Source organism: Mirounga leonina, unplaced genomic scaffold, assembly GCF_011800145.1.
Source record: "Mirounga leonina isolate KUSES-001 unplaced genomic scaffold, KU_Mleo_1.0 Mir_115, whole genome shotgun sequence".
NCBI classification, from domain to species: domain Eukaryota; kingdom Metazoa; phylum Chordata; class Mammalia; order Carnivora; family Phocidae; genus Mirounga; species Mirounga leonina.
In genome coordinates this window covers 14,548,768-14,781,783 of record NW_023270268.1, presented here as the reverse complement: position 1 = coordinate 14,781,783, position 233,016 = coordinate 14,548,768, and the positions used below count along the sequence as shown (strand labels likewise).

General features: G+C 38.1%; 3 protein-coding genes and 1 pseudogene across 3 annotated transcripts in view; 3 read left to right on the top strand and 1 right to left on the bottom strand.

The window, feature by feature from the left end:
- AZI2 (5-azacytidine induced 2) overlaps positions 1–7,620 on the bottom strand; it is a 21,101-nt gene extending 13,481 nt beyond the window's left edge. Inside the window, exon 1 of the mRNA XM_034988197.1 lies at positions 7,250–7,620. Within this exon, the coding sequence (XP_034844088.1) occupies positions 7,250–7,620 (371 nt within the window). The remainder of the gene's footprint in view (positions 1–7,249) is intronic.
- A 6,549-nt stretch (positions 7,621–14,169) lies between these two features.
- On the top strand, positions 14,170–149,821 carry ZCWPW2 (zinc finger CW-type and PWWP domain containing 2). The gene is made up of 9 exons (XM_034993411.1): positions 14,170–15,401; positions 54,114–54,467; positions 66,943–67,102; positions 101,650–101,764; positions 113,980–114,026; positions 135,105–135,163; positions 136,264–136,331; positions 142,736–142,860; positions 146,078–149,821. The coding sequence occupies exons 2-9, from the start codon at positions 54,127–54,129 to the stop codon at positions 146,237–146,239; spliced, it is 1,077 nt and encodes a 358-aa protein (XP_034849302.1). The 5' UTR covers positions 14,170–15,401; positions 54,114–54,126; the 3' UTR covers positions 146,240–149,821.
- Positions 61,172–62,448, top strand: LOC118002817 (annotated as a pseudogene).
- Positions 149,822–188,691: 38,870 nt separating the features above from the next.
- LOC118002762 (circumsporozoite protein-like) overlaps positions 188,692–233,016 on the top strand; it is a 583,926-nt gene continuing 539,601 nt past the window's right edge. The window contains exons 1-2 of the mRNA XM_034993410.1: positions 188,692–189,015; positions 189,926–190,173. Coding sequence (XP_034849301.1) covers positions 188,853–189,015; positions 189,926–190,173 — 411 coding nt within the window. The 5' untranslated portion in view covers positions 188,692–188,852. The remainder of the gene's footprint in view (positions 189,016–189,925; positions 190,174–233,016) is intronic.

Genomic DNA, 233,016 nt, shown 5'->3' with positions numbered 1-233,016 from the left:
TTACAGATTTAATGCAATCCCTATCAAAATACCAAGAGTACTTTTCACAGAACTAGACACATTATACTAAAATTTGTATGGAACCACAAAAGACCCTGAATACCCAAAGCAATCTTGAGAAAGAACAACAAAGCTGGAGATAGCACAATCCCAGATTTCAAGATATACTACAAAGCTGTAGTGATCAAAACAGTACGGTACTGCCACAAAAACAGACAGAATAGAGAACTGAGAAATAAACCCATGCCTATACGGTCAATTAATCTATGAAAAAAGAGGCAAGAATATGCAATGGGGAAAAGACAATCTCTTCAACAAATGGTTTTGGGAAAATTGGACAGCTATATGCAAAAGAATGAAACTGCACCACTTTCTTACACCATACACAAAAATAAACTCAAAATGGATTAAAGGCCTAAATGTGAGACCTGAAACCATAAAACTAGAAGACAACATAGGCAGTAATCTCTTTGTCACTGGCCTTAGCAACATTGTTTTAGATATGTCTCCTTGGGAAAGGGAAACAAAAGCAAAAATAAACTTCTCGGGCTACACCAAAATAAAAAGCTTGCATGGTGAAGAAAGCCATCAACAAGATAGAAGGAAGGCAATCTACTGAATGGGAGTAGAGATCTGCAAATGACATATCCGATAAGGCATTAATATTGAAAATACATAAAAAATTTATATAATTCAACACCAACAAAATCCAAATAATATGATTAAAAAATGCGCAGAGGACCTGAATAGACATCTGTCCAAAGAAGACATACAGACGACATTAAAAGATGCTCAACACATCACTAATCATCAGGGAAACGCAAATCAAAACCACAATGATGTATCACCTACAACTGTCACAAGAGCTACTATCAAGAAAACAAAAAATAACAAATGCTGGCGAGGAAGTAGAGAAAAAGAGACCCTAGTGCACTGCTGGTGGGAATGCAAACTGGTGTAGCCACTTTGAAAACAGTAAGGAGGTTCCTCAAAAAATTAAAACCAGAAAAACCATATGATTCAGTAATTCCAAAAAAAAAAAAAAAAAAAAAAGGAAACACTTATTTGAAAAGATAGATGCACCTCTGTGTTTACTGCAGGATTATATACAACAGCCAAGATATGGAAGCAACCTAAGAGTCTGCTGAAAGATAAATGGATAATGAAGATATGGTACACACACAATGGAATATCACTTAGTATAGAAAAGAACAAGATCTTGCCATTTGCAACAACACAGACAGACCTAAAGGGCATCATGCTAAGTGAAGTAAGTCAGACAAATTCTGTATGATTTCACTTAAATGTAGAACCTAAAAAACAAAAAACAAACGAAAGCAGAAACAGACTAATACCGAGAATGGATAGCTGCCATAGGGGAAGGGATGACAGATGGGCAAAACGAAGGGGAGTAGGAGGTACAGGCTTCCAGTTACAGAATGAGTTAAGTCACAGGATGAAAGGTACAGCATAGGGAATATAGTCAATGATACTACGATAGCATTGTATGGCAACAGATGGTAGCTACATGTGTAGTAAGCATAACACAATGTATGTAGTTATTAAATCCCCATGTTGTACACCTGAAATTAATGTAACATTGTGTGTTAACTACATTTCTATAATAAATAAAATGATAATGGAAAACAAAAAATACTGATTGCTAGATGGCACTGCAGAACACACAAGTCAATATATCTGGGGTGAAAATATCAAACTGAACTTTCAATAATCATTGCACATGATTTTAAGTCCCTATCCAATTTGAGAGCCACTACTCTAGAGTTAAGTGGCTACTATGTGATTTACAGAATTCCAATTATAACTAGTATTCTTAAACATTTATGGTCCTGGTTAGTTCTGTATTATCAATTTGTAAACATCACCTAACTTGTACATGGAAATTTTATTTTTAATAGTATAGAAAACAAATTCATATTCATTATCTCTCTCATCACAATAATATAGGAGAATCAGATATATTTACCTACAGGAATCAAAACTGTAGGTAATATATCTATATAATCATGCAAATATTTTATATATTTGGAATTGTTTCTTCTTAGAGGTTTACATAAGAGAAGTATAAGTTAAAAGAATTAAAAAGGGTTAAGGTGAGGGGCACTGGGTGGTTCAGTCAGTTGAGCATCCTACTCTTGATTTTGGCTCAGGTAATGATCTCAGGGTTGAGATCAAGCCCCGTGTGGGCCTCCATGCTGGGTGTGGAGCCTGCTCAAGATTCTCTCCCTCCCTCTGCCCCTCCCCAAAACCACCCCTCCCACACTTGCGTGTACACTCTCCCTCTTAAAAAAACAAAACAAAACAAACAAACAAACAAAAACAAAGAGGGGGAGTTAAGGTGAAAGATGTTGACATTTATTGCTGAGAACAATGAAATTCCCAAGAATGATTAAATGGTGCTCTGGTCAGCCAATTCCAATGTGAGGAGATGTTTCTACACTATCAACAAGCAATGTTCTGGACAGCAGCTGGGTAACCTATAATTCAACTCCATTCTGATATCTACCAAGAGACAGCAACATATTCCACTGGTAAAGGGCTTGCTCCCACAAGACTACCCTCTACTTTGGATGCTAACTGTAAGCCTAGGTTGTTACCTGTGCTTCTGACCATACAGATACGTAGGGTGAGGTCCTAAACAAAGCAGCTTCTGTCCTTCTGGAATTTGGGGCCAGCATAATGGCATGTGAAAATATTCTGGAAGCTCTCTGAACCCTCTCCTCTTTGGGTTTTTACAGAGGCTTCCTTACACAGAAATGATTAAATCATTGGCAACTGATTAAAATTTCGCCCCCTCACCCCCCCACCATTGGTGGGACTGAAAGCTTCAACCCTCTAATTATAGGATTGGTTTCCTTGGCAATCAGCTCCCATCCTTAGTTGCTGTCCAAAAGTCACCCCATTAACATAAACCCAGTCCTGGTAGAAAGGAGCTTGTTAGAAATAAACAAGACATGCATTTCACCTTCATGGCTCCACAAAAGATGTTAAGAGACCAAATATTATGACGAAAGATGATCCTATAACTCTTACTGAACTACCCAGTGCCCCTCACCTTAACCCTTTTTAATTCTTTTAACTTATACTTCTCTTATGTAAACCTCTAAGAAGAAACAATTCCAAATATATAAAATATTTGCATGATTATATAGATATATTACCTACAGTTTTGATTCCTGTAGATAAATATATCTGATTCTCCTACATTATTGTGATGAGAGAGATAATGAATATGAATTTGTTTTCTATACTATTAAAAATAAAATTTCCATGTACAAGTTAGGTGATGTTTACAAATTGATAATACAGAACTAACCAGGACCATAAATGTTTAAGAATACTAGTTATAATTGGAATTCTGTAAATCACATAGTAGCCACTTAACTCTGTAGAGTAGTGGCTCAGGAAATTCCAAGAGTTTGGGAGCTGAGGGCCAAGAACTGTGGACTAAAGCCAAATATATATGAGAAATACATTCTGGTCATCTAAATGATCAAATACACATTTCTCATAAATCACAATATTGAAATGATAATGGAGAAAGAAGGGCACAGTTTGCCAAATAAGGTGGGTAGAAAGGAGCAAGAGCAGTTTGTGAGGCTAAGGAAGAGACAAAGAAAAAAAAAGATTCAAACACTGTAAGAATTATTTTAGAAAATCTTAAATTTCAGTCTTTACTACAAACAACATTAAGAGGACCCCGAGTTGAGACATGCTATATGTACTGGCTTGTGAGATACTAGAAAACACAGAAGTATCTTCTTTTCTAGGAAAAAAATATGATTCTCCTGTCATATTTCATCATCATAATATTTACCATATTCATCACTTACCATATGCCAGGCACTAGTGCTTCCAAATGTATTTTCCAACTTCTTAGGTAGGTACTATTATCCTAATTTATAAACAAAGTCTTAGAAAAAAATTAAACATCTTACCTACAGCTATATAAGTTATCAGCGGCAAAGCTGGGATGTAAACCCAGATAAGTTATCTTCCAAATTTGTGCTCCTAATACAACATTCTGAGAGGCAACACAACATGGATTCAGATTTTTTCCATTAAGAATCCGGAAAAGGCAAAACTCAGTGGTAGAAAGAACCCTGACCAGAGATTGAAAAACCCAGATTCTAGTCTACGATCTGCCACCTTGATTACTGATGGGTTTACCTCTCTGGATCTAAATTTTCCCATCAATAAAATGACAAGGTTGAACTACATTACTAAGATACTACCCTCCTAAATTGTGAAGGGAAAATTTAATGCAAATATAGAATGGCAGCCTAAACAGAAGGAATTGACATTTTTGCCAGAAACTAAATAAACGGTATAGTACAAACCTTACCTCAAATCCATACCAAACTTGGCTAAAAAGTTATTATCACCACCATAGATGAAGAAACTTAACTTCAAAGAGGTGAAGGTTAATTTGCCTATAATCACCTGACAGTATGTGACAGAGCTAGGGTTGGAATTAAGGACTATTTAGTAGGCTCTTTCCTCTATTCTACATTGCCTCCTGAACTGAATCTCCTATTTCCATCATCTTTCTACCTCTGAAAAGCTAGAGTATCCCTAACCCACTTCATAGGATCAGTCACCATACAGTGGAGCAAGGATTAAATCCTATGGAGGCAAACAGACCAACGCTTACTCCTCATTCTCTCTTTTTTTTCTTTTCTTTTTTTTAAGATTTTATTTATTCTAGAGGGAGGGGCAGAGGGAGAAAATCCCAAGCAGACTCCCCGCTGAGCACGGAGCCCAACTCTGGGCTTGATCTCATGACCCTGAGATCATGACCTGAGTGGACCCGAAGAGTCAGACGATCAACTGACTGAGCCACCCAGGCACCCCCCTATATTTTTTAAAGATTTATTTCTTTTTAGAGAGAGAAAGCGCACCGGAGCACATACACGAGCAGGGAAGGGGCAGAGAGAAACGGAGAGACAGAGAATCTCAAGCAGACTCCCACTGAGTATGGAGCCCTACCCCAGGGTCAATGTCACAGCCCTGAGATCATGACCTGAGCCTAAATTAAGAGTTCAAGACTTAACCAACTTAGCCACCTAGGTGCCCCTTCACTCCCTATTTTTAATTAAATACTTAGGGGCAGGAACGACCTAACTAGTTTATAAAGAAGGGATAATCAAGTGCCTTTTTTCATGATACTGTCACTCCATCTATATACCTCAGAACTCAAATGCCCTATAATTCAGTGAATGCCCAAAATGTACTCAGCATCAGATATACAGTATGAGAAACTCCACTCTCTTTTCTATAAGTCACTAAACTGCATTAGTCCAAAAATAAGTGTTATGGCTAGGGAATCAAGATTTTTTTCAGGGTTAGTGTAGGTTTGAAGAGCAGTCTACTTCTTTTCAATCTTTTCATAAAGTAATATATCTCAAGAGAATTGAGCACTTATATACACTGTTACTAGTATTAGCAGTAATTACCCTCTAATAGCCATAAGACAACTATACCTTAATCCAGAATATAAGTACAAGGAAGAAAAAAATAAATCACATTGGTTCTATTCATGGATTATGAAAAACTTCATCACATTTCATTCAATAAACATAAAAATGCTCAGTGTTGGTAATTAATATTTACAGAGTGTTTATGGTATGTCAGGCAGTTTTTAGGAGAACCACCTCATTTGTTCTTCATAACAATTCATTAAATCTAAGAGCTCTGATGTGGGCAAAAATTTCCTGTTATCACAGGTGGACTGAAAGAAAGGCAAAGGGTGAAAGTGAGGAAGCCAGGAATGTAAACCAGCCAGCTTACTCTAGAGCAAGGGAAACTCTTAGAAACTAAGCACCGGTGCCTTGGACAGTTAGGCATTACTCTCATTTCAGAGATTGGGAAAATGAAGAGATTTAGTCTCCTACCCAGTGTCAAGTGAGCAAGTGGAAAATTCAGCACTCAGATCTTGAGTTAATGTTCTGACTTAATCCAGTGCATTTCCCATTACACTATACTCTCTAACACTAAAACCTGACATTTGTATACATCTTCCTATTTTATAAACAATATTGCATTAAAATTTTCTAACGACCCTGTGAGTGATGTATCATTCCTAATTTACAGATGAAGTAGGGAGTGATCCCAAAAGGTTGGGAAATTAGATATGGCATGTTTAGAGAACCAGAATTTAAATTACGCGTTGAGATCTTGAGCAATCCAATTCAAAATTCCAAAGCAGGAAAAAAAAAACTGTCTCCTATATTTAAGAGGCACGGGTCAGTTTCAGTCCTAGTACGTCACTGTCTTCGAGCATCTTAGCATATCTCCAACAACACATGCTGGAGCAGTTTATATTTCAACTTGTATTACTGTTCTAGCGAATATTTTACCTCACTTTCGAGTGAGTTCCTTGTACGGACACGAGTCAACCTACCATGCATGTATGTAGTAGTCACTCAACAAATGATCAAGAATCATACCAAACATACAGAAACGACGAACATCTACGGTTAGCCTCGATAACGGACGGGGGTGGGGGCGAGTTCATGTCCACTGCCCCAGGCAGTACCGTCCTAGCCACACGTCCCTCTTTCGTTTTCGATATAAATGCCATCTCAATGAATGAAATAAAACTAATGGCGCCCTAGGAATTCAGAGTACGGAAAGAAAATAAGCAAAAGAGACAAAGAGAGTGAAAGACCAAGTAGGGCCTGGAATCACTAGCATGAAAAGATGACATGAGTAAGGGAAGCCCAGGGGCGGGCTGCTCCCTAGCCAAAGGAGAGCGCACGGACTTGTGAAGAAAATGACGTGTCTCTTCGAAGCAGCAACGGCAGCGGAGGTTGGTCCTGGCACCGCCCGCACCCCTAGCCCGGCTGAAGCGAGTCACTCACCCCGAAGACAGGCTACGTAGGGCCGCCCCCAGGGCCGCCGAGTTTCGATTCCCCAGTGTTTGGAAACGGACGGAAAACAAACCGGGTCGCCAGAGGTCACCACGGGCTTCCGGTTTCCTCGAAGACACCGCCGCTTCCCCAGAGAAGGCAGCCGCTCCGGGAACGCCGCGGAGGAATTCCCATTTCTTTAGCCTCCACTACGCCGCCAGCGGCGCAGCCCGGCCCGTCGACTGGAGCTCCGGAGGTTGTGGAAGGAGGCACAAGCCGAGGAGGAGAAGCCGAGCGGCTGCCGAAGAAGGCCCGTTACCCAGCAACACGCGCGCGAGACCCAGGCCCACCGGCGCCCGCCTCGTCAGCGTCCGCACCGGCTGATGGCCATGTCGCGTTCCGCGGAAGGGAAGCGCTGTCGAGGGGGACTGGAAGGGAAGACGAGCAGTGAACGGCCGGAAGTGGAACTCCTGCGGTCCTCAGGCTGGGCTCCGAGGCCGCGCGAGCAAACCGGAAGTCCGTCCGCAGGGAGCTGAGGGGGCGTTCTCGAAGCCGGGGCGGTGAGGGGTGCGGGAAGGAGAAAGTGGGCGCGGCGTACTACGTGTCCCGTGAGTCTCCGCGGCGGGGCGGGGCCGCGGCGACGCGAGGAGCGGAGGCGGAGCTGGAGATGGGTAAGCGTGTTACCGGCCGCTGTGGCGGTTGGGTCGCTGGGGTGTTTTTCCGCCTTCTTCCAGCGCGTTCTTTTCATTCGGCGTCCGCTTGGGGGTCCCCGAGCGTCTGTGGTGCGTTTTGGGTCCGCTCAGTAGCGCTCTTCCATGTTTATAGCGCTGTCGCCTCGCTGTGGCCGGGAGCTGGGAAACTAACGCCGCTTTCGGGGCGGGCGGAAGGAGCTGTTCAAGCCCCCACCTGCGTTTCCTGGGCGCTACTGCGAAACTTCAGGCCATCAGTTGAAACACAAGCTCGGCGAATTACTCAAGGTCCCATAGTTATTCGGCACAGTGCTCTTTAAAAAAAAATCAACTTTATTGAGTTTTGGGCAAAGCTTTGGGATTTGGGGATGGTAACCGGCTGCCCTGGAGTTGCTTCCGCCTTCCAGTATTTCTCGATGATAGCCCTGATCTGTGGAGTCACGAGTAGTTGAACTCTACTGTCTTTGGAGGTCGCAGCCACATGGAACCCCTCAAGCTGTAGGGCTACTTCTGATTTTAAAAAATAAGCGAGAAAACGGTAATTGTAGGCAGTTTATCCTCATTAACCGCCAATTAGCAACAATGACACCCTTCGCCACCCTCTTACTTAGTACTTTGTCAACTGAAGGCTTATTGTTTAAATAGGTGTTTTGTGGGAAGGTGTTTTTACATCGCGTTTTAATTCATCAGCCCACCTGTCAGCTCTGATCAAAGAATGGATTCGACTCAAGGGTTAACTTTAAAATACGTTTTTGTTGTTGTTAAGCTTCTCTTTTTGGTTTGAGTGAAAGTTCACGGCTATTACGAACAAAGACCACACGCAACTTAAAGTTACATCATATTTTTAAAAATCTAAATAATAAAATCATTTGCTTCAATTTGTCCGGCTGCGGCATGGAAGAGAGCAGTGTTTTTAGTATTTTAGACATGAATCATTTATTTTTTGATGGCCTTGGTAAAGCGCTTTGCAAATTTAAAAGACCACTAAATAGGATGTTTTCGCTAGTAGAGTTTTCAGGAATAGTCACAAAATTGGCTGAGGCACCCAAATCATCATAAATAAGATGATAATCTGGTTTCTAATTTGTAGATATGAAAATATTTTCTATTTTTCAACTTTCATTCACAATTTAGAATAATTTGAGACTTGTCGAAAACGAAGGGAAATTCATTTTTATCTTTTCTCTCTGAGTAAGGAGAAAATGACTTAGCCCGTTATTTTAAAGTTTTTCTGATGAGAGTCTATTTTTATTTTAAAATACACACCTCTTTACTATAATTATGAAAAAGGTGGGTCTTTATTAACAAAATTATTTTATATTAAAATTATTTTCTCCCACCTCATCACACCCACACACCCCCAAGAAAAAAAGCACATACACATGGACAAAAGGATGTAAACTACTTAAGTCATGACTTGATAAACTCTGTATATCCACATCTGTGTGTATCCTGAAACAACAGTCTTCAAACAGGGCAACGCATATCCCTAACCCTTAACCTTTTAGAAGGTACATGGAGGATTTCCATACATAATCCTTTACATAAAGGATAATTTGAAGGTACTAATTCTCAGGTTGTCCACTTGCATGTTTTCTTCCCTAAAATTGATCTACCTCAGAGTGTGCCTGAATCAGACACCTTTCTCCCTTCCTCTTTGGTAATTGTCCTCCTACTCTACATATAAAGCAATACCTTTAATCTGACTAAATCTGTTTAGAAAGTGAGTGATTCTAATGACTGGGTAGTTAATTCCTTTGCAAGAATGGCAGTTTCCAAAGGCCTTCAAAAATATTGCAGGACCTGGGGTGTCTGGGTGGCTCAGTTGTTGAGCTTCTGCCTCTCACTCAGGTCATGATCCCAGGGTCCTGGGATCGAGCCCCGCATCGGGCTCCCTGCTCGGCGGGAAGCCTGCTTCTCCCTCTCCCACTCTGCCTGCTTGTGTTCCCTCTCTCACTGTCTCTCTCTGTCAAATAAAGAAATAAAATCTTTAAAAAAAAAAAATATTGCAGGACCTAATTGAATTGTCATCTGACCATTAAAAATAATTTTTATGTCATACCTCTATGTGATTTTTGGTACATGGCTTAGTAGTTCAAAAGAATGATTGTTGTTATAACCAGAAATCCTTCTACTCCCATATACTTGGAATGGAAGACTACAAAATAGAAGAACAACCTAACCTGTTTCTTTCTAGCAATGAGTAGTAGTCATTCTGGATACATGATCTAAATGGGTGTTGGGGGAGAAGGCCCTATCTATTTCTTTATGAGATGCATTTCCAATAAAAGCTGACCTGATATTTTCAAATGATCATAATTTGTAGTATTTTTGTTATTTGATCAGTAGTAGTCTAGTAATTTAATGATATCACAATATAATACTGAGGAAAATTTTTAGAACTTATGTTCTCAGGAATTTTAAAATACTTTTTTGTTGTTGAGGGAAATGTGATAGGATGGTCAATTTAAAATATTTTCAAACACTAAAATGTTAGGATAAATTTATGTGGGAGAAGTGAGATAAAAATATGAATTCAAGAAGAAAAGGAAAGATAATCAAGTTCCCAACTGTGAAAAGAGAGCTTGCTCATGTGCTTTTCAACAGGATGAATAATAATGGATACTAAATTAGTATGGCATTTACATTTGATTTATAAAAGAAAGAGATGCTACTGTCTCTAGCAGCTAGTCTTGTTGTGCTAGAACTCTCTGTTGTATGTTCACAGACATACAATCTGTGCTTCATAATAACTTTTTGATTTGAAATGCTTTGTATTCAGTCAGAATTAGCTTCTAACAGAGCTTTCATTTTTTAAAAAATAAAACGTGAGTGTCATAATTGTATGCACAGTAACTAAGTGCAATAATTTTCTTTCGGAAATGTGTAGGTGAAGAAAAATTTGATAGCCCTGGAAAGCCCTAAAGTAGGGAGAAGTATGAGAACAGCTAAAAGAACAGCAGCAGAGAACTGAGTGGGGTTGGTATGTTGTACAGGGAAAGAAAAAAGATCCAGTAGAGGGAATCCTACATTCTTTTTAAATGAATTAAGAACAACCCTCCTCTGAGGCTTGACAGTTAATACTCTTGTTATTTGGGATATGAATTCATTGATTTATTCAGTAATTAACATATTTATTTAGCACTTACCATGTGCCAGACATTGTTTTAGGCACTGAGATGAAACAGGCAAATGACTTTTTAATGTATAAGGAAATAAAATCTATCACAGGGAGATCAGTCACATAGACAAAGACCTATGTGAAATTTAACAACATGACAAGCAATTTTCTCCCATTAATTTTTTATGACAGTTACTATATGTGCCTCTGAAAACTTGTTTTCCTATTTAAAATGGGAAGAGAAGAAATAATTTGGAGACTTCTACATGTTCACTGTAAAAACCAAGAAGACAAAAGTTTGTTAGAGGAAAGATACCTTATAAAGTTACCAAATAATGAAAGGATGACATTAAGCTTCTATAAGATCTATAGAAAGAAATTAAGCTAGATTTTTAAAAATAGATTATGTAGCAAAGGAGAGGGAAAATTTCCAAGCCCATTGCACAACTCACATTATATAAAAGTGAAATTGTTAAATTTATAATAGTTGCAAAATTAAAGACATAAGTTCCTAGTGTAGATTTTTAAATTGTGTATGTATGAATAGTCAGTTGGTTCTCTAAAAGTACAAAAAAAGATGGGTTTTTAATCACTGATATTAATCATTTACTCTACATTTTATATTGGTTCCTTTTGGCTTTAAAAAGCTCCTCCCTCTTATCCCATAGCCAATCTGTTCACGTGGATTTATGGATTCCACTCCTTATTTGTCTTTCCAATCCTGTTTCATCATCCCTACTATGCTACAGTTTCCTATTTGTATATTATAATAGTTTCTTCTAATTAGTTATTTCTTTTTTTTTTTTTGCTTCTAACTCATTCTTTATATGGATATCTAAATGATCTTTTCAAAATGTATATCTTACCATTACATTTCTCTCTTACACTTCTGAAATGACTCCTTAGCATGTTTTAAAAAGCCATTCTTAAACTAGCCCAGCCTGTTTTTCCACCAGCTCCTAGAAACATTGCCAGCCCCAGTGTTGAAATTGGGTATCTTTGCTCATTTATAAAGTTTTCATTTAGCTGATTCTGATTCTGATCTTGTATATATACTTTTTTTATCCTTGATATTACTTAAAAATTCTCAGTTAATTGGGGAACCCTGGAAAGATTCTCCAACATCAGTTTGAGAATTATGGCTCTACTTACATATTTGTCTTAAAATGAAATTACATTCTGGGGCACCTGGGTGGCTCAGTTAAGTATCTGACTCTTGATTTCAGCTTAGGTCATGAAAATCTCAGGGTCCTGAGATGGAGCCCTGCTTTGGGTTTCATGCTGGGCATGGAGCCTGCTTAAGATTCTCGCTTTCCCTCTCCCTCTGCCCCTCCCCTTCTGCATGCTTGTGCACATGTGTGTTTTCTCTCTCTCTCTCTCTCTTTCTCTCTCTTTTTAAAGATTTATTTATTTGAGGGCACATGTGTGAACAAGTAGGGAGAGGGAGAGAATCCTCAAGCAGACTCGCCATAGAGCATGGAGCTGATAGCTCAATCTTATCACCCATGATATCAAGGCCTGAGCCGAAACCAATAGTTGGACACCTAGCTGACTGAGCCACCCAGGCGCCCGTCTTTCTCTCTCTCTCTCTCTCTCTCAAAAAAAAAAAAAGAAAAGAAAACACATTTAGAAGAAGATCCTGTATCTCCAGATAATGGATATCATCAGAATATATTGAGTCACAATTTTTTAATATTATTGTGTCATAATATTTTTTAGAGTATGTGGCAGAAGGATATCATTATTTTGACACTAAGTGTTCCCTAGTAGAAATCAAAACAGTTTTCTTCCCTTTGTGCCCAAAATAAAATTTTTCTCCAAAGATCATCCTAAACTAATCAAAATTCTTAATCTTCTAAATCTTCATAATGAATTGCATTGCTACTTGTATGTTATTGGTAAGAGTGTTAAAAAAAAGTTCTTTATCCCATCCTACCAGTACTTCTTCTTAAATAATTCAAATTTTCAATTTGAAGAAGTGTTTCTTTTGTTTTTGTGACAAGGCAGTTATATTTATTATCTCAAATGAACTAATAGGTTTGAAATACCTGTGTTGGATAATACAGAAGTTTAAAGATCAGAGATAAAGCAGAACTAGAACTACCTGGAAATACTTAACTATACATTGAGAAAATCATTGATATGTTGAGCTTAGTAACTGAAGTGATTGCTCAAAACTAAGAGTTTTAGAAGCCAGATTATCCTTTTATTATTTTTCAGTTTTGATTTTTAGTTCTGTTTAGATGAAAAGGGAAATGAGATAATGACATCTACACCAAATCTTGTGTTTTAACTTGGGAATCTATTAGCAACAGAAATACAGTTTAGTACCAATAACATTTATATTCATGAAAAATGTAATTATTTTTTGACATTGAGTATATCGTTCACTAAGAGTATATCATTCACTAACTGGAACTATTTAATGTTTTGGTCAATATTTGTTATAAAAGTTATGAAACATAGGCCAAAGAGTCTCAAGAGAATGAAAAAAAAATGCTTTTGTCTGTGCAGCTAGGCAGAGGACAGTTATAGTTTTCCAGGTAGAGCAAACTCACTTAAAAAAATATGCATGTGGAGATCTTTGGGGAGAAAATAATGGCTTGGGTTGAGGAAAAGAGGAAGAGACCTGGGGAAAAATTTTATTCATCTTGATATTAAAGGAATCAGCAGAATATTCCATAATCCTTGTTCTCTAAAAATAAAAGCAACAACAAAAATCTTTAAAAGATTATAAATATCTTTCATCTTTACAAAAACTGTGAGACAGGTTTATTCACTTTTTTCAGAAAAGAAATACAGAACAATAAGGAAATTGTTAACTATAAAATGTAGCATTAGACATATTTATATGACATGTCTATGAAATGTTCCTTTAGTTAAGAGTTAAAGTGTGCTTTTACCCTACATGATCTAGATTATGTCAGTCTCACATCTCATTTTTGCTGAAAAAATAATAGAAATTTTAAATATTGATAATATATAATAATAATTTTGGTCACTTCTAATGATATCTTAATAAAAAATTTAGGAAAAATAGACTTACATGACATTCATTTTATTGCTTTGAATACTGAAGGATGATATATTTAAAACCAAATATATCAGTATTATGTTAAATATACACAGACTATTCAAAGACTGTCATACTGGATTAAAGAATGTGCTGATAATAAAAGATCTGTGGAAAATAGCAAAGGATGAAAAAATATCGATCATGAGTAAGCTAAAGTGGAAAGTAGCTTGATATAAAATATTACCATGAGACATAGCAGACTTTCAGAAAAAAAAAGTATTACTTCCACCAGAAGATAAAAAAACTCTGTGTGCATCTAATAAAACAGCTTCATATTATATGAACTAAGAGATAAACACACAATACTAGAAAATTTGAACTTACCTCCTCACTGATAGAATGAAAAAAAGAAAAAATACATTAAGGAAATAGATGATTGGAATTAAAATTATTAACATCACACCCACTAGGATGGCTATTATCAGAAACAAAAAACAAATGGAAAATATTTATCTTAAAATTAATATGGAATTTCAAGGGACTCAAGGGAATCCCTGAATCCAAAACAATCTTGAGAGTGGAACCAACTGGAGGTTTCACATTTGCTGACTTCAAAATATGTTACAGAACTACAGAATCAAAACAGTATGTCACTGACGTAAAGACATACATATAAATCAATGGAATAGGATAGGGAGCCCCCCAAAACCCTCATATAAGTGGTCAAATGATTTTCAGCAAAGATGCTAAGACCACTCGCTGGGAAAAGGGCAGTTTTTTCAACCAGTGGTGTTGGTTTGGGGAAAACTGAATATCCACATGCAAAATAATGAAGTTGGACCCTTACCTACTATATACAAAAACCAAGTAAATATTGATCAAAGCCTTAGATTGTAAGAGCTAACACTATAACAGTCTTAGAAGAAAGATAGGGGAAAGCTGCATGGCATTGGATTTGACCATGAGTTTTTGGACATGGCAACAAAAGAAAAAAAATAAGTGAAGGTCTCTAAATCAATCACTAATAAAATACAAAGAATCATCTAGTGACTCCAATCTTGGAAAAATACTGTGATCTTTACTTTGAATTTCACTAGAACTATCTAAATACATAACTGATGAGTAAAGAATATAACTTCAGCTTCAAAACTAAATCATACCTATGCTTAAATAGTATAGACAGTAAATGATATGGGAAAATGTTCACAATGTATTGGTAAGAAAGCAAATTGTTAGGGTTACAGCCCGATTTATTTATGTCTTTTTCTTCCATTAAAATTACAATTAAAAAGTAAAAAAATATACACAGAAAAGGAAAGAGGGAGTCATCAGTGGATAAAAGATTTCAACAAATATTCTGAAAGAAACTAGGTATGAATATATTGTCAAAAGAAATAGAGCCCAGGAAGCTTCAGCACAGAATTATATTAGGAGTCCACAGTGGAGATGGAAATCAGTTTTCCCAGAAAGACGATGGCAAGGAAGCCCTATGAAAGCCCTAAATGTAAGATGGAAGATGGATATGAGATTTTTGGAAGTCTTTTATGAAACTAATGTGCTTCTTTGTCTTCTCCATTTCATCATGCAGAAAGACAGGCAATCCAGGGTTCCTTCTAAAGCCAGAAGAAGAAAGGACCCACCCACTCTAAAGAAATAGAAAATTGGACAAACTGGGAAAAAGCTTTAGCTTATTTCTTTCCAGGGTAAGAATTCCAACTTACTCCTATTCTCAGCATGTCATGTTTACTTTGCAAATTTAGATGTGATATGTTGAAGAAGCATGGTCTCAGTTTTACATTATGCAATTTAAAATTACTTCTATTTTCACATTCTCATTTTAAAACTCTTTAGTGATTCATTTTCTCAATATTTGTGTAGTGATTCTTGAAACAATAATTATATAGTTATTCACTAGCACCCAGAGTAAGAAAGTCATCACTCTTTATTAGAATTATGACACTTATTTCTAAAATGAGGAACATAAATGATAATGTGTAAATCATTTCAAATGACAAGTTGAAATTCTCTAATTAGACTAGCTTCAGATTCTATTCTTGTGTCTTGTGATTTAAGGGAAGTGGTGAATTTAATTGAAGATTGTTCTTTCACGTTAGTGGAACAAAATTTTACCTTTAAGCAAATCAACTATATGACTTCTATGGCAAATAGCTTAAATAAAAGTCAGTTGAGAATGGGCACGTGTAGGGAGGAATAACCAAGCACATCTGAAATCAATGCTCTCTTTGCTCAACCTACAGATATAATTCTAATCCATTTATAGCACTATTGTGTTTGGTAGACTATCTGAAAAACTTAATTATGATGATCCTTGTTAGATCTGTTGTTTTATTCTGACAAGTCTCACTATACTGAATAAACTGGGATACTTGTAACCAATATAGACTTAAAGCATATAGATCAATTACTAAGATTTGAAGTTAGCATTTAGCACTATTAGATTTCTAATTATTTGTTAACTATTCCTTAAAAAAATTTAAAGCTGAAGAATATAGTTACTGCAAAAGATACCAGTTTTTAATTCTACTGAAAGCTTTCTTTCCACTCAACTTTGATTTCTGATTTTGGATGAAATTCATTAGTTATCTTCATTATTAAAACAAAAGAAAAAGGAAAGAGAATATCTATTAAGCATCTTGGAGCATTTATTCAGCCAGAATCTATCCAGAAGTATCTGCATAGACTAGTCCATGAATGATAAAGCTAAATTACAATTTTGCACAGATAATAGGCTCTTAATAAATTTTTGTTGAATCATTAAGTTTAATCTAAGGTTGACATATAGGCAAAAATTTATAAATTAGGTAAATGAATGAATAGCGAATGTTAAACTTATATCACAGAGAAGATTAGGGATAAATGCATTTTAAAGTTTAGAAGCAGGGACACCTGGTGGCTTAGTCAGTTAAGTGTCTGACTCTTGGTTTAGGCTCAGGGTCCTGCATGGGGCTCTGTGCTGGGGGGTGGAGCCTGCTTAAGAGTCTCTCCCTCTGCCCCCCCACCCCCCGCCCACCATTGTGTGCTTTTGCGCATTCTCTCTCTCAAAAATAATAAATAAATAAACTGCTTTAAAGTTTAGAAGTAAACTAAATTATTTAAGTTGAGCACTTGAGAAAAATCATTAAGGAAAGATGAAATAATTAGAGCACACTCATTCTGCTTTGGTTTCTGCATATTTTAATTTTCTATCCAACTACAAATAGAACTCACTTAAAGCAGTGTAGAAAGGAAATCAAACATTTATTATATGTCTTTAGTGTATCAGGTACTGAAATGGGTTATTTTATACGCTGTTTCATTTTATCACTAAAACCATACTATGAATTAAGTATTATTATGATCAACATGTTCAGATGATAAAATGATATTCAGACCATTTAACTGACTTGCCTTAATTTAAAAATCTCAGGAAATGGAGCCAGAATTTAAATCCAGAATTACAGAAGAAGATATTCAGTTGATACATATAGCCATCCTGGTTGTTAAATATCAACACTGCCTGGGCCAGTCTTAATTCTGAAGTTCATATTATTTCCATTATTTTATAATACTCTAAATATTCAGTGCTTTTCTTTGACTGGAACTTTTTTAGATGTTGGGATACAGTGGTTAACAAGATAGATATGAACTTTTCCCTAAGTGGATTTTCATTATCTTGTAGAGGACTTCATCAAATAAATTATAATATGATGTGTTAAGTGGTATGTAAAGTAATTGAGAGGCCTGGGGGCACATCATAGGAACTTTGACCCCTACTTACCATTTGTTGGGTTGGTTTAGACATCACCTAAACCTAGCCTAACACCCTGTACCTAAAGCCTTAGTGTACCACATCTGCTTGCATAACATTCTGTATTTGTCTTCTAATACTTAATACTTAACATTACTTGAGGAGAGGGATTTTGTCTTTGCCTAAGCATTATGTCTGGCTCATAGCAAACCTTCAATAACTATTTCAGAACCAAAAACAAAAAAACAACAAAAAAATAGAATCAGGGTCTAAAATTGCAGCAAAATGTGAGAGAGCAGTTTTAGGTAAGATTTTAGGTATTATGATGAGAAGTGATGGAGATTTCCTTGTAAAGTAGGAGGCAAGTTTATCTTTTAAGAATGAGGAAGATGGTGTAGGATTTATTTATAAAGGTTTAGAATGATCACTGTGCAGATGCAAGAGGAAAGAGAAAGAATACATAAAAAGGATAGCCTTGAAGATGTGCTAACAGTTCCTCTGAGGTTGGAATCTTGGAACATGTAGTGGTACCAATAGGCATTGTATACATAATTTCCTTTAAGAATCAGCAGCTCAAATGCAAGAAATCAGGGATCAAGCCTAATTTGTTAGGAATGCTCTTGGCCTCAAGTAATTGGAAAGATAAAAAGTAGTTTGAACTTGTAAGGGTTAATTTTGTCACGTATCCGGAAACAGATATATAGAATAATGATGATTCCCAAAGTTAAGAACAAAAAACTTCACTCCTCAAAATGTTACTCTGAGTTCTTCCCTGCATATCAATTGGAAATGGTTTTTCTTCTGTTTTTTTCTAAAATCTTGTTTTGTACAATACTTTTTAAATTAAAATTGATCATTAAAATAAAAGTTTAGAAGGAAAATATCTCTCTGTGTTGTTTCCAAAACATTTTTTGGTTCATGCTGAATGTTATTTAGTACCAGACAACATTTGAACATCATTAAGGAACCCAAGACATAAAAAGAACTGATTGTACACTTTAAATGGATGAATTTTATGGTATGCGAATTATATCTCAATAAAGCTGTCAAAGCAAAAGAAATGAACAGAAAAATGGGAACTTCCTCCCCTACACATCGCAAAACTTAAAGAATAGGAAAAAAATGACTATTCATTGTACAAGTAATATATCAAGAGGTTTCTTAAAAAGTGGTTTCTGGTTCTGGGGTGGCAGGGAAAGGTGGTAGATGAGGCCTAATCTTCTACCAAGACTATTAAGTGAGTAAAGCTTATGTTTTTATACCAGACTCTTCTTCAACCATTTGTATAATATATGTAATAACTTGCTCTGATCTCACAACACTTTCCACCTTGCTCTTTTCTTTCTTTGCATTTCTGTCCTTCTAATTCACAAAAGGGGGAAAAAGAAAAAACCAAGCAGAAACCTACTCAGAGTTGGCTAAAATTGTTTTCTCCACTTGCTTCATAATTTCAGTTTAGCATGCTCCAATAAGGATTTCATCTCTTCCACTACCCTAATGTTGTTCATAGATCACCGATGACTTCCATGTTAAAATCCAGTGTCAATTTCTCTGTTCTCCTTACTCAAATACTAAGCAATATCTAATACAATCAACTGTTCTGTTTTTCTGGAAACATAAAAGTCACCAACTTTGATCCAGTTGCTTGGTCAGTCTTGATCACTACCACTTGATCACTACCTTTCTCTTATTCCCTATATCAGTGAGTTCTACCTATTTCACCTCTAAAACATGTGGAATCAGTCCACTTTTCTTAGAGCCCTACTTCAAAACCGAAACATTCTCTTTTCTCAAATCTATTCTTTTTACTGTAATATAATGTGTTTTTAAAATATATACTTTGGGGCGCCTTGGTGACTCAGTCGTTGGGCGTCTGCCTTCGGCTCAGGTCGTGATCCCAGGGTCCTGGGATTGAGCCCCGCATCGGGCTCCTTCCTCGGTGGGAAGCCTGCTTCTCCCTCTCCTACTCCCCCTGCTTGTGTTCTCTCTCTCGCTATGTCTCTCTCTGTCAAATAAATAAATAAAATCTTTAAAAAAAAATAAAATAAAATATATACTTTGTTGGGGCGCCTGGGTGGCTCAGTCGTTAAGCGTCTGCCTTCGGCTCAGGTCATGATCCCAGGGTCCTGGGATCGAGCCCCGCATCGGGCTCCCTGCTCGGCGGGAAGCCTGCTTCTCCCTCTCCCACTCCCCCTGCTTGTGTTCCCTCTCTCGCTGTATCTCTCTCTGTCAAATAAATAAATAAAATCTTTAAAAATAAATAAATAAATAAATAAAATAAAATATATACTTTGTTGAATTATACCATTCATACAAAAAAAGTGTGAAAATTGTAGATAAACAGCTCACAAATTATCCCAAAGTAAGTGTACTTGTATAACTACATTCAGGGTAAAGATGAATCTCTTCTTCTCACTCATTATCTGTCACAGTTATTAGGACCCTTGAAGAACATTGCCTGCCCCAGAGAAGCTTCCTCATGGCCACTCTCAATCTAGATCCCTTTGATCCACAGCTAACTGCTATCTTAACTTTTAACACTGCAAATTAGTTCCACCTGTTTTAAAACTTCATTTAAATGGAATCATATAATATGTATTTTTTAATTCAAGCTTTTTTGGTATGTTTCTGAGATTGAAGTTTGTGTAGCAGGAGGAGTTTGTTCATTTTTATTGCTATATAGTATTTTATACTGAGAGTACACCATATTTCACTTTTCTGTTCTACAGTTTATAGATACTTGAATTTATAGTTTTTGTCTACAAATCTTGAGCATATCTTGAACTTATCTATTGAGATAGGTAGATATTAGATATAGATATTTGTGTCATATATATACCTAGAAGTACATATGTTCAAATTTAGTAGATAGTGAAAAGCAAATTGCCAGTGGACATACCAGTTGGCAACCCAACCAGCTGTGTATGAGAGTTCAGGTTGGTTTATATTCTTGCTAACACTTGGCATGTTAGTCCTTTTAACATTGACTTTGCTGATAAGTTTAAAGTGGTATCTCATTGTACTTTTAATTTGCATTTCCTTTATGACTCTTAAGTTTCAGGACCTTTTCATATTTATGGGTCATTTGGATTAACTCTTGTGAAATACCTGTTTAAGTCTCTTGGCTGTTTTTCTATTAGGTTCTCTGACTTTTTTCTAATTAATAGTAGATCTGTACCAGAAATCCTCCCTACACTTAGAACCTGTCACACTGGTCTCATTTTTGCTTTCACAAAGGCCCAAATTTTCTTCTTTTCAAGGCTCTTTATAGGCTGTGTCTTCAATTTTCAACTTTCAGCTCAAATGTCATCTTTCATGTAAACCTCTCTCAACCATCTCCTCATCTCCCCCAATGTGCACATCATTCTATTATATCATCCTGTTTTTTTTTCCTTAAGCATCTATCAACATCTGAAATTTTATCTTGTTTACTTACTGGTTTGCTTATATATACTGTCCACTTCCCTTCTTACTGGAGTGTTAACTCATGCTTAAGTCTGTTTTTTTTTCCCAGTTTTTTTTATTATGTTATGTTAATCACCATACATTACATCATTAGTTTTTGATGTAGTGTTTCATGATTCATTGTGTATAACACCCAGTGCTCCATTCAGTACGTGCCCTCTTTAATACCCATCACCAGGCTAACCAATCCCCCCACCCCCCCCCAGAACCCGCAGTTTGTTTCTCAGAGTCCATAGTCTCTCATGGTTCGTCTCCCCCTGCAATTTCTCCCCCTTCATTCTTCCCTTCCTGCTATCTTCTTCTTCTTTTATTTTTTTTTTACATATAATATATTATTTGTTTCAGCGGTACAGGTCTGTGATTCAACAGTCTCACACAATTCACAGCGCTCACCATAGCACATACCCTCCCCATTGTCCATCACACAGCCACCCCATCCCTCCCACCCCCCACCACTCCAGCAACCTTGTTTGTTTCCTGAGATTAAGAATTCCTCATATCAGTGAGGTCATATGATACATGTCTTTCTCTGATTGACTTACTTCCTCTGATTGACTTACTTCGCTCAGCATAATATTCTCCAGTTCCATCCACATTATTGCAAATGGCAAGATTTCATTCCTTTTGATGGCTGCATAATATTCCATTGTATATATATATACCACATCTTCTTTATACATTCATCTGTTGGTGGACATCTTGGCTCTTTCCACAGTTTGGCTATTGTGGACATTGCTGCTATAAACATTGGGGTGCACGTACCCCTTTGGATCCCTACATTTGTATCTTTGGGGTAAATACCCAGTAGCGCAATTGCTGGATCGTATGGTAGCTCTATTTTCAACTTTTTGAGGAACCTCCATACTGTTTTCCAGAGTGGCTGCACCAGCTTGCATTCCCACCAGCAGTGTAGGAGGGTTCCCCTTTCTCTGCATCCATGCCAATATCTGTCCTTTTCTGACTTGTTAATTTTAGCCATTCTGACTGGTGTGAGGTGGTATCTCATTGAGGTTTTGATTTGGATTTCCCTGATGCCAAGCAATATTGAGCACTTTTTCATGTGTCTGTTGGCCATTTGGATGTCTTCTTTGGAAAAATGTTCATGTCTTCTGCCCATTTCTTGATTGGATTATTTGTTCTTTGGGTGTTGAGTTTAAGAAGTTCTTTCTAGATTTTGGATACTAGCCTTTTATCTGATATGTCATTTGCAAATATCTTCTCCCATTCTGTTGACTGTTTCTTTTGCTGTGCAAAAGCTTTTTATCTTGATGAAGTCCCAAGAGTTCATTTTTGCCCTTGCTTCCCTTGCCTTTGGCGATGTTTCTAGGAAGAAGTTGCTGCGGCTGAGGTCGAAGAGGTTTCTGCCTGTGTTCTCCTTTAGGATTTTGATGGACTCCTGTTTCACATTTAGGTCTTTCAACCATTTTGAGTCTATTTTTGTGTGTGGCGTAAGGAAATGGTCCAGCTTCATTATTCTGCATGTGGCTGTCCAATTTTCCCAACACCATTTGTTGAAGAGACTGTCTTTTTTCCATTGGACATTCTTTCCTGCTTTGTCGAAGATTAGTTGACCATAGAGTTGAGGGTCCATTTCTGGGCTCTCTATTCTGTTCCACTGATCTGTGTGTCTGTTTTTGTGCCAGTACCATACTGTCTTGATGATGACAGCTTTGTAATAGAGCTCGAAGTCCGGAATTGTGATGCCACCAGCTTTGCTTTTCTTTTTCAACATTCCTCTGGCTATTCGGGGTCTTTTCTGCTTCCATACAGATTTTAGGATTATTTGTTCCATTTCTTTGAAAAAAGTGGATGGTATTTTGATAGGGATTGCATTGAATATGTAGATTGCTCTAGGTAGCATTGACATCTTCACAATATTTGTTCTTCCAATCCATGATCATGGAACGTTTTTCCATTTCTTTGTGTCTTCCTCAGTTTCTTTCATGAGTATTTTATAGTTTTCTGAGTACAGATCTTTTGCCTCTTTGGTTAGATTTATTCCTAGGTATCTTATGGTTTTGGGTGCAATTGTAAATGGGATCGACTCCTTAATTTCTCTTCCTTCTATCTTATTGTTGGTGTATAGGAATGCCACTGATTTCTGTGCATTGATTTTATATCCTGCCACTTTACTGAATTCCTGTAAGAACATATTATGAGCAACTATATGCCAGCAAATTAGATAATCTGGAAGAAATGAATGCATTCCTAGAGATGTATAAACTACCAAAACTGAACCAGGAAGAAATAGAAAACCTGAACAGACCTATAACCACTAAGGAAATTGAAGCAGTCATCAAAAATCTCCCAACAGACAAAAACCCAGGGCCGGATGCTTCCCAGGGGAATTCCACCAATCATTTAAAGAAGAATTAATACCTATTCTTCTGAAACTGTTCCAAAAAATAGAAATGGAAAGAAAACTTCCAAACTCGTTTTATGAGGCCACCATTACCTGGATCCCAAAACCAGACAAAGACCCATCAAAAAGGAGAATTACAGACCAATATCCTTGATGAACATGGATGCAAAAATTCTCACCAAAATACCAGCCAATAGGATCCAACAGTACATTAAAAGGATTATTCACCACGACCAAGTGGGATTTATCCCTGGGCTGCAAGGTTGGTTCAATATCCACAAATCAATCAAGGTGATACAATACATTAATAAAAGAAAGAACAAGAACCATATGATCCTCTGAATAGATGCAGAAAAAGCATTTGACAAAGTACAGCATCCTTTCTTGATTAAAACTCTTCAGAGTATAGGGATAGAAGGTACATACCTCAATATCATAAAAGCCATCTATGAAAAACCCACAGCGAATATCATTCTCAATGGGGAAAAACTGAGAGCTTTCCCCCTAAGGTCAGGAACATGGCAGGGGGAATGTCCACTACCACCACTGCTATTCAACATAGTATTAGAAGTCCTAGCCACAGCAATCAGACAACAAAAAGAAATAAAAGGCATCCGAATTGGCAAAGAAGTCAAACTTTCCCTCTTTGCAGATGATATGATACTTTATGTGGAAAACCCAAAAGACTCCACCCCAAAATTGCTAGAACCCGAAGAGTATATGTGTTTATAGATGAAGGGAATTTTCTTGAACTTGGAGCATTGCCTGATATTTCTTATGTGCATTATAATTATATTCCTAGTAAAATTATTTAATCCCTAATGATCTTCATTTTCCAAGGTAACTCTAAACCATTATTGCTATATTGCCTGGAACACCTTTTCCAGTCCAAAATTTACAAGTCCATAAAACATTTTTACAATTTAACTTTTGCAACAAGAAGTTACAGTTTGGCAAAATAAATCAAGTACTTTGGGTACACAAGTATTTAAGGCTATTTAATTAGCAGAGACACTGCAGGTTGAAATTTATTGAAAATCTGTAGTTTGATGGTTTATTTGGAAACTTGTTTTCATATTAAAATATTTCTTTTTTTTAAAGATTTTTTATTTATTTATTCATGAGAGACAGAGAGAGAGAGAAGCAGAGGGAGAAGCAGTCTCCCAAGGAGCAGGGAGCCCGATGCGGGACTTGATCCCAGGACGCTGGGATCATGACCTGAGCCGAAGGCAGACGCTTAACCGTCTGAGCCACCCAGGTGCCCCATATTAAAATATTTCTTCAGAATTTTCAATAATTGATTTTAATTGAAGATCTGATATATGAGCTATAATTATGAACAACATGCATAGAAAAATATTAAATCTGATAAACTATTCAAAATTTTCTGCAGCTAGTAACCACTTTGATGTATGTAGATCAATATCATATGTTTTCTTTAGAATGTTTATTTCAAGGATAGATTATGTTGCTAAAATATCTTTGAGACATTACTTTTTTATATTGTTAATTTTGTCCTTTTACATTTATATTAGCCTTTTGTATTTATTTCCTGCATTCATTTATAAAATTCATGATATTGATGATGTAATTTTATTATATTTATTTAAAACACATATATACTTGCATTCTGCTCTCATTATTCATGGTCATTATGTTCTCTTACATCATTATGAACACTGAATTAGCAATTCTGAATCCTTACTCCTAGAAGAAATGCAGAATTAGATTCCTGCATAATCTCTGGTCACAACATTTTCATTAATCAATACAGAAACTTATTTTTTTATATATATAAAGTGTTTAAAGACATTTTATTTAATCTGTACTGTTGATTCATTAACATTGAGCTCATGGCCAACAGCACTATAACTCTTGCCTGAATAAAGCTTATCTAACAGATTTTCTCCTTTTAAGGCACATCTCTGCCTTCTTGAACTTAAGAATTAAGAATGCTAGCCCTATTGGAGGAGGGACGGGGCTGGTGGACACATCATTTTAAATAATAAAATCACCAACAAAAGCAGTTACTGTAAAACTGTGGCACTAAATAGATCACAAAATGGATACCTCTTTACAGTATGAGAGCTGAAACAAGGCAGAACATTGCCTTGTGAAGGTGCAGCAAATATTGATACTGGAGATAACAAATAATTGAGAGTAGGCAAAATTGGAAATACAGAATCTGCAAATAATGAGGATTGATGTATAGCTATATAATAAAATATAATTTTAAATTATCCAACATAAAACTTTGAAAAATAGAGCAGAAGACAATTTATAATCTTACCACCATAAGATTTTTTTAATGTTTTCCAATTTTTGTCTCTGGTATATATATTTTCAAATATTGCATGGACAGGTACTCTTTTTGTCTTCCACCCAGTTTGCCACTGGAAAGCCCTCCTCCTCCATTGATGGATTTTAGATGGAGCTGTCTTTACCCAATGCTTCAAGGATGGTTATGTGACCTATGCCTAAAAAGTATGATATTCACCAGCTATAGTCACTGATACTGGGATAGAGCCAGAGTGGTGCTATAAGATTTTTGCTAGATTCCTGGAGAAGAGACACTTGCTCTTTTATACTGGACTTGAATTTGCTGCTACCGTCTTTTCCGTAGAATCAAGACTGACCCTAATGCAGAAGGAGGCAGAGTAGAGAGACTAAGAAAAACCAAATCCTAATGAAATAATTTAATTGGTCTTGAATTAACTTATTTTTATAAAATTGTATATATTTAAGATGTATATTTAAGATGTATTAAGATGAAAATATTAAAAAGATCTATTTTGATATATATATGTATATATATGTAGTGAAATTACTGCAGTCAAGCTAATTAACATATCTATCATCTCACATAGTTAACTTTTGTGCTTGTGTGGTAAGAACGCTTAAGATTTACTCTTTTAGCAAATTTCAAATATACAAATTATTAACCATAGTCAACATGCTATAAATTAGGTCTCTAGAACTTAAACTCATCCCATATAACAGAAACCTTGTACCTTTCACAAACATCCCCATCTCCTCCCCCACCCCTGGTAATCACCATTTTCTCTGCTTCTGTGATTTTGACTTTTTTTCAAATTCAGCGATAGTCCTACAATATTTTTTTTTTCTGGGCCTGAATTATTTTATTGAGCATGATACCCTCTGGGTTCATCCAAGTTCATCCATGTTGTCACAAATGACAAGATTTCCTTCTTCTTTAAGGCTGAATGATACTCCAGTGTATGAGGTATGAATAATGTGAACAGTGCCCCAGTGAGCATGGGAGTGCAGATATTTCTTTGAGGTAATTTTATTTCCTTTGGATATATACCTGAAAGTGAGATTATTAGATCATGGAACAAGCAATAGGTTTTGTGTATGCCTGCATGCACATGTGTGTGTGTGTGCATGCACACTTATGATTGATCCTAGATGAAAATAACAACTGAATTAATTCCATATAACATTTAAGATCATATTACATTATATGTTAAAAAAAAAGATAGGAGGGGAAGAATGAAGGGGGGGAAATTGGAGGGGGAGACAAACCATGAGAGACTATGGACTCTGAGAAACAAACTGAGGGTTCCAGAGGGGAGGGGGGTGGGGGGGATGGGTTAGCCTGGTGATGGGTATTAAAGAGGGCACGTTCTGCATGGAGTACTGGGTGTTATACGCAAACAATGAATCATGGAACACTACATCAAAAACTAATGATGTAATGTATGGTGAGTAACATAACATAATAAAAATACATATATATATATAGTTAAAAGCCAGTCAACCTAGAAAATTATGCATCCAGATTCCAGACTCTTAACTATTATCCTAAACATCTTTAAATATATATTTTTTGCTTTATTCTAGTATGTTGTATAGTTTCATATGATTTTGATAGTACATGTTCAAACTGAAATAATACAATGGTGAGAAATTGAAAGAACAAAATGTAAAAAAAAAAAAATCATATGACAACATTCAGTTGCTCAGGTATGGGGGGTGCATATCACTGAGTTCACCAAAAGAAGATCAAAAACAAAGGTTTCTAGAGGTTGTTTTTTTTTTTTTTAAAGATTTTATTTATTTATTTGAGAGAGAATGAGAGACAGAGAGCATGAGAGGGAAGAGGGCAGAGGGAGAAGCAGACCCCCCGCTGAGCAGGGAGCCCGATGCGGGACTCGATCCCGGGACTCCAGGATCATGACCTGAGCCGAAGGCAGTCACTCAACCAACTGAGCCACCCAGGTGCCCGGTTTCTAGAGGTTTTTTAAGGGAATAATTTTTAATGATGGGCCATACAATCCAAGCTGGAGAAGGATATAAATGAAGACAGGACGGGAGTAATGTATTATATTACTTGAAAAATGATTGGTTTTACTGGATTTGTTGGGAGAACAAGAGGATCAGAGAAGCTTGCAATTGATATTTTTGGGGGGTGATATTACTAGGAGAAATTACCTATGGAAGAGAATGGTTAAAGTGAAGTGAGTAGAAATAGAGAAACAGAGTTGAGTATCAGAAGATGACAGAGCTATGGACTGGATGTTAGATGAGAACAAGGTGTTTACATTTCCATCATACGAGTAATTCCATATATAAACTAAATACAGGTAAGTAATTTATAGGTACTTTGTTTAATTTTAGTGTTCAATTTTGCTTTGGTAAAGTAAAAAGAGCTTCAGAGTCAAGATCTCTGTCTAAACCTGCGTCTGCTATAAACATGTATCTTAGGCCAAAGGAGAAATATTTTGAAGATGTTTATCAGATGTTTATAGCTCCTGCCCCCATCCTACACATATACAACCAAGTCTGTTTCTTCTGCTAGCAAAGAAAATGGAATGTTCAGCCATTCCTTTCCCTTTTGGGGATAGTTTCAAATAGATGCCCCACCTCTCCGTAGTCAAAGCAAAAGTGAAGACCTATCTGTGTTTCAAGGTCTTGACCAATCCTGGGATTACAACTATGGCCATCCCTCCCACACTTGAGATTTGTGAGCTGCTGGAGGAATATGTGTGTATGGTCACAGCAATTACATTTCTGGGCCACCTTGTCAGACTGAAAGGTAATTCTGCTGGAAGTTATGACTTGAGCGTTGAGCTTCTTCTTAGAGTCCATTGATTGTGAGTGAAGGACCTGGCCCAAGCTCAGGGATTTGGCTAGTTAAGGATCATGTTTTAGGAGACTGAATCATCTCTGTGCCCCAAGTTCTTCCTGACACTCATCACTGCCTTCTTTTAAGATTTGTTCCTTATTGGGGCGCCTGGATGGCTCAGTCGTTAAGCATCTGCCTTCGGCTCAGGTCATGATCCCAGGGTCCTGGGATCAAGTCCCGCATCGGGCTCCCTGCTGCTCCACAGGAAGCCTGCTTCTCCCGCTCCCACTCCCCCTGCTTGTGTTCCCTCTCTCGCCATGTCTCTCTCTGTCAAATAAATAAATAAAATCTTTAAAAAAAAAAAAAAGATTTGTTCCTTATTAGTAGTAAAGTATAAATCTGTTTAATTCTTCTCTATATAAATATCTCCTAAACTAATTTGATCTTGTCATTTCTAATTCTTTATTCTTTTACACCTTGCTGGAATAAGAATCTCAGTCTGGGGGTGCCTGGCTGGCTCAGTAGGTTAAGCGTCCAACTCTTGATTCCAGCTCAGGTCATGATCTCAGGATTGTGAGATGGAGCTCTGCATCAGGCTCTGCACTCAGCAGGGAGGCTTCTTGAGATTCTCTCTCACCCTCTGCTCCTCCCCCCACCCCCACCCTCTCTAAAATAAATAAATACATCTAAAAAAAAAAATTCTCTCCCTCTATCCCTCTCTCCCCCAATCCCTCTCTTAAAGGAAAAAAAAAAAAAAAGAATCTCAAAGTCTGAATATATAGGTAGATTATTTTCCCTTTGCTTTGCTATGTGGATGTTAACTTGACCTAAGAATCCCAGGAAATCTTCACTCTGAAGTGTACAGTTGCTTTTTTGGTGGATGGAGGGAAGAGAGAGAGAGTGAGTACTGCCAAAGAAGTAGTTCTTTATGGCTTTGAATTCACTACCAACTCCAAATTCAAGATTTTATAGATCCTCACTTAATCTCTAGTATTTTCAACCTCCAGAGCCTACATTATTAGAGCATTTGGTTTGCTCCACCCATAATTCAAACACCTTTTCCCCCATTCATGGCAGTGTCCCTTCTTAATGTTTCCAGTTTATAGTAGTAAACACCCCCTACTAGTGTTTCCAAAGTCTGTTGGATGACAATAGCATAGTATGCCAATCTCCAGTGGTTTCTGTCATAGCCAGTAAAAAGAGAGATGAACCCTGAACCAGTCTATTTCCACCACAGACCTCTTCTTTTGGACCAGGAAAGACACCATCTGTAACAATTAGATATCTCTGAAGGCTGGATTAGAATGAATGTTTAGCCTGTTACTCTCTGAGAGTGCCTCTATTTAGTGAATCATGAAATGCTGCCTAAATCTGGTTTCTATCTATCAATATCTAATCTTGAGCCCTGAATTCCCAACTAGAATTCACTTTCTTTATGCCTTAAAGTAATTCCTAACTTGTGAAAGGTTGGTACTCAACCCCCTGAGTGGTTATGATATAACCTTATGGTAAGTAAAGATTTGTGGCTTTGTTTTAGGGTAATGATTTAATACAGGTAGAAATGAATATTTTACCATTGGCCCAAAATCCCACCTGGTAGTCCTTCAAATATATCTCAAATCTAAGACTTTCTTGTTCCTATCCTAATAAGGCCAGCTTAGTGTCACATTAAAAAAATATAAATTCTATTTTAAAAGCATTGAACGGGAGCCTGGGTGGAATCAGTCAGTTAAGTGTCTTGACTCTTGATCTCAGCTCAGGGTCCTGAGTTCAAACTCTGTGTTGGCATGGAGCCTACTTAAAAATAAATAAATAAGTAAACAAGCATTGAAAATTAAGTCTTTATGAAGTTTCTTAAGGCAGTGGCAGAGGAGGAAGTCCTTCATTTAATATTATGTAAACTAAAATTTTTCTTTACCCACCATCCCAATCTTTCTCCAACTCAATCTCCCTGTTGCACTTATCAGTCAGATGATGGCTTTGATACAGAGATGGCTTCTGGTTCTAACAACACACCTCTATCTTTTCTTTTGTAATCTCATGTGTTAGAAAAGGCAGAAACTATTTTGTGGGTTTAACTATAAAAGGCACTTTGGGGAAGTCCTTGACACCCATCTATGGAAGCCTTGCTGCAGCAGTAAGAAAGCAGTTTCTGAGAAGCTGGAGAAGCAGGGTGCCAAAGCCTCTACCCATTTCCACTGAGGAGTGGTAACTAAGGTTTATGTAGACAGGGAACAAAAATCCTAATTTTTAGAAAGGCTATATTAGTTTTCTAAGGCTGCCATTATAAAGTGCTACAGACTGAATGGCTTAAACAACAGAAATTTATTTTCTCATAGTTCTAGAGGCTAGAAGTTTGAAATCAAGGTGTCAGGAAGGTTGATTCCTTTGGAGATCCTTGAGGTAAGGACCTGTTCCCAGCCTTTCTTCTTGGCTTGTAGATGGTCACCTTCTCCCTGTATCTTCACATTGTCTTCCCTCTGTAGGTGTCTGTCCAAATTCCCTCTTTTCATAAGGACACGAGTCATACTGGATTAAGACCCACCCTAATGACTTCATTTTAACTTAAGGACCTCTTTAAAGACCCTATCTCCAAGTACAGTTACATTCTGAGGCACTATGATTTAGGACTTCAGCATATAAATTTGGAGGGGGGGGATATAGTTCAGCCCTTAACAGTGGCTTTCCAGCTTTTGACTTGGATACTTATGCTTAAAGACAATTTCTAGAATGGGTTTGAATTGGTTTTTCTTTTCTCCATTTTCACAAACTCTGAAGCCAGTACTAGCTTACTAAAAGAGAAAAACATGCATAATGTTTGAGATACCGAGTGTTTCATCGGAAAGCTGAATGCCACCATAAAGTCTTTGTATCCCCTTCTAATGAATGAAATTAAGGGAATTTCAGGGAACAGAGGTAGGATTAATTGTATGATAGCCCATATGTAATTTTATCCTTTTATATTAAGAAGCAGTGGTTGAGACATTTTTCAAATACGACTGGCCATACTTATTTTCCCTCATAACGATAAATTTGTAGTAATTCATCACATAGTTGAAGTATTTGTTAACAATTTTGAATTAAGGTTTTGGCAAGGTTCTGGGATCACTCAAATATTTACTACTGAAATATTAATCAGGACGCACTACGCTTCCTAGTGTAAATACCTTGAAGGAGAAAGTAATTCCTAAACATACAAAGAGGTAACTTGACTGTCTATGTTTTTATCTTGTGTCTCTTCCCTCTGTGTTAATATTTGATAAGGTGTTTCATTTATCTGAGACTTCTAAAGCCATAACCAAAGCTCTCTTTGAGAAAACTGGCATCTTCTAGTTTAGAGATCCTCTATGTAGTACCACAACATTACTATATAGTAGCTAATATACTCTATTAATATGTTTCTCTGTCTGAAAAATAAAATAAAATGTGCAAGTGTTCAAGATGGCAAAAAAACAAAGGCTAATGCTACTTGGGTTTCATTTTTTAGAATGCTCACCATGTTGACTTTTGTTTATATTATGTGACTAGTGATTTCACTGAAAACGTGCATGATTCATTTTAGTTGTAGAGTCAGTTGACCTTTGTAAAGTATATACCTATGGAGAGTAGGCATTTGACTTGTTTCAACCTATTAGGATTTTTTGTTTTATTTTGTATTAAAGAAAAATTCTGGAAGAAAATAGGTGTGTATTAATGCTGAGTAGGTTGGTTTTTTGGGTGGCTTCTTTTAGTCAGGCTTTCTGTACATTGAGATGTTACGTGATTCATGAATCCTGAATCTGAAGCTCTTCAATTCTAAAATCGCCATTAGAAGCCTTTCTTATTTGAGCCCAAGCCAAAGTGCTCTCATTGTTGCTTTTCTAAAAGTTCGCCGGGGGTGGGGGGGGGAGGACAGGTTCATACTTTTTATAATGAGAGAAGAACATTTTGCCTACCTTATAAAAATGTGATTCAGTATCTATCTTTAAAACTGGGTTTTAAAAATTGGATAATACACATAATAGCAGCAGTGAGCCACTTTTATGGGTATCCTATAATTTTATAATTATTACTCTAAAATTAAAATTCTGTACTTCTTTCTTTCAGAAAACCTACATAGTACATGCCACCCTATACACAAACTACATAGTGAATTGAATGGGCTCTCCCATAGCCTTTGAGATATATTATAAGGTCTGAGCCATTATTGTGTCTCTCCTGAGTCATATTTGAATTTTATTTTGTGCATTTTGGCTGGTTGGTATTGGTGGTATAGGACCATATAGATATAGATTATCTCCACTTCTGTATTTGTTACTAGATCAAACCAGTCTTCTTTTTCCCCTTCTAACTCTCTTTGTTAATGGAATGTACTGTATGTAGTCATACACTTTGTATTAATATATTCAAAATCATCAATCTGTTTTGTACTTTTTATGTTGTTGAGTAGTAATAATCAGGCTTGTATTAGCATATTAAATTTAGCCTTTTACAAAATTTAAAAAACAGCATGAACAGAAGCTTCCCTGCTTTTCTAAAGCTCCTCTACTGAGTATGTTCACTCCATACAATATACATTCTAAATATTAGTCCATATGTCTATGTACTGAAAATATTTCATCTCTGTCTCTTTCTTGCCTTTCAACTTATTTTATGGTTTTAAATTTTTTTTTAAATTTTAGTTCCACAGAAGATTTAATCTCAGTGTTTTCAAGTTTATCAATCTTTTAATGACTCCTGTGTCATACATACAAATACATTTATACTTCAACATTACACATATTATTTTGTAATTTGATAATTTTTTACATTAGTGTTTAGTTAGTCTGGAATTTACTTTTATAAATGGTGCTAGATTGAGATGGAACTTCATTTTTTTGTTGTAAAAAATATGAATGAATGTTGAATTTCTCACATGTTTTGGGCCAGCAAATATGATGATGATTATATAGTTTGCCTTGTGTAATCTGTAATGTGACATGTCTTTGGAAGCAGTGCTGGTGGCCAAGCAGCACACATATCAGACCTGCTGGAGCAGTATTTGCTAGAAAAAGCATAGAAGAATAGGGGTCAGTACCTCAGTGGTGAGTCACCATTGCCTCATTCCACTCTAAAGCAGAGCATAGCAATCCATTTGGGCCATGTGACAGATTCCATTAGAGGGACCTTGACCATTGAACTATGGACTTTTAATCAGTAATTAGAGAAACACCAGCTCCTCCCCTGGCATGATCAGGAACCAGAACCAGTAGTAATATGATGTGGCAGAACTTTGATTTCAGCACTGTCCTGACAGCATGGCATTCAAGATTGATGAGAAGTCCCAGCCCAGCTGAAATCTAAGACTTCTTGTTATAAATATAAGATGCTGCAAGTTAGGGTAACCTGGATGGCTCAGTTGGTTGAGCATCCAACTCTTGATTTCAGTTCAGGTCACGATCTCAGGGTGGTGAGATTGAGCCCTGCGTTGGGCTCTGTGCTTGGCCAGGAGTCTGCTTGAGATTCTCTCTCTCCCTCTCCCTTTGCCCCTCCTCCTGTGTGTACTCTCTCCCCCTCTCTAATATAAATAAATCTTTAAAAAAAAAAAAAAAAGATGCTGAAAGTTAGCAGGATTGCCATGCCAGTAGGCCACACCAGTTGGCCACATCAGTATACATGGTGGATTGTGTTAACCCTAGCCCCTTCCCTGACATGAGTACCATTGGAAGTGGCAATGGGGTCCAAACATTATGGCTGACCAATATCAACTGCTTTATGCTCTGAGCTATAGCAAGTTCCTGTGGAGCTTTGTAAGATGCCACATTTTTGGTAGGCCATGTTGCAGGGGACCATTCTTGCAACTAATTAATTTTTACTTCTCATTGCCTATTTGGCCACGATCAGTTTTTTTCTTAATATTCTAATGGATGTGATTTACTTTACAGATCTGATCTGCTTTAGCTAGGATTTTTAAAACTACTTTCCTAAATGCATAGTTTTTCCTTTTCTTATACTCTCCTTATCTGGCTTTTTAAATTTCCTTTTGAGTTAAAAATATTCAAGATATGCTCTAGGAGCTTTGTACATTTTTTTAAGTTTCTTTAGTTATGTTTCTAATATAATTTATTCCTGAATTTTCTCTTGTTCAGGAACTAGCTTTTGTTTTATTGATTGTTATTGACTTAGGTTTTGTGTACACTTCCCAAATTCCTATGTTGGAGCCCTAAGCCCCAATGTGGCTGTATTTGAAGATGGGGCCTCTAAGGAAGTAATAAAGATTAGGTGAGGTCCTAAAAGTGGGAGCCTGATCTGATAGGACTAGTATCCATATAAGAAGAGACATCAAAAAACTCATTCTCCTTCTCTTTGTGCATGCACTGAGGAAAGGCTGCAGGAGAAAGAGAACATAGTGAGAAGATAGCTGTCTACAAGACAGAGACTTCCAGCCTGCAAAACTATGAGAAATAAATGTGCTTTCTGTTAAGACTGTTATATAAAAGGTACCTGGGTGGCTCAGTCGGTTAAACATCTGACTCTTGATTTCGGCTCAGGTCATGATCTCAGGGTCTTGAGGTCGAGCCCTGTCTCAGGCTCCATGCCTAGATTCTCTCTCTCCCTCTCCCTCTACCCTTCCCCACTGCTCTCTCACAAAAAAAAAAAAAAAAGACTTATTTAAGCCACCTAGTCTATGGTGATTTTTTTTAATGGACGTCTGTATTGATCAACTTTATTAGTTCTTTGTTTTTTCTTTATTATTTGGGTTTTTTTCCTTGTTTCCTAGTTTATAAATTTCTCTTATACATCATTTTTTAAGTTTGGCTTGCATTCTGTGAAAAACCCTTAGTTCAATCTTGCAGCTCACTGATTTTTTTTTAACCATCTTGACAGCGTATTGATTTTTTAAATTTCAGTGGTCAGATTTTAAATTTCCATGATATTCTGTTGGTTCTTTCTAAAAAATGAATATTCTTCCATATCTTTTTGAAGTTATTAAATATTTGAAAATGCTGTCCTTTTCACTTTATTAAGCTTATGTTTTATAGGTACTGAGTTCTTCCTTTTGTTGGACTTGTTTCCTCTCTTTCATATTGGCTTTTCTCTTTGATTATTGTGATTGAGTCCTCAACTGTGTATTTGAGGTTGTTTATGAATTTGTTTACATAAGCTTTTCTCCCTATATGGAAGGAGGAGTGGTGGGATAAAACTTCTGGATGGAGTGAGCCAGTAGCTGCTTTTGGCTTTTGGGTAGTAACAACTCTCCATTCTTACTGAGTGTTGTTAGCCCCCTAAAGTTTCTGTTGTACCTACCCCCCCACCCCCAGCATTGGCTATCTCTGCTCTGCGTGACAATAGACATCTCCATTGCTTACTGCCTGGCCCAAAGAGCAATGACCCTGTAATGCTCTACTTTAGTACTCCAGCCAATCATTCTCTCGGCTGTCCAAGATCCCTTCTGTATTCTTTATCTGACATTTGTAGGCTTAGCACACCCTTGGACCAACTTTCATCTTTGTAGGAGGTTTCTTCTGTGCATGTTTTGGGCTGTGGCTTCCTTCTCTACTTTCCCATCTATTTTCTTTCATGGAAGGATTCCTCATAGTATCTGAAGATTTGAGGATATTGCCTTTTCTTTATTATTATATTTTAGGAGATATGACAATACCCTCTTCTGTACTTTTCAGGCTCCTAGGGTCAGATGAAAAGGCTTGGCATATAATCAGTCTTCCTTCTTGAACCAATGTCCAAGAGAGCTACTACATTTTAAAAATTCCTTTATTTTGATATAATTTCAGACTTCAAGAAATGTTTCATGAAGAAGAAAGAATTTCCAGTTACTTTATACTCAGCTTTCCCAAATATTTCCAAATCTTAACAATTGGAAATAATAATTTGGGAATATATACCAAATATATGGTTGAGAATACATATTGAATCATTTAAGAGTAAGTTATAGTGATATCACTGAAAATGGCAGAAGAGGAACTCTAAAAAATATGTCCCTCCACTAAAGCAATGTTCAAACTGGCAAAAGCTGTTAGAATTAACATTTTTGGAAATCCAGAATCTAATTTTAAAATCTAATAAAAACTCGACAGTACCTAGAAGAGTGCTTAATAAAGAATGAAGCTGCTAATTTCAGTAAGTGAGCCATGGGACATTTTGAATTATCCACTGTATTTAGTCAGGGTTCTCCAGAACAAACAGAATGTATATATAGAGAGAGAAACATTTATTTTAAGGAAATAGCTCATGTGATTGTGGAGAATTGGTGAGTCTAAAATCTGAGGGGATAGGCCAGTGGGCTGAAGACTTAGAAGAGAATTGCATTTCAAGTCCAAAGTCTGCTGGAAAAATTCCTTCTTGCTTGGGTGAGGTCAGTTTGTTCTTTAAATCCTTCAACTGATTAGATGAGGCCCACCCACATTATGGAGAGTGATCTGCTTTACCTGACCATCAATTTAAATGTTAATTTCATCCAAAAACATCTTCACAGAAACATCCAGAAAATATTTGACCAAACACCTGGGTTCGCAGGCCCAGCCAAGTCGACACATAAAACTAACTATCACACCCACCTACCCTCACCCATTTCCCAGCTCACAGGTAGAGGTGGGGATGGCAGCTGGCATTCCTGATTAAGCTGGCTGGTGCCAGAGGGGTTGACCACACACAACAAAGAATACAGTCTTTCAAAGAGTAAGTTACAGACATGAGCCCTCTCTATCACTTGATACATCAGTGTGCATTTCCAAACACAAGGAATTGTTTTTATTATTACATGACCATAATGTAGTTATCAAAATCAACAACTTAAATACCATTAGTATATGGGTCTATTTTAAAGGCTCTTGTTACATATTACAATATTTCACTCTCAAAAGTTTCTATCAATTTACATTTTCATCAGTAGAGTATGGCAATTTCCAATAACTCTTTACCATTTTAAAATTGTAGATTTATATTATTTTTTAAAGATTTTATTTATTTATTTGACAGAGAGACACAGCAAGAGAGGGAACACAAGCAGGGGGAGTGGGAAAGGGAGAAGCAGGCCTCCCATGGAGCAGGGAGGGAGCCTGATGCCGGGCTTGATCCCAGGACCCTGGGATCATGACCTGAGCTGAAGGAAGATGCTTAACAACTGAGCCACCCAGGCACCCTGATTTATATGGTTTTAAACTTTGCTGAATTGATATGCGCTTCTTCAGATTCATTCCAGGGATCCCCTATTTCTTTTTTTTTTTCTTTTTTTTTTTAATATAGATCTCATCTCCCTCCTCTGTATTTTGGTTTTTCTTTTTCTTCATGGAATCTTCCTAAGAATAAAAAATAAAAATTCCAACTCTGGGAGTATTCTAAACTTGACTGTTCCTTGTACAAAAGCATTTTTATCTATTACTGTTCTCTCTTACATACACTTTTTTTTAAAAAAAAATATCTTTACAACCTCTCTATGACATAATAATTTTGGAGATAAAATTATGAGAGGTTAAATGACTTTCCCAAAGTTATACAACCAGTAATTGGTAGACTCTGGACTCCTCTTAGACTTTCTGACTTCAGAGCTGATACCATTATTGAGCTGGTTAGGTGGGAAGGACAGTGACAAACTCAATCAACATTTGCCAAAGGGGAATTTATATCTGCTACATTTAATTGTCTTGAAGATAGTGATAAAAGCATCTTTCATGGGAGATGATACAAGGTATCAGACTGAAGCCTCTGGATGGGGATCAAAGGTAATGAAGAGTGCTAGATGTTAATGATGGGCAATAAATGTACCTTTTAGTCTAATATGATTGCCAGGTTAAGGGAAATTATGTATGAACTGAAAACAGAATAAACAGTGAAATCCAGCACCTACAAAGCAAGTAAGGCTTAGCAAGTCTTTAGAGCTGATGAGACTTAAGAACACAGATGTGATGAAAGGGTGGCTACTGAAATTTGGACTCTGATACATGGTTAAAAAGAACAAAGCACAGGAGCTGATAATCCAGCAGGGGGAGTAGAGGATTTTTGAGGAAGAACAGCCAGAATGGATAAATCAAGACACACTAAAGCAGGACAACCTTTAGAGATCATCTGGCCTTATTCTTCTTACATTACAGATAACACGGAGGCCCTCTTGAGATTACAGAGCTACAAGTTGCATAACCAAGATTAGAAACTACATTTTTGATGCCAAGCCCTGATCTTTTTCTACTGCCTCTTAAATATTATGAAATTATAATCCGTAACATTAAAATTATCTTATTACTTCAGATTCTCTTCGGAAGTTTGAAAATTGAAATTATGATCCTAAAATGATTGAAGTCTAAAGACCTTGCTACTGATACTATTACTTTTCTCCAACCCAAAAAAGTGGCATCATCTGGGGTAGCCTGCGTTAAAAATGGAACACTTCCTATAACAGCAGTTTTGGAGAACAAAAGAATAATGACAACTTTTTTCATTTGGAAGAACAATCATTATTTTTCTCATTCACATACAAACAATAAAAACAGTTTCTGTTACAAGCAGTCATTTATCTTCATCCCCATTCTGTACGTATTTTTTCACACTGTCTCATTAAATTCTCATATTGTTCAGAACTCCTTGGATATGTTGTAATTTTACCATCTGGGATTCATCAGTCACAAAATACATATACATTGTAATAAAAATGGATGCTTCACAAGGATTCATATTGGCTGTAGTCCATCTTAAAGGCCTTTGTTCTGTTAAACAATGGAACTGTGGACAGTTGATCTTATTAATTTTTTCAGACTCTACTACAACATTCTAAAATAACATTCATGGAATACATAAATCTTTGGAGAATTTATGTCAAATCCACGTAGATTTTTCTCATTTTCTTTAGCTTATAAATTTTACTTTAATGTTACAAATATACCTATAATAGTAATTATACTGCATAAAGTTGTTTAGAAGTGTTTAGTGGGGTTCTACAGACCTTGGTGGTCTCTTTTATAAATTTAACTAGTAGTGCATTGTAATATATTGTTATAAATAAAAAATTGCTCACTAATCTCTTTCCCATCTGTTGGGTAGTTCTAGATGCTCCACAGAAATAAGACATTGAGCAAAACTAGGGAAATGATAGGAGAAATTCCTACATGTTAATTAGTTAGCCATTTGGGGATCAGAAAACAATGTTTCCATCATCAACTCCTTCACTGCTGGAGAGACAAAAATAATGTGTCTGCCCTCAAAGAGCTCACAATTTAATGATGGGAAGTATGCAGTAACACTATAATATGAACCAGAATGCTGTAACTACCAGAAGTTAAGGAAAGCCAAGCAGGGAGAAATTGCAGCTGGTTGGGGATATCCAGAAAGACTTCTTGAAAGAGATGGTATTTGAAGTGGATTTTGAAAGTCCACAACTTACAGGTTAAGGTAGAGTAAGAAAGATAGCATGCACAAAGGTATAGAGACACATTGGGTTTGTTTGGAAAATATCAAATAATGTAAGTTAGATGCAGTTTGAAAGATTAGTAGAAGGAAGTAATATTAGCAATCATTTAATGAGCACCTACTGTGTGCTCTGCTTCTTGCTACATACCCTACATTATTTTATTGAACTTTAAGAACATGCTGTGAGGCAGGTGCTAGTATTATTATTACCATCTTTTAAATGAAAAGATATTAAATGATTTTCCCAAGTTATACAGCTATTAAGTTGATGTTCTCAGATCTTAATCTAGGTCTGACTGGTACTAAAACCCATACCCTAACCACTACAATACAAAGTTATATTGTGGAGATTTCAGATATAAAGTGGGGGCCTTATTTCCAATGATGTTATCAGTGGAAAACAATATATATATTTTTTAGCAAGAGGGCCAATTATTAAGAGTTTCTAAGATTAACCTATTATCAGTGAGTTGAAAGAATAAATGTGGGGAGAGAGAGAAAGTAGACCACCTGGTTTAAGTAGGCTTCTTACAGCAGTCTGAGTGAGCTAATGAACTGAGCTGGGTTTATAGGTCAGTAAGATTGAAAAGGTAGGAACATACACAGAGACGCTTTAAAAAAAATTTTTTTTCCAGAATTCTCTTTTTTTATTTTATTTTTTTATTATGTTAAGTTAGCCACCATACAGTACATCATTAGTTTTTGATGTAGTGTTCAATGATTCACTAGTTGCATATAACTAACAAAATGACAAGTATTTAAATGGAGGGGATGAGGAAGTAGGCAGTTTTAAAGTTGACCTTGGGTGAAATTCAAGCCTAAGTAGCAATAATGGGGAAGAGAAACTTCTGAGGGAAAAGAAAACTCAATTTGGCCCAGGTTCAGGGTGCCTGAGGAGCACCCAGGTGACACTGTCAAAATTACTTGGAATGTAGGTGTGAAGGTGAGACTTGAGATGGAGATTTGGCAGCTATTTGCATAGGAGAGAGTGTCAAAGCTATTTTAGTGAACTCCCCAAGGAAGAGAATAGAAAGAGAAGTTTGAAGGCAAACTTTGAGAAAGGCCTACATTTAGGGACTAGGGGGAGAAAGAAGAACTAGTAAAAAAAAATCAAAGTTGAAGAACAATCCTTTCGAGTAGGTGATTGGAAAATCTCTGGTCTCCTTTAAAAGAAACATTTGGTAAAAGCCAGATGGTCAGGCATTTAAAAATAAGTAGATGCCTAGGATTTCTGGCAAGTAGTTGATACTCTGACTTCCTGTTGTGTGACTCTAGAACTTTTCTCTAGAGAAACAGACCCATACTTCAAATTACCTATCTAGTAAATTCATAGGCATCTTAAACTCAAGACCAAAAAGAATGTATTAGTCCTAGTCCCCAAAACTCAAACTTGTATTTATGTCCTCTATTTGATTAGTAAACTATTTGATTATTAAGCCTATTCAATTATTAACTCCACTGTTCATTTGCCCCAAACAGAAATCTTAAATTCATCTGCCACTATTGTCCCTTCCTTATCTCTAGGAACCTTCCACTTCCAAAACCAACATATAGTTGATAATTGCTATAGACTGAATGTGTCTCCCTAAAATGTGATGGTGTTAGGAGGTGGAGCCTTTGGGAGGTGAATAAGTCATGAGGACAGAATTCTCATGAATGGAATTAATGTCCTTCTAAAAAAAACCCTGAGAGATGCCTTGCCCCTTCTACCATATGAAGTTACTGCAAAAAAAAAAAAAAAAAAAAAGACATCTATGACAAAAGGAAAGGGACTTTGACCAGACAATGAATTTGCCAATGCCTTGATCTTGGACTTTCCAACCCTCAGAAATGTGAGAAATAAATTTTTGTTACCTCTAAGTCACCTAGTCTATGGTACCTTTGTTATAGCAGCTCAGATACCTACTGCTTAGCCTTACTTCAAGGACTTCTACTCCCTGCATTTGTACCAAGCTCCTCGATTGCCACAGATTCAGTTCCAGTGAGTTCCTGTGGTGCAGGCCGCAGTAGTCACCCCACCAGAGGGTACAGGCAGCAGATTATGCTGCATCCATGTGGTGCTGTCCATGTGTCATCGCTGCCAGGACACAGGGTGCACAAGCCATGAGATCATAGCTACTTCCACCTAGATTTCCTGGTGCATGACCCAGGTGGAAAATCCCTGCAGAGTCAGAGTCACCCCAGAGAGAGAGCTACCACTATAGCACTGCTCAGTGGAGCTGTGGGCTGGGACTGCCCTCATGATCAGGAGCCACCTGTGGGCAATTCCAGTCTAGGAGAACCACAGGCATGTGACTTTAACGTTTGAGAGCTATGGTGTGGGCTGCTCCAAGCAAACTCATAGGGTTGGGGGCTGTCCAAAACCATGGGCAAGGCCATCTATAGCCTTTGGGACCCAACCCCCATCTGTATCACCCTTTGTTACATTTGTCCAGTATTTTATGGAACTTAGTTTTATCTGTTTCTCTGTCTGAACGCAATAGGAGAGATTGTTTCTTGTTCATCTTTTGTTCACAATCCTGAAATCCATGCCTGGCATTTAGTAGAAACTCACTATATGTTTGAATTAATGTTCAAAGTCAATCATTTATTCAACAAATATTTATTGACTATCAAGTGTGTAATACACTGAACCAGGAGTTCAATATAGGGTAATAGTACTCTCACTATCCCCAGATAAGGGACCAAAGGTTTTAGAGTGGTTAACTCATTTGTCTAGTAAAAAGTGGTAGAGCTATCTGACTGAAAATTGAGTGTCTGTGACCATTTATAACTATTACCTTGAATGAAGGAATAAATAATATACAGCCTGAACTTAAGGCTGTATAATTCTGGATAGCTGTTTTATGTTTTTTATTTTCAAATTTAATTTTTAAATTTTCTTCTGATTTCTGTAGTTCAATGTTAGCTAAGTCATGAAATCAAAAATTAAAAAGAAGTTATGTAAAACAAGTGTTTAGCATAGCTTCACATTTGTCAATATCTTTATAGTGTGAACTACTTAGGCATAATTTTATAGGGACCCCCTTTAAAGACTCTAGAAGTTTCCGGGGGTGCCTGGGTAGCTCAGTTAGTTAAGCATCTGCCCCCGGCTTGGGTCATGATCCTAGCACCCATGATCCTAAGGCCTTGCTCAGTGGGGAGCCTGCTTCTCCCTCTCCCTTTGCCCCACCCCACAATTCATGTGGGGGGGCGCATGTGCATGTGTGTGTGGGCACACTCTCCCCCAAATAAATAAATAAAATCTTTTTTTTTTTAAAAGACTCTAGAAGTTTCCAGACCACATTGTCTTTTCCCCCTTCATTTGCATCTTCTGTATGTGGTAGTAATTTTGAAAACCGCAAAGTGTTGGAGAAGAGGTAATAGAGATAATGAGAATCTGGTTTAAAAAGAGTGTTTTGTAATCTGTATTATAAATTCTATTAGCCTGAATAAACTGTGTCAAATCTAAAATACCAAGAGGTTTAAGTTAGATGCCATTGAAAATGAGTATCACTATCATTTAAGTAATAATGACATTTCCTTAATGTTAATTTATCTTCTCAGTATTATCCACTGTGAGACCCAACTTCCTAAGAAAATCTGAAAACTTTATCTACCATTTAAAAGTAATCTTTTAATCCCCTTAACATTTTATAATAGGCTATCAGAATGAATTTTCCTAAGCTTTCCATTGAAATGGTACCATAAACTTGGAGTACTTTCTCCATTATAGCAGTCCAATAGTTGCAAGATGGACAAAATCCTAGGCAGTTGAGTAATAGCAATCATTTTTCACTTTCCTTTCTATCTCTTATACAATAATTATTTGCATTATTAGTGTTCTCTTGAATATGCTGTTTGTAGAAATATTTTAAAGTTTTCTGAGGAATAATTTAATCTAGATAACATAATCTATAAACCTGTTCAACTAGTTAATTATAACTCGAATACATTGCAGTATGGTAAAGCTAAATAGATAGCTGAAGAGCACCTCTGTCAAACACTCTCAGTTGTGGTGCTTCTCACCTTTCCAGCAGGAGGCTTCACATCACTATTAGGACATATGACCTGCTTATATATGATCTGAGCGGGGATTCTAATATCAATTTGATATTAAATATTATTAAGTCCTATTTTTCTTATTTATTAAATAAAAATAAATAGAAGTTCCTTGAATGAACTTGTAATGGATAATCTCATTATTTCTAGAACTGTACCCAACTCCTTACCCTCAGCTTATTTGTTACACAATCTGCCAGTACCTGCCTTAGACTTAGAATCTTCCACATCTGTTTTTATATTTGATTTGGGAGTTGGTAGTTTTTCACCCAGTAGGTAACATCATGTCCTCCTCCTACTATTTTCTTTGCAGCTCACTGGGGGGGCTTGTGGATGGATGATTGTGTCCTGAAACATAACTAGAGGACAGCCTTGACAGAAATAACCTTAATTTCTTCTGTTTTTGATGACTAGATTTATGCTTCAATATTGTCAAAGTCACAAGATAAAGATATCTGCTATTTCTACTACTGTTTAATATTTTCTTAGAACTAATATAAAAGTAAAGAAAACAAAATACAAAGGATATCAGCAAGATGGCAGAATAGTAGACTCTTGACTTTCCTTCCTCCTGTAGATGCACTGAACAAACAGCTACACACAAATCAATTTCCTTGGAGAGAAATACGGAAACTAGTTGACTGACTCCTACACATCAGGTGACTGAGAAAATATACACATTGAAAAGAGTAGGAAAAGTTGAGACACACTCATCCCATAAACTCCTGGCATAGCAATTTGTAATCAGGAGGGAATCCCCAACTGCCAGCTTTTCCCTGAGGAGCAAAGGGTTTGGACCACATATCTAGCTCCCCAACTTTTGTTGTTGCTACATAAGGACTGGCCCCCAAGTCACCTAGCTCTGAAAGTCAATGTAGCTCAACATTCATGAGTCCCTCAGGACCATATTAAACAAAGAGGAGATTTTAAACAGAAGTGTGAGTACTTACCATGACTATACCAGTGGGCTCAGCACAGAGAGAACAGGCAAAAACACAAGGCTACCAATTTCCCCTTTGAAAAGATATGATTGGACATTTATAGCTGCTGCCTAAGGGTCAAGTGTCATTTTCTTTTCTTTTTCTGAGCGTAGAGCTTCTAATCAACCTTCATCCAGAAGTTGACTGTGCTCCTCTAGGGGCCTGAAAAGGATTGTGGGCACTTCAATAATTTGCTTTCCCCTCACTCACTCCAGTGATAAAAACAGGTATCCACTTTCTCCCTGGAAAGAGCTTGTCCATACATCTAGCATCCCAACTTTTATTACTGCCACCTAACGGACTGGTTTCCAAATTACCTAGCTCAGAGTGCCAAAAGGGCTTGGCATTCACAAGTCCTCCTTTACCACCAAAAACAAAGAGGCAGTTTTTAACAGATGCATAAGTACTTCCTGCTGCTATTCCCCCACCCTTAGTACAGAGGGAACAGACAAAAACAAAAGACTCAGAATTTCTCCCTAGAAGGGATTTGACTACGTAATTTCCCAGCTGCTACCCAAGGGTCAGGCTTCTAATTATCCTGCATCTGGGAGCTGATGGGGCACATGATTAATAGTCTTATGGAAGCCTGAGCAGACATGTCAGAACTTTGTGACTTTTCCCTCCAGCTCACCCCATTGATAAAACCAGTGGAGATAAATGATTTACCTGTCAGATAACTCAAAATAATAGCCATAAAGATGCTCACTGAAGTCATGAGAACAATATATGAGCAAAGTGAGAGTTTCAACAAAGAGAAAATATAAATATTAAAAAGTTTGAAAAAGATGGGGCACCTGGGTGGCTCAGTCGGTTAAGCATCCAATTCTTGATTTTGGTTCAGGTCATGATCTCAGGGTTGTGAGATCGAGCCCTGCATTGGGCTCTGTGCTGGCATGGAGCCTGCTTAGGATTCTTTCTCTCTCTCTCTTCCTCTCTAAAATAAAATAAAATAAAATATAAAAAAAAATAAAGTACTAAAAAGAAATAGAACTAAAGAATACAAGTGAACTGAAAAATTCAATAGGGGAGTTCAACAGCGGACTAGATCAAGCAAAAGAAAGGATCAGTAAAGATAGGTCAGTGGAAATCATCCAATCAGAGGAGGAAAAATAATGAAGATAGCTTAAAGAACGTATAGGATGCCAGCAAGTGGATGAATAAACACATTATGAGAGTCCCAAAAGGAGAAGAGAGAAAGACACAGAGAGAGTATTATATGAAATAATGGCTGAAAACTTTCAAAACCTGAGGAAATAGGCATCCAGATCAAGAAAATTTAAAAAGCACAAAACAAGAGAATTTAAAGAGACCTGCACTGAGACATAATAAAATTTTCAAAAGTTAAAAAATTTTGAAAGCTGTAATAAAAAAGCAACTTGTTATATATAAGGTAACCCCTGCCCCAAGACCATCTGCAGATTTTTCAGCGTAAACCTTGTAGGCCAGACAGAGTAGGATGAAACAGTCAAAGTTCAGAAAGAAAAAGAAAGAAAAGAACTGCCAGCCAAGAATACTTTGCCAGGCAAAATTGTCCTTCAGAATTGAAGGGGAGATAAAGATATTCCCGGACAAACAAAAGTTGGAGTTCATCACCACTAGACTTGCCTTACAAGAAATGCTAAAAGAAGTTCTTCAAGCTGAAATGAAAGGGTGAACATGTAACATGAAAACATGAAAGGATGAAATTCACTGGGATAGGTAAATAGTCAAATTCAGAATGCTCTAATATATAATGGTGGTGTATAAATCACATATAACTCTAGTATAAAGGTTAAGAGACAAAAGTATTAAAAATGACTACAGCTACAATAATTTTTTAATGGGTACACTAAAAAGATGTAAATTGTGACATCAAAAACATAACATATTGGGGCCAGGAGTAAACATATAGAGCTTTTGTATGCTGTCCAAGTTAAGTTATAAGCTTAAAATGGACTGTTATGTTTATGTAAGCCTCATGGTAACCACACAGCAAAAACCTGTAGTAGATACATGAAAGATCAAGAAAGGAGTCAAAGCATACTACTACAGAAAATTATCAATCATAAAAGATGAGAGCAAGAGAGGAAGAAAAGAACAAAGGATCTACAAAACACCCCAAAAAGAATTAACAAAAGGCTTTACCTATCAAAAATTACCTTAAATGTAAATGAACTATTTCTCCAATCATAGACTGAAAGTGAAGGGATGGAAAAAGATATTCCATGTAAATGGAAACTGGAAGAGAACAGAGGCAGCTATAATTATGTCAGACAAAATAAACTTTAAGTAAAAACTATAAAAAGAGACCAAAAAGGCCATTATATGATGATAAACTGATCAATTCATCAAGAGGATATAACAATTAAAAATATTTATGCACCCAAGGGGTGCCTGGGTGGCTCAGTTGATTAAGTGTCCCAACTCTTGATTTCGGCTCAGTCATGATCTCAGGGTCATGATATCCATCTGTACATCAGGCTCTTAGCTGGGCGTGAAGCCTGCTTATGATTCTCTCTCTCTCCCTCTCCCTCTACCCCCTCCCCCCAACACACGTGCTCTCTCTCTCAAAAAAAAAAAATACGCACCCAATATTGGAGCATTTAAATATATAGAGTAAACATTAGCAAATCTGAAGGAAGAGATAGCTAATAATACAATAATAATAGGGAACTTTAGTATCCCACTTTCAACAGTGGATAGTTCAGATAGAGTATCAAGGAAACACTGGACTTAAACTACACTTCAGACCAAAAAGATCTAACATATATACAGAGCATTCCATCCAACAGTGGCAGATACACATAGAATGCTCTCTAGGATAAATAATAGGCCACAAAACCAGTTTTAACAAATATAAAAAGATTAAAATCATATCAGGCATCTTTGCTGACCACAATTATATGAAACTAGAAATCAGTAACAAGAAAAACTGGAAAATTCACAAATATGTGGAGATTAAACAACATCCTTCTGAACAACTAATGTGTCAAAGAAGACATTAAAGGAGAAATATAAAAGGATCTGAGGCAGGTGCCTGCGTGGCTCAGTCGTTAAGTGTCTGCCTTCGGCTCGGGTCATGATCCCAGGGTCCTGGGATCGAGTCCCACATCGGGCTCCCTGCTCAGCGGGAAGCCTGCTTCTCCCTCTCCCACTCCCCCTGCTTGTGTTCCTGCTCTTGCTGTCTGTCTCTGACAAATAAATAAAGAAAATCTTAAAAAAAAAAAAAAAAGGATCTGAGGCAAATGAAATGGAAACAATACTAAAATTATGGAATGAAGTAAAAGCAGCTTTAAGAGGGAAGTATATAGTGATAAATGTCTACAACAAAAAACCAAAGATCTCAAACAACCTAACTTTACACCACATGGAACTAGGAAAGGAAGAACAACTAAGCCTGAATTTAGTAGAAGGAGGAGATAACAAAGATCAGAGCAGAAATAAATGAAATAGTGACTAGAGAGATAATAGAAAAGATCAATGAAACTATGAGTTGGTTTTTTTAAAAGATAAAATTGACAAAACTTTAGCTAGCCTAACAGAGAAAAAGAGAGAAGATTCAAAATCAGAAATGAAAGAGATGTTACAAATAATGCCACAAAAATACAAATGACCATAAGAGACAAGATGGACAATTATATGCCAACAAATTGGACAACCTAGAATGGATAAATTCCTAGAAACATGCCATCTAAAAAGAACAAACTATGGAGAAATAGAATATTTGAACAGACCAGTAACATGCAAGGCAATTGAATCACCAATCAAAACTCTTTCAACAAAGATAAGGCCAATAACAGATGACTTCACTGGTGAATTCTACCAAACATTTAAAGAATTAGTGGCAATCCTCAAACTCATCCAAAACAATCAAAGAGTAAGGAACACTTCCAAACTCATTTTACAAGGCCAGCTTTACCCTGATACCAAAGCCAGGTAAGGACATTATAAGAAAAAATTATAGGGCACCTGGGAGGCTCAGTACATTAAGCATCTGCCTTTGGCTCAGGTCGTGATCCCAGGGTCCTGGGATTGAGTCCCACATTAGGCTCCCTGCTCAGTGGGGAGCCTGCTTCTCCTTCTCCCTCTGCCTGCTGCTCCCCCTGTTTGTGCTCTTGCTCTCCCTCTTTATCGCTCTGTCAAATAAATAAATAAATAAAATCTTTTTAAAAAAAGAAAAGAAAATTATAGGCCAATATCCCTAATGGACATATATGCAAAAGTTCTCAACAAAATACTACTAAACAGAATTCAGCAGTATATTAAAAGGATTATACACCATGATCAAATTGGACTTATCTCTGGGGTCCATAGGTAGTTCATCATATTCAAATCAATAAACATGCCATAATGAGGAGAAAATAATCATATCATTTCAGTAGATGCAGTGAAAGGATTTGACAACATTTAACAACCTTTGATATAACTCTCAACAGATTAGGTATAGAAGGAATGTACCTCAAAAAAATAAAGGTCTTACATAACAAGTTTACAACTAACATACTCACTGATGAAAAGCTTTCATCAGGATCAAGATCAGGAACAAGACAAAGGCATCCACTCTCATCACACTTCTTTCTATTCAACTTAGTACTGGAAATCCTAGCCAGCACAATTAGGCAAGGAAAAGAAATAAAAGGCATCCATATCAGAAAGGAAAAAGTAAAATTGTCTTTGTTTGCAAAATACATTATCTTACATATAGAAAATCCTAAAGACTTCACCCAAAAACTGTTAAAACTAATGAATGAATTTAGTAAAGTTGCAGGATACAAAATCAAACAAAAACTGGTTGCATTTCTATACACTAACAACGAACTATCTTGAAAAAGAAATTAAGAAAACAATCCCATTTCTAATTGCATCAAAAAGAATAAAATACTTAAAAATAAACTTAACAAAGGAGGTAAGAGATCTGTACAATGAAAATTAGAAGACATTTCTGAAAGAAATTGAAGACAAATAAATGGCACGATATCTCATGTTCATGGATTGAAAGAATTAATATTGTTAAAATGTCCCTGGTACACAAAGTGATCCACACATTCAGCTCAATCCCTATAAAAAATCAAATGGCGTTTTTTACAGAAATAGAAAAAAGCAGGCATAAAATTCACATGGAATCGTAAAAGACCCCAAATAACTAAAACAATTTTGAGCAAGAAGTGCAAATTTGGAGGCATTTTACCTCCTCATTTCAAACTATATTATAAAACTATAGTAATCAAAATAGTATGGTATTGGCATAAAAACACACAGATCAGTGGAACAGAATAGAGAACCCAGAAATAAACCCACATATATATATAGTCAACTCATTTTTTGACAAAGGCACCAAGAATACACAATAGGAAAATAATAGCATCTTCAATAAATGGTATTAGAAAATTGGATAATCACATGCAAAAGAATAAAATTGGATCCTTATCTCATACCATACACAAAAATCAACTCAAAAAGGACTAAAGATTCAAATTAAAGACCTGAAACTGTAAAACTCTTATAAAAAAAACATAGGGGAGGGGCACCTGGGTGGCTCAGTCGTTAAGCGTCTGCCTTCGGCTCAGGTCCTGATCTCAGGGTCCTGCGATTGAGCCCCCGCATTGGGCTCCCTGCTCAGCGGGAAGCCTGCTTCTCCCTCTTCCATTCCCCCTGTTTGTGTTCCTGCTCTCGCTCTCTCTCTCTCTCTCTGTCAAATAAATAAATAAAATGTTTAAAAACAAACAAACAAAAAAAACTTAGGGGAGAAGATCATTGAGATTAGTCTTGTCAGTGATTTTTTGGATCTTACACCAAAACCAAATATGTAAGACTGTATAAAACTAAAATGTTTCTGCACAACAAAGGAAACCATCAACAAACTTAAAAGGCAACTTATAGACTAGAATGAAACATTTGCAAAATATATACTCAATAAGGAGTTAATATCCAAGATATGTAAGGAACTCTTACAACTAATAGAAATAATAGTAATAATCAAGATTTAAAATGGGCAAAGGACCTGAATAGACATTTTTCCAAAGAAGACATAAATATGGCCATCAGATGTATGAAAAGATCCTCAACATCAGTAATCATCACAGAAATGCAAATCAAAACCACAGTTACATATCATCTCAAACCTGTTTAAGGTGGCTATTATCAAAAAATTAAAAGATAAATGTTGACGAGAATGTGGAGAAATTGGAACCTTGTACACAGTTGGTAGGAATGCAAAATGATGCAGCTGCTATGGAAAACAATATGGGGGGGTTCCTCAAAAAGTTAAAAAATAGAACTACCATAGGATCCAGCAATCCCACTTCTGGGTACTGATCTAAGAGAATTGAAATCAGGATCTCAAAGACAAATTAGCACTCCCATGTTCATAGAAGCATTATTCACAATAGCCAAGATACGGAAACAACCTAAGTTTCTATTGATGGATGGATGAAGAAAGCCTACAAGGGAATATATTATTCAGCCTTGCAAAATCTGCAAAATATTGGATATGGATCAATTTGGGGCCATTATGCTAAGTGAAATGAGCAGTTACAGAAAGACAAATACTGCATGAATCCGTTTATATGTGGTATCTAAAATAGTCAAATTCATAGAATTGAAGGGTGGGGTTAAAGGGGAGATGGGAAGTTATGAATCAGCAGGCATAAAATTTTAATTAAGCAAGATGAGTAAGTTACAGAGATCTGCTATACAATGTTGTACCTATGGTCAACGATACTGTATGATACACTTAAAAACTTGTTAAGAGGGTAGACCTCATGTTAAGTGTTTTTACCATAATTAAATAAAATTAATTTTAAAAAGACTGAAAATAATTTAATCAAGCACCAACTCGAGAAAGGGAAGATCAACAAAGAATGCCCAAGAAAGTAGAGGAAGGAAAGAATAGAGTGCAGCTATTAATTTAATAGGATTCTAAAAAAGTAAATGGGAAGACTGAAATTCTGTTTGTGTTTAAAAAGTACTGACAAGATAAATGAAGAAAAAGAAGATATAAATAAATTTCAGGGTGAAGGAGAGAAACATAATGAGAGACATAGTAGATACACCAGAATTCTTTTTCAAAGATTTTATTTATTTATTTGAGAGAGCAAGAATGAGAGAGAGTACATGAGAGGGGGGAGGGTCAGAGGGAGAAGCAGGCTCCTTGCTGAGCAGGGAGCCCAATGCGGGACTCGATCCCGGGACTCCAGGATCATGACCTGAGCCGAAGGCAGTCACTTAACCAACTGAGCCACCCAGGCGCCCGATACACCAGAACTCTTAAAAGTAAGACAGAATTGGGAACTCCCCCCTTAGGCAAACTTTACATAAAAAGAGAGACATTCTGTACTTCATTTTGAGGTTATTTTAATCTTGATATCAAAACCAGACAAAGGCAAAAAGAAGAGAATTGCAATTATTAGACCAATCTCATCTATAAACATATATATAATCTTAAATAACTGTTAATAAGCTAAATACAGCAATATATGTTAAAAAAATCTCATAACATTTGATCATGTAGGGTTTACCTAGAATGAAAGTATGATTTATCATTAATAAATTCATTATTACAACATACCCAATTAATAGACTTAAAAAATCTTTATGTTTACCTCAATACCTACAGAAAAGCAATAAATAAAATTCAACAGTGCTTCATTATTAACAAAAAATCCTCATAGTAAACTGGTAATTGAAGGGAAAAATTTTCTGGCAACTTTTTAATGGTCTCTATAAAAAAATATACATATTTGACTCTATAGTCCAATAGTAGAAGCATTCTCTTTGAAATTAGGAAAAGATGTCTACTATCATGACTTCTATTCAATATTATGCCTGTCTTAGGCAGCACAGTAAAAGAAGATACAAGGATGGAAAATAAAACTGCTACACACACACACACACACACACACACACACAGACTTACACCTAATGTGAAGTGAAATGCAAAATAATGTCTTGCCCAGGGACAGCTGGTGAATAACAGAGCCAAGAGTTCACACATAATTTGGCTCCAATGTCTGAACTCAACAACTTCTGTACTGTCCAGTGGCACAGAGAATTGAGGAAAAAACTGTTCACTTCAAATGCAATCTAAAGTGCAGGCATGCTTCTCATAAATTTCCTCACCAGTTAAATAATTAACCAGAAATTTACATGAATATTATTAGCAAATTTTTTATCCCTCTTCCAATAGATTTAGTTCTTCGTGTTTTTAGATTTGTCCACTCTTTCGGTATGATAAATAGTGCCACAGTGAATATTGTTGGATCTCTGTATATGTAGAATAGTTTCTTTGAGGTTTATTTTCTGTGGATACAGTCATACGAGCAGCATTAACAGGTAAAAAATTGTGAACTATGACTATTGGCATAAATTGGCAAATTTCTAAAGCAATTTGTGGTGACCCTGAAATATGATAAGTGAGTTTCTAAATATATGATTAACTCATGAATTAAGAGCTTCTTTAAATGGTGTTTATACTTGGATAGTAGTGTTTTGCTAACTTGTGAATATGGTATATTGAAGTCATTCTTTGAAACAGGTTTCTATTGCAAAATAAGTTGTTAATTAATTTTACTTTATTTTAGTTGTATTATTTTTTAGTATACACACAGTTATTATTGAAGCTAGAAGTTGGGAACTTAATCATACAATTCTAATGTTTTATATGTTTAAAATTTTCATAATAAAAAACAGAAATGCTTTTTTCAAATTACTTGAATTAATGTATAAAAAGCAAAACTATATAAGCAGAAGATTAGTTTTTCAAACATTCATATGGTGAAATATTTTGTTACATTTGATTTTTCTCAGAATTAGAAAATGAAAGGGGTCAAGTCATTTCATATGAGTATATATATTCATTTCATATATATATATGAAATATATATGTATGTATGAGGCAGTAAAGCTTAGTGGGTAAGATCACAGAATTTGGAACCATCCCCAAGAGGCAGTAAAGCTTAGTGGGTAAGATCATAGAATTTGGAACCAAACTTCCTGCATTTAATCTTGACTCTACCGGGGTGCCTGGGTGGCTCAGTTGGTTAAATCTTGACTCTACCATATACTAGCTCTGGGACTGCAAACAAATTACTTTTCTTAGATTCAGTTTTCTCTGTAAAAATGGTCATACTTATTTTTATTTTTATTTGTGATTACAAATTTATTTTTAATTTTGGAGCATTTTATGCCCAGAGTGATTGATGCTTTTATTTTGTTCCTTTGTTTCTGGGTAGGTGGAAACAAATTGTTCAAAATGTATAGTCTTTATGGGATAGAGAAGATATGGGCAAAGAAGGTACAGGGCTGTTTCTCTGATTTTGGTTTGAACTTTCCTTATATTCTTGAATCTTTCTTCTTTTTTTCTTATTTGTTTTCCAGATTAAATGCATTTATGGAAAAAGAACAACTGGATGGTAAGATAATAGTAGAATATTGTAACACTGCAATGGATTCCTCAGCAGAAAACAATATGTATGTAAACAAAGTGTGGGTTCAATGTGAGAATGAAAGCTGTTTGAAATGGAGATCATTGTCAAGTGAGGACGCAGCCAAAGTTGATCACAATAAACCATGGTACTGCTTCATGAACACTGATTCAAGATACAATAAGTGCTCTATTTCTGAAGAAGACTTCCCTGAAGAGGCTCAGCTTCATGAAAGTGGATTTAAGATCATCTATTCACAGCTCCCTCTTGGAAGCCTGGTTTTGGTAAAATTACAGAATTGGCCAAGGTAAAGTTGTTGTTATTTCATAATAAACTGTTGAGTTACAGTCTTGCTAAGTTGATGAATTTTTAAAACTTTTCAAAGAATCAACTTTTTTTCTACTGTTTGTCTAATTTATTTATTGTTTCCTGATCTCATCATTATTATCTTCCTGACATTTTGGGGTCTAATACTTTTTTTTTTCCTAGTTTCTTAAATTGGACACTTTAGGTAACTGATTTAAATCTTTTTTTTTCCCCTTGATATAGGCAACCACAGCTAAAAATTTCTTTAAGCATAGTGTTAGCTATATCCCACAAATTTGGTATATTGTGTTTTATTACCATTCAGTTTCAAATATTTACTAATTTGCTGTGTGATGTCTTCTTTCAAATGATCTGTTAAAAGTGTATTTTTACCTGATATTTGGGGATTTCTAAATATCTTATTGTTACTGAGCTCTAATTCAAGTCTATTGTCCAGTGAGGATATTTATGATCATTACTTTGAATTCTTTATCATGCATATTACTTATCTCTGTTTCATTTAGCTGTTTTGCTGTGGTTTTGTTCTGTTCTTTCATTTGTGACATATTCCTCTTCCTCCTCATTTTATCTAACTCTCTTTGTTTCTGTGTATTAAAAAAGTCAGCTATGTCTCCTGATCTTGAGAGTAGTGGCCTTATGAAGAAGAGGTCCTGTGGTGGCCCATAGTGCAATGCCCCATGTTCACCAGAACCAGGGGTGTGTCCTATATGGGTTGCTTGCACCCTACTATTGTGGCTGAGCTGTGTTTGCCTCTAGTCCAGTTGGCTGCAATGGCCCACTTTGCTTGTTGTGGGTACACTGAGCAGAGTTTGGCCCTTGTGCCATTGAGGGATCAGTCTGGGGCTGCTGTGGGCTTGTGGTTGGGTGGCGTCAACAATCAGACCAGAGGCCTGTCCCCAGTCCGCCCTGCTGGGGCTGTAGTTGGCCTGATCAACAGGGCATTCTCTCTGTGCTGCCAGCTATAAGTTTTGGCTCCTGGATCTGTGGATGCACTTGTGTGTGTGGTTATCTTCCCCTCTCCCAGGGAAGAAGTCATTTTGGAGTGGCACCAGTCCCTGCTGGGATTGCTTGCAGAGTGTATCAGGGCAGAAGCTGCTTTGGAGGGACACCTGCTGAATCTCTTTTGTACTTTTATATGAAATGAATTCTATTCTTTAAGAAGAGGTTTTTTTCAGTCAGTTTTCTCTCTGTTGTTCAGATTGGATCATTTCAGTTTTAAGTTCACTGATTCTTGCCTCTTTCATATTCATTCTGCTATTGTGACTATCCATTGAGCTTTTTGTTTTAGTTATTGTATTTTCAGGTGTAACATTTCCATTTGGTTCTCTCTATATCTTCTATTTATTTGTTAGATTTTCCTTTTTTTTTTTTTTTTTTCATTTTGGATCTTATTTAAGTCTGTTTTAGCAGGCTGGCCCTACTACTGCACTGGAGAGATATGAGAGAACCTCTTGTTCCTTCTTTTTTTTTTTTAAAGATTTTATTTATTTATTTGACAGAGAGTGACACAGCGAGAGAGGGAACACAAGCAGGGGCAGAGGGAGAGGGAGAAGCAGGCTTCCCGCAGAGCGAGGAGCCCGATGCGGGGCTTGATCCCAGGACCCTGGGATCATGACCTGAGCCGAAGGCAGACGCTTAACGACTGCGCCACCCAGGCACCCCCCTCTTGTTCCTTCTTGCCAGATGGGAGTGGAAGTCTAGGTTTTCTACTCAGTCTCCACTTACTCTCTGGAAAGGGAGGGGTGCCTCATTATTGCTGGGCAGGGATGAGAGTTCAGGCTCCTCACTCACCAACTTGGCTGGGAGAGGTACTGGTACCTTGTTACTCACCTCCACTGATACCATGGGGGGAGAATCATGTTAATTCTGGAAGGTGATAAAAATTCCAACTTCCCAGTAGTCCTCCTCCACCACTATCTGAGTGGGGAGGAAGTGGGGGCTTTACTACTGCTGGGTGGGTTGAAGTCCAGGCTCACCACTTGGCCTTTGTTGATAAGGATAGAGATGGGAATCTGTAGATTTTTCCATGGTATTTGGCTGGGAAAAAAGCAGCTATTGCTTTAAAGTTTTCTGTCTTGCTAGGTTGCCCCTATCCTGGTCCTATGACTAGAAAGAGCAGGCTTCATATGGACTTTTTGTTCCTTTGCATCCATTGGTACCTCTGGGTTGCTGGCTTCTTTAGCACCCAGTCTAGGATATATGAGGCAAAAAGAGCACTGAGGGAACTCACTGCCATGTCATTCTTCAGGTCTTGAGGCCCTTCTCTGGTTTATCTTCTCTTCATCTTTTAGAATCTTCTTATGTTTATTTGATGTATAATACTGAGGAATTTTTGGTGTTCTTAGTGGGAGGAATATAGAGAATTGAGTCTACCTCAACTTGTCCAGAACTGGAATCTGCAGAATAGATTTGCTTTAGCCTTTTTGTCTACATCACATAACCAAAGCCCCTTATTCTATTATTTTCTCAGAGTATCAAAAATATGAACTTGTTGTCTGAGATTTCCTAGCTTTTTTCCTTCTCTAATTTTATTTTTTAAATTTTAAAATTGAATTATTTCCATATTTTAACTAATAAACTTTATTTTCTAGAGCAGTTTTAAGTTTGCAGCAAAATTGAATGGAAAGTGCAGGGTCTTCACATATCTCCCCTCTAGCCCCACACAACCTCATATACCATCAAAATCCCAAATCAGTGTGGCACATTTGTTACAATCTATGAACCAGCATTTACCCATCATTGTTGACCGAAATCCATAGTGAATCATTAGGATTCACTCTTTGTGCTGTACATTCTATAGGTTTTGACAAATGTATAATGACATGTATTCGCCTTTATAATATCATACAGAATAGTTTCACTGGCTTAAAAATCTCCTCTGTTTCACCTATTCATCCCTCCCACCACCCCCTGGCAACTGGGGATCTTTATACTATGTCCATAGTTTTGCCTTTTCCAGAATGCTGCATTGTAATCACAATATGTAGCCTTTCAGATTGGCTTCTTTCACTTGGTAATAGGCATTTAAGTTTCCTCTATGTATTTTCATGGACATACATGGTTTAATGGTTTAATTTGCATTTCCGGATGACATATGATGTGGAACATCTTTTAATATTCTGATTTGTCATCTGTATATCTTCTTTGGTGAGATGTCTGCTCAGATCTTTTGCCTATCTTTTAATTGAGTGGTTCACTTTCTTATTGTAGAGCTTAAGAGTTCTTTGTATATTTTGGATACCAGTCCTTTATCAGATATGTGTTTTGCAGATATTTTCTCCCAGTCTGTGGCTTATCTTCTCATTCTTACTAGTATCTTTCACAGAGCAGACATTTTTAATTTTAATGAAATCCCACTTACCAATCTTTTTTTCATGGATGGTGCTTTTGGCGTTGTATCCCCACTTTTATTTGTACGTTCTCTTTCCTTTATTCATATTGATCCTTTCTTCTTCGATTTGGTTTATACTCCCAGCAGTTTCTCATCAGTGTAAGCTTTTGTCCTGGAAAGGAGTTTTGTTGGTTAGTTTTAAGTGTTCACAGAGCCCAGACAGCTCCAATAACTTCAGGTTTTGTTGCTATCCACCTCACAGTTTTGGCTGCTGTGCTCATGTTGACCTGCTGCACTTTTCAGTAAGTACTCCTTACAGTTTTGAGGCTCTTATTTCCCAAACCCATCAGACCACTGGTTGCCTGCCCCTCCCCCACCCGCTTTCCCTCATACAGATGCTAGTAATATGTGGGTCTTGTACCTGTCAATAGCTTGTACTTGCCTGCTTCTATTTTGGTAGTTTCCGTGGATAGCTTATCACTTAGTTTTTATAGATGTGTGTCATGTTTTGACTGTGCTATTATAGTTGTTCTACCTGTACTTACGGGAAAATTTCAGGAGATTCTAAAACCCTAACACCATTGCTGCTATCTTCCTAGAATCCCTTGCTATTTTACATTATATTCTCCTACTTAACATTCTCAAAGCTGGCATACTCTGGCTCATATTACCTCATTTTCATTCACATTCAGCTGTTCTCCATGAAGAATATAAAATGTTTGCTTTCATAGAGAGACTGTGATGGACTTACTGTAACACACCACACATACACAGGCGCGCACACACACAGACAAGAGGCCTTCAAATCAAACCTATAGTTGTGTTATTGTTCTGTCACTTACTATTGTGGGCTGAATTGTGTTCCCCAAAAGAGATACTTTAAAGCTGAAACCTCAGAAGTGACTGTATTTGGAATCAGGACCTTTAAAAAAGTGATTAAATGAAAATAGGCCATTAGGGTGGGCCCTACACCAATCTGACTGGTATTCTTATAAGAAGAGGAAATTTGGATACACAAAGAGGCACCAGGGATGCACATGCACAGAGGAAAAACTATGTGACTGCATAGCAGGAAGGTAGCCAAGGAGAGGCTTCAAGAGAAACCACCCCTGCTGACCTATTGATCTTAGACTCAAAGCCTCCAAAACTATGAGAAAATAAGTTTCTGTTGTTCAAGCCACTCACTCTGTGGTATTTTTCTATGGCAGCCTTAGCAAACTAATACATTTAATATCTTTGCAAATGTGGAAGTCTCTCTGAGATATATACCTTTTGCTACTGAGGACGTTTCTAGAGATCAAATGTGAAATGTTGTAAATATATACATATTATTTATTTAAATATTAAAAATATTATTTTCTTTTGTAAAATAATTAGGATGGGCATGAAGAGGAACTAGATAGCTATGTAAAAACAAATATCTTAAAAGACATGAATATGAATGCTTATTTTATGAGGTTACTTATGAAGGTATTTGTAGTCCATGTCATTTTTCAGATCTAAAATTAATATTTTGAAAGCAGAGAATTTGTATTTTCTAATGGAAATTCTGAAGTCTCAATAACTAATTCAAGAAATGTATTTGCTTCTTATCACTATATCTGAAATATTATGTTAGAAATCTGATTAGGAATTTCTTTTGCAGTTTTGTGCTTGTAACTGAGGATTAAGACTTGAAGTACAAATGAAACATGTTTTACTCCAGGCCCTAAACTATCTCTAATCTATGATTAGGACCATCAAAATACCTGCAAAATGCAGCTGTATCTACTTCTTGCTATTTGGAAAGAATAGAATGCTTTGGCTAAGTAGTAATATGTATTTTTCTTTATGAACTAAGTATAGTTGAGCACAGGCTTAAAATATAGCCTTAAAATATTTAAAAACTCAAATCTAGTTATATTTCATATTCAATGCTACAGATACATAGAAAGATGATAACAGGATAAATTGCAATAGCAGAATGTAAAGCTAGAATTAACCCACTAAACACAGTCAAACATCAGTTCTTAATTAAACAATATTAAAGATGTTGAAGTTTCAAGTGGAAAGACCAGCTAGCTGGCTGTAGAGACACTTAGCAGGTGGCATTATCTGGGTCAGTTCTCATTAGCCTATGGCCTTACACCCAACCTTGAAGGCTCAGAAACTCAATCTTATCAACATCCCAAGTTATTCTTTCCCAGAACAGTTGACCTTCTCTAATAAAGTTTTTAAAGGCTAGAGACTGATAGAGAATCTAGAAATGCCTATTTAACCTTTATATAATAAAAATAAAGAATTGTCAAGAGAAGGCACTTTGTCTATGGGCAAGGTCCGTGGAAAATCAAATTACAATAGTTACATTTACCTCCACACTGTGAGATAGCACAGACTTATATACTTATAAAAGTACATATGCAGCCTCTTGCCTTTGGGTTATGCTATGTCTGTTTGTGCTGATGGTGGGGAGAAGAGAGAAGAGAAAAGCTATCTTCATATTAAGCAGCCTTAATTTTTAAAAAATGATCAGATAGCATTGTATTCAGCTGGAAAGCATAGAAGTTAAACGTAAAAAATAATGGTGCATATCTCCCCTAGTAGGGGCAGATACATTGTCAAGCAGAAACTAGGCTTCTGTTGAAAGTAACTACCTTGGGCATATTTACACATTTTACAAAGGTTTTTTGCAAATATGAAACTTAATTTATAGAAAATATATTTGCATTCTAAGGTACTATAGTATAAACAATTTAGTAGTAAAATATGCCTTTAAATTAACAAACCAATGCAGTGATACATTTTAGATATAATATTAAAATTTATAAATTGAGATTTCTATAGATCCTTTCAGTCTTATAAAATATTATTTGATTACTCCTTATGTGCATTCTTTTATCTATGGATTAATATACTTACAATGTGTGTGGGGGGAGGGTGGGGATAGGGAATTGCCTCTTCCTATAAGCCCCCTGTAGTTAGGTACAGCTTAGAGATTTTGTGGCAAATACAGCATTCAGTTAGTGATGATTCCAACTCATCCATTTTGTTTCCCACAGATTAAGAATGAGGCCCAAGTAAAATTAGCTCTCCTCTTAAACATCCAAACCATACTTTGAAAATAACAGTCATGTACTTCTCATTGAGTATAAATACACGACAACTAAAATCATGCTTAAGCTTCAACTTCTACTGAAGGCAATAGCTCTTATTAAAGATCATTTCCACTGGATGAGAAATGTGATCAGTTTCTTCATGATATATTTGCACTCCTCTTGAAGCTACTTGTTGTGCCCAAATTTCCGCTTTCCCCCAAGTGGATTCCAACACCTGGTGCCTATTTGTCTTTGTTGTATGTGTACATTTTACCTCCCACCACCCACAGATTCTAAAATTAATCACACAACTTTCCTTGTAATTCTAATACCTTCCCATTGGTTTGCCAACTCTTACTCTCCCTCTCCATTTTTAAGCCCACAAGACAACATTTCAGAATTTCTCATCAATATGAACGTGAAAAATCAGGAAGTAGAAGTGCACAATGCACTATCATCATTGACAGTTTTGGAACACAAAAAGAGGTCAGAGTGAAAGCAAAAAATGGACATCAGCATTCTTCAATCACACTGAGTCAAAGAAAATGATGGATATAGCACGTGGAGAGAAGTAATCATGTTTTCTGCGTCTGTTGCCTCTCCTCAGCTTCTCCCGCAGTTTGGTACATTCTGTTTTAGCTGAAACACACAAACTAGAAGTCAGACAATTCCTTTGCACCGCCTGAAGAAATACTAACATGCCCCAATTATCTGAACATTTGACAATACTTTTCATAATTCATCTGTAAATCAGCATGCAATATTTTGTCTAATATGACATGTTTTAAATAATGAACAGAAGCTTTTTTCTTTTATTGGCATCTCATTCTTTTTAGGAGTCATCTCTATTTTCACTTACATTTTATTTATTTTTTAAATTTTTATTGTATTTTATATAGTAATAATTTAAATTGAATACTCTCGGGGTCTTCTCTGCATTGGGAGCAGCTCTCCTGCCACAGCCCCCTCATCCCCTGAAAATGTACACCTGTGCAAAGTTCGTCTCCACCCCCTTCTAGGTCAGGAGCACCTCTCAGCTGTTGAACCGATCACTGTCTGCACTGGTGTTAAACCACCGGAGACACTGACAGATGAGGTACCTTACAAGACCCTCAGCAGCTTGGCAGCCCCACGTCCCCTGACCTCACTTATTCCTAGCTGCAGCTTCCAAACCAGCGTCTCATTTCAAGGGACATCGACACAGCAGCCAAGTTCATTGCAGCTGGGGCTGCCATGGTAGGGGTGGCTGGCTCTGGGGCTGGAATTGGGACTGTGTTTGGGAGCCTCATCATTGGTTATGCCAGGAATCCCTCTCTGAAGCAGCAGCTCTTCTCCTATGCCATTTTGGGCTTTGCCCTCTTGGAAGAAATAGGGCTCTTTTGCCTGATGGTGGCCTTTCTCATCCTCTTCGCCATGGGAAGGAGCCGTCTCCACCTCCCATAGGTCTTTCTCCCGTGTCTTGTCCACCCTGTATGTTCCTTTTCCTATACCTCCCCAGGCAGCCTGGGGAAAGTCGTTGGCTCAGGGTTTGACAGGGGGAAGACAAATAAATACTGTATTATTAAGAAAAAATAAAAATAAAAAATAAAAAATAAATTGAATACTCTCGGGCCCAGTAGGTTTTGTGTAAAAGAAGTTGTATCAGAATTTGTGTCAGAAAAGCTTATCTTAAACATAATAACTGCAAGATATTTTTCTTTCATATCTCAAGTGTTAGAAATCCTGTGATTGTTTTACACTGAATGAAATTGGTGCTACTTATAATTTGGTATAAAAATTTTTGTGAGGTGCAAATCACCTAGTATTAAACATGAGCCCCTTGTGTTTTACAAAGGATAGTCAACAAATGTAATGTAACAATCACAGTTTGATTTCTTTTTAAATAGTTCCTAATCCATTGGAGGACCCACTGTTTCTTAATTTCTGATAAATTACGAGTCTCCAATACAGTTACCATTCATTTTTAGTCATTTATTTGCCTATTGAAATCTTCTTCTTTTGAGTGAGTTCCTTCAGAAATGTAGATTTCCAATGTAGGTTTAAAAGATAAACTCCACTCAAGTTTTCTCTTAAGCACTCTTAAGCCCAATAAGGGTTGCCAAATAGCAACGATACTGTGATGTGAACCTGACAGTAACAAGATAGTCATCTTCATTTAGGTCCTGAACCTCTACTTGACTTTCCATTATCATTTCCAATTTTCCAAAGTATTAGGCTGCTTTGGGTTCCACATAGTCTGACTCAATTTGTAATCCTCTAGCCCTTCCTCTTCCATGATCTAAGGCTGCTAGGCAGACCTTCCACCTACCCTTTTCCTAACTCAGAGAGTCCAAGAGCCAAAGAACTCTGCTCAGCATCTAGGAAGCAGCTAGACGTCTGCTCCATTCTCACACTCCACCTTCCCTGGTGACTGGTGCACCCAACTCACCACCTCCTGGCAACTACACTTGGGATTTGTCAATTTCCTGGAATCAAACTTTTTGCATTAATAATACTAAGCATTAATAATAATGAAATATTTTTGTTAGTTTACATTGTGTTATTTATAATCTGTAAAAACTTTTTTACAATGGTATGGTAGATGTATTTCTATATTTATGACTTTGTAACTTTCATATCAATTGATAATTTAATAGTTCAACCATCTATAGTCCTCGAGCCCAAGTAATTTATGGATTTTGCATTTTTGTAATTTCAGATTCTTATAGCATGATCTGTATGCCTCCTTTAGGTTTTAAAATTATCTAAATATCTAATTTATCTAGTTTCTAAATAATTAAATGAGGCAAAAAATGTTTTTGTATCATTCTTTCTACCTCTCAATTATACCAATTATTGTATCTATATATAATTGTATACCTTTATATGATTAGTTTGCTAGGGCTGCCATAACAAAGTGTCACAGACTGGGTAGCTTAAAAATAACAGAAATTTAATTTCTTACAATTCTGAGGCTAGAAGTCTCAGGTTAGATTGTCAGCAGGTTGATTTCTTCTGAGGCTTTCTCCTTGACCTGTAGATGCATCTCTCTCCTTGTGTCTTCACATGGTCTTCCTTCTGTGCATGTCTGTGTCCTAATCTTCTCTTTTTATTTATTTTTTATTTAATTTAAATTCAGTTAATTTACATATAATGTCTTATTGTTTCAGAAGTAGAGGTAAGTGATTCATCAGTCTTATATAATACCCAGTGTTTATTACATCACATACCCTCCGTAATGTCCATCACCCAGTTACTCCATTGCCCCACCCTCGTCCCCTCCAGCAACCCTCAGTTTGTTTCCTATGATTAAGAGTCTCTTATGGTTTGTCTCCCTCTCTGATTTCATCTTGTTTTATTTTTTCCTCTCTTCCCCTATGATCCTCTCTTTTGTTCCTTACATTCCACATATGAGTGAGATCATATGATAATTGTCTTTCTCTGATTGACTTATTTCGCTTAACATGATACCTTCTAGTTCCATCCACATCATTGCAAATGGCAAGATTTCATTTTTTTGGATGGCTGAGTAGCATTCCATTGTATATATATACATCACATCTTCTTTATCCATTCATCTTTCAGTGGACATCTGGACTCTTTCCATGGTTTGGCTATTGTGGACATTGCTGCTATAAACATTGGGGTGTTGTGCCCCTTCGGATCACTACATTTGTATCTTTAAGGTAAATACCCAGTAGTGCAATTGCTGGGTCATAGGGTAGCTCTACTTTCAACTTTTTCGAGGAATATCCATACTGTTTTCCAGAGTGACTACACCAGCTTGCCTTCCCACCAACAGTGTAGGAGGGTTCCCCTTTCTCTGCATCCCCGCCAACATCTATCGTTTCCTGACTTGTTAATTTTAGCCATTCTGACTGGTGTGAGGTGGTATCTCATTGTGGTTTTGATTTGGATTTCCCTGATGCCGAGTGATGTTGAGCACTTTTTCATGTGTCTGCTGGCCATTTGGATGTCTTTTCAGAAATGTCTGTTCATGTCTTCTGCCCATTTCTTGATTGGATTGTTTGTTTTGGGGGGTGTTGAGTTTGATAAGTTTTTATAGATTTTGGATACTAGCCCTTTATCTGATATGACATTTGCAAATATCTTCTCCCATTCTTGGTTTGTCTTGGTTTTGTTGACTGTTTCCTTTGCTGTGCAAAAGCTTTTTATCTTGATGAAGTCCCAATAGTTCATTTTTGCCTTTGTTTCCCTTGCCTCTGGAGATGTGTCTAGCAAGAAGTTGCTATGGTCGAAGTCACAGAGGTTGCTGCCTGTGTTCCCCTCTAGGATTTTGATGGATTCCTGTCTCACATTTAGGCCTTTCATCCATTTTGAGTCTATTTTTGTGTAGGGTGTAGGAAATGGTCCAGTTTCATTCTTTTGCATGTGGCTGTCCAATTTTCACAACACCATTTGTTAAAGAGACTGTCCTTTTTCCATTGGATATTCTTTCTTTCTTTGTTGAAGATTAGTTGCCCATAGAGTTGAGGGTCCATTTCTGGGTTGTCTCTTCTGTTCCATTGATATTTGTGTCTATTTTTTGCCAGTACCTTACTGTCTTGATGATTACAGCTTTGTAATGGAGCTTAAAGACTGGAATTGTGATGCCACCAGCTTTGGTTTTCTTTTCAACATTCCTTTGGCAATTAGGGGTTGTTTCTGGTTCCATAGAAATTTTAGGGTTAGTTGTTCCAGCTCTGTGAAAAAAAGTTGATGGTATTTTGATAGGGTACTCAGAAAATTCATGAAAGAAATTGAAGAAGATGCAAAGAAATGGAAAAACATTCCATGCTCATGGGTTGGAAGAACAAATATTGTTAAAATGTCTATGCTATCTAGAGCAATCTATGCATTCAATGCAATCCCTAATCTTCTCTTTTTAAAAGGAAACCAGTCATGCTAGATTAGGACCCACCTTTTAACTTCCATAAAGACACTGTCTCCAAATACAGTCACATTCTGAGGTACTGGAGTTATAAGAACTTTAACATATGAATTTGGTGAGGGGAACACAATTTGGTTCATAATGATGGCACTTTATAATATTTTAATTTGCCAAAAACCAAAAATGTATAAAGCACATGTTTGTGTGAATTTTGTAACAGCATATTGAGGAACTGGAGTCACAGCAAGGTCTCATTATCTGCTTGAGGCCTCTTGTCTGGTAGAAGGCAGAGTCGGAGCCTGGATCTCCTGATTTGAACCTCACTATCTTTTTTCACGAGGGAACTGAGGTAGAACTTGGCATCCCTTAGTCACAGCTTCCTGACTTTATTTGCTGCCTTCCTTTCCTGCTTTAGGCTCCAAACAGTAGGTCAGAGTCTAGAAAGTAAAATAGTTAAAACTTAGTTGATGTATATATATTTTGTTTTTGTCAAAAAGAAAAATGAAACATATTTCTATAATTTCTAGAGGTTTGTGGCACAAAAGGACATACTCCTAAAGATTTATTTTTAGTAAAGGATAAATTTTATTTCCCATACTAAAAATTTTTAGAAATTTGGTCTCCTTCCAGTGGAGCAGATGGGGGGGAGGGGCAATATAGAACTGTCGAGCTCTATTTTGGCTTGTTCCTCAGTAGTTAGACTCTCCAGTGTTATCACAGCATGTGCTACCAAACTACCCCTTTGGCAGCCCTAGCTCAGGAAATGCCAGCTCTCTCGTACCCCATCAGAAGCTCAGTGGATTAACATTTTAGTAACAAGCATTCTTATTGGTTAGGGTTGATTCAAACCTGCCATGAATCTTATCTTTCCTATTAGCAGTGTCTAAATACCTCTTGCAGATCCTAGAGATCATTCTTTTGTCTTATAATTCTTTCTCCTCATATTTTATGTTTATCTTAAATATGTGACTTTTCCAAAGCTTTCTGTATTTACAAAGATACAAATGATTACTTGTATCAAATGAATATCCTACTTTTAAAGGATACAAGTATGAATATGTTTAAGTTTTTTGAGTTATTAAAATTCAAAGGAGAAAGTTTGGTATATGATTATGACAGATGTATTGATTTCTGCCTTTTTTAAAGCATCAAAATAATTAAAAATACTTTCTTTTGAAAGTTGGCCAGGGATACTTTGCCCAGATCCTTTTAAAGGGAAATACGTGATCTATGACCTGGATGGAAATGTTGAACAATATCACATAGAATTCCTGGGTGATCCCCATTCAAGATCATGGATAAATGCAACATTTGTTGGACATTATAGTATCACATTAAAGGTAGGTACAGTAACATCAAACCTTTATTCTTCTTGCACTTGTTTTTAGTTATGGCCATTTTTGTTTCAGAATCTAAAAGATATATAATTATTTACTTTTATATTTATATAAATGAAACAGTATGTACTATTTGTTTAAAATTGAATATTTGTATTTTTAAACAAGTTTTTTCAAAGGAAGTGTAGAAAGTAGGGTAGTTTTAAATTTTATTTTCCTAATGGTGATATAGTATAAATCAACTGAGGACTTTATATAATTGCCTTTTGAAACAATTTTAAGATTATCATTTGGTAGTTTTTAAAAACTCCCTTGAGAAGACTTTAAGTTGTAGGCCTAGCTCACAGGGAAAATTAATTATGGAATGCAACCAGATTTTCAAATTTCAAAGAGAATATTTCATTATACTAACTCCTTCAGTATCTTTTTTACTCTTTTTAAACTTTAAATCACACATTACAACTAATAAATAGACTGGACTCTCAGGTTAATGAGAATAGGTGAACTGGACTTATTTCCATGGTTTGGTTTAGTCATTATAAATCAATTCAATTATCTGTGTCTGTATTCTAATATTGAAACTTTTCATCAGCAAACCATGCTTTCATTAGAAATCTGATTTAAAAATAGGTATCAAATGTGGATTCCTTTGACTGGATGGTTTCTATTTTATAGTGGAAAGTAGATATGTTCAAATACACATGTAAGTGTATGTACATTTAAGGCACACTGTTTAATCCACAGTATAAGTAAATCTGTGTAAATTTGAGGTACTTTAAAATGGGCTTTTGCTATATCTTTGGCATAAGCAGTATGTTTTTCTATTCAACTTGAAAGCAACTGAAGGGAAAGCCATTTTAATAAAAATATTTAAGTATAGAATAAAATATATACATTCATTTCATGGTAGTTGTGAGCCAGTCTTCTTAATGTGAGGCACCTTCTCTGCTCTGATATTTTGGATGTGTTCCTAGGCACTTCTGCTGGCAACCACAGAAAACAGGAAGAATTGTTCTCCTTTCTGTGGCCCTTCTCCTCTTTCCTAAAGGACAGGGAAACCTGTTAGCTTCTCATGAAGCAGACCTTAGAATCTTAGAGATCTGACAATAGGATAAAGAGCAAGGCATTCTTAAGAAATTATATTTAAATATAAGTAAAAACTAGAAGTGACTTTTTAAAATGTCTCAACTATATTTCTCTCAGGATTTGAATTTTCTCAGGATTAATTTAAGTAGTGTGATTCCAGTGAGCATACCGTTAGTCCCAAGGACACAGACCAAATCTGATGCAAAACAAAGCCAAACTCAAGCATCTGAAGCCATAGTTTTTAACCTTCTGAAAGCATTAAAGTAAACTTAGAAAATCTTGCAAAGATCATCAATTCAGGGCTGTTTAAAATAAGCAGTTCCCTAATGGGAGGATGAGGACAGAAAAAAATACTTGTTTCCCCTCTCTCTTCCCCTACTCTCCCAGCTAACCAGGTGCTCTAGATGGATAACCCTCTGGGTGCTCACAAGCTCTGGGGCAGGATCTCTCCTCTGTTGTCATTCAGGGTACCTTTCCTACAGGCACTTTCTTTGTCCCTTACTCTTTTTATCTGTCTTTTTTCTTTACTTGCTACCTTGGAGGTGATCTAATATGGGTGCCTTTTTCTGTGGGTCTCTTCATTCAAGGATGAACTGTTAATACCCTTCTACCTCAAATTCAGCTGGCACATGCCAGATTGTCCCTCTGTGCTCTGATTCCCTACTTCTGCCTATCTAAGGATCTGCACTTATAGGGAAGGGGAGATTCATTTTGACACCTCATTGCCCCAATCTACTCAAGAAACAGAAAGGAAGAAGGTTGACTCAGCAATACTGCCAGCCAAGATAGAAAAATGGTCAAAAATTTTACATATGAGAAATTGATTAAAAAAGAATAATTTCAAAATATGTATTATCCAGGAATAGCTGAGATTTTCCTGTCCCTGAGAGATGGAGATAGTAGCAACCCAACCTACAGTTCTTTTGCCTAGACTTCCCCAAAATTTAATCTTTTAATGCCCCTCTCTACGCCGGAACTCCCATATCCTCAAATGCTGTCTCTACCCTGTAGTACATTGATTTGGTTATTAAGTTCACATCCCCTTCCCCCATGAAAAAAGATCACTCACACAAAAATTAATGTATGGTAGACAATGTGGACTTTCTTAAAGGTTTTTCTAGAAGTGGAGGAGAGATGTACATTGCACAGGTTGTCTGATCTCTTTTTCTAAAACTAGCAAAGAATGATAGGCATTTAAACTTTCACTGCTTTAATCAACTAAATCTTACTTCATACATTATTTCAATATCATTTTATCCTAATTTGTGTAAGCTTAGTTTAACAAGTGACTAAATATTTTAGAGTTTTCACTGCATATGGACTATGTATATTTTACAGTGTATATGTTAAGGTGGGAGAAAAATATGTTATCCTAGAAAGATATTATATGCATTTATGAGAAAATGAAATATATTTTTAGTGTTAGATTATGAAAATTTTAACTTTTACTTCATGTTTGCCAAGCTTTTATTTTGAATAGTCACTTTCCCCTGGTTGATATATTTATAGGACCACTGACTTACTAATTTTATTGTTGAAAGCATGACAGAGCTGTCACTGTCTATTGATTGGTACAGATGGTAAGGTTTTCCACAATAAATAAAACTTCTCATAGATACACTGGGATATAGTTTAGAAAAAAAGTTGAAGGTGATATTTAGTTGTGTATTTGTAATTTGTATTAGTTTATTCATACATTTTATTTTTTCACTTACTAAAAAATCAGTCGCTATAAAGACAGCTGAAATCTCCCCCTTCCTTAAAGAAAATAGATGTGAACATGTGCCGAATGGCTATTTTTTTAATATTATTTTATTTTACTATGTTATGTAAGTCACCATACAATATATCATTAGTTTTTGATGTAGTGTTCCATGATTCATTGTTTGTGTATAACACCCAGTGCTCCATGCAGTACGTGCCCTCCGTAATACCCATCATCAGGCTAACCCATCCCCCCACCCCTCTCCCCTCTTAAACCCTCAGTTTGTTTCTCGGAGTCCATAGTCTCTCATGGTTCATGTCCCCCCCCAATTTCTCTCCTTTCATTTTTCCCTTCCTTCTCCTAATGTCCTCCATGCTATTCTTTATGTTCCACAAATAAGTGAAACCATATGATAATTGACTTTCTCTGCTTGACTTCTTTCACTTAGCATAATCTCCTCCAGTCCCATCCATGTTGATGTAAAAGTTGGGTATTCATCCTTCCTGATGGCTGAGTAATATTCCATTGTATATATGGACCACATCTTCTTTATCCATTCGTCTGTTGAAGGGCATCTCGGCTCTTTCCACAGTTTGGCTATTGCAGACATTGCTGCTAATGAACATTGGGTGCATATGGCTCTTCTTTTCACTACATCTGTGTCTTTGGGGTAAATACCCAGTAGTGCAATTGCTGGGTCATAGGGTAGCTCTATTTTTAATTTTTTGAGGCACCTCCACACTGTTTTCCAAAGTGGCTATACCAACTTGCATTCCCACCAACAGTGTTCCCCTTTCTCCACAACCTCTCCAACATTTGTTGTTTCTTGTCTTATCAATTTTTGCCATTCTAACTGTGTAAGGTGGTATCTCAATGTGGTTTTGATTTGAATTTCCCTGATGGCTACTGATGATGAACATTTTTTCATGTGTCTGTTAGCCATTTGTATGTCTTTGGAGACGTGTCTGTTCATGTCTTCTGCCCATTTTTTGACTTGATTATTTGTTTTTTGGGTGTTGAGTTTGAGAAGTTCTTTATAGATCTTGGATACCAGCCCTTTATCTGTAGTGTCATTTGCAAATATTTTCTCCCATTCTGTGGGTTGCCTCTCTGTTTTGTTAACTGTTTCCTTTGCTGTGCAGAAGCTTTTTATCTTGATGAAATCCCAAAAGTTCATTTTTCTTTTCTTTCACTAGCCTTTGGAGATGTATCTTGAAAGAAGTTGCTGTGGCCGATGTCAAAGAGGTTACTGCCTATGTTCTCCTCTAGGATTTTGATGGATTCCTGTCTCACCTTGAGGTCTTTCATCCATTTTGAATTTATCTTTGTGTATGGTGTTAGAGAATGGTCAAGTTTCATTCTTCTGAATATAGCTGTCCAATTTTCCCAACACCATTTATTGAAGAGACTGTCTTTTTTCCATTGGGCATTCTTTCCTGCTTTGTCAAAGATTATTTGACCATAGAGTTGAGGGTCCATATCTGGGCTCTGTTCTGTTCCATTGGTCTATATGTCTGTTTTTGTGCCAGTACCATGCTGTCTTGGTGATCACTGCTTTGTAATATAGCTTGAAATCAGGCAACGTGATGCCCCCGGCTTTGTTTTTCTTTTTTAACGTTTCCTTGGCAATTCAGGGTCTTTTCTGATTCCATACAAATTTTAGGATTGTTTGTTCCAGCACTTTGAAAATGTCATTGGAACTTTGATTGGGATGGCATTTAAAGTATAGATTGCTCTGGGTAGCATAGACATTTTAACAATGTTTATTCTTCCAATCCATGAGCTTGGAATGTTTTTCCATCTTCTTGTGTCTTCTTCAATTTCTTTCATGAGTGTTTTGTAGTTCCTAGAGTATAGATCCTTTACCTCTTTGGTTAGGTTTATTCTGAGGTATCTTATCGTTTTTGGTGCTATTGTAAATGGAATCATTTCTCTAATTTCTCTTTACAGCTGCGTTGTTAGTGTATAAGAAAGCAGTTGATTTCTGTGCATTGATTTTGTATCCTGCCACATTACTGAATTTCTATATTAGTTCTAGTATTTTGAGGGTGGAGTCTTTTGGGTTTCCCACATAAAGTATCATGTCATCTGCGAAGTTTGATTTCTTCTTTGCCAATTTGAATACCTTTTATTTCTTTTTGTTGTCTGATTGCTCTTGCTAGGACTTCTAGTACTATGTTGAACAATAGTGGCAAGAGTGGGCATCCTTGTCATGTTCCTGATCTGAAGGGAAATGCTCTCAGCTTTTCCCCATTGAGGATGATATTCACTGTGAATTTTTCATAGATGGATTTTATGAACTTGAGGAATATTCCCTCTATCCCTATACTCTGAAGAGTTTTAATCAGGAAAGGATGTTGTATTTTGTCAAATGCTTTTTCTGCATCAATTGAGAGGACCATATGGTTCTTCTCCCTCCTCTTATTAATATGTTCTATCACATTGATTGATTTGCGAATGTTGAACCACCCTTGCATCCCGGGGATAAATCCCACTTGGTCGTGGTGGATGATCCTTTTAATGTATTATTGGATCCTATTAGCTAGGATTTTGTTGAGGATTTTGGAATCCATATTCATCAGGGATATCACTCTGAAATTCTCCTTTTTGATGGGGTATTTGCCTGGTTTGGCGATTAAGGTAATGCTGGCCTCATAGAATGAGTGGCTTTCCTTCTGTTTCTATTTTGTTAAACAGCTTCAGGAGGACAGGTATTATTTCTTCTTTGAATGTTTGGTAGAATTTCCCAGGGAATCCATCAGGCCCTGGTCTTGTTTTTTGGGAGGTTTTTATCACTGCTTCAATCTCGTTACTGGTTATTGGCCTTTTCAGGTTGTTAGTTTCTTCCTGTTTCTTTCTTGGGAGTATATAGGTTTCCAGGAAGGCATCCATTTCTTCCAGGTTGCTGAATTTATTGGCATATAGTTGTTGATAATAATTTCTAATAATTATTTCTATTTCCTTGGTGTTGTGATCTCTCCCCTTTCATTCATAATTTTATTAATTTGGGTCCTTTCTCTTTTCTTTTGGATAATTCTGGCCAGTGGCTTATCGATCTTATTAATTCTTTCAAAGAACCAGCTTCTAGTTTCGTTGATCTGATCTACTGTGTTTCTGGTTTCTAATTCACTGATCTCTGCTGTAATCTTAATTATTTCTCTTCTAATGCGTGGTTTAGGAATCGTTTGTTGCTTTTTCTCTAGTTCTTTAAGGTGTGGAATTAGTTGGTGAACTCAGAATTTTTCTGTTTTCTTGAGTGAGGCTTGGATGGCTATATATTTCCCCCTTAGGACCGCCTTTGCAGTATCTCATAGGTTTTGGACTGATGTGTTTTCATTCTCATGGGTTTCCATGAATTGTTTAAGTTCTTTGATTTCCTGATTGACCCAAACATTCTTGAGCAGAGTGGTCTTTAGCTTCCAAGTGTTGGAATTTCTGCCAAATTTTTTCTCATGATTCAGTTCGTTTTAAAGCATTATGGTCTGAGAATATGCAGGGAATAATCTCAATCTTTTGGTATCAGTTGAGACCTGATTTATGACCCAGTATGTGGTCTATTCTGGAGAAAGTTCCATGTGCGCTTGAGAAGAATGAGTATTCTGTTGTTTTAGGGTGGAATTTTATGTATATATCTATGATGTCCATCTGATCTCGTGTGTCATTCAAAGCTCTCGTTTCTTTGTTGATTTTCTGCTTAGATGATCTGTCCATTGCTGAGAGTGGAGTATTGAGGTCTCCTACAATTAACATATTGTTATCAATATGACTCTTTATTTTGGTTAACAGTTGGCTTATGTAGATGGCTGCTCCCATGTTGGGGGCATAGATATTTACAATTGTTAGATCTTCTTGTTGGATAGACCCTTTAAGAATGATATAGTGTCCTTCTGTGTCTCTAACTACAGTGTTTAGCTTAAAATCTAATTTGTCTGATATAAGAATTGCTACCCCAGCTTTCTTTTGAGGTCCGTTGGCATGGAAGATGGAACTTCATCCCTTCACTTTCAGTCTGGATGTATCTTTAGGTTCAAAATGAGTCTCTTGTAGACAGCATATAGATGGGTCCTGTCTTTTTATCCAATCTGCAACCCTGTGCCATTTTATGGGAGCATTTAGGCCATTCATGTTGAGAGTGATTATTGAAATATATAAATTTATTGTCATCATGTTGCCTGTGAAGACCTTGTTTTTATAGATTGTCTCTGTAAATTTCTGTTCTGTGTCACTCTTGGGGACTTTCTCCTTTTATAGAACCCCCACTTAATATTTCTTGCAGGGCTGGCTTAGTGGTCACATATTCTTTCAGTATCTGCTGGTCATGGAAGCTCTGCATCTCTCCATCCATTCTAAATGAAAGCCTTGCTGGATAAAGTATTCTTGGCTGCATGTTTTTCTCATTTAGTACCCTGAGTATGTCTTGCCAGGCCTTTCTGGCTTGCCAGGTCTCTGTGGATAGGTCTGATGTTATTCTGATGTTCCTCCCTCTGTACGTAAGGAATCTCTTCCCCCTAACTGCCCTTAAGATGGTTTCCTTGGTTCTAAGATTTGCAAGTTTTACTATTACATGCCGGGGCGTTGGCCTGTTTTCCTTGATCTTGGGAGGGGTCCTCTCTGCCTCTAGGACACTAATGTTTGTTTCATTCCCCAGATTAGGGAAGTTCTCATCTACAATTTGCTCAAATACATCTTTTAGTCCTCTCTCTCTCTCCACTCCCTCCGGGATTCCAGATATTCTGACGTTGGAACGCTTCATGGTGTCACTTACTTCTCTGATTCTATTTTCATGGATTTTGAGTTGTTTTTCCCTGGCCTCCTCTTTTTCCTTCTTGTCTATTAATTGATCTTCTAGATCACTAATTCGTTCTTCTGCCTCACTTACCCTACCTGTTAGATTATCTAGATTAGATTGGATCTCATTGATAGCATTTTTAAGTTCTGCCAATTCAGCTTTCATTTCTGCCCTTAGAGACTCTATGTTGCCATTAATCAATTTCTCTATTCTAGCTATTGTCTTCACAATTGCTAGCCTGAATTCCATCTCCGACGTCTTGGTTAGATCTGTATCCAATCCATTTGTAAATCCATGGCAGAGGTAGTCACAGTCTCTGAATCTTTCCTATTTGGGGGGTTCCTCCTCCTAGTCATTCTGTTCAGGGGTGGTTGAGGGAGTGTACAGAGTCCAAATATTTGACCACAACCCAAGCAAGATGCACCTGTTTTATAGGGACCTTCAGGTTGTCAGCCTCTTGTTCTCCCAGCCTGTCTTCTGGGGGAGGGGCCTGCTGCGCTGTTACTCAGGCAACCCTGTTTGGGCAGAGTTGCCCTGCTCCCTGTGACGGGGGATGGGTTCAGTGAAAACCGGTTTTTTGGGGATTTTGTTCTCTGGCAGCTTTCCACGTCTCTTCATAGAGTCAGAGCAGAAGAGACTATTTCCAACCCTCTGCCTCAGAGCAGAGAGATCATAGTCTGTTCTTCAGTGATCTCTCCAGGCCACACTATCTCCGTTTCTCTCTGTGCTGCTATAAACTGCAGTATCTTGGGTTGTGCACCCTTTGCAGTGCTCCCAGTCCTTGCCTCCAGGTTGGGCTCATCTCTGCCCTTTGTGCTTCTAAAACCACCAGCCACCCCCAATTCATAGGTGCAGCCCCACCACTCAGGGTTTCTGTCCAGGGGGCTGCCCTAAAGTCCTTTTCCCGTCGCTACTGGTCTGCGAGTCTGTGCCAGGTCCCCAGCATGGGAGGCTATCAGTCACCGGTGGTGTAGGATCCCCACAGTTCAGCTCCCTCCCCCTTCCGTTTATCCTCTGATATCTGCCCACGGAATCATGGCTGCCCACTTCATACCTAAAACCAGCTGCCTGCGATATTCTGTTTGTAGAGATCCAGATCTATCTTCTTATATCTCAGGCTGATTTCATGGATGTTCAGAGTGGTCTCATAGATATTCAGCTCAATTCCAGGGACCGGTTGGAATAGGGTCCCCTACTCCTCCACCATCTTTTCCCCTCCCCCTGGATGGCTATTTTTTTAAGTGTTGTTGCATGGAAAATAATTCTTTCCCCACTAGCACAAATGCTCTTCTTTTATATTTAGCAGATACCTGTCTGCAGAACCCATTATATATGAGTTTATTTTTTAGCTTGTTAAATTACATGACTTAGCTTAACATTTCTTAAGTCTGGCTATGCATTAGAAAGCTTTACAAAATAACAACAAAAAGACAACAGCAACAAGAACATGGTAATGCCTGGGCTCCAGTCTAGTGAATCAGTTAGATCAGAATCTCTTGGAGTAGGGCCAGGCCTCAATAATTTTGTCAAATGAATCTAATGTGCAGGCCAGAGAATAAGAACCACTGACTAAATTTTCTCAACTTGAGGCATCAGAGTTTTGTCAGCTTTGTCTCTACTAGAGTAGTAATATAACTGTAGTTATGGCTTACTGTTTTCTGTTGCCTTCTTCTTTGCTTAGTCTTTCACTTTGCCTGGAAATTATGCTTACTGCCATATATTCACATGTCAAACCCAATAATGATCTGTTTCATTGAACACAGCTTTAAGGTCATTCCTGTCATTAAACATTATGCATAATTTATAATATTGCTGATAAAGCTGATATATAATTTGAACTTAATATTTTTAGTATGTTGAAGTTGATCATCTGTCTTATTGGTTGTATAGAGTCATTATAATTTTTCTTGGACATAAGTAATGTACTCCAACCAATGACCTTGGTTGGAGGTCCAACCTTGGCCTACACTTTTCTAAAAGTTTTTCAGGTTGCCAAGAAAAGTAGATAGTTCACCCCGATGCTGTGATGCTCTTGTGGTAAAATTTAGGGGTTTATTTTGTCGATGATGTGAATGGATTTTTTTGGCTGTATATTTTAGTGGTCTGCTTACTACTGTATGTAGGATATAACTGTAGGTATGCAATCATCTCTTTGGGTTCCAGATATCATTTGAGTATTTACCCGTTGTGTTATGGAGTTGCCTGTATTTTCTGGGGCAATAAACAGGAAACAATGCCATGTTGCTAAAGTTGAGCTTCTGCAGCTCCTTCCATTCTGCTTCCTAATTGGAGGAGTCATTGAAAGTGTTCACCAGAATTTTTCAGGTCCCTTCCTTCCTGTTACAAAGTAGAATTGCACATTCGATACTTGTGGTGGGGTGGGGCCAGTGAGTTGTGTGGAATTGATGAATGTCACCTCTTTGAGCACGTAAATGTGTGCAGTGCAACATCCTCCAGAGTTAATTCTTTCCCTGTGGCACTGTGACTGATAATGTTTGAAATGTTGATTTGCTCCTCTCTCAGCCTGGATCCCTCAGTGACTACTCTCAGCAAACCACCTCCCCCTCCCCACCAGATAACAGATAAGCAGTGTGAGGAAGATATAGACCTTGTGTTAAACCCCTGGGATTATTCCAAAAGATACACTAATGATGGCACTGAAGATGTCACAGTTCTTTGTAACTTGAATCTTTAGAAGAACCATTCTGAAATTTTAGTACCCTTAAGAATTTGGCCAAATGACTGAAATCACATTACTCTAACTCTTCCAGTCTGTAAATAGAAGTGATAACACAACTTGTTATCCTATAGTAACTTACTAAATAAGTTTGTTTATTTGCTGTATAATGATAAACATATGAGTAGAAATTACCAACTGTTGATCAATTTATTGAGTATAAATTTGGTCTAGTAAATATCCTCCAACAAAGGGCTCTGATGTCAGCATGCAGTATGATGACTCCAACAGCTAAAAGAGCCTACAAGCAGCAATGATATAGTGAGTCTCTGCCGTAGGCCATGAGTTGGGTAGATCCTTTTCATATAATTTTTAAAGTTTTACAGCAACCCCATGAAGATAGGCATTGTCACTATTTTTACATATATAGAAGAAACTGAGATTCAGGCTACTTATCTAGCCCAAGGTCAATCAGCCACCAAATGATGAAATAATGATTAGAGTTATTATGTCTAACTCCAAAGTCCAAGTTATTTCTTTTTCTATACCATGCCAAATTTACTTATTCATACTTAGTGGTCTAATTTATTGTTGAATGTTTTCCCAGACTTGCACCTACAAAATGAGGAAAATTCTCACCTTTAATTCTAATATATGTGTTGAATCATGGCAGTCTCTGGCAGACTTCCTCTTTATTTGTCCCTTGATCTACCCCTTTGGAGGACTAGTGACAAGCAGAACTCTTGATATTTTCAAATTACATTTGCAATAGTCATAACAAGTGCATCTGGATTAACATCTATTTGAGCAAGTGTTTTGCTCTTTATGATCCAAATTCTAAGACTGTAACTTGTAATAAGGATTAGCAAATTAGTTTATAACTAGATCATCAGGCAGTGTTTCCCTCTTAGAGTAATGGAGTGAAACTGGATACAAATCTGTTGAGCCAACTCAGTGGAAAAATACATTTGCAAGATATTTATCTTCCTCATCTTACAATGTGGTTACATTCTGATAAATTCACAATAAGTTGAAAATATCATGACTCAAAAATGCATTTAATACACCTAACCTACTAAACTTCATAGTTTAGCGTAGCCTACCTTAAATATTCTTAGAACACTTATATTAGCCTATGGTTGGGCGAAGTCATCTGATACAAAGTTGATAATAAAGTGTTGAATATTGCATTTAATCGAATACTGTAAAGAAAGTGAAAAAAGCTTAGTTATATGGGTACAAAAGGTTGTCAGTGTACGGGTTGTTTACCCTCATGATTGTGGGCTGACTGGGAGCTATGGCTTGCTACCACTGCCCAGCAGCATGAGAGAGTATCAACTACATATTGCTAGCCCAGGAAAAGATTCCAATTCCAAATCTGAAGTATGGTTTCTACTGAATGTGTATCACTTTTGCACCATTGTAAAGTCGAACAATTGTAAGTTGGACCATCATAAGTTAGGAACTATCTGTATATATATGCTTTTGTACCACGTTCCTGCTGGCAAATAATCTGTGTAGCTATCAAACTCTCAGTCAGTTTTTATTGTACAAGTGCCATATTTGATATAAAATTTGCTGTAAATTTGGTATTATTGGATTAAGATTTTTTATTTGTTTGCTTGTTTTCTACACATTCTTTAGTTTTTGGCCTGGAGAAAGGTTAAGGGAATTAGAACATGTTTCTGCAACTGTGACCTTCCTTGTGACAAATATGCCAAGAAAACTTCTATAGTAATGTATATTAGGAAAAAAAAATTAAGTTGTCATAGTAGTTAATAAGACAGGCTCTAGAGCCATTCTCTTTGGGTTTGAAGGTTGGCTCTGCTACTTACCAGATGATTAACCTCAGGCAAGTCACTTAGTCTTTACAAATCCCACATGCCTCACTTTAAAATGGGGGTTATAATAGTATCTGCCTCATAAAGATGTTGTAAGGGTTAACTGAGATAATACTGCAAAGCATTTGGCATACTGCTTGTCATATAATAGGCTCCTTTAAAATTATTATTATTTGCTGTATAGTTGACATATGTTATATTAGTTTCAGGTGGACAGCATAGTGATTTGACAATTTTATACAGTACTTAATGCTCACCATGATAAGTGTAGTCACTATAGTAGGCTCTTAATAGACATTAGTTGATGTTATTCATTGAAACTACAGGTGAGGGCGCCTGGGTGGCTCAGTTGGTTAAGCGACTGCCTTCAGCTCAGGTCATGATCCTGGAGTCCTGGGATCGAGTCCCACATCGGGCTCCCTGCTCAGCAGGGAGTCAGCTTCTCCCCATGACCCTCTTCCCTCTCGTGCTCTCTGTCTCTCATTCTCTTTTTCTCAAATAAATAAATAAAATCTTTAAAAAAAAAAAAAAAGAAAGAAACTACAGGTGAAGAATACATTTAAATTATTTATTTCCTTTCCCTAGAAACCCACATCTAAAAAAAGATACCAAGAACAATAAGATGGAGAATAATATCTTATCTTTTGATTAAGATCATATGTGAAAAATGATATAATTTTAGTGTTTTCTATCAACCAACATGATGCTCCTGGCAATGGGAGGAAATAAAGCTAATTGATCATTGTATCCTTTGATTCTTTAGTACATGACTGAAAGAGACCATTGGTGCAGTGCTTTTCTAGGTTAGTGTAAACAGTTCTCTGAACTATTGAAAGCAGGAGATAAGTTAGAGCCTTCTTAATCTGACTCCTTGGTGAGTGAATAGTCCCCCATATCAGCAATGCCTTGAGAGTGCTTTGGATTTGTTTGATGGAATTTGGAAGGAGAATAGGAAATATTATCTTTCATGTTCTTTGCAACTGAATGAAACCAGTTTCTTTCCCTATCTCTATTCCGCTTTTTGGTTCGCTCACATTTATGTATGCTGACTTGGCTGCTCCAAATAAATTCTTGAATTCACCTCTGTCATCTCCCGACTTCATCTCTTATGAATTTAGATAGCTATGAACTTCTACTGAAGTTAAAAAGTCCAAATCCAAATAATATGGCCAACTTTATGCTCAGCTTATAAAGGACAGAACAGGTGGCTACCTTTTCCATCATCAAATGCATGAAAAATGTATTAAGTATCACCTAGGTTTCTCATATTGACTCTTCACTGGAACAGCAATAATCTTTTCTAAGGGGGCGCCTGGGTGGCTCAGTCGTTAAGCGTCTGCCTTCGGCTCAGGTCATGATCCCAAGGTCCTGGGATCGAGCCCTGCATCGGGCTCCCTGCTCAGCGGGAGGCCTGCTTCTCCTTCTCCCACTCCCTCTGCTTGTGTTCCCTCTCTTGCTGTGTCTCTCTGTCAAATAAATAAAATCTTAAAAAAAAAAAAATAAATAAATAAATAATAATAATCTTTTCTAAGAAATTCCAATATACAGCTTTCTCAATTTTCTAGAAATGTTTAGTTTCTGTTAAAGGAACCAGAGTCAGATCATTGTTTTTAGAAATGTTTAGTTTCTGTTAAAGGAACCAGAGTCAGATCATTGTTTTTAAGTCAAAATACAGGCTCACTAAATTGCCTTCAGAGTCATACCCCTTATGAGTAAGTCTATCTTAAAATGAATCTTTTATGTTAGGGATCTCAAATTAGTAAATAGTTGTGGAGTAACTTTTTGGTACATTGTTCCATAGTGAATAGTGAAATCCAAAACTCATAATCACATAGCTGAAAGTCTACAATTAATCTATTAACTTTCTTTTTGATTTCTTTCTAATTCCCCCACATACTGATTGATTATATCATATCTTCTAGCCAAAGGCTAAGACCAATCCATGACTCAGTCAAAACCCATTCTCCCTAAACCCTAAACAATACCGACTAAACTAACTTTGAAAATAAATTTCAGAATTACCACTTCCTTACCATTTTGTTTAGCTCCCAAAATGTGTACTGATTCTACATCACATATTTAACCATCCTCTTCTCCTAGAATTCCCACTTGCTTTTACAATTCTGTTGTGAAACAGAATCTGAGCATCTGTCTATAGTAAATACAACAATTGTTTCCCCATAAACACATATTCCATAAAAAATAAGCAAATGTGGAGTAGAAAATAGCAGCCAAGTAAATTTTCTTTAGGTCCAGGTCTTGATAACCATATGTACTATTGCTTAAAATCCATTAGGCCAATCCTGACATTTTTAAGGCTCAGGACAAATAAGTACATGCTTATTTTCCTGGCTGATTTAAACCCATCCTCCCAGTCCTGTTGAATGTCCCCAGCTGTAACAGTCAGCCTGGCCAGAGCAATGGGAGATAGCCACACTTTAGATAAGCACAGGCCTTAAAAATTATCCATTGACTCAGTGTTCACTTTGCTTCATGTGCTCTGTTTCATCAATGTATTAGTAATACTTTATTACTAATAATTCATTACTAATACTGTCATTTTATGTAGCAGTGTTTACAACAGCTCTCTTGCTATAGACTTAACAATATACTTAGTTTTGCAAAATAAAAAGTATAGCTTGAGGAGCACCTGGGTGGCTCAGTTGGTTGAGTGTCCAACTCTTGATTTCGGCTCAGGTCATGATCTCAGGGTCCTGGGATTGAGCCCCACATTGGACTCCACACAGAGTGGGGAGTCTGCTTGGGGTTCTCTCTCTCCCCTGCTCTCTGCTCCTTCTTCCTGCTCTCTCTCTCAAATAAATAAATAAATCTTTTTAAAAAGTCTTCAACTTGAAAGCAGAATATATAAAATTCTTTAAGCTGTTGCAATAAATGAATTTAAGTTTTTGATTATTTTTAAAAATTATGATAAAATATATGTAACATAAAATTGAATATTTAACTACATGTTCAATGGTGATTAAGTTTTCAACTACTGATTAATAATCCTAGAAAAAATTTTCCTAAGAAATATAAATATGACCTGATACAGAAAGTACCAGATGACAGGTCTCTGTTATTTTCAACACCCTCTATTTCTTAGGATATGGGCTACAAGCCTCTTCATAACCCCATCTCTGAGACTTGTGCAACAGAATTGCCTTTTTTTTTTAAAGATTTTATTTATCTGAGCGAGAGAGAGCACGAGCAGGAGGGAGGGGCAGAGAGAGAGGGAGAAGTAGATTCCCCACTGAGTGGGGGGCCTGACACAGGGCTTGATCCCAGGACCCTGAGATCATGAGGTGAGCCAAAGGCAGACCCTTAACTGACTGAGCCACCTAGGCGCCCCAATAGAATTGCCTTTTAGTGAAATAAAATTTTATAGTGGTTGAGCCCACAAATTCTGGAGCTTGATGGCCTGTGTATGAACCCCAACTCTGTCACTTACTAACTACATGAGCTTGGTCAAGTTCTAAACTCAGTACCTCTGTTTCCTTATTTGTAAAATGAAGATAGCAATAGTACCTACCTCATGAGCTTGTTAGGAAGTTAAAATGATTTGTTTGTAAAGTGCTTAAAACTGTACTTGACGCCTAGTGCTACACAAGCATTGGGTAAATTAGTAAATTAAAAAATTAATAATAGACTCTTTCACAGAACTCCTATGGAAATAAAATGTGTACTCAGTCAACTCCTCCCTGCTGTGAATAGAGTTCCTCTCTCATTGTCTTGGATTGCATAGACCAAATGATAAATATTTATGTCCTGATCAGTTATGACATTAATAATGAATATTTGAAAAATGCTTTACATTTTACAAAGTACTTTTTACAAAAAAAAAAAAAAAAGTACTTTTTACATACACTATCTCATGTGATCTTCATTCATTGTTAAGAAAGTTGAAGCTTAGGTTAAGTGACTTGCCTAAGGCCACACAGTAGCAGAACTGAGACTCAAGCCTAGGTCTTCTGATTACAAACTCCAGGTTTTTACATTATGTGTCAACCTGCTTGAAATTTATGTTGGGCCATCTGCTTCTAATCTTCATAAGCATACCAAATTCATAATAAGCTATCATCTATAAACTGGAAGATCACAATATCCTTCTTACTGATCTCCTGCTGTTAATTCAGCCAACTTGGTTAATTAACTTAGCCATAAACCAGAACTTTTCAAAGTTGGACAAAGATGTGAAAGCTTTCTTCTTCATGTTTAATGTATTGATTCTTAGACAGAGATTTAAGACTCCTTCATGAGTATCATTAAAACCTAGTATCTATTTTATTCTCTTGTAACTTTAGCAGTAATTGGTTATTATTAGTACAAACGTTGGTATCTCGATGCCAGGATTTGTTTTGGTTTTTTGTTTTGTTTTACTATACTGCTGGTTCCCAAAATTGCTCATTGTCAGAGAGCTCTTTAAAATATTACTATTCCTTATTATTCAGCCATAAAAAAAGATAAGTAAATTCTACCATTTGTGATGACATGGATAAACTTTGAAAAGCATTATACTAAGTGAAATAAGTCAGACAGAGAAAGACAAATACCATATGGCCTCACTTATATGCAGAATCTAAACAACAACAACAAACTCATAGAAAAAAAGATCAGATTTGTGGTTATCAGAGGTGGAGGGTGGAGGAAGGGAATTGGAGGAAGGTGGTCAAAAGGTACACATTTCCAGCGATAAAGTAAATTAAGTACTGGGGTATAAGTTACAACATGATGACTATAGCTAACACTGCTGTGTGATATATAGGAAAGTTGTTAAGAGAGTAAATCCTAAGAGTTCTCATCATAAGGAAAACATTTTTTGTTTGTTTTTTCTTCTTTCTTTTTATTTTATCTATATGAGAAGATGGATGTTAGCCAAAGCTATTGTGGTAATCATTTCACAATATATGCAAAACAAACCATCATGCTGTATGCCTTAAACTTACACAGTGCTGTGTGGTTAATTATTTCTCAATAAAACTTGGAATAGGGGGGAAAGGGAAAAGATGGCAGAGGAGTAGGGGACCCTATTTCAACTGGTCCCTGGAATTGAGCTGGATATCTACCAGACCACTCTGAGCACCCACGAAATCAGCCAGAGATGTAAGAAGATCTGGATCTCTACAAACAGAATAGTCACAGGTGGTTGGTTTTGAGGTATGAAGCGGGGAGCCGTGATTCCACGGGCAGCTGTGATTCCGCGGGCAGATATCGGAGGATAAACGGCAGCAGAAGGGTGCCTGGCTGTGGGGATCCTACACCACCGGTGAGCAACAGCCTCGCGCGCTGCGGACGGGCACAGACTCGCACCGGTAGCAGCAGGGAAAGGACTTTAGGGCAGCCCCCGGGGCAGAAACCCAGAGCAGCGGGGTCGTGTGCGCATGAATTGGGAGCGGTTGGTGGTTTTAGAAGCACAAAGGGCAGAGACACGCCCCAACCTGGAGGCAGGACTGGGGGCAGTGCGGAGGGGCGCACAACCCAGGACACTGCAGTTTATAGCAGCTCGGACAGAAACGGAGACAGTGTGGCCTGGAGGGCTCACTGAAGAACAGACTGAGGTCTCTCTGCTCTAAGGCAGAGGGTTGGAAACAGTCTCTTCTGCTCTGACTCGCAGAAGAGATGCGGAAAGCCACCAGGGAAAGCCGCCAGAGAACAAAAGCCCCAAAGACTGATTCCCGGTGAGCCCATCCCCCATGACAGGGGGGGCAGGGCAACTCCGCCCAAACAGGGTTGGCTGAGTAACAGCGCGGCAGGCCCCTCCCACAGAAGACAGGCTGGGAAAACAAGAGGCCAACAACCCTAAGGTCCCAAGAAAACAGGTGCATCTTGCTTGGGTTCTGGTCAATAATTTGGACTCTATACATTCCCTCAAACACCCATCAACAGAATGATTAGGAGGAGGAGCCCCCAAAACAGAAAAGACTCAGAGATTATGACTTATGCTGCAGATTTACAAATGGATGCAGATATAACCAAGATGTGGGAGATGGAATTCAGGCTAGCAATTGTGAAGACAATGGCTAGAATGGAGAAATCAATTAATGGCAACATAGTGTCTCTAAGGGCAGAAATAAAAGGTGAATTGGCAGAACTTAAAAATGCTATCAATGAGATCCAATCCAATCTAGATAATCTAACAGCTAGGGTAATTGAGGCAGAAGAGCAAATAAGCGACCTGGAAGATAATATAATAGATAAAAAGGGAAAAGAGGAGACCAGGGAAAAACAACTCAGAATCCATGAAAATAGAATCAGAGAAATAAGTGACACAATGGAGCATTCCAATGTCAGAATAATTGGAATCCCGGAGGGAGTGGAGAGAGAGAGAGGACTAGAAGATGTATTTGAGCAAATTGTAGATGAGAACTTCCCTAATCTGGGGAATGAAACAAACATTCGAGTCCTAGAGGCAGAGAGGACCCCTCCCAAGATCAAGGAAAACAGGCCAACACCCCGACATGTAACAGTAAAACTTGCAAATCTTAGAACCAAGGAAACCATCTTAAGGGCAGTTAGGGGGAAGAGATTCCTTACATACAGAGGGAGGAACATCAGAATAATGTCAGACCTATCCACAGAGACCTGGCAAGCCAGAAAGGCCTGGCAAGACATACTCAGGGTACTAAATGAGAAGAACATGCAGCCAAAAATACTTTATCCAGCAAGGCTTTCATTTAGAATGGATGGAGAGATGCAGAGCTTCCATGACCAGCAGAAACTGAAAGAATATGTGACCACTAAGCTGGCCCTGCAAGAAATATTAAGGGGGGTTCTATAAAAGGAGAAAGACCCCAAGAGTGATCTACAACAGAAATTTACAGGGGCAATCTATAAAAACAACATCTTCACAGGCAACATGATGACAATTAATTCATATCTTTCAATAATCACTCTCAACATGAATGGCCTAAATGCTCCCATAAAATGGCACAGGGTTGCAGATTGGATAAAAAGACAGGACCCATCTATATGCTGTCTACAAGAGACTCATTTTGAACCTAAAGATACATCCAGACTGAAAGTGAAGGGATGGAGATCCATCTTCCATGCCAGCGGACCTCAAAAGAAAGCTGGGGTAGCAATTCTTATATCAGACAAATTAGATTTTGAACTGAAGTCTGTAATAAGAGACACAGAAGGACACTATATCATTCTTCAAGGGTCTATCCAACAAGAAGATCTAACAATTGTAAATATCTATGCCCCCAACATGGGAGCAGCCATCTACATAAGCCAACTGTTAACCAAAATAAAGAGTCACGTTGATAACAACGTTAATTGTAGGAGACCTCAATACTCCACTCTCAGCCATGGACAGATCATGTAAGCAGAAAATCAACAAGGAAACAAGAGCTTTGAATGATACATTGGACCAGATGGACTTCATAGATACTTACAGAACATTCCACCCTAAAACAACAGAATACTCATTCTTCTCGAGCGCACATGGAACTTTCTCCAGAATAGACCATATACTGGGTCATAAATCAGGTCTCAACTGATACCAAAAGATTGAGATTATTCCCTGCATATTCTCAGACCATAATGCTTTAAAACTGGAACTCAATCACAAGAAAAAATTTGGCAGAAATTCCAACACTTGGAAGCTAAAGACCACTCTGCTCAAGAATGTTTGGGTCAACCAGGAAATCAAAGAAGAACTTAAACAATTCATGGAAATCAACGAGAATGAAAACACATCAGTCCAAAACCTATGAGATACTGCAAAGGCGGTCCTAAGGGGGAAATACATAGCCATCCAAGCCTCACTCAAAAAAATAGAAAAATCCCGAATTCACCAACTAACTCTACACCTTAAAGAACTAGAGAAAAAGCACCAAACGATGCCTAAGCCACACATTAGAAGAGAAATAATTAAGATTACAGCAGAAATCAATGAATTAGAAACAAGAAACACAGTAGATCAGATCAACGAAACTAGAAGCTGGTTCTTTGAAAGAATTAATAAGATCGATAAACCACTGGCCAGTCTTATCCAAAAGAAAAGAGAAAGGACCCAAATTAATAAAATTATGAATGAAAGGGGAGAGATCACGACTAACACCAAGGAAATAGAAACAATTATTAGAAATTATTATCAACAACTATATGCCAATAAACTGAGCAATCTGGATGAAATGGAGGCCTTCCTGGAAACCTATAAGCTGCCAAGACTGAAACAGGAAGAAATTGACAACCTGAATAGGCCAATAACCAGTAATGAGATTGAAGCAGTGATCCAAAACCTCCCGAAAAACAAGAGTCCAGGGCCTGATGGATTCCCTGGGGAATTCCACCAAACATTCAAAGAAGAAATAATACCTATTCTACTGAAGCTGTTTCAAAAAATAGAAACAGAAGGAAAACTTCCAAACTCATTCTATGAGGCCAGCATTACCTTAATCCCCAAACCAGGCAAATACCCCATCAAAAAGGAGAATTTCAGAGTGATATCCCTGATGAATATAGATTCCAAAATCCTCAACAAAATCCCAGCTAATAGGATCCAATAATACATTAAAAGGATCATCCACCATGACCAAGTGGGATTTACCCCCAGGATGCAAGGGTGGTTCAACATTCGCAAATCAATCAATGTGATAGAACATATTAATAAGAGGAGGGAGAAGAACCATATGGTCCTCCCAATTGATGCAGAAAAAGCATTTGACAAAATACAACATCCTTTCCTGATTAAAACTCTTCAGAGTATAGGGATAGAGGGAACATTCCTCAAGCTCATAAAATCCATCTATGAAAAACCCACAGCGAATATCATCCTCAATGGGGAAAAGCTGAGAGCTTTTCCCTTAAGATCAGGAACACGTCAAGGATGCCCACTCTCGCCACTATTGTTCAACATAGTACTAGAAGTCCTAGCAAGAGCAATCAGACAACAAAAAGAAATAAAAGGTATTCAAATTGGCAAAGAAGAAGTCAAACTCTCTCTTTTCGCAGACGACATGATACTTTATGTGGACAACCCAAAAGACTCCACCCCCAAATTACTAGAAATCATCCAGCAATTCAGTAATGTGGCAGGATACAAAATCAATGCACAGAAATCAGTTGCTTTCTTATACACTAACAATGCAACTGTAGAAAGAGAAATTAGAGAAACGATTCCATTTACAATAGCACCAAAAACCGTAAGATACCTTGGAATAAACCTAACCAAAGAGGTAAAGGATCTATACTCTAGGAACTACAAAACACTCATGAAAGAAATTGAAGACACAAAAAGATGGAAAAATATTCCATGCTCATAGATCGGAAGAATAAACATTGTTAAAATGTCTATGCTACCCAGAGCCATCTATACCTTAAATGCCATCCCGATCAAAATTCCAATGACATTTTTCAAAGTGCTGGAACAAACAATCCTAAAATTTGTATGGAATCAGAAAAGACCCCGAATCGCCAAGGAAATGTTGAAAAAGAAAAACAAAGCCGGGGGCATCACGTTGCCTGATTTCAAGCTATATTACAAAGCTGTGATCACCAAGACAGCATGGTACTGTCACAAAAACAGACATACAGACCAATGGAGCAGAATAGAGAACCCAGATATGGACCCTCAACTCTTTGGTCAAATAATCTTTGACAAAGCAGGAAAAAACATGCAATGGAAAAAAGACAGTCTCTTCAATAAGTGGTGCTGGGAAAACTGGACAGCCACATGCAGAAGAATGACACTCGACCATTCTCTAACACCATACACAAAGATAAACTCAAAATGGATGAAAGACCTCAATGTGAGACAGGAATCCATCAAAATTCTAGAGGAGAACATAGGCAGTAACCTCTTTGACATCGCCCACAGCAACTTCTTTCAAGATACATCTCCAAAACCTAGTGAAACAAAAGCAAAAATGAACTTTTGGGACTTCGTCAGGATAAAAATCTTCTACACAGCAAAGGAAGCAGTCAACAAAACAAAGAGGCAACCCACAGAATGGGAAAAGATATTTGCAAATGACACTACAGATAAAGGGCTGGTATCCAAGATCTATAAAGAACTTCTCAAACTCAACACCCAAAAAACAAATAATCAATTCAAAAAGTAGGTAGAAGACATGAACAGACACTTCTCCAAAGAAGACATACAAATGGCTAACAGACACATGAAAAAATGTTCATCATCATTAGCCATCAGGGAAATCCAAATCAAAACCACATTGAGATACCACCTTACACCAGTTAGAATGGCCAAAATGGACAGGGAAAGAAACAACAAATGTTGGAGAGGTTGTGGAGAAAGGGGAACCCTCTTACACTGTTGGTGGGAATGCAAGTTGGTATAGCCACTTTGGAAAACAGTGTGGAGGTGCCTCAAAAATTTAAAAATAGAGCTACCCTATGACCCAGCAATTGCACTACTGGGTATTTACCCCAAAGACACAGATGTAGTGAAAAGAAGGGCCATATACACCCCAATGTTCATAGCAGCAATGTCCGCAATAGCCAAACTGTGGAAAGAGCCGAGATGCCCTTCAACAGACGAATGGATAAAGAAGATGTGGTCCATATATACAATGGAATATTACTCAGCCATTAGGAAGGATGAATACCCAACTTTTACATCAACATGGATGGGACTGGAGGAGATTATGCTAAGTGAAATAAGTCAAGCAGAGAAAGTCAATTATCATATGGTTTCACTTATTTGTGGAACATAAGGAATAGCATGGAGGACATTAGGAGAAGGAAGGGAAAAATGGGCTGGGGGAATTGGAGGGAGAGATGAACCATGAGAGACTATGGACCTGAGAAACAAACAGGGTTTTAGAGGGGAGGGGGGAGGGAGGATTGGTTAGCCAGGTGATGGGTATTAAAGAGGGCACGTACTGCATGGAGCACTGGGTGTTATACGAAAACAATGGATCGTGGATCACCACATCAAAAACCAATGATGTATTGTATAGTGACTAACATAACATAATAAAATTTAAAAAAAATAAAAAATAAGACTAGGAAAAGAATACATATGTCTGTATGCATATATACATATATATATGTATGTATTTCTGGTATATATAGGCACATATATATACAAGTATTTATATTTATTCCTGAACCTACTTGGGAATGTTCTGTGAATCTATATTGTTCCTCAGTGAATCTCAAGAACCACTATATAGCAGATTATCTCACCATAAATACCTATTTTCTATGTTTACTGGAATTACCTAAAGAAAATATTTATGAAAATGTGTATTTTTATTATGTTGCATTTTGTGTGTGTATGTATGTGTGTGAAACATATAAGTGTGTTTATGAGTTTGTGGTGCTAAAGAAGCCAGACAGATCTTCAGCAAAATTATGATGTTAGACTCCCCTGTCCCTTTAAATAGTTTCTCTCTTTGGTGGTGGTTGATTTTTTCCCTGCTGTGACAGCTGGAGCCCTCTTCTTTTTCTCTCCTCTCAAAATCTGATTTCAGTTCCATCACACTAAATGACCAATATATTGGTTGTATAAAAATTGTTTTCAGAAGGATGTCAGTCTAAATAATAGACCAACCTAAAATGTCAGACTGGGACTTCTTTAAAAAACAACCACCACCACAGCATGTAACAGTTGTCTATCCTAATAGGAAAAGAGCTTAGATATTCAAATTACTTAGTAAAACATATGTTAAAGTCTAAGTTAATAAAAAGTTCATCTGGTATCCTGTGATTTTTCTGATATTCCATTGGGACTATTTTAAACTGCTTGGCTTCCTCCTCTGCCCTCTACCCCCAGCTTTGCAAGGAATACTCAGTTCCTGTTTTGGTAATTCCCAATATTTCAAGCCAAGTAATGGAACCACACTGTAATTGGACTCTCAAATTTCCTTATTCTTTCTATCTAATTTCTCCCCTAGTACTCATTTAATTTTCAGTATTATCTCTCAGATATAATACATAATCTCTCAGATCCTTTAAAGGATCAGACTAAACAGAACTAGAACTTTTTTTTTTTTTGTCAGCTTAGCTAGTTCACACTTTCCAGTAGTGTGGGGAGTAGACATAAGTTATTTTGATCTTAAAATCCTGCTGCGTTAGAGTAAGCAAAATTCCTATTTATGTATACCACAGGAAACTTAGAGTAAACAATAAATTAATAAGATTTTGAAAGCAATATTTCCTTCAGGTGTCCAATAATTGGAGTAAACTATCTAATCCAGAGTTGACTATATGAAGATTATATGATCCTATGTTAAAGATGAGAGATGAGAAGAGAGGAAGCCAAGAAGTGTGGATGCACATGGGTGTGATGTGACTATCTTCTAGTGAGCATCAAAGGAACGGGAATGTTCTTACTGTCTAGATTACTGGTTGCTGTTGCAGAAACCCAATTTAAGGAAGACAAGATATTCTTGTGATTAACTTTCTACTGAATTGCTTTAAGTGAAAACAGTCTGCCCAACAGAGAAGAGCAATAGCTTTGGTGTGATAGTAAATAGAACGATGCATCAGGGCAATGCATGGTTAGAGTCAGCGAGCTACATGGCAAGTCTGAATGTATAAATAGCAGCAATTAACATAAATCACCAGGCAGAGTACCTTAGAATAGGCAGTAGTGTTGATCCTCAAACATTCAGTAGAGATGCATTTCAAAGGAAAATTATTTTATATATTTTTAGATTATGAAATCTATGAATTATATCCTCATGTTTCTAAAGGCATATTATGTAAGAAATAACTTAAAGTAATGGTCAATATTTGAAGTCACTTCAATGAATTTATGAAGCTCAGTAAAGCAGGCTAAGTACCTATGATTTTGGTTTTTCAGATCTTTAATATATGCTCAACATTGTGTCTAAAAGATACATTTTCTAAATTATAAGTACTTATTTTGCAGTTAACTTTAATATTGATGTAACCAAAATGATAATTTCGGATTGTAGATGCTACCATTGTACCTACAGGACTGTAGTGAGACTCTACCATCCCCCAAATAGGTCACATTAAAAAGCACTTGATTGAATTACTTTAGTTTTAAAATTAGGTATTATTTTTTACATAGTATTTAAAGTACTTGAAGTTAGACACATTTTTTTCCCTAAGGAAAAATATACTTACTAATATGGAATAAATCAGTGGCCCATGAAATATTTTACAGATCTGATTTCTGTACAAAAACTGAAGTTCTGTGTTATCTTAGAAGTAATATCACCATATCATAATGCCCAGTAGTCCTCATCTTTATATATTTTTCTTTTACTCTTCTAGGGTTAATCACATAATTCAGGATTAAAATACAGGAGCTTTCTTTTTTTTTTTTTCAGGAGCTTTCATTTTCATCTCCAGTTTTCTGACTGGCTCTTACCAATGCCACCCTGAACAAAAAGATCTCTATTTATAATAATAAATATTTACTGAGCTTCTATTATTTACGACTCTTCTAGGCTTAGATGTGAACAAAACAAACAAAATTCAAATGCCCTCATGAGTCTTAAATTAGTAGGTTAAGACCCATAGTAAACAAACAAATAATAATAAAAAGATAAGGTATGTTAGTTGTCAAGGAGTACTGTGGGGGGAAATTAAGGAAAAGCAATAGGTGGGGGGGGGGGGGCGAGTAAGGGAGTAAGGTGCCAAGAGGGAGCAGGAAAGTACCACTTGCCTATCTATTCTAATATTCAAAGTCCCTTCGCTAGGAAATTCTTGTCCCCAGCCAACCAAACACCAGCAGTTGGTTGATAATATTTCTTGTTTTGATTGTATTTTCTCTTTTCATTTATTCCAAAAAGTAGTCAGGCCCCTTGTGTTCCCATGTGTCAGGGGAGTTTTCTGTTGTGGAGATCAAAAGCAGAGCTTGCCTGTCCTCTGGACCCGAGTTCCTCGAGGGTGGGAAGGGTGGACTGGGGACAGAGAAGTCAGTGCCTCTGAGAGGGACAGGCAGGAGTGCTGAGCAGCTGAGCAGGGAAGAGATCCTTTCAGACTTGGAAGAGGACAAAAGTCTGTCAGTGTCCTGACAAGTGGCAGTCCCTCAGAGAAGAATAGCACCGTGTGGTGCACCCGGGGAGGTTGAACTCATGCCAATAAGTTCCCAACTTCCAAAAAATTTCTTTTGTCTAGGCGTGGCCATGAAGCTTTAGACCGCCTGACTTCAAGGGACTGGAACAGAGATGTTGCTATTCATGTAACCACTCTGGGTTGTAGAGTAATGATCTGTCTTCACTCTTCGGCCATCGTTAATTTCTGTCCAATTTATATGAACCTAGGGAAAGTAAGGGGTGGGCCCTCAAATGACTGAGATCAAATTTCTTATCCTTGTTGGATGCGGGCTGTTACATTGTATTTTATTTAGCAGAAATCAGTAATGGGACACTACTTACACATTCAAGTTTGAGGCATAAGATTTATCCTGCTACAACTTCAGGTTATTGTTATCTTGATTAACTCTGAGGTGGAGAAGCAATCTTAAAATACAAAGCAACAAAAGATACGAATTTCTAATGGATTGCAGATTTCGTTCCTCTGGCCTTACTGGGTGGACCAACACATATATATTATTTTCCTTGACTTTGCCACTCCATGTTAGTATGTGGTGATAGCACAAATGTTATTCAATAAAATGGGACATTCAATTTCTTCCTCAAATCCTGGGAAATGTAAAAATGATATTAAGTCCTTTGCAGTCAGCCAATGCGCAATTGAAACAAGATCATATAGGACAGTAGTTTACAAACTTTTCAGTTTTGGACACAGCTAGGAATTTTCTCAGACATAGGGTATTATCTTCCCTGTCTAACCATCTATTAGTAGTCTCAAACCTCATCTTTACTCCAAATATTTACATGCTTATTCATCTACCAAGAATACATCTATCAAGAATCATCTTATTTACATTCATAAATTCACACAAATTTTTAGACTGTGTGTCTTCCTTCTCTTTCTATGATGACTTACTTTTCTCTTTCTATGATGATTACTTATTTCCCCTCCACCCTAAATGTAATAAACTGATTGAGAAAACTCAAGTTGCCAGAGTATTATAAACATAATGAAGGGCATGGTCTTCCTTCTTGGGATCATAGAATTTACTGGAATTTGAAGATGTCCAGTCCTTTCTATGATTTCATGTGAAACCATTGATCTTTATCCTTGACTTTATAAGCTTGTAGCACCTTGGAAGTTTGCTAAAGAGCTGCCTTTAAAATTTTCTTCTTAAGTATATTTGAAAACTTGTCTGTGTTTTGTTTTGTTTTGGGGTGGGAGATAATTTGAAAGTTCTAACATTATTAGATATACCCAGGTTTTACTGAAAGGCATGTCTTTAAGACTGTAAAAAATGAAGACAAAAATAATTAAATGTTGCAAAGGAGGGGCCAAAACTGACTTGGCAGCCCTTAGCCCAATTTATGCAAGGATATAAAAGGTTTGAGGTTGAACATACAGAAATTTCTTTGGAGAAAATAATGATATTCTGTGGCATTTTCCCTACACCTCCACACTCTCCATCTTGGGAAAAGGAAAGATGCTGATTTTCCTGTATGAGGGATTTTTTGAGAGCTTGATGTTGTACTCTGAAGCCTGAGCAACATAGCATACTGACATCCAGCTTTCCTCTGAAGAACCTACAGAGCGAGAGTATCTGGTTATCAGGTCTGGCGGGAGTGAAAAGAGCTAAAGGCACTGAGAATGGCCAGCATTCCCATGGTTTGGGGAGCAATGATGTAGGCAACCTGGGAAAAAGAATCGGGGGTCATTTTAGAAGGGTCCCCACCCAAGATGGCTTTCTGCTCCTTTGCAATCTAGGCAGAACAATGCAGAAAATTGGTAATGGGGTGGGAGATTGCAAGCAACCAGTTGAAAGAAAGACCTCCTCTGTCAAAGGGAGCTGTTCCTAATTGGTAGAAAACATTCTCCAAAAACCCACAAGGCACTCCATAATAAAAAACACTTTAAAATGAGAAAGCACCAACCCCAAATTGTTGTGGTAGCAGCCAAAAACATTTTTTTTTGCAATTTCTTTTCCGTTCTCCACACCGAATCTTTTCAATCCCAGAGAACCCTGAAGATGTGGGGAGAGAGAGAAAAGCACATAGAGGAAAAGGAGGACCGCTTGAGCCTGAAGTATGCTCCTAGCTTGTGAAGGAGAGTAGCTCTAACTTAAGATGGAGTTTAGAATTTATCTCTTAATGTGCGAGTAGACATTTTAGTTTTTGAATTTCAGGGGACTAAATAACTCTGGGACATTTTATTATCTGAAAGTTACAAGGAAAGTCACAAGAGCTGCAGTAGGTTTCAGTCAAGGGTTAAGAAACCTCCAGATTCCAGTTGATAGAGTGAGTTTGAATGGCAGTTATTTTCTGCTTGAGTTTGAATCTTATTTTCAATACCATTTGGTTTTGAACAATTCCTTGTTAAATCTAAACTTAATTATCTTACTTGACTTTTGGCCGAAATGGTCAATGTAAATGTTTTCATGCCTTTAAGAGATAATTTTTGTTAAAAAAAAAAAAAGGTTTTATTTCTTAAAAAAAGCGGGGTGGGGGGACAATAGTTTTTGCCTTAGTTTGGGTTTATTCAAGACAGCATTGTATCCTTTGCTGAATTTTGTCCAAAATGTAAACCTTCAAGTTGAACATTTATCTCATTAAATACTATAGTATTTTTAAATTGAACCTAATCACAATGTTATTACTATAATTCATTCAAGTATGATGTTCATTCATCCTTCACAAACTTTGCCCTAGTAATTACTATATGCCTTTCCTTGGCATATTCCAGTTGAAACATGATAATGTCTTAAACAGCTTAGTTTATGAAGATGATAACAAATAAACATTTTTTTGGTAGCTTCTGCAGAAGATTTCTATTTAAGTAACTGTGAATCACTTTAGCATGTCTTGAAAAGTACACAAACTCATTCAACTGAAAAGTTGAATGTTTTAATTAGAGTTTTATTTTAATTAGAGAAGACATTGGTTGTTCAGGTAGGAAATTTGGGTTTTTAAAAGTATATAAGGTTACTATTATTATGTAATTGTCCTGGTAGAATTGCTAATGCAGTTAGCCAAAGAAAGAAGCAAAAGTACACATAAAGGAAAGAAAAAGAGCAAAATTACTTTTATTAGTAGATGATTGTTTACCTGGAAAAACCATGGAACTCAAATCAAAAAACTATTATAAACAATAAGAAAATTCAGTTATATGGCAGTTATAAAATTACTATAGAGAGGTAACCAGTGTGAAAATATGAAGGGATAAAAGTTCCCATTTATAATAGCAACAAAACATATATAATACACTGGAAAAAGCTTAAGAAGCATGTGTAAAAGCTATATGAATAAAACTTGGCTACTAAGAGGCAGAAAATAAAACCTAAGTAAATGGAAAGATACAATCCTCTTCTTGGTTTAGAAAATTTAATGTGGAACAATGTCAATTCTCCCTAAATTAATTTTAAAGCAATCTCAATTTTTAAAAAGGACTTAAGATGAGTGCTAAAATGCACAGGAAAATTAAATATAGAAGAGGGAGTTAGACCTATAAAATATAAAATTACAATAAAGTTCCAGTAGTTAAAGCAGTTCGGTTAAAAAAAAAAAGCCGGGGGGGGGGGGCGCCTGGGTGGCTCAGTTGTTAAGTGTCTGCCTTTGGCTCAGGTCATGATCCCAGGGTCCTGGGATCAAGCCCCGCATCGGGCTCCCTGCTCCAAGGGAAGCCTGCTTCTCCCTCTCCCACTCCCCCTACTTGTGTTCCCTCTCTCGCTGTGTCTCTCTCTCTCAAATAAATAAATAAAAAATCTTTAAAAAAAAAAGCAGTTCGGTACTAATAGTGATTCAACAGATAAAGATAACAATATAAACTCCAAAAACAGACTCCAGAGTACTTGGAAATATAGTTAGTGGTGAAGGTTATATTCAAATAATTAAAGTTGTATTATTTAATAAATTCTATGGGCACAAATAGCTAGCTACTTGGGAAAAAAAATAAAGTAGAAGCTATATGTCATACCTTGCATCCAAATTAGTGCTAGAAGGATGAAAGATTTAAATAAACAAAAATGACAATACAAATATCTAAAAGATAAACTGTCAACAGGAGAAGATATTTGCAATAAATGTAGCAAAGTATTACTTTTTTAATTTATAAAATTCTCTTATAAACCATTAAGAAAAAGACCAATATAATATGAACACAGGACTTGAACAATCATTCCATAGAAAAGAAAAATGCTTTTTAAAAATGTGAAAAATTGATGAATGAGTTGCGGGATCTAATGTACAGCATGGAGACTAAAGTTAATATTACTGTATTATAGACTTGCAAAAAAAGTAGATTTTAGATGTTCCCACTACATACACGCACACAAAAGTTATATGAGTTTATAGCGGTAGTAACTAACCCTATTTTGGTAATGACATGTATCCAATTATTATGTTGTGCTCTTAAATTTACATAGTTATATGTCAATATCTCAAAGCTGGAAAAATATTAAAAATTTCTCATAATTACTAAATTTAAGAAATGAAAATGATAATAAAAAAGAAATACCATATTTCCCTTAAAATATTGACAAAGATCTAAAAGTTTGGTAACAGAAGTGTTTTCCAGGATGTGAGGAAACATACTGTTTATGGCATTGTAAATTGTGACCACCTCATTCAAGAGTGAATTCACAATAACTTCCAAAATTTAAAATATACATACTTCAAACCTTGAAATTCAACATCTAGGAATTTATTCCTCAGTACACTTTCACATGGACAAAGTGACATATGGACAAATTTTTTTATTACAACATTGTTTCAAATTGCATAGTATTAAAAATAACCTAAATGTTCATTATTAGAGCATTTGTCAAATAAATAATGGTACATATATAGCACATGTGTGGATATATGTACATCTATTTCCTCATTCCTTTAGTTATCTCATCCAATTTTTTGGCTTTAAATACTATGTGTGTGGATGATTCCTAAATTTTATCTGCAGTTCCATTCTCTCTTCTGAATTCCCTTACCACAGTCCTCCTCAGTATCCCCACTTGGATGTCACAATAGACATCTCATACTCAACATATCTAAACTCTTGATCTTCCCCCACAAGTCTCACTTCCTTGACAGCCTTCTTCTCTATAGACAGCAAATTTTATCCTTCTACTAGCTCAGTCCAAAAGCCTTAAGAGTCATCCTCTCTTTCTCTCACAACCAGTTTTCAGTTGAGCAAAAATTCCTTTTGCTCTACCTTCATATTATGTACAGAATCCTACCACTTTTTACCACAGTGGCTGCTGCTATCCTGGTCGACACCACCATAATTTCTTGCCTAGATTATTGCAGTAGCTAGTCGTTTTATATCTGCATGCCCCTGTATAGTCTATTCTGGTCAAAACAATCAATGATTGTTTTAAAACATTGAATCAAATCAAATGTTATTCTTGCTCAGACCTGTGGAATGGCTCCCATTTTACTCAGAATAAAAGACAAATTCCCTACAATGGCCTGAAAGGACCTCCATGATCTGGCCCCTGTTAATTTTGTGACCTCATTCCCTATCACTTGCCTTCTTCATTCAGCCTCAGCCAGCTTGGCTTCTTCAAACATCTTAAATACACTTGTATTCTCCCATCTTAGAGTATTTTCTTCTCTGCTTGGAGTACTCTTTCTTGGGATAGCTATGTGGCTAACTCCCTGGCCTCTATCAGGTTTTTGCTCAAATGTCACCTTTTCATGAGAGTTACCCTGACTACTTTATAGCCTTAAATTTTCTTTATTACATAGAACTTATAACCTCTTATAACATATTGTAGGCTTTATTGATTTATTATGCTTATTATCGATTGTCTGTTACACTGCCTAGAATCAATGTAAGCTTTTTTTCTTCAATGATAGATCCCAAGGGTTTAGAATATGTTGAATCAATCAATAAATGAAGCAATCTGCAAGACAAATTGAAAAACCCAGAAGTATATATAACTATTCACAACACTCTATAAAATGTGCTATATTTATATAAATGATATAAATGTTTGTAGATGCATAACCATCTCTGAAAGACTATAAAAGAAACTGGTAATAATGGGTACCTGTGGGAGAAACAATACCAGAGATGGGTAGGGAGGCACAGTCTACACTTTAGGATATGCACCTATCATTTCTTTAGTTGAAAAATACAATGCATAGCTGAGCCTAATTCCAGAATTCAAAATTCTTTATAAAGTCTTAATTTTTTTCTTTGAAGATGTTTAATTGTATCACCACTAGATGGCACATACTTACTGATAAATTCTCAAAGAATCCCAGACACAGATTTTTTTAAAAAGTGTTTTAGTTCCCCAAACTCACCAAAGTTTACTTTAGCTGTCTACAGTATTGGTTTTTCTGAAGAAACTTCTATTGGTTTTTCTGAAGAAACTTCCTTAACTTCAATTGTTTAGTGCCATATCAGTTTCTAGGCTATTTTTTACTAATTTCTTATTTAGCATCATTATAACATTTAAGTGGTAAGAATTATCTTAAATCTGCGGATACTAGCTTAGATATTCTTATAGTTTCTCACGTTTTTTGAATTGTATCTACCTATCTTTTCATCTTTTTCTATGAAATTAATGAATAAAATTTAAATACTCTGTGCACAAAAGTAGATTTAAAAAAAATAGATTTTTGTTTGATTATATTGTTTGACTGCTTTTATATCAAATAAATCAGTGTCCAGAACAACATGCAATTTAACAACCACTTTCTGAATGCTTACATGATACACAATGAGATTAGGCAAATGGGTACTGTGGAGGACACAAAGATGAAATACTATTTATTGCCTCTATCTTCAGGACCTTTCATTTTATGGTGGGGTGGGGGCAGTTATGAATACAAATAATTATAATACAAGTCAGAATGTAGTAAATGATTAAAAGAAAATATTAAGTGTAATGGGAACACATAGCTTATATTAATTTGGGGATTCCAAGAATAAGGTGGAGTTTGAAAAGAGCTTTAAATATATAGACAGTTTCGGGGTGCCTGGGTGGCTAAGTCATTAAGTGTGTGCCTTCGGCTCAGGTTATGATCCCAGGGTCCTGGGATCGAGCCCCGCATCGGGCTCCCTGCTCCGCGGGAAGCCTGCTTCTCCCTCTCCCACCCCCCCCTGCTTGTGTTCCCTCTCTCACTGTGTTTCTGTCAAATAAATAAAATATTTAAATAAAATAAAAATAAAAATAAATAAATATATAGACAGTTTCATTCTCTGAATGAACTGAATATAGGTGTTACATAGATTTACATTTCTATATAAAGAGTGAATTCTATATCTGAGATAAAGATATGATCATTATATGCAAGTGGTAAATACAGGATTATAGAATAAAAACCTATATTCTTTTTTTTTAAAGATTTTATTTATTTGACAGAGAGAGACACAGCGAGAGAGAGAACACAAGCAGGGGGGGTGGGAGAGGGAGAAGCAGGCTCCCCGCAGAGCAGGGAGCCCGATGCGGGACTCGATCCCAGGACCCTGGGATCATGACCTGAGCTGAAGGCAGTCGCTTAACCAACTGAGCCACCCAGGTGCCCAAAAACCTGTATTCTTTTTGATGGTAAAATTTCCAGGAAGAAAATGGTGGTATGCATTTTATAAACTGTAACATTTAAAAGCATTATAAAAAACTTTTTAGGCAAATTCTGGGTGCCTGGTTCACTCAGTCAGTAGAGCATGCAGCTCTTGATCTTGGGGTTGTAAGTTCAAGCCCCAGCCAGATTGGGTATAGAGATTACTTAAAAATAAAATCTTTTAATTTTAGGCAAATTCTAAGATAACATTGGAAAAATTATTGAGCCAGTTGTCATTTTTAACATAGAGATTCTTTTACTCTTGTTTTTCTTTTCAAAATATTTTTAAAATTAATTTATATGTAGAAAAAGTACTGAATTCAAGTAGAATAACATTTATTGAGTGCATACTATGCCAGAAAACTGCTATCTATTATTTCATTTAATACTCATGAAACTTTATGACGTATATACTGTTATCCACATTTTACAGATGAAGAAATTGGGGTAAAAGTTTAAGGGACTTGTATGAATATGTCACCTGCCTGTCATAACACCAAAACTGGATGTGAATAGAATTAATTTTCTTACAGTAAGAAATTTGGCTTTTCACTTTTTACCACTTCACTATCATTGCTCTTAATAGAGAATCAAATTATTCTAACAAGATATATTAATACTGACTTGTTACTTTGGTGGACTTTTTTAAGTTTTTAAAGTGTGAGATGAATCATATTAAAATATTATCTAAGTGAATCAAGAATCTGACCCTTTGACTTTTAATGTACAAGATTTCCCCAACTTTGGTATACTCTAAAATAATAAAATAATAATCATATACCAAAGTCTAATATATGGTATAATGCTTAAGTCAGATTAATTCCAGCTCAACAGCTAAATCAAGTAGATATTAAAACAAAATTATATATTTAGAAATGAGTCTTATTATTTTTCTGTGTTTCTTTAGCCAGAAAAATGTAAGAAAAAAAAGAAATGGTATAAAAGTGCACTACAAGAAGCCTACTTCCTCTATGGATATTCTCATGAGCAAAGACTGGAAATATGCCGCCTATCCAAACAGGGTATATGAACTTTATTATTCTTTACCACCCCAAAATGAGGATTTATTCAGATGCATGCTTTCCAAAATACATTTGCACATTTAAAAAAAAATCTCTTTTTCCCTTCATAAGAATATAATATATCGTTGTCCCCTGAAAAAATTTTTATATGGATTAATAGTATGTATTTTCCCCTTTGAAACTGTTTTAGTGACTAAACATACATTCTATTTAAATGCTTCTATCATCTTCTTTACCTTTAGACTATCTACGTTAAGTTCTCTTGTGTATTTCAAAGTATATATTTCAAAATTAGAAGCTGTGGCCTTAAAATATATTTCTGGGGTGAAACTTTCACTTGCATATGCTGCATTCTTTCAGAACAAAGTATTTTTCAAAATGTTTTATTTTTAAAGAAATTCAAGGCAGAGATAAAAACAATCTTCAACTTTTTTAATGAGGTGAAAAAATATGGTAAGATTTCAGGTCATTTTCAAAGAAAGTGCTCTTGAATCATAAATATTATGGTTTATAGATAGCTTTTTAAATGAATTCATCATAGGGATTATAGTAGGTAGGACACATTTTTAATTCTGAATAAGGTTGTCACATAAAAATAATGATTTTCGGGGTGCCTGGTGGCTCAGTCGTTAAGTGTCTGCCTTTGGCTCAGGTCATGATCCCAGGGTCCTGGGATTGAGCCCTGCATTGGGCTCCCTGCTCGGCAGGAAGCCTGCTTCTCCCTCTGCCTCTGCTACTCCCCTTACTTGTTCTCTCTCTGTGTCAAATAAATAAATAAAATCTTTAAAAAAATGGTTTTCAATAAACTTAAATATGTTCTTAGTGATAATAATTATCATCTTAATTACTAAAATGATCATCTTAAGTTTCAAAATAGATTATGGGAGGATCTGGCCTTTTAGTGCTGACTGAATTTTAAGAGTGACATCTTTTTCTTCATGGAATATAATATATATATATTTTTAAAACCTAGATGTGAAAATATTTTATTTGAGAAAAATTTAAATATTAACCCAGCTACCTAAGTTTAGATTTTAAAGGAAATAAGTAGATTTTAAAAGAGTGGAAAAGAATGACAAGCACATTACTCTGGTTTACTTTGAGACTGGGAAAAGAGACATTTATTACCGTAAATGTGATTTTATTCCTTGGGCTGAAAATATAATGTCTCTGTTTATTATCAGTAAAGGTTGAAGTCACTGTATTGTCACAAATACAATTTTATTCTTGTCACGGAGTGTATGTTTTTCTTGTGTAACCAAAATAAACTTTGAAGTATTTCGGGTTTTTTAGTGTTTTTAATATTCGTGTCTTGAAATAATATACTCAGTTATTTTTTAAAGTTATATTATAGCCATTTCACATTAGCAGTAGACACACTCTTTCAATAAATATGGAACTATGTCTCTGTCGTATGTGCTGCGTATTTATGTCTGTGTCCTTTGGCATTCTTGCTTGTCCAGAGACTATGGAGAGGGGTTTTTTCTCATTGGTTTTGCAGTAGACCATTTTCTTGTTGAAAGCCTGCTGACTTTTGCATGCAGAATTTGATGTAATTCAGTCTGATTATAGAGAGTCCTATGCCTAAAGAGATTCTTGTCCCCAAAGGAGCCAGAATGGAGGGGTACAAAGACACAGGAATTCAGTCTTTGCCATAATAGGCTCACTCACTTCATACTTACTCTTTACTATCTCCAAAATAGGCACTGTAATCCTTCCTTAGCTTCCAGGGTGAATTCTAGTACATATTCAGCTTCTTACTGTGTTCAAAAGTAACTTTGAGAGGTTATTAGCCATTATTCAGATATTTTACAAAAGGTGAGTAGCTTAGAGGCAAACAACTTATTTCATCCCAGCAACTTTGAGGATTTCTTTAACCCAAAATGTCTTCTTCCAACCCAGAAATAAAGACTAGTAATTTCTTGGCCTAAATTCTTCCTACCCTACAGAAATTGGCACACTATTACGTTTGATGCAGCTCTTTCATTGTTGAAATCTGCAAGGTCAGTAAATGATATGTAAAAAATACAGACCCATTTCATATGGTAAGGGTATGTTTACTTTTATGAGAAACTGCCAAACTATCTTCCAAAGTAGCTGCATCATTTTTTCATTCCCACCAGAAATGAATGACAGTTCCTATTGCTCCACATACTTGTCAACATTTGGTGTTGTCAGTATTCTGGATTTGGGCCATTCTATTAGGTCTGCAGTGGTACCTCACTGATGTTTTCATTTGCAGTTCTCTAATGAAGTATGATGATGAACATCCTTTCATATGCTTATTTGCCATCTATAAATCTTCTTTGGAGAGGTGTCTGTTCACTGCCTGCTTTTTAATTCAATTGTTTATTTTCTTATTGTTGAGTTTTAAGAGTTCTTTGTATCTTTATAGCAGCATTACCAACAATAGCCAAACTATGGAAAGAGCCCAAATGTGCATCTACTAATGAATGACTAAAGAAGATGTGGTGTATATCTACAAGGGACTATTACTCAGCCATCAAAAAGAATGAAATCCTGTTATTTGCAGCGATGTGGATGGAACTAGAGCATGTTATGCTAAGCAAAATAAGTCAGTCAGAGAAAGACAACTATCATATGATCTCAATCATATGTGGAATTTAAGAAACAATACAGATGAATATATGGGAGGGGGGAAAATGAGAGAGGGAGGGAAACAAACCATAAGAGACTCTTAACGATAGAGAACAAACTGAGGGTTGATAGAGGGAGGTGGGTGGGAGATGGGCAGATGGGTGATGGGGATTAATGAGGGCACCTGTTATGATGAGCACTGGGTGTTGTACATAAATGATGAATCACTGAATTCTACTCCTGATATCAATATTGCACTGTATGTTAACTAACTAGAATTTAAATAAAATCTGGAAAAAAAAAAAAAGAGAGAGAAGCAAAAAAAAAAAAAAAGAGTTCTTTGTATATTTCAGATAACAGTCCTTTGTCATTTATTTTGTAAATACCTTTTCCCACTCTGGATTATCTTCTCATTCACTTGATAATATTCTTTGCAGAGTGGAAATTTTAATTTTAATGAAGTCCAGCTTATTATTTCTTTCATGGATCTTGCTTTTGATGCTATATCTAACGTCATCTGCATACCCTAGGTCATCTACATTTTCTCCTATGTTACCCTCTAGGAATTTTATAGTTTTACATTTTTCATTTAGATATGTGATTTTGAGTTAATTTTTGTGAAACGTGCAAGGTCTATATCTAGATCCATTTTTGTGACATGTAGATATCTATTTGTTCAACACCATTTGTTGAAAAACCATCTTTTCTCCATTATATTGTCTTTGTTCTTTTGTAAAATATCAGTTGACTATATTTATTGGGTCTGTTTCTGAGCTCTCTATTCTGTTCCACTGATCTGGTTTTTTTCATTCTTTTCCCAATATTACACTGCCATGATTGTTGTAGCTTTAGAATAAGTATTAAAGTCAGGTAGGGCCAAGTCCTCTGACTTTGTCCTTCAATATTGTGTTGGCTATTCTGCATCTTTGCCTCGTCATATGATCTTTAGATTGAGTTTGTTGATATCCACAAAATAACTTGTTGGGATTTTCATTGAGATTGCACTGAATCTATAGATCAAGTGGGGAAGAACTGACATCTTGACAATACTGAATCTTCTCATCCATAAATATGGAAAATACCCAGATTTGTTTAGGTCTTTGATTTTGTTCATCAGAGTTTTGTAGTTTTCTTCATATAATCTTGCCCATATTTTGTTAAATTTTCCTGAAGTATTTCACTTTGGGGGTACTAGTGTAAATGGTAATGTGTCTTTAATTTCAAATCCTACTTTTTCATTGCTGGTAAATAGGAAACTGATTGACTTTTGTGTGTTAACCTTGTGCTCTGCAACCTTGCTATAATCACTTATTTGTTCCAGGAGTATTTTTTTAATTCTTTTTTGGATTTTCTACATAGATAATCATGTCATCATAGTTTTGTTTCTTCTCAATCTATACCTTTCATTTCCTTTCTTTTTTTTTCTTATTGCATTAGCTAGGAGTTTCAGTACAAAATTAAAGAGTGGTGAGGTGGGAACATCTTTGACTTATTCCTAGTCTTAGTGGGAAAGCTTTGAGTTTCTCATCATTAAGTATGATGTTAGCTGTAGGATTTTTGTAGATTCTCCTTATCAAATTGAGGAAATTTCCCTCTATTCCTAGTTTGCTGAGAGTTTTTATCATGAATGGGTGTTAGATTTTGTCAAGTGCTTTATGTGCATCTATTGATCTGATCATGTGACTTTTTTAACCTGTTGATGTGACAGATTACATTAATTGATTTTGAATATTGAATCAGCCTTGTATACCTCAGATAAACCTCACTTGTTTATGGTATATAATTCTTTTTATACATTGTTGGATTTAATTTGTAATATTTTATTGAGGATTTTTGCATCTATATTCATGAGAGAAATCGGTCTGTAGTTTTCTTGTACTTTTTGTGGTTTTGGTATACTGGCTTGGGTGAATGAATTAGGAAGTATTCCCTCTGCTTCTATCTTCTGGAAGAGTTTATAGAGAATTGGTATAGTTTGTTCCTTAAATGTTTGATAAAAATCACCAATGAACCTATCTGGGCTTCATGCTTTCTGTTTTGGAAGGTTATTATACTGATTCAATTTTATAAAAAGATATAAATTGTTTATTCTTGTGTGACTTTTGGCAGATTGTGTCTTTTAAGGAATTGGTCCATTTCATCTAGGGTATCAGATTTGTGGGCATAGTTATTCACAGCATTTCTTATTATCCTTTTAATATCTTGGGATCTGTAATGATGCCCTCTCTTTCATTTTTGATAGTTTTCTCTCTTTTTTCCTCAGACTGGCTAGAGTCTTCTTGATTTTATTGATCTTTTTAAAGAAACAGTTTTTGGTTTTATTTCCTCTATTAATTTCCTGTTTTTTATTTTAATGATTTCTGCTCTAATTTTTATTTCTTGTGTTTACTTCATATTTAACTTGCTTTTCCTTTTCTAGTTTCCTAAGATGGAAACTTAGCTTATTGATTTTAGGTCTTTGTTCTTTCATGATATTTGCATTTATAAATTCCCCTCTAAGTACTGCTTTCACTGTGTCTTACAAATTTTGATAAATTGTATTTTCATTTTCATTTAGTTCAAAATATTTTAAATTTTCTCTTAAGATTTCTTCTTTGACCTATATGCTATTTTGGAATGCGTTGTTTAATCTCCAAGTATTTGGGGGTTTTCTAGTTATCTCAGTTTTTCAATTCTAGTTTAATTCTACTGTGGTCTGAGAGCAAACTATTATATGATATCTATTTTTAAAAATGAGTTAGGGTATATTTTATGGCCCAGAACATAGTCTATCTTGGTAAATGTTCCAAGTGAGCATGAGAAGAATGTATATTCTGCTGTTGCTGGATGAAGTAGTCTATAGATGTAGATTATATTCAGTTGATTCATGGTGTTGAGTTCAACTACAGTAGTTTCCTTTTATCTGCACTTTTGCTTTCCATGGCTTCAGTTATTCGTGGTCAGCCATGGTCTGGAAGCAGATGATCCTCCTTTGATGGATTGTTGGAAGGTCAATAGTAGTCTAATTCTATGTCACAATGCTCGTGTCATTTGCCTCACTTCATCTCATCATGTAGGCATTTTATGTCACATCTTAACAAGAAGGATGAGTATAGTACAATAAGATATTTTGAGAGAGTAAGGGACCACATTCACATAACTTTTGTTACAGTATATTGTTATAATTGTTCTTTTCATTAGTTATTGTTAATCTCTGCCTAATTTGTAAATTAAACTTTATCATAACTATGTATGTATAGGAAAAACAGTACATATAGGGGTTTATTACTATCCATGGTTTCAGGCATCCACTGGGGGTCTTGGAACATATCCCCCACAGATACAGGGGAACTACTTCATGTCATTAGTGATTTTCTGCTTGCTGGACCTGTTCATTTCTGCTGAAGTTTCCAATTATAATAGTGAGTTCATCTATTTCTCCTTGAGTTCTGTCAATTTTTGTGTTACATGCCTTGACACTGTGTTGTTAGACACATTCGTATTAATAATCATTATGTCTTCCTGGAGTAATGATGACTTTGTTATTAGGTAATGCTCCTCTTTATCCCTGATAACTTTCCTTGCTCTGAAGCCAGCTCTGTCTGAAATTAATGTAGCTACTCCTAATACAAAGATTCTTGTTGGTCTGTTCATTAAGAAATCAAATGACAAAGCAGAAAATGCAGAAATTGTATATCTTAGTAAGATGTAACTTAATATTTGACAATAACTTCATATTTAACACACCTATTAAAATGATTCTTTATGTGAAAAAAAAGAAATTAATGTAGCTACTCCTATTAAAATAGCTTTATTTTGATTGGTGTTAACATGGTATATCCTTCTGTATCTTTTTACTTTTAACCTCTATGTGTCTTTATATATATATATTTTTTAAGATTTTATTTATTCATTGAGACACAGAGATACAGAGAGAGAGCATGAGCAGGTGGAGACGGACAGGGAGAAGCAAGGTCCCCGCTGAGCCAGGGGCCCGATGTGGGATTCAATCCCAGGACCCTGGGATCATGACCTGAGCCGAAGGCAGATGCCCAACCATCTGAGCCACCCAGATGCCCCTATGTATCTTTATATTTTAAACTGAGTTTTATTTTGGTTTTTTTAGACAGCATATAATCACTCCACTCTGACAGTCTTTGTTTTTTAATTGGTATATTTAGACCATTGAAATTTAAAGTGGTTATTGATAGAGTTGGATTAATAGCTACCATATGTGTTACTGTTTTCTATCTGTTTTCCTTTTTCTTTGTTCCTTTTTCTTTCACTTTTTCTGCCTTTTGTGTTTTTGTTTGTTTGTTTGTTTAGAGGCGGAGAGAGAGACAGGGGTGGAGAGGCAGAGGGAGAGGGAAAGAGAGAATCTTAAGCATGGAGCCTGATATCACAACCCAGGGATCATGACCTGAGCCAAAATCAGGAGTCATATACTTAACCGACTGAGCCACCTAGTCACCTCACCTTTTTGTGGGTTTTTTCCTCCACCTTTTTGGTTTTAATTGAGTATTTTATATGATTTTATTTCCTCTCTTAGCATATCAATTATGCTTTCTTTTTAACTTTTTTTAGGGAATAAAAGTTTTAGGAAAATGGTTTTCCTAAATTGAACATATTGTTGCTATTATTATTTTGAACAAATTGTTTTCAGTTAAAGAATAAGACAATTTAAAGTTTATATTTTACCTTCACTTAGCCATTCTCTGATGCTCTTCCTTTCTTTATGTCAATCCAAGTTTCTGCTCTACATCATTTTCCTTCTCTTTTAATATTTCTTGCAGTGTAAGTCTACTGGTAACAAATCAATTTCTCCAATTCTCTCAAGTATATAACCGTTTATTTTTGAAGGACAGAATTGTAATTTGGTGTTTTTTCTCTTACCACTAATTATTTCACTCCACTCTCCTCTTGCTTGCATGGTTTCTGAGCGGAATTGAATGAAATTCTTGTCTTTGCTCCTTTATTGATAAGGCACCTCCTACCACCAGGCTTCTTTCAACAATTTTACTTTATCTTTGATTTTCTATCTTTAGCTTTTATCCTGCTTATTGTTCTCTGGGCTTCCTCGATCTTGATTTGGTGTCTGACATTGATTTGGGGGAATGTCTCAGTCATTATTGCTTCAAATATCTCTCTGTTCCTTTGTCTATTTCTTCTCCTTCTTGTATTTCCATTACACATATATTATCCTTTTGTGGATTTCCCATAGATCTTGAATATTCTGGTTTTTTTTCCAGTCTTTTTTTCTCTTTGCTTTTCAGTTTTAGAAGTTTCTATTAATACATCATCAAGCACACAGATTCTTTCCTCAGCTGTGTCCAGTCTACTGATGAAACTATCAAAGGTATTTTTCATTTCTGTTACAGCATTTTTAAACTCCAGCATTTCTTTTTTTATTATTATTTCTTAGAATTTCTATCTCTCTGGGGCACCTGGGTGGCTCAGTCAGTTAAGCGTCTGCCTTTGGCTTGGGTCATGGTCTCAGGGTCCTGAAATAGAGCCCCACATTGGGCTCCCTGTTCAATGGGGAGGTTGCTTCTCCCTCTCTTTCCACCTCTGCTCCCACCCCACTTGTGCTCAAGCTCGCTCTCTCTCTCAAATAAATAAAATCTTTAAAAAAAAAATTTCCATCTCTCTGCTTCCAGTACCCATTTGTTCCTGAATGTTGCCTACTTTTAACACTAGAGCCTTAGTATATTCAACATAGTTGTTTTAAATTCACAGTCTGATCATCCAACATCTCTGACATATATAGGTCTGTTTTTGATGCTTACTCTGTCACTTCAAATTGTTTTTGCCTTTTAGTATGCCTCGTAATTTTTTGCAGAAAGGCAAACATGATGTACCAGGTAGAAGGAACTGTGGTAAATAGGCCTTTAGTAGTGTAGTGGTAAGGCATGTGGGGCTAGGGAGGGCAGTCTCTAGCTCTATGCTTAGGTCTCAGTCCTGGGCTTTGAGCTGCACAAGTGCTTCTCATTCTTTTTAGATTTGTTCCCTTCCCGCTAATTGGTTAGGCTCTAAAAAAACCACAATAGGTGAGGCTCTGGTAAAATAGTTTATCTTGAGGGCAAACTGCTAAGAACTGAATGCCCTGGCATATTTCAAAATGGTTACTTTTTTTTTCCTCCACTGAGGAAGCACAAAGGTATTTTTCTCCAGTCTTCACTGTGAGAACCTGATAGAGCTCGTGTAGGTAAACTCAACAAAAGTGTGCTTGCCTCCTGCATGACTGGGTCCCCCTAGAATTTCTCTCTCTCAGCTTGTTCACACTGAGGCTCCAGCAATTCGTCAATTACAGTTCAGGTGTTCCTACCCCAGCGCTAGTTCCTGTGAAGGTTTCTGCTCCATTAAGTTGTGATTCTTTGTATTCACCTGTCTCTCCAAATTTGGGGGCAGTGGTTTGCCCTGTGACCTCACTTCTCTAAGGGATCTAAGAAGAGTTATTGATTTTCAATTTGTTCAGCTTTTTATTTGTTGTGAGGATGGAATGTGACTTCTAAGCTCTTTACATGCCAGATAGGAAACTGGACCTATCCTCTACCTTTTTAAGAAAATGCTTTCTTTCAGCTGTCATTTCTAAAGAAGCATAGACTGACAGATTTTCTGAGGCCATAAATGGACGGGCTTTAAAAATATATGTCTTAAAAAAAAAAGAAGCCATTGATTTATGTTAATATTTGTACTCCTCTCTAAAATGCTTATAAATAAAAAATTTTTAACATCTGTTATGAGTCATGAGGCATAACCACCTCTATTGACTTGGAACATTTTCATTTTCTACCTGCCACTCCTCTTTCGCACTTTAAAACTATGATGTGGATATAGCCCAGAAGTGGAGTAAAGGCCCTTTTAATTATCCAAATCTACATTTCCTGTTAACTGCTTTTCACTCTGTGTGAGGGTCCCTACATGCAGAGATTTCTGAAGGGAGGAAATTAAACTTTTCTCACTAGGGAAAATTCAGCTCTTAGAAAGTGTTTAATGTTGAAGTTGAACATGGATTTACTGTTATTAATAGAAAAATTGCTAATGATTGTAATGTTTCTCAGCATTACATCAGACTTTCTCCCTTTGGCAAATCCCTTTGAAAATCAGAGTCGTTGTTGATACTCCCCAAAACACTTCTATGTTGCACCAGGTTGTGCAACTTTTCAACATAAAAAGTTCCTTGAACAGCAGTTTGGCTATTTCTGTTCGCAATTGTCTCCCTACTGGAAATTTTACATAAGAATGATGTATATGTTGAGGAGAATTTGTATTCTTTTTTTATTAACTCTCAGTATATGATCAGGGTCCATTGGATCCAGTTTTAGTTTTTGAGTTTCCTTTTTGTGCAGTTTTAACTATGGGTACAGGTTGATATTTCATCATGGCTTTTATTGTTATTAGCGATTTTCAAAAGAGAAAAGAGAAAAAAATTTTAGATACAATAGAATTTATTCTATCTTGTAATTATCATCAGGGCCCTTTTAGAAATTTGAAATAATTATGGAATTTCAATAATCTTTGCTCTTTTATCATTACTTATCAGTTTATTTCCAACTATGTTAAAAAGACTAAAACAAATTATTTAAATGGGAGAATGATAGAATCACTTAACAAGATGATACAGTAGTAAAATGTGTCATCACTAAACTATTTTCACTAGTATTCCAAAGATTAGCTCTCTCTCTCTGTCTCTCTCTCTCACGCGCAAACACACATACACACATCCCTAGAATGTCTTTATTAGCTAAAATGAAAGAGAACATTGTTGATAATCTATTAGCTACCAGACATTGTTTTAGGAACTTTATATAAATTCTATTATTTGAATCTCATAATATACCAATAAGATAATAATTAATTACTCCTGGTTTATCAATAAAGAAACTAAAGGCCTGAGAACATATACAGTGTTTTATACCTTACACTGTCTAGCATAGTAACTTATACCATGTAAATATTATATGTATTTTAACCAATAAATTATATTAGTTTGTTCAAGTAAAATGTATATTTCAGATCCATATAAGATTTTGAATAAAATACATGTACATTTTTAATTATTAAAAAAATATTGAGCACCTACTTTATATAAAACATGGTCCCTGTCTTTAAGGCACATTCTAGTTTTGCAGAGTGCTTAGACATATATAGAACTAACCATAATACAAGGAGGAAAGTTCTGTGTCCTGGGATGCTGTGGTTTTGCAACAGAGATGGTTATTTCTCCTAGGTGGAGGAATCATCTGTGATGGTGAGTGGTCTTGTAAATTCATCAGTGGGAAGAAAAAGGGTATTCCAGAGGAAGGGATTATTCCAAGCACACAGCTGAACATAGGAAAGAGGGCAATTTATATGTGGCCAGCTAATTATAAGTATAAATATAATAACCTGCTTCTCTGGATTTCTGTGTTTTATGCCAATAATTTGTTTCTTACTGCAAAGTTTGCTTTTAGATAGCAAGCATTTATATACTCTTATATTCATGGATATTTATTCTTTTTGTTAGTTTTACATGTTCATTGTGAATTATAGTCCTATATTGATAAATTTAATTTCTTTTTTCTTTTTTAAAAAATTTTATTTATTTATTTGACAGAGAGAGAGACAGAGAGATAAGGAATACAAGCAGGGGGAGTGGGAGAGGGAGAGGGAGAAGCAGGCTTCCCATGGAGCAGGGAGCCCAATGCGGGGCTCGATCCCAGGACCCTGGGATCATGACCTGAGCCGAAGGAAGACGCTTAACGACTGAGCCACCCAGGCGCCCCGATAAATTTAATTTCTATGTGTTCTTCTTTAACATTAAATGTAATCCTAAAACCTTAATACTAATGTCCATAGCTCTATTCGTTTTTCATTACCATAATATTAAGGTTAATAAAACAAATGTATGAGTAAATATTTATGTACAATTCATGTAATTGGGATTCAACATTGAACCCATAAAAATCCAATTATTAATTGTTATTGCCAGTAATTTTTACTAATTCACACACAGGTTTGCATATATCAAAATAAAATCTTAAAATAATTTTCTGTATTCTATTTGGTTGTAGTCCTCTTTTTTGTTGAGTGTTACATAGGGATCCCACATGGAGGCAGCAGACATAAAGATTAGAGACTTGCCATCAGATGGGTCTGGCCCCACTGCATGGCCTCAGGCATGGTACTTAGCCTCAACTTTCTTGGCTGTGAAATGGTGATGGACTACATACTTTGCAAGATTATCATGAAGTTTAAATAAGATATTGTCTATGTAAAGTCTTTATCCCATGTCTGGCATGGAGTGGATGTTCAAGTAGAGATCGCTGGGATTTCATTCCAGATCCCATATACTTGAGAGTACATAAGCTTACCAGAACCTAGAATAAGATACTCTAGATTCTAACTCGAGAACATCTACCTAATTAGATTTAAGGGAGGAGGTTTGTCAAATAAGTATATGAATCCCTAATACTATTACTTTGGATTATTTTGTTCTACTCTGGGAAGTTGAGTTTGTTAGCATTTTGATCAAAGAACCATTAAAAACACATATTACAGTATGAGAAAAGTAGAAAATTCTAATTGTATAACGTTGCACTTATTTAAACAGGAGTGTAGGCATTTTTTTGAAACAGCCATACTTCATTATCTTACAGATAAATCCAAGGCAGATGGCAAAGTTGCTGTGGTAGCCAAGAAAAGGGTAAGATCATGTTTCATTATATAAAATATGCAGACTTCAAATTCCATTTGATTAAAGCTATTTTTAAAAGAAAATTGAATTAATATTTAAAAGCAAAATGACATATAATGAGTTTTTTCTTCTAAATGTTGGTTGAGTATGTGTTTCCGTTCTCAGGTTGACACTAGAAATTTAGTATTTATGACTACTTATATCAGTGTTATAGAATTATTAGAAATTAGAACAGTAGAAAAATTTAAAGTTAACAAGTTAGCAATTGCTTTTATTTACATTGTATTTCACGTACAAAACTCTCATATACTAAAATATTTTTTGTGTACCATGTTATTGGAATGTGTGCAATCTCGTGGAAAATTTAAATAATTAAAATCCACAGCTTAATATGGACTTTACCTTGAAGTTGAGAATAAGATCAGCCATTTATATCAATCTAAACCTAGATTTTTTTAAATAAAATTTGTAAAGTCAATAGCATTTTAAAAGAATTTTAAAAATTTAACACGTCATTCTGTGTATTGTATGCAGGGAGATGTTTAACTATTTATTGTCAAAACTATGATTGGGATAGGATGAATCTTGACATTCTCCTCAAGTGACAGTATTCTTAACAGGACAGTACTTAAAAAGAGAAAGACCCAATGCTTAAATTAAATTCTTTTAGACAAATAATATATTGATGTCATAAGAAAAAGAATTGTGATTGAAAGGAGAGCCTATCCCTCTAGTATTTCCTGTGTTGAATGGTGGGGTTGGTGCAGGGTGGGCCCAGGGAAGGTTGAATGTAACCTGGCAGAACAGAAAAAATGTTGGTCACAAACCTACAGATGGACAGGCAACAAGGTAAGCATCATTTTTGTATTCTGATTATGTATATATCATGAGTCCTTTTATTTTTGTATTATTTATTTATTTTTATCATGAGTCCTTTTAAAATCTGATTTTGTTTTACCCTTTTGCTTTTTGACTCGTAAAAGTAATCTGTACTTTTCACTGGCTAAATAATGTTGTTGCACCTTTGCAGAGAGGAATTCCATATCATAGAAGACAAGGTTGCCTCTTAAAAGGAAAGGAAATAGTACTTATGTGTATGTCTGACCATTTAGACAGGAACGTGTGGGCTAGTGCACGATTGTTAATGTGGGTGGAATTGTTTATTTTAGTCTCTGCTAAAGGACATTTAGAATCAAAAAAGATAAAGATAATAACTAACATTTCTATATATTGTTTTATTTTTACCAGTGATTCTCAATGGATATGGTACTACTGTCTCTAGGACAGTGCTATTTAAAGTGTGGTCCGTGGACCAGAGCTAATCTGTGAACTATTTATTATTGGTCTGCAATGAGATAAGAGCAAAAAATGACAGGAACCATTTAGAAACTTGTATAGTAATTCAACAGAGTCATTTTTGTCTGTTGAGTGTAATGATAAAATGGAACTTATATTTTGTATTTATTTTCTATTTCACTTTTTTCCTAGTAACTTATTTTTAATTGTATAGAAGTATAGATCTTGGGCATACTGGGGGAAGAACTGATCCTTTAACACAGATAATTTGAGAGACACTTCCCTATGTGTCTTGGAATGTGTTAGGAATTTGTAGAAGTGTCTTGGGCTACAGGGGTTTGGGGAAATACAGGGCTTTTTGTTGAGCAAAGGTAAGGAAACTAGCTATCTTGCAATGCATGGAACAAACTGTATCACAAAAAGTCATGCATTTGGCATGACTTTTGAATGTGCTGCTAGACTCAACAAACTATAAATATACAGTTGACCCTTGAACAACACAGGGTTGGAGCACTGACTGCTGCAGTCAAAAGCCCATGTATAACATTTGACTCCCCGACAACTTAACTACTAATAACCTATTGTCAACTGAAAGCCGTAATAAAAACATAAACAATTAACACATATTTTGTATGTTATATGTATTATATACTGTATTCTTACAATAAAGTAAGCTAAAGAAAAAGAAATGTTAAAATCATAAGGAAGAGAATATACATATACAATACTGTACTGTAAAAAATCTGTGTGTAAGTGGATCTGTGCAGTTCAAACCTGTGTTGTTCAAGGGTCAACTGTTAATTGTGTAGTGATTTAATACAAAATAATACTGAAGTATAACATGTTAGACAAAAAGCCAAGGAATTTAGAAGCCTTATTATAGAGCAGGAAACTGAAATGGAATAAACACACTGTTCTCGAAATTATTGAATAATTTACTTATTTTCTATTCAACATATTGGAACATATTTAACTACATATTTAGCTGTAAAGAGTAGAAGTGCAATTACTGAGATACCATGGAAAACATTTACAAATCTGAAACAAGAAATCTGAGATGCCTTTTAACAGTCTTAAAATCAAATATTACTAAATTGACAGATAAATGTATTGATCTCTTTGAATTTCAAAAAATAAGCATTAGAAAGATTTCATAGTATTGCTACCCTTTATATATTTGTAACACTTTAGAATAATGCTAAGAAATCTGTTACAAATACTACAGATTGAAATTATTTTTAGATAGTCTGTTGTTTTCCAATCTTACTTTGATACTGTCCCCAAAGTCTACCTTAAAATTATTTATTACATCTTATGTAATAAATTGCTTCTTTTTGTAATTTATTATCAAGATTATCAAGATAGTCTTCCTTGGGGCACCTGGGTGGCTCAGTTGATTGGGTGTCCAACTCTTGATTTCAGCTCAAGTCATGATCTTAGGGTGGTGAGGTTGAGCCCCGTGTCAGCCTCCGCACTCAACATGGAATCTGCTTGAGATTCTCTCTCTCTCCCTCTGCCCCTCTTCCCACTTGCACTCTCTCTTTCCTGTCTCTCTCTAAATAATTAAATAAAATCTTAAAAAAAAAAGACATTCTTCCTCACGTATTAAAAGTTATGGTCAAATTATTTTCAAGTACTAGAGACTGAATGTGACCCTGATGTGTTGTGGGATTTCTGTGATATCTGGTTACTAGGTCATCTCATGTCATAGCACACAGAGAATTATTTCCCCTATAGGGAATTATTTTGCCAAACTCATTTGGGAGAATATAATACTTCTCATTTTCTATGCTTGGGCAATCTATAATTTATTTTGGAATATTATCTCTCTTTCAATGAAGATTAGTTTCTTTTCTTTCATTATATAAAATGTCTGATCTGTTACTACTTAACTTAAAAGTAATTTCACATCCTTGCCAACACCTGTTGTTTATTCTCTTGTTGGGAATGCAAACTGGTGGAACCACTCTAGATAACAGTATGGTGATTCCTCAAAATGTTAAAAATAAAACTACCCTACCATCCAGCAATTGCACTGCTAGGTATTTACCCAAATGATACAAAAATATAGATTCAAAGGAACACATGCACCCTGATGTTTATGGCAGCATTATCAACAATAGCCAAACTATGGAGGAGTCCAAATGTCCATCAACTGATGAATGAATGAAGAAGATGTGGCATGCATATATGTTATATTATTGTGTATATATATATATATTGGAATATGTTTATACTCCAATAATACTGTAGTATAACATGTTAGACAAAAAACCGTATTTCAGAATGATCTCACTCATATGTGGCATTTAAGAAAGAAAACAGATAAACATATGGGAAGGGGAAAAGAAAAAAAGGAGAGAGGGAATCAAGCAATAGAAGACTCTTAATGATAGAAAACAAACCGAGGGTTGATGGAGGGAGGTGGGTGCTGGATGGGCTAGATGGGTGAAGGGTATTAGGAGGGCACTTGTTATGATGAGTCCTGGGTGTTGTATGTAAGTGATGAATCACTGAATTCTACTCCTGAAACCAATATTGCACTGTATGTTAACTACCTAAAACTTAAATAAATAAAAAAAGGAAATGCAGATACTTTCCTACAGTCTAGAAGTCAAATATGTAAATTAATAAGAATAATAAAAGAATGAATGAAGTATGGGGCACCTGGGTGGCTCAGTTGGTTAAGTGCCTGCCTTCAGCTCAGGTCATGATCCCAAGGTCCTGGGATAGAGCACTGCATTGGGCTCCCTGCTCAGCAGGGAGTCTGCTTTTCCCTCTCCCTATGCCCCTCCTCCCCCACTCATGCTCTCTCTCATTCTCTCTCTTAAATAAATAAATAAAATATTTTTTAAAAAAGAATGAGTGAAGTATGTCCACAATAAAGTTATAAGTAAAAAAAAAAAAAAAGTAGTTTCTGTTCTTATGACCACCACTACTTCTGTTGCTACATTTTTCTATAGACCAGTACAGATTGACTTTATCCAAACTTATTTATTCATGATAAGGATGACTGGCATTTATCTTACTGATTATGTCTTCAAATGTAGTTTTCTCCAGCATACACATATAGAAATGCATTTTTATTTTATTATAAATATATTTTATTTCTCTTTTATATTACAGTTATAGTATTTTGAAATTATTCATGTAGTCAGATATATTAATTATGTTACAGGCTACAATTGCTGTAACAAGGAGACTCCAAATTACAGGGAGTCCTACAAGACAGAAGTTTATCTGTCTCTTTATTGTATACCTGACCAAATGTGGGCCAATGATCCAGGGTTGGAAGAGGCTTTGCCCCACAAGATCATTTAGACTCCCAAGTTTTTTCTGTTTTATTGTTATGCCAACCCCCAGATTGGTCCTAATCAATATGGTCAAAAGGTGATTGCATTATCACATCTACATTCTGGCCCATGAAAAGAGGTAAAGTGGAAGAGGAGTGCAAACAATTAGGTGAACAAGAAAACATGAACTTGAAGCTGCATATGTCATTTCTCTGACATCCCATTGGCAAAATTTAGTAATATGGCCACACCCAGTGGCAAAGGGAAGGAGGAGAATACAGCTTCTATCTGGACCAGTCTACATATTGGGGTTACAGTTAGTGGTATAAGACTTTCATTTAAGAATAGAGAATGGTAAGTTTCAAAATGCTTCTTATAAAAGGGAGTGGCTAGGTCTGATAGAGCTGAGAAACACTAAGATAGATTGCCTCATTTGACCCCTACAATACCAGTGGGAAATAGGTATTACCATAATTGTTCTTACAAAGAAGCTGCTCCCAGGGGTATAGGGTGACTAACAAGATAGGCACAGCCAGAGTAGGATTGCAGTTCTGATGGTCCATAATACCAAAGCTTCTTTTAACACTTCTTTGCTTTTTAAATCCCTTTACGATCTTTGAGATACCAAATCACTTTTTAGTATCTTTTTAAATATCTGAATCACTTTGTATATTTGACTCTTAAATAATCGTGAACTTCATCCTTATGAACAGGCACAATCCTAGCTTTAAAACAACTCTTCATCAATATAGCACTTTCAGATTGAAAAGCATTTCCATAAACATTGTCTTTCACTTCAGACCCTTGGGAAGAAGGCATAGCAGACATTGTCATCATCACCTTACAAAGGAGATCATTTATAGTTAGAGAAGTCAAGGAATTCACGGTAGCCACACAGTGCTCCTTAGGTACTTTTTTTTTTTTTTTTAAGATTTTATTTATTTATTTGAGAGAGAGAGAATGAGAGAGAGTGAGTACATGAGAGGGGGGAGGGTCAGAGGGAGAAGCAGACTCCCTGCTGAGCAGGGAGCCCGATGCGGGACTCGATCCTGGGACTCCAGGATCATGACCTGAGCCGAAGGCAGTCGCTTAACCAACTGAGCCACCCAGGCGCCCCCTTAGGTACTTTTATTTAATATTAGTTTTCCTTAGTTTTTATTAAAGTATTAACAGGCTAATTGTATTAGAGTTTGAGTGTTAATTTCACCTAATAAAGCAGTTTTTATTTTTCTATACATTTTGGATCTATGGATATTGAAGATACTATGTTTTTTAAGATTTTATTTATTTACTTATTTATTTTAAAGATTTTATTTATTTTAGAGAGAGAGAGAGAGTGTGTGAGCAGGCAGAGGGGCAGAGGGAGAGGGAGAGAGAGAATCCTGAGCAGACTCTGTGCTGAGCTCAGAGCCTGATGTGGGGCTCAGTCTCATGACCCTGACATCATGACCTGAGCTGAAACCAAGAGTCAGAAGCTTAACTGACTGAGCCCCCCAGGCTCCCCTGAAGATAGTATTTTTTAAAGATGGAACTGTTTTATATAAAACTCTGTATGTGGACAAGAAGAAGCTGTTGGTGTGAAAGCAAAAGGTAATAATAACAATAAAAAATAATAATAATATGTATTAAGTGCCTGCTAAGGCTAGACATACACCTATGTTACTTCATTTGAATCAACAACAATTATGTGAGAGAGTCAGGGTTGTCTTTGGTTTGTGAATGAAGAAAATAGGTATAGGGATGTTCACCACTGCCAAAAATTCAATACAGAGAGGAATGATAAAAAAGTAAGGTAGTTGGCTGTACAGCTCCTTATCCTGGGTTGCAAATCTTAACAGTCTATTTATTTATATTTATGTAAACAAATGTGTATATGTATTGTGTATAAGTGTTTTGTGATTGTCTTGTTTTTACAACAACGAGATCTGATTATATGTTATTCTACAGATTTAACTATGTAAGGCTAACAGATACAGATCTGTTTTTAACCTTCTGCAGAGCCTACCATAGCAGATACATCACAGTTAGTCAATCAACGTGTGGGAGTTTTCAAGTCACGGGTATGGTTTGAAAACTGCTACATGCAGTGCTTTCATAAACTTCCTTGTACGTATATCTTTAAATACTGATGCCGTTATTTTTATAGGATAAATTCCCCAAATGGGCTTGATAGATCAAAGGTAACCACAGTGTCACCTGCCTCCCTTGAACCATGAGAGGACCTTGAGGAATAAGTTGTCCGAGTTCTGTGTTGGCCTGTGCTGAGCTGCACTGGCAGGGGCTGCCTCCTCTTTGAACCAAGATGTAAGAATGTTGCCACCTTGAATACCATTGCTAAGTGCCTACTAGGAACGTGCTTCTTGGGTCAAGTAGGAGAGCTCTATCTAAACACCTCTGCCATTCCCATAGGTTCCTTCTTTGAGCTCTTCAGCCGCATGTGGCTACCCGTTCAGATAGAGGGGAATAGTATTAGGCACACACACCTTTTCACCTGACCACCACTCTGCCCAGTGGAGCAGTCTGAATGAAAGAGAATTAGAGTAAGCCTTACTAATCTCTGAGTCCCACTTGAAAAAAAAGAAGGGGAAGGTCTAGATTGTCTCTAAGTCCCTTTCTGCTCTAATATTCCATGAAATATTTATAACAGCTCAGTAAGTAATTTCAGAATGTCAAAGGACTTGTGCAGACCAGAGTGAATATCTGGATCAGTTGGCCCTAGAAATAAAGAAATGAAAGAATAAAAATAGTAGTGTATCAGGAAATGGGTGGAGTAGCTGATGGTGTTGCCTGTTACAGATTCTGAAAGATGTTTGAATATAAAAACAAATATTCAGGAAACAGCATATTGTGGTGGAAAGAATAGAAACTTACGAATGAGCCAGATCTGCCTTCAAGGGCTAGTTCTGTGACCTTTGGCAAGTTAACGTCTTTGAGCCTCATTGGATTAATCTCTGATTTGGGAACCATAATAATTACCTTATGTGACTGTTATAAAGGTAACATGAAAAGCCATTATAATAGCATAGAGTTTACTGTATTTTAGTAGGTGCTTGTTTAATAAAGCCTAGTACTTTTCTAATTTCTCCTTTTCTAATTTCTAAGAAATAGGAAGGACTTAAGAATCATTTTAAATTTTCAGACTTACAATAGCATCATAGTTCTATTAGAAAAAAGTAAAATTCTGTTTTTAAAAGTAAGTCCCACATTTTAATCATTTAATTTTTTCAAAGTAATATAATAACATTATATTTGGAGGACAGAATTTTTTAAATCATCCACAATCCATCCCCTCAATTAAAATTTTTAATTAATTTTATGCATTTCTTTACAGTTATTTCTATATACATGTTTATTTGCATAGTTTTAATCATTGAGTAATGTGCTGTTAATGTTTTCATTTAAGTATTATGTCACAATCTTTTTCATGTTTTATGGTTCTTATTTTAAGAGTTTTTTTAATTAGTGAAGTAGCATTATGAGAAAACAAAAAAGAGCAGATATAAATTCTTTCCCAACTATAATTTCAGTTCTGAAAAAAAACCACTGTTAATAATTTTATATACTTTATGCATGTATAAGTATATGTGTTATATGTGCAAATAAATTTTTATGAGTAAATAAAATATAATATTTATATGTATAAAGTATATATACTTTGTTAACATAAATGGAATGAATTAAACCTTACCTTTTTCATTCAATAATATATTATGGACATCTTCTCGAGTCAGAGATCTACCAGATCTAACCCATTTGCATAGCATATCTTTTTATAGAAGTTTCTTCATTTATTGAACACTCTCCTGGATATTTAGGTTGATTCTGGATTAGCAAAATTATAAATAAAAATGCAGCAACATCATTGTACACAAATCTCTTTAAATGTTTCTGTAAATATTTCTACACTAAAAATTGCTAGAAGAGGACTTGCTGAGTCAAAGAGTAGGCACATTCTAAATTTTGCTAAATTGCTAAACATCTCCCATCCAAAAAAAATCCCCCTACATTATTGTACCACTTACAGTCCCGTTACTAGTGTAAGGGAATGTCTAGACTGCCTTAACTTGCCAACACTAGCCATTACCAGTCTTTTTTCTTTATAATTTGTTTTATTTTTATTATAAATTTATATAATATATGCTAGTGGAAAAATACCAAGGGTTACAGAAGTATGTAAAATGGAAAGTTCAAGTCATTTTCTTCCCTCTTGCTGCCCCACCTCTAACATTTCACTATTTCAAAATCTGAAAATAAGCATCTTTGTGCATTTTTGTACATTTGTGCACAAATTTCAGCAGAATAATTCCTATAAGTGAAATTGCTGGGGTAAAGTGTGTGTGTTTAAAATCTGGTTATATATAAGGAAAGACTGAAAAATTGTTACATATTGAGGGAACTATGGAAGCATAACAACCAAATGTAATGTGAGATCCTAGTTTGAGTCCTGAAACAGAAGAAGAACATCAATGGGAAAACTGATGAAATTTGAATTAGGTCTTTATTCAGTTAATGGTTTTGTAGCGATGTTAATTTCTATTTTGACAATTGTACTATGATTATGTGTAATGTTAACATTAGGGGAGGCTGGGTGAAGGATATATGGGAACTCTTTTGAGCTATATATGCAACTTTCTGTAAATCTAAAATTATTTCAAAATAAAAGTTAAAAATTCTAGTCAAGTATTGTCAAATTCTCTTCAAAACAGTTACATCTGAGTACTCCCACCAGTGCTTTTCCTACTGTCTTGCCAGCTTTAGGTATCACCAATCTTTACATATTTGCCAATATTTAAAAGGAGATGCAAAATAACAATAATATTGTTATTTTCATTTGCTGTTATCTATTTTTTTTATTTTAAAGAGGTTAAGCACTTTTTTTTTAAGATTTTATTTATTTATTTATTTATTTATTTATTTATTTATTTATTTATATGAGAGAGAGAGAGCATGCACAAGCAGGGGCAGCAGCAGGAAAGGGAGAAGCAGGGCGCCCTCCCAAGACCACAGGATCAGGACCTGAGCTGAAGGCAGACGTTTAACTGACTGAGCCACCCAGGCACCCCGAGGTTGAGCATTTATTAATGTATTTATTGGACATTGTATTTCTTCTGAAAACTGCCTGTTTATACTCTTGTCTGTTTCTTCCATAGGCTGGCTTCTCTCTCTCATTTTTTTTTTTTTTATTAAATTGTAGGTGCTCTCTTTAGTTATTGATTGTTAATACTTTGTTAATATGCTGCAAACATTTTCTCAGTTTTCCTTTTTTGTAGTTCTTTTGTTGTACTTACATAGTAAAACTTTTTTTTCTTTTAGGGTTTTAGAGCTTTTGTGACATGCTTTGAAAGACTGCCCTTTCATTAAAACAAAATATGTTGTGATTCATTTAATCTTTCTTCTATTGCTGTTGGTCACACTTTGATGAAAATCTCCATGAATATTGCTTCCTTTCCCACCACATGTTTGGTTTCCTTCTGACAACTCCTGGTAGAAGGATCCCTGGGACAGCTATAGGAACACATCGGGTTGTTCACTCTTAGCAGCGGTGCATGCAAATGCCACAGTCATCGACAGGTGTTGTCATATAAAGATGTTGTCACCAGTGTACATCATACTTTGTTGTTTTAATTTGCATTTCTTTGACTTGAGGTAATAAATTGTCTATGTCTGAGTTCTTAATATTTGCTTGCAAATTTATATGAACATTTTATATGCTAGTCATGAAAATATTAATTTTTTGTCATCATTTCAGTATATGCTTTTCCCAGCATATTGCTTGCTTTTCCATTATTTTTTTCCTGGAAATATGGAGGTTAAATATTTGCATGTGGTCACATCTACATTTCTGAGATTTTTTACTTATTACTTAGCATAGACTTCTTCATAGATAATAATGCAGTGGAGTGAGTAAGAAGAAGAACATCTAGAGGTAGACTGTCGAGGCATGAATCCTGGCTCTGTCACCTACTAGCAGGGTGATCTTAAGTTAGCTACTTAACTCTGTAAGCTCTCAATCTCCTGTTACGTGGGAAGAATGGAAGTATTGCAAAGACTCTGACAATTTGTGTAAAGATTGCTCTGACAATTTGTGTAAAGCACATAACACAGGGCTTAGAACATAGAAAACATTTCACAAATGTTAGCTATTATTATGGGAATATAGATTTATTTTTATATGAGATACAAGGATAGGGTATAAAAATTTTATGCAACTTGCTAAGATGGGATTCAGGACATACTACCCCAAACATGGCATCTTGGTATATTGAATTTTTCAAGCTGAAGGAATTTGTGATATGGCAGGTTCAGGAAGAATTTTCTGACTTTCCCTGGAGCAGGGTATAAGAGCCTCATGTAAGATGTCATCCTTACAATGGGAGGAAAGAAGCATTCTTATCTCTGAAGGTAGAGGGAGCCTGAGAAGAATCTGAGGGAGTAAGCCTTGCCATTTCCACAGTTTCCTACACTTAGCTCCTTCCCTTTCATGTCCTGTCACATTTTCCCATGACCTTCTACTCTTCAAACCTAGCTTAAAAACTCAGGTTTAACTGCTTCTTTGGGTGTTCATGTCCTTAATGAAGGCTGCCATGTCACATAAAACTTACATTAAATAAATCTGTATGCTTGTTGTTGTTTGCTTTTTTAAAAGATTTATTTACTTATTTGAGAGAGAGAGTGTGTGTGAGCGGGGGGGAGGGGCTAAGGGAGAAGGAGAGAGAATCCTCAAGCAAACCCCCCACTAAGTATGGAGCCCAAGTTGGGGGTTGATCCCAGGACCCTGAGATCATAACCTGAGCTGAAATCAAGAGTTGGATACTCAACTGACTCACCCAGGTGCCCCTAAATCTGTATGCTTTTCTCTTGTTAATCTGTTTTTGTTACCGGGACCTCCACTGAGAACATAGAAGGGTAGAGGAAAAAGACATTTGTCCTCCCTACACTGCCAGCTATTCCAATACCATTTATTGACTAGCAAGTAATGTTTCCCTTCTTTACTGTTTTTTACCTTCTTTATAATACATAATATGCCATCTTCATCATGTAACATATGACATTTGATGTGTCAAAACACCTACTTCTGTATCTATTCATCTATCTGGTCTTAAAACAAATTTCAAATTGCCTTAGTTATTGTTTATCTTTTCTTTAATGTGTGGATTTGTGATCCTTCATTTGTATAATTTTTTAAAATTGTTTTCATAGTTCTTATCTTTACTTTTTCAAATTGTATTGTGTCTTTGCATATGTATATGTGTGTGTGTATATATGTATAATGTATATATGTATTTTCTGTATATTATGATATTTTGACATTTTAAAAAACCTTTCTGGCTGGGGAAGGTCTTCCCCTTACAGGTAGCAAGGGGTACATCTTTCATATGCAAATCAACCAGTCCCAAACCCTTATCAACCTCAACTGACTTCTTACCAAACTCTGAAATACCAAGCCACTATTTCCATTGCCCTAAATCATCCCAGAATTGAGTACCAGGCAACTGGAGACCATTCCTATAGGCCAGAGCCCTCCAGAATTATTCAAACTAGCCAATCCTGAACTGTTCACCCTACCCTACCTTTCCTTTCCTCTGGAAACCCCAATAAAGGCACAATTTAAATCATTTTAACTACATACAAATGAACTTTAGAATTATATAGTGAAGTCCCAAGAAAAATTCTGTTGAGATGATGATTGGTATTGTAGAAAATCTATGTGTTTTATAAGTTTATAATATTAAATACACCCATGTAGAAACACAACCTCTCTATTCATTTCTCTTTAGTTTTTTTAATGTAGAATTTTACATATTTCTAATTAAGACTATCTCAAATACTGTTACTAATTGGAAAAGGATCTCTTTGTCATTATGTTTTCTCATTTTTTTGGCTTATATACAGAAATTATGTGTGTATGTATGGGTATCTTTTTTCCTAACACTTTGCTTTTATTACTGCCAAGAGTTTAACTTGTAACACTTTGAGTTACAAAATTAATGATAACTGTCTTGATTTATACATTTATGTATGAGGAAATTAGGCTATTATATTTTCTGATGAAAAAATATTTTTCCCCAAAATTATTGCAAAAATTCTTCATAATCAGGAAATTTTCATTAGCCCTGTTGCAGGATAAGTTGCTTACATTTTATGACTAGATGTCTAGATATTTGTGTTAATTAATTAGCTTGCTATTAATATGGAATTCATGTACTGAAATTCACTTGATTCACTAGCTTTATATGCATCCTTCCCCAGAGATAAATATTAAAATAGATCCCTACTGCTGGCTTCTAGCCCCAGGCAGAGAGAAATCTCTGAAAAGAATAGTAAGCAGAGGAACCCCTTGGGAAGAGTCACAGGCAGAATTCAAAACTTACTTAGTTTCCTTTTGGATTCTACTCTGTGGGCATCATTCACCTTTCCATTGGCCAGTGTTCCCCAAACTTGGATCATTCAGGTATTCTATCACCATTTTGCTATTTTTCTATACTGTTAGTTACTATAGTTTTCTTTCATTTGACTTACCTTTTTCTTAATTTTTTTTATTGAGGTAAAATTTAAACACTGTGGAAGATCTTAAGTGTAGAGTTTCATGAGTTTTTCTTAAATGTATACACTCATGTAACTACCATCCCTGATCAAAATAGAAAATATTTTCATCACCCCAAATCTAAATTTTAAAATGCAATTGCACTATTTTGTGCATTTGCATTTTTAAAATACATAGAAATATATGTTAATATATATATATAAATTATTCATTTATCCCTTTAAATCATCAATGGAAATAACATAGAAAGTTATTTTCATACTAATTTCAATTACCCTGTGCTCAAAACATGGAGGGAAACTGGGAAACTGCACCACTACAAGACAGTGTTGTGAAACAGACTTCCAGGGAAGTAATTTTTTTTTTTTTTAAAGATTCTGTTCTTAAGTAATCTCTACACCCAACTTGAGGCTTGAACTCATAACCCCAAGATCAAGAGTCACATGCTCTTCCAACTGAGCCAGCCAGGCACCCCTGCTCTATTTAAAGATATTCCAGTTAGTCATTCTAACTAAATATATATTTAAGTTAAAAAAAAAAGTTTGCTTTTGGACTTATGTATTTGCTTAACCCTTTCTTTGCTTTGACTTTCAGTCCATGGATCTGACTTTAGCCAGATTGATCTCCTTGTCATTCTCATAAGATGGGCAGTGGGAGTGGGAGGAGCTTGGGGGATAGAAGAGAAATGTGTGTTCAATTCTGTGAAGGCTGAGAGAGGAGAGGGAGCTGTAGAAGAAAAACTTGAAGCTAGCAGAGATTGGTTCATAAGGTTGAAGGAAAGAAGCTGTCTTTATAAAAGTGTAAGGTAAAGCAGTTAAGTGTTGATGTAGAAGCCAAAGCAAGTTATCCAGAAGATCTAGCTAACATAATTTATGAATGTGGCTCCATTAAACAACTGTTTTTCACTGTAGATGAAATAGCCTTATTTTGGAGGAAGACGCCATCTAGGACTTTCATAGCTGGAGAGGAGAAGTCAATGCCTGGCTTCAAAGCTTCACAGGGTAGGTTGACTCTCGTTAGAGGCTAATGCACTTGGTGACTTTAAGTTGAAACCAGTCCAAAAATCCTAGGGTCCTTTAAGAATTTTGCTAAATTATCTATTCTGCCTATGCTCTATAAATAGAACAACAAAACCTGGATGACAGTACCTCTTTTTACAACATGTTTTACTGAATATTTTAAGCCCACTGTTGAGACCTACTGCTCAGAAAAAAATGATTCCTTTCAAAATATTACTGCTCATTGACAATGCACATAGTCACCCATGAGCTACAATGGAGATATACAATGAGAATAATGTTGATTTCATACCTGCTAATTCAACATCCATTCTGCAGCCCATTGGTCAAGGAGTAATTTCAACTTTCAAGTCTTATTATTTAAGAAATACGTTTCAAAAGGCTATAGTTGCCATAGAGAGTGATTGCTCTGATGGATTTGGGCAAAGTAAATTGAAAACCTTCTGGAAAAGAATCACCCTTCTAGATGTCATTAAGAACATTTGTGATTCATGGGAAGAGGTCAAAATACCAACTTAACAGGAATTTTGAAGAAATTAATTCCAACCCTCATGGATGACATTGAGTTATTCAAGACTTCAGTGGCGGAAGTAACTGCAGATATGGTAGAAATAGCAAGAAAACTAGAATTATAAATAGAGCCTGAAGATGGGACTGAATTGCTGCAATCTCATGATAAAACTTGAATGGATGAGGAGTTGCTTCTTATGGATGAGCAAAGAAAGTGGTTTCTTAAGATGGAATCTACTCCTGGTGCAGATGCTGTGAAAATTGTTGAAATGACAACAAAGGATTTAGAATATAACGAACTTAGGTGATAAAGCACTGGCAGGGTTTGAAAGGATTGACTACAATTTTGAAAGTGCTGTTATGGGTAAAATGCCTTCAAACAGCATCACATACTACAGAGAAATTATTTGTGAAAGGAAGAGTCAATTGATGTGGCAAACTTCACTGTTGCCTTATTTTAAGAAATTGCCACAGCCACCTCAGCCTTCAGCAATCACTACCCTGATCGGTCAGCAACCATCAACATCAAGGCAAGACCCTCCACCAGGAAAAAGAGTAGGACTTGCTGAAAACTCAGATGGTGGTTTGCATATTTTTAGCAATAAAGTATTTTTTAATTAAGGTATGTACATTGATTTTATAGACATAATGCTTTGCACACCAAATAGACTACAGGATAGTATAAACATAATTTTTATATGCACTGGGAAACCAAAGAATTCATTTGACTCACTTTATTGCAATATTCACTTTGTGGCAGTGGTCTGGAACTGAACCTATAATAGCTCCAAGGTAGACCTGTATGTCAATTCTAGGAAGTCTTCCTTAGAAACCCTTGTTCTCCTCTTGCTAAAATGCCCAGTGACTTCAGGAAAAACTATGTGCAGACAGGAATTGTTTGCAACAGACTTGGGTTTTTAGAGTCTCCAAATAGAGGTCAAGTAATCTAATTTACTGGTACCATTCAATCAGATAAACAATTGTGACATAAATTCTGCTTTTCATGCAGGTCTTTACTCCCTGGACACCCTGTTTCCATTAGCTTTTAGTATTTTTAATCTCTTTATGGATATGAGAGAAACCTGTCCTATTAAAAAAAAAACCTCCTGATTTTGTGTTTTATCCTTGGTATAGTCAAAGACCATTAAAAAAATTAAATCCAAGACTTTAAAAATTATCAGTGAAGTAGCTAATCATAGAGTTTCTTGAAGTGTGCTGTTACTTGTATCCTCAGCCAGGATTGGGAGGTGTTAATAGAAAGTCTTTCATGCCTTCTACTTCAGGTGGTCTAGTGGTCAACTTCTATTTTTAGGGAAAATACTCTCCTCTGTCTCAGCTCACTGCTTGAATACACACTCCAGTGTTTTCTCTGCTAAACCCCTCAAAGCAGAGAAATCCACAGTGCTTTAGTGAGAAATTACACATGGCTAAAGATAGTGCAGGGGACAGCAAGATATTTATAAGTCATATTTCCAGGGACTGATCTCTGATATTGTTCAAATCTCGCAGGAATACTGAACTCTACTAAGAGCGACTGGACTGGAGCATATGGTAATCGAGTGACATTTATGTAAGAAGCACTAGATTTGTATTCTCTGTGTTAAAATCTTGTTTAAAATAGGGCTAGAAAATGATTATTTTAATTTTCTCCCTTTTCAAAGAAGAGTGAAAACAATCATTATCTAGGCCTGAAAACTTAACTTTATTATTTGTACTCTCCGGAAACTCAGATTAAGTAATAACCATCATTTACAATGCTGCATAAAACTAGTTTTCATCCTTATTCCAAGCATATTTCCCCAGCAGATTTTCCAAAGGGAAATAAGAATATTGGCTTTTCCTTCTATATGATAACTTTTGACAAGGAGTTTGTGTCTATTATTCAAGACACAGATTCACGTTTGGAAATTCTGTCAAAGTAGGCAGCTCTTTAGTGATCATTGATTGACAATTACTCTCAATGGAATGTTACAAAACATATTTATGTCTTCTATGAGCATAAAATGCTGAATCAAAATGTTATGCCCTCAGATTTAACACAGCTAACAGTTGTTCTTCTTAAAAATAAAATTATTTTCATTTAGATGAATAGTGACTTAAGGATATGGGCAACGTCAGGTCACTTTCTGAAGATTATATAAATCTGATGTAAACACAATTCTTATGGATTATCTGTCTGTGGCAATTAAGGGCAATTCTACCATTTGCCATTCCAGTCAGCAGTCCTAATTATCATTGAATAAATATATATATATTTTTCAGTAAATGGCATTTGCTCTCTATACATATGCTTCTCGTAGATTCCTCTATATCTAGCAAGAAAAGAATTAATACTTGCTTTGGTTTCTTTAAAATCAATGACAGTATATAGCATTATATTTGTATGGATGCGTGTGGGCTAGACCAAGGCCTAGAAAACTCTAGTTGGGGTATAGGTCACCTGAAGAACTTATTTAAATATGGATTTCTGGGCCCCACTCCCTGAGTTTCTGATTCGGTAGGCCTAGGATGGGCATGAGAATTTGCATGTCTAACAAACCCTCAGGTATTGCTAATTCTGCACGTGGCGGCCCTGACTCTGAATAGCATGAGGCTCGACAACATGGGAAAATCAGCTGCAACACAGGAAGAGAAGTGGAAGGGATGAAATAGATAAAGATTATAGTATCTACTTGTGGGTTGAATAGTAGCCCCCAGAAAATACGTTCTCCAGGAACCTCAGAATGTGACCTTATTTGGAATTAAGGATCTTTGTAGATGTAATTAAGGTAAGGATTTTGATATGAGATCATCCTGGATTAGTTGGGCCCACATCCAATGACAAGTATCTTTAAGGGTCTGTCCATAAGAGACAAACTTATGTCCTACAGAACGATAAATAAATAAATTTCTGATGCTTTATCAAATTTGTGTTAATTTGTTATGGCAGCCTTGGGAAACTAATGGATTACCATAAGTCCAACCATAACAAAGTGCCAAGTTCTGTCATATGCTCTAAGGAAAAAGGATAGAATTCTGACACTAGCCCAGTGGACTAGTATAACGGGTTAAACAATGATTGAACATTGACTAATTGTTGAGCACTGTTAGATACCTTCTGGGATGTTATTTAATTTTATCTTACCCCCAAAAGCTTTGAGATAGTTATTTTTTAACAGTAGTTATAAAAGAAGGTCCTGAAATACAGAATGGTCGTTTAGTCAGAAAATACTTATTAAGTGTCTACTTTATACCAGGCTCTTGCTAGATATTCTGGTAAGTCAGTGACTTACCGGAAGTGATACAGCTAGTAAGTACCAGGGATTAAATTCAAATCATGATCCTGTCATTCCAAATTCAGTGCTCTTCTCCATCATAGCATATTTTATCAAGGCTTGGAGCTGGAAAGTACGGGGCATTTGGCAATACTGACTACTTCATTTTGGCTGCTATGGAATATTTAACAAAGTAGAAAGGAATTTATTATCTCTAACAGAAATCTCCCTGATTTATGGTAGCTATTTAACAGTATTTCTTTCTATTAATACCTATGAAGTGGTTTGTACTTTGTTACTTTAATCTTATTTCCCCTTGTAGCAACCCTTTCACTTTATACTCAAATATGCACATAATTTAAATTGATCCTTAATAACAAGATAGAAATAATAGCTCTACATTGTCTTTGGAGATGTAGAACAATGACTTAGACAATAATATTTCCATATGCTTTTTTACTTTATTTACTTTCATGTATATATATATGAAACAGGGCTGGAAAAAATATTTGAATATAACCTTGTGGTTGCAGATCACACACACACACACAAAGTCCACTTATTTTTTAGCATCATCGTAATATGAATTCCCTGAGTGTTTCATACAAACTTCTTTTGAATGGTTATTGAGGTATTTAAGCTGTTTAATAATGCTTTGAGAGTTATTAAATTCAACCTTCATCTCATTATAGTTAATGCTTTTGAACATACAATGTGAATGGCACTCTGCTAGCTGCTAAACATTTAATATATATGAAAAAAAATTGTTCCCACCCTTGCAGTGTGGTTGTTTGATTCAAGATCAGTAAAATTAAGATCAGTGTAACTGTGAAAGATTAGACAAAATGGGCTAAGAAACTGCTCACTTTAGCAGGTTAAAGTGAAAAGACAAAAGAAGCTAACATTGAGGTGAAAGTTGCATTGAGGTTCTGTCTTAGGAGATGAGGGCAAATTGTATGAATTTGTTAAACGCTTAAATCAACAGCCACGATGGGACAGAATGGACAGTAACACTGGCACTGTTTTTTCCTAGTGATATTTGTTTTTATTGTATCTTTCTCTGAACATTTATTCATTCATGTATTCCACAAACACTTCACGTGCTCCTATAGCGTGCAAGGAATGGCATGGAGACAAATGTATTACCCAGTGAGAAAATAAGTCACGTATACCAATAACTAAAATGTGACACAATAACTCCAAATGACATAGATCATAACTCTTATCATGGGTAGGTTCATGGGTGAATGTAATTCTTCTACATCTATGAATTGATTACAGATTTTATTCAGCTATCTTTTGGGTTTTGATTTCTTTCTTTTTTTTAAAGATTATTTATTTATTTGACAGAGGGATAGAGAGAGAACACAAGTAGGCAGAGCGGCAGGCAGAGGGAGAGGGAGAAGCAGACTCCCCGCTGAGCAAGGAGCCCGACGTGGGGCTCCATCCCAGGACCCCAAGATCATGACCTGAGCCGAAGGCAGACGCTTAACCATCTGAGCTACCCAGGCGCCCCTGATTTCTTATTTTATTGCATTTTAGCTAGTGACTGTGGTCTGTAAAATAGAGAGGTTACTTTACTATTTTGAGGCTTCCTTTGTGACCTAGTAGGTGGTCAAATTTGTAAATGTTTCAGGCTTGAAAGCTATATGTATTCCTTAATTATTCAGTCCCAGGTTCAAGAGGTGTTTATTAGATTAAACATTATCTGTGTTGTTGAATGTTCCTGTTTCTTTGCTATTTTTTTTCTTTTTCATTTTTGTATGAGAAGTAAATTAAAATATCTCCTTTTAACTGTAGATTTATCAGTTTCTACTTGTGATTCTTTTCTGTTTTTCACTTTATATATTTTAAGGCTGAGATTCTAGATATATACAGATGAGGACTGATATACTTTCTGGGGTGGATTGTTTCTTTTAGCATTAGGTAATAAACCTTTTTATCTATGATTATGCTATTTTCTAACAGTAATATCGCTATGTTGGGTTCCATTTGTTAATCACTGATATATTCTATCTCCTTACTTTTCATTTTTCCATGTCACCAATTTTTTTAAAAAATTATACCTTTATTGAGATGTAATTTATTCATGGTTTTAAAGTATGCAGTTAGTGGTTTTTAGTATAATCACAGTTTTGCAATCAATACCGCTATATGAATTTAGAACATTTTTTCATTACCCCAAAGGAAACCTCATACCTATTAGCAGTCACTGCCCATTTCCCACCTTCCACTGGCAACTACTAATCTATCTCTGTCTCCATGGATTTGCCTTTTTATGGACATTTTGTATAAGTGGTGTCATACAACATGTGGTCTTTGTGTCTGACTTTTTCACTTCTCACTTAGCATAATGGCTTCAAGATTCATCCATGTTTTAGTATTTGTCAGGACTTTGTTGTTTTTAAAGATTAAATAATATTCCATTGTATGGATAGACTACATATTATCTATCCATCGATGGACATTGGGTTGTTTCTACTTTGGGGCTATTATGAATAATGCTGCTATGAACATTTATATGCAATTTCTTGTATGGACATAATGTTTTCACTTCTCATGGGTATATACTTAGGAGTAGAATTGTTGAATCATAAGGTAATTCTCTGTTTAACATCTAGAAAAACTGTCAAACTGTATTCCAAAGTGGCTCCATCATTTCACGTTCCCACCCACAATGAATGGAGGTGCCAATTTCTCCACATCCTTCATCTCGTCTTTGCTTAGATATTAAAATCCCAAACGCTTTTGGCCCTATCCTGGTATACATTTTTTGTAGGCCTTTACCATGTCACTTCCTATCCATATAGTGTTGCACCCCTTATGTTTCTGGCATCTGAATAGTTCTTTTTCTTTCTTTAAAGGTCATCTATGTTTTAAAACATAAAGATTGTTTTGTCTAGTGTTATTATATGTTTGTGAAGTGAGAAGGGGGGTGGACATGGGAGATGGGCACTCTTTGGATTAGTCTACTATTCCTGGAAGTTGAGCAGATCAGTGTAATTGTAGTGACTATGAAGTGGTTGACTTGGGGTTCCAGGTGTGGTTGAGAGCTGTGGGCCAGAGTTTTTCTTCTGGACTAAATTACTTGGATCATATAGGACCCATTATCTTACTGAACTCATCTAGTCCCATTTGAACTAACTCATCTTTTTGTTTTTATTTTATAGATGCAAGTTTCCAAAAACACTACTGAAAAGAAGAAGCCAAACTTTAGAAGAAGGAAAAGGTATTTCTTTATTGAAAAATATTATGATAAAATTGAAATGTGTATATATATGTGTGTGTGTGTGTGTGTGTATAATTTAGTTATTATGACATTGCCCCCTGATTCTTGATTCTTTTTCTCTAGGGAAACATTAAAATTTTCTAAAAGAATTAAGGTGATAAGTAGTAGTTTTAGAAGTATGGAGAAAGTTTTATGTTTATACAGATATGTTGAAGCAGAACTATCAAAGATTAATATCATGTGAGCAAGCAGATGAGAAGCAGGTGTTTGGTTTAAAAATAGTGCAAACCAGAAACAGGCCTTTATAATGAACTGATAAGCCACCGATGACAAGTTTTAGTGTTTATCATTGAACCAACCACACAGTTAATTTACTTATTTTTTTGATGACTTGTAATCAGTGCTGTATTAAAGGAGTCCTGCTCAAAGACAAAGTCTGACTCTGATATGATAGTCCTTCTCTTATTCTTTGTCCTTCTTCAGAGGATGAATAATTAAATTTTTAAAAAGGCCTTACTGCCTTATCTTAGTTATACTTCACAATAACCCCATCAAATAGGTAGGGGATGTATCATAATCATCTCTATTTAAAAGGTGAAAAACTTATGACTTAGGGAAACTAAGTGGCTTTCTCAAGATCTTATGGTTAGAGAAAATGCATTTGAACAAATGTTCTCTAAGTCAGCAACACAGTGTTGTGGGAAAAGCATGGATTTTGCAGTCTGACAGAATTTAGCTGTGTCATGTTCAACCATTTCCTACGTTGTCAAATTTCTCAATTTCTCAGAGCCTCAGTTTCTTTATAAAATCAGAGTAGCAATTCCTTAGTAGGTTCTCTGGGGGAGGATTGCATGAAAAAGCCTATAGAAGGTACTTGGTGGGTCATTAGTGCTTTTCACCTAGTGAGAGCTCAGATCAATATTATTTCCCTTTGGTTTTTCACTGTATAATGCTGTCTTACTGTATAAAACAACCAAGGAGACTTACCTCAAGATAAAGAAATATATTCATAATTTATAATTATCAATGAATATACAAATGGCCACTTAAATATACATGATTGCTCTTTTGAAACTAAATCTGTCAAATTCTTTTTCTAGGAAAGCTATTTTTAAATTCTCTTTTGAAAATGTTTGTTCAGATGATGCCTTATCGAAGGAAAACATGGGTATGTGAAAACCTCTCCTGCTTTTAGTTCTTTTACTTCTTTTTAATTCTACCAAATGTAGTTGTAATTTTTGGAAGAAAAAAATGTTGTACATAAATACATATATGAGAACTATTAGTGGGTCATTTTTGGTATTGATTTGCATACTAGATCTCTTCAGTTGTCTTTAGGTTTCTATCTCTGTGAATTAAATTTTCTCTGACTCTATCATGTATTTAATTTTTTTAAAAAATAAAGCACCAGTGGCTGTGGGAGGAAATACCCGCATCAATACATTAAAATCCAGAGCTCTCCATTCCAAAATTATTGGGGTCCTTGGGGTGCCAAAGGGAGAGAAAAAGAAAAGCAGCAGCCTAGGGCTTCCAGCTGAATTAATTGCCATTGGTATTAGAACACAGTAGGGTGAATGTGGAATGCAGGGAGAAAGTTTTAGTGTTCAAAGGAGCTTTACTCTTCCTTCATTTTCGATAGTCTTGAAAAGCAGGCAAGTGCTTATATGTAAGATGGAACTTTGGCAGCCATGCAAAGAGGTTCCAAAGCCCATTAAACCCCAAGTAGTTATCCGCGCCATATTCCCTCTCCATTGTGTCCACCCCCAGGTCCTATGGCACTGTTTTTCAACTGACTAAATAAGCCATTCATCTTTAGTCTTATTAAAAGAAAAAGGAAAGCAGTCAGAAGAAGGACAGAATAGTTATTTTTTTTAAATCCTTTTGTTCCTCTCCTAAACCACTACAAAATTCTGTTGTTTCTCTTTTTTTTTTTTTTAAAGATTTTATTTATTTATTTGACAGAGAGAGACACAGCGAAAGAAGGAACAAAAGCAGGGGGAGTGGGAGAGGGAGGAGCAGGCTTCCTGCCGAGCAGGGAGCCCAATGCGGGGCTCGATCCCAGAACCCTGGGATCATGACCTGAGCCGAAGGCAGACGCTTAATGACTGAGCCACCCAGGCGCCCCAAAATTCTGTTGTTTCTATCTCTTCTTAAATTTATTCTGCTGCTACTTTCCTGCTAACATGGGTGCCTTTTCTTGGCTATGTTGTCCCTTTGCCTCACATAATTAGTTCAAATATTCCTGTAGAAAGGCAAAAGGCAGTTTATCCCTGGACTGAGTTCCCACCAGGAGACCTTGGTACTTCAGCTAAGGGCTCCAATGCTGGGATCCTTTCCGCCTTCGACTCAAAAGGGCTACCGCAGAAGAGAGCTATCAGAGCCAGGAATCCATTGACTAGAAATCACTCTTCTGCATAAATGAGTGAATGCATCTCCATAGTTATCCACTGACACCCTTTCAGGAGTCTCACATTCTGTGTGGCTTTCAAGTCGCAATAGTGAATTGTTCAAATCATTAATCTGATCTATGTTTTACTCCTTTAGCCCATTTCAAACAACTAAAAAGCAGAAACATCTAGTCTACTGTGTTCTTTGCGAGAGCTGACTTCTTCTTGAAAGAGTGGATTAAGCCCCCTCAGTTTTTTACCCCTACCCATATTTCAGTGGATCCCTTAACCTAAGTCTCTGAAATCACTCCTTTTCTTCTTGGCTTGAGTAGGATCAGCCTTAGAACAAGTGAAAATTCTACCGTCTTCTTGAATGTCTGCCCTGCTTTTTGGAACCGCTTTCCTTACACTCCCAGGTGCTACAGTCTCCCATCAACCTACTACCCAGATTTGCTATTCCTTTCTGGGCTTTAAACTCTACCCTTTGCTTTTCTCTCTTCCTTAGTTAGAAGTCGGGAGGAGAGCTAATCAAGTGTAGCTACTTTACCTGTCCACATGTCACTTGTTTCATCTGTGATTAAGACATGCAGTAGAAGCCCTCTTATCCAACAAGGAGAGGACTTCTGGAAATTAATAGGAAAAGTTGAGGGATCATTCAATAATTTAAACTGTATGCCCATGGCTATGCAGATTTAATCTTAGAAATAGCTATTTGTTGAGCAGATCTGTGTTTTGGGGAAAATTACTACCAGGAATATTATGAATTATATTTGTACTGTCTCTCTGATTCATTTTTTTTCAGTGCTTAGGGACAAGAAAATTCATCTACAATGATGAAATAATAATACCAATAGTAATAATGGTAGCCAACACCTGTAACAATTACTATGTGTCTTCACTGTTCCAAACACTTCATATATATTTATTTAGCCCTTGTAAGATCTATATGAAGTAAATAAGGTAGATATTATATCTCCCATTTTATAAATGGGGAAACCGAGACATTTAAGAGGTTATATGGTTTTTCTAAGTCACGTATCTTCTTAAAATTAATCAAAGTGTGCAGCTGTTTCCTTGGTTGCTTTGAATATCAGGAATCGTGAAGCTAACTCTTCGGGTTTGGGTGCGGTACTGGTAGCTGACCTAAGCAATTTTAAGATTTCGTTATTGCCCTTCATAGCCCCCTTAATGAACTGATTTGGATTTCTTTTTGTCTTTGGGTTTTCGTCATCTGTTTTGTTGTATCATTGGTTTTTGTTGGTAAATACCTCATTTCTTTTTGGGTAGTAGACAATCTATAAAAGTTTAAATAAATGAAAGGTTGGCGTATTACCCGGGTTCAACTGATAATCTATGGCATTCATTAATAAATTAGCAAAGGATATATTCATGAGCCACCTGAGACAGATAAGCATGGAAAAGGATGGTTAATACAGGAAAGGTCTGAATCATGGGGAAAGCCCAAAGGGGAGGGGGGGTGGGGCATGAAGGCCTTAGGGGCTGGGGCTGGGAGGTAGAAGGGGTGACAGGGAGAAAGGTGATTTCTTGCTGTTCAGGACAAACTTTGCCCACCTACTCTTGGTTTGGAGCTACCTTTAACCTATAGACTAAAAGGTAGGGTTCGCCTACCTGCGCCTTTCCTAGAAAACTCCTTGCCTCCTATTTCTATTTGTGTCTCCAGGAATGGTGCTCTCTTCTTCATTACATTCCAACTTGTATTTTACTCATCTCTACATTTAAACTGTGAGCACACAAGAGGAGTGTTTGTGGTTTCTTAATAACAACACAAAACCCAAGTACTTTTTTGTCCTCCTCCCCCTCTTCCATAAGAATGCCTTCAAAATTTCAATATTGAAATGACCCTGACGGTTTATTGAAGATGATATTTTTCAGTGCCAGCTTTGGGGTAGGTAGCCTAACCAGTAGCCTCTTTACATAGGAAATAAACAGCCTCTTTAAAGATTTAGTAGAAAAGTAGAGATTGGAGAAAACTCTATAAATATACATTTGAAGACTTTTAAAATAGCAACTGATTTATTGAGACCAGCACTAAGTTACTTCTTATCAGGGATGGAAAAACTACACAGATCATTTTATAAAAATTCACTTTTAAAAGCCAGATACGTATAAGAGATACCTTTTTCTTACCTTTTTAAAGAATTTTCTCTGAGTGATGGAATAACTGTAATGCTACCACTTTACTCTAAACAACAAATTGAAACAAGTCAGGGAAACTACAAGATAATCAGTATTGATAGAAGATGATTGGTCATGCAATCAGCAAAAGCATTCATTCTGTCTCTATCTTTGAAGGATATCATTGGCCAATTTTGATAACCTAGTTTGTAGGTTACAGTAACTGCTGTTTCTTGAGAATTATTTTTGAACTCTATCTATTTACAATATAGGAATACCTATTTAGAAAAGCAAACCTCCCATTGCTCTGGTGGCAGAATTTGACATTAATCAAGTTGGTGTTATGAACCCTGGTTGATTTATGAAGTCATCCATTACTTTGTCTACCCTTTGATCAAAAGGCAGTGTACATATTTTTCCAGATCACTTGAAAATGGAGGGACTACAATGCCATTCGGCAATGACATTCATTATCATAAATTGATTGTATTTTAGCCTAGCCTTAGAAATATAAAGATGTTTGCGTGCCATTTTTCCTTTACAGTGTAGCTCAAAATCCATCTTCTCAACAGTGCATTAAATGTCAGTATCAATTTCTGTAGACTCAGAATGTAAAGTAGGAAAAGACAACATCCGTGAGTGGGACTGGAGAATCAGTGTGAAGATAACCACAAGTAGTTGTCTGTTAAGTAACAGGTTACCAAGTAGGAAATCTATCATAAAGAGAGGTTAATTCCATTAACAAAATTGCTTCAATAAAAATGTACATACCTCTAGAAAATTCTGAGCCAGTAGACATGGGTTGCATTCATGTTTTTGTAGTAAATCCTCCAGGTGATTCTTATGCTTATTACCAAATTTGGAATACCATTGTTTTAGAACACAATAGTTCAAACTCTGTGTTCTTATGCTTTAGCAATTACACAGAACATATATATATGTGGACAAAACTAACAGGTCAGTTATAGTTTTTGTTGTGTTTTTAAACATAAGAACTGGTTCTGTGGTATGCAAATGGCTTATCAGAATGCTACTTTCAAACTGTTTTGAAAGAAGTCTTCCATAGAGAAAACCTAAGACTGGCTGGGAAGAGATGATGGCCAGGGAGGTTCATGGGTCTGTGCCTACTCTCTTGAGTCCCTTGCCCTTAGTAGGCAAATAATTGATATTTGTAGAATGAATATAAAAGTACTTGGGGCAAGTGATAAGTATTGACAGAAAAATTATTATTTATTAGATAAAATTATAATGTGAAAAATGTTAACTAAAAATTTTTTTATACTGTAGTGACAACCAAGAAAGGGAAAATTTTCTATTTCATAACCTCCCATGACTTTATTTAACACTATTATTTAATAATGTTCTAGCAGAATTTTAAAATTTCCTGGGGCGCTTGGGTGGCTCAGCCATTAAGCGTCTGCCTTTGGCTCAGGTCATGGTCCCAGGGTCCTGGGATCGAGCCCCGTCCCCGCATCAGGCTCCCTGCACAGTGGGAAGCCTGCTTCTCCCTCTCCCACTCCCCATGCTGTGTTCCCTCTCTCGCTGTGTCTCTCTTTGTCAAATAAATAAATAAAACCTTAAAAAAATTTTTTTTAAAGTCACTAAAATTTCCTTCTTATGAGTGAAAGATGAGAGAAGATTATCAACAAAGAAGATTCTGATAAAACATGGATTCTTTTGAACTGGAGGAAAGGAAACATAAAACTTTTCACATTAACAATCTCTGTTTTTTACCTTACAACATGCTTAGTTTACAAGGATGACTGTGTGTGTGTTCACACACACACATAAAGGGATGCATATATCATATGCACTCTTCCTAAACATGATTAGTTAGAAAATTTTGAAATATGTTCAACAATTAGATTAAAACTTAGTGCTGAGAATGCCTTGCTTCCATATTCATTGATAATATTTTAGCTTGAACACGTATGTCCTGCTTGGGTCTATTTTCATGTTCCACGAACTTTTAGCTGCTCTACCTAGTGTGATTTTTGGTGACCTGCCAAAGAATGGTGGCTAATAGGAGGTGGTATGTCAGCTTTTTGTCACCAGAGTGGAAAATGATGGGGTGTGTATTCATGGCCTCTGTCTTTGAATCATGTTGCCTTTGGAAGGGCTTCTCAGATGCTCAATCTGTCTGTTGTACAGGACAGCAGGCCACACGTGGTCTCCTTGATTTTTACTTCAACAAGACTATATCAAACAAAAATGTTTATTTTATTTAAGTCAGGAATTCAACTGCATGTTATTCGTCAGTAGTTGAGTCTATAGAGTTATATAATAGTTTATTTCTTTTGTGGGGTTATTATTTTATCTCAGCAAGTTCAGTAAATTCATGTCACAGTAGTACACACACACGCAAATTTTGTTTAAGTGTGGTATTTAAAATATATCTGTATCTACATATATAGATAGATAGATTAGATAGATAGATACAGATAGATATCAGATTAAGCAATTAAGATTTGTTGGTGTTTGAATTAGGAATAGACTAGCCATTTAATTACATGGTTTCCCCTTTTAAACAGTAGTTTTAAGAATTTACGGAGGGATGGCAAACTGTGGCCCACAGTCCACTTGCTTCTGTAAATAAAGTTTGATAGGAACATAGTGACTCGCATTTGTTAAGGTACATGTCTATGGTTTGGACTGTAGCAGCAGAAATGAGTGGTGGTGACAGAGACCACAAGGCCTGCAATATTTACTCTCTTTCCCTTCCCAGGAAGAGTTTGCTGACCCCTGGTTTATAAAAAACAATTTAGTTTGGCCCTGATTTAAAAAAACAAAACAAAACAAAAAACCCTTCTAGTGAGCTTTTTGTGACCATAGCAAGAATATCACCTACATTTTTAAAGGAATAAGTGTAAAATATTCACCTGGAAATCCATAATTATTTTGCATCAAGCAGAGGTCATACATGAAAATTATACAAAATATTTATTTTTTTATCTTGGCTCATTTAGACGATGTTCTCTTTTGGGGTGGTTAAGATTACGGATTTGATTGAATTAATGAAGATGTAGCCTTTTTTACTGATGTTTTTTAGTTGTCTCTGAGACAGAGGCTATGCTGAAAGAGCTGGAGCAAATGCTGCAGCAGGCGCTAGAGCCAACCGCGGCCCCTGATGAGTCCGAAGAGGAGCGGGAAGAGGAGGTAAATGCAGGAGCAAAAGTAGCCCATGGATCAGGCCTAAACAGCAACTTCAGGTTCTTTACATGGCAGAAATTGTTTCTGGATGTACATTTTAATTATATGGAGAACTCTTTTTTTCCCTTCTGAAATTTGAGCCCTTGATTATCCTGAAGTTAATAATAAACTAGTAGCCCGTTGAAAAGTCAGAATACATCTATCAGTCTTTGGGGAAAAAAAAAATCTGTGAGCGGAGGAACTCTTTGTATTTCAGATCTTTGAGGCTGGAATGAAGAAGGAATGGGGGGGAGCTCACAGTAGCTGATGGGGTGCCACAGCAGAGAGACCTCTCCACTGCTGCCCATCTTAACAGTCAGGAGAACGGGCCAGGCTAAGAGCAGCTTGCTAGGACATCTGCCCTACCTGGTTCGTGCACAGAACAACCTCTGCAGGGACAGACCTCATTATTAACACACTGGAGGTAGAATTTTCCTTCTTTTTTTCTTTTGGCTACCTATGTTGGGCTAAGTAAGTGTGTGCTTACTTTATTCAATATTTGTATGTGGCAACATAAATTTTAAGTTGGTTGACAAGCTGCTCAGCACATCAGCTCCATGTTCGTACAAATAAAATGAGGGTGCGAGCCCAGGTCATTAATACAGAGCAGCAATGTGGTAGGTGTGAGAAAAATAAGTCATAACACAGACACTTCCACAAGGCAGTACGGCTGTTCTCGAAATAGGGAGAAAAATGGCAGCAAGAAGTCCTGTATCCTTAAGGTTTCATTCATTCTCTCATTCATCTGTGTAGATACATACTGTGCCTGGAGTCGAGAGAGCACAATGGTTAGGAGCACTGACTCTGGAATATCATATCAATGTCCCACTCCTAGTCCTGCCGTTGAGGACTTGTGTAATTTGGCACAGTTGCTTATCACATGCCACAGAGGATTTTTTAAAATAAGGCAAACCGGGAAAAATACTTTGCATAGTAACTGACACCTAAGGTTAGCTGTTATTACAGATGAGAATTGGCAGTGGCGGTCACCGGAGAGTAAGGGCTGAGATTTCCTTACTTCATCTCTTTTCTCACATTCTCACTTGGAGCAACTACCTGTTCTCCAGTGGGTCTCTTCTCAGATGCTGAAAAAGGTGGATTTGTATATGGACAAGGTTGTTTACACACTTTGGCAGACTGCCCAATTGGGTGATTTCATTCAGGACTCCCAAAAAGAAAAAAGATGATTCATAAACACCTCCCTTCTTGAGTTTAGAAATCAAAATATACAAGAGTTACAGTTAAAGAGATCAATATGCCAAAAGAAAATAAAATTAATGCTGAAAACTCTTACCAACTTGAAAAACATAGCTTTCTTAATTAGCACCAGCAATATCAACCTGTATTTGAATTTGCATGGGTTGTGAATGCCATTTTTCCAATTAGAGCTCCTTTTTGAGAAAACTTGTTCTCTCTGTATAGATCTTACCTTCTGTAAAACAAGATCTATAGACTGGTGACATATATATTATATACATGTAATTAATATACAAATTATTCTTTCCTAGCAAATGTGTGCTTTGTTGGAGCACCATATGGTTGTGTGCAATGTGTTTTCAGTCTTTGCAGTTTGTCTTTTCAAAACTCCGGCCAGGTTGATTTTTATAGAGATGTCCTGGGGCTTTTACAGCCACAGAATTGGCTTCTGTTTTACCATTATAACCAGTAACATGATAGAACAGAAAATGACTTCTGATTTTTGTTTCTTAAGGTAAAATACATAGTTTTAATATATCACCAGGCAGGAGCTTGCTTTTTGTTTTAGATTCTTGTAATATTTTATGCTTTCAAAAGCCATGAGGAATTGTAAAAATTAACCATTTTAACTTGCTGGCAGGCAGGTAAGTGCCCCCTGCAGACTGGTTCATAAGCCCTTCTCTGCAACTGAGCTTTGTAAGCCTGGCATTCATACCAGGTTCAGTATATTTAGGGCCTTGTTCACTTTTAAATGAGGAGAATAGCAATGAAACCAACTATCAAAGCTGGAACAATTTCCAGTTTAAAAGAAAAGAAATGATCACCTCAGGGGTTTCTTTTTTTTTCTTTTCTTTTTTCTTTTCTTTTCTTTTTTTTGCTCTCTTTTTTTTAAGTTAGTAAGGAAAATTAGTATGGCTTCCAAAGTTAACACCACTTAAAACTGGAGCTGTGTTGTGTTTGCAGGAGAAAGTGGCCTCTTACAAGCTAACATCCGCAAAAGAGCCACCTGGTAATTTTAAGGTTCTGAGCATGTTTATTCTCTGAGCAGATATTGTTTGAGCTCTTTTCAAAGTTGTAAATTTGATGGTTTTCATCCTTCATTTCACGTATGAGGGTTCAGGTTGATTACTCTTCAAGCATTTATACCAATAGGTGAGAGTAGCAACATTAAAAAAAAAAATGCATACACACATGGATAATCAAAATTCTCTTCTATTTGTCACTGAAATGTTTTATAAGATTATTTTCCTTAGTAGAGTCACCTTCCTCATTACACTCTTCTTTAGCTAATATTAACACTGGTTGTCATGCCCCGGCTTTGCAAGCAATGAGAGGGAATTAGTATCAGATTTTTATAAAATCCACCTGAATTAGATAAGCCATATATAAATAAGACAGAGTTTAGTGAATAATTATTTGTATTAAAAGGTACATTTTTTGATACGGGAAAATACTTGTATAAATTATTTTTTTTCTTAATTTCATGGAGGTTCACTCTACCTTTAATGAGCCTTGAAGTTATAAATCTTGTGTGTGTTTATGGTTATTTGCATTGTTTTTACTAGTGTCCCTTCCTACTGAGCTAGAGCAAACAATTGCTATTTGTAAGTAATGCAGAGGCTTATGAGAAGATAACCAGAGAAAGTGATTTAAATGGTTTTAAGTTGTATTCCCTATAATAATAATTTGAAAAATAAACAAATATAGAAAACTCATAGAATGAAGCTGATCATGTTTTCCCAAAGCTTAATATTAAAACTAAATATGTATAAAGTTGGGGAGAAGAGATAGGGCCTGAATAATCAGTTCTTCTCATATTAACACATTTACTATACATTCTACTCTACATGGGGATCATTATTTGACCACCAGCATAACGGAATGCTTTGTGTAACTGCTGTGGCTTGTGAAGTTACTGACTACTTTACATTTTGTTCAAATAATTAAGCCTGTTCTTCCAGTAAATCTGATGTAGTTCTGATGAATTGTGTGGTTATTTTTACAGTTACCTAAATGCAACCCTGAAGTTCCAGCAGGCAGTCCATTTGAAAACCACTATGAAGAGGACTATCTTGTAATTGATGGGATAAAATTAAAAGCTGGAGAATGTATTGAAAATATAACTAACAAATTTAAAGAAATAGATGCTCTAATGTCTGAATTTTAGGGTATTATAAATATTTTCAAAAGTTAATTATAAGAACACTTACATGTTTATATTTTCCCAAAGTCAAAAACTTGAAAATAGGGAAATAGGTATATGTTATACCAAAGCTGATATTTATAATAACTTTCTATTTTATACTTTGAGAATAGCCATTGTTTTGAGAACCAATCAAATGGTACTTAAGTTAGTGTTAAAAATTTAGGATTTAAGAAGCCGTGATACTTGTATTTGTAGCTTTTTTTTCTTGTTTGCCTTAATTTTAAAATGGTTTATAAACTTACTGCACAAACACATGCTTTTTACAATGATTATTTAGGCCCTTTATTCAAATGTGGCTATTTAGATGGCTGTCAAGGCTATTATAATTCGTACAGATAATTCAAGTGTAGTAGAGACATGAGAATATGTATTGGTAGTGGAATTAAGCTACTACAAAAGAAAAGGAAATAATAAAAAAGTATTGTATAATAGAGTTGACGTTTTTCTCAGAGGTGTCAGTTGCCTTATATTGGGAAATAATCATTTCAACCACGATTCCCAAAACTGATTAACAGAGTCTAGGGGGAGGTGGGGAGGCTGTGGAAGATCAGAATCCTGGATGCTTCCCCACTGATTCAGTATCTCTGAAGGTGAGGATGGGAAAATGTGGTGAAAAATATAAAGAGATAAATTAAGCATATTCTCAATAAAAAAAATCCATAAGCATTATAGGAAGGCAAAAAGTATATCATTCAATTCCACTCCCTTAACACCTCCCCTGCCACCCCATCCTGTAGGGATCCCCACGAACAGTTTTGGTGAGTGTCCTTCTACATCGTGTTGCACCCGTCTCTACTGCCCACACTTGCTCGCTTTCCATGCCTATCTCTCTCCGGGGAGTATGGGGTCAGAGAAGGGGCATTCCAAGCACATGGAAACAGAAACCAAAGCTTGGAGAGAGAAGAAAGAGCAATACAGCACCTTGGCCCTATTGCTTGTTGAATTAGCTAGAGTGACCGTGTGCTGGTGTGAAGGCCACCACAGCAGATGAGCAGCACTGTGTAAACAGGCTAAGGAGTTTGTAACTGCAGGGGCCAAGTGGAGAGTTTTAGACAGCGGAATCCCTTTTACATTTCAGAAAGATCACACCAGCAGCAGCACAGAGGTTGGAGTGAGCAGGAGTAACACTGGGGCCAGGGGGCCTGTTAGGAGGCGGCTTGGGAATTCAGTTGCGAGATTATGGGAGCCTGAATATGGTGCTATATGAAGAGAGCGGAATGGCTTCCAGCTACCTTAATATCAACGGATTATTAGGATTTAGAGATTGGATATGGAAATGCAACAGTAGGGGGAGGTAGGAACAACTCCTGGGTTCTTGGTATTCACAATGCTGTGCACTGAAGGTCAGCATACATACAGATTGGGGGCGCCTGGGTGGCTCAGTTGGTTAAGTGTCTGACTTCAGCTCAGGTCATGATCTCAGGGTCCTCAGATTGAGCCCCACACTGGGCTCCGCGCTCAGTGGAAAGTCTGCTTCACCCTCTCCCTCTGCCCCTCCCCCACCTCGTACACACACTCTAATAAATAAATAAAATCTTTAAAAAATCAATACATGCATATTAGAAATGGAGGGCAGATACCCAGTTTGGGCCAAATTGTGTGAGTTCAGCAGAAGTTCTAACTATTCATGCTTTGACAGTGCCTGCCTTTCCAAACCACTCCACGAACCAGAGTGATGATGAATAGTCTCTCAATACATCATATTTACTTCCCAGTGGTATAAAACAGTGGAAGTTAAGGCTTCCTCTTTTTCTTCCAACAGAATTTACTCCATAGCATTTCAGAAAAACTTTTCTTTTTTCTCTTGTCACTATGATTTTATATTCACAAATGTCTCAAGAAGTAATTGATCTCATTTTCCTGTTACTTCTTAGAATCAACTGTAAAATGACTACGATTGTATTTGAAGGACTTGACCCACAATTCAAGTGTTTGATATAAGCCCCCATGTAGTAGACTAATTAGAACACTTGCAGCTAATTCCTCTTGGTGGAACAGCCAGTGCTCATCAAAGTCAGATTCTATAGGTAAGATACTGAAATTTCCAGACTGAATTCATTTCTGCCACATTCTAAGTTGTAGAAGTCTGGAATTTCCACTGAAGTCTTTGTGCCCTTGAGCAGCTCAAAATGGTTCTGAGAACAAACATTTGGATTGGCTCAGTATGCAGAGGAGACTTCAATCTCCTTCCAAGAACAGGCTCTTGGGGAAAAGGCCTCTTCCAAGAAGAGGACAGAGGGGAGCCTCTGTCCATGTGAAAATACAGACTTTCAAATTTCCAGATAGAATGTGTTCAGGAAAACGGATGAAGGAGCAGTCAACTAACATCTCTATCCTCAAAGCTGAGAATCATGCCTGGCTGGCAAACCCTTCCTACTGGTAAATACTGCATTTCCAGGGCGGGCAGGCCAGATAACATACACCAGGGCAGAGCAGTGGGACTGTGGAGACACAATGCTGGCCTTCAGGTCCCAGTGCTTGTTGGGAGACCTGAGGCAAGTTTTTTAATTTCTCTGAACCTAGGCTTTTTTCCACAGAAGTTGCTGTGTTAGAAAACATATATATAGAACATAGGACAATCAACACACAGAAAACTATGCAAGTTATGACCACGATTGTTGTCTCGAAGCATTTCTCTTCTGACAGCCTGTTTCTCCTAGGTCCAATGGACTAACATGCTTCTTTCAGTAGAACCTGAGGTGACAAACCTGCTTCTGGGGCACTGGGACCAAGGACTTATATGTGATTATGCTGACTCCTAAAGCAGGCCTAGAGGTGGACAACACCCTACTTTTATAGCTAGAGCCTCTTGCTGGGCCCAGAGGAGGACATCATAAGGAAATTATATTGCCCATCCAGGGAGATTAAATTCTAAGTACACTAGTCATACCAAGTTTGATATGGGAGGTATAAGGCAATATGTCAGGACCTCCTGCCCAAACATTTGGGTTGGAATAAGAGCCCCTCTTTGTCTAGTTTGTGGAGTGGCTGACTGATCCTCTTTGGAATGAGTTGGGCCAAACCCACGTAGTATACAGCCTCCATGAACCTATAGAAGGGCTGGGTCTGTTGGCAGCTGAGTCCCCAGTTAGATCTACAGACTGTGGAGAGGTAAGCACCAAAGCCAGCTCTGTTGCCCTATATTCCAGGAAGTCCTGGTCCATTTGCCCTATGCTAAAAGTTGAATTTATGCAGGGATTCCCAGAGGTAAGAAGCTTAGCTTTATCTCTAGTGGAGACAGGCGATACACTTTTGATAGGTTAGCCTCTTGTTGCCACCAGTGGGATAAAGAGGGGTGTGCACCCATATACTTGCAAAAGTCTATAGTGTCTACAGCCTTGAACTCACTGGTTCTGCAGTGGAGGGTAATGGGCCATAGACAGTTTATACATCCACTAATAGATTTAAGCACTATCATAAGCTTTATAAATCAGTCTAGAGCCTTTGTGGAGGAAATTGGTGGTTAACTCTAAAAGGAGGAACCCTGGGGTGCCTGGGTGGCTCAGTCAGTTAAACATCTGCCTTTGGCTCAGGTCATGATCTCAGGGTCCTGGGATCGAGTCCCACATTGGGCTCCCTGCTTAGCAGGGAGTCTGCTTCTGCTTCTCCCTCTGCCTGCCACTCCCCCTGTTTGTACTCTCTCTCTGTCAAATAAATAAATAAAATCTTTTTAAAAAATTTTAAAAAGGAGGAACCTTTTATTCATGAACTTGAACTGATCTGTGTCATGCTTTTGATGGAACCAAACCATTCTATCATCTAATGCTCTACCAAATAACTGGTATTCCATGACTCCACTATTTATTGGGGCTAACAAATGGTATAGTTCTGTTCCACACACTTCCAGACTGGTAGAATTTGCACCTGCGGCCCTTCCAAGGGACAAAGGTAAGATTCTGAAAATCCAAAATAGAAATATCCAAATCCTGTTCTCTTATTTCTTCCCTATGGTTCCAAGAAGAGATCTAAACATAGTACAATTAAAAAATTCTAAGTTCTTCTTTAGGGCTAAGCCAGATCTTGCTATCACTCAGTAGAGTTCTAGAAGAGTTGTTTCGTACAGATAAATTTGACCTTAAGGTTCAAGTGGAACATTCTGTGTATGCAAATCTAAATATTAGGATTTTTCCACCCACTGATTTGTTGCATGATGTAAGCACGCAGAGCAGTGAGCAGCATAATCAAATGAAAGGGCGGGGGAGCTAGGAGAAACTCGTTTGCCAAGAAAAATTTTGAAAGCATGAGCTGTTTGCTTTTATATAAATGCATATAGGTAAATACTACAAGAAAGGAGATATGCTCGGAACCAAATAAAACACAGTTTGCAAGCAGCCCAGAAGTTGTTGGCTTAAAAAATAAAGCTGTTTCTAATCTTCAGCCTCTCCAGCCAGAAAAAGATTCTCGAATTTAGATATGGCCTGGGGACAAAGATCAAGTCTAGGGTCTGGTTGTTGAATCATAGCAGGAGAGACAAAGACCAAATCTAGGTGGCTTGCAGAAAAACATGGCCTCAGGGTAAAGACCCAATCAGGGGTGTGGCTAATAACATTACAAACTATTACAAAGTGACTTTTAAACCTCCTATGAAGCTTAAAGCAGATGTGCCCAAAGTGCTAGTAATTAAATCGGGAGAGAAAAGCCTGTCTTGAAAAGAATTGTGGCTTTGACACGTAGAATGGACTGGAATCAAATATATAGAAAACCCACTAAGTTGTAGGGAAAAAATGACTCTGCCTAAGTAGGTGTGAAGTAGTTGCTGATCCAAGTTCTTTGTGTCTTCCTGCACTGCATAATTACCATGGCTCTGTCACAGTCAGAGTGTACTTCCTGCCTTGTGACTTTGGCCTTGGCCTCTTGTTTGATCAATGAAACAGAGCTGGAGTGATGGTACCAATTTATAGTCGAGGACTTAGGAGGCTTTGGGTGTTTCTTCTTTACCTCTTGTACCTCCGCCATCGTCTTGAAAAGAACATGCTCCGGCAAGCCCTCTAGTTCAGGAAGGATGAAAGGCCAAGGAGAAGACCCAGGCCCAGAGACGTGCCAAATGAAGCAGAGCTGCCCCAGGTGATCTGTAGATCCTGAATAGAAAAAAAGTGTTTTGCTTTTAGCCACTGAGTTTTGGGGTGGTTTGTTACACAGCATTATTGTAGCAATAGTTAACGAATACATCTGATTTCTTAGTTCCAGCCACAGTTTCACCAATCAGCTCTGGTGGCGGCTTTCCAGCTGTATCTGGCCCGTGGGATGTTTTCTTCTCAGGATGGAGCTACTATCAAAATAGCCCTGCCTCCTGGGATGGACCCAGAGTGCTAGCGCAAGGCCTTGTGCCCAGTGACACTCCCAGCTTTTTTTGGATCTGGTCCAAATTGGCTCCTCAACTGGGGAGGCTTAGCCCATTCCCTGCCCAGCTCACAGTGGTGAATTTTATTATAAAGTGCCTCAGATTGCTTTATCATGGAGGCAGCATATATATAGATATTATAAGTAAATAGGGTACCAACACCACCTATCACTAAGGGTTCATAAGAGTGGGTCACTTCTTCCTTTTAAGTATTTTTAGACTCTCTAGTGTTTACAAAAGGTGAAGATATGCCCATAATGGTGGAATGTCTCATTTGGCAAAGAAGAGTATGCATATAATTCCATCCCATTTCTGGTCCTCAAGTCTTCCTTAGCCCTTTGGTATGGTATCATAGGATTTTATGTTGCAAAATCTAGTTTGGGGTCCAGATTTTATTAACTTGTCTAAGTCACATGAGCAGTAGATGGAAAGGCCAGAATTTGAGTACATTTCTGTCTGTTCCAGATCCCATGCCCTTGATTACTATCTATACTGTTTCATAATCTGGTTACTAGGTGGGTGGTGGATTGAGCATCTAGTTTCCTCATATGTGAAATGGGGATGGAACTATCTAAGCAAAAGTATTGTTGTGAGGAATAAATGAGATATTTTATGTGAAAGTGCTTTGTAAATCAACTTTATTTCCTCTCCTTTCTGAAGGAAACAGTATGTGTTTAAGTACATTGCAATTAATAATTACTGGGCTAAAATGTAATTATACATTTGAAATGATCACTTACTTTTGTATTACTCTATTAGTCATCAATATCAGAGTTCCTTTTTTCCTCTTTTTTAAAATGAATCTTTGGAAACTGATGCTAGGGGCATGTGATCTTCTCTCTGATGGGTGTGTTAAGAGCAATGTCTATCTTTTAAGGGACATCTCACTGTTGAATTTCAGCTTGGGCTTTAAATCACCTTGCTTTCTTCACAGACATTCGGTTAAAAAAGAAAAAGGGGAAGAAAGTCTTAATATTGATGGGTAGTGGCAGGATTCTGTGGCATTTTGGATGTGTTCCAGTAAATGTATGGATGCCTTTCATAGGGAACCTGGGTTGTGTTCAGCATGCCCTCCTCCAGCAGTTGGACTTTCGGCCCTGGCTCCAAAGATCTTTTGAAAGACAGGAAGCTCACCAAAATATTTGACCAGAATTAGTCTATGTTAGCAGTGACACTTGTTTATTATGACATACAATTAAATTGCATAAGTATAGGGCGCCTGGGTGGCTCAGTCGGTTAAGCGACTGCCTTCGGCTCAGGTCATGATCCTGGAGTCCCGGGATCGAGTCCCGCATTGGGCTCCCTGCTCGGCAGGGAGTCTGCTTCTCCCTCTGACCCTCCTCCCTTTCATTCCCTCTGTCTCAAATAAATAAATAAAATCTTAAAAAAAAAAAAAAAATAAATTGCATAAGTATAAAATTTTGTAAAACAGCCCTCTTGCAATTTGCAGAGGGAAAGGAGCAGGCAGGAGATAACTATGAATGTGGCCATGCCCCCTCTCTTCTGGAGCTTACAATCCAGTGGTGGAAGAACATAAAAATATGTAAGTGGTCCACAAAATAAAGTGCATTTGAAGATTGAATGTCTGAAAGCAGAAGGGAGGTCTCTTTCTAGATAGCTGAGAGTCACTAATTACAAAATCCCTTAATACAATTCCTTCTGTGTCAGGTGCCCCCTGCCAGAAGTGAGAAACCACCCTACAGAGTTTGACGTCTACAGACAGCTTTCGCCCTTAGCTGCCAACAGAATAGCTATTCATGGAGGGAGTCAAGCGAGAACTAGGGCTCCCTACTCAAGTCCCTCCTTTGGTTCTTCTCGAATTGCAGAGAAGGCCAATGACAATGACACCTGATCTTTAAACCTGATAAAGTCTTGACCTAAGGGGACTCAGTACTTTTACCAACACAGCTGGAAGAGACCCCCAGGTCCTCAATATGATCACCACCACTTATCCTCTCCACTTCCTGTTTAGTTGTCTGGCTGCCATCCATTGCCCCCGTTCCTCCATAACCTCTAGAACTTCCCCTGCTACTGTGGATGAATCCAAAGTGTGGGAGGCACAGGAGGGGGGATTGGCAAGGCACACTCATCTCGGATGGTAGTTCTAAATGATCCCGCAAGCTCTCAGAACCCCTTCACTCCAGAGGGGGCAGCGCTGTGCTTCTTCAGGGTAAGTGGCAGCCACACAGCCTCCAACCCCTGCCTGTGGTCTTTCTTCCACCTCTCCCACGGACTCCTGGTCTCCTCTCTCAGCGGCCACTGCTCTCAGGCAGAACCAGAGCTGGAAACTACCTGATCTAGGAAAGCCTGACTTCTTCCCAGCAAACGAGGGTTAGGGTGTGGATGTGCAGCAGTGTGTGATGAAAGTGCAGATTATTTGGAATTGGGGGTCCAACCTTATGAGGTTATGTGTTAGGTACTTATGTGTCAAGTACTGGGGAATAGATGTGAAAGGAGAGGAGAGTGAGATTAATTCTGACTCCAGAAACAGCTTCATGGAGGCATTTTCTTCCTTCCCTCCTTCAGTACTATGGGCCAGGTTTCGTGTTAGGCACGAGTAATACAACAGTGACCAAGACACACCTGATCTCCAACCCTGTGGAACTGATTCTGACTTCGGGCAAGCTGCCTTAGCCTCTCTGTGCCTCACTCTCTTTCTCTGAAAATTGGGATGATGGTGATGATAATAATAGTAATAACAATACTAATCTCCTAGAGTGGTTGAACAGAATGAAATGAGTGAAAATGGGGAAGGCACCTAGCAAAGGCCCTGGCGCATTGGCTGCTGTGTAAGTATCACCGCTATTTTTATAGTCTAGTTGGGAAGAGCGTCCTGTGAAGCAAAGCCAGAATTTGAAGGTAGAAGAGTGGGCTGGCTGGAGACCATGAGAGTCACAGGCTGGACAAAGCACAGAGGAAGAGCAGATAACCCTAACCCGAGTAAGCAGAGCACAGTGGATGGTGGGTTTGATGGGAAGAATGTTGGGAATGAAGGCTGGACCAGGAAGGTTGGGCTTTGCTCAAAGAAAGCCTTGCATATCACACTAAAGGGGCAGCTCTCCGTTCAGCAAGAGAGCCGGGTATTTTGGTAAGGAAGAGCAAGGACCAGCGGAATCTCCAAGATCAACCCCAAGGGTGCCAGGCGCTGCGACTGGCTTGGAATCAGACCGTGGTGCGATCTGCATGCACGGAGGGGGCAGCGGGCAGACATTACTATGCCAGCCGGTGCCCCTCTATCTGAGGAAATCCGTGCCCCGATGTTAGCTCAGATTGTCAGCTTCCTCGGAGAGTGCCGTAGGGTTGCCAGCAAGCAGCCGGGGACTGGAAGGTGAGGTGTCTCGGCGAAGTCTTATTAAACTCTCAGCTGCCTGGGAATAACGCGCCACAGCAGCAGAGTTTTAAATGGCAAAGGGTCTCTGGCTATCAGAAAGGTTACAGGTAGATACTTTCATTTGTCCTCCATGAAAGCTTAATATCATTCTCCTCTGTTCAAGTCAACTTATAGACCTCATTACTTCAAGTTCATCGGGTGGCTAGCGCAGACTTTTTGATTTTACTGTGCTTTCAGAATTGTGTTGGAGAGGAGCTAATGCATTTTTAACCAACTTCAGCAATCTGAAGCTCTTTGGGGCTGTAGCGTTTTAATACGATTGTTGCTAACTCTCTGAGAGTGGTATCTATCTGTGTCAAGAGAAATTCTCATTATTGCGGGGTGAGCTCCAGGAGGTGGGGGCTCCGTGTCCTTCCACTCGTGACCCACCCAGACCATGGCATAGTGCCTTGCGTGGGTTAGAACACCAGTTCTATTTTGATATTGATTTAAAACTTTCTGCCAGTCTTGCCTGTTCAAAAACGCTTTCCAACAAGCCCTATACTCAAACACCTTTGGACTGAATCTCAGGTGGTCATTGCTTTTTTTTTTTTTTTTTTTTTCCAGTTCCCCAAATGCTGACAAGCTCTAGCTCTTTCCATTATCTATTGCTACAGTAATGCAGGGTATTGGGCTACCATGAAATGCCAGGGGCAAACAACAAAGCACATTTTTTAGTTTGGGAACCTGCAAGGTTCAGCCAATTTGGCTACTTACAGGTGATCTCAGTTGTGTGTCTGTGGTCGGCTGCAGGTCTGCTTAGGTGTGGTTCTTCTGTTGATCATGCTAGGCTTATTTGTCTATCGGGGACCAGCTAGCAGTCAGATGATCTAGGGAAGTCTCAGATGGGGAAATGGGGCAACTCAGCTCTGCTTCATGCATCACCTGTCATCTTCAATGAGCTAGCCCAGGCATGTTCTCCTGCCAGGGGACAAGAATAAGAGTAAGAGAAAATTCCAGTAAGAAAATGCAAATCACTTTACAATTCTACCAACTACAGATAAATCACTGTTGACATTTAAAAATTTCTACAACCTTATTTCCAAGTAAATATGTACTCTTAAATGCACATATGGAACAACAATCACGTAATTATTTCCATCGCTTTTTTCTCTTAACTATATATTGTGAATGTATTTCATTGTCATAAGATGTTGTTCTACAACATGATTTTTTAATGATTGCTTAGTATTTCATTGTATTTTTAACCATACAATGAAATACTCCTTTCCTTGATGGACATTTAATTTGTTTCTGCATTTCCAATTATACAGTTATAAGCCACTCTGTCATGAACATCCTTCTCATTCCATCTTTGTGTACCTTAATTTTTTTCCAAGTCTTTCCTAGAAGAGGAATTAATAAGTGAGATTGTCTACACAGTTGCAAGGCTTTTTATGGCTATCATTTATTATCTTCCATCAGAGGTGTATGAGTGTCTGTTTCTCTGCTAGACTGGGGTTTGGTTTCTACTTGAATTTTGTGTTACTTAAAGCAGTGCATTGAGTTAATCTCTGTCTTAAGGAACATCGACTAAATGACTATGAGATGGTAGATTTTTTTCCCGAATTCCTTAGAGAGGGATGAAAATTAGCATGAACATAGGCCATAGATGCAGGCTGAAATGTGTGACTGAGATAAGAATAATAATAAATCAGGTGATGGGCAGGAGAGAATGTTAAAAGAAACAATGGTCCCTTGATTTAGACATTAAATGTCCTTTCGGTCAATCACTGTCGTGACAAATACTAGTTTGGAGAGTCATTGGACTGGAAAAAGTTTTGGTGGACTGATAAATTTAAAAATCTAGGAAGTTACATTCCAATTTGGGCAAGAGTGGGGAAGTCGAGGTGCTTGAGAGAATAACATCAGTTTCTACTGATTTCTTTTGCTGAGGTAGTCACATGGCTTCCCCTGGGGTATTATAATCATGATCGGTGAGTATTTGATCTTAGGTTACCTAGCTGACTATTCCTAAAATCCACCTTTCTTGTATTAAATTGAAATTGCTTATAGTGAGAGCATGAAGCATTATTTTCCATTGACATGTGTGATTATTTTATGTATTTGTAATTTTCGCTTTTAGTGCCCAGAGAAAAACTGGCTTTGGATGATAGTTCTTTCCCTCCTACACAAAGTATTTAAATTCATTCAAAACCATTATTGCTCCAAAATTTTTACCTTCCACACAATGGACTATGAGTACCTCCTTCCTGGGGTCTGGGCTTTATTCATAATCCCTGGACCTGGCACAGTAAGCAAGGTGCTTAATAAATACTGTTTATAAATGTTTAAACACGCTTGCCCAAATAAGGATTAAATTTGCCATCTGACTTGGCCTTTCTAATTATGTATTCTCAAATCTGATTGAACCTTGAATGTGTTTATCATGTAGTACTTAATTACACATGGGCATGTGTGCTTCATTTTTTATTTCATGTGTGGTAGCCAGTCTCCAAGATGATTCTCACCTGGGATTCATACCCTTGCTTGGCCCCCTTCCACACTGAACAAAGCTCACCTGGGTCACCATGAAAGTATCTCAAACATGACACATTCTGACCTCCAAGGCTGGGTCATAAGAGACATTGTGGCTTCCACTGTACTCTCGTTTTGGATCCCTCATCTGGAAGAATCCAGCTGTGCAGCAGGAGCGCACTCAAGCAGAGGTCCATGTGGTGGAACTGAAGCCTTCTGCCAACACCAGCACTAACCCAACGACCACGTGACGGAGCTCTTCTGGAAGTGACCCTCCAGCGCCAGTCCCGCCTTCAGATGACCACAGCTCAGTATCTCGACTGCAAGCTCATGAGACCCTCTGAGCCAGAACGACCCAGCTGAGCACTCCTCAATTCCTGACCCACAGAAACTGTGTGTGATAATAAATGTTCATTGTTTTAAGTTACTAATGTTTGGGGTTAATTTGTTACATGGCAACATGGGGTTAATTTGTTACATAGCTAATATAATGGGTGACAGGCTCTTCTCACCAAATAGATGATAAGCATCTTAAAAAGAAGAATCATATCTTTCATTTCTTTCAGTGACTCACATTGTATTGAGATATTAGTCAAAATAAATGGTGTTAATGCTTCACAGTTACCTTCTAGTCAAATCAACAAATATTTAATGCCCACCAGACACTCTCTAGGAGCTAAGGAAAGCAGTATACAAAAAGGAACAAAGTAAATGCTAGTGGATAAGACCTATAGAAATTAAAAAAAAAAAAAAAAAAAAAAGATATGGACCAGGTCAGTGAAGATATGAAGCTAAGAAGAAAAATCAAAGATGGGGATGCTATTTTACGTATTTGATATAGGGTGTCAGCAAAGCTTTCTCTGATGAGACACTTAAGCAGACAACTATGCATGTGTCTGGAAGGAGCATCCCAAGCGAGGAAATTGCAAGTTCAAAGGCCATTAGACTGGAAGAATGTAGCCCGTTCACTAAGACCCATATGGCTGAGGCTGAGTTCACCATTTGTTGCAGATTTCACTAGTTAGTTCATTGTGTTTCTCACCAGTCCAACTACACATTTAAATCTCTCTCAGTGGCTTGGACTCCTTTTTCTTTTGTTTTCCGAATTTGAATTGGGCACTGGATGTTGGTGTACTTTAAACCTATTTAAAGACCTATTTATGTAAATGAATCATTATATAAACATGAACATGGCTAACGAGTCAAAATAGGCTAATATTTGTAGCTGGAATGGAGAATTAGAAAATTCACTGATTGCAATCTTCCTTTCATTACTTCTGCCCACTTGAAGCTTTCTGACTTCATTAAAGCCATTAGCGCCTACCAATAAATTACATAGCTTTTGTAGTAACACAAATATGTGTGAATGTTTCTGACATTGCAGGAAATAATCAGGTTCAATCAATATATGTTTATCAAGACATTAGGTCTCAAATCGATGAGTAATTAGCTCTCCCAACAGGAGAACAAATAAAACTCTGTTTCCTAAATGTTCCTGTCATTCTATGCTGCGAATTTCACCTCTTTTCCCTCTCTTGCTGCAAGAAACACATGTCAAAATGAATCGAGTGATCACTGACTAATGAGTTCTGCTTTGATTACAGCATGTTGGTGATCATAAATAAATGAAATTGTGTTTGTATTTCATAGACATCTGAACTTTTTTAATCTTGCATTTCACCTCAGATAAACAAGTTTATCTTTAATAGGTAAACACCCCTCTGAAAGGCATTAGGCAGAACTTAATCCTACATTTAACATTTTAAAAACAAGAGCTCCTGCAGTTCTCCTATGGCAGCAGTGTTCTCTCGATATAAAACTGACAGTTTTCTTTCTTGCTTGCCCTCTTTTATAAACATAATCTTGGCAAATTAATGGATTATTTTATTTGTGCTTTAATTCTGAAGAGCAGATTTCATAGAGAGGGAGACATAGGGGAAGGCGGGGAGTAGGGTACCGAGAAAGAATCAGAGAGGAAGCTAGAAATATACAGAAACAGAGATGCAGACAGAAATCCTGTAGTGCACACACACGATATGCACACGCGTGTGTGCATGGGTGCGTGCGTGGGTGGGTGGGTGTGAAGAGGGAAGAGAATAGAGCGATTGCCACTGAGATATAACTAGAAAGGAAAAAGGACAACTATTTAAAGACTAGGATTTGTTTGTGGGAGGAAAAAGAGTATGTTACTTAAAGAAAAAAGATTAGTACTGAAAAAAAAATAATTACTCTGTGTTTTTCTTCTTAAATAAAAATAAGTGGCTATTCAAACTGAGAGGCAAAATATTAGAGATAACTAAAAGGAAATGCACTTAATAAATAGTTTACCCAGAAACCTACTACTGTACATTTTTATCAGAGCAAATTAATTTAAAATACTTGAGGACCAGGCATGTGTAGTATCATTTATAATGAATTTTTCCTGAGCTCTAAAACGTTTACTGTATCGCGTAGGCTATGAAAACAGGTTCTTTAAATCTCTAGAGAATTTTTTTATTAGCCTAGTCGTGCATAGGCAAAAGTATTTTTAAAAAATATTTCTTTGGTGCATATTTAATGAATATGAAGTGTTTAAAACATAGACACACTTGAATATGGTAATGATTTACCAAAACCATTAACTTTAGTGGAAAGCAAGCAAATGAATTTTAAGGATAAAGAAATTTTAATCTTTCTTACAAATGATTTTTTATGAGCTGTAATGCCAATGACCTTATGAATTTGGATAAATGTAAACATGCTGAAATCTATTCATGTTAAATGCACAATCCTTAAAGACATTTGATTTAAGAACACTAAAACAAATTTTTTGGATTAACAGAACCTCAAGAATTTGGTTCTCTAAGTAGCAAGAACTTTAAGTGTTTATTCTCCAGAGATGATTTTCTCTAAACAGTAGTTTCAAGTGAATTCAAGAGTGATTTTATCAAAGAGAAAATTTTCAACAATTCTTTAACCATTTTAACTAAAACAAAATAGAACAATAAACAAACAAAACAAAGCAGTAAATCCTCATAAATATTTTCCCCCAAGGACTCCTTTCTTTTGGAAACTACATTTCAAAGGAAACTTAATCTGTGTGTTCCCGATTCATTTATACACCTCAGAGCCATTTCAAATACCAACACAACTTATGAACCTTTTTATAAGGCTTTTCAAAGATATTTTTATTTGAACTAGAAAGTCATGTTTTGCTGGCAGTAAATGGAGCTTGGGTGTGGGAGAAAAAGTTAGCTTGGAGCCCACAGAGTTCAAGTGACTCCGAACAAGGTCAAAGCTATTCTTCTAGTCTCAAATGAGATTGAAATAAAGAATAGAAATGTTCACTGTTTGATAGCATTCGTGAGCCAAAGATTTTTAGGAGAAATAAAAAGTTCTCTTGAAACCATTAAATATCTAAGGCTCACAACAGATTCTACAGAAAACAGAATAGGTTGGAATTTCTTGAATTTGCTTGGTGTGCATTTAAATACTTTTTTTTATTTAAAGACAAATGTTTAAGCACACATTTTTGAAGCTTGTGTATTTGTGTTGCTGGATGTCTTCGTTGGGGTTTCCCCCAGAATTGGACAAGATTTGGGCTCAGTGGTTTATTTGGGACAATTTGTGCCAGACAACACAGTACAGTAGGAAGGCGGGGAAGTGACACGGGGAAGGGAAGGGGCCACGGAAGGTGTGCTATCAGTAAGTTACCCTTGTGGGCAACTGGAGCTCGGTCGTGCTGGGGAACCCTGGGAGCCAGCAGAGGGACACGCCTCAGAGCTCTCCCTGGGAAGGGGGGTACAGGGAGGAAGCTGGGGTATTTATACACCAGTTCCCACTGGCCATTAGTTAAGGGCTGCTCATAGAGGGTGGTAATTCCCATGCTTCTGATCTGCTGTGCACACTGGAATAGACTAAGATGATCAGGATGAGACGGTGACAAGGTGATGTGGGAGGCAGAGACAACATCTACTACTCTGACACTCACTCTGTTTTATTTCAGAGTAACAACCGTAGGAAGCTTATGGTGGAGAATCAAGAAAAGTTTTATCTAAGTGAGTTTGTCAATTAAATGCTTTTGTCAAGCAAAAGAAAATTTGTGATGGATGAAAGAAACTTAAAAATCAGACTCAATGTGTATTTGCTTTGACGCTCCACTTGCCTTTGCGTGAATGATGATAGCTAACTTTGTTAACCACTTATTATGTGCCTGGCACTGTACTAGGTGCATAAGCTTGTAATATAATATTTGATCCTCACAACCACTCAAGGAGATGGGCACTGCTATTGTCCATGTCTTACAGATGAGAAAACTGCCACACAAAAATGTTCTGTAACTTGCCCACTCTTGCAGCCGAGCTGGGGTTCCCATTCAATCTGGCTCCGGAACTGTGGTCTTCAACACTACACATACCGTCTTGCTAGATAACCTAGTGTACATGATTTTCCCATTCTATATTTCTTCTTTTACTGCTGAAAACCATGTGATTACTAACCTTACTAATGCCCGAGACAAGAGATGGATGCAGAACCACTATGCCCTGCCCCTTTGACTTCACAGGTGCACGTTAGAGTTTAGCGCCCTGCAGCCATTTGCAGAGCTCATCGGTGTTGGTGGCTAATTGTTGCCTAGAATGTAAGTGCCCACACTGCTTACTTCTCATCTGCTGATGGGCTTTCCCGGTGACCTCCGGGCCTGTCCATGGGCTAACATGGCACATCAGCGCCTTTTCCCACTCATCTTAATGGAGGAGTCCTATGAGGAAGTTATTTTTGGAACATGTATTCTTTCTATACTTTGACTTTCATCAAGTTTTCAGTCTTTTAGAACTCATGGTTATCTTGAAGTCACACTAAACTTAAATAAACTTAGAGGGGCACTTGGCTGGCTCAGTCAGGAGAGTATGTGACTCTTGATTTAAGGGTTGTGAGTACAAGCCCCACATTGGGACACTTAAAAATAAAATCTTTAAAAGAACTAAATAATTAAATTATACAACAGAAAACACCTTTGGAGCCAAATAAGGGCTGAATGTGTGAGTGTTTCAAAGCATGAGAAATTGCATGTGCACACAACGGATTACAGAGTTGTAGATGAGGTCACCTGACTTCATTGTCCCTTGGCATATGTGTGAAACTAAGCACTGGGTTCATCTACACATAGTACACAATTCAGATTTGTCTTGTATGATATTTTACAAACAGAAACTGTTTAGCAAATTGGTTCACCTATCTTTGTCTAAAATGGTAAAGTTTCAGTTTCACTCCTTATAGCATATATGTTCATGTTTTTTTTTAAACTTTTTTTTTTTTTTAAGATTTATTTGTCAGAGAGAGAGAGCACAAGCAGAGGGAGTGGGAGAGGGAGAAGCAGGCTCCCCGCGGAGCAGGGAGCCCGATGCGGGACTCGATCCCAGGACTCTGGGACCATGACCTGAGCCGAAGGCAGACGCTTAACGACTGAGCCACCCAGGCGTCCCTATATTCATATGTTTTTAAGTGAAAGTTGTCATATGTCCCTAAAATAGGAGGTGGGTTATGGAGAAGCCATTGTAAGAAAAGTGGCATAGCTTTCCAAGAGTTACTGACTGAACGGCCTAAGTGAGGTGATTCTATATATTTGCTTCCCAGTTGGTATTAGGATAAATAAAAATCTGGTATGAAGGGACCTCCATTTGTCATGTACTCTTTTTATAGTGTACTTTTTGGTGCACTTTTCAATTGTTTGGGGTTTTTTGTGTTGTTTTTTTTTTTTAACTTTAAGTCCTTAAATTTTTAAAACTAACAGCGAAATTTCTTCTGGTCTCAAATGTATTATTGGAAGGAAACTAAGTTAAAGTGTGAATGCAGGGAATCCAAAGTTGGAAATACTCATTTATTCCTATAAAAAAAGAAAATGTTGTTTTTTAAAGTGACCAAGAGGCCAAAATTAATTCTGTATTCTAAAAAGAGAATAAGGTGATCCCCAAAATGACAGAGTAGTAAGTTTTACCCCAAGTTCCAGAAAAGCTGTTTTTCAGATATTATTTCAAGACCTCATAATACAATGTAGAGAGAGAATAAAGAGATAAACACAAACAGACCCTGTTCTGGAAGGAAAAATCATCCTAATTATTAAATTCTTGAAAAGAGTAAACAAAAATGGTATCGCTTTTCCCCAGGACTTTATGAGAATAGTTTACTTGGATTTTAAAGGTTGTGATAAGGCTTTTAAATGAAGCCTGTGACAGGCTCCTGTCTACACAAGCCACGTGGAATATCCAAAGGACACAGAGCAACTGCCTTTCTGGGTACAAAGGACCAGGTCCCAACTTGTCCAAGGAAATAACCTTTTATAAGAGGACATGGGTGCCCAGTGATCACATTTTGCCATGATAAATTGATGATGAACATCAATTCTGTGCTGAGGGGAAACACTGGGTTGTGAGAATTTCCAGAAATAAATGGATAGGCAGCAGAGATAAAGACAGTGTTTTTGTTCTTAATATCATCTACTTTCCTTGATTGCTGACATTGTATTTGGAACTGAGTGAGATGTTTAATAATCAACAATGCAAGGAGATACAGGTTTAAGGAGGAATCACTCACAGTACTTGACCTGGGAAGATGGCCCAGCTGTGGCAGACACCTTTGGAAAGGTTTTCTGGCCCCTGAACACAGAAGATTATGTTCTATGAGATTATACTGTATCCTCTCCAGCTATTTGTCCCTCTTGGGAATTTGGAATTGGAAACAGAGAAGCAGAAATTAGGAGTTACAGTGGGTTAATGGAAAGTGTTTATAAAAAGGTCCATAAACTTGAATACTGGGACTCCAGGATCTGCCTAATTCCTGTTGTATCAGTTAGCTATTGCTATGTAACAAATTATTCCCAAACTCAGTGGCTTACAACAATGATCATTTGTTAGTAATAATGCACACACTTATGAGTTATCTGACCTGCATTTCGGTTCACTCATGCATCGTGGTGTTGGCTGGGGCTCTGATTTTGATTGGGCCAACGCTATTCCACGTGTGTTACCTGCTGACAGGGCAGAGAACTAGCTCAGGCGTGTTCTTCTCATGGCACCAACACAAGAGAATGAGCAGAGACATGGAAGTTTCTTTGAAGAGTAGGCTTGGAATTTGCACACGGTTATTTCCATCTCATTCAATTTGTCCAAAATAAGTTATGTGGCTGAGCAGAGATATGAAGGTAGGGAGAGAGAGTGTGCCTCTTTAGGGAGAGGAATGACGAGTTCATGTGACACAGGGAGAGGTAAAGCACTGGGCCCTTTCGTGCAATCTACCATGTGCTCTGACAGAATATCAGTTGTATTGATTGTTTAGCCTCCTGCATCTATTCAATATGTTCACTTCTTTTCCCCACCTCAGAAGTAACAAGCAGGAAGCCCATTAGCACTGCTGAAGGAATGCACTCCGCAGTGTCCTGGTTTAAGATCCAGTTCTCATGTCCATGGCCTTGGGAGAGGCAAGGAACCAAACTCTTCTTTATACAGGCAGTCCACTGGGACAGGGGAAGAGCAACAATTCTCCTGTAATCCAGGACATCCCAAAACACAGGCTTAGAGTTTGGTTTTTATTCAAATCCTGAAACCCCTCCTTTAACTCCATCCAAGTCCCTGCTGGTTATATTCCTTGGGGAAGTCCATCCCCCAGGACATTCCAACAACGTTGCCTATTTCCATTTCCAAATCAGGCACCTCATTGTACCACCATGTGCTTAAACTAGAAGTGGTTTGTTGTCCTGGGACATTTTATTTGGTGGTGGCTTCCCCAGGGCTGAGGATTACAATGGAACATGCCTGGTCAGGGCTAGCTTTATCTGTCTAGAGGAATGGGGACCTTTTTCTGATTGACATACCAGTGTCACATAATAGCCTTGGCTTTCTTTCTTTCTTTTTTTTTTTTTAAGTGGTCAGTAGGATTTATTGAAATAATGAGTAAATATATATGCTATCAATCTACTCACAATTTTCTTAATTCTTCTTTGGTGATAATCCTAATGCTGGGTGGTTTTCTTCCAAATTAGTGCAAGCTATAGATGCCTTGTTCAAATTATTCAAAGAAGCAAATTTTACCATCTAGTATAATTTATAGCCACCAGTTGGTCTTGGAGTGACTTTTTCCCCCAACGCTCCCTGTATTTTGGTGCAAGCCTGTTTTCCTTTAGAATGTTAACTCCACTTATTTCATAAGTGCTACTTGAATTTGAGCATACTAACATATTTTGTTTTCAATTTTACTGTCCATCTCTAGCTGAGGCTGACTCTGGTTACTTGTATGCAAAAGGATCTTAGCTAATACCTTCACCTAAGAAATAGTGCAAAGAAGCATCAGGATTGCTTAATCAACATGGCAGCTCTATCTGCAAAAGTTTAAAAAAAAAAAAAAGCCAAAGTAGTCTTGGCTGTATTAGCAGCATCAGGCAATTACGGAATCTGCTGCAATAAATGGCCAAGGTTATGGCACCCATAAAGTTTAATTTGCATTCTGAATATTGTGATGTGTTCACTGAGAATGCAAAGCAGGCTCTGCAGGATGTGAGCAGCTAAATTACAGTGCATTTCAGGATTTCGTTGGTTCACGCAAAGGCAGGATGGAATGACTTGCTGGTGTGTGGTCGGCCTCAACCTTCACCTTCGTCAGCAGGACATACAGAGCATTGAAGCAGATGGTCCTCGTGGGCTACCCTCGGAGTAGATGGAATCACCAGATGGTCTGATGTAAATTGTGACTAGGTGGCCCTGCAGCCAATCGGATTATCTGGGTCATTTTGGGGATTAATGGAGATGGCCAGAAGATTGATTAGGTTGCCATGATTGGAACCTACTGGTAAGAGGATGAAAATGATTTAGCCAACTGCACCAAATGTGTTCTTCCAAGTCACCCAGTGAGAAGCTGAGCTGGCATTGTGCAAAGACTCAAACCGGATGAGGATCTCATTGCTGGAGAACTAAAACATATAGGAAATCATATTTCCAGGTCAACAAAATGTACATGAATCACACTTTTACAGGGGAAATAGCCCATAACACTTTCACACAGCTTCCTCATGCTCACCGATCACGCATGTGTCAGAGGGAAAGGAGGGGAGGCCAGGGCTCTGACTTATGTTAATGAACTTCTCTGCTTGACTGCATCAATCTCCTATACTCTTTTTTCCCCATTCCTGGGCATCTTCCACATGTCAAGGTTTACAATGAACCAATGTGGGAGCAACCTGTTGAAACTTCCATTTGTACAATTAGGGTTTTCCTTCCAGTCTGCTTGCCTGTTCTACATCTAACTGCTCTATCATGACCACTAGCATGATGGGCCTCAGACTTAGAAAATCATGGGAAATTCTTTTTTGGTGAAATGCGGTGGAATTTTAGGACACCAGGAGAGTGTGAGAGAAAGAGTGAAAGGCTGGCCAGAAGTATTTCACCATCCTTTATTCCCTAAAAATGCAGTGCCAAGCCGACTCAGACATAACCCCAAGGACACCAACATGGCCCCAATAGAAGGTGAAGGTCAGTTGTTTAATGCTCCAGAACCTTAAGACTGGCTCAGTCAACTCGATCTTGCATGTGAGGGTGGGACAAAGAGGGCAGGGGACAGAGAAATAGAAGGCAGTGATGCTTCCTACCTGAGGTTGAGGTTCTGAGCACCACAGTTGAACCTTCCAAAGGGGGAACTGTTCTGGCCCCTTTTACTGCATTACTGAGGACAAGAACAGGGACAAGCTGTGACCTCCAGAGCTGCTTTAACTCATTTGAGATGTTTATGAACAGGATTTTAAAATTTTCCCCTCATTTCCTTAATAAGTGAGTTGCATTTTTTTTTCTTAGAAAAAGGGGTTTTTGGTGAGGAATCTTAACTGTGGCTATCTTATGTAACATGGCAAAATACACGCAATAGCAAACAAATAAAAAAGCCCATGTAAAAAAAAGTATGAAGCAGACTAAACAATTTAAAATTATTATTATATAATCACTAAGAGAAAATACAACATAGGAAAAAGAAAATAAAAATTATCCATTATCTTTTTGAGAAACCTCCATACTGTTTTCCAGAGTGGCTGCACCAGTTTGCATTCCCACCAACAGTATAAGAAGTTTCTCCTTTCTCTGCATCCTCACCAATATCTTTTGTTTCCTGAGTTGCTAATTTGAGTCATTCTGATCTGTGTGAGGTGGTATCTCATAGTGGTTTTGATTTATATTTCCCTGATGCCAAGTGATGTTGAGCATTGTTTCATGTGTCTGTTGGCCATTTGCATATTTTCTTTGGAGAAATGTCTGTTCATGTCTTCTGTCCATTTCTGGATTGGATTTTTGGGGGTGTTGAGTTTGATAAGTTTTTTTTTAATAGATTTTGGATAATACTAGCCCATTATCTGATATGTCATTTGTGAATGATCTTCTCCCATTCCATAGGTTGCCTTTTAGTTTTGTTGTTTCCTTTGCTGTGCAAAAGCTTTTTATCCTGATGAAGTCCCAATAGTTCATTTCTGCTTTTGTTTCTCTTGCCTTTGGAGACATGTCTAGCCAGAAGTTGCTGTAGCCACGGTCAAAGAGGTTACTGCCTGTGTTCTTTTCTAGGATTTTGATGGATTCCTGTCTCATATTTAGGTCTTTCACCCCATGACCCAGCAATTGTATTACTAAGTATATATTCACAGGATACAAAAATAGTGATTTGAAGGGACACATACACCCCAATGTTTATAGCAGTAATGTCCACAATAGCCAAAATATGGAAAGAGCCTAGCTGCCTATTGACAGATAAATGGATAGAGAAGATGTGGTATATGCAATGGAATATTACTCAGCCATCAAAAAGAATTAGCTCTTGCCATTTCCAACCACATGGATGGAACTAGAGAGTATTATACTAAGTGAAATAAGTTAGTCAGAGAAAGACAAATACCATATGATTTCACTCCTATGTAGAATTTAAAAACAAAACAGATGATCATAGGGAAGGGAAGGAAAAATAAAATAATAAAATAAAATAAAATAAAATAAATAAATAAATAAATAAAAGCAAAGAGGGAGATAAACCATAAGAGACTCTTAGCTGTAGGACACAAACTGAGGGTTGCTGAAGGGGAGGTGGGTGGGGGGATGAAGTAACTGGGTGATGGGCATTAAGGCGGGCACTTCATATAATGAGCACTGGGTGTTACATGCAACTGATGAATCACTAAATTCTACCCTGAAACTAATAATACACTATATGTTAACTAAATAAAATTTAAATAAAAAATTTTAGGGGCGCGTGGGTAGCTTAGTCAGTTAAGCATCTGCTTTGGCTCAGGTCATGATCTCAGGGTTCTGGGATTGAGCCCCACATTGGGCTCCCTGCTCAGCGGGGAGTCTGCTTCTCTCTCTCCCTCTGTGTGTGCTCATGCTCTCTTGCTCTCACTCACTCAAGTAAATAAAATCTAAAAAAATATTTTTTAAAAATTATCCATTATCCCCCACTTGGATGTGAGTATCTTTCCTTCTGGTCATTTTTTTTGGGTGTGTGTGAATAATTTTATAAAAAATTGTATCGCTGTATACACATACACACATATCACATATGTTTTTCCATTTAATATTACATGATAATCTTTCCATCATATCGTTAGTCTTTAAAATGACATAATTTTGATAGCTCTATTATAACTTATATAACTTCTTCCTATTCTTTTAATTGTTTATGATAGGGAACATATTTTGGGGGTTTTTAAAAAATATTTATTTATTTATTTATTTGAGAGAGAGCGAGAGAGCACGAGCAGAAGGGGCAGAGGGCGAGGGAGAGAGAATCTCAAGCAGACTCTACGCTCAGTGTGGAGGCCAACACACAGCTCGATCTCATGACCCTGAGATCACGACCTGAGCAAAAACCAGGAGTTGGACGCTTAACCAACTGCACCACCCAGGCACCCCATAGGGAACATGCTTTTATGCTCATGAATAATATTGAATGAACATCTATTTATATAAATGTGTGAATATCTGTTTTTCAGTTAATTTTTTAGGTGTTTGATTAAAGGAGTCTAACTTAATTTATAGTGCAGAGATAAAAGTCATCAGGGAGACAGCAGTGGTGAGAGATAGACCCAAAGATACCCGTGGACTCCAGCATGCCCCACTTTTCCCCACTCCACATACTGTTCGTGGACTACAGGCCACTGATTAGCCGTGGGCCTAGGCCCACCACCAAATACTTGACCCTCCCCATTGTGATCCCAGCTCCACTGTGGGATGTGCCTGCTAGTTCCACTCATCCACCTGTGCCATGGTCCTTGTTACTGATGTTCCTCTGGTCCTTGAATGTCCCTTTTCCACACCTTCACTTCTCTAGGTCTTCCCACAGTTCTAAAAGATCTCATTTTTTTATTTTTTTAGATTTTATTTATTTATTTGACAGAGAGAGAGATAGTGAGAGCAGGAACACAAGCAGGGGGAGTGGGAGAGGGAGAAGCAGGCTCCCTGCTGAGCAGGGAGCCCGATGCGGGACTCGATCCCAGGACCCCGGGATCATGACCTGAGCCGAAGGCAGACGCTTAATGACTGAGCCACCCAGGCGCCCCAAGATCTCATTGTTTTTAATACATATTTTATTCCGCAGTAGTCATGAAGGTTCTGCTTTTCTGATTGAGTCCTGCCTGATTTAGGCAATTTACCTCTCTGTGCTTCAATATCCTCATATGTAAAGTGAAACTAATAATAATGCTCATGTCATCAAAAGTTACTTATGTATTTTAAGGTGTGCTTGGAATGGTGTCTGGTTTATAAAAAGGGCTCAATAAATCCAAGCTTTAATTTTATCATCATCATCATCATCACGATCTGCCCAGGTACCTGCTTTAGGTTTGTAATTTAATCCAAGCATCAATCTTAGCTTTTTTCTTGATTTCAACAAAAATCCACCCACAGAAACATTTGTAAAGCATAGTAAATTTTACTGGGCAGGTGTAGGAGGTTATGAAGGAGGATTTTACATGGTAGCATTGAAAACAACTGCAAATTGAAGAGCCAGATTTCTTTTTTTTTTTTTAATTCTTATGTTAATCCCCATACATTACATCATTAGTTTTAGATGAAGTGTTCCATGATTCATTGTTTGTGCATAACACCCAGTGCTCCATGCAGAATGTGCCCTCCTCAATACCCACCACCAGGCTAACCCATCCTCCCACCCCACCCCCCACTCCAACAACACTCAGTTTGTTTCCTGCGATTAAGAATTCCTCATATCAGTGAGATCATATGATACATGTCTTTCTCTGTTTGACTTATTTCACTCAACATAATACCCTCCAGTTCCATCCACGTCGTTGCAAATGGCAAGATCTCATTCCTTTTGATGGCTGCATAATATTCCATTGTGTATATATACCACATCTTCTTTATCCATTCATCTGTCGATGGACATCTTGAAAGAGCCAGATTTCTTATTCTTGACTTTTTTTTCTGCTGCAACTAGGGGCTCTCCCTGGTTCTTTACCTAATGGACCCTAAAATGCTTGCCTCTTTCAGGCTGTTCTCTTTTTCCTTGCAGTTCTCATCCTCAAGTCTGTTTTCTTCTCTTTCCCAGATCAAACCCTACTTTTTTTTTATTTTGCCCAGCAGAGCAGCTTGGCCTTGGCTTTCTTTCTTGACCTACTGTAATGGTTGTCAACCAGCAGCAATTTTGATCTCCCGGGAGTATTTGGCAATGTCTGCAGATATATTTGGTTGCCACAGCTGGGGATGATACTGGCACGGACTGGGTAAAGGCCAGGGATGTCGCAAACCACGCTGCAATGCACAGGACAGCTCCTAACCCTAACGAAGAATTGCCCAGGGTAAAATGTCAAAAGTGCTGAGATTCAGAAACCTCAAATTAGTGCGACAGCCATGTTCTCGCAGCCTTGCTGTGACCCCAATTAGCTTACCAGACTAGTTTTCTGAGGAAAGATAGTCCTCTCCCCATGAGGAATTTTGGAAAGGGAATCTATTTCCAACTCTGTTCAAGCAAACGTTGTCGCTCTCCCTAACCTGTGATGCCAGACGTGTTCCAGTTGCTCAGCTCTAAGGTTAGCTTCTAGAACTGGGCTGTCCACTTCGTACATGTGGTTAGGAATTCATTAAAATTAAACAAAGTTAAAAATTCAGTTCCTCAGTCATACAAGCCACATATCAAGTGGCTACCAAATTGCACAGCACAGATATAGGACATTTCCATCATCCCAGAAAGGTCTATTGGACAGTGCCCTTGTGGAGCTTCTGACATGTATCTTTTCTCTCTGGGTCCCTGGAGCTCTCTCATCACTATCTTCTGTTCACTTTTATAGACCACTTTGTTCTTGATGATCCAAGGCAGCAAACCATGGCAGGTCTTGCCCCCAATATGAAAGCTAGCTGAACATCTGTTTCCAGGAAAGGCATTCTGCCTCAGGTGTGAGGAGAGTAGTCAAAGATGCTTAGAGTCTTTGAAAATAAATGTAAGGACCTTTCTTTCTCTAAGGATCCACAGCACATTGCATAGTGCTTGGTGCAAGATCAGCATTTAAGAAATAATTGTTCAATGAGTAAGTGAATTAATTACTTTATTGGTACAGATTCTAATGAGTTATATATCTGTGGGTTGGCCTGCATCTTGGGCACTCAGAGGCTAATCAGAGTTGGCCCTCCAGTTGGTTTCACGTAGCTGAAAGTTACATGTCAGTGTGGAGTAATGAACAGAAAATGGGAGTTTGCACTTGAAGGCTTGAATTCCAGCCCCTTCCCAGCAAGGTGATCTTGATTGCTTAACCTCAGGAGCCTCAGTTTCCTCCTCTGCAAACCAGGGTTTAATTTTTGACTTACCTATCTCCTGGGGTTTTGTGAAGCATGAATAAGGTAGCATACGTAAATGTAAAATGTAGATAGCACTAGTTTTAGTTCTCTGTGTAATACACAGTCAGTGGTCCTGTTTAGAAGTAGCAGGGACCATGTATTTCTTTCCACCATAAAACTCTAGCTTTCAGACTCATGGTAACATTGGTTTATCTTACCGCTGAGAAGATTCTTAGTTACCTTGACCTTATTCTCTGGCCCTCTTTCCCTTCCTTTATTAAAAAAAAAAAAAAAAAGAAAGAGTCGAGTTCACAGGATTTTGCCAAGGAATAACTAATGAATCACAGATGCCATAAATGCCAAGTAATGACAACAGGCTCCGCTCCGGGGTTCAGTGTCAGTGAATTCCGCCACAGCAGTCTCTTCCGCTTTCTTTTCAGCTGGCATTTAATGCCACACCTGATGACATCCTGGTCTCATCTTCGGAGAGTGGTGTAACACGAGTTAACACTTTTGTCATTATCCATTGAGCTGATTTTGAGATTCCTCAGAGGGTTTAAAAGCAAGAGATCTGGATCCAGTCTTGGCATACAATCCTTTGGAGACATGCTCTTCTGAAATAGCTAATAAGGCTACATCCATGTATGGCTACCCAAAATTCATCAGCAGCTGCTGCATTCACACTTCATTTTGGGGGTGTCCACATGTAGGGCTTTCTATTATGAGGCTTTCAAGTTGTAAGCATTATTTCTACAGCATGTATTTCCAGCCCCTTGCTCTGATTGCAGTGCTCCTTATTTCACTTTATTCATATTCATCTCCACCTTTCAAGGTCCATTTCTTTCTTCTCTTCTTCCCTGGACCTTCACTACTCTTTTTCCTTCCATACAGGAAGAGGATGATAGAAACTTGAAATTGAAAGGGACCTAAAGGATTCCCTAGCCTCAAACACTCCACAGTACTTGAATCTGTGCTTGAATCAAATATTCTATCATAGCCATTATCTTAGAGTTAATACAAATGGTTCTAATTATCTGATAACATTGTTTTTACTCCCCAGTGAAACAGACATGGGTTGTGCCTTCTTGATCTCTTTCAACCCTTAACATAGTCCTAGGTATTTGAATTGGTTAGGATTGCTTTTGGCTGCATGTAACAGAAAATTGAATAACAATGACTTAAACATATAAGGTTGTAACTTCTCCTATAACAAGAGGTCTCAGAGATGGCCCAGTGTTCTTGTTGGTTAAGTAGGTCAGTGATGTTGGGGGCCCACAAAGTCTTTGCTATGGATCTCTTTTCTGTAGCAGATGCCAAATGGCACCATAATTGCATTTAAGGCAAGAAGAGAGCAGTTGCATCTATAACTTGTTATCAGGACGACAGCAGCTTCTCCAACTTCCATTAGCCTTATACTTATATCTCACTGGCTAAAGTGATCATGCTACCCTCTTGTAGTTGCAACACTGGCTAGGAAAACAGAAAATGGGATTGCCATATTTTGTGTATCCCAGTAATAATCCATATCCTGGGACTAGGCTTACTGCCTCTCCTCAAAATATTAGGGTTGTGACAACGAGGAGAAAAGGGGGAATGGCTATTAGGAGGACTACTGTCCCAGGCTGTGCTCCTCCAGAAGCTGATCATGAGAGAAGGTTGCAAGGAAAAGGGCTGGTTTATTTAGAAGGTGATCCCAGGAAGCATTGGCAGGAAATGGGAAAGCAAGAAAAGGGAGAGAAGGTAACCAATGAAGTGTATATTAATGAGAAATTTAGTGCTATAGGCAATTGAGGTTCATTCCTATTCAAGACCTCTGTGACATCAGCATAGGACATGCCTCAGAGCTGTCTCACCTGAGAGGCTGAGAAGCTGGGGCGTTTATCCACCCATCCTTATCCATCGTTGGTTGAGAGCTGCTCCCAGGGCCAGTAACTGCCCAGTACCCCCAGCCTACCCCAGGTAAGAACTAAGTATCTCCCTCAGGCAGAGCCGCAGATGCTTGTGATAAGAAGCCATCCACACACTTGGGAATAGTGAGTGCCCAGGGATATGTACAGGGTCTTCTAAACTACCATCAGGGTCTGTCACAGTACTTACAAGGCACTCAATAAATACTTTATTTCAATGAACATTTATTGAGTATTTACTACTTGCAAGTACTGTGCAAGATATTTACTAATTGATTGGCTCTTAGGCAGAATTTCTTGATATAAATAAAACAAGTGGTATTTGCCCTCAGATCTTGGTAACTGTAAAATGCACTTGCCTGGAGGCTGCAGCCCTTCCCCCTTCCCTATTCAACATTGGCATGTAAACGTCTTGTTCCTATCAAAGGACTCAGTCAGTCCTAGAACATCTTGTCATTGCACGTAATGCAGTTCTTAGGAAACAAGTTGCTTTATTTAATGAAATGTTTAGTGTTTCAGAGTTCTACTTTGTCCTTAAGAGCAGACATTTACTAAATAGTCCATTAGTTGCTTGAAAGAACGAATGCCTCTTTTTCTATTCTAGAGCGGTGATTTACTGCCATGAGCTATCTGGCATTATAACCATCATTGTTCTTTTCTTAATAATTAAAATCAGGAAGTGACTGCCATGAATGTCCGTCTTGGCTTTAATCCTCTCTAAGGAGTTATTCTTAGTGACTACAGCAGCAAGAATATAATCAACCTACCATTTGAGGCTAGTTTGCTTCAGTGTCGGGTTCTCTTGTGCCTGGTGAATTGAGTCTGAAGCTGGTGCCATGACTGTTTTGTTCTCAAATTCTTTTGCTTCCTTTTTCTCTGGTTTTATCCACCTGTTATCTCATTGATAACTGATTCAGCAGACATTTCAGTGGGCACTGATGCCTCTTTAGCATCTGTCCCATCCCTTTTCTGTTGGGGCAGACATGTGGTTTGGTGACATTGACCACTCCCCACACACACACACACACAACCATACACACACACACACAGATTCAGGGACAGGACATGATTGGCTTACATCAATTAGATTATCATATTATGTTGGCCATGGTGATTAGTTCATGGGAAGGTATGTGACATAATTTAGTCTAACACATGTGGAGCCAGCCAGAGGACAAAGATGATACAGCAGAGAGAGACAGATCTAAGAGAATACTAGTGAAATCAAGTTCCCATGGTTCCCATCTTTACTGAAACAAATAGCTCGTTACTTTCTTTCTGGTTATAGCCTTGAATTGAGCCTACATTTCACTCCTGATCCCCCTTTTGTTTTTACTAGATTCCAATTCTGGATTCCAGTCATCTAATACCCATGGTCTAGCCCTCTTAAAATGTGGCCAGTGCTTGACCATGGAAGGAGCCTGTTATTCAGCTTACTAAGACTTCCTTAGACATAGGAATTTACTATAAAACATATGATAATTATATCTTGTAATAGTGAGTGTCTTTCAATTATATACTCCAAAATGGTTGCCTTGTTCTTTTTTTTTTTTTTTTTCCTTGTTCTAAATATATATGCAAACAATGAGGAAAGAAAATGTTGAAGATAAGGCTAGTTCTGGAATTGGTGCTCAGGTTTATTATTCCTTCCACTGTAAAACAAAATTCATTTATTTATAAGTGGTGAGTGATTAGCTATAGAACCTGAGAGGTGTAATTTTCAGCAAATTATATTTAGTGTCGTTTGCCTTGTACTGATCTCTGAGGGAGAAGTCATTTCCATTTATAAGATCCAGTCAAATGCAAGTCTATGCCTTTGGTACAACAGCTATTCTTCAGGGCTCTCCAAAGAGCATGAGAAAGAGAGTGTCTTTCTTGGCCATCGAAGAGAGTTACAGTCGTTGTGAGGAAGGTTTTCATCATGGGAGGGGTCTTAAGAACTGGATTGGGTTGCTCAAGGACATCGAGGAACATATTTACTCAGAGATCTTTAAAAATAGAACCAATGGATTCTTGTTGGTTGGATATGGTTACGTGGAGAGTTGCTTACAGGCAATAGAAAATAGATGGGTGTTTGAGGTTTGACACAGAAAAGCATATACTTAGTTTCATGACTAAAGACTCAAGGGAATCTTCAGAATGAGTAACACTGTAAACATAGAAGCAAATATTTACATCATGTTGAAGGTATGGGCTTTTTCTCTTTTCTCCTCAACAATAATTCCACAGAATTTGTTGACCTCTGAAATTCAAGAGCATAGCTGATGCTAAAATAGGTCAGCTTTGGTTGAAATCTGACAACTACATGGCACACAGATTTTGCTTTCACTTTGGCCATTTTTTGAAAACTTGTTTGACGTACTCACATGTGGTCAGAGGATATTTATAGTTTGCTCAATAAACTTAGAACTCTTAATTTAGAAGCAACAGGTACATGTAATGACTCACCCAGTCTTGTTGATCATCTTCCTAATTCCAATTTAGAATGCAGTGCTTTCTTTTCCTTTCTGTGGCAGCTGACTTATTAGAAATCTTATTTCTTGCTTTTATTACTGCTATGGTGTCCTAGTTGGTTTCCTTGACCTCTAGTCTTACTCTTCTCTATAGAGTTGTCATAGACACCCCCTCCTTTTTCTTATTTCCATCTTAAAATACCACAACCTTTCCCCCATAGTATGCATGGTCTCACATCTGAACTTCTTACTATGGCATAGAAATGCCTTCATGATCTGGATCCAGCCACCTTCTGCATCAGACTCTCATTTCTCTTTTACACACTTGAGGTTCCCCCCAACAGGTCACATTACTCTCATCCTCCATGTTTCCATACCCACTGTTCTCTTTTCCTGGAACAGACACTCCTTCCTTTTTATTCTTTGTTAACATCTCATCTTTCCAGATTCAGCCCAGCCATGGCCTCCTCCCAGACTCTTCAGACTAAGTTAGATGCCAGTGGATTCCCATAGCACCTTGTGCTGATTGTCAGTCTCCTGATCTCCTGGAGGGCTAGAACTGTGTCTTGCATTTCTGGTATTTTTCTTAGTGCCTGGCATAAGTCCTCAAGAAGGGTTTGTGAAATGAATGGATGAATGAATGAGGTAGATATTGTGCTTTATTTTCTCATTTAAGGAAGAAGAAGTAAATGAGTCAGGCTCATTATACACTCCTGGGAACTTTGGACCATGGTTGAGCAAAAGTCCTGCCCTCATGAGAAGACCCTGGTTGGCCTCATTTTGGGTTGTTGATCAAAATCTAGACTTCTGACTTCCTGTACTACACTAAAAGCATAGTGGAGTTTTACCATTTAAGTATACTGAGGGAAGACCAGACCCCTAGAGCTTGTCCCACCTACACAGTAGATTACCTAACTTGATATGAAGTTCCTATGCACCCTGGAGCTTGGGAAAGGCAGCTGAGGGTTGCAAATGGAGCCAGCAGCATTCTTTATCAATGTGTCCTAATATATCCCAACTAGAATCTCCTCTATGAAATGTAGAAGTTTCAGTGAATGGATCTTTCAAGAGTGGATCCATTAACATTTTAAATTTGCAATTAAAATGGAATCTAGTAATCCTTTATGCATATCTATAAATGTGATAAGTAAGAGCTTGGGGTGATTTTATCATTTAGTCTCCACAGCAACCCAAAGATATAGGAACGATTATTGTACCTATGTTACAGATAGGGAAACTGAGGCTCAGAGACATTTAATAATTTAGGTAACTTTCCAAATTCACACATCTATTGGTGGTGGAGTTTGGATTTGAAATTATATGATCAGACATCAGGGACTTGTACTTTTAATTAATCACCTCTCTGAAGCTTAGCCACCAGGGAGAGCAACATGGGCACATTTTCAGTTCTTTTTATTGATACTGTGTCAACAAAAGCATTGAGGTTTTAACTATATAAATAAGCTAGCAAGATATGAAGCATCAAATATTTAAAACTAAGAATCTGGAATATAAGTAAATATGTAGAGAAAATATAATTCTTCTAGCTGTGCAAGGCAGAGGTTATTATTTGCAATGTAATGGCAAAAAAAAACCCCTGAGATCAGAGAGAGATGTACTGAATTGTCCAAGGTCATAGAATGGTTGAGGTGGGATTTGAAGAAGAGCTGTCTTACTCTGAAATCTTCATGGGGCCTCAACTGTTGGGCACTGGTAAGGCTCTTACTCAAACTTGTCATGGGAACATAGAGCAGCAATGAGCTTAATGCCAGAAATCCTGCTTCTTACTTACCATATGACCAGAAGACAAGATTGAGTCAATGATCTTTGCCACCCAAAGCCAACTGTTCTGGTATTAAAATGAGCTAAGAACCACAAGGAGATGCCACTACGTACCCATTAGGGTGGCTATTATCAAAAAGACAGAAAATATGAAGTATGGGCAAGGATATGGAGAAATTAGAATTCTTGTGTGTGGTTGGCGAGAATGTACATGGTGCAGCCACCAGAGAAAACAATCTGGTCGTTCTTCAAACAATTAAAAATAGAATTACCATATGATTAAGAAATTCCAGTTCCAGGTATATGCCCAAAAGAACTGAAATCGGGGACTCAAATCAGGGACCCATGTCCCTAGCAGCATTATTCCTAATAGCTACAAGTCCATCAGCAGAAGAATGGATAATCAAAATTTGGTATATACACACAATGGCATGTTATTTATTTATTCTTAAAAAGGAAGGAAGTTTGACACATGGTGCAACATGATGAACACTGAGGACGTTATGTTAAGTGAAACGAACTAGTCACAAAAGGACAAATACTGTATGATTCTACTTACGTGAGGTACCTAGAGCAGTCAAATTCATAGACAGAGGGTAGAATGGTGGTTGCCAGGGGTGACCAGGGTGGGGAGAATGAGGAGTTGTTTAATGGGTACAGAGTTTCAGTTTTGCAAATGAGCAGAGTTCCGGAGATGGACGGTGGTGATGGTGTGCACATACATGTATTAGTGTCACCGAGCTACATACTTAAATATGGTTATGATGGCAAATTTTATGTGTGTTGTATAATAATTGAAAATAACTTAAAAAAGTGAGCTAGCTAGGTGTAAAAGTCAGGGTCCAATCAGGAACCCAGACGCCCCTCTAGTCTTTCAAATGGAAGACACTGTGATAGAATTGTTCACACACGGCAGCCAGAGGGTGTGGAAGGCACCGGAGGTTCATGGGATCAAGAGGTTGGTCCCATCCCTCAGGCTGGGAGCCTTCGGGGGAGGGGGCTGTAGTACCTAATCCTAGAATCTGGGGCTATGTGGTGGGAATGAGAGACACAGAGGGTGCTGCTGCTGAATTCAGCCAAGGCGGAGAGATGGAAGAAACACCCCAGGTTCTCCCCTCCTTGTACCCTCCTGCTTTCTACCAGTGCCTCCCATGGACATAAACAAACCAGAGACAAGTAAGCAAGGGAGCCCAGAAATGCAGTTCCTGGTGACACAGAGCAGAGCAGGGGACACAACAAATGCAATGAAGAAGACGTTTGTGGGCAAGCTGGCAAAACACCAGCACACAGGGCCATGCAAGACTTCTTTCCTTGTCATTAAAAAGCTCTCAAATTCCTGCAAAGACTTTAAAAAATCTCTCTACATTGACTTTCAAACATTACAATGCTCAGTGATATTGGTTAATCCCAACTAAATTAATTTACCTTCCACAGGTTAGACACATTCAAAAAGAGTCTATGGAGAAATATGTTTGAACAGAGGTTCAGTTGTGGGTATTATTCAAATGCTTCAGAGACTGTCTCTTGGCAGACCAACTGATAGTCATCCTGAGCTAAATGGTATTCTGTTTAATTTAAATATACATATATATTCATGTAAAAATATAAATTTTAATAAAAATATAAAATAATACATTTATGCAAAGATATAAAATATATTTTAAATTTATAAATATAAAATTATAAAATATATAATTATAAATATATAATGATATGAAATTTATTTATATATATATCTGTTTGCAATGTGTGAGCTCTGATGGAATAAGACTCCTACTACTCCTTTAAACTCACTGCCTTCTTCCTTCACTCACCCAATTCTAGGATAGAGTTCCTTTTCCTTGCAACCTCCACACCCTGCAGTGTACTTGGAATATAATGTTTATGACGGTTGTAACTTTTTGTTGATGTGTCTATTCTTTCTGCAAAAACCTATAAACTACTTGAGAGCAAAGACAATGTATGTTTATATATATAATGTTTCATACATATTTATGTATGTATGTGTACTACTGTATCATTATCACTAGTAACTAACAATAACTGATGCCGGGCCAGTTATATAGTAGGTACTCAATAAATGTTTTTGCAAGGATGAATAAACTACCTGATGAAAAAGAACTGACAGGTTAGAGCAACGGAATGTGGGGCCACGGGGACAGGAAGAGTAAGAGCCGCAGGTGAGCTGTTCAGCATCGGTGACTGGGAGGGATGATGCTTGGATTTAAATGAATTCGGCTTTTGAAAAACTTGAATGGACAATCAGACCTGGGGAACTGGCTTTCAGAAGAGATGTCAGGGCTTAGAGATAAAGATTTGAAAGTCCTCTTTATAGTGGAGGAACTAGGCTGTGGCAGCTTGTTTTCTGCACAGATGGCCGAAACAGCGTTTCCTCCTGTTCTGTAAGCTCTTCTGGTACCTTCCTCTTTCCCCATCAAGAGGCGGGGTCTCTGTCACCTTCCCTTGAATGTGGGAGGGCCTCAACCGACAGTATAACAGAAATGACCCTACGCGACCAAGGACTTCTGCCTCCCTGTATTAGGTTCTCTTTGGGAACCCAGCCACAATGCTATGAAGAAGCCCAAGTAGGTGAGGCCCATGTGGAGGGGAGGGGAGGCCCTGAGCTCCCAGACAAGAGCCAGCAGCGGCTTACCAGCTCTGGGCGTGAGCCATCTTCAGTGGATCTCCAGCGTGGAGCAGAGGCGAGGCCTGCCCACCAAGCGCCATCGGCAATGCTGACGTGTGCACAACATAAATAATTATTTGTGTTTCAGGCACTGAGTTCTGCGGTGGTCTATTATGCAGCAGTAGATAATTGATATACACAGGTAGTGAAGGAGCATGCAGTTTAAGCCAGCCAGGCCTGGGTTAAAACATCTGATCCTGCTCACTACCTGAAACAGGCTTTAGGCCTGTTTCCCAGACTGGCAGAACCTCTGTTCCTCGTGCATCCAATAGGATTAGTAACGGCTGCTGCAGAGAGCAGTTATAATAATTAAAGAGATGCCATCAGTAAATGTCTAATGCTCTGCTTCATCTCTCTGGTGGTGACAGGGAGCACTATTTCTCCAAGATGAGCAAGTTGAAGTTTTGTGAAGAGAGAGTATACGTGGCCTAGGGCAGGTCATTTGGAGATGAGTAAAAAAAGAGTAAGAAAGGCAGTAAGGAATAGTCCGAGGCTGAGGAGGGAATCAAGACTGAGTAGCTTCTTGAGAAGGTCGGAGTGAAATATGAGACAGAAGGCCAGCTAAGATCAGCTGGAAAGGTACTGATTTCGGCAGCGGGGAGGTGACCGGTGACCCAGAACACAATAGTGTAAAGAGAGCTTAGCCCGGAAGCCTGCGAGCCGAGAGAGTAGCGAGAAGAAGCAAACAGTTGGTGTTTACTTATGTCTTAATTTCTAAGCATGTATATGGTATTCTTAAAGAACATGAGAATACTTTTCTATTAAAACGGTATATATCACCCATTCAAATTTCAGTCTCCCTACCAGAGTGGTCCTTTGCTCTAAAAATACATCCAGGTGAATCTTACAACTCATCACCACCCTCTATTGGTTTTCCCTAGGAGCTCATTTATTATATTTATGGCTGTCTCTTTGGCTTGTTTCCTGTTTCATATTTACATTCAGATTCTTGGTTTTCCAAAATGTCTTGCCTAATTATGACTATAGTTGTGCACGTTGCTTATACTCTGCTTCCAAAATGAAAAGCACAGTGTACAGATAAGGACATAATGACCCGGAGACCAATGGCCATATCCAAAAATAGGAGAGCTGCTATTCAACAGATGAAAATGAAAGCATATTATTACGAACTACGGAGGGTGTCCTACCCTCACTTGATTATTGGTTGCTTTCAGTATGTACTTAACTGGTAAGAAAATATCTACTATTGTTATCTCAGATCTTGAGCTGAAAGGAATGATAGGTCCCTCAATTAATCAAAAAGGGAAATGGAGGCTCAGACAAGGTACTTGAACAAAGTTACGGTTATTTACCTTCCTGCAATCATTCAGTGACGTTGATACGAACATGTGACCACAGTAAGTCCATGGTGAAAACCTAGTTTCCAAATAGCCTGTTCTTGTTTTACTTTTTTGAGGACTAAATTTTCCAAGATGAGATGCAAAGTCATTTCTGAGCCGTCACATAAAAGGTCTTTAATATTCATTCTCAAACATTTATTTAGTCCCACCATGCGCAAGGCACCGCATTAGGTGGGTCTTCTAAAATACACTACACAAGGGAATGAAAGATAATTTCTGGTGTAAAAAGCCAAATTATGAAAATGTAATATTTATTAGGCACTTGTAAGATAAAAGGCACTTGCTAGAGCAGCATCTCTGCAAGCTTTACACCTCTGTAAAATGTCTGGTTTCCTCAGTTGATTCTAGCATGATGCTAATGAGAGCCAGGTCAGGAGTTTTAATTCTTGACAGCTTTGTATGAGGAATGTTAATTCTGACCAACCACATCTAAGACCCAGTAAGTTAGTTCCCACAAGTGAGGGGAGTGTGACTGGTAGAGCAGGTCGTGGCCTGGTGACCACACTGGACCCATGAGTGGATCCAACAGGCAGGAAATGGAGCTGTCCAGGGTGGGCTCCCAGAATTCCCACCCACCACAGGAGGTACCAGGCAGTGAGGAGGATCGGGACACGGGACGTGGGACCTGGGGCTGATAATGAAGCAGAATTTGTTTGGGGGGTTTACCACTTCTTCCCTACTTCTCATGTTTCTTACTATATGTAGGGAGTTCAAGACACTCCTAGCATCTCCCCTTTTTACTCTCGGTCCTAGGAGAGGTATCTTAACTGCCCAGTGAATTTGGGAAAAATGAACTGAGCTTACTGGCCTCTTCCTTGTACCTTCTGGGAGCTAGCTGCCGGCAAGGCACACACAAGGAAAGCTTGCAATAGCCCCACAAGACTGTGACTGGGTGGATCTGTCCGCCTGACCCGGAGGGTTCAGAAATAGGAAGATCATCTGCCTTCAGATGCAAGCTACCTCCTCCAAGCTGCTCTTTATCAGTAACAAAGGTGGTATTTTGGCACTAATCAAGTCTGGGAGCAACTTAGCAAAGCCGGCATTCTGTACAAGATACCGAAATCCAAGCAGGCGCTCTCACTAGGCAGACGGGCTTCAATATTGCCAGAGCAGAATGTGACTGCTCTTAAAGCTGCAGTGTTCTGGAGTATTTTCAGGTGACCCAGAAATTAAAGTTCAGAATCCCTGGAAACCTTATGTCTATAAACTACGCCTATAACTTTAGCCAAGAAACATGTGCATGTCTGAACAAGGGCAGGGGAATCCTCCAAACATCGCCTACAACAATGATTAGAGCATGTGGCTTAATTTTTAATCAGCTGAGTTGTTAGGCAAGGGCTGTGAGCAAAGTGGTATAAACACAGAATGGGGTTTGGCCTTTGTTGTCCATCGGGGGAAGGGAGTAAATATTTTCTTTTTTTTTCGGGGTTACTCTGCCTCCTCCCTTCTGAGGTAGATTGATGTGGATTATAAAGAAACTTGCCCTCACTTTCTGCAGAAAAGGAGTCTGGTGGAGGGGATCTGAAGACGCCTGCATGAGAGTCAAAACGAGTTTTGAATGGCCTCTGAGTTGGCGGCCAACCTCCTGAAATCATATTGTCTGAAGTCCCTTGGAGTTTCTTTTCTGAGGACAACAACGGCAGTCTATTTATTGGTTTCAGTTGCTATGAAGTGACCGTGCTCAGAAGTGAGGCTGTTGCCCTTAGCTACACATTTCTTTGCGGGCATAATCTTGTATCACACAGTACCAGATCAGCAGCTGGGCAAGGCAGAGACCCTGATGAAATATGAATATGATGATGATGAAATATTTTCCCAGTGTGAGCTTCCTTTTATAAGATAGGTTGTGGTTAATTCAGCTTGGAAATGACACATGACCTTTTCAAAGGAAAGGGCTGACTTTGTTTGAACACTGTCCTCTTCCCTCTCAAGTACGGATTTGCTTTTTTATTCCGAGATGTGTCAGTTAAAATGATGTCCTCTGAATAGTCTTATTCCTGATCGTACCCACCTCACGGGGTTGTTGGGTGATCGTGGGGGATGATGTATGGAGTGCACTTGATAGCCGGTAGGCAGGGCTGGGTAACTAACGGTGGTTGCTGCTTGTTGTTCTCATCGTGGGAAGGGAAGACTCAGGATGCTGGTGCCTGTCTTCAGATAATGAGTATTTTTGTTTCATACTCTCCTCCCTCCATGCCCATCCCCCCCTTCCCTCCTATCCTGTCCCATTCCACAGATTAGATATTTACATTCTGGGTAATTGTGGAGTACATTTCTACTTTGGATTTCATTTACTACCTTCTGTCACCTAAGCTCTTTGATCCCTCTTCTGTTTTGTATCTCATCTTCCATTTTGAGAGGAATCTTCAAGTTTTGATATTTATTTTCAACAGAGATCCACTCTTAATTTATGCAACTTTCCATTATGCACCAATACGATATTGGGGGAGGGGGTATCTTCATGTATCTTCTACCCAGAATCTATTTGCACTCTTTTGTCTCCTTTTCTTAAGGCAGTTCCAAATGCACCCCATGTGTGCTGACGTTTGAAAAGGCTGTAAAATTAAAGCTACGTAATTATGAATACTAGGAAAAAAGGTTTTGACAACTTTTGGTGGCATTTAATTCAAGTTAAACTCCTCTCATTCAAAATAATAAGCATAATGTTACTTATTATGTAAATGAGGTGGCAAGGCAGATGTTTTTCATCCTGATGCATTCACTGGGGATTAATACATACAAAAACTGAGCAGGAGGGGCTGTGTTCAACCTGGGAATTTGAATAAGGGTTGAGCAACGGAAAGGATGATTACTCTAGAGCTGCTCTGTTCGATAGGAGAGCCAATAACCACATGAGGTTACTTAAATTTGAGTCAATTAAAATGAAATAAAATTCAAAGTTTTTCACTCACATTAGCCGTAATTCATATGCTCAATAGCCACATGTGGCTGGTGGCGACTTCTTGAAGAGCACAGATATAAAACATTTCTATTATTTCAGAAAAGTTATGCTGGACAGTGCCGCTAATCACAGAGAGATTAAAACAGCTAGGGATGCCTGTGGATTTCTCTTCTCCATTGGAACTTTATCCATGAGGTTCTCTACAAACGTTCAGAAAGGGTATAGATCCGTAAAGAGCTAAGAGATTAAAGAGTTATGATCAGGTTGCTGCGGTGCTTCTTGAACTTTAAATGTGCAACCATATCACCTGGGGATCTTCAGGTGTAGATACTGAGTAGGTCTGGGGTGGAGCCTGAGAGTCAGCATTTAGATCTGGCTCCCAAGAGCTGCTGCTGCTGGTATGGGGACCACACTTGGAGAATCACGGCTTTACAGTGATTTCCAATCTTGCCTAGATAGTAGCATTATTACTTGAGTAGGTTTAAAAACCACTGATGCCTAGCTCTCACCCCCAAAAGATTCTGATCGAATGTGTCTGGGAGCGGGTAGTCTGGGCATCACAGATTTAAAAAAATCCCCAAGTGATCACTCTCCTGGTGATTAAAATTTAAGAGCCATTAATGATGATAAAGCAAGTCTGTTAGGTCTGAGGACCTGAAGCACTGGCTTCACCTGGAAGTTTGCTAGAAATGCATATTCTCTGGCCCAGATCCTGTCCTGCTGAATCATAACCTGCATTTTCAACAGCTTTCCCCAAGTGATACCGTGTACGTTAAAGGTGAGAACTCCCGTACTGGATAGCCTTTTAAAGGAATAATTCATTGATCTACCTCTATGCACTTTAAAGAAATTCTTTCAAGTAACAAGTTCTGTTAGTTCCTAAAAATACTGAGGCATATAATTAGTCCATCCTATGCCAGATTACTGAAGCTTTATTAGATTTTCATTGCACAGACACAAACTTGGTGGTTTCTGCTTGTGTTGTAGCAGAAGGTATCAATAATCCAGGCAGAGCGGAAACTGTGCACTTTCAAGTCTCAAGCAGGAGGTCAAAAATAACCAAAGCTTTTAAGGAACCAGTTCCACATGTTTGCATAAAATTTATTATTCTAGATAAATTGCTCTTCCCTTTTTAGGTTAATGTCTTTTGATGTGAGAAAACTGTATACTTCTAATCCATCACCAGATATGCAACACGGTTACATTCTTAATTTATGTAACTGCTCATTATGCAACACTAAGATCCTAGAGGGGAGGGCAGGAAGGGACAATAACGTCTTGACCAAGGGGGGAAAAAAGTTTCTACGATTGTGTTTTCCTAAAAAATCTCTCCCAGTAGTATTTTAGGGGAATAGTGCCAAAGATAATTATAATGTAGAAAGGCCAACTATGTGATGGATTAGAGCAGTGCTTCTCAAACTTGCATGTGGTAGGAATCCCTTGGGGATCATGTTAAAATGCAGACTATGATGCAGTCAGTCTGGGGTGGGGCCTGAGACGGCGTGTCTAACAATACAGGTGTTGGGACGCTGCCGGGCCATTGACCACATTTTGAGTAGCAAGGGGTTAGATGGTTCTTTCAGGACACCTTTTTGGAAACTCTCAGCTCAATGACTCAAAACATCAAATGGTCTGGTATAAACAATAAGAAGGGTGATTTTGTTGAAAGTGCTGATTTGCTGATTTGAATCATCTAAAAGAGAGACATCAAAAGGTCAGAATTATTCATAGATAGATCCATCATTATCGGGAGGCTAATCGGGAAATGAAGTCATTTAAGGCAAAAGCAAAATAGTAACACAAATACCTCAGATGACTACTAGGGCAAAATTTTCAAAATGTTGCAAGCTGTCTGCATGCTTGAAGTAGCAATTTACATGCATAATTAGGTGCAATCAACAGTTTTGAAATGTAATATATTTTCTGAGCCCATATTTACTTACGACAGATGCAAAAAAAAATCTGTGTCCCCAAAAAATAGAAGGGCAGAGAAAGAAAAATATTTGCATTTAACAGTGGGACTCTTTACAAGCACATGCCTAAATTTAGAACAAATTTAGTTGAAGTATTGTATCTTTATTTTGATTTAATCTTCATTTAAGCCTTGAAAGAAGTTCACAAACACATTGGGAAGTGACAAGCATGTAAGAATAATATCTTACCAGTCAGCTGTTCGAGCTCCTGTTGGACCTGACGTGTAATTTTTACTTCTACATTGGGGAAGGAAAATCTGACATATTCAAAACTTCATTGCACAAAACACCACACTGACTTTCTTCCTGTCGTCAGAAGGGGCTTCATTCTTTGAAGATACAAAATATCTTTTAGAATAATTTATATAAAAAGATTAAACTGACAATTTCTTCTTCCTAAACCAAGGTCCTCAGATGAGTGCTCACCATGCATTTCTATCATCTTACTATTTTCAGCCTAACAGGCAATGATTGTGGAGTGCTCACTATGCACTAACGCACACTGCTAAGCACTTTACACACATAATCTAATTTACTGTTATAAAAATACTATAAGAATTGATTTATTACAATATACTGGGGAGGAAATGGAGAGTAAGTACTTCTTTGGAGGCACAGAGCTCTATATGTTTTTGGCTGATGTATTATTAATATGCCATACCGTGAATTTCAGACTAATGCAAGCTCATTTTATTTTTAATAAGTTCCCAACTTAGAAAACGAGCTTGAAATCTGGTTTTTAGAAATTCTGAAGAACAGCGAATGAGTAATTCAGTCCCCAAACTTTTTTCTTTGCAAGCGCATGTTCACATTGCAATATCCAGATTGGCTGTCTACACCGCTTAAATTAAAGTGGCAATTAATTTCTGTCACATTTACAGGCAGAGTCAGAGATTAAGAGATTGAATTGAAGGATAGGACCTGATGATACGTTCTTGTGTAGCTCCATCTATTGAGACCGTGTCTTGATCTGGAAAAGTTGTCTTAAGTTAATGCAAAGCAGTCGCGAACAATGCAATTTTCTAGTTTCACTGGGTAAGCGTTATCTGTGATACGTTATATGTTATGGAAAAAAGGCCACCCTCTGCTAAGAAATGCATGAATAGTTCATTTATCTGCTGATCCATTTGGGGGCATTATGGAACTCAAAGCCCAGAACAATGGGCTCTATTTAATATTAAACAGGTTCTTAATAACCTGCTATTTCTCTCCATAGCTGCTGGAGGGTCCGTCCTGGACGTGGAGTTGCAGTTAGCAGGTTCTGCGAAGTTGTAAGCTACACCCAGGACCAAGTGGTGTTAAATTTAGAAGTCATGCTGATCACCTGACTGTCGGTGAGCCCCGATTTAAGAATTTCCAAGTTCTACCCTTGTCACCTCTATCTGTATTTGCAGACGCAGCTCGTTGCTTGGCCTGGGGTCACCACCGGAACCTCCTGGAGACCTGCCCTGCGGAGGACGCCCTTCCAGCACAGGAGAGCTCGCCACTTGGGAGCGGCGGCGCCCAGCTGGCGCCCACCCCGGGGCACACTGCAGTCAATGCCTGGCGGCGACTTCTCGCTTCGCCCTCCGCCTCCCCCATCGACCCTCTCCGGCCGACCTTTACGCCCAACTCGGGCGCGCTGCGAGCCTCGCGTCCTCGCCGTCCACGCGGGGCCCCACCCCTTCCCGGTTCCTGCCCGCGATCGGGCCGGAGGCGAGGGTAGGTCGATTTCCTGCCCGGAGCTGGCGGCCGGCTCCGCTGCTTCTGCGCTCCAGCTCTCCAGCGCGGGGCTGCGTGGCGCGGAGCCGGCGGCGGCGGCGGAACCGACGGAGGAGCGGGAGCCCGGGGACACACTCACGCACGCTCCGGAGGGCTGACCCCGGAGACACGCTCGGCGCGGGGGGCGGGGCGGGGCGGGGGGAGGCCGGGCCTGCGCCGAGGCGGGGGTCGCCGGGGCTCGGGGGTGGGCGCACCGGCCCCCAGCCCTCCGCATGCTCCCCTCCCGCCGGTCCTCGCCGCCACCACCTGGCGCAGGTCGGAAACCCCTCCTTTCCTCGGCTCCTCGGCGCCGGGGCGAGGGCAAAGGTGAGGGGTCGGCGCTTGGTCAGCGGGCGGGGATGGTAGGGCTCACTCGCACCTGACAGCCCCTATTCCTTGTCCGTTTCGCCCGGCCGTTCTTCCAGTAACTTTGTTCCGGAGGCTGGAGGGGAGGGGAGACGCCGAGGGGCCCCAGGAGAGGCTGGAAAGCACCGCGAATCTGGAGGCCCGGCTGGAGAGCAAGTCCCTGGGCGGCCCCGGGGCTGGGCGCGCGGCTGGGAGGCGTCGCCGCCGCCGCCGCCGCCGCCGCCGCCGCCGGGATGCGCTCTGCTTAGCGGGGCTGCCGGGGGCGCCCGAAGGCCACCGCTCCAAGGACACGCGGCCCCCCGCTCCCCGCGCGCCCCGGCCCAGACGCCGCCAGCGCCCGAGCCGAGCGGGCGAGCGGAGCTGCGGGGAGCGCGGGCGAAGGGCGGCAGGAGGGAGGGCGCGCGGGAGGCGGCCCCTCCTCGGCGAGCCATGCGTGCCACGGGCAGCTGAGGAGCCGCCGGGCGCCGCTGCCAAGTCCCCGCTCCGCTTTTGTCTTGCCCTCCAGTGAATGGGAAGATGGAGATGGATGTTGAGGGAGTTTCTCCGCGCCCGGAGCCCATCCCCCGCTCCCAGGGGGCTGGCGGAGCCTGCCAGGCGCCGCCACAGCCGCCCCAGCCCCAGCCCCAGCCCCAGCCCCAGCCGCAGCCGCAGCAGCAGCAGCTGGCTCAGGATGAAGTGCCCGGCGAGAGTGCAGGCGCGGAGGACAGCGACGATCCCGAGGCGAGACCCAACAGCGAGAAAGGAGAGAGCAAGGTAGGTCCACAGTGTTGGAGCTGTGACACCTTTTGAACAAAACCGAGGATCTCTAGTAGTGGCTGTCACTTTAACCCCTCCGCTCCCCCCACCCCCTTCCCTCGTTTGTGCGGTGGTGGGGGTTGCAGATGTGGGGAAGGCGTGCGATTGAGGGGAGTCGATGGGAGAGAGTGACTTTCCGAACTGGAAGGCGTGTGCAGGAGTCTGTCCTGGTTTCCGTATTCAGAGGTGTGTGCAGAGAAAAGTCTTCTGGTACATGCGATGTGATGCCCAGGGTAGAGCACAGCACCTCGGGAGAGCCGTGTTGAGAGACCTTTGCTTGCCCACACAGTATAACCAAGGCTTATTTAGATGATGTAGGTCAAGGGGAAGCGTGTCTTCAGGAGCTGCTAAGTGGCTTCCGAGACTCCTTGGAGGGAGGTGACATCAACCTTAAGATGGCAACAATGGGAGCAAAGTTTGGCTCATTTGCAGAATGGAGAGCGCTGCCTAACTCGAGGCAGCTCTAAACTCGAGGTCCTCCTGCTCAGCCGGCACCCTCCTAGCTAGGAGGGCAGGGACCAGGTGCCTGGAAGCAGATGAGCCCTGGAAATCTTTCGCAGCCCTGCTGTGTCATTGTAGACCAGGGGATAGCTACTTCTTACTGTGGAGAGGGGAGTTCTTCAGGTAATTGGATTCCAGTAAGAAATTGCTCAAATGCCATCATTCTCTGGTGCTGATGCTTCTTCTGTTGAGAAAATTGTAAAGTAAAGGAAACTGCATAGAAAATACTGCCTTGGTAATATTATTAGAGTGTATTTATAACAGCTTGGTCTCTGAGCATAGTCTTTTCCCATTCACGCCCGGAGTTCCGTTTTGTGGAAGCTAGCGTTGTTTAGTTGTATCTGTGTAAAGTGTACACATGCATTTGTTAATACGTTTTGAAACTGACTGCTAATGTTGGGAAAAAGTTGGTGTGACGAATCAGGATACCTGAACCCACGAAGGGTCAGTCAGTATACTTTGTCACTTTTGATCGCTTAGAAATGTGCAAGAAAATAGCTACTTCGCCTGGTTAGAGGAGAATTGCATGTCATGAGTGCTCCTTCTAGGAGTTGCCTTGGTTTCTGTTGGACCTTCCCGAAGGTCCTAGTGGATTAAACAAATATCTGAAACACGTTGGGATCACGTTGAGTGTTGCTGTTCTGTGTTTGGAGACAGGCTCACTTAAGTTATTTGCAAATGTTCAAAATTGTTTTGCATTTTGAAACTGAGGTAAGGATTGACATTGTTGTTTATCTACCCAAATCGATATTGTAATTTAAATGGCAGTCTACCATGGAACTGGAATTGGAACACACACTAGACCGAACCGGGGTGCCTTACAAATGCATACAAGATTTACATTGTAAAAACTATGATGAATTTTAATATTCTGATATCCTCAGCTTTCCGCTTGCTCTTGATTTCATGAATATTTAATTCTGTCATGACTGCATATTTACTACTTTAAATGACTGTGTGCGCTCAGTTTTATGAAATGACCATAGCTGAGTATCATATCACCGAATCGAACTTTAAGTGTCTTTTGCAGGATAGGTGTGGGGAATAATTAAAATATACAGCCAGTGCTGCTGTTTCCATATTGTTGGTTCATATGCCCTGAGCATGAGAAATTCCTGCCATCAGCAAAAATCTGTGCTTATTTGTTTCCCTTTGATGCACCATGCAGACTGTCTAATGTTCTACCAGTTGTGAGGAATAAGGAAGGCAATGCACTACAAAATTACAGCAGGTGAAGACAGGCCTGAAAGCGGGTTGATTAGATATTGCTAATTAGCATGTTCAGATAATTGAGTATTCCACTGATGTGATTTGCTTTACGTTTGTCTGTAATTTCTTGAGGTGGAAACAAAATACTACCTTTTTCCCTCCAGGTGTTTGCCTTAAAAAATTGTGTTGCAGGGCGCCTGGGTGGCTCAGTTGGTTAAGCGACTGCCTTCAGCTCAGGTCATGATCCTGGAGTCCCAGGATCCAGTCCCACATCGGGCTCCCGGCTCAGCGGGGAGTCTGCTTCTCCCTCTGACCCTCTCCCCTCTTATGCTCTCTCTCATTCTCTCTCTCTCTCAAATAAATAAATAAAATCTTTAAAAAGAATAAATCGTGTTGCATCCTTCTCTTAAGCCAGAAATCAGCTGTGTTAACCCTTCGTTTACCTCTGGTGCTCTCCTACTGGGTCTTCTGAGTTTGAGGATGGTTGCTGTGTTTCAGACTTTAATAACTCTTTTTGTCTTTGATGGGTACTAAGGCAAGTTATAAATTGATTTTTCTCAGCAAATCCTGCTTTCATTAGTGGGAGGGCCTTTGGGTGTCTGACCAAATTATTCTACTAAAATATAAATGGAAGACAAAGTGGGATAAAGTGGAATGTGGTTTTACCAAGCTGTTTGGGGTGAAGTGGGGCTATTATGTTGATAGGATTTAAACACAATAATGTACAAATGTAATGCAATGAACTATTGTATTTTCTTTTCACTCATAAACATAATGAAATATGAATTTTGAATACTTTATTATTTGTCTTAAATCTTTCTCGGAGCAAGGGTACTGTAAATAGGATGTCAGTGGATACGGTTCTCCTCCTCACCAAATAAAGTGTCCAGGGAGTAATGGCATTATTTTTTTTTCAGATTCTGATTTGGGGGCCATGATTTATTTTCTCATGAATTTACCTCAGTTGTCTTATCGGAAAAGAAATCCGAGCTTAGTGCCAGATAAGCTTGTCTCCTGAATTGCAGGTGCACGGTTATACATCCTCAGAAAGTCTCTGAAATAGGAGGAAAGGTTAGAAAACTGGATCAGTCAAAGGATTTTTTTACACCAGAGTTCCATGATGTGACTGGCACTTTCTGTTCCTAGAATAACAATGCCCAATTCCTCTCTACCAACTACTCTCCGGAGAAATGTTAAAGCAGCTACATGCTGCATATGCTTTGATTCCATGAATTGACATAGACCCTAAATCGACCATTTATTCCTCCTCTGTGCTTTCAGGCAGGTTTATATTAAACCTTTACAAAAACCAGTTTCCTCTTCTTGCAATGTCATCCAAAGACAAGGTGGTCCCCCCTTTGGGGACCTACTGAGATATTTCCTCACCCATTATCTCAAGCACTTCTTCCTCGTATCAGAAAAGAGTTTCTCTAAACTGGACAGAACTCTTTTCTTCTGGTCTTGCAGATGCATGGTCATGCCCTTAAGTAAGAGACCTTCCCGTCCTTGAAAGAGTTCTCCACCCTGGATTTGATCATCCTCAAAACTTTCTTGCAGTTCTCTGTAGCCCTTAGATATTCCATTTCTTAGGGCCATTCAAAACTTTTCTGCAATGCTTTGCTTATGCTAAATAACTCTTGGATAAGTATTTCTGAAACTTTCTTTGGAAAAGTTAGTGTTCCTTGTGTTGAGGACCAGCACCCAGTAATTCAGTCCATCTGTGATACCTAGTTACTTATACAAATGTGTGAATTCTTCCCCTGATCCCAGATGAGTGATGTAAATGATTCTGTTTTGCTTTAGCTTCATCTCATTCATGTATTCTCCCCTTTTCTTCCCCTCTCTTTCTTTCTCTTTCCCTCCCCACCAAAACACACACACACCCCATTTACCATTTACCGCGAAGTGTATGTTTATGGCCCAGATGTGAGGTATCATGACCAAGCTCTCTTCTTTGTTCAGTTCTCGTTAAAGCCTTGGTTTGCAAAATATGTTCTTGTGGTTTTGGACTAGAGAGACTCTGTGCTGTTGCTACCAATGATACTTCACTGATGAACATGACTTAAGATTCTCATTTCAGCAGTCGTGCTGTCCTAAATCGTCAGTCTTAAAGGAGGTTGCTGTAGGGAATCTCTTACCCAGCCTGTCGGTACATTTTTTAAAACCTTTAATTTTGAAATGACTAAATTTATAGAAGAGTTGCAAACATAAGACAGAGTTCCCATATACCCTTTACCCAGCTTCCTCTAATGTTAACATCCTTCTTAATCATGCTATCGTGTATATCCCAATGAAGAAATTAACTTTGGCACAGTACTATTAGCTCAACTTGTCCAGTCAATGTTTGCTGAATGAATTTGCAAACGTATTGATGTTTTTCATTTTCTCCTTCTAGGGTTTAAGACTTTCTTTACATCTGAAAGGTCTTTGAGAGAGTATTTAAGAGCCAGATTTGATTGGGGTTAACTATTCCCCCCGTTTTTCTGGTGGGTAGGAGCAGCTTGCGAAGTACAAAGGTTGAGGTCCCTGGAGCTCTGCATCCTGCTGCAGTGAGCCCTGTGGGAGTTACAACTTTGGCAAAGCTCTTGAGTGCTGTTAACTTATGGGGAGTGATAGTCTTCTTTTTTATTTTACCCTGAAAAACATTCCTGTGCCAGGTAAGATAGGGTTTGTCAGTACACAGAGGACAGCAAAGTCTCAAGTGGCAAGTAGAGGAGAAAAGGCAATTGATAAAATCAAGACAGTTCACTTTGATGCATAACCCCTTGGGTGTTTGTTTCTGGTGTGAAAAATAATGGAAACCCCCTCATGTTTGTATTGTATTAGCCAGGTGAACTCTGATTTTCAGCACAGAAGCAGAAACTTGCCCACATTTGACACGATGTCATTGTGATTAAGAGTGTTGGCTTTCTGATTAAGAGTGAAATCAGAAAGACCTGCATTTGCTCTTGGCTCTTTCATTGGCTCTTAACTTCAGTAATATCCTGACCTTTCCAAATCTCAGTATTTTCATCTGTAAAATAGGAATAACAGTTATTATTATATAGCTTGAACGAGATAAAGTGTATACAATTTGTAATTCAATGCTTCATAGGTACTGATTGCTCAGTAATTGTTAACAATAATTGTGATCATTATTATTACCTTTGTGATCCAGGGTTCTGAAAAGGATAATGAGCTGGGGCTCCAAGTCACCTAGAATTTCCAGTTTGCCAGAGGTTGTGGGGTTGGAAGTGGTACAGACAGTCAAACCATGTTGGTGCTCATTGACCTGATTTTGCCCTGTGGGCCTTGAGGTCTTTTCCTGGTGGGCAGGAGGTTAGGAAAGAGTTATCCTTTATCTTGACTTGTCAACACACCTCTCCTCTCTTATCGGGAAAGCCAAGGAGGACCAGCATAGAAGGCCCCCACATCCCAGTCTAAGCCCCAGGGGTACATGCAATAATAAAATAATAGAGTAAATAATAAAATAATAAAGCAAATGCATAGCCCTGCTTTTACACATGACATTTATGGCTTCTTGGGAGAAGTAGGTGGCATGTTTTAAGACTTAAAAAAAAATGAACTAAAAAGTTGTATCCTTTAGGGCTCTTTGTTTGCAAGCAACAGAAACTGACTTTAATTTGAGCAAAAAGGTATTTTATCGTAAGGTTGTAAGGTAATCGCAGAATCAAAGGAGAAATGATAAAACTGGTTTTGAGAAACACTGAAGCTGGGGGATCTCAGAAGATCTTAGTTGTACAAAGTGAAGAAAGGTCTCTCAAGGGCACTGACACAAGAATAAATTTCGGCCATCTTTTTGCGTTTCTGTCACTCTACTCAAGAGCCAAAGTCCAGGGCAAGGTTATCCAATGGACCTTGCTTGGATCAGATATCTGCCTCTTGGTCAGGGAAGAGTGGGTATTACGTTGAAGGTTCTTGCAAATTTTATTCTTTGGAAGGGGTATAGTCCCTGGAGAGGAAAATCAAGGTGCTGTTAGCAGATCAAGGGGAGTGGATATCAGGGGGCAGAACAACTGGTATAACTCCTCTCCTAGAGAGGGAGAGGAGGGGATGGGAGGAGAGGGGGACGGAGAGGGAAGCAGAACAGGAGGGAGAGAAAAGAAAAAAAGAGAGAGAGAAATAGAGGCAAAGAGAGAAGGTGAGAACCAGACAGATACAGACAGACAAATGCACTTAAACAGCCTGAAATATTTTCTTAGCATTGATTTCCTACCATTTGAGAAGAAAGAATACAGAGGAAAATTAAGTCTTCCGTTGCTTGTGTACAGGTTAGTTTTCCCACTTATAAAATGAAATCCGTGATAACGTTTCACATCTACTGAACAGATAATCTCAGGATGAATGTGATTGGGCTCTGATGTTTTAAAATATAGATCTTCCATGGAACTCATACCCACTGGAATGAAGTACATTAACATTTTTTTTGTCTGCCCTGAATTAAAGTAATTTGGTTTCCTGCTCAAAGCTCTAAAGCATTTTCTTTGACTTTTGAATCTACATGTCAATATATTTCTGTGCTTCCATTTGGACCTTACATCCTACAGAGGGAGTCCTGCAGGAGGAGGCACCATGGACAATGTGTTCCTCATTTTTCGATGGCAAATGTTGGAGGCGAGCTGTTCATTCCTGAGCACACACTCTTCCAGCACCATGCCTGGCACATAGTGGGCCCTTATTAATAGCAGTTTATATTGAATGCTGCCTTGATGTGTCAGTCCACACTCATTATACACCTCCTAGATGCTGGGATCACAAACTTGAAAGAGAAACCCAGTTTCACGGAGGAGACACACTTATACACAGATCAGGATGCTGTAGGGTGTGAGGACCATCGGAGAGATGAGAACACAAGGCACATTCTTTGTAAGTGGGGACACTTAACACATTTTCTTTAAAGTGAAGCGTTGACCTGCTAACAAGCTTTGGAAGTAACTAATTAATGAAATGCGACTGGGCAATATAGAGACACTAACTAATAAACGACTCCCCTTTCTTGGTTTGCTTCCCCAATAACTAAAGGTGCAAGTCAAGTCCCATTCACAAAATCAGTGGCAGGGTCTGCCCTGTCCATCCTGCCATGCTTCCTACTCCACCTATTTCGTAGGATTGCATCCTCCCCATGTAAGACCCTTAGTATTTTCTGATCTATTTTCTCTTTAAAGTGAGGTTTCCTGGCATAATTTACATGTAGTAAAATCCACCCTTTTGAAGTGTACAGTTCAATGAGTTTTGACAATTGTAAATACCTGTGTAGCCACCACCCCAAACAGGATGTGGAAGGTTTCCATCACCTCCAAAGACTTCTGTTGTGTCCCCCTGCAGACAATTCCCTCACCCCACCCCAGCTTTTTCCAAAATTTCAAATAAATGGAGTCAAATAGTGTATAGTCTTTTGCATCTGACTTCTTTTGCCAAAAAAAATGTATTTGGTATTCACTCATTTTGATGTTTGTATCAGTAGGTTCCTTTTTTTTTTTTTTTACTGAGTAGTATCTCATAACACATATTGTTTGTCCATTCCTCTGTTGATGGACATTTGGGTGATTTCTCGCTTTTATTAAGAAACATTTTTTTGTGGACATTCATTTTTATTTGTCTTGGGTAAATTCCTAGGAATGGGAATGCTGGGTCATATTATAAGTGTATTTAACTTTATAAGAAGCTGCCATAGCTGTTCTAAATGTACCAGTCCAGCGTGCATTCCCACCATCAGTGCCTGAGAATTCCAGTTGTTCCACAACATTACCAACACTTGGTATTGTCAATATTTTTAATTTTACTCATTCCAGTAGGTATGTAATGATATCTTGTTATGGCTTCATTTTGTATTTCCCTATTAACAAATGATGTTGAACATCTTTTTATGTGCCTGTTTGCCATCTGTATTTTTCTTTGGTGAAAAGTCTGTTCAAATCTTTGGCTGTTTTTTAAAAAAATTGGATTATTTGTATTCTTATTATTGACACAAACTATTGTTTCACCAAGGTTTAGGTTTCAGAAACCTGGTGAACCTTTGAGGAGATTACAAAGAAGGGTCATCTTGAGTTTCCTTTCTTGGGGGTTGTTGGCAAACTAACATTTACGGGGTGTTTTTCATGTGCCAGTCATGGAGCAAGGTAGATTCACATTGGGTGATCTCATTTTATACTCCATGGTAAGCCTGTGAAATAACTATTATTAGCCCTGAGGTCACCCAGCTAGTATATGGCAGGGGAAGAATTTAAATTTAAGTCTGTCAGACTCTTACTCTTTCCACTTCATCAGGTGTGACTCCACACCTGATGAAGTCCTGATGTGGCCTGTTCCCCACAATTTACTGGTTAGTTTCCCAGCCCAGACTGCTTTCTCTGCTCTGGGGGTTTTAAAAGCAGCCCTTAGGCGAAATAACACTGCCGGCATTGACATGCAAATCAGGACACTGAGCTTAAGGCAAAAGAGTGCTCCCAAGTTTTATTTCAGTCCTGAAAAAATCCTCTCCACATCATAAGGTAGAAAGGTGAGAATTCTCCAGAGAAGTGGAAGGTTTGAGGTATTCATTTGCATTTTAGTACCCAAGGATGTCCATCTCTCTCAGCTAAATTGTGGTGCTATGGTTACCGAGAGGGCTAGGGTAGGACTAACCCCTGGGAATCAGATCTCAGTTCAAACCCCAGTTTTGATCCCACAGGCTCTGCGGACTTTGGGCAAACCATGGGAATTCTCTTATCAGTTAAGGTGATGGATAAGTCCCCCTTACTGCACCCCAGTGTTATGAGGATGAATTGCCTGTAGAGTGACCAGCTCATTCTGCCCCAGGAACCTCTGGGTCCCAGGTAAACCAGGACAGTTGGTCACCTTGATTACAGGATACATATAAAGCACGTGGATCATTGCAGACTCTTAGGATATGAGAGCTGTCACTGTTGAAAGTGCTCTGGGGCATTCGATCCATGAGACTGAAAATGACTCATTGTATTTCAGAACTAATGAGGCCCTGTGAATGATTCCAGGTTCTCCAAATTGACTTAAAAAATAGTTCAAAACAAGGCTCTGCATTCGAATTGGACGAATAGTATTACTTTCCTGAATAAGTGGCTGTAGAACTTTCTAAAGCAGCTCCTTATAGCCTCCAACCCTGAAGTAAGTGTGTTTTATTTTATTTATTTATTTATTTATTTTTAAAAGATTTTATTTATTTATTTGACAGAGAGAGAGAGAGAGAGAGCGAGAGCAGGAACACAAGCAGGGGGAGTGGGAGAGGGAGAAGCAGGCTTCTCGCCGAGCAGGGAGCCCGATGTGGGGACTCGATCCCAGGACCCTGAGATCATGACCTGAGCCGAAGGCAGACGCTTAACGACTGAGCCACCCAGGCACCCAGTAAGTGTGTTTTAGAAAGTTGGTCTTCAATCTGGCTCAGTCGATTAAGCATCTGACTTTTGATTTTGGCTTAGGTCTTGATCTCAGGGTTGTGAGATTGAGCCCTCTGTGGGGCTCTGCACTGTGTGTGGAGCCTGCTTAAGATTTTCTTTCTCCCTCTCCCTTGTCTCTCCTCCCCTCCACCTAACCCCCGCACATTCTCTTTCTCTTAAAAAAAAAAAAATTGCATGGTTGAAAAATCCTAAAGGAGAACACAGGCTGTAACTTCTTTAACATCAGCCATAGCAACTTCTTTCTAGATAGGTCTCTTGAGGCAAGGGAAACAAAAGCAAAAATAAACTACTGGGACTACATCAAAATTAAAACTCATGCACAGCAAAGGAAACAATCAACAAAACTAAAAGGCAACCTATGGAATGGGAGAAGATATTTGCAAATGACATATCCAGTAAAGGATGAGTATCCACAGTATATAAAGAACTTATAAAACTCAACACCCCCAAAATGAATAATCCAATTAAAAAATGAGCAGAAGACATGAATAGACATTTCTCAAAGAAGACATCCAGATGGCCAACAGACACATGAAAAGATGCTCAACTTCACTGATCATCAGGAAAATGCAAATCAAAACTACAATGAGATATCACCTCACACCTGTTGGAATGGCTAGAATCAACAACAAAAGAAACAACAGGTGTTGGCAAGGATGAGGAGAAAGGGGAACCCTCTTGCACTGTTGGTGGGAATGCAAACTGGTGCAGGCACTGTGGAATATAGTATGGAGGTTCCTCAAAAAGTTAAAAATAGAACTACCCTACTATCCAGCAATTGCACTACTAGTTATGTACCCAAAGAATAAAAAAATACTAATTCAAAGGGATACATGCACCCCAATGTTAATAGCAGCATTACATACAAGAGCCAAATTATGGAAACAGCTCCAGGTGTCCATTGATTGACAAATGGATAAAGAAGATGTAGTAAATATACAATGGAATATTACTCAGCCATAAAAAGAATGAAATCTTGCCATTTACAACAACATGGATGGAGCTAGAGAGCATTTTTCTTTTCTTTTTCTTTTCTTTTTTTATTATGTTAATCACCATACGTTACATCATTAGTTTTTGATGTAGTGATCCATGATTCATTGTTTGCGTATAACACCCAGTGCTCCATTCAGTACGTGCCTTCTTAATACCCATCCCTAGGCTAACCCATCCCCCCACTCCCCGCCCCTCCCCTCTAGAACCCTCAGTTTGTTTCTCAGAGTCCATAGTCTTAGCATTTTTAAAGATTTATTTATTTGAGAGAGAAAGAGTACACTCACACACGAGAGTGGGGAGAGGGGTAGACAGAGAGAGAGAAGCCTCAAGCAGACTCCCCACTGAGTGTGGAGCCTGATGCAGGGCTTGATCCCAGGACCCTGAGCCAAAATCAAGAGTTGGACACTTAACTGACTGAGTCACCCAGCTGCCCTGGAGCTAGAGAGTATTACACTAAGTGAAATAAGTCAGTCAAAGACAAATACTATATGATTTCACTCATATGTGGAATTTAAGAAACAAAAGAAATGAGCAAAGGGAAAAAGAGAGAGGCAAACCAAGAAATAGACTTTTTTTTGACTGCAGACGTTTATTATTTTTTCAATTTTCTACTGTTTTTTTTTTTTTTAACTGCAGACGTTTATTATTATTTTTTTCAATTTTAAGAAATAGACTCTTAACTATAGAGAAGAAACTGATGGTTACTGGGGTGGAGGGGTTGGGGGGCTGGGTAGTTGGGGTGATGTGTTAAATAGGTGATGGGGATTCAAGAGTGCACTTTTTGTGATGAGCACCAGGTATTGTATGGAAGGGCTGAATCAATATATTGTGCACCTGAAACTAATATTATACTGTATGTTAACTGAAATTTAAATAAAAACTTAAAAAATGTCAAAAAATTGCACGGTTGGTGGGGTTGGTGTCACTAAGGATCAGACTCAGTATTTTTCATGGGTTCTCAGTTGGAAGGAAACTGCTCTTGTAGGGAAGATAATGGTACTTGTGTGCTGTGACGTTCTTTTTTTTAAATTCAATTAGCCAACATATAGTACATCATTAGTTTCAGATGTAGTGTTCAATAATTTATCAGTTGCATGTAACACCCGGTGCTAATGCCCATCACCCCATTACCCCATCCCCCCACCACCTCCCCTCCAGCAACCCTCAGTTTGTTTTCCAGAGTCAAGAGTCTCTCATGGTTTGTCTTCCTCTCTGAATTCTTCCCTTCAGTTTTCCCTCCCTTCCCCTATGATCCTCAGCACTGTTTCTTATAATCCACATATAGTGAAACCATATGATAATTATCTTTCTCTGATTGACTTATTTCACTCAGCATAATACCCTCCAGTTCTATCCCCATCAATGTAAATGGTAAGTATTCATCCTTTCTGATGGTTAAGTAATATTCCATTGTATATATGAACCACATCTTCTTTATCCATTCATCTGTTGATGGACATCTCAGCTCTTTCCACAGTTTGGCTATTGTGGACATTGCTGCTATAAACATTGGGGTGCTGTGACTTTGAATCCTGGTTCTGTCCCTTCTAACTGAACTCTTGGACAAGTTACATTTTCTTTGGACCTCAGGGTTGTCAACTGTGAAATGGCGATAATATTTTTACCTTTCTAAGAACTGTCTAGATTGGAAACAAATTCAGTAGTACATGAGCAGTCTTTTTTAAGCTCTTACACAAGTCTCAGTGTGTGTGTGTGTGTGTGTGTGTGTATAAGTCTCTGTTTTGCCAGATAAATGAGGTTTTCCCCCCATGGTTTTCTGTGACCCTGTTTAAGAAATTGAGCAGAAATGTATCTCATTAACGTTGGTGGGTATTAAAGAGGGCACGTATTGAATGGAGCACTGGGTGTTATATGCAAACAATGAATCATGGAACACTACATCAAAAACTAATGATGTAATGTATGGTGATTAACATAACAAAATAAAATTTAAAAAAATGCTGGAATTTGGGGTCCATAGGAACATGTGGTCATTCCTGGGAAGGATGTCCTCAGATGATATTGGGTGGGTTCAGGTGTCTGGGAGGTCCAATGGGCTGAATTTGGACTGTGGTATTCTGGGAACATCACCAACAGACTCTGACAGCTTGCTGTCCTGCCCCTCTGCCGTGCTTGCTCTTTGGAAGACAGTAATATTGGTGTTTTGTTTTCATTTATTTATTTTTTAAGCTTTTGGAGTTCACCTTGTCCTACCCAGAGCCTTTGCCCAAGGCATTTACTTTGCCTGGAATGTTCTCCCAAACCCCCTTCACTTCCCTGTCACCCAGTTAATCCCAACTCAGCCTTCAAAATTCAGCTTAACACCCAAGGAAGCTTTTCCTTATTTGCACATGTCCCTGCCTACTGCGTAAGTCAGGTCCCTGCCGTTATGGTATCATACGTTCTTAATTGTATAATTAGCTATTTAATATAAGCCATGAGGATAGGGACCAGGTTTGTCTTTTTCACAGCTATTTCTCTCCCCGCCCCCAACACAGTATATTGCATGTGGGAGGTCTGCAAATATATTTTTGATGAATATGGTTGGGTATAAATACTCATTTAAACCAATCTTTTATTTAATACCTACTTTCTAGCCCAGAATGGTCCCTCTTCTTATGCAGCCCACATTCTAGGGGGAGAGACAGATACTAAACAAGTAAATAACTAAATAAATACAATAGATAATAAGTAAACAGCTAAATATATAATGACACCAGTGGCCCCCTGACTGTCTGGCTACAGGCATATATTTAGCATCCCTGCTTAACCGTATTTATACAAGAGCATCCATTTTGGGCAGTAAAGAAATAACTACAGGACGCCTGGGTGGCTCAGTCGTTCAGCGTCTTGCCTTCAGCTCAGGTCATGATCCCGGGGTCCTGGGATCGAGCCCCGCATCGGGCTCCCTGCTCAGCGGGGAGCCTGCTTCTCCCTCTCCCACTCCCCCTGCTTGTGTTCCCTCTCTCGCTGTGTCTCTCTCTGTCAAATAAATAAAATCTTTAAAAAAAAAAAAAAAAAAGAAAGCAATAACTACAAACCAGTCTGTTTTCTGGAGCGGCCATCTATCTGGTGGCCTCAGAACCTGGCTACCTCTTCTACTTCTCTCTCCTTCTGCTAGAGTTTAAGTTCTCACCCTGTTGGTGTTATGAAATCACAGCACCTGTGTGACCAGCTCCCCATCCCGTGTTCGTAGCAGACGTGTCGAGTTCATCACAGCCGTCTTTCTTAATGAGTTCAGCCTTAGCCTCAGAGGCAGATATTCATTATCAACTGGAGGTGGCCTGCGAGATGAAGCTGTGGGGCTCTCCTTGCCCTTGGCTTACGGCGTTCCCGGCAGTGCTTTCTCACTTGCCTGGACAAGACCCTCAATCCTCGGCAACCCCACCCTCCCACCCTCAGTTTCCAGACCTGCATTCTTTAATCTGGTAGTCGGTAGACACATATGGCAATTTAAAGTTAAATGGAATTAAAATGAAATAAAATTAAAAATTCAATTCTTCATTTGTATTAGCCACTCTTCAAGTGCTTTAAAGCTCTAAGTTGAAAGCCTCCCCCGCTGGGCAGTGCGTATCTAGAACATTTCCATCATTGCAGAAAATTCTTTTGGGTAGCCGTGTTTATGGACTGACTTCAGCTCTCCAGGCCTGCCCCAGCCGTTGTTGACTGAAATCCCTCTGAGATGCTCTGAAACCAATCCTTTGACAAGGATGAAGATTTTGTGACTTCCTAGGGTTTGGTTTAGGTTCTTGGTGAATTACTTACAAATTGTCTTTGAACTACTTATATTGTTGTGTATAGAGGCTGCCTAGAGCAAGATCTCATTCAAAAATATTGTCTAGTGGTGTTGCTATTTTTATTTAGGTGTTCCACTGAATCTTGGTGTTTGTCCTTGGCCATAATAGAAAACAGTCTCTGGTAAAGTGGTTCCAAGAGATGGCTTTTCTATTATCCAAGGTCAAAGCCTTTATTAGTGGGTAGTTGAACCTGTGGCTGAAGCACCATTGACACCTCTTCTTTGCCATTTACTAATGATTGTCTTCACACTGTGGGGATTCCGGTGATGATACTTGTCAGAACACACAGGCAGAGGAATCTTGCTGAGAGCCCAAGTCTGATATCATCACAGAGCCCCTACGCTTGCAACAACAATGCAGGGAATAATTTTTGAATTATATAATGGATAAAGAGTATTAAGTTACAAAGTTATACCCTTAAGGTGTCCTATTTTTCTTTTTCTTATATCGTTCAATATAATTTCAAGTTCGTGATGATTATTAGGGATTTCAGGTAGAGATAACTAAGAAAAATAGAGGACATAAAAAAAAAAAAAGCCTGATAATGAAAACTTCCTTTTTAGACCCTTTTTATATTTCTTTTTTTCATTCATAAGTGAGAAGAGTGATCTTTTTTAAGATTGGAGGAATACTGGGGAGTGAGTCCTAAAAGATGCTAATATGGGACTTGCTGTGCCTTTGTCTAGCACATTATTTGCCTGTTAGTGGGAAAAGAGATGGGAAAATGGCCCCAGGGTGAATGTGGTGAATTTCCTCCCTGTTAGGATGAAAATTTGAATGACACCTTGAAGTGATTTCAAACTCTTTTATTTACACAGTTAGCTGGGAGGCCCCTAGGCGTCATATGCAGAACGCAGCAATGCTTGGAAAATGGTGAGAGATGTGAGCACTCGCTCCTGTATCCCAGCTGTGGCTAATAATCTGGACCAGGGAGTGAGAAGGCAGGTCACGCAACAATCGTCAAGAAAGAAAAAGGGCATGTGGCGAGGGCAATAATCCTGACACCCTCTGAGTATTTTTATGTACTATTTAAACAAGTATTAAACACACAGAGGTACAGAAAAATTAATATATCTGCCAAAAGTTAGAGTTGTAGCCAAGGCAACCATAATTGCCCATTAGTCATTCCCTTCTTATTTCTTTATGTCTGAGCTAAAGACAAGGAGCTGGAGCTCAATTTGGGAGTCTTGTGCATCGCGGCGGGGTGGGGTTCCCTTTTCACCACTGGGATGTTTTGAGGGTGAAGGGCAGAATGGTGGCGTCCGTGCTGTCAATGGCTTCAGGCAACTCCGAAAGGGGCATGTCCCAGGAGCAAGACGAAGGGAAGATCAGCTGACAGGTGGGTGTTCGTCCCTGGGGCCTCCTTGCTTTAAGCATCGTGTCTTCCCAGCTCCAACGCACTCAGAAATGTGCCGATTCCAGCTCCGAGGGACCGCCAAAGTGTGGGACGGTCACTTGGCCAGTTTTTCTTCCACTTCCAGCTTTCAGGCCATTTTGGAATTCAAAGAAACCTCCTCCTTTATGGCACGGTCCCTGAATTCCGTGGGGATTTGGTATCTACGGCAGTGTCTTCATGTCACATGTTGATTTGCTGGTGTGTATCCCTCCAGTGAAGGAACACGAGGCAGAGAAAAAAGGAAATCCTTGAGGGAAAAGCAATACCGAAGACTTAACATTTCACTGCTGCTGTGATGTTTGAAAATAGATGTGAAGTCTTTATTTTGGTGCCTCAATTTAATTGTGGCCTAGAGCTGAGATTTGCATCTCTGCGTCTATCAAATGTAGAGATACGGCAATGAAGTAACACCACACGCTTGGCTCGATTATTTAGTTTTATGTTTTCGCTTTTTCTTTTGGTGTCACTTGTAGAACAGCTATCTTTAAGAAACTAGAAGTTCTGGGAGGGGTTAATTTCATGCTGTATTAAGTACCAAGGTCTAACCTTCTTCAGGGCTAGGCTGTGTGTTGAGTGCCAAGTAGGTAAAGCCGAGTCCTGCAGAAGTAATGTTCCAGCTGAGGATCATATTACTCTCTAAAAAAATAGTCTGGCTTTCTGCTGATGATTCATCAGAAAAATGAGCATGGTAATTGAATTGGGGATTTAAAAGGATCTCAAGGAAAACAACCACATTCGACTGTGGGCGCTGTCGTAAGAAATCCTGTTAATGCGCAGTATATAAGGCAACAGTCTCTCGCGGTGGACTCTAGCAAAAGCAGGCTAGGTAGTTTTTTGCCCTGATCGGTTACAAGAGGCTGTCCGTCACTGCTGTTGAATCAGGGAAGGGTTTGAAAACACTGAGTTGAAAAGTGAGTCTTACTGTGGATGCCTGCGATGCCTTCTACATGCTGATTTTTTTTAAGACTGTGGGAAGGAAATCTGGGAAGATGACAATCAGAGAAACTAGCACAGAGAAATTTTCTTTTTTTTTTTAAATTTTTTATTCTTATGTTAATCCCCATACATTACATCATTAGTTTTAGATGTAGTGTTCCATGATTCATTGTTTGTGCATAACACCCAGTGCTCCATGCAGAACGTGCCCTCCTCAATACCCATCACCAGGCTAACCCATCCTCCACCCCCCTCCCCTCTAGAACCCTCAGTTTGTTTTTCAGAATCCATCGTCTCTCATGGTTCGTCTACCCCTCCGATATCCCCCTCTTCATTCTTCCCCTCCCGCTATTTTTTTTTTCCTTAACATATATTGTATTATTTGTTTCAGAGGTACAGATCTGAGATTCAACAGTCTTGCACAATTCACAGCGCTTACCAGAGCACATACCCTCCCCAGTGTCTTATCACCCAGTCACCCCACCCCACCCCCTACTCCAACAACAGTGTTTGTTTCCTGCGATTAAGAATTCCTCATATCAGTGAGATCATATGATACATGTCTTAGCACAGAGAAATTTTCTGAGGAAAGTCTTAGTCTCCTGGATAGCGTAGCAGTGATGACTGCGATAGCATGAATAGCCACTTCGTCATGGAAGGGAACAGATTTGGTCCCAGGTGTATGAAGTATTGGTTTGTATAGGTTGAATGAAATAACCACTTTTGGGCAAGTTAAAGATCTAACTCTTCTCCAGAGCCGTTCTCAGCTGAGGCAGTTTTGCCCCCCACACCTCAGGGGACATTCAGTGGTATCTGCAGACACTCCTGGTTGTCAGTCAGGGGTGGGGAACTCCTGGTGTCTAGGGTGAAGGCCCTGGATGTTGCTACACCTCCTACAGTGCATGAGACAGCCTCCGACAATGATGAAGCGTCAGACCCAAAGTGTCAGTAGTGCCAAGGTTGAGAAACCCTGATGTAGAGAATGTTCTGGACCTTTGGGTCTTGACTTTGTGTATACTTTAGGGGGATATTATTTTGAGGAAAACGTTAAAGCAGAAAATGTCTAAGGCTTTTCCTTGTTATAGAGTGTCAGGACTCCCAAAGATGTGAATTCATCCTTTTGCCAGACCTAATAAGAAGAGATGAGTCTGAGGAGAAAGTTCTCTACACCAAGAATTCTGAGTATTGTCTTCGTTTTTAACAAAACTGACACTCATTGAGACTCTTTCTGTTGCCTCGAAGATGTAAGATGGGAATCCTCCTCCCTAAAAATAATTTCCTTAGACTGTAACAAAGATTTTCTCTTTCACTGCCAAAATGTATATGCTTCTTATTTCCAAACCAGTGAGTTCAAATCCTGTAGCTGTTATCCCCTTATTAAATTTTGCTACAAGCACTTTCTTATCTTGTACAATATGGATTAATCCATGCTTATAACTTTTCACATCAAGAAAATCATTGTATCCGAAGTAGTTTACATGTTGTCTTCTTAAAAACACAACAGAAGGCTAAGAATATTTAGCCCTAGAAAGTATTGGTGACCAACTAAATAAGACATGTTGGAAAAAGACAAGCTACTTAAACTTACCCAGTGGTTTAAAAGCTGTTGAGCAAGTGTATGAGCAGTCCAGATTCCATTTTTTAAACATTTTGGTAAGCATGAATAAGGCAATACTGGGTCAAGAAGGAAATTTCTGTAGACCTCACTCTAAATCTTGAAAGATTTAATCTACCAAATTTGTTATTTTAACTTTATTAAACCAAGAAATTAGCAATCAGCATACATGAGATAGCCAGGAAAGGGTCCCACGTCAGTCTAAACATTCTGAGCCCAAAGTGAGAAGTGTAATACTTTATTTCAGGGGTTGGCAAACTTTAAATGTGAAAAGCCAGATAGTAAATATTTTCAGCTTTGTGAGCCATTCAGCCTCTGTTTCCACTTCGGTGTTATCCTGTGGAAGCACTTGCAGACAGTTTGTAAATGAATGGATGTGGTTGCATTCCAATGAAATTTTGTTTACAGAAGCAGGCATTGGTCCTACTTTGGTCCTGAAGACCCTAGTGTACTTCCCTCTGTTTAATTTAACCCAGACAGCCTTATGGGCAAATGCATAATTCCTGTTGCATTTTTTACAGTGATGCGTATTATTTATGGAACCCCAGCGTTATCTTCAAAGACTCCTGGTTGGGAATCATTGCAGGATGCACTTAAGTGTTGGTCTACACAGCATCAGCAACCTCACAGGCCAAGAAGACTCTATACCCACAAATTGACTTTGTCAAACAGTGATGTGGTGTTCATGGAAATTATCTGATAGGGTCTGTGAGCTTATTATAAAAATACCATGTCATTCTTTAATATTTGTTAGATTTCAGTTTAGTGAAAAATCAGGTTGGAACAAAAAGAAATGAGCCATTTCAAAGGGGGATTCCCCACAGACTGGAGCCATGCCACAGACTGCTGGTCAGAGCGGTGGCTCTTACTCAACAGTCATCAAACACTATGTGGCTCTGACTTTGGTCGTGGATTATAAGGTATGGCCCTGTCTTGTTCAGCTGTATTCCGGGTCTTCCTGATACTGTTTTCTGATGTGGGGTTCTGTTATTAGGGCTTGTCTGTGTGTCAGCTAATGTAATGTAAGAGTGAGTGATGGTTCCTGCAACCTGTGAAGAGAGAAATGAGCCACCCTAAGTTCCTTGCTTTCTATTCCTCAGTGATGACGCCGGTGTGATCAAACACTGTGACACTTCCCACAAGCCAGCTAGTCTCCATGTGGAGGCGACGAGAGGTTTTTTTCCCACCTCTTAAGTGCCCTCAGTCAAGAAAGATAAAACTGAAGTAGTCTTGTGTGAGAGTTCTCAATCATGGCATGGGAGAGGCTCAGTGTCCCGTGTAGAGGCACAAGCATAAAATTGCCCTGAAGTCTTCATTTTATGTGAAATGTGAGGCTCTTAAGAAATAGTGTCTGATTCCCTGAATGAAGTAGCTGCTATGTTCAATTAGCCATTTTTTTTTTTTCTTTTCAGTTCTACCGGTAGACACACACACAGAAAGAAACCTTTAAATTTGCTGTTCACATAAGCCAATAACCAGTTCATGAATAAAATCTTTGCTGCCTTGTTAAAAAGAATCTGTTATACATATACAACTGATTTCATCATATGACTGGGTTGAAGAAAACTCAATATAATACTTAGATGACCTCTGGCACAGTCTTCCCCTGTTTCCGGGAAGCATTAAAAACAACTAAAGGTAGGCAAAGCTTTTCAGCCTTAGGGAGAGCTAGTTAGCTCTCTCTTCTCTCTCCTCCTCTTCCTTCCCCTCCTTCTTCTTTCCCCGCTCCTTTCTTTCTCTCTTCTTCTCTCTGTAAAACAAGCTAGTGAATCAGTTATCTATTGCTGCGTAACAAAATTTCCCCCGCCCCCATTAGCAGCTTAAAAACAGTAAGCATTTATTATTTCACACACAAGCATTTTTGTAGGTCAGGAATTCAAACAACTTATCTGAGTGGTTCAGAGAGAGGAAGGTAAAAACCAGTGTCTTTATGACTTAGTCTGGGAAGTCACACTGTGTCATGTTTGCAGTACCCTACTGGTTACACAGATCAGCCCTGTTCAGTGTGGCAAGAGACAGCACAGGCTATGAATACCAAGAGGTGAGCATCTTGGAGGTGGACTCCTGTAGCCAGATACTTGGAAGGATTCTTCAAATTACTACCTGGCCTTAGTTTTCATTTGCTTGGAGACAGAAACTTTAGCAAAGGTCCTTTCTAAACCTAGGGAGGCCATAACTAACCTAGGCTTTTCACATAAACAGATGTGAAACTTAGCATATATCTGATGGATGCAGAATTTTTTTTTCTCTATTAGCAATACCTGTCAGATATACTAGCTGGTCATCGTAGTGGAGGCTGGTTATTCAGTTTTTAAAAATTCTCCTGAAGGATTACAATTACATGTATCTAGATTTTCTTTTCATTTCTTGCTTAAGGATCCCAGCTGGTCTCATTGACTCAAATTTTTCATAGAGCTTTCCTCTATGGAATCTGTCTTAGTTGAGAGAGGCTGAACTGTTGTTAAAAAAAAAAAAAAAAAAAAAAAAAAAAAGACTTTTAGAAACAGTCAACAAAACCAAAAGACAACTAACAGAATGGGAGAAGATATTTGCAAATGACATATCAGATAAAGGGCTAGTATCCAAAATCTGTAAAGAACTTCTTAAACTCAACACCCAAAGAACAAATGATCCTATCAGGAAATGGGCAGAAGACATGAACAGACATTTTTCCAAAGAAGACATCCAAATGGCCAACAGACGCATAAAAAAGTGCTCAACATCACTCGGCATCAGGGAAATCCAAATCAAAACCTCAATGAGATGTCACCTCACACCAGTCAGAATGGCTAAAATTAACAAGACAGGAAATGACAGATGTTGACAGGGATGCGGAGAAAGGGGAACCCTCCTACACTGTTGGTGGGAATGCAAGCCGGTACAACCACTCTGGAAAACAGCATGGAGGTTCTTTAAAAAGTTGAAAATAGAGCTACCATACAATCCAGCAATTGCGCTACTGGGTATTTACCCCAAAGATACAAATGAGGGATCCAGAGGGGTACGTGCACCCTGATGTTTATAGCAGCAATGTCCACAATAGCCAAACTGTGGAAAGAGCCAAGATGTCCATCAACAGATGAATGTATAAAGAAGAAGTGGTATATATATACAATGGAATATTATGCAGCCATCAAAAAGAATGAAATCTTGCCATTTGCAATGACGTGGATGGAACTGGAGGGTATTATGCTGAGTGAAATAAGTCAATCAGAGAAAGACATGTATCATATGACCTCACTGATATGAGGAATTCTTAATCTCAGGAAACAAACTGAGGGTTGCTGGAGTGGTGGGTGGTGGGAGGGATGGGGTGGCTGGGTGATAGACATTGGGGAGAGTATGTGCTATGGTGAGTGCTGTGAATTGTGCAAGACTGTTGAATCAGAGATCTGTACCTCTGAAGCAAATAATACATTATATGTTAAAAAAAAAAAAGAAGAAGATAGCAGGAGGGGAAGAAGGAAGCGGGGGGAGTCGGAGGGGGAGATGAACCATGAGAGACTATGGACTCTGAAAAACAAACTGAGGGTTCTAGAGGGGAGGGGGGTGGGGGGATGGGTTAGCCTGGTGATGGGTATTAAAGAGGGCACATTCTGCATGGAGCACTGGGTGTTAGATGCAAACAATGAATCATGGAACACTACATCAAAAACTAATGATGTGGGGCGCCTGGGTGGCTCAGTCGTTAAGCGTCTGCCCTCGGCTCAGGTCATGATCCCAGGGTCCTGGGATCGAGCGCCTCGTCGGGCTCCCTGCTCGGCGGGAAGCCTGCTCCTCCCTCTCCCACTCCCCCTGCTTGTGTTCCCTCTATCAGTGTGTCTCTCTGTCAAATGAATAAATAAAATCTTTAAAAAACCCCAAAAAACTAATGTATGGTGATTAACATAACATAATAATAATAATAAAAGAATAAGGAAGTTCTGCCACACGTGAAAACATGGATGGACCTTGAGGACATTATGCTGAGTGAAATAAGCCAATCACAGAAAGACAAAAATTGTACGATTCCATGTGGATGAGTTATCTGAAATCGTCAAATCCATAAAATCAAACAGTGGAATGGCGGTTGTCAGGGGTGGGGTGGTGGAGTTATTAATTAATAGGCATAAATCTCAGTCAAAGAAGAGGAATAAGCCTTAAAGATGTGCTGTATGCTGTACATACAAGCAACAATAATTGTGCCCTTAAAAATTTGTTAAGCAGAAGATCTTATGTTAAGTGCTCTTTTCAGAATAAAATTTTTAAAAATGTAAAAAAAAAAAAAAAGACTTTTAGATGTGTAATGTCTCCAACATGATAAAACTTCTCACTCATGTCCCAGTCCAAGATGTATGTTTCTCAGTGAGTGGTGGTTTTTCTTTACACAGTGAGTCAGGGACCCACATTCCTTCCATCTGGCGGTCTGCCATCCCTGAAGGTCAGATTATCACTTGTATCCAGTCTGAGGAAGGGGTAAGAATGTGGAGGTGACAACGCCACGTAGATTCTGTAGGAGAGAATTGGTCACAGGCTACTTCTAGTCCAAGGTAGCTGAGAAATGTGACCTCGTGGGGCATCTGCTTCCCAGACAGAGGTGTGTTCTCTAGGAGTGGGGGTTGGGGGTTGGGATGGCTTTTGATAGACAACTATGTCTACTTGAGATTCCAGACTTAAGAATTTGGCCTGTCTGGGAACAGTCACATTTTATGAGATCTGAAATTATGCATATATGAAATTTTGTGACAAAAGTTAATAGTACTTCACTTTATGAGTCCACAATTGAAAATATTGTGAACCCAAACCCACTGTGAAAATTTCAGCATGAATCACATAATTTCACACTTGGTGGCCAAGTGCATTGCAAGCTGGCGGGGGTTAGGGGGAACCCCTTTGGACTGATAAACATAAATGCCCAGCATTCTCTTTTAGGATTGTTCTAGAATGATGTGAGGTCTTCAAGATATCAACCCTTCCACAGGAAGCAATCAGCCTTGTTTACCCGAAGTGTCCTTGGACTTATAATCATGTCACTGTGCCTAGCAGTACTCTAACTTGCATATCTAAACCACCTGTTTTGTCCCCAGTGTTAACATGATCACTGTCTAGTTGAGGTGCTTGTGAGCCATTGCTGTTGTCATTGCTTTCTAATTGTTATTGTTATCATCAGCAGCACCACTTATCTGACATTTACTGGGGCCAGACATTGACCTAAGTGTTCTGCTTAACTATTATCTCATTTAATAATCCTCACAAAACCTTTTAAGGTAAGTATATCACCCTCATTTAACCATTAAGCTAATTAATTTTAGACACCAGGATATAGTTCGTGGTGGAACTGAGATTTAAATATATTCTATCTGGTGCATTGCTTTTGCCTTTCTTCCACAATGTGGTATACATCAGACGAAGAGCAATATAGTGAGGGTATTTGACTTTTTGTTCTCAGATCTCTAGGATAAATTAACTCATGCATTTCTTGATCCTTAAATCACACTGTGGCGGTGTTTTCCTTCTCCTTTTAAAATCATTCCTGATCCTAAATACGGCCTCCTCACTTCTGAGCAGAGGCATTTTCTTTCATATGGTGCCTTTGCTCACAAATGCTTTAAACAACCTTTTCCTTACTCTTCCTTAGAACATGGGTCTCCTTTGTGAATGAATTTGCAAGCACCTTGAAGAGAATGGGGCACTGGGCAGTAACCGTTTTGGCTTTAAAGAGGAGAATCCAATCTCTTGTGACAGTGGCAGGATTGATAATTCTTGTGAAGGCAGTTTAGAAAGAATTCATCTATTACCATCTTTAGCAAGGCTTTTTTTTCCTATCCCGCACTACTAAGTCATCAGTAAACTGGTAAATGGATTTAGCTGATACGGATTTTCTCATTTGCTGGGCTTGCAAACCCATGTTGTCTTCAACAGCTCTTTTCTTGGTCTAGGTTCATTGAATCAGTCTTCAAAAGTGGTGAAAAGAACAAGCTTTCAAATCAGACAGCTCTGATGGGTTGGAATCCTGGCTCAGAAACTTCATAGCTATGTGTGATGTTTGAGAAATTACTTAATTTCTCAGCACATCAACTTTCAATTCTGCAAATAGAAAGGATGATGCCTAAAAGATTAAATAAAGCAAAACAAATAAAAATAGTATAATGTCAGGAGACTGGTAGGTCTCCCGTAGTTATTGCTACATTAATTTGTTGATAAAAATATCAGTTAGGAATGCAGCAGGCAACAGACAGTGTGAAAAATAGCTACAAAAACCAGGGTTGATTTTTCTCACCTAATAAGTCTGCAGATTAGTGGCTGCTGGTGTTATTCAGGAGCTCCCTGAGGTCGGCGCTATAATATCTGTGATTCTCTTGGTTTTGCCCTCATGTTGGCAAGATAGCTTCTGCAGCTCCAGATATCAAGGTGAGAGGAAGAGGGAGGTGTTAGTGGTATGGGTTTTATTCTCTACTATCAGGAAAACACAATTATGCAGAGATTCCCCAGCAGTTTTATGCTGATGTCTCATGAGCCAGACTGTGTCACGTGACCATCCCTGGCCGCAAGAGAGACTGGGGAAGTGATTACTTAGCCTTCCCAGCTTCCACAGAGGAGTTGGGCAGTGACACTGTTCATAGCCTCATATGGGGATAGGGGCAGCTTGGGAAGGGGGATAAAAAGTGTAAGAGAGGATTGCACGTAATGTTGTGAAAGCATGGTGAAAAATATGACCACATAGGAGTGGGGCTGAGGCTTCATTATCAGAGAGGGATGCAATGACATGTGGACATTGCATGCGTTTCATGCTTGGGACTTGGTAGAGACGTGGTGGGTCTGGAGTGTGTGCGTGTTTCTGTGTCTGGTGGGGGGCATGATGTAGTTGTTGGTGATGGGGGGGACTGTTAAGCCTGGACAAATAAGTTGGAACTAGATTTTGAAGGGCCTTATGCAGAGCAGAAAGCAATTTGGACTTTGTTTTAACGGGTTGGGGGGGTGGGTACTAGATGACTTTGAACAGGGATGAAGTAATGAACGTATGTTTTGAACAGGAGGGAAGAAATAATCAGATGTAGGTTAGGGATGATGAGGGATTGGGCTAAAGCTGGGAGAAAAAAAAAGAGGAAATAGCAGATACCTGTGGTATTTAGATGGTGGATATAACACAGTGTGTCCTAAATTGCTTGAAGAATACCAGGGAGGGAGAAGTTCAAAATAACCCTGAGATTTTTATCTTGGGTGCATGATGATGCCATTGAACAGAGAGAAGGAATCCTGGGAAAGAAGTAGGCTGGTGGGGAGAGGTAATGAGTTTGGTTTTTGACATACAGTGTTGAATAGATCTATAGGACTTCTGGACATTGGAAATTTAATTCTAAGGGCCAGAAGAGAGGTTGGTGGAAGGTATAGTTACAGAGTAATAGCTGTGAGATCAGCTTAGGGCAGCATGTAGAATGGTGGAAGCCAAAACTGAAGGGACAGGCAGAGGATGGGAAGAAACTAAGAGGGAGTGGCATTCTACAGGAGTGAGTGTCGAATGCTTTAGAGAAGTCATGCAGAAAGGAAGAGAAACCATTGACTCTCAACCCTCATTTATCTTTTTATTTGCCATGTCTCTTTGGAACCCTTGTCTAGACCCTACTTTCTTTGTTGTCTTCACCATTTTAGCTTTCTACTTAGTTTTGTACAAAGCAGCAAGTCATCTTCCTTTAAGAGAAGTTTCCAAAGATAAAATAATTATTAGTTTTTTTCTACTACAGAAGCAATATATGCTCATTTCTGAGAAGAAGCAGGAAATACTCATAGGTAAAAATAAGAAGAGCAAAACTCATAATCTTATTACCCAGCAATAACTACTGCCAGAATCTTGGTATGTATTTTTCTAGACCAGTATTTTCAGGCACATATGCAAACATATATAATTGAACATAAATCAGAACAGTCTGTACATGCAGTACTTCAGCCTCCTGTCTTAATACAATACACTGCATCATAAAAATATTTGCTGTATTAGTACTCATGTAACAGCATTGCTTTTCACAGATGAATAATATTCCGTGCAATGTGCTTGTAATTTTAAACAATGATTCCCTTAATGTTGGGCTTTTAGGTTTCTTCTAGTTTTCCCCTATTATAAACAGGGCTTCAGTGAACATCCTTATAAATAAATGTTGGTACCTTTCATGGATAAATGTTAATGTTAGGAAATATCTTTAGGATTAATGCTTAGACGGGAATCACTGGGTCTTCTGATACCCTTTTGAGAATTGCTCTTCGCTTCCTCCCACACTCCCAGATTTCTCAGAGGCCCCCTGATGGACTTCTCCTAGTTGCCTTTCAATTAATATGAAGGTGTGTCTTTGCTCTTCTCTGCATGTGACTCATTTTCATGATACAGAGGAGCCACCAATGAGTTTGGAGTGTTGCGAAGGGAGATCCAGAAGCAAAGGTCAAGTAGAACAGCAGCTCATCCTGAGAGCAATTTGATAATGCATTTCCAGTAAGGGAAGAGTTTGTCAATGAAGCAGGATCAGCAGTTACCCTCTGAAATCAAAAAGAGAAGAAACAGTTTAAATCCCTAGGGTGGGTGGGTGATTTAAGTTACCTACCTGAAATCATTTTCTGCTGTGTAGGCTATTAAGCTTTGAAATGTGTTCCTGGGTGTGACTTTGGAATCTTAATCTGGAGACCTTTAAGCATTTTTAGACTCTCTTTTGGCAGAAGTGGTTAAGTGGACTTGTGTTAGATGAGATGCTCGTCTCGGTGACCTCTTTGGGTTATTGCTAAGTGTATGAAGTCACTTCAACCTGGGGGATGTGCCATTATGCAAGGTTTATTGTACTTTGTTCAGGTGATTATCATTTAAGCCTGTTTTCTGTGTATGTTTGTGTGAATCACTCTATGGAGTAGATTGAAATCTGAAGTTATTTTTCCACTTCAATTCCTTTGTCCATGAATAGTGCTTCTTTGAGAAAGGAAATCAGTGTTGTTTATTGTTGCTACTCTTGTTTTCTTATAGCTGGGAGATTTTTCTATCAATACAAATTCCAATTCTTTATGAAAGATTACAGTCAGCCACATGTAATCTGTATATCCAGGGTTACTCTGACACCATTTTCAACCTCCTGCAAAAATCACTTCCATTTTAATCTGTTTCTTCCTTTCTTAAATTTTGGGCTTTCTTTAGAAATATTTTCATGTTTCCTCTTTCTTTGGGGCTAAATGCCTGAAGGAGAAAGTATAGGCGGGCAGCAGAATATTTTTTCCCTCTAAATAAAAGATCACAGAAGGTGCCTGAGGAGATTTAGACCTCAGGAAAACTAAAATGAGCATTTTAATTCACTCTTCTGGGACTGCTTTATATTTTGGGGGGCCTTTGTGAGTTTTTCTTTTTTTCCTTAGGTATTTTGTCAGAACTAATTTAATTTTCTAGTACTACAATGAGGGAAAATGATTAATAAATGAAGAAGATAGGGGTTTTGATTCAGGGAAATATGACCATATTGTGTTGGATTTTCCACATGGAAGCCTTTAATCAGTTGTGGAAAAATATTTAAAAGGTTAAGTTCTTCTGCCTTTTTGTGTTTCACATGAAAAATATGAAAGTATAGAACTACCAACTGCCTTTCCAAAGGTCCCTAGTTTCTTGTACCCTTGACTGATCTTTTTCCATCACTGATGCATGAGTTTGTGGTGCTCTCCCCTTTGAAAATTAAAGGTGTGCATTAGAGGGCTATGTACCCTCTTAAAATAAAGTTACTGGTTTCCCCAGAAAGAGACCACTTTGAGAAACGCTTGATCAGTGCAAATATGGACAACAAGGAAAGAAAAAAACTCATTGACCTGGGATTTTGGAGACCTGTGGTCTGTTCCTGACTGTGGAACTAGCTCTGAGGTCTTAGGTAACTCTTCATCATCCTGGGCTTTACCCTGTTCACAGAGGAGCTAGTTTGAGAGTCAGAGATCCTAGCTTCTCATTTGCGGCCTGCTGCTAAATTACTAGATTTATTTGTATAAGCAAGACTTTCTCCCATCATTTTCTCATACATATAATAATAGGAACACATACTCCCAAATTACAGACACATCCAAGTGAGCATTTAGTGTCAAGGATTATACAATTTCCTTAAGTGCCCCTAAATGCTCTGAGTGTATTTAAGTGTCACTTTTGAAATCACAAAACAAGTCCGAATTTGTGAAATGAGGAAGTGGGTATTGCTGATTACTAAAATTCTGGATTTTTAAAAAATTGAATCACTCAGTGGTGAACCAAATCATAGGAAGCAAATGATTACTTGGTTGAGAACCCAGCAGGTGGACAGGGGGCATGTGGGAAAAACGAAGAGGCAAAAGACAAAGAATTGGGCTAGGGTTCCTATCTGCTGTGAGGCTGAAAAGTTGGGTGAAATGTAACATTTTCTAGAGAGGTCTTGCATGTGTATGTTGTTCTCCCCCAGGTAAGGTCTTGCTTTTGTTTTTTTGTTCATTATCCACCCTTGATCCTTAACACCCTTTATCCCTTTTCAACTCTCCTCTTTTCTCTAATGTGTCCATTCTTAAAGGTACATATAAAATGTGTCATCTTGTTTTGTATTTTATACTATGGTTCTCACTTGGTTTCTTATTTTACCCCAAACTAGGTCTTTAATATCTATCCATGTTTTGCATACAGCTGGTTTGCTTCTCATAGCTGTATAATATTCCAAGTGTGCACCCATCACATTTATTGATTCATTTCCCCAGTGGTAGGCATCTAGAGTGCCTCCACCTCCCAGCTATCACAAATGTTGCTCCATTGTGTCAGAATATCTTCACGGGTTGAATTCCTGGTTATAGCATATGTACATGGTGTAAATACTGCCACATTGTTTTCCAGAATGGTTATACCTGTTTATCTTATATCAGCAGTGCAAACAGATTTATGAAAAACATACATGAGATCATTCTTACCATCACTTGAAATCATCCCCCTAATGGGATTTATTTGCAGTTCTCTTCTTAATAGTAAATTTGAGCATCTCTTGTGTTTGTTAGCCTTTTTGTTTTCCCCTTCTGTGATGTGATGTGATGTGTGCGTGTTTAATTTTGGATAATTTGGGAGGCTGCCCTAATTCTTAATAGCTTCCTTATCTATCTAAAGGAGTCAGCTATTAATCTCATTAGTAACTTATTCTTAATAAAGGCAAATAATTAGTGGGATCCCTTTTCCACCCCACTCCAACCAGCGAGGGTAAAGGCTTTGTTACCACCAGTTTCTAACACCAGTTTCCAGGCATCTCATCATAGTTAAGTTTGACAGTACTAGTAGATGTGTTGGTCTGATAGAGACTAACTTCTCATGATGCTAATTTCTTGGATATATTTGTTTAAGATTTTTTCATTTTGTCCTATTTAAAATGAATAATAGGAATAGATGCTTCAAATCACAGACACATTCAAGTAAGCATCTAGAATTCAGGGTGATAAAATTTCCCCTTTTCCTGGTCTGTCATGTAAGGAGCTTAGAGTCCTGTCTACACAAGAACAAAGATGAACAAACTGGAAGTCAACAGCTTTTCTTAGATTGATCAGGGAACCAAGGTCACAGGGCAAACCACTGCCCCCCAAATTGGAGTGACAAGTGAATACAGAGAATCACTACTTATCAGAGCAGAAACCTCTGCAGGAACCAGTGCCAGAGTAGGAAAACCTAAACTGTAATTGATGAATTGCTGAAGGCTCAGTGTGGAAAAGTCTGAGAGTTAAAAGCTCCAGGGGACCGTGGTCTTAGAGGAGCTACTACACTTCTCTCTTTTATCTCCAGAAGGACTGTCAGGCTCTCATAGTGAAGATGGAAGAAAAATCCCCTTGTGCTTCTGACAGGGGGAGGGGAAAGCTAACTATTTTGAATTATGCTAGAGCATTCTGTTCTGCCTGCCCTGAAGAGAAACTATTTCACTGAAGCCTAATGGACTGGTGTTATACCAAAGTCTAACCTACCTGGAGGAAGGGAAGCCTCCTCTCGCCTTACTAAGAAGGACAGGGTGGGGACTGAGAAGCATGTATTAAGGTCATTGTCCAAGGGCACAGGCCCAGTGAAAGTTTAAGACCTAATCACAGGACTACAGAAAGTTTCCCCTCTTTGTATACCTCACCACTACCCCACCAAAGGCCTATTTACTACACTTAGTTTTACCCAGTACATCATGTCCACCTTTCAATAAAAATTACAAGGCATACTATAAGGAAAAAACACAGTGTGAAGAAACAGAGCAAGCATCAGTATTAGACTTAGATCTGGCAGGGATGTTGGAATCAGAATCTATGTGATTCTAACTATGATTAATTTGCTAAGGGCTCCAATGGAAAAAGTAGAAAACATATAAGAATAGATGAGTAATGTAAGCAGAGAGATGGAAAGTCTAAGAAAAAATGAAGGACATGCTACAAATCAAAAACACTGTAACAGAAATGAAGAATCCCTGTGAGAGACTCATTAGTAAAACTTAAGTACCTCTAAGTGTTTCAATTTTATTCAAATGTCACTTTTGAAATTATAAACAAGTCTAAACTTTACTGTAATACATTCCACTTCTGGTCATGCCGTTCTTTAAAACGTTCAAGGAAGAGAAAAAGAGAGCTTGAGAAAAAATAGGAAGGGGCACACTGCCTTTGGATACATAATATGCAACTAGAAATTGATTTTGGGTGAAATTGTCAAAGTGTTCTATAGAAGTTATTTGGTGAGAAATATTTTTGCCTTAATGAAGATGAATTCAGATCATGGCATGAAGGATTCTGACATTAGCTATAGAATTTTGATACCTAAAATTGGGGAGGTGTGAATATGAACATTATAAGAAATAAAAAGTTCTAAAATATCAAAATATCTTAGTTATGATTTATAACACTCTTTTTGTCAGCATATTATATCAACACTTTTTTTCTGGAGAATTTTTGCATTTCATGCATGATTGCTCCTTGATTTTAATTGACAGTAGCCATTAACTGTGTCTGGCTATGCAGAGATTGAAAATTTAAGAAAAGTAGGAACAGAAAAGAAATATGTTAGAAGCATTTTATGTTGGGATAGTAGCAAGGCACATCATTAATATACTGTTTTTATGTTATTATTTTTTTAATTGAGATCGTCTAAAACATACTCTTGTATACCTTTCTTTTGTCAATCACATATTGTGGGCATCTTTCCAAGTCATCACAAATAGATTTGTCTTATTCTTTACTCATTTCATGGATATACACTAATTTGTCCAACCATTGCCCTATTTATGCTATTGCCTATTTGTTAGCTTATAGGTAGAGTGCCTTGGTAAACATAATTATACAATAGGTCTTTAAGTAGTCATGCTTCTGTAGGGTATATTATAAATGTGAGATTAGAAAGTCATGGATTGTGGACATTTACCATGTTGGTAGTGATGGTCAAATTTCATCCAAAAAAAGATGTTATAGCCTTCTTTCCTCTAAGATCAAAGTGCCTGTATCTTACACATTTGCCATCACCCAGCATGGTCATTTTAATTTGTGTCAATCTAGTAGACTTTAATTGGTATCTGGAGGCTCTGGTTCAAAATGCTAGACTGATGACCTGTATCTAACTCTTCTTCTGTCCATTAAAATTGTAGAAAAAGTATTTTTAAAAAGAATGAAACTGTAAGGAGAACAAGTAAAGGTACTGCCAGTGGCCAGAACTTTGGAAAAATATGTGGAAGATGGAAAACAGATGTGATTGGACTATTGGCAACAGCCCAGTGGAAACAAAACCCAGAGCAGCTTCAAACCAGGGGTCAACAAAGATAGATAGAGTGGGCCATGGAGCAATCATTGCAATTGTTCATTATGTATAATGGTATTTCTAACAGCTTGGAACTTTGGTCATTCCTCTTAGCCCTTGTTAATTAGAACTGCTCAAAGGAAGGGGTTTTTGCCCCTTAGCTAAGGCTAAAGGACTTTCTTAAAGAAAGTGATTGGTCTTAGGACAGATCCCAGAGAGAATATAGGAGTCTATGAGTGAAGTGGAGATATGTGTGTAGGAAATCCTGATCTTTACAACAGACATGCCAGGGAAAACAAGAGGTACAGGTAGGTGCCCAGGAAGGAAATCTAGCAAACTCTTCGATCCCTACAATAACTGTGGCTGCCCCTACAGCCACAATTTTTACCACAATGTTTGCATACCCCATGTCCAACCATAATCCAGGATGCATGCCTCTTGACATACTCCCATATTCTATTGACTACCTAGAAACTGTACTCAGCCTTTCCATTCAAGGGAGAGATGCTTGTGTAAGCAGATGTATATATGCAGCTTTAAAGTAAATCTACTCTACCTCTCCTAAACCTTATATTGAAAAATATGAATGGACAAACAAGGTTTAGCAGGTATTTGATGAAAACCAAGAAGAAAAGCATGAGAGAGCAAGGATGAGCAGAACAACTCCTCTAAATTAAAAGAAATGATTCAAGTAATGGGCAAAAAATTCAAATTCATGTTCTCCGAATAAATAAAGAGCTTTCATCCATAAAACAGGAGTTTCTGAAAATAAAAAAAATAGATTGCTGACATTAAAACAAAAATCAGTCGATGGGCTAAATAATAAATCAAGTGGGATTGAAGACCTTGTTGGTGTTCTTGAAGATGGAATCAAGGAAACCTTCCACACTGTACAGTAACAAAAGACAGAGTCAGAAAATCAGGAAATAGTGTTAAGATGAGAAGCAGATGTCTAGGCATCTAACGATTCTAATGGGAGTTACAGAAAGAGAGTAAGAAAGAAGAGAGGTTGTAGCTAAAATATAATAGAAGAAAGGGTTTTTTTTTGTTTTTTTTTTTGGTGGAAGAAATCTAACTCTTTACATTGGAAGGTTTCAGTAAGTGCCAAGCAGAATGAAGGAAAAGAAAACCCGGTGCTAACTTAGTAGATTTCTGTTTGTTCAGCTTTTTTACCTTTAGATAGCTCCTCTACCATATACTAGAACTGGCCAATTAATGCTTCTTAGGGGATCCATAGAGAAGCTGGGAGAGACTAGTTCTTATCCTTTCTGAGGTCTCTAGTGCTTAAGCACCCAGTGACCACTCTCTTTTAAGGAGAGTATCAGCCTAAGAAAGAATCCAACACATAGGAGGCCAAGTCCGAAGATGGAAAGAAAGAGACCCAGACCTAATAACCTTGTTTAAACCATCCGTATGGCCACATCTGATTTTAACACTACCCCTTAGGCTTCCCATTATGAACTGAGTAGTTGGAGATGGGATTCTGTCACAAAAGTCATGGTAAAATACTTAATATCTCCTAAGGGTATTCTAGGACTGAGGATTAAGAGAAGATCCTAGGGCGCCTGGGTGGCTCAGTCGGTTAAGCGACTGCCTTCGGCTCAGGTCATGATCCTGGAGTCCTGGGATCGAGTCCCGCATCGGGCTCCCTGCTCGGCAGGGAGTCTGCTTCTCCCTCTGACCCTCCTCCCTCTCATGCTCTCTGTCTCTCATTCTCTCTCTCTCTCAAATAAATAAATAAAATCTTTAAAAAAAAAAAAAAGAGAAGATCCTAAAAACTTCCAGAGAGAAGAGGAAATGAATTATTTACCAAGGTATAAGAATTACAGTGATATTCTACCTTTGATCAGTGACCCTGTGTGATAGGAGATAGAGAAGCGGTGTCTTCACAATGCAGGGAGGGTGGGGAAAGGTTTTGAAGCTAGAATTCTCCCCTCAGCCACATTAACAATTAAGCCTGAAGGCAAAATAAAGATTAATGGGAGTGCAAAAATTTAGGCAGTTCATGAGTAGATTATAATAGTATTTCAGTGATATGAAAAAGGAATAAGGCTTAAGAGAATTGAAGGAAGCTAGAAAGGAGGTAAAAGGTCATTTGGAGTGGGTGCCTGAAAACATCTCCAATTGGAAGTGATTTATGTATTTCTTGTGTACCACTCCTCTTGGTTCTTAAGTGAATAGTATCTACACATTTAGAAAAAAATCATGGGAAATACTCTATTGGTTTTCCATTTTCAGAATCAACCAATATGGACAAAGCACAGAGATGTGCTTAACTTTTATATGAAGACAAAATGCATATGCTTTAGAATGCAGTCATAGCAACTGGGGACAAAGTGATTTGCTGTAAACAATTATGGAATAAGTGTAACTGCTCTGAGGAAAATCTGGTGGAGTGGTGTCTGAATAGAGAAATGACTAGACTAGGAGTCCACCTTAGAAATAGGGCAGAGGGAAGATGGGGACACATTGGTTGGGAGCATTGTTGTGTGTGACCTGAGACAGCCTCCTCAGAGGAGAGGCTTAGGTGTGCCAAGCCAGCCGGCTGGGACCAGTGTTTGCTCTCCAGGAAAGCATTCAGACCATTAGCCTGTCCTCATTTTCTCCCTCCTGAGGCCCAGTCATTACCCAGGATTGAATATGTCGTTTTGTTGTCTGGGGTGGTTTTGGTTAGAAGATGCAGAATGTAGTCACTTTTCTGAGAAGGAGTATTATATGTGATAAAATGATGCCTTTTTAATGGACTGGTGTTTTATCTTAAATATTTAAAAAGAGAAAGGGAGGGAGAAAGCTGAAATGTCCCGCTTTCATTTTCCTCATGTGAAATCTGTGTGAAAGGGCTTAGCCTCTTTCCAGAGAAATAAGAATCTAACTCACAAAGTGCATAAACAACAGAAAAGAGAAACAAAAAAATGCCAATTGGTGATTAAAGGAGAGAAGTTCAGTATTTTTTGACTGTATGGCAAAAGCTTATATTTTCAAGAATAAACATTTCTAATGAGGTCCAAAGACTAAAGGGCAAAAAGAAAATGGCGGAGTAAAGACTTTAATAATCCAAAACAGCTAGGGAGAAATGAAGACCGTTCTAAAGCTTGATGCGCACCATAGCAACTCAACTGGTTGAAAGATGAAAAATTCAGCCTAAATGTTGGTTTGTTTTTTTTTTTCTTTCCCTGTACCATAGCAAATGACTTCTTCCATGTTACCCCTTTCTTCTTCTCAGTTGCTAAAAATTTGGCGTCTCTGACTTCAGATACTAAAAGGTAAAGGAAATATGAAATCTCTAGGACATGAAATGGACTTTATCTCAGGCCAGGGTTGGGCAAAGGAGAAGGAGTGGAGTCCACGTCAAGTGAGGAACCCAGGAAGGTCCCAGAGCTGTGCTACCAAGAGTAGGCACTCCTGCTCCTGTTCCCGGAGTGTCATCCAGGGACAACTTTATGAAACCCAACATGGGAAACCCACACATGAATTAAATCGAATATAGGAAGAAGCATGGGGAATGTTTTAAAAATCGATGTATTAAAACAAAAGAATGATCACGGATCTGCTTCTACGAAGGAGTTCATTAACCAGAAAAAATGCTCGGTGAAAGGCCACGGGAAGAAGAGATGGGAGCGGAGAAAAGCCTCACACAGCTCTTAGGTGCATGTACTAGCCCTGCTAGGATCATGGTGGTGAATGGCCTTTTTTAAGAGAGAACATTCTGGAGATTTATAAGTAATACCACCTAAGAGTTCTTGGAAATCTTTGTTAGTATATGACCTCTCAAACATATCAACGGGCATATTTGACTTACACAAAAAGACATGGAGTCTGTGGAGAAAGGGGGTGATCCCTCAAATAACAGCTGATATTTAGAGAGTCCTTCCTTTGTGCTGGGCACTGTGCTGAGTGCTTTTGATGTATCAGCCCATGTAATTCTTATTCTAGTCCTAGGAAGGAGGGGGCCTTGTACAGAGGAGGCTTTGACAGGTGGAGCAACTTGCCAAAGATCTCACCAGAAAGCCCCAGACCAGGTGTTTTTGTCAGCTCAGGCTGCTATGGCAAATATCAAAGACTGGGCGCTTAAACAACATGGTTATGGAGCCTGGGAAGTCCAAGATCAAATTGCTGGCCGATTTGGTTCCTGGTGAGAGCCCACTTCCTGACTTGTAGACAGCTGCCTTCTTGCTGTGTCCTCCCATCACCTTCCTGGGTGTGTGGGCACAAAGAGAGAAATCTCTGTCTTTTCTACTTAGAAAGGCACTGATCCTGTCATGAGGATCCCACCCTCATGACCTCATCTAAACCTAATTACCACACAAAAGCCCCACCTCCAAATGCCATTGCATTCGGAGTTAGGACAACATATGAATTTGGGGGAACACCAGCATATTCATTCCTTTATATTGGATTTTGAACCCAGACCTTTGAGTTGAGAGCCATGCTTTGAACTAGTCTGTTACTATTATGTCATCATTGCTGCTACCGTTATAGTATTAGAAGCAATATTTTCCCTTGATAAACAGGAATTTTACCAAGGCAAGGAGTAACATAACTTCAAGGACCTACGTTTCTTTTCGCCTCAGCCTCAAATAAAATAATATTTAATAAATGAAACTTAAAATAACACTTGTCATATCTGAGTACTTAATGCATGCTGGGTAATGTGCTTTTTGTGTATCGTCTCATTTAATTATGTTAGCAACTGCGGCACCTGCGTGGCTCAGTTGTTAAGAGTCTGCCTCCGGCTCAGGTCATGATCTCAGGGTCCTGGGATCGAGCCCCACATCGGGCTCCCTGCTCAGCGGGAAGCCTGCTTCTCCCTCTCCCACTCCCCCTGCTTGTGTTCCCTCTCTCGCTGTCTCTCTCTCTATCAAATAAATAAATAAAAATTTTAAATTATGTTAAGTAAAATGATTAAGGAGGCGAGTCAGCATCACACAGCCTGGTTTCCAGTGCCACTTCTGCCATTTACTAGCTGGATGTCCTTGGCAAGTCTTCTAATTTCACTGAACCTCAGGTTCCCCATCTATGATATGGCAATAATAGTCATACCACCTTCATCCTAAAGTGGTGGGGCTTAAATCACTAATCAGAATAATGTCTGGAACATAGTGATTGCTCAAGTGTTAGCTTTTCAAAAAAATTATTCCCATCTCTAGGTGAGAAAACTGAGATTCAGAGAAGTTAAATCACATGCCAAGGGCAATGCTTCTTATGTAGCAAACCTGGGATTGTAATCCCTAGATACTTCAAGGCTCAGTCCTTGCTCCTAAGCCCTTTGCTTTAATGACATCCTAGGGTCTGGCCTTACAGCTCTGTTTTCTAAAGACCATTCAGGGTGCTCCCCCCGCCCCCCACGTATTTAAACTCTGCCATGGATTGTCTATGAACAGGTTGCCTGGTGTGCCTGGGCATGTCAAGGTTAAGGCAATGAATAAATTAGGAAATCGACACAGTTGCAGGTGACCCATTTTTAAAGATCGAATTTAAAAGCACTTTGTCTTCAAAAGAAACTGGATTAAGCGGAACTGCCCTGTTTAGCTAAAACATGGACCATTATTTGAAGAAGCATTTAGGATATTTTATTTCCAATGGTGGCTTGTTCTTAAATGCATAATGTTAAAGAAGAGAGCAGAGCTTTTAGTTTTAGTGACTTTGAAGTTAAAAAAAAAAAAAAGCACTATAGATTCTATAATCCATATCCAAAGTGCAGAATAGCATGAAGAAGTACAAATAAAGCATGTCCTGAATTGTTATATTCAGGGGAATCTCTTTGTAAGGTAGCATTAAAGGGAGGTGTAATGAGCTCTTTATAGGTTAACTATATGACCTTAGGCTTTTATTTTCTGTAATTTTTTGCTTTTTTAAAATGTTTTGGGAAACCATCGAATATTAGAGACCATAAGTTGGATAATGATGTACATTTAACTAAAAGGAAAAGGATCTAACTCATCCAATGACGATGTCCAGACTTTCTGCCCCAAACCTGCTGGGGATCTCATCACAGGATGGCATAAATTTTGTGAATTTGTCACATTCTGGGACCAATCCCAGTAGGTTCAGAACACTTATTTGTCAGTACACTGTGAGTGATTTCTTCTCTTAGATGTGGACTCAAACTCACAAACTCCTGATCATAATATATAAAGCCAGAAAGCCATCTGATGAACATACAGCAAACCATACTTGCCAAAGGCGTAGACACATGCCACTAGCCAACCCATTACCTCCCTGTAGGCACAGACAACAAATTTCAGTCAGCTGGTTGTGAAGCTGTAACCAGCCAAGATGAGTGAGTTACATATTTTAAATATTCAGTGGCATGAGGCTAAGGTGGTTGATTATATTAAGTCCACCAAAGAGTGACACTTGCCACCAGCACCAGATTCCTTAATTAGCACTTGGCTGGGCACTGCTCTGCATGACCTTGGGCAAATTACTTGCCTCACTGTGTTCTCTATCCATAAAAATGTATGAATAAATGCTTCAGCAAAGTGCTTGAACCATGGGAAACCATTGTTTTTTACCATCCATGCCTTAATTGCCCAACAGGCTCTTTTTTTTCACATAGAAATCATCTATCTCTTCTATCTCTTTAAAGTGACTTTCTATATCTCTGATTTTAAAAGCTTAACTCACAGAGGAAAACAGCTTCCCTACTTCCAAGTTCTGGTAGGTTCCAGGTAAAGAAAACAAGGATAATGAGGCCTTCTCCCCCCCCCCCCCCCCCCCCCCCCGCCAAGGACGTCTATGTAGCCAATAGATTGTTAAGGCTCTTTTGGTGTTGATAAAACACATAGCATTCTGTCAAAAGTCTGTAGAAAGGGGACCTGCTTATGTAAATTATCCATTTAACTTCCCAAAACTCAAGTATCCTCTGGTGGTGTAGTTTCTTTTCTTTTCCTGAAATATTTGTAATCTAGATAAAAAGCATCACCTTGTCTTGAGTTTTCCCCAAGTATGTTTCACTTTCCTATGGAACAGAGGGTGGGCATCGGCTTTGCTGCTCCCCCACCCGCCAGTCGAACCTGCTGCCAGAGAACAAAGGGTAGACAACAACAGGGCCTTCATGCTGCAAAGACAATGGATAGTAACGGACACCTGCTTGATAACCATTATTGTGCTGTGGTGTTTAATTCAGCCGCCTCTGGTTTTAGCTTTTTATTAGAAAACAACCTTTGCATCCCTCTGTAAATCTTCTACCTCTTTTCCCTCTTGGCCTCAGACTGTGTACTTAGAAAGCATTACCCTCCGTTTGGGGTCAGACATTTGCTGGGGAAATATATGAGCCAATCTCTTTCAGGATAAGGAAGCCATTACCCATGGTAATGTGGAGTACGACTCATAATTTAGTATTTTATTTTGAGAGTTTGGCGGCCATTTACTTGTTTTCATCCAAATCAAGGAGTTAGAGTTTCAGAGTAAATCATTTTCCTGTTAAGAGTCTTGATTTCCCAGTGTTTCCCCTTGACGTTTCTGTGAAATGTGTTATCCTGGATTAGTACAAAATCAGGCACCAATGCCTCAGCATTAAATATCACACGGCTGTATTAACTTTTTATGAGATGAAGCTGAGCTGCAAAACATTATGTGTGGATTTTGGAGAGGATTGTTTCTGACTGGTGAGTTATGATGACTGAGTTTTTATCTATAGTACTAGAGTAGGGCTGATCGGATGAATGCATTTTAGGCATATAAACCTGAATTATAAAGACGAGAAATATGTTCTCATTGCACGCAGTTCTTTGTGGGTAATGGTGTAACTGTATGAGTTTTTTAAGCTATTGAAATATACTCTGGATGATTGGAAAAGGCTTATATTTCTTGATTCCCTGGGATACTAATATGCATATCTCTGAAAGGAAATGGAATATAATGGTCTTGCCAGGGCTGTCTGTAGTTGATGGGACACCCAGCGCCATCAAATCACGGGCTGCACTAAATGTGATTAGGAGCTGTCACAATACATTTAGCCCTCATCGGTTAGAGAGAGAATCTGGGCCAAAGGTCATTCTCTACAGCAAAGTGGGCATTTAGTGCTTTTATTTGCACTAATGGTAAATGATAGTTAATGAAAATCATTTATAAACCTTGTCCAAACCAGTGTTTCTCTACTGAAAACGGCGGCTGGCTGCCTCTTGGAAGGGCTGTAATTGCAATACGGTTGACGCCATGTGATAGTAATTGGGCTCACAGCTTAATGAACTCTGTGTCCGGGAACTCATTTCCACATAGTGGGAAAACAGGCTGAGGTAACAGCCCTCCCTGATGGGAACTCAGACTCCGGCTTCGTCGGGTGGACCTTTGTCACTTTGCACTTTGAAGTGAAATATTAGCACCTTTGAAATGATGTGCCCAGTCCGAGGCCTCATACTTTTGGATTGTGGTTGACACATACCCTAATGATGATTAATAGCCTTTTCAAATATACTAGTTGTTTTAAAGGTCATTTAATCTTTATGTAGCAGCTTAATTGAAATTTTATCCTTCTTATACACCTGGTGTTCATTTGGGGGAAGAAAAGATGCGGTCGCTGCAAGCTGATGAGAAATAATTTATTTGGCATTCCTCTCTTTCCTCAGGTTTTCACTTTATTCATTTGAAAAAACTTTACCTTCGTTTTACTTCTTTTGCAGTAGTTGTGGTAAAGTTTCTCCCGGCGAATCCAATGCTTGGCAGCTTCTTGGCTTGATTCCATTTCATCAGCCAACCGCCGGGAGGCAGCGCCCGGCCGCTTAGCCTTACCTTTGGAATCACAGACGTCTGAGCAAGAGAATGGTGACCCACTTGAAGGACAGGTATTTTGAATGAAAGTGTTTCTGAGGACTTTCAGCGGTCTGTAGAAGACTCAAGATTTGGCGTGATTTATACAGAAGACCTAATAATCACTAATGTTTATTGAGTCCTTACTCTATGCTAACCCCTGCGCTACGTCTTTCATGTGAATTAACTCATTGAATCTTTGCAAGAATCCTATGAGGTCTGTAGGGCCTCCCCATTTTACAGATGAGGATGTGGGAGAGACGGGTTACATTACTCCCCTCAAGTCAGGTGGCTAAGAAGGAGGACCCTGCTTAGCCGATGTGGCATTGTGTGCAAATTAGGGGAAGGCTCTCCCTCTGGTGACGGCTTGGCTGGCACAGCACAGGATGGATGGCAGCCCCTGTCTGCACCCGTGCGGCAGCCTGGCCGGTGGGGGACAGACCCTGAATCTGACTGCGACAGGTGCAGCGGTGCTGTCCAGTGGAAATAGAGTGCCATCTTAACTTTTCTAGGGGCCACATTTTAAAAAGAAACAGGCAAGAAGATTTTTAAGGATGCATTGTATTTAACCTAATAGATTCAAAAAGTTATTTCATTTGAGACAGAGAATGAGAGACAGAGAGCATGAGAGGGAGGAGGGTCAGAGGGAGAAGCAGACTCCCTGCTAAGCAGGGAGCCCGATGCGGGACTCGATCCCGGGACTCCAGGATCATGACCTGAGCCGAAGGCAGTCGCTTAACCAACTGAGCCACCCAGGCGCCCCAAAAAGTTATTTCAACCTATAATCAATATCAAAACTATTGAGATACTTTACATTCTGTTTATTTTATTTCTATTTAACCCTTCACACCCATTGGGCATATTATACTTCTCGTATTTTTTCAGTTAGTACTTAGACCCATTTCAAATGCTCAGTAGCCACATGTAGCTGGTGGTTCAGACAGTTCTAGAGCCCCAGGTCTTCACCTCCCAACCCCAACTGATTCTGAAAGAATAAGCTGAATTCCCTCAAACCGTCCTCAATTAAGGAAACCTTATAAGAAACACTCAAGTAGATCAGAAATTCCAAACATGGTTCCCTCTGGCTGCTATCAGGGTAATTATGAAAGCTTTGTTTTTGCATACAAAGGGTACATCAGCACTATTGTTAATATAGTCACATCTTGGTGATACATAGTCTGAGTATCTATATTAATGGGTTGTCAGATTCTGTGGATCCTTTAGTTGCTGTCCTTTTGCCATTCCTTCTGTCCTTTGCATTTCAGCCACGGGATGGCAAAGATCTCCAGAGGCATTAAGACCCAAATCAAAAAACTTTCCAAAATCTCAGCATCTCTAATAAGAGTAATGTGGCCCCGAAGCTTAAAGACATTTCTGGATGACTGGTTCAAGGACTTTCAATGATGTTTATACTCTGTAGAGTTAGACAAAGTTACCAGAGGCACAAAAACACAGGCGGAGCCTAGTTTCTTGTCTTCTTACGGTGCCTGCTAGCATGATTTAATTAATTAAATCTAGTTTATGGAATTTTTTTCCCTTAAATAATCTACTTCATTCTTTTTGGTAATAGGGTATGAATCAGACTGAATGTCATCAGTCTATAACTGGTCATATCTTTTCGGAAAATGTTCAAGATTCTTTTGAAACTCTCTGGGAAGTGGTGACATCACTTAAAAGGGTTTGTAGAGCTTTAATTACTAGTTGATTACTACGGTTGCAGACTGGGAAACCTGCCATGTGATGGAGAGCGGTACTTGGGTGGCCTGGCCCAGTTTTCTTGAAGCAGGGACAGTTGTGAGTAGTGCACCGTTTGGGGAAGAAGACAGGCCTTAGGATCTTAGGTTTGGTATGCCCTCTCTTTGTTTTCTTATCAATACCATGGGAGAATGAGCCCTGCTACCTGGGATTATCATGAAGAACTAATGAGAATTTAGGTAAAGCATCCAGCTTTGTGCCCAGCAGAGATTAGACAATCCCTAAATTACAGCCATCGTCATTACTAATAGAAACATTTGGCTTATTTTTTTGAGTTGGTTATGCTTTTTTTCCCGACAAAAGGTAACTGGTATCATTTATGGTTTATTTTTAAAGAAAACTATTTTCTAGTTCTCAGGGTCATGATCTCACTATACAGCTGTGTTATTAGAAACACAATAGTATCTTTCTCAGAAAAAGGATGAATTGAGAAGTTATCAAAATAAATTAAGATGATATTAATTATATAAGACTAATGAGAAGCATTGGATAAGAAATAGAATTTTTAGTGTCATGAGAGTAGAAAGATTGCTTAAAAATCCAAAAACATGTATATATTTTCCCTGAAAAATGGTGTTAAAAGATATTATGATTTCTTTTTTTTCTTTCCCTTTTCCCTTTTTTAGTCTTCCTTCCCCTTTCTTCCTTCCTTTCCTTCCTTCCTTCCTTCCTTCCTTCCTTCCTTCCTTCCTTCCTTC

What these genes read in the sequence shown, in the direction of transcription:
- ZCWPW2 (XM_034993411.1), top strand. Translation starts at nt 54,127, where the DNA reads ATGGAAAAAGAACAACTGGATGGTAAGATAATAGTAGAATATTGTAAC. An exon ending in ATGCCGCCTATCCAAACAGG is followed by an intron (nt 101,765 to 113,979) that starts GTATATGAACTT and finishes ATTATCTTACAG; the next exon opens with ATAAATCCAAGGCAGATGGC. An exon ending in CTGTGGTAGCCAAGAAAAGG is followed by an intron (nt 114,027 to 135,104) that starts GTAAGATCATGT and finishes TTTATTTTATAG; the next exon opens with ATGCAAGTTTCCAAAAACAC.